General features: G+C 39.0%; 11 protein-coding genes across 20 annotated transcripts; 4 read left to right on the top strand and 7 right to left on the bottom strand.

Moving 5' to 3' along the window:
- The first annotated feature begins 1,494 nt into the window (after positions 1-1,494).
- On the top strand, positions 1,495-4,613 carry ssr3 (signal sequence receptor, gamma). Its single transcript, XM_044120745.1, has 5 exons — positions 1,495-1,781; positions 3,406-3,532; positions 3,702-3,800; positions 3,964-4,095; positions 4,369-4,613. The coding sequence occupies exons 1-5, from the start codon at positions 1,649-1,651 to the stop codon at positions 4,433-4,435; spliced, it is 558 nt and encodes a 185-aa protein (XP_043976680.1). The 5' UTR covers positions 1,495-1,648; the 3' UTR covers positions 4,436-4,613.
- A 2,634-nt stretch (positions 4,614-7,247) lies between these two features.
- On the bottom strand, positions 7,248-94,019 carry kcnab1a (potassium voltage-gated channel subfamily A regulatory beta subunit 1a). 2 transcript variants are annotated; one of them, XM_044120742.1, is made up of 14 exons: positions 93,527-94,019; positions 42,349-42,392; positions 27,870-27,907; positions 23,408-23,487; positions 22,217-22,261; positions 20,478-20,522; positions 19,191-19,234; positions 18,990-19,076; positions 16,454-16,539; positions 12,878-12,998; positions 12,126-12,220; positions 11,773-11,893; positions 11,369-11,457; positions 7,248-10,110 (listed from the first exon to the last, which is right to left on the bottom strand). In XM_044120742.1, the coding sequence occupies exons 1-14, from the start codon at positions 93,805-93,807 to the stop codon at positions 10,021-10,023; spliced, it is 1,266 nt and encodes a 421-aa protein (XP_043976677.1). In that variant the 5' UTR covers positions 93,808-94,019; the 3' UTR covers positions 7,248-10,020. The 2 variants fall into 2 exon arrangements, with proteins under 2 accessions (XP_043976677.1, XP_043976678.1); XM_044120743.1 differs by lacking the exon at positions 93,527-94,019 and adding an exon at positions 72,667-73,424.
- A 17,533-nt stretch (positions 94,020-111,552) lies between these two features.
- On the bottom strand, positions 111,553-119,814 carry LOC122832388 (vomeronasal type-2 receptor 1). Its single transcript, XM_044119110.1, has 14 exons — positions 119,597-119,814; positions 118,536-118,827; positions 118,204-118,446; positions 117,900-118,091; positions 116,780-116,905; positions 116,514-116,677; positions 116,170-116,290; positions 115,864-116,091; positions 115,665-115,788; positions 114,394-114,554; positions 113,204-113,399; positions 112,889-113,124; positions 112,593-112,792; positions 111,553-112,283 (listed from the first exon to the last, which is right to left on the bottom strand). The coding sequence occupies exons 1-14, from the start codon at positions 119,812-119,814 to the stop codon at positions 111,950-111,952; spliced, it is 2,835 nt and encodes a 944-aa protein (XP_043975045.1). The 3' UTR covers positions 111,553-111,949.
- A 1,789-nt stretch (positions 119,815-121,603) lies between these two features.
- Positions 121,604-134,931, bottom strand: gmps (guanine monophosphate synthase). Its single transcript, XM_044120820.1, has 16 exons — positions 134,694-134,931; positions 132,829-133,001; positions 132,570-132,684; positions 132,344-132,441; positions 131,369-131,472; positions 130,969-131,162; positions 130,459-130,624; positions 129,813-129,964; positions 129,159-129,332; positions 128,815-128,920; positions 128,497-128,612; positions 127,646-127,771; positions 126,351-126,466; positions 126,107-126,237; positions 125,643-125,815; positions 121,604-123,452 (listed from the first exon to the last, which is right to left on the bottom strand). The coding sequence occupies exons 1-16, from the start codon at positions 134,718-134,720 to the stop codon at positions 123,351-123,353; spliced, it is 2,073 nt and encodes a 690-aa protein (XP_043976755.1). The 5' UTR covers positions 134,721-134,931; the 3' UTR covers positions 121,604-123,350.
- A 2,115-nt stretch (positions 134,932-137,046) lies between these two features.
- On the top strand, positions 137,047-141,296 carry slc33a1 (solute carrier family 33 member 1). Of its 3 annotated transcripts, none has more exons than XM_044120818.1 (9): positions 137,047-137,150; positions 137,765-138,222; positions 138,307-138,460; positions 138,670-138,865; positions 139,650-139,849; positions 139,949-140,133; positions 140,223-140,340; positions 140,526-140,741; positions 140,821-141,296. In XM_044120818.1, exons 2-9 carry the CDS (start codon positions 137,807-137,809, stop codon positions 140,986-140,988), a joined length of 1,653 nt encoding a protein of 550 aa, XP_043976753.1. In that variant the 5' UTR covers positions 137,047-137,150; positions 137,765-137,806; the 3' UTR covers positions 140,989-141,296. The 3 variants fall into 3 exon arrangements, with proteins under 3 accessions (XP_043976753.1, XP_043976752.1, XP_043976751.1); XM_044120817.1 differs by having other exon boundaries at positions 137,049-137,170; XM_044120816.1 differs by having other exon boundaries at positions 137,049-137,319.
- On the bottom strand, positions 141,208-153,037 carry rps6kb1b (ribosomal protein S6 kinase b, polypeptide 1b). Its single transcript, XM_044120819.1, has 15 exons — positions 152,822-153,037; positions 151,888-151,931; positions 151,690-151,810; positions 151,464-151,532; positions 149,944-150,091; positions 149,455-149,512; positions 148,514-148,614; positions 147,638-147,728; positions 147,452-147,542; positions 147,254-147,361; positions 147,111-147,173; positions 146,924-147,001; positions 146,594-146,701; positions 145,969-146,081; positions 141,208-145,882 (listed from the first exon to the last, which is right to left on the bottom strand). The coding sequence occupies exons 1-15, from the start codon at positions 152,888-152,890 to the stop codon at positions 145,648-145,650; spliced, it is 1,497 nt and encodes a 498-aa protein (XP_043976754.1). The 5' UTR covers positions 152,891-153,037; the 3' UTR covers positions 141,208-145,647.
- Positions 153,038-154,719: 1,682 nt separating this feature from the next.
- Positions 154,720-158,174, top strand: tubd1 (tubulin, delta 1). Its single transcript, XM_044120815.1, has 8 exons — positions 154,720-154,982; positions 155,063-155,210; positions 156,029-156,245; positions 156,473-156,704; positions 157,091-157,255; positions 157,361-157,492; positions 157,642-157,825; positions 157,948-158,174. Exons 1-8 carry the CDS (start codon positions 154,832-154,834, stop codon positions 158,051-158,053), a joined length of 1,335 nt encoding a protein of 444 aa, XP_043976750.1. The 5' UTR covers positions 154,720-154,831; the 3' UTR covers positions 158,054-158,174.
- Positions 158,175-160,134: 1,960 nt separating this feature from the next.
- vmp1 (vacuole membrane protein 1) lies at positions 160,135-187,221 on the bottom strand. Of its 4 annotated transcripts, none has more exons than XM_044120814.1 (12): positions 187,014-187,221; positions 186,362-186,473; positions 185,926-186,058; positions 185,496-185,586; positions 183,843-183,953; positions 179,515-179,682; positions 179,278-179,409; positions 165,716-165,796; positions 164,832-164,948; positions 163,651-163,712; positions 161,611-161,710; positions 160,135-161,142 (listed from the first exon to the last, which is right to left on the bottom strand). In XM_044120814.1, exons 2-12 carry the CDS (start codon positions 186,438-186,440, stop codon positions 160,999-161,001), a joined length of 1,218 nt encoding a protein of 405 aa, XP_043976749.1. In that variant the 5' UTR covers positions 186,441-186,473; positions 187,014-187,221; the 3' UTR covers positions 160,135-160,998. The 4 variants fall into 4 exon arrangements, with proteins under 4 accessions (XP_043976749.1, XP_043976746.1, XP_043976745.1 ...); XM_044120811.1 differs by having other exon boundaries at positions 187,019-187,221; XM_044120810.1 differs by lacking the exon at positions 187,014-187,221 and adding an exon at positions 186,739-186,874.
- Positions 187,222-187,515: 294 nt separating this feature from the next.
- Positions 187,516-196,996, bottom strand: npat (nuclear protein, ataxia-telangiectasia locus). 2 transcript variants are annotated; one of them, XM_044118639.1, is made up of 17 exons: positions 196,942-196,996; positions 196,248-196,366; positions 196,093-196,153; positions 195,934-196,006; positions 195,806-195,846; positions 194,985-195,227; positions 194,753-194,828; positions 194,193-194,313; positions 193,833-193,924; positions 193,635-193,716; positions 193,436-193,532; positions 193,232-193,348; positions 191,820-192,998; positions 190,824-190,924; positions 190,640-190,733; positions 189,254-190,545; positions 187,516-188,184 (listed from the first exon to the last, which is right to left on the bottom strand). In XM_044118639.1, the coding sequence occupies exons 1-17, from the start codon at positions 196,988-196,990 to the stop codon at positions 188,104-188,106; spliced, it is 3,918 nt and encodes a 1,305-aa protein (XP_043974574.1). In that variant the 5' UTR covers positions 196,991-196,996; the 3' UTR covers positions 187,516-188,103. The 2 variants fall into 2 exon arrangements, with proteins under 2 accessions (XP_043974574.1, XP_043974575.1); XM_044118640.1 differs by lacking the exon at positions 196,942-196,996 and adding an exon at positions 196,515-196,770.
- A 23-nt stretch (positions 196,997-197,019) lies between these two features.
- On the top strand, positions 197,020-225,224 carry atm (ATM serine/threonine kinase). 2 transcript variants are annotated; one of them, XM_044118637.1, is made up of 63 exons: positions 197,020-197,151; positions 198,427-198,526; positions 198,613-198,731; positions 198,993-199,138; positions 199,570-199,734; positions 200,658-200,823; positions 200,926-201,164; positions 202,101-202,270; positions 202,393-202,571; positions 202,641-203,012; positions 203,115-203,318; positions 203,902-204,003; positions 204,117-204,354; positions 204,438-204,569; positions 204,662-204,787; positions 204,875-204,967; positions 205,053-205,239; positions 205,565-205,758; positions 205,830-205,909; positions 205,995-206,150; positions 206,618-206,693; positions 206,831-206,973; positions 207,536-207,653; positions 207,749-207,919; positions 208,015-208,190; positions 208,271-208,514; positions 208,836-208,951; positions 209,070-209,196; positions 209,283-209,482; positions 209,560-209,734; positions 210,586-210,744; positions 210,892-211,024; positions 211,104-211,199; positions 211,309-211,480; positions 211,562-211,703; positions 211,825-212,001; positions 212,126-212,303; positions 212,383-212,488; positions 212,635-212,793; positions 212,874-212,982; positions 213,103-213,191; positions 214,267-214,369; positions 214,562-214,710; positions 214,785-214,889; positions 214,966-215,085; positions 215,166-215,400; positions 216,435-216,605; positions 216,755-216,874; positions 217,961-218,178; positions 218,273-218,480; positions 218,580-218,705; positions 219,238-219,378; positions 219,674-219,812; positions 220,591-220,673; positions 220,806-220,946; positions 222,517-222,633; positions 222,728-222,877; positions 223,077-223,242; positions 223,339-223,425; positions 223,513-223,627; positions 224,303-224,366; positions 224,447-224,589; positions 224,669-225,224. In XM_044118637.1, the coding sequence occupies exons 2-63, from the start codon at positions 198,455-198,457 to the stop codon at positions 224,847-224,849; spliced, it is 9,288 nt and encodes a 3,095-aa protein (XP_043974572.1). In that variant the 5' UTR covers positions 197,020-197,151; positions 198,427-198,454; the 3' UTR covers positions 224,850-225,224. The 2 variants fall into 2 exon arrangements, with proteins under 2 accessions (XP_043974572.1, XP_043974573.1); XM_044118638.1 differs by lacking the exon at positions 197,020-197,151 and adding an exon at positions 198,068-198,087.
- Positions 225,225-228,634: 3,410 nt separating this feature from the next.
- bace2 (beta-secretase 2) lies at positions 228,635-246,318 on the bottom strand. Of its 2 annotated transcripts, XM_044118636.1 has the most exons (10): positions 246,301-246,318; positions 245,140-245,282; positions 239,371-239,459; positions 237,741-237,957; positions 235,646-235,777; positions 234,979-235,113; positions 233,484-233,585; positions 233,004-233,153; positions 232,741-232,909; positions 228,635-230,432 (listed from the first exon to the last, which is right to left on the bottom strand). In XM_044118636.1, the coding sequence occupies exons 2-10, from the start codon at positions 245,212-245,214 to the stop codon at positions 230,194-230,196; spliced, it is 1,308 nt and encodes a 435-aa protein (XP_043974571.1). In that variant the 5' UTR covers positions 245,215-245,282; positions 246,301-246,318; the 3' UTR covers positions 228,635-230,193. The 2 variants fall into 2 exon arrangements, with proteins under 2 accessions (XP_043974571.1, XP_043974570.1); XM_044118635.1 differs by lacking the exon at positions 246,301-246,318 and having other exon boundaries at positions 245,140-245,741.
- Between the last annotated feature and the right edge of the window lie 1,534 nt (positions 246,319-247,852).

The following is a 247,852-nucleotide window of genomic DNA, read 5'->3' as shown; positions in this document are numbered from 1 at the left end:
TCCACAGAACTGAAACATCCCTGGTGGCAGGCATGTGACAGACTTTGACGATGAGATAAGGAGCGGAAGGGACTTTTCAGGAGGCTCATATTTAATAGGTTAGCTTTTATGACGCCATGGTCACACTTAGACACACCATGGAATGTGACGTGTTTGTCAGATGAGAATGCGTTGAAGAGAACTTTTAAATAGTGCACCAGATATGTGTATCCTCCGCTGAGGTCTGTTGGGATAAGATAAAACACTTTATTTACCAAAAACTTTACTTGTTATCATTTTATTGGAGGTGGTACAGTTTATGTCTCCATTTGTATCTCCAAAAAGGTCATACCAACATTCTGATATAGATCTGATAGCTGAGTCAGTAATGAATAAATCGATGCACCCATTGGAATCATAGTGTTCTTCTGATTTGCAGGATCTGAAAACACAGCTTGTATTTCTAGTTAGTCTGAACTTTCTGATGTGGTGATACACTTGCTGTCTAACCGTCAACACAGGAATATAGTCCAAGTATGAGTGGAAGGTGACCTCTAGTGGCCAAAGTGTGAACCTTACAAGGTAAAAATCACTGACTGTGCCTCTTTCAACCAATAAAATACTACAGCGTAAGATCTATATTTAGAGAGTAATGGAAATTAAAAATGCAGAATAAAAATATTGATCATAAAAATAATCAATTAAATGGAGAGATTGTCACAAATTGTGATCAGCTTGTTTCAATTGAAACATGAAGGCTGCAGAGTCAGCAAGGCACAATAGTGGAAATCCTTTGACCACAGCCTACACAGATGACCTCTTCATGGTGGACCGTGCCTGGCACAAACAAATGGTTTATGCCCATGTAAAGACACATTTAAGAGAATTGAGTGTCATGTCAGATCATTCAAAACGGTTTACATTGGTATGGTCTGCATGATAGATGACTTGCAAGGTTACCTGACTACAGCACCAGCCAACATAGACATCACCATCTTGAATGGGCGAGGATCCTTGTGGTGGACAGGGAACCAGCAGGGCTCATTGCTGGTTACTGTCAAAAACAGCCATGTTGTCTCTGAACAGAGAGCATGGCTGCCATTGCAATTAGCTTACATTGTCTCTAGCATGTGAAGATAAAGCTGTGATTCTACTATTATTACACCACCCCATTTACAAAACTGAACTTTGCATGTAAGAATCCTGATGACCTCCTGAAAAGAGTTTATGCTAAGCACTGTGTGTTTTATGAATAAGGTGGAGCTTAAATCGAAAAGTATGTATTAAATATAATCTCAAGTTTGAAGATCCTCCATTCATCAAACAAACAAGAGCACAACAAAAACAGATAATGCATTTTGTGGTGGTTTTCAATCTTAGTTTTCAAATTAGTGTTGTGCTTTAAGGAATACGCCGTGCTGTCTGACAAACAAAACGGAAAGACACTGCTGGGGCGCTTACCTTCAGTAAACCCCCGCACTTAATACAACAATGCCTTTATCTTCCAGCAGGGGGCAGCACTCAGCAATGGCTCCTTGTTTCACAGAGGAAATGAGTCGATGTAGTTCCAGGTTTGTGCTGACGCGTCCCTCTTCCTCTCATTCACCGACGTGTCAGTCCTCTCCAGTCCGCTCTGAGTAGTTTCCATACCGGCCTCTCTGCCAGAAAAATGCCCCCGAAAGGCAGCAACAAGCAGCAGTCCGAAGAGGACCTTCTCTTGCAGGACTTCAGCAGAAATCTGTCGGCAAAGTCAACGGCTTTGTTTTACGGGAATGCCCTCATCGTTTCAGCCATTCCTATCTGTGAGTATAAGAAAAAAAAATAGCCGCTGCTAACTGCCTCAGCTAACGCTGAAGGACTAGAAAAGTATAAACAAAAACGAAAAAATGAGGAGCGTTTAAGAAAGTAACGCCACGTCACGGATTAATGACTTAAATAGTAATGATACAGATGGCTAAAGTTGTGCTACGTTTGATGAGAACTCCAGTTCTCATCAAGAACATTGTGTTCACGCACCTTGAAGTTTTCCAAATGTCTTACTACCACAAACTTTTTGTATTTTTTGAGCTGTTGTGATAAACCAGCACAAAGTTGTGCACAGTTGTGAAGTGTGACGGCAGCTGTAAAGACAACATTTAGTGCTGATTTTATGAAAGAGTAGCAAAAGGAGAGTCACTTGTAAAAGTCATTTAATTTGCAGTTTACCTGATGTGAGGTGATGTCAAGGACACAGCAAACACGTGGAAGAGGGTAGTCTGCAAAACACTGTGTGGCTAAAAACTAACTAAATACCTTCCTGAACATATCATCGCCTTGGTGAAACATGGTGGCAGCATCAGGGAATCTGCTCACGTCTGACTGGATGATGGGTGGAGATGAATAAAGGACTAAACCATCCGAAACCATAAAAAGACTTGAGTCTGGGGGTGAGGTTCCCCCATCCAGCAGTGACGAAACAAAACATACAACCAGGTCTACAATTACATGGTTTAGATGAAAGCATATTCATATACTAGAATGACTCAAAATCAGGATATGAATCCATCTGAGAATCTGTTTTAAAGCTTAAACTGAAGTTCAGATGCTCTCCATCCAGCCTGACTAGACGAGTTGTTTTAAAACGAACTGGTGTGTATTTACATCTGTATTTGCAGCAGGTAGACGTACGTTACCCTAAAAGACTTGGAAGTAGTAATTGTAGTAATTGCAGGGTTTCCCTCAGTGTATCATAAGCGTGGCGGGCCACCAGGCTTTACTTGTGCCCCCACCAGGCTTAGCATTTTAAAGTGTTAGCATTTTTAAAGACTTTATAGTTGCTGTTTCGGTATTAGTCTTCAATATTTCAATAACGCATAAATATCAAGTGATATTTTCAAATTTCCTGCCAACTTTAAACATTTTTTAACTTGAAAACACAACAGTCTGCTGGATGAATATCTGCCCTGGCGCCCAACCACCACTGGCAAGTTTTCTGGCGAAAAACCTTGAATTGGAGCAAAAAGTGGTTCTTCCGAGTTATTGTTTCAGGGGAACTCGATGCACATGCATACAACACAACACAACATTTTTGACTTTTTACTTTTAAAGATTGACAAGACGCTTGGATTTTGTGCTCCTCGTCTCCTGCTGTGCTGTGTTTTGTGTTAATTACATATAAACTAGCAAGTACACTGAAGTTTATGGTTGTGATGAAGCTTTTTCAAGAGATGCTCCCATTTTAAGTCTTGATTTAGGGAGAAAATAACTTTGATAGGTTGACCCCGTGGTGCAGTTTTGACAGTTGTGCTTCTTTGATGCAGTTTGTGTAAAAGCAGTGACAAATGGTTCATCTAAGTCCACAAAGGCTACTAATTTTAGTGGAGGTGTAGCATCGACATGGAGAAATTGTATTTTTGATTTTCGTTTTCTTTGTGTGTGTCCTCACAGGGTTGTTCTGGAGGATCTGGCACATGGACCTCGTCCAGTCTGCGGTGCTGTACGCCGTCATGACCCTGGTCAGCACATACCTGGTCGCGTTCGCCTACAAGAACGTCAAGTTTGTACTCAAACACAAGTAAGAATAATGAACAGAGCGGCTCAGTCGATCATATTGACAAAATAGGAAAATGTTGGCGGAAAGATGTATGTAAATTTGCACAATTTCTCGATTTTTGCTTGCCAAGTTAATCTGCTTTGAAATAAGAGTTTCAACGAATTTACTGTTCGGTTTGTTTTTGTTTCAGAGTGGCTCAGAAACGAGAGGACGCCGTTTCCAAAGAGGTAACCAGGAAGCTGTCTGAAGCAGACAACCGCAAGATGTCACGCAAAGAGAAGGATGAAAGGTGAGACATTTTCCCCCTCCTTTTCTTTTTAAAGTTGATAAATTAAGCCAAACTGAACATTGTTTTTGTCTTTCTTAAAAGGAAATGAACCCAAAGCTTCACTGAACTTTATCGGAACATCATTAGTGAGAAAGAGATTGACTCAGTTTTTCCTTTTCTCCAGGATCCTGTGGAAGAAGAATGAGGTGGCCGACTATGAAGCCACCACCTTCTCCATCTTTTACAACAACACCCTCTTCCTGGTGCTCGTCATCGTCGCTTCCTTCTTCTTGCTCAAGAACTTCAACCCCACTGTGTATCCTTTCATCCTTTTCAATGTTGATTACATGAGATTTGTGGAGGTCAGAGTTTAAATACACCGCACAGCATATTCGAAATTACTTTTGGAACCACTGCCTAGATCCAAAATGTCATTTATCCATTCTCGATATGTACTTGGTTCAAAGCTACAGATCTCCTTTAATCTGCCTTTCCCCATTTGTGGAGAGAGGGATGTTGTAAATATGAAAATTACTTGTTGCCTTGGAAAAGTGCATTTTTTTTTTCTCCTTAACCTTTTGCTTCCTAGCAACTACATTCTGTCCATCAGTGCCTCTTCAGGACTCATTGCTCTTTTGTCCACCGGCTCCAAGTAAACCAAGAAGAGTTTTCACCTGAATAGAATTGTGGAATATTCAGAGCATTTTTATTTTTTGAGGATTAAGGAAAAGACACAGGATCTAATTTTTTACAGGTTAGGCATGTGGTGTTGATGTGGATGCAGAGTTCACTTTCATGAAATCGTTTTTGTAACAAATAAAGCAACCAGCTATACTTGTTTGTGCGTTTCATTCACACCCCTTCAAATATTTTTAAAACCTTTTTTGATCTACAATCTGTTCAAAATGGGGAAAAACTGAGTCAACCTTTGCTTTTTATATAGGTTTTAATGAGGGCAGCAGCTAGGTGTTGCTAATCTATTAGCTGTTGTGTCTGGCTCTGGAGAAGCAGGAGTTTTCATTTTAACTGCTCTGAAGCATAGAGGTGGGTGTTGACCCAATGCAATCGAGGAGATTAATCAGAAATTACAGTGAAGCAATTGCTGCTGCCAATTAATCTAGGAAGGATTTATGGTGTGTTTTCAGTTTGAAGTTAATCACTCCACATTTCAAGGGATTAACGTCAAACATTTGAAAACATTAATATTCAAGAAGAGTTTTTCACCTGAATGTAGAATTGTGGAATATTCAGAGCATTTTTTATTTTTTTTAAATATCAGAAATGGACTTCTGAGCATGCCTTTGAATCTATTTCAAACGCAGGAATCAACTCTGTTCAACTCGAGGGCTGATGTCCTCTAACCCTTAGATGCTTTTTCTGCTTCAAGATACCTGAATCCAAGACCTCGGGTATCAGCAGGTAGAAGTGTGACATGGTGTATTAACGAAAGCCTGTAAGACCTGCTGTCAAGCACAGTGTGGGGCCTGCGGGGCACCGTGGCACTTTGTAGTCATTTGCCACTTTCAAATCACGTTCTGCAATAAACAGAGTGAAAGGAGACAAACTCCCTGTACACCAAACTACTCTGGAGCCAACAGCTGAAGCTCAGCAGGACAATGATGCCAAGCAAAATATCAAATGGGAAGCCAGACTGGCTGCAAACTGAAGGAGGTAAAATTAATCCAGTCAAGGCTCTCATTTATCTTAGCATAAAAGCAAATACACCGTTTTCATTGGCAATGCATGTATTTATTATCACACATTCATATAGAGTATCTACAGAGAGAGCACTCGTCAGCAAAGAGACAGTACACTGTTGCTTAGAACGGCACATGAGAAAAACAATGACTGGAACAATATTGGGGTATTTTTTGGTAGCATATTTTACTAAATTAGAATTAGATTACTGGATCAATTACTTTGTTCCATTTTGGCTTTTTGTTCTTTGTTGTTGCGTAGCTGCTGATGAATGAAACATTCTGCTCTTGCAGCCAGCAGCCAGTGAATCTACCTGTTATATTGCCCATATCAGCTCTTTGAAATGGCTTCACTGCTTTGAAATCTAGCCTGCTGCAGCCTGTGGAACTAGATGGGTTTTTTTTTTTTTTTTTTTTACTTTTTGGTGGATAAGAAACACTAAAGTGTTCAAATATGTGGTTCAAGGATATTTTTCCCTAAGCCAGTCATAAAACAATTTGCACTAATTACATTGTATTTCACATTATTCAACCTTACCGTTTTTCTCGTTCTAGCATTTTCCTTATACTGTGCATATTCCAATTAACTGTGCACTCACCTTCACGTCTACACCTCCAACAATGTGGAGCTCAGGGACAAGAAGCAAATCTATTTAAGCTGGAATAAAAATTCAGGCTACAATTTCCTGCTATGTTAAAGGACAAAATACAAGCTAAGGTTTGAGGTTAATCTTTACTTCCAGAGAGTTTCTGCCTTAGAGCTGCAGTTTTGGTTCCGAGTGTTATGCTCTGACAATTCTTTGTTGAAATAACAAACCTCATTTAAGTATATAAACATTATGCTAAGTAATTTTCCAACATGTTTCAGATGAACACCTATGCACCACATACCAACTTTATAATGAGAGACATCCCTGAATGTATTTCTTAGGACCCGGGTGAAGGCACTCTACCAGGCAGCCACAGTCCAACAGACTGATGAGCAAAGTGACGACTTGAACACAGACTCTAAATACAGACACTTAAAACCGGCCAGAATTTATTTCTCACTTAATTCCAGTGATGAAGACTTTTTGTAGTGTAGATCAAGAAGCACCATTCAGCATCTATGCACCACAAATTTAGAACAAACTTCCAGAAAACTATGAAACAGCTGAAATACCGACTTCCTTTGAATCAACTAAAAACCCACCTGTTTAAAATTGTATTTGAAACGTAATCAATAAATTTATTGATGGAACTTGACTTAATGTGTTTTGACTGTTGACTCTATGTTGCATTGTGTTTCTGTGTTTGATAGGATGTAAAGCACTTTGAAATGCCTTGCTGCTGAAATGTGCTGTGCAAATAAAATTTGATTGATTGAAGAGATCTTCAAACTTTCTGAAGGTCTTTTTTCACACATTTAGTTTGACTATGAATAAAGGAATCTTATTGTGTCATAAAAAATCAGGGAAATGGTAAGGTGGAGATAAAAGTAAGAGAAAAAAAACTATTACATTACAAGCAGATTAAATGCTTCACCCTTTTGCTGATCATCTACTGTCTTAGAAGTATTACTGCCTTTTTAAGAATTACCTTGTTGGGGCTAAAAGTGATATTTTTTTATTTGTACAAATATTTTTTTCAGTGAAACCAATAACACCTAGTGATTCATTTGATCAAATGTGTTAACTATATATATATATATATATATATATATATATATATATATATATATATATATATATATATATATATATATATATATATACACACAGTATATATATAAAGTTTCCAAGGATTAGAATTCAGTTTCAAGTATTCAGCCAACAATGTGTAGAAAAGCAACTAAAGTCAAAAGAAAACTTTGTAAACGAAGGCATTCAGAAAACTGAATTAAATATTGATCAAGACCAGATTACCAGAAAGTCTCCTTGGGATAATATGTAAAGAAAAGAGGTTTGCCTCCAAACACTTAAACACAAGCCTGGTATGTGGAGAACTTAATGACTGCTTGTGTTTTTCACAAATTTCAAAATGGCTACATTTCTCTTTCTTGTAAATTAGGGAAAAGTACAGTATCCTTTATTTAGACAGCTGACCACCAACGAGTTGGGGAGGGGCAGCACCAGGTTAATTCCTGCCACGTCATCACTTTCTCTTGGATCCCATTCAAAAGACATTAAATCACATGATTAACTTGACAGAAAATTTTACAGGTTTCAAAATGTTTGAGCCTTTTGAAAGCTTCCCATACTTTAAAATTGGTAACTACTACAAAACAAAAAACAAAATGCATTATATATGTTCAGCAAATTCCCAGTTCTTTTCTTCCTAAGTCAGTTTCGTTTTGAAATGTTTGCGAGGTCCAGGGCTCGTAATCCTTCTGAGGCTGTCGTCTCAAAGTAAGATGCAAGACAAAGGCTGCTTTTCACTTCTCCTCAAAGTGTGGAACCACAAAAACAGTTTGCTACTGAGATTTAAAGGACGACTGTGCTGCAAGTCAACACAGACACCAAGGACAAAACCGTGACTCAGCTGAAACCTGGACAACATCTCTCTCTACTCATCTCAACGATGGCTTATTTTCCAGATGAAACAGGACTAAGGGACTACATAAAGGGCAACTGCCACAAACTACTGAAAAGTCAGAATGTGAATGATTACGACAGGAGTTTGGTGTTTATCATTAAACCCATTACATAACTAAGTAAAAGCTAATTCAGGTCAGTTCATAGTTAACTTCACAAACGGGAAACAATTCGTACTACATTTGGATTTCATTGAGGAGAGAAAAATGAAGACTTTGCGGCTGTCGATTCACTCTGAGCGAGGATGATGAAACCTCTGTGATGTGCAGTGAGCAATAAAATATCTCTATTTACATCTCATTTATAGATTTCTCATACAGTACAGGAAAGCCCTCATATGCAAGACAGGCTTCTTGTAGTTTGCTTATGTAACAAGATTAGCCTTAAACGTCTATATATACATGTAACATCCTCAAACAAGCTATTTTTTCAAATGTCAAAATAGATTTTTAGATTCTATGAGCAGTTTAGAACAATTATTTTCCACACATGACAAACTTACTCCGTCATATTGTGGTTTAAACCAGTGTTTTCCCCCCTCAAATATCTTAAATAGTTTCCATTAATACAGTCAAAGCTCTTTGAAGAAAGTAGTGATGCTTCTTCAGTTCACAAGAAAATACTTTTTTTCTTCCGTGACTTTAAGCTGAGCAATCCACATGTTTTACTCGTCTCCGTTTTGGGGAAGATGTCTGCAGTTCCTTAAAATTTCCATATGAGGGCGACATGCTTCACGTTTACCCTTTTCTTCTCGAGTCCAGTTCTTTTTTTTTTCTTTTTCTTTTTCTTCCTGGTGCCACAATCCGCTTGCAGCATTTCTGATCAAAAACTTATCAAAAAGAAGAAGGAGGCACACTGTAGCAGAGAAACATGCATCTGGTTGTTGCTATCCTCAGGGATCTGCAGCCAGAAATATCTATTCATTAGCCTACTGTAAATATAGGAATCGATTGCCTGTAGAAGGCATTTTAAAGACGAGTCGAGCTGATGAGTGTCGAGGTCTTATTTATATTCAGAAAACTTGTTTTTGCAAGAAGTGTGAGGGAGTCACCTTGTTGTTGGTAAAGACTGGGAGATGTTTCATCCCAGGACTTTAGCAGGCACCTCTGACAAAGGAGGTGAGAGTTTGAAGCATTTATGGTAATTTATTTTGCTACGCTGCTTGGCATATTAATAAAAGGTCTGAATAAGGGATTTGTTCAGCATGCATCTGAGGTCTCTGCTCATTTGAGGTTTGTCTAATTTCTATACATAAGGTGCCTCTACTGCAGTACTTTGCTATGAAACCAAACAAAACACGTTTGCAATATGAATTTTGTGCTTCAATGAATTGTTAATACAGGCCTTATATGTTTTCTGATGAATTATCAAGGTGCACTTAAAAAAGGCACTTTAATTTGAAATAGTTCTGCAATGCCTCTTTGTCTTCATGAACCAACTGGACTTAATGAGGAGGCTGATATCTCTACAAATGAGACGTAGTAGTGAACATATTAAAGTCTCGACAAAAATGAGTATCAGAACTTTAACCTTTTCTAAAAGTGGCTCTAGTGTTTCAATAATTTAAGCATGCTGTTGGTTCTGAGCTACTCTGATCTCTGCATAGTTCTATTTCTGTATCTTTGCACGCTAGCCGAGTAGCAAATGCCTTTGATAGGTGACGGAAAGTTTTGATCGACTAAGCTGCAGTTGAGGCCATGGAAAGTCTGAGCTTTTCTTGGCTAAGCTGGACTGCACCTGAGATGAACGCGGTGGAGCTGATCGAACCATAAGTCTCGACCTGAAGATAGTTACAGAATGCAATGCTTGGATGTAGCAAGGTTGTCCGTTTCCGGCTAGAGTGGTCTGTGGGTGGTTAGGCACATCCAAGGAGAGAGCTGTGGATCTGAACTCTGAACCAAGGAGGGTTCAAGGTGTAGTTGAAGTTAGGTAGTCGTCAGTAGACCTCTTGTCCATCCATCAGCCCCGTCTCTAAGAGCGGTAGTCCTTCTTACTGTATGGTCTGTTGCCAAGGATGTGGTCAATGTCCGACACAATGTGAGAGGTCATCTTAGGGAGGACCTGGACAAAACAGAGAGTTTTTACCTGAGGCTGAAAGCAAGAGATAAAGTGAGACAAACGGAACCAAAGGTTATATTTTGAGTATATTGCAAAAGATGTAAAGATGAAAAAATTGCCATTTTCATCCATCAGTTTTTTTTTTTAAGTTTCCACATTTAAAGCCTGCCCACAGTCAAAATACTCCCTGTAAACAGGACTTAGCCATTTGTATTTACACTTTAAAAAGTGTCAGTCAATACATAAATAAGGAAGACAAACTCTAGAACTGTGACTATGGAAAAATATGAACTTTTGACATTGCCGATCTGTAGGAAACATTTTGGTTAAATGTTTTGACTGAACCTGATGCACAGCCTCTGAAACCAATCCTGAACATGGTTGACTAGAACTAGTGACGTGGCGTTCACAAACAATCTGATTCTTTTGAACGACTCTTTACCATGAACTATAGGACCCAATTCTGTTAGTGAGAGCCGTTCTTTGATTTTTACATCTTTGCTTGCTGCACTGCACACACTGTAGTAATTATTATTCTTTTTAATTTAAAATGATACTCATTTAAAAGTCAAATAAATAAAGTAAAACAAATGGCTGGACATATCCCTTCATGGTGGCAGATGTATAGTGATATGCAGCTCTGTGCATGACACTGACACAGGAAAGAGGGTAGCAGTTGTCACAGTAACAACAACATAAGAAACCCTTATTATTGGTTTCTTCTGTTTGTTGTTCAGTGTTCATAGTTGGAAAATGAAGTGTTTACCATTAAAGTGTTGCCTTAATTATTACATTTAATGATTCAGAACAAGATATTTCTTTCTGCCAAAGCAACTCAAGTCCACATTTTCCCTCTACTGGTTGTTACATTTTCCTTTTTTTATTACAAATAACACTAAAATGTTACTAATGCACACAACGCTTGCAGAAAAGCTACACGGCATAAGGATAAAATGGCTTGTTCTTAGAAACAAAAATCACTTTTTAAAACATTCATCATTTGAACTGCTCTTTGAAGTGAATGAATCCTGAAGATTTCCTGGAAAGAGCCATAAAGTCCCATCGCTAATTCTAACCATCCACAATAAAACCAGCCACTATGGTTTTCAAAATCACAAGTGATGCATGAACAAAATAATTACCAAAAAAAAAATAAAAAATTAATTAGAAATGAATTTGACTTGAACATTATCCACACTTCTAACGACCGAGATGCATGTGAAACAAGGCGGGTGAAAACAGAAAAGTGGGATGTTTGTACCTGGATGGCCCCGAGGTTCTCTGTAAGCTGCTCAGGGTTGGATGTTCCCAGAAGGACTGAGCTCACTCCTTCGTTTCTTAAACACCATGCTGGAGAAAATCACAATGAATACCCCCGCTCCCTGATAACTAAGCACTGAATATTATAAACAGGAGAAAGGTCAGCATTCAGTCTGTCCTTCAACTGCATGCGGGATTCTCAGTGGAGTCAGCTTTGTTTTTAACTTTAGTGTTCTGTAATACTGTCGAAAACAAGAACGAATATGAAATGTCTGCACTTTAGTGTAACAGGCAGTCAGTCTTAGGTAGAAAACATGCATTTTGATGATATCTTTTGAAGGTTAACATTACTGTCAAGATGCAGTCTAAGATGCTCCTTCAGCAGAATGCGTCACTCAGCCTTACCCACAGCCAGCTGAGGCAGCGTGCAGCCCAGCTTCTCTGCAATGTGGTTTAGCTCCTTCAGCTTAGCTTGCTGCTTTCTTCCATCCTCGCTTACTATTTTCTCCTTCAGCCACTGATATGACTGGCGGAAGATACGAGGCAGAGAGAATGAGCGATCAGTAGAACAAGAAGACATTTCAAGAGAGTAAGAACAAGAAACATTAAAAACAGGGGGGGAAAGGGGTCAATTTGGCCGTTTCAGTCGTAGAGCTGCATGCCTTAGGCATCATACAACAAAGGCTGTGATTAAATTCTTCAACCTGCTCTAGTAAATGTTGTGCGGAGCATAGCAGGTGACCTTCAGGCATACTGACCTTCATTGAGGCCCTTGACGATTCTGGGATGCCGTTTTCATATTTTCCCGTAATGATGCCACACGCCAGCGGTGACCAAGTCATTGCTCCGACTCCTGTGATGATGGAATTCAAAATGGGAGTTAAGACATGGAGCTGCAGTCTCCAGATGAACTGCTGCCTCGCAGGGCACTGCTCCCCTGCTCGGGTCCTCTAGACTAGTGGCAGCAGTATGCAGCAAACACCTGGTGGAATCTGCTGAGCTCATTATGCAAACTACTTCTCGGCTCAGAGCTCCACAGTTGTAAACAGCATCATGGGGGAGTGCTGTTGTGATGACATACTGATGGGGGAGTGGCGGAAAGAGAGCTTTTTAAAGAGACAGAGTTAGGAATAGTTTGTATTTGACTGGATTATATTTTTATGGTATTAAAATTTATCTGAGAAGCAAGTAAAACAAAAGACATCCATAGAAGGACAAATACATTTTCTTATCACTTCAACTGTGGAAAATATGTAGAGATTCATGTTTCAGGTAACAGGTCAGAACATAACAGTAGGTTTCCTAACCGGGTTAAGTTTGTGTTGAATCAGTATTTTTAGCCTGTTCTGTAAAAACGTCTACTGGACAAAATAGATTAAGGTTGAGGAAATGACTTGTAGGTGCCGGTGTACATGCAGTGAATGAAAAAGTGTCTTTTCCTTTAAATCACCAGCCTGGTCAGCCAAGCAAAAAGACATTTACAATGCACATTGACATAAAGAATACTTGCCTATTTTATGATAAAGTTCAGGGAGTTGCACCTCCACTTTCTCTCTCTGAAAGAGGTGATATTCTGCCTGTTCGCACACCGGAGGGATCAAATTAAACTGCCGTGCCACTGAATACGCCTCCTAGTAATTTAAGAGAATAAAAAAAAAAGGAAAATGAATAGTTATTGTTATACTGAAGTCTAATTATAAAGTGATTTTCATACTATATCATTCTCATTCAGATATACATGCCTGCAAGAGGAAGGCCAAATTTGTAATGCACAGCTCAGAGTCAGATAATCAATCTTCTGTACTGATTCCATGAGACATTATACTTAAAGCTTTTCATATGCCTGGAAGTGTTTAATCATATCTATTCTTTCCCTGTGTATTTTAAGAGCAAAATACTGAAGCAAGCAATACAAACACATGTTTTTCTCCTTGTTTTCTCTATAAAGTGTCACAGCACAGCAGAGTTGATCCTGATATAAACCCAATTCTAGTTATAACCCCAAAAACCTTGAAAAACATCCAAACTTGTAGGTTTCAGTGAACTCCCAGTCTTCAGCCGTCAGAAAGTTAGATAAACGCTCACAATAAAATGGTTAATTATTTAAACCATCTTTTATTTGTTTGTCTCCTGCCCTCATCCAGCCTAACAATTACCAGCTCCCCTCATGTACCCTCAGTACATGAGGGGAGCCGTATGTCACAACGTTTGTGACATACGGCTCCAGCCTGATCATGTGGACCGGAGCACGCATACAGCAAATAGCTGCCTTGTCACGTACACTTCAACGCCCTCTTTTAGCCCCCTTCATTACCGAAGCCGTCTAAATAACAGAGCTGTCCCTGGGGCTTGAACTATTCAAGGATATAAACTCCCTTTCAGCGAGATCACAGGGAGAGAAGATAAATACAGATTGCAGCGTGTCTACAAAGGGCGTGAAGAAGAGGATATCAGATGGGTGTTTTGTTCACAGCTGTTATGCGAGTTTGTGCTCCCAGTCTCAGATCTTCAGGGAAACACAGGATTGTCTTAGCCCTAATTACAAGCTCATGTAGGCGCATCATGAGTTATGTGGCCAGGGGTCACTGGTTGTTTTACTTCATTCAGTATCAAGCACTCTTACCTGGGTCTGAATCAAGAGTGACCAGACTCTGACTTTTTTCTTACCAGCTTTGTATTTTGATTCATAACTTAATTTTAGTGATCGGTATCAGTGATCATTCTTGGTGGGTCTCTTTCAATTCTGTCAAACTCTTCCTTACCCAGCTGGACCATAATCCTTGACAACACCAGAACCACAACAGGTCTGGATTTAACATTGCTGCATGATCTGAGAATATTTCTCTCCAGATTGATCTTGGGAGGCCAGTTGTGACCAACAATAACCAAAGGTTCAAATGTGTTTTGTTTTTTTTGCTGCTTCATATAAACAATCTTCCATCTCGGCTATTTCTTCAACCTGCTGGTTTCTTGCCTTTCTCCATCTCTGCCTGCTGAAAAATATTTGGATAGAAGCTACTTTTGCTGATCGTGAGGCCTGCTATTCCGCTTCTTGTGGTCTTTACGAAGCCTAAAATCTCATTAGTGCAACATTTTTATTACCAAATATCTCCAACAATCTTGCCAAAGAGATGTTCTTGTGGCCTAAAGTTGTGATGATGCTTAGGCTATGAGGAAGGTCCCCCAAACTGTGCAGAAAGAGGGAAGCTTTCCTCTTGAAATATTTAGGAGGACATGGTAAAAGAGCAGTGGGCCTGAGGATTCATGCCCTGATGCCATTCTCATAAATTCAGTCCTTAAGTTGTCCACCACTACATGTTGTCCACCACTACATGTTGTCCACCACTACATGTTGTCCACCACTACATGTTGTCCACCACTACATGTTGTCCACCACTACATGTTGTCCACCACTACATGCCTTATCCAGGTGAAAAACTGGCTCCTGAATTATTGATGGGATGGAATTAAGATTCCTCCTGTTTTTCTCACTTCCCTCAGAAGTAAGAAATGTGTTCCCACAGGAGATCCTCATGTTCAGTCCCAGATTTTTGGTCTATTGGATTTTTTTAGTGTGGTTGTTTAAATGCGAGTCAATTGCTCTAAAGTTACCTGCGTGTGTGGGATAAGACATAATGTCACATGCAGTTCATTTACTTCACATTTACTAGTGAAGTAAATGTCGTTGCCACACATCAACATGTGTGTGTAGACTAGTGTTAGGTAAATTGTATCAATTATTATCAAATATTTGTTGTTTCATACAGTTTTATAGTTTTACCTAAATAATGTTCTTGACTTATATACCTTTATTGTTTTATCGTAGCCTAAAGAATGTTTGTGTTGTTGTATTGCTCTGTTTCTTTCCTCCAGAAGGCCTCTCTGAGAAAAGCAGTGACGACCAGGTCCAACAGGGTTTATCGCTCAGCAGAAACCTCGGCCTTCCTGACCTGTTAGACAGCTATAAAACTGTCGCCGTGAAGACGTACAACTTGCTCTGTTTTACCTTGTGCCTGGAACAGAAGGATCTAGTGTGTAGATAACATGTGTCTAGATAGTGACAAACATTTGCGCTGCAATTATGTGACTGAAGTGTTTTCCCCACCACTTGAGAACTGCAACGCTCTCTGTGACAGGGATCCTAACAGCAATAAAAAGGGAGAACGGACACATATGTTTTCAGAAGCGGAAACTGAAAACATATCTCTGGCTGTTTCTCCTCGCGAGTACAAAACAATCTAACTCTCTTGTCTTTCTTGTGTTTGTTAAATTTGTCTTTAATAGGTGTCAAACCTGACAACTAGCAATAATGTTATGATAAAACTTATCTTAAAGGAGACTGGATCAAACAACAGAAAGTGACATGTTGGTGTAACTACCTTGTAAGTAGCATTGTTCAGCATAGACTGAATACAAAGCCATGTAGTTTTCACATACAGCAGCAGTCACATTATGTGCTGTGAAAAGTTTGTCTATTGTTCATTTTTCACTTCCTGCTGTCAAGAAGTGAGCGGAAACGTGGGTTTGATGTGAAAGCTGTCAGAAAGGCAACGTGATCGTCCAGAACGAGGTTTCTGTGGAAATTTTCCAAATTTTAGGATCACTGATGATAATTTGGCTTTTAGAATCTTTTAAAACAAAAAGAAAAATCCCAGTCCGGAGCTCAATGAACACAACATAGAGCGATCCAGAGCTTCATATGTGGCACAACCAGCCAGTCCTAGAGACATGCTCAGTGTGACGCTCTTCAGGTGACCAAAAATGTGTTTAAAATCCTTCGTATTGCAGCTGAAATTGTGTAAACCATTGTAGTCCTGGTCAAGGACGCTAATGTTATATGAAATAAATTATAATTCTAGCGTTAAAGTAAAGGCAGTGTTAGCTTTTAATTATACTGGGATGTGACTTCATAACAAGTTTAGACTGAAAATGTAATCTTTAGCACTCAGGAGGATGATGTGTTCTGGTTTTACTTTCCTAGAATGTTCCACACTGCGTTGAATTATTTCAGATACTTTCCTCTTTTAGTTTAGTAACTCCAAGAGAATCTGCTAGAGACATTTAAGAAAAGCTGAGAGGTACTTACCATGATCTCCATAGCTGTCCACCGAGACGTCCCCCAATACATGGCCATGCCTTGGTTTATCACGTAGGTCATAGCTCGAACAATTTCTGCAGAAAAAAGTGCATTTTAAATAATATCAATCAGCTGGATAGACCGTAGGCAAGTCATTGATTTAATTCACTAAATGAAGTGTTAACAACAGAACAATAGTCATCTAATGTTAACAAAAACAAAAACACTGTCGATCCTTTTACAGGATTAAAAAGGCATTAAATAGTCGCTTCCAATGAGTTTCAGTCATGAAAGGAGAAAAGAAATATTTTCTAGATGAAAGGCCGCTACAAGTTTGGTTTGTGTTCTTTTCTTCCCCAAGTATACATAAAAGAGAAGAACATATTCTGGGGCTGAAACAATTAATCAAATGAATTTTGATTAATCAATTTCAATTAATCTGTAATTTTCTTATACATGCCATTTGCTGAAAGAACACTCTCAGAGCCGATATTGTACAAATAATGTATACATTAAGATAAAAAAAAACCTTCTTTGTTTATAAATATATTTTACCCAGAACTCCTCTAGTTGTATAATTAAGTTTTACCAAGTTAAAATTCTGTAAAAAAAAAAAAAAAAAAAAGTTTAAAAAATCTCTTATTAAGCACCTTTTGCTATCCAATCATTCATTGGCTAATTGAAAAACCAGTCAAAATCTGCACTGTGTTGATGCTAAATGAAACAGGGCTGAACTTTTCACATGTTGAAGTTAGAAGTAGTTTTAGCTGCAAATTATCAAGCGTATAGTGAAGGAATCTTTGTTAATGCATTTTTAGTAATGAGATATTTATGTTTTCTATTGAAAAAATTAATATTAATAGTTTGCTTATTTTCATTTTCCTTTTTACTTGTAACCCTAAAAGGTCACTAGAAAAATCTGCAGAATGTGCTACTTGTTTTATCAGATTACCCAATAGTAAGAATAATCCACAGAATAATCAGACACTGTGAGACAGAGCCAAAGAGAGAAGAAGCAATGACAGAGGAGGCGTTTTATTTGTGCAAACTTTCCAGTCTAGAATAATACCATCATTGAATACAGAATGACTGAGAATTTCTCGGTCATCCTGTATTCAATGATGGTAGTGTGAAAATACCATCCCTTGAGGACAGGAGTTCATAATTTAGTTCTATTTTTGTGAAAAAATAAAAAATAAAAAAAATGCTGCTACCTGTAAATTGGTTTGTCCCAAACTTATAAAACTCAAGGATTTTCTAACAAGCTCACATACTCAAAGCCCCTGTGATCGCATTCAATATGCTGCATTTTTAACAGAGTAATTAAAACTCAAACACTGCTGACTGGGCAAGCCGGGAGCAGTCAGGCCCAACAAAAACTCAAATTAGGGCCGTCATTATGGTTATTCATCATCACAATATGCTCACTCCAATTATAGCACCATCCATCACTGTGGCGGGACTCTTATTTTTCACTTCGCACAAGTAGTTCTTGGCAAGACAGCAGATAATGTGTAGTAACAAAACAAATAATGAGAAAACAAATAATAGCAACAGAGTTCTAGGGCGGGAGGAGGGAACGTGCAAACGCTGACTAGCATAAAAGCAAAGTCCAAAAGATCCAGCAGAGCTTAAAGAAATGCTTTTCTTTTTCCTTTTCATTCAGCAAGAGATAATTAATAACCTGTCTTTCTAAACTGCCTCCTGGCAAAGGAAATAACATGCTGCAATGAAACAGCAAAATGTCAATTTCTTTGTTCCTGCTGTTTGTTTCCAACCCTCATCCTGCCCTCCTGACATTTTGTCTGTGTTTTCTAACCATGCTGGGTTCACGTTTAAATGCAACCTGACACAATTTCCGGACCATGTGGTGGGAGTGAGTACAAAACAAGTCTGTGGAAAGCAGGACAACATTTTTGATGCTTGAAGGAGGAAGTGACCAGCGAGGGTTCATAGAGGGGGGAATGAGCAAGAAAAAAGCAATCAATAAGAAGCGGCTGGGATCAGAAAAGGGAGAAGTCTTTGTTGTTTTTTCAGAACCACAGTTCACACCGCTAAACCAGAGAAGAAAACAAGGTTTCCACAATAAGGTGTTCAGATCCAAACACTATATTAATTTCCAGCACATTTTCAAATACAGTGAAAACCATTAATCATATGTAAACTACCAAATAAGAGTAAATATACTTTATCAGCTACATTTTAGGCCTTTTAGAAGAACAAATAAGGAGTTAAGTTAAATTCATTGGTATCAGTAAAAGTCAGTCATTAAAGTTGTCGTCATTCTTGTTCTTATTTAGTGTATGTTGTATTCTCTAAAAACCTATTTTATGTGGATCTAGCTGTGAAGAAATAAGCAAATTTTCTCTGAAATATGGAGCATATGGGATTTACAATACAATTTGTAAGAGCTAAAATTTTACCAGGATGAGAAGCCAATCATGCTTTGCAGCAGAACAGCTGAGGTTCCACAGTGTTTCATTGTGAAAGAGACTTTTCATGATTTCCCTGAGTTAGACAGATGAATATGGATATGAAGACTCACCCTCCATAGGAGTATTGCTGTCTGGGCGATTGGCAAAAACTACGTCTACGTACTCCATCTGCATCCTTTGTAGGGAACCTTTCAGACCTGAGAGATAAACAAAAATATAAAGCTAAATGGAACGTTTTAAAGTCCGTTTAGAAGAGATTTTTGTTTTTAAGCTTATAATAAACTCAAGGTAATCAAGAAATAACATTTTACCTTCAATAATGTGTTTCCTAGACAATCCTCTTTCTGTCTCGGCTCTGATAAAACAAAACAAAGTCACAAAGCTGAATCAGTTGTCAGCTTTAAAAGAAAAAAAAATTGTTTCCCCCCCCCCCCCCCCTGAAATTCATCTTTCAATTATGTGGGTCACTCAAACATATAGCAACTAAAATGAACATTTCGGGATGTTTTATGTAAATGGATAAATGTTAATTAACATCATATTTACAGCTTGGCAGGAATAGATGGAGGTTTGAATCTTCCCTGCAGGAATGTAAAAAACTTTCTCCAACCTCTTGAGAATAGCTTTCTACTTATCACCTGACACAGAAAGCAGGTCTATCCAAACAGTCTGATATCCTCTGAGTGTTGGAGTTCATCTGTCTAAGTGTTAGAAAACAGGTTTCTTCTTTATCTCTTTTACTTGGTTTCAAATTGTTAACAGAGCAAAACTACAGATTGCACAAAAAACTAAACTCGTCTCAGAAACTCACAAATATTACACACTGATGAAAATAGTAGGATGTAATTCCCCCCTTTTAAATACAACATGTCTGATTCAGACATACAAAAAAAAAAGAAAGAAAAAGAAAGAAATAGTGGAACTGTTATATGTGTTGCTTTCCTAATGCAATGCAGTTTTTAATATGATGCAGCTGATCATCAGCTGGTATGAGATTCTCAGGTCGCAAAGACTGTACCAGTCTTAGAGTATTTAAAATTTAATTATGAAAGAAAAATATAGCACTGTATTGCATCATAACAGATGAATGAAACAGCTTTCCTAACTGCTGCAAAAAATAATCCCATTGAATATTACAGCTATAATAATTTAATCACTTATAAATTTTCAATTCTGATAAATTTGCATAAGCAAGAAAGCAGAATGAGAAAATACTATCCTCTCAGTGCGTAATATTATGAGCTTTGCTCATCATACTTTTTAGGTAGCTACCAATATCAAGGAGTTTGGAACTTGTTGGGTAATTAGTGAGGTTATCTGTTCAATGTTTCATTTTAAGGCACTACCATATTAACATTTTGACTTTTCAGACAAATGAAACACAGGCTCTTTGAGAACATCCTCATTCGCAGCATCATATGTATTGACGCTATTTTTAATCGTCTTTGGTGACAAAGACGACTTACTCATGTAACAAATGCTTGATCTGATCACAAAATGACAAAAAAGTATTTTACCAATAATTTATGTCAAAAAATGTATTTCCAATGAGAATCAATCAGACATTTATCTGAATAAAGGTGAATTGTCTTACTTACTTTCCTCCCCAGTAAAGCTTGGTTGTGATCACTAAGCTTGACCTCCTAAAATGATGGAGGGAAATAAAGAGGAAACAGGAGCAACATGACCTTGGGACACAAACTGCACCAGAGTGGTTCACTGTGTTCTCTACTTAGACAAAATGGACTCTGCTGCAGTTTCTCCACATTGCGTTAAGTGATTGAGAGGTTCCCTTGTCCAACAACATGAACACATTCATCAATGTGGGATTATTTGCTGTTTAGAACAAGACATCAGGGTCTGTATAGAAGAAGACCTAATCTGTTTGATGGGTGAAGTTGATGGTTTAAATTAATTCATGATGTGCTGCAGAACAGGAACTACAGCTCTGGTGGAATATTTGTTGGAATAACCAGGAGGTTTGTAATGAGGTTCGGTGCAGTGATCTCTTTTTTTCCAGAGCTGTATATTATTTAACGATTAAATAATATAGATTTTCAAATTAAATTAATAAATTGAGTTGAGGCACATTATTATTTAAATTATTTTTGTGTTAATGTCCAGCTTTCAGAATTAATCACACATTTAGATGAGTATTTTGTAAGTTATTTATTATATTCGTTGTAATTTGGCACTATTCACTCTCCATACAGGTGGCCTTAGCTGCTGCATCTGACAGAGTTGAATCCCGTGATGAGTCGAAAGTTTAGAGTAAATTTTGGTCTAAAAATTGATTCAATTACTTTCTTATTAACGCCAAAAAATGTTATTTGTACAATGCTTCTGTGAAATGAGACATCCTATAGCATAATTTTTCATTAAAAGACAAAAAGAAATTGGGGTGTTAAAAATAAATTAAAATTAAAATTATCTTGTGTTTAACCAGATGCAGCATAGAAAAGGATATGCGTGAATATTTAGCATTTTGTTTGTCTTCCCTTGTTAGAAAACAGTGAAAACCAGTTTCAATTTTCTATCTGTTAAACATTTTGGGTCAAAATTTTGAAAGACACAAACTTCAGCATCATGGGACAAATCAATATATGGCTGCACATATTGTAGCTCTGTGTGGTATTATTGACATAAACATAATACAAACTGATAGCCTTACTCGGCTGCCGTTTTTTTTTTTTTTCCTGCACCACTAATTCTCCTCTCCCCACATTCATGAGGACACTCAGTCTGAAATGTCAGGTTCAGTGTGTCTTAACTGTAGCCACATCAAAACGCCCACCAGTGTAATGTAGTCAGCCCAGTACATGACACCACTGTGAGCGGCATAATGACGGAGCCAAATCAGAACAAAGTGGCAGCAGCTAAATGTTCCCACACGTACTGCAGCGCCTGTGTCCAGCACTATGTCACACAGAGACACACTTGTTTTCAATAATGGAAATGTGCAAAAAGGTAACTCAGCTTATGCATCCATAATTACTTGCTTTTGCATAATTTGAACAATTCTATAACATCCACAACATCACGTTGAATAAAAATGTAATTATTGTAACTTAGGAGGTGATCCCATATGAAAATGCCTGCAGGCGAACACTCACACATTGAATATTGTATGTTGCAGTTCTGATATAATGTGTATGTGTGAATATATGGCAGATTTAAGATCTAACTTTAAATTACAACACAAAAACATAGCAAGGATCATGTTTGCTATACTCTGAACATTCAGGCTTTAAAACCTCAAGCATGTTGTCTTTCTACATACGTGTCTCTTTACACACTGAACTGTTAACTCAATCTGATACATTAATGTCTTCATTACCTCCAGCACTTCTTCTTGATGATGTTTCCTAGAATGATTTCGGCCCTGCAAGGCAAAACAAATGAGGCGGGGCTATCAAGCTGCATTTTAAAGGCAGAACTGTTTCTAGCACAACATCAACAATACAATCTCCTGCTTTTGAACTGGACAGGGCAACAATTTTTACAGTGTGTCCTTAAAGATTTCATGGAAACCCCATGTCACTCAATGTTCAATGTGTTTCAAAATAATTCATTCCCCATTAACATTTTCACTTCAGTTACTTGTATTTATTTGGAAATGAATGTGAAAGACCAGTACATAATTGTAAAGTGGAACATTTCCATTCAAATATTTTAACAGACTCTGAATTGGATTTAGTCCTGGACTCTAATTGGGTCATTGAAACAGTGAATGTGCTTTGAACAAAACCACTACACTGTAGCTCTGGCTGTGTGTACGGAGTCGTTGCCCTCCTGGAAGGTCAACTTCTGCCCCAGTTTCAAATATTTTGCAGCTTCATATTTTGCTACATCAACTTTGACCTGCCTTCCTGTTCCCAGTGAAGAAAGAATAGCATGATGCTGCCAACACTGTATTTTACTGGGTCCTCTGAAAGGTTTTATACTGTAAACATGACTTCTTGTGTTAATAATGGTTCTTTTCATGGCATTTTTCCAACCATGTCTAAATGTCCTGTAGTATTTTGTGGTGCTCTCTATTATAAAAAAAACTTACAAGATACATTAAAGTTTGTGTCTGGAATATATGAAAAATTTTTTAAAAGATGTTATTAGAAACATACTGTGACATTTGTTCCAGCTTGCCTGAACTGTGTACACTTCAGTCTAAGCATATTGGATCAGTATATTATCTCAAAATATTGTCTTTTTCCATTTTTGACCAAAAGTAATATTAGTCTAAATGCTTCAAAGCTAAACAATATCCTTACTAAAAGCTATCCAAGTTAAAATGATTGTAAATAAATATTTCACAGGGAACAGAAAGCCACTTGCAAAAGTGTATTATGTATGACATGCATTTTCCCCCCCAGAAATCAAAAACTCTCTTATGTGTGCGTCTAAAACCTACAGCCAATTTCAAATTTAAATAAAAGATAACCTCCAATCCACAGTCACACATCAGTAAGTGAAATATATAACTGGCGTTTGCTCCGCTTCATTCAAGCTCTGAGGTTCAGACAACACCCACCTGCCGCCTGCGTAAACCTCGGCTGTGTCAAACAAGTTGACTCCGCTCTCATAGGCGATGGTCATTAGCTGCTCTGCAACCTGCCAAGATGTCAGATCACGCAGAGGGGAGAAATGAGAATATGAGGTCAGTTTATTAACCAGTTTTAATATTTTTCCACCTGTTGATCTTTTATTTAATCATTTAGATGCTTCTTAATAAAAAAAATTCTTCAAAAGAGTGAATTAAACATTGATAAAACCATGAAAACTAGGACAACTAATAAAAGCATGACACAGTAGATTTTATCTAAACATTAGTGATGCATTTAAGCTGGGAGGCTTCTGCAGGGCATGAATACTATTTAAAGTAACTCATTTATGTAGCTTATATTTATGGCGATCCTCAGCCTAAATACAGAATTTAGTAACAGAGCTTTACCCTCCCAACAGCAGCTGAAAATGCATGAACGTCTTCAGGAAATAATGATTCGTCAAACAGAAATGCAACGTGATCTTAATAAGGAGCTTAATAAAGCTTGTTGCCCAACTTGTGAAGTTGCTGCAGCTTAAATTTAATTGAGTTACCTAAAGTGTGGGGGGGGGAAATATTGGTCATGGAAAATAAAGAGGTGTCAACGCTATGAACAGGGTAATAGAAGAAAACGAAGAACCAATTGTTTCAACAAGTTTTAGAAACAAGGAATTTATGTAGTTGTTTTCTTTAGGAGTGGATTTTGCTATGGATTAATTTTGGTCAACTGTTTTTTTTTCCCCCAACATCACTTCAAATCTATAGATTTAGGAACTTTACCAGAAGGTCATGTCTGGCTATCAATCGCATTTTACTAGCCAACACAATAGCAATGAAAGATCTACTAGGTGCTGAAGGTGCTTGACATTAAGAGGTTGTGTAATTTAGTGTTGAATTAAGAGAAACTTTCAAAGTCCATTCATATACAGGGACATGGAGAACAACATTCTCACTTTTAAGTGACTCAGTAAGAGTCTCTGAGTCCTGGACAGACCTTAGGACAGGTAGAGCAGAATAAAAAGAAAAATAATGAAGAACGCAGAACTCTGGGTACCAGAGAGTGATCATTACTATAGGGAAGGAACACCTAGCTCTTCTATTCACAAAGGTCCAGTGTTGGAAGGTAATTTAAAAGTTGGTGAGATGATGGAAGTTGAATGATGCAAAAAGAAAAAGAGAAGTGCACAAGAAGCAAAAAGGTATTAAACTTGTCAACTTGATAAATGTGGAGGTGAGAGATGTAAAGACTTAATAAGAAACAAAGGCTGAGACAATGACTAGAATCACTCTCCAAAGGGCAACTTGTCCTTTATGTGACGAAAAGGTCAAACACTGTAGAAAATAGTAAACATATATGTCTGGAACACCAGGGCTTTTTACTATAACATATTATATTTACCTTTTTGTACAAATTGTTGCTCTTAACTAGGTGCATAAACTGGAAAGCCATGTTTTTCCACTCTCATTGGTAAATAAGTGAGTCACTAAATGTTTCAGAAATATTATGCTGGCAACACCTCAGGCTTCTTGTTTTTCCTGGTCTGCAAAGGTTCATAGAAAACAAAAGCTTGACAGACAGAGGGAGAACAATGAAAACCATCATTTTTCTCTCTCACAACCCCAGATCCAAGGCCGCCACATCTTCCCACATCCTACCCACACAGCAGCGAGAGAGGACTTTATGACGGTGCTGCTTCCTCACCTCCAAACTCCAGGCTGCATTAGAATCAGAGCTGCAACACCAAGGCTTTCTAAAACTCACTCTGCAATTTATAGATCTGGTTTTGACCTTTTTGAATGAGTAAGCAATGTATACTTGCTTACCCACACACTCTTGAACTTTCTGTCTGGAAACCAGGAATAGAACTATCCTTAAATACACAAAAAATGACTTTAAAAACTATGAGTAATGACTTTTAGATGAAGTATTTTTTAAATATCAACTGCAAGCTATTCATTTATTTACAGAACCCAAACATAAGAGGTTTATATACCTTAATTTATGGGACATGGCATTTATGGTATTTAACTATGCGATGGGGGACTACATAACCCGACAGAACGCCATGCAGTTCTTTGGATTCATCAAGTCTTCCACAGACAATCACATCAGTTCCTTTTTTTAATTTAGATTTTATTGCTTCAGGTTGATCAGAGTTTCTAATAACTCCCAATAAGTAATCCACGACTTCTAGTTTTTCTGGAGTTTTACATCTGATGCAACACAGAGGCCACTTCTTCAATGCAACGAGAAATTTTTATTAACTTCCTACCAAAGCTGAATGTTTGACAGACATTTATAACGACATTTTAACGACAGATTAGTGAGTGTTTTATCTCAACACCTGGAACTCCAGTGAAGTAATTCTTAAAAAAAGAGATTGGTGACATGAAAACGTTTCTGGTCAAGTCGAGCCGCACTGACTAGGAGGCAGAGGAAAAAGACCATAACTCTACTATAATAGAGATTAATTCATTTCAGAGGTTGTTATTGTACTGAGGTTGACAACATACAGCGGTTCTGTAAAAACTATTTTTTAATAAAATATTTTTTATCTAGGATGAAGTCCTTTATCAGCTCTATCTAAACTGTTGTATCTTACAAGACTGCAACGGAAAATAGTCTTTCTCATATGAATCTCACTAGTTTGTCGCTATGCAGCAGCAACATGATTTGTTTTGTAGGCACTGATCTACCTGGACAAGAGTTCAGTTTTTCTGCAAAATTGCCAATGAAAGTTTTCCAAAAACGCTGCACATGTAGCCACTCCTAACAATAAGAGGCTTGTTGCTGCAACGCCTCATTAAGATGCCAACATAAATGATGACCAATAGTACCGTGGCTCTCATGTAACTACATCTCATACCTTAATTATGATTTTAATTGCATTCCTTAATCGAAACACCACAATTGCTAAATTGTGGAAGGGGGGGGGACGTTACATTAGCAAAATACCAACAACGTTTTGCTCACGTTTGTAATAGAAACGGAGCAAATGTTTACTTATGCAGAGACCCTCTGTCAGCTGCACTAAAACGAAAATCTGGATATGCTTTTTTTGTTGTTTTTTTCCTAGACATGCACTGTAGTATTAAAACTGATTCGGTGTGCATTAACAAGCTTTTCCCTCATAACTCTCAGCTGTTCAAGTCGCCTGAAGTTACTGAGAAATATGAGTGACATTGGTGTTGGCACCAGGGACATACAGAATAATGGAGTGAAAAAGGGTGCAGCATTTCAAGGGGTCATCATGTAACTAGACGGCACTCAGCCCTTAGGTAGGAAAAATGACTCAGTTACATAAGCATTTTCTTTCTCTGACCTCCGGGATCAGCCCTGCTCCCTTTTCTGTCACTATGTGTACGAGGATCTGATGACCCGGGTCAGGAACCTGAACCCGACATCAAATAATATTAATGTAAATCAGCAAGAGCGTGAAGGGGACCTGTGTTCACATACGTACATGTATAGTATGTGTCCTTTGCCTCTAAAAGCACAGTGGTGTTTTGAAAGTTTTCATGTTATGCAATTACCCAACTTTGACTTTGTATACATTCATTTCTCATTTAAAAATGAATTATCTTGATTTGAAGGAATGATGATCACATCACAGATTTTTCTATATTCCTAGAAGTTTTTTTTTTAAACTTCTGTCATTGTTCACAAGTTTAGCAAGTAGCCATAAAACAGGAAATGCTTCATCTGACTTAATTTCAGACGAATAAAAGGTTTTCTGAAGATTTTGTGAATGCCTGCTTTGTGGTTGTGTTTTACGTGTGATGGCAGTCGGCTATATTCTCCTCATGAACATCCTCATCCTCCAACAGGATTCCTTTCCTTCAAGATGGGCCAAACTCTTTCAGACCTTGGAAAACAAACTTAAACTTTCAGGCTACTCATCCAAAAGCTAAGCCATAAAAGAAAAACCCATCAAGCATAATCAAACCCACAGTAAACGAAGGTACTATAAGCATTATGCTTCTGTTGATTTCCCAAGGTTCATTAAGTTATTTTGATGGATTATAGGTACTATTGATCCCAAATTGTCAGGTGTCTGACTGAAACATGAAAAGAGATTTTATTTTCATTGTCAAATTCCTCCTAAGTCCAAAGTTGTACTCAAAGTAGCAACAGAAAGGAGTTTGTGAATATAAAGATGTGTAATACCAGCAGACTTAATGAGACTATTATTTTCAAGATTATTTAACCACCTTTTTAAAATAATGGCCTGAGTAACTTTTTGCCAAAAGTGATATAATTTTTTCTAAATCCCATAATGGCCAACAGAAGAAAAAAAATATTATGTCATTATTTTAGGTAGGTGATGATTTGGAAGTTTTTTTGCTCAATTTTTTTTTTTTTTTTTTAATTTATGTCAGATTGAAGGTGGAAAACCCTGAAGAAGTAATACATAAAAACAGGAATAAAACATGGGGATGTTTTTCATACCTCGTCTGTTATCTGTCCTCCAAATGTCACCCAAGTACCTGCAGGAGAGGGAAAAACAGAGACTTCTCATCACTTGGGAATTTCATCACCGTTTCTCCACTGCCAGTCTTTTTGTCAGTGCTGCTCTGTGTTTGGCTCTGACATCCTGCAGTAAACACAACTAATCCCTGCATTGTCACACCAGCCGATGGAGGCTGTCAGGCTCCAGAGAGAAGAATCTGTACCGTTCAGCGCCGCCTCTCAGGGCTGAGGGATCACCTTGTGTGAATGCCCGTTAGTCACTCTGTCTTTACGGGTGACTGTTTCTGTTTGCCACTGTCATGCATATTTAGAGGACCTTGCCTTCCCTCTCCTTATGTCCATTTTCTGACTGCGTGCCTATCTGTGTGTGAAGAGTGCACATCTGGACAACAGGTCCCCAAGGGCCTTGCAGACAAAACGGTAGAGCCAGACAAAAGGGTGATCCTCCACTTTCAGGAGGAGACAGTAAATCCTCAGTGCACAGTTCCTTGGTGAATACATACCTGGAAGAAAATGCTTCCTATTCAGCTTATGTCAGAACAGGTTGCGCTTTTTGAAAACTGTCTCCAGAGGGAGTCACAGAAATACACAAAGCGGTAGAACCGGCAAAAATATTTATGCTGCCTGCAAAGAAATTTTAAATTTTATAAAGAAACTCATAAAAGTGGACAATAAAATATCATGGAGAATGCTTATGGAACATTTATAGGTAACTTTTGTTGAAAGGAAAATGATTATTTATAGATTTTGGTTTTCAAAGTAAGCTAACTTTGTTTCAGTTATTCTTTTGAACAAATTTTTTAGTATCACCTTCCCAGACATTTCAAGAACCTACATTAATATTATTATTCTGCTGTTGTGATGATAAATTATTTACAGATCATGTTCTCCAAACATTTATTTTCTTAATAGAGTCAGATATTGTCGCTGGGGAGAAGGATATCTGTGTTTCCCTTGTGGATCTATTACCTCTATAACATGAACTCAAAAAAGTTGAAGATGATGGATGGGCGGACAGAAGGACAGGTGATTGGAGATTCTGATCATTTCAAAATACTGTCCAGCTCGATTGACCAATACAATTAAAGAAGTAAAATAAGCTAGATATATTTTTTTGTTTCTTTTTCAATGTCTGAATAGATTATAATGAATATCATGAGCTGTGACGGTATTTATGTTTGCAATCTTCTCCCAGACTCAGTTATTCTTTAAGAAAGACCTCTAAGTGACTTAGTGAAACTTAATGGTGTCAGACATACAACTGGAATCTGTTAAAAATGTGTATAAACTACATTCAGCTCCTGTAGACAACATTACTGTGGCATTTAGACTTTTGATTAAACTATAAGGGTCTGTCTTGTAAAACCTTTCCTCTTTATTTGTTTACATTTTTATTCACATTTTGTTATTTGGATTTCAATAGCATTACAATAAATAATTGTTTCATAACATTTCTTACAAATAAAAATCTGAGCCATGTGTTGTGTCTCAAGTGCATCAATCAGAGAAGCATTTGCAGGAAACATGACAACGTAGATGCCATGTTACATGTAGGCTGTACAAAGAACTTCTAAAAACCTGAGAAGGAAAATCTGTCCTCACATGAATGAAAAAATATTACAACAGTGTAACTTTAACTACAGTACAGACCAAAGGTTTGGACACACTTTCTAATTGAATTCAATGAGAAGGTGTGTCCAAACTTTTGGTCTGTACTGTACATCTCATTTTCTTGTGAAGGATGCTAGCTAAAATGTTTTCACTGTTGTTCTTGAAGTGTCATTAAATTTGAAAGGTTCCACAAAACAAAATGGAAACAGAAAAAAAGCTAAAAAATTTTTTTTCCTTCAAAGAATGCAACAATTTAGGTACTCACTGTTTTTGATTATGTCTGGCCACTCATAAGCTCAAAAGAATCAGCTCCTCCCTTGTTCTACTTTGGATACTAAATCTCTCATCCAAATGTTGAACATTTTATACAAAGAGGTTGTTCTTTCTCTAACTTTACTGACCTCCACTTCTATACTTTCATAAAACTCTGGAATAAAAACAAAAATCCTATCTGCACATCCCACTAGAGGAGAAATAATGATATAGCGGCGCTCATTATTCTGTACAGATGGCACCCTAAAGACACACTGGCTCTGTTGCGCCGTAACAGAGCCAGTCATTGCATTACTACAATCTAATAAGGAACAGAAAGTTCTGAATTTTGACATATATCACCAGCAGAATGGCAATCAGAGTTTTGTTCACCAGAGGAGTGACGGGCTGAAGCAACGTCAGTGCCTGAAGGAGAAGTCTCAATAGGACATTGTTAACATCAGTAACAATGGCAGCTTTGGTTATCCTCAAATGCAGCGTGAAGCAGAGCCATTACAGCGCGGCCTTACAATGCTGCAGTGCAGCTTCATAATACATGTTGCTACCTTTAACCACATTCCACGCACAAGCTTTTTACACGTATGCCAGTGCTCAATCATCTCTCTAATCTGACGCCGGAGCGGTGGAGACGTAACCACTGCTGACGGACTCCGGTCGCAGCTCTGGGCTTTCTGTTTGAGACTCAGCGTGGGATGACAAGCCTGCAGAGCTCTAATGTCAAGGCTGCTGCTGCTCATGACCCAAGCTCAGCCTTCTGTTTGATGGAAACTAAAGCCCTGATTACATCAAGCTAAAGATGGAAACTGCTGAAGGTGTCACTTGATGTTGCTTTGGAGCTTTAGTTAATGCAGTGACCTTTTAGCATCTCTAGCAGAAACTGTGACGAGTTCAACTCAACCAAGCTCTAATTAACTTCTAGTAAACAACTGGGGAAGATGGTAACTATTATATTTATAGCAATATCATGCCCTATGATAAACACTGCTTCTTATAAACAAGTTATTCTACAAAAAGGCACAATCTTGGCAAAAGGTGTTATCCCTTTAAGTTCTTTTAACCCTAATTTACATTAGATATCATGTGATGATTGATACGTGTTCAAAGTAAACGCTTTGTGGGGCTTCAATTTACACCCAACTTTCCTATGTCAGTTTTTCACACAGCCTGGCTGCAAAAAGCAAAGCTTAGTCATGCCTACTCACGTCACAAAAATTTCTAGAACGAACCGACCTCTTGATAATTGTTGTAAGAACCAAAACAAATCAAAGTAGCTGTGGCTGAAGTGAAAAGAAACACTTGGCTTTAAAACTATCTTTCTAACAAACATCTGAACAGAGGGGGAGTGCGTTTGTTCTCAGCTCCCATGAGTCAATACTATGTAGAAGCTTATTTCATTGCAATTACAAGAATAAGTATTTTGGAGATGTCTCTCCCAATGTTCGACATCAAGAGACAAAAGTATTTCCCAATTGTTCACGGGTAATTAGGGGAACTTACATGACAAACCTGGCTTTTGAACTATCAGAACTCAATGTCTTTGGTTTCTTTTCCCCTAAAACAGAAATCAGTTTCCTGTGCTACAGGCCCTTTGAATTACCTGCGAGCCTTCTTTATGTTTACCATGAATAATAACTGGACAACACAGGAATAGTTAAAATAAAAAATCTTCATTAAACAAACTTAAGGTGAGGAAGGAGCAGGAAGTTCAGCAGGACAAAACTAAAGTCCAGAAAGGCAGGAAACTTGATATTGAGACTGATGCTGAGCAGAGGACGTGACAGTAATTAATGGAGGCTATTTGTAATAGTAGAAGTGATTAAGTGTGTGGATGTGGGTGAGAGAATAGACACAGGTGGCAGACAAGACACAGGTTACTGAGGACATCCAGGAACCAAGAGTTGCTCATACTCAGACAGAGATGCAGAAACTTGAGCCAACAGGGGTTTAATGATGCTAACAAACACAAATAAAACTAGAATATATTTAGAAAAAGTGCATAAAAATCCTCCAGACTTGAACAAAGCTTTGACCAAGTTGTTTTTGTTCTCAAGGGATAGAAATATACTGCGAGATAAGTCCTCATCCAGCATAGTGAGTTAAAGATCATTTTTGTATCCTCACTTATCCACTTATTTTCAGTTCAGTTGCATCACTTTATCCTGTCTGCTGCTCTTCAAGCCTTATTGATTTTCTTTTTTTATTTCTGCTGTTATATCGCTCAGCCTTTTTTCTACCTTTTGAAAACAACAAAAATAGTGAACAGTATACAATATGTTCATTTTACTCTATACAGCGTAAAAAAACAAAAAGACACAGAATGAAAATGTAAGGGCAAAATCAGCAGTTGCTCATACTCATTTGAAAGTTTTTAAACTTTTATCAACCTAACTGATAAACATTTGTACTCACCTAACCTAATGTGAGTAAGTTTGCTGCTTACTCACATTAGTTAGATTTATGGGGGAAAAAATCAGTTTTCAAGTACTTATTGCACAGAATATACATTTTTGAGGTTCAGCTATTATAAACTAATGTAGTATAAGAAGTCAAAAATTACTAGTGATCAGTCAGCCTGTCTCCTTTCTGCAGTCAGTTGCTTTTCAAATGTGCTCGTCTGAAAAAGGTCTTTTTTTTTAAGTATTTCAATAAAATTCTTTTAAAACCACAGAAGTGACAGAAAATGTTTTGTAGCTTTGAAAATAACCTGACCTTGGCACATGATCTCCACCAGATGCATCCAAATTCAGGATCTCTTGTATGTTACCATGATTAAAACCATTTTGAAAGATTTCTAAACATCCAACAAATCATTTAATCATGGTTACATAATTTAAACGATTTTAGTATGGCAATTCAACAGAACCAAAGTAATTTGCCTTACAACTCACAGCATTTCCTGTGTAGGATTTTCAGTTCTGTATCACAATCCCTGTGCAGGTAGTGTAAATGGATTAAGTGCTTTCAACAAAATCAAAGTTCTTACACGTCTTCCTCAGTATGTTATTACCAGGATCCGATTCTGCTCATCTGAAATCAGGGGACAGCAGCGGTTCTCCAGAGTCCTGCTAATGACCTCATTATTTGACTCAGGTGTGTTGAAGCAGAGACACATCTAAAAGTTGAAGGACACTGACCCTCGAGTTCTGGATTTGAAACATCCCTACTGTAGCTCTCCAAACATAATTGTGTCCACTCAACCAGAGTGTAGCAGCTAAAACTTTAGATTTAGTTAGCTTAGAAAACTAAAGTCGGTCCCCTTGTGCTGTACTGTGGCTGTTAATGTTTATTTGTGTTCAAGGGCGCCACCAGAAATCTTGGGCCCCTTGACAAAAAATTAGATTGGGCCCCCCTGCGCAGCTGTTGTTATAATATTTTGAGTCTATTTGACCCATAAAAAGCATCACAATTTTAAAGGCTTGCCACTTGCTTTCTTTGGTTCAATACTGATACTAGCACAATACTGATACTGCTCATGAATTTTACATCCAGCAGCCCACATACAGTATGAAAGTAGGTTGCTTACATTTTTTCTATTATTATTTTTTTCAAAATACACATAAAGCAATCCAGACTATGTAGTCGAATTTTATTCAGGCTGCAGTATATAACTTTAATAAAAATAATATGTTTTCTCCATCTGTGAAAAGATCAATCTCTTCCCCCTCCTCCTTAAACCACTATTACTGGTTAAAGTAATGCAACATTCTGGCCAAAACAACCAATCAGAACTAGTAGGAGGATCTTACTTCTGTCAATCAACCTCATTCACTTGCTGCTAAATGTGCTAATGGTGGAGAAAGAACTTATTGTTACAGGAAAACTGTTTAACTACCGTCATTGGTAGCTATGATAACTAGACTGAGCATTTACAACAGGCTATGCTAGCTACAGCACAGCACAGAGCGAGGGGGAAGAAGGATGAGCAGCCACATGAGATTGTGATTGACAGCGCTAAAACCCACCTCCTGCCTCTGATTGGTTGTTTCTAGCACTGGGAGAAGACAAAGGAAATAGATTTTTCACAGATTATCTCTCATGCCGTACTGTCACAACATAAAGACAGTTTTAACAATTATTTAAAAAAAAAATTACATTAAAGTGGCATACTGCAGCTTTAATTTCACTTAGGAGATGGCAGGTCAGGAGGGACTTGGGTTAGAGCTGCTGCTGACTGACTCACCTGATGTTAAGTAGTAAAAGGCACAAGGGACAGGTTAAATATATCAATATGTTGGTATTTTTTTCTTAATTCATTAAATGCTAGTGAAAAGAAGGCAAACAGCAGTCTGTAGCTAAGCTAACTATGCTAAATAGTTGATAATCTCACACAGTCTACTCACCTCTCGGAGAAAAACTAGGTTACAAATTAGTTGACACTCTTACCTTTTTCTCTCATTATTTTTTTTTCTTTTGAAAACCTGATTTTATAATTTTTCTTAGCAGCATAGTAACAGTCATTCTTGCCAAACAGGCACTGACAGCTGCTGAACACCGCCCCCGTCAAGCACTCCAAGCAGGAATCATTGCAGATCCAGAGGGGTTCAGGGCAAATATGGTCGTCTGCTTTTTGGTCTGGGAGGGGTAACATAAAATTTTTACTGCTAAAAACAATCTTCGAAAACGCAATATGATTAATTTTGTAATTGACAGGGCCCCAGTTATTTTTTTTTTACTTCTATGAACAAAAAATAAATAAATAAATCTTTTGGTCTGGGGCCCGTAGAATTGTCATAATGTTTCCCCCCTATACAGCACCCCTGTTGGTGTTTTTAGCTACTAAGGAGAGGTGCGATTGAATGTGAGAAGATAATAAATCACTCAATAGACCTCTGAAATATTTGTCCTCCTTACTTCTGAGATGATGGTTGACCCTCTGGCAACTGATAACAGCAGAAAACAAAAAGTTGTGAGGACAGTGGCCGATGTGATATCTCTCCTTGAGAAGCACCACTGTGACATGCTCCATCCAGCTGTCTTGCATACTGCAGGACTGCAGGAATTTCTTGGGGAACTTTCTAAGAATACATTATTAGCGCCGCATCAGTGCAGCAAGAATCCAGGGAAGAAGACCTGGACCTGAATAATGCGTTTTGAGAGTGTGAGACGACAATAAAAAAGGCTGAGATGATGCTGCTCATGAATTCTGCATGAGCGCTTTCTTATGTTAGCAACAACAACCTAAAATGTGCTTTCGCATTAAAAACAAACTCTGTACAATCTCTCCATAATTCCAACCAATAACTAAGTGTGTATGTACGGGTGTGCGTGTGTGTATGTGTGTGTGCGCTTACAGCATGCCACTGCACACCCCATGGTCAGTGTGTTGGCAGAAAAAGGGGGTTATCAGTGGCTGCAGGCTGCTCCTGCTCCAACGTTCTCATGAATTTGTTAATTGCCTATCAATCAGTCCATCCTCCAGGTTCCTCTCTCTGGATGGTCTTTGCTTAACTGATTCAGTTCCAAGCAGACAGAGTCAATTTACATCTTTAGAGGGATGTAAATTGAGGTGTAATTATATTATGTTTTGCTTAGATGTTAGCAGAACGTGAGCAGAGATCAAATTCCTTCCTGATCCATAGTGAGAGAGTTTAAACCAATGTGCAGTCAGTTTCTGAATATTTTAAAATGGCATGCTGAAATACAGCCAGACAGGGAGTAGTGCTTGTTACTATAATACGCCAAGAGTGCCTTGCTAAGTTTTCACCCCCCTAAAATATTTCACATTTTTGCACACAACCACAAACTTAAATGTGTTTTATTGTGTTTTTATGTCCAAACATATTGTGAGGAGAAAATGTTTTCTACAGCTATTTGTATTTATGCCCCTCTACTCACATAACCTGATATAAAATTGAGTGCAGCCACCTGCCTCTAGAAGTTGCCCAATAAGTAGATTGAATCCACATGTTTCAGTTTAATCTCAGCATGAACCCAGCAAGCCTTAGACATGGCCGTCCACTGAAAATGTCAGGACAGGCAAGGAGAACATTAGTCAGAGAAGCAGAGAAGAGGACCGTGGTAACTTTGGCGTTGCTCCAGAGATCTGCAGCTCAGCTGGGAGAATCTGCAGACTGTTGTTAGTCATGCAATATGCTAATCTGGGTTTTACAGGAACATGGTCAGAAGAGGCCATGGGACATATAATTTAAACCTATTGCCCTCATTAGACATAAGGGAGCAACAGCAGGCGAAAGAAAGAAGGTGTCCTGGTCAGATGAGAATAAAAATGTAACTTTTCCGATATGACCGTGAGATGGAAGTTCACCATTCAACACAGCTATGACCCTAAACAAACCGCTGGATCTGACTTTAAACCTGATGTTCACACGTTATCCATCCAATCATACTTGGCTTGAGCAATTTTCCAAAGAAGAATGGGCAACATTTTTAGTCTCTAGATGTGCAGTTAAAGGCACATTTCACTGCGCCTCAAACTGCAGTGAGTAGTGGTTTTACAAAGTATGGACAAATGCACACCTTCAAATATATGTTGTGTTTTTGTAAACTAAAAACTATGCATTATGTTCCTTCCACTTTAGCACTTATAGCTGCATTTATGTTAGTTTGTAGAAGCTCTCCTGGTCAGTGCACAGAGGAAATATCCTTTCAACTTAGTGCTTCACTGTATGAGAAGTTTTCTCAGCACCAGGTAACATTTGGGCAACTATCAGACATGATGCTTGGACTTTGTTTGTACTGTCCCCTGGGGGTCAACAACAACTCTTTGCAGAAATCAATTCGCAGTTATGTAAACTAAAAAAAAGTGGTTTAATAAATAATCATTACATTGAGATAAAACCATCGGTTTTCTGGCAAGAAATGTTTTTACTGTAGCCTAAAGCAGACCAAATGCAGATTAACCTGGCCAATTAAGAAACACTGCAAGTCAAATTTAAAATGCAACAAAGCTTGGTTGAACACATAATAACACTTCCAGAAAGCCTGGAAATCCTTACATTAATATTTATTTTAACAAACCTTCTATTACACTGCACTAATCCTCCTTTTGTACCCCACTTTGAAAGTGTTATGTCAGCATCTAGGAGCACTTCCCACAGTTCTTTAGTGAATTTCAGTTTCTTCACATTATCTCGCTGTGATAAATTTGATGAATCCAGAGCTCCATGGAGGCCTCACCATCTGCTCCTGGACTTCCTGTGATTTTGTTCTTACTCAGCCCATGTGTTTGAGCATGCTGTCGCACCAGAAAATGAGTTTTAGATGATTCTGGCACCTCAGTGTTGCTACTGTGGGAAGATTAGGAGTTTAAAAAGGTCTTAAAATTTTCTGTTGAATTCTATGTTTTTTTATTTTTACAATCTGCATGTGTTTGGGGAGGATTTAGATGAGGTAAGAGAGATGAAAAGATAGTTTTAATGTATTTGCTTTGTCGTAACTGTACCCATACCATAATGACATCGCATAGGCGATTATTGTTCACTGCAAATGCAATATCTAGAATGTGTAGCCCATTGTATAGAGTAATGAATTTAACAAATTAAAATTTCCATAAATCTTAGAGATTTTTGTTCATCTTCTACAGTAGAAAAATACAACATTTAGGATCTTGAATTATCTTGGATAAATTGTGAAAATTTTACATTTTAAAGGTTGTTAAGGAGCATTTTGGCAAAGTTTCTTGTTAAACTCATTCGAGTTTTGGCTCATTCGTACTGAATTAATTTTCCTCTACAGTTAGAATATAGTTGGATTGTGGAAGATAAGGAACATCTTCTATGTGAAGGCGATCTTCTACCTTCAAAACTCTTCATACTTGCCAATAAGTTTCTTTATTTTTCCTGGCACGTTCAGTAAGAAGGACTCATGCACAAGGGAGCCAAAACACTCTGAAATGATCACTGCCAGTCAATCACACCACATCTGTGAAGACTGTGGTTGGCTTTTATTTTTCTCAATGCATCGTTTTGTGAATTATAACAGGACTTTTCTCCTTCTTTTGCTTACGGATTCTTACAGATTATGTTGTTGTGGTTTAGGGATTGCTCTCTAGTGAGATGGTTTTGATCGGAGTCAGGTTTAGTTGGAAGGTACTTGCAGTGTGATACATGTGTAATGAGGCTGCAGCATTAAAATTTATGGCCACACTGATAATACACGGCTCTATATTATGAAACGGATGGATTGAAATGTATAAAGATATTTTATTGATTGATGTTATTTTTTTTGCAGTTTCTCTTTCAGTTTCTTTTGTCTTGGTTGATTTACAGAAGTGTTTTCTTGTAATTTTTAAGAATATTGTTTTTTACTTTGAATCCTTTCTGCACGTAGATTTTACCAACCATCCCCAACTACCCAATAATGGTGCCAATTTCTCCTGTTACTGTTACTAGCTATGTTAGAACAAATCAGAATATTTGGATTAATGGTTGCATTCAGCCGTGTTACTGAATAGTGAGAGGAAAGTAGCTGCAGGGACTTCTGAGCAGCAATGAGAGGAGATTTTCTGGGCAAACGAGGTCTTATGTAAATGAAGCTGCTGAGTGTATCGTTCAAAGCATCATCCTGCAGCTGTGGTCTGGTTCCTCAAAAAAACATGTGCAACTCAGTCGACAGTTACATCCTCTCGTTGTCATTCACACAAGCAGTGAGAATAAGAAACGGATTGCTGAGTCATGATGAAGCGCCGCTGAATGTGTGGCTCATTACTTGATGAGTGCCTCTGAGTGAATGTTTCCATTAAGTGAAATGTTTCGATGACATATTCTCAGTGTCGATGCTGTGATTACTCCTGTTATATAATATGTTGCAGGATTATTCATATGCCTGAAACATTTTCACATTTTGTCATGTTTACAACCTTAAACTTCAGTGCAACTTTTTGAGATTTTATGTGATGGGTCAAAAAAAAAGAAGTGCGTCTATACAACATAGAAGAATACTTAATGTGGTTAGTCTTTGTACTCATCCTTTTTGCCGATTGTAAACTGGTTGAACAGTTTAAACTAGAGCTGGGTTATGAAACAATTTCCCAGGTTTCGAACATCTCCCAGAGCATTAATTAACCTGAATATGAAATGAGGATGGCATGATTGCAGACGTACCAGACCATCCACCTAAACTGACAAACCAAATAATTCACATTACCTCAAGAGATGCGAATGCTTTAGTACAGCACTATATTTTAACCAGTGTTGGCATAGTTACTTTGAAAAAGTAACTTTAATCGGACTACTGATTAATTCTTTGAAAAAGTAACTTAGTTATATTACTGACTACTTGATTTGGAAAGTAACTAAGTTACACTAAAAGTAACTTTTTAGTTACTTTCAGCAGCTGCTAACAACAACACTCTGCCTCCTGTGAAAATCACATTGAGCTTTGCCAATACTTAATTGTCAGCTATTTTATAATGGTAACATCAACAATGTGTCTCCACTGATAAGGTTGAACTGAAGAGGAGATTGTAGAAAAGACAGTACAAAAAAATAAAAAACCTGAGTAATTTGTGTGGTCCACTGTTGTCTGGAAAACTCTAAGAAGGATTGTAAAGCCGCCGCCCCCCCCCTCACCCCCCCAGCCCCCCACCTTCAGATTCTGTGTTACGGCCCTGCGTTTGGTGTCATAGCGCACAGAGCTCCTCCTGCAGCTCCACAGCTCAGATGGCTGCACAGATTTGTGACACTTATCTTAATATTAATAATTAGAATAGCGTTAAATTGCCATTATAATCATTGCCAACTACGGACACGTTCATTCGTGGCAGTTTTCACGTTTATTGCGCTGTTCATATTAGTCTCGATGTTTGCAGTTTTCTGGAGCGCAACACGAAGCTCGACGTCATACAGAGGTAATACATTAACTTGACATTAACAAAAAAACAGCGGGACGGATCATCCGGGAAATGATGGACAAGGAGAGACTGAGTAAAACTACCTTAATGACGGACAAATTCTGGGATTTATTATGAGTCTCTGCTTATTTCCAAACCCAAATGAGCAACTTCACGTTCAAAAACGAGCCAAAAAAGGCGCAACCAGCAACTCGTTAAATCTGCAAGCTACTTTTAAAAAAAAGGAAGCCCAAAGCCGTTTATAATAATCGGACTTGGCGACAGAAACTCAAAATAGTTCCAGTTTTTCCACCAACAAAATGCGCATCTCCCTCCATTGTTTACATTTCTGTCGCATAGAGACGTCGGTCACTCGACAAGACGAGTAGAGGAAATACGATTAAAAAACAAAAGAAGATAGTAACGCAGTAACGCAAAGTGATTTTGATAAGTAACTGTAGTCTGACTACTCGATTTGAAATAGCAACGCGTTATATTACTCGTTACTGAAAAAAGTGGTCCGACGTCAGTAACGCGTTACAAATTAACGCGTTACTGACATCACTGATTTTAACAGTAAGAATTTCAACAGAAAGGAAACAGAGCATAAAAAAATGTGCTTTAAAGATAAAGCAAAACAAAAAAAACCCCAAAAAGACAAACAATGAGCAAAAACGACTTATTGTTACTGCAGGATTGACACTACAAACCTGCAGTGATTCTGTCAAAATGTCTAATTAGACGTCTAAAAGAGAGCATGTGGTGCAGGAACAGTACCATTCATCATAATGCTGATATTTGGACAATAAATGTATTATGCCTTCAATGAGAATTTTCTACGTCAGAGTAAGTCATTCCAGTCAAATAAAGTTATAGAAATTTGAGCTGCAGAACCCCAACTCACTCACTGCACTTCAACATTACTTTTCAGTTAGACGCCACTCTCTCAGGGACAAAACAAAAAACATGTTCAAATATTCAGGAACAAATTAAGTGACAAAACCAGCAGCAGAAAACGCTTTAGCCTTGGTGGCAAAGAAATTACATCTTTATCCTGAGAAACTCTGCACTCACCACACACAGCAGACAAATAATCATCCATCTCGGCATGTCGCCTTCCGTAGACACAATCAAACACTATTTAGCATCATATTCTTTGCCCTGTAGCTTCATCTCCCCTGCCAGCATCATGTCTGGCCAGGCCACAACATGTGGCAGCCTGCAGGCATCAGGTTGACCTTTTCTGCAGTGAGCAGCACCAACCAGACCTCTGAGACTACCACAAACCGCCTGGGGTGCTCAGAGATGTTGTTAGAGCCCAACATTATACTCTCACAAAATAAACATGCTGAACAGAAAGTCTCTTTGGAGGCGACCTAATTGCCCTTTTCCAGTAGCACCTGTTCGATACGGCTTGACTCGATGCTACGCAGTTATAAGGGTTTTCCACTAGCAAAGGCTACGTGGTACCAGATGCTTTGTTAGAACCTATTTTGATGGGGTTCCTACTGTGCTGAGGTGGGTTGAAGATACAACAATGGAAGATCGTCTGTCCCTGATTGGGTAGGAGGAAGAGTCACTGTTTGTTTCCAACTATTTCCTGTACGTCTTCAGTGTTTCATCACTCTTTAATTACGCCAGACAAAAAGCCACAGACTGACCAGACTGCTTAACGTAGCTCCCACGTCCCCACTGTTGTGATGCATTTTTTTCACATATAAATCTGATAAAGGATTGAGTTTAACAACTCACTATTTTGAGTTTGGCTCAAATAATATCAGAACACATTTGGCAAAACTTATTTAATATAGTTTGTTTTTTTTATTTCAATCCTGAATAAAACAAAATCTCCACTGCTTTTTTCACATTAAGCACAAGACAAACTAATATGGTCCTTGCTTTCATAGTTTAAAGACTTACAGTAGTCTATGTTAAACTTACAAATCTGAGGATTCATGGAATCATCATAAACTTCTGTGAACACAAATGGCAGCTTGATAATAAGAGCATTGGTTTCTGCATATTTTGCAGCAGCTGTTTGGATTCCCTTAATGATAATTACTGACAACAAGATTTTACACAGGGATGAGGGAGTATTTAGAGAAAAAGGTTTTCCATTATTGAAACAAACAGTTATCAGTTGCATGGCAGCCACAAAAATTAGGCCATTAAGTGTAGGTCCAGTGAGTTTAATAAACGTTTCATGGCCACAATGGACTGAACATAGTGGCGATCCATAGAACTCCGACTTAAAACAATCTTTTCTCTTTCACTGCTCATAAAATCACTAGGTAAGTGTTCAAGTTCCTGCATCAGTGATGCCAGCTGCATTTTATTTTTTCATCTCAGTTTCAGCATCATACCAGAGAAATATCTCTGTAAAAGAACAAAAAAATTTGGTTATTTTGTTTTCTGTAGCCACATTTCCCTCAGCTGTTGTTTTTGAAATCTCTTCCTGGTAACAGAAATAGAAATGCTACTCAGGGGACTATCTGTGTGTGTGTTCGTTGTCTTCTTCCCACAGTAATGCTAAATATTGACGCTGAGCTGGGGAAAATTTTCAACAGAAACTGTAACGAGGCAAATGCGTCACTGATGTTAACTTCAACCTGCAGAGCTTCCAATGCTCTCACACAGACTTAGACCAAACAAACTGAATTTCAACAGATAAGAAGTCAATCACCTTGAATTTGTGTTATTGCATAGTTGATATTAAAGTGACTGATCAGCTAGTAACAAGACATGGATGCAGGGTGTATAAAAACATATTCGGAGCAGACTCACCTAGTCCCAAGCACGACACTCTGAGCCCAGACTTCCCAAGGTTCCTGTGTGGGAAAAAAAAATTGAATCAAGTTTTGCGTATCTATAAAAGTCAAATTGGTCTATTCTTGAAGACCAATTCTTGAAGACATTTGTTATGACATCCAGTAATTGTTTTATTTCAATCAGTCAAACAGTCAATCAGTTTTATCTGTAAAGCACCCTTCATGCTGGAGGCAGCTAGCTGGAAACGCATATTAAAGGATATTTCTGAACTGGGTTTGAACCGTCACAGTCTGCAGATGCAAATACCAAAGTTGTGAAGTAAACTGAAACTGATGGGATACTCCCTTTTCCTCCCCTCTTTGTAAGAAGACTGGTAGATATTAAAAGCAATGCACCTTCCTCTTTTCTTCACTTCCCTGAACTAGCCAGGGGAGTCATTGCTCATATTCTTTGCTTAATTTATTAATAAAATAATAATCAAATTGCATCTTGATTCGCTCTTGATTGACTCGGTGTTTCACCTTAGGTAAGATTTATCAATTCCTTAACACATTTCAAATCACAAAAGTGACGCAATAGAGGCTGATACGTAACGGAACAACCAGAAGGCTTCTTGTTTTCACGGGAGACAGGATATGGCATTCATTCTGACCATCATGACAACCATGAAACATCTATTTGGGTTTTAATTCGTTTTGACAAGAAGTTCACTGTCACTTTCTCGACCCTGTAAACTGAGACTGAGACACAGTCATTTTCAGGCATGTACCATCTCAAGCTGAGACAAGATAAGAAACTGGTCAGTAACAACACAGTGCCATCTCTAAATTGTTCTTTGTATCGTACTGGTGCATTCATTTGTAATATTACAGCTATAAATGAGAGCATAATATGTGTTTTTTAAGCTTTCCAAGCTAAGAGAAATATACTGTAGCAGTTTGAGTGCTTTTTTTTTTTAATATAAATTAGAGTGACATTTTGTGTTATTTTGGAACATATTTACTCTTGAAAATGGTAAGTGCATTTAGTTTTCCTCTTTTGTTGCCAGCTCAGTCCTTTGGGAAATGTTCATGGTACAGCACCACTCTCTGATGAGTTTTTTCCACCGGACTTTGTCCTTCTCATCTGTTCCTGCACTCCGCAGCTATCCAAGTCATCTGCAATCAAGCCTCCGGAACATTCATTGTCCCATCACATCAGCTTGCTCTAAACCCTGTCCACCGGGCAGATAGCATGCAAACACAAACATTCGGGCAGGAATCCCTGTGAGAGGAGTGCTTCAACTTCCATTAATGGAGGACAGAGTAACACAATACTAAAAAACATGGCATCCGTCTGAACCCAACTTTAAATCTCATCAGTTACACCACCCAACACTCCTCTTGATTTTATCAAAGCATTCTTCCAACCATCCATTCATTTTTATAACTGCTCTGTCCTTCAGGATTAGGGATGGAGGCTGCAGCTGAACAATAATAGCACTATAATCCAGATAATAAAACTATGCATTGCAAATATAAATATATATATTCGTTGAGGTAGGGTAATGATTAATATGCTAGATATAAATGCGTCGACATTCACTTGAAAATCTTTGGGTCATGGCCTAAAAATCTGCGAAAAACCAGCCTAAATCCCACAAAAAGTCCTATCAGTCAAACAATGTGCTGTACATGTTGCTTTGTTAGGACTGAGCCTCACTCCTCATGTAGAAAGCATTTCTAATGATAGAACACATGCACACCTGTAATGGAGACCAATGTGATTCAAACAGGTGCAAAGCTGAAATCCCTGATCTAATTCATCAACCTGTAGGCAATACTCATGGGAGAAGAACAACTTTATTCACATATTATTTTAGGACTGAACCTACATTTATTTTTAGGACATTGTGTAAACTGTGAAGAAAAACACAGCAAACATTCCTGAATTTACATTTTATCTGTAAAAGAAAACACATGTTGACTAGTTAGAGCTCCACATAAACCAGTATAGAGTGCTGCTATAAACCTGTTCAGAGTTAAAGTATTTCATCTTTGAGTTTATTTAAAGATGCTACAGAAGCACTAGTTAGAAGTGTTGAGTCGCATTTTCTCTATGGCAACAAGAAACTTCTTTTTAATCTAAAACTTCAGTTGTGCGTATGATTTGCCTTCACTTAACCATCATATGGAATCATCCAGTTTGCTGACTGAGCAGTACTTTATCCACAGCTGCAATGATTCTCAAATGTTTTTGCTCCAAAGTCAAATTACAGATCTAAGACTAAATTGTCCAGCTGCAATGCTGGTGAAGCTTCTATGCTATAAAGGTCAGCTTAAAAGAAAAAACATCCTCACTTGACAGTATTAGCATAAACTGTTTGTGAAGAGATGTGATTTTTTTTTTATTCTCCTGAATAGATCAAGCTGTTTTAAAGAGCATAAAATATTTGAGAAAAAAGGATAGAAATCTACAAAGTAAGACAGTGAACTTCCAGCTGCTTTTATTCACTACTGCAATTTTTTATACAGCTATGATGCTATGATTCAGTTGTTGTAACATATCCAGGTGTTTGGAGAAGCTGGAAGTGATAAAACTTGACAAGGTAAGAATGGATGTCAGAACTGGAGCAGAAAACATGTCGACCTCAATACCAAAATGAAACTCCCATTTCATTCAAGTTGTCTTCATGGACTTTGCAACAAAGTGTGAACGTTTGAAAGTACCGTATTCATTTTTTTGCTGAGGCTGAACAGCTTACAAGTGCCAAAATACTGAAGAAAGATCGAACTTATTTTCAACTGCACTTTGTGAGTATGTGGGAGGACAGAAGAGGGGATGCTGGAGGGAGAAACCCAAATGTGATGGGTATCCAAGTGACATGTCTATGTTAACTCATCTGTCAGTCAAACACAGCCTGAACACTTGAGTTTCCAGACGTTTGAAATCCCTGTTCACCAGTGGAACTGCTCCATATTCTGCTCTTTCTGGGGTTAGAAGACCTTGGGTCATTGTCTGAGTGCTCCAGTCTAATGTGTGTGGACTTTTCTGGACATGCGCTTAACACATGCGCTTCACTTCCAAACAGTGTGATAGTTACTGGACGTTTTGAGTCACTGGTCGTGTCAAACCATCATCTGTTCTCACCCAGACCATGATGCATTTCAGTTCTGTCTATGTTGTCAATGACTTGTTAATCTGATATTTGACTTGAGCAACTTAACTACTTATATAATGTCATATTAGCAAATAGGTCAGGAAACAAAGGCAAGAACAGCACTGTGACAATGTCATCTTCTCTTTTTATCTGCCTACAATGACATCTGAAACTGTCTGGGTGAAAACATACCACGCAATCCACTTTTATTAGCATCACTTACAAAGATTTGTAAAATGACTTTTAATAAATCGATCTTTTAGTCCTGAATCCCAATCTCTCAAACTGATGCCATTTGTGCCAGATAATTTAAGCAACTTCTTTTAGGAGTAGCCAATTATTGTGCCACTAGCCTTTCTAGGAGCTTTTTAAATTAGCTTTAGTTCAACTTGCAAACCTGGGTTAATGTTAAGTCCATAACCTGTCACATAGCTCTACCACATGTTGTAGTCTTTGTAAATTATTGATCAGTGTTTTCCCATTAACTTCCCAAGAAATATAATAATCATGTTGATTATTTCACAGTAAAGAAAAAAGTTAATGCAAAGTCAAACTCAAGGCCCAATGCAGCAAATGAACAAATAATGATTCTCTCATCAGCTTGGTTATTCTGCTGAACTATGAAATCTCTCATTCACCTCTCAGCAGAGAAGATTCTGTGATAAACAAGGAAAGAAAGCCAAGAATGGCTGAATAAATAAAGATGGATGAAAGAACAGAATAAAATGCTAACAATTGGAAGATAAAATACAAACAAAATTCTCCAAATTTTAAAATGTTTTAAAAAGACTCAAATATTCAAAAATGCTAAAAAGCCAGAGATATTTAACTAGTCCATCACCACTTAACTCACTCACTGATACAACCATCCTCGTACATCAAATATTAACTGAAACATGAAACCCCAATAGCTTCCTCTCCAAAAAGACCAACAATGAGGCCATTCATCTCCTCTTAAACATGTCTTCATTTGCCTGATGATGGACAGTAATGACTTCCTCTAATACCCCCAGCACTGTGGCAATATCAGCTTCTCTTCTTATCTGCCAAATCACTTGTCCCAGCGCTCTCTCTCTCTCGCTGTCTGTCTCTCTCATCTCTTTCTTTCTCTCTCTCTCTCTCTCTCTCTCATCTCTGCAGTCGTCACCAGAGATCTGAGACTGATTCGCCCATTAGTTCCCCCTTGACAGTGCTTAAAAAAAGAAGTAAACAAAAGTAAAGCCTTCAGTTTGCATTTTAACCAGATTAGATTTTGGTAGACAGATGACGGAAGCCGACCCAGAAGCTCAGAGGGAAGGCAAATGTGGCAACTGGCTTCAATGTTAAGGGACGAGGCGACAGGCAGCATTTTAGTTTATGATTAATCTTGTCGTGAGATTAAAATGTTTGTTGGATTCGGCATTTATCTATGTGAGCAGTCACTTAGTGTTTTTCAACTTTATTGGAAGCCAAAGACAGGCTGATGCCATGAGGCTTTTCAGAGCTTGTCAGTGTCTCAAACTGAATATTTTATTTTGTCTTGCATCCTCAAAGTGTTTTATAAAAGTATCCCTACTCTATAACTTAAAAAAAAAAGGTCTTAATCAGGAAACTTTATTGTATTTTGTTGGCATTTCAAGAGATTGACTAACATAAATCTGTGCATAATTGTAATGTGTAATAAAAATGTCTGCCTGCATTTGTATGGACACAGATGTTTTCCATACAACCTGACTGAGCTTTGGCTATTTTGATTAAGGCCGGCCAAAACAGACCTCAAAATTCTTCCACATATGACGACATAGTGTCACGTTTGGTGCAATGTGAGGACCAAAATGCAGGCACCCAGACGAGATCTGACGATGGTCGGTTTTATGAGGCGAGAGCAGATTACAAAGGACAAAACATAAAGTATATAACGGCAGAATCCAACAGTGGCTGACTGATGATGAAGAGCTTAAATACTGGTGAGTTGATCACTGGATGGAGAACTGGTGGCTGATTAGTAACGGGCTGCAACTGAGAGAGAGGGAGGGAGAGAATAGCACAAGGGGGCGAGGGAGAACCGGGGAACTAGAAAAATGAAACTGAAGCAAATAACTAAACAAGGGATCTAAAATAAGACTAAACAGAACAAGACTGAACAAATAAAAAAGGAGAGATTCGGAAGATATGCTAAGCCAAATCCAAAACTCAAGAACTGAACCACCTAAAAATAAACTGGAGTGGGAGAAATAACGAGAATAAGAAAATAACAAAAGCAGAAGTTTACAACAGGAAGAGAAAAGACACATAGACCATAGAGGTAGCTATGTAGCAGTGAAAATGTACATTTTAAATTTACTATGTACAGTCCAATGTATTTCATGGTTCAGTTTTCACTTTTAAGACACCTTAAAATGCAGTAGAATTGGTAAGAGATCAAAATAAATAAATTCTATTCCATTCACTGCAGTCTCTGTGATAAAGATATTCTTATTAGCGACAAGTTATTGCAATGTAAATTGCTTCATTATGAAGAAAAGAAGGCCATCTATGGATAATTATCATTCTTTGTGGACTAATTATCCAGGACTTTTTAATTGACTCAGTGAATATGAATGGCACAGCGATGACTGGTAAAAAGCAGGAAAAGCAATAAAATATTTTGTAGAATCCGGTGATTTATTACAGCTGTGAGATCCATTGTGCAGGTAATAAAACAGAAAACAAGTCAGCATGCTATTTCTGTATATTTAACCATGTGTAAAAATAAAGGAAAACTTAAAACCAATAGATACAAATAACATATTTAAAAAAATTAGACATATGCTCATTTTATATTTCAGGGCACTTATCCTTCCAGTACTACGCTGACAAATTAGAGACAAAAAAATCCCATTTTGTTTTTCTTTAACACTGTGGTAAATTATGTTTATCATTTATGTGTTAATTTTGGAAATGCTTTGTTCAAGCAGCAGTTAGCAAATTTCAATGATTAGTCATTTCTAAAATGTGGAAGATTATGGACATCAGTGTTAATCTGTCAAAAAATATGATTCACTCTTCTAATGTATCAAAGAGTTTCCAAGCATTATTTTGCTGGTTGTGTGTCTCGTAATATGCTACACACTTGATGATCACGCAAACAGATTTTTCTAGTTTTGTTTAAACACACATTTCTAAAACTTACCAGAAAGAGATAAAAAATATATATATATAATCTAAAACAGTCTGTTAATTATTTTTTGTGACCTCTGTACTTGGTGTGAATGCACTTTATAAATTAATGTGTCAGAGAGAGTGTGTGAATAATTGTGTTTTTTCTCTTTCTTTTGTATTAAAATGAGTATTGAATAATATAAAGGCCTGAAACAGACTGACATTACTCAAGAAAAAAAAAAAAGAAAATTGTAACCAAAACATGAGATTAAAGAACAAAACATATTATTCATGGTCCAGTTATGACAGAATTAGATGCAACATTAATATAACTGGGCCACATTTCTAATATTGTTTTTAATTTTGAACAAATTTTGTTCAGAAAATTTCTTCAAACTGGTGTGTAGGAGACAAAGCTTTCAGATATGCAGCTTGACGTACCTTAAGGACAAAACTGCAAGATTTTATGTGTTTCCCTGCATGTTGGACATGCATGTGGTAATTCTTGTCTTTATATGTAAGCTGAGCTGTCTGTGAACCAAAGGGCGAATCCTGCAACAGTTTTCTATTTCATATCTATCAAAGTCTTAACATTCATTGAGTGGAAAGTGACGACTACATCCAGTCAGAGCAATGTTCTAGAAATATAAAAGCCGTCACCCAGCAAGCCGAGCAGGATAATGGGACTGACAGGATAGCGCGATACGTCTTTTGTCCTTCACAGTTGCCGCTGAAACATAAACTGTGACAAGAGCAGTAATGGAAAGTCTGTGGAGACTCTGTGTTACAAGTCAACATGTGTGTCTGGGATTTTGTTTTGGGACATGCAAATATGCAATGCATTTTTTAATAATATTCCATCTTCGCAGGAGTGGGAATTATGAATGCTATGGTGCACAAAGTATTTGCTACCTTACAGAGTTCTTTCATAGATTTTTTTAACATACTTAAATATTTCAGATCCTCAAAATATCAGATAAAACGATCTGTTAAGTAGAAAAGTTCTTTCCATACCAACTTGGCCCTATGTGGGAATGTAATGATGAAATAAACACATTTTCTGGTAAAGATTAAGAAAACCTTAACGATGGGCAGTCGACCTGCAACTGTGTAGTTTTTATTTAAAAAGCTGCATTTTGTCAGGTTATCTTTGCTGACATTATTTTTTGGAATGATCAAAAATATTTAAGTGGAATAAGGAATAAAGGAGAGCATATCTCTAAGCTGGAGAATACTTTTTCACAACTCTAATTTTTGAGACAAAACATGAAAACTATTTAAAATAATCTTCTTGACCTTTATTATGCTTACGAATAGTAGAAATAGAAACATGTTGAACATTTAAGCTCTAGTCCATCTGAAAAGCAGACTAATTTATTTGTTTGAAGGCCAACATGGATCCAAGCATTGGTTTAGGAAAAATATTACAAACATGCAGAGTGCTGTAATTAATCCCCCACGGTAACCCATAGCGATAACATTGGATCATCCTGTAGCCACCTCCATCTTTTTAGCTCCAATATAATGTGGCTGTTGTCCTGGTGGTCCCCTTATTATGACAAACACACATACAGCACCTCTCGATTTCCATCCAAAGGCAAATCTGCATTAGGATGCGTACTCAAAATGCTAATTGCTCCCAGCTCACAGAGTATTTGCAAACATGCTGATGGTGTAACAGAGGTTAAGACAGGAATTATAAAAAGAGGATTTTTAATAAGATTCTAATGGAGTCACGCATGCGCAAATAACAAGCAGTGATCATTATTTGTGACTGCATGTTGCTGGCACATTGGGAACAAAACCAAGCACACCCCTAATTGTGTTGTGCAGTGACTCAGGAAGGCTGCGTGGGCAAAACATCCTCACATTTCAGACCTAAATCACCCCATCAAGCTATAGGATCTAATATGTGCAGTCGAGAGACCGTCCCACTCGGCTGCAGAGCCTGACTGCTTTCCTAAGCCCAGTAAAACGAGATGAAAGCAATTTCAACTAACCGGGATGCATAACAGTATTTCCTCAGCTGCGCTCTAATCATTTTTCCTCTTTCCTCTCTGTTGCAACATCTAAACCAATTTCTATGTACATCATTCAACAAAGTTTCTCAGCTGCCTCTTAGAAACATGGAAAGCAGATCGTTTAAGTTCTCGGAGTCACTATAGCACATTCGTTCATTACGCTTATACAATAGAAAAGGTGAATTTCTCATTTTAAGGGTGAATGAAACCGTTTTTTATGAACATGGCAATCAGCTAGAATTGAAAAATAAAACCAAGATCAGTTGAAAAGGTTCAGAATCTGAATTCTGTTCAGATCCACAGAAAGTAGATGTGAAATAGTTACTAAGAAAAACAAACTGGAAACGCTGATCAAGCTTGGTTTGTTTTGTTTTGTTGTATGTATATGTAAACAATTGTAAAAATAATTTGACTAAACATGGCTTTTTCTGAACATTAGCAGCATAAAATAATCGAGACTTCACTTGGTCCATTTAGGTAAAAAGCAAAGAAAAAGACATTTTGATTATTTAGGGGAGTAAACGACATCAAGGTTGTGTTTGAGTGAAACATTCCTTTAGTAATGAATTTCCTCAAACCTCAAAGATGACTCAGAGCTGGAAGGCAAAACAAGATAAGGAAAACAAATGAGATTCTTCACAACGACCACATTCCCCCTTAGCAAAACCTGAAAAAAGTTAACACACACACACACACACACACACACACGCCCACACACGCACACACACACACACACACGTACACGCCCACAAACCTTTCTGAGGTGACTCTTGGTATTTCCTGTCACAATTACTTCTCTGGATTTTGAAAGAAAAAATACATAACATATACAGTACAGACCAAAAGTTTGGACACACCTTCTAACTGAATTCAATTAGAAGGTGTGTCCAAACTTTTGGTCTGTACTGTATGTATAACACTGCTGCAGCAGATTCCTGCTGCAGATGCTTCTTGCGGCATCCAGTGTAAATGAGTATTTGAATGTCATTCCGCCTGACGTTTTTTTCTTCTTCTTGCAAATAAATTAAGAATTACCAGCGTTCTTTAAAAAGTAAACCTTTAAACTGTGGCATTGAGAAACTTATATGAAAATAGAGCACAGAGAGAAGAAGACTCAAACATCCGTCCTCATACATAAGCTTGAGTCATTCCCTGCATAATATGCTTGACCAGCAGAATACAAACAGAAGCTCTGCCACCATTGAGTAAGGAGGTCAGTCTAATGGAAACAGACTAGAAGTCAAACACTTAGTGATGAGTCTGCATCACGCATGGTTACATTTTTAAAATAAAGGAAAGATAAGTATAACAGTGACAGGTCAAAGGCTGGGAAATATAAACCGCTGGGATTTCTGCCAGCTGCACATTTCTTTTGATGCATTCGTGACAGATACTTTGTGTTGTAAAAGGTTAGTAAAACTTAAGCAGCACACATGTTAAAGAAAATATAATTTCATATTTACCTTTCCAACTCTGAACACCACATTAAACTTGAAACTAAGCTTATTTTATGGGCTTTATATGCTTAAATCTCCTAAATAGGAGAAACAAGTTTCAGGAGAAACATGGCCTGTAGATACTGAAGTCAGAGAAGATTATTAATAATTAATTATTAGTTAACTCATATTTTCAGTAGCTAACAGCTTTCGAGAGGATGTTAAACTGAACCTTTAGAGTTTGCATCCACTGAATAAATAATAATTGAATCCCAAACGGTAAATGGTTGAGGCTCTAAAACTGCTTATCGGTACCCAGCGTAATCAATGCAGACATCATTGGTAGACAGACACGTTTTAGTGTAATTTCCCTCTCAGCAGTCCCACCTGGGTGAAGATCTGGTTCATTGTTCCAAGGGGCCTGAGAGAAAAGCTCATTACTTCTTCTGGATGTGGAGGTTGACAATATGTCAGAGCCTCCCTTCAAACACCCAGCAGTGAAGGTGAGGGAGGCTGGGAAGTGTGAGCTCCTGATCATTTCAAACTCTCAACCATTTATACGCTACCATTTTTAAAAGGCCAGCTGTCTTTATCAAATCAAATCATTTTGTGAACATTTTGCTGAATTGCAGTGGGAATTGGTCAGCAGTATCCCAATTGACCAATTGCTCATCTAGCTGGTTTTAGGTTTGACTTTCTTTTTTGCCTCACTGGTTTCCAATCATGTTGGTCTGATTAGTCGTACTTGTGCTTACTTCTGTGAGTCTGTGCTGCATCCTGTGTGAGCCGCATCATGTTTGCTCCTCCTCACAAGTGCCTCATATCTCTTCTGTATCTTTTCCAGTTTTTTATGTATTGATTTGGTCTTTGTTTTTGACAATATCACATATTTGTAACTTGGAACGTTTGTTGATTTTTAATAAGCCGCTGTTGACTGAATCTGCCAGCCCAGATGTGTTATTTTGAGTCTATTACAATTTGGATTGGTTTGTTAATTAAATCAGTCTGAAATTTAAGGAAAATTTTTAAACTTTTGTAATTTTTGAAAGTTCAACATTCAGTATTTCAGATGGAAGCAGACCATTATAATCAACACAGCATGAAATATCACTTTCATCCATAAAATTCTTTGCTGTACATTGTGATGAATCCATTAATTTAAACTTATAATACATTTGGCATACTTTTAAAAAAGCTTTAATTATTTCGTAACCAATAATAATGATGCAAAACTTTTATATTATTACATTCTTTATCGAAATTGTGCGGAAATGTGTTTTTAATATATTGTTTTAGGTTTTACTTTACATTTAAAGAGGTAAATCATTTATAAGGGGACTGAGAGCAGCCACCTTAAGTTGAATAGTGAGGATTGCTATATTGTTGTGATTATAATGGAACTTCACAAGACAGCGGCAACCCCGTTCTGCCTTTAGACTCATATAGGAACAAACACACATAAAAGTACAGCATTTATAGGTCACTTGATCGTGAAAGCATATTCCCACTCACAACAGAGCAGTCAGCGTGAGGGTTACACTTTGGAGCACTAAATCCTGCAGAATAAAATCAAACTCAAAGAGTAATGTCTCAAGGATCAACTGAGAAGCACAAGATATCCTCAACCTACAACTTAAAGAGCTACTTACCACGGGGAATGAAATATATTTGTTGCATTTTCAAGTAAACATGCACTGTAGAGAGTTGGAGCTTCGTATCCTCCATTCTTACTCTATTGAAGGAATGTTTTAGTTTTTTAGAAAATACATTTATTTATGCCTAAAAGCAACAGACAGAGACAGGGTAGCATATCAATATTCACACGTGAGTCAGATTGACAGAGAATACATGCAGGCGTTGATGAGCTGTTCTAGTGAAATCATATCTAAACTGAACTATCACAATACCAAGGTTGGCCTTTATAAAATGAATGCAAATATGCACTTAAAGAAACAAAAAAAAAAAGCTAATTTGTCAAAAGCAGATAAATATTTAAAACATTGCTGCTACAAAACTGGTTAATTTTGATAAAATTAATTTAGTTTAATGATAAAAATGTAGAAAAAAATCAAATGTATGCAGAAGTTGCACTGAGACAGCACAACAGAAGTGATCAAATTAAATCTGATCTTAAGACACTAGGAAAGTCCAAGCCAGCATATTTTTTTAGGCCTGCAGAGTGTGTACCGTGGAGCTGCAGGAAGGAGAACAAAAATCGATGAATCCTGCAGAAAGTGTCCATGAGAAACGCTCCAATGGATTTCCTTTAAGCTACTGCTTTTAGACTTCACTGCACTCCCTCACACACCAGATTCAGGTACATAGACACACAGGTAAATATGCACAGTGTGTTCAAAGTGTGCACACTGATATGCATTCCCATCAGAAAAGGCACATGTGCTGCACCTAAAGTGCAAGCTCAGTTAAAATGAACAGTTTAATGAATGTCACAAAACTGCTGCGGGACATAAAATCTGTGATGTACTAGCAATAGGTCTGCCTGTGGACAGCTTTATGCAGGTTTTATTGTTTCTTATTGCTGTTTTAGGATTATTGGGACAGTCTGAAGGTGCCAATTGAGCAGACTTAAGAATCATAAAATAAAATGGCATCTGGATAATGCTCCAGTGATCACATGAAAAACTCATTAAAAATATCTAAAGAACAATGTATGCTTAAAGAGGTGCCATTTCCTGCTTCGTAGATACATCTTCCTACATATGAAAAAATACAGTTACAGTCTCTCATGAAAACTGAAGCGAAAATAAAAGTAGAAATATGAAGGCTCATTAACTTGACAAAAACAGTGTTGTTCTACAGGATTCATGTTTCTCATGAAGCTACAGTCAGAAAATTATGTTTGTATCAAGGTTTTAAGGGTTACAGCAAAACAAAATAGTACATTATAGTGAAGGAGAAGAAAAAACTATTTAGTGCCATTGTGTTAATCACTTAGAAAAGCTGCCATTCTTTAGGAGCATTTCTTCAGCAACTTTGAGATTTAGATTTCAAGTCAAGTCAGCTAAAAGTTTAGGATCGTCATTTGCTGCAGGGTGAACCTTCAAGATTGATCTGTAGCCTCTAAAGGGTTTTCTTAGGATTTCTCTACATTTAACTTCATCCATAAACTTTGACCAGTTCATTGTATCTTTAAAAAAAAAAAAAAACATCCCCAAAGCTTGATGCTGCTACCACCATGCTTAATAGTTAATGTGTTTAAAGTGATTGAGTTAGTTTTCTGTCCCACACTGCATTCATCATGGCTAAACCAGTCTGTCTGTGTTAGTTTTACTTGACCAGATCACCTTATTCTACCTGAATGACGTACCTCCTACATGGCTTGTGGCTAACAGCAAACTATTTCAACAGTACGTTTCTTTTTACCAAAGCAGCTACATACACGTAAACCTTTTTAACTAAATGGTTGTTTTATCGAGCCCCTTTCTAATCTTATTCAGACACAGCAGAGGAGCTGAAGATATTTGTAGACTGATTTATCACACAAAATCTTAATGAAACACATTGAAGTTTGGTACTGCAACTGTAAAGTTAGATACTGAAACATGTATATGTAGACATACAAAGAATCTAAATCATTTTTACTAATGTACAAATGGATTTACAATAAACCTACAGGACAAATAAAGATCCCATTAAAATCACCTATGATATGGAAGCAAGTTGTGCTCCATCCTCCTAACCTTGATTTATTAACTGTGCATGTCTTCATTCTATATGCAAGAGTAACTGAAAGCGTAACATGCTGTGTTACATAAGAAGCTGTCCTTGCAAAAATTTTCCCATCTGTATCTGGATGCATATGAGCAGAAGCTTGCTGTATGTGTGTCACACACAGTGTTTGACAGTGAGTCATCTCGTGTAAGACATCACATAGCCTGCTGCCGCTTTGTCACAGCCTCGTTGCATCACACCGTTAAAAAAAACATCAACACTTGAGCAATGCTTTCCAGTGTGCAGCATTATTACAGTAAGATATGCTATTTTGGACAACTGAGTTGTTTGTGAGGTTGAACCAAAATAAGCTGCTAGTAATGGTATGAAAATCTTCGGAAATTAAAAACAAAAGTGTTTCCATTGCTTCTCCCAACCCCTTGTGTTGATAAAATTCAAATGGATCTGTTATTGACGTTAATCCAATTATCAGATTAATTTTACAAGTGATTGTAACACAGAATGTATCCCTTTATGCTGATCAGCTCTTCATGGCATAGTACAAGTAAAACAAGAGTATATTAGCTTGTTAATTAGTCTATGTGCTCAGCCTGCATTCAGTTGCTTCAGAGGCAAGCCCACTGTAGCTCCCTGTCTTAATAAGAGTGTTTTTTTTCTTTAGTCTCTACACCATTACAGGTTATGTTTTTCAAGACTGGACAAACTTCCACACAGCTAATTTGTCAAATGTAGGAGAGAGCGGTGCATAGTAGTAGTTTGAGGAGGGACAGTATACTTTGATAGACATAACTGACAAATTTAAGTTCACAAAGTTACATTTAACCTGCTTAATCCATCAACCAGTCAATTGATATACAAAATAAAGCAATTATTATTGTCTTAAAGTTTTTTAATACAAGTCCTAATTTTCTTTTATTGAAAGCTGCAGAAGCCCTGATGATGGAAGTAAGTCAGAATGAAATAGTGACATGTGAGACGTGAGAGGTCAAGTAGGAGGACAGTAACCAGGAGCCTTCATAAATGTGGAGCACTGCTGACTCAGTCATGAATGCAGCAAACTGCTGCAAAGCAACTCTGTTTACTTCATAAAATTTAACTCCAGTCAACTTTGTAGAGTCTCTTCTTCTCTCTCAATCCTGTTGTGGTTATGAGTCGGGTGTAGTCAGTTTTTAATCGCCCATTTCACAGAATTTGTTAATTATTTTTATATACATTATAATGTTCCACATTGAAATTACTGTGATCTTACTTTTAATTTCAGTAATAACTGCATGTCATTCTTATTTTTTCATTAAAAAAATTCCTGAGCTACTCATTAAAGTTTTGCCGCGTAATAAAAAAAAACAAAAAACGGCCTCTTATGTCACACACAAGTTCAGGTTTTGTTCTTATCCTACAATATTTTTTTCATAATCCCCTTTGGATAAGCTCACTGAATCAATTTTACCACTGCGTCCAAGTGCACCTGCTCCAGCCTGGGAAGAACTGGGACTATAGTTTAATTACAGGCCGGCAGTAAATTTAGTTCAGACAGAAATGGGCATTACTGCATACAATATGAGGTTCATGCGAACCAAGGTCCCAAGGTGTGTTTCTATCAGCCAGGTGCTCATGGCTGAACTTTATTATATTTTTTAGCAATAAATTAGACCCCTGATACAAAATGCTTCTAAAGTGATATAAACCGAATGAACATCTAATTGAGCACTAGAGAACCCTTAAACTTACACTGTGTAAATGCAACTACTATTTGATTTGTTTCAGTTTTAGTTTTTTTCTTCAGTAAAAAAAAGTGGCTGGACTAATTGAGTGTGTATCACCGTTCTGTGTATGTCTGCACAGCCTACACAACCAACATTAACCCCGAAAAAACAACAGCAAATAGGAAAAAATGGAATCAGATGGGAGAAAAAAAAAACAGATCATTAAAGAGAAATATAAAGAGGGGAGATGAACAGAGATCATACACTAAGCCCACAATTATGGGAGTGCCCATCTATTCAAATCCACATATATGCACAGCTAATTACATGCTCCATGAAAAGGAAACAAACAGTGCATACTCAATAAAACACAGAGCGAGAGATGAAGCCTGGTGGAGTTATAATGAAGCAGACAAACACAGACAGGTCTGCAGAAAAGGAAACTTGCAAATAAAGCTGGCTGGACTCATGGACACACAAAGGTTGAAAAAAGGTATTTTCTTTCAGTTTAAAGAACAACATTTACAGTCAGAATGAACAATGAATGATATAAATGATATAATTATGATATGGACACTTTTAATCAATTTATGTATTTAAGAAAAACAGTTATGAATCTAAGTATTTGAAAACATGAGCAGAGCTTCCTAAACACTCTGAACATGAACTTTAAGTTTCGACCATAATGAGCTTATAGAGTTGTTCACATCTCCCAGACTTCTCATTAGTGTCTTTATGTCTCCCATCACTGCAACCCTTCTGCGTCTACAGATTTATGTTGCTTCTGAATCACTGACAGGAAGAGCTCTTTCAATACTGCAAGAAACAGGTTTGACATAAAGCTCTACCTTCAAAGCACTGATAATAAGGAGTCCATTTTCATGATGATGGTTGTACCAGAGTTTAAATCACAGACACTTCCTGCTCTCCAAATGAGATGGCTGGTTTGGTTGACGTTTTTACAGTGGACATCAGCCGGATCACTATTCTGCATTTCATTTTTAAAGCTGAAGTCACATCTAAAATAAGCCTTTAGCTGCCCTTAGTGGTGTGACACCTTGAGCTCTACCTCCAAATACAAAGATTAGGACAGTAGAGAAAAGAGATGGGAAGATAATAAATCGGCCCAATTTTCTGCTGCCACTTGGATTGCATAATGTGAGAAAAAGAGAAACGGGGGTAAAACACATCCATCTTAGTCAAATTAAAGAATGAGTTGAGAGTTTCATATTCACTGTGTGATTGAATACCTGTGTGCAGATCTCCATCCCATCCGTGAGCAGCTCATCTCATCCTGTTTCGCTCATCACTCCCTGTAAAGTTGACTCACCTAACTTTAACTGCTCTCAACCCGCTCATGATCTTAACATCATTATCCACTTTTAATTCATCGCTGCTCTTTCAACGGGAATACTCTCACGGTCTCACCTGTTGTTGTGTTTATGAACTTATGTGACTGTGTGAGTTCATTTGATCTGTAAACAGAAGCAAAGAAGAAAAAAAAAAAACATTCTAATTGGGGCACTTATTTCATCTCTGGACTTTTGGAAAGACCAAAACATAACACATACAATGATGCTGATGATTTTATATATAGATATATATAAATTAAACATTCAAAGGAGAAAGAACTGGCTGATTGGCTTTGAAGGATCAGTCTTAGGTTTGTTGCAGGAAATATGTAAACTGTTATTTTTTTTATTAAAAAGAGTTGCAACATTCCTCCTACAAAGATAACAACCTAGTGACTGATGTATACCTGTGTGCCAGAAGATTTAAGCATAAATGGAAAAGTTAGATAGCAAAAGCATTATAACAACACAATCCATATCCTCAGAGACTGTTGTTTATTAAATGTAGTAAATCACCTTGTTCATGTGAGGTCTGTGAATTTAGTTATTTAGGTGATGATGAAGACAATTTAGTTTTAACCTATGTGAAACATAGGGTCGAACAATTTTGAGCTAAGGGTGAACGGGCAAAACATTGAACAAAGCTCCCACTCTGCAAAGTCTGCTGTCATAAAATGCTTCCACCAACTAAAACAGACACAGCAGATGATGCTCCTGCAGCTTCAGCAGTCATTTATATCTCCAAGGAGGCAGAAGTCAATTACAGCGCACCTCCTCCATATAGATGCAAACACAAACTCAAGCAATTTTCTCCAGGACTATTGCTCAAGCAGTCAAATGATTATTGTTCATTAATAAGATGATAGAAATGTTCATTGTTTATTGCCATTGGGTTTTTCTGGTATGTAAAACCAGAAAATATACAATGTATATTTAATGTACCTCATTAAAAAAGCATTGCGGGTTAAACTTTTGCTAGACAGCACTTTTCGTTATCAGAAATCGCAAATTTTGCAGAAAAGTGAAAATGTTTGGGGGTTTTTTCATTGGTGCTAAATATATTAAAAAACAGATGATTACTTTGTGACACTTTGTTACCAGAAAACACGCTCATCTCTTAGCAACAGATTAACAACAAATATTGTTATTGTTCAAAAAAACATACGATTTCTTCTGCTCTTTAGAAATACTACTTATCTTACGCTACTTACTATTTAACAAGAATTATGCGTTTGGTGAATTTGGCAGAAAAGTTCAAATGTTTTTCCTTTTTTTTGTCATTGATGGTAAATATAAAACAGACATTCAACACAATCTGATTTATACTTCGTGGCAGTTCATTTTGTTTATATTTATGCAAGACAAAGAAAATTGTTTGATAATCTAGAATTAGATAAATAGTTAAGAATGTCTTTTTTTCTTTTGTTTTCATATATTTGGTATGCTTCTTAAAGTTACAATCTACATATGAAGTCTTAGTGTGTCAAAACATTGTCCGGTGCAGTTTGCAAATCATCAAAAAACTAAAACATGGTGAAATGTGTTCATACCAACACAGCTGCTTTTTATATTTGAGTGCACTTCACTTATAAAAAGTTTGGGTTTCAGCAGTATAAAGTTCGTCACAATTCATTCTCGGTGAAGAATGAATTGCACTGAGCTAAGCACTGCGACATCTATATACCGCACATAGTACGTCAATGCTCCAGGCACAAAAAAAAAAAAAAAAAGGGAACTGTAAAGGAAAGAGCAGGCTGACAGAGGAATGCAAAACAGGGAAGGAGAGGGAAAGAGTGTCCACAGGCAAAAGGAAGGCGAAGTCAGATTGAAAACAAACATCTGCATTCACATTAGTTAGATTTTCAGCAGCCTAACATTTAGAGGTAGATATATTCTCTAGCTTCCAATCCTAAATGAAAACTGACCACAGCCAGCACATAAGAAGCACATATGATCTGCTAAATAATGTTAGGAAACAAGGGTATAGAGAGACGACATCAGCAGCTACAGCTTACTTTAATCAACAAACGTTTGTTTCAGAGAGTGAAGCAACTCACACTGATTTAAATTCTGTAGTAAAGATCTTTGAACATTAACAGCATGAAAGAACATTATGCTTTCCATTATTCACTTTTCCACAACACAGCAGAAAGAAACCTGTGTGAAATCATAAAGACACATTCATAACCTTGTCCTTCAAAAAGTGTTTTGAGTACTTTCAGAAATGCACATTTCATAGACTGCAATGCACCTGAGAGAAGACAACTGTTCAAACAGCAGTAGGAAATTTATGCCATGTCAGCTTCTTTACTTTGAATGAAAGAGGTGTAGAAACTTTATTGACTTTGCCAAAGTAATAAAAGAAATATGACCAAGTCCAATATTATTCAGACCTGTTGCAAATTTATTTTTAAAATTTAATATTTGAAGCATTTATCAAAGAAAATCAAACAGCTTCAACAAATATGCAAAAGTAACTTTTTTAAAATAAAAGTTTCATACTGCGGCTTTAAACTGCAGAAGTTAGAAATGCTGAGAACTCTGGATGTCGCATGCCTGACTCCAAATTGCTGACCTCTCCACTAATGTACTGTGAGGTGATGTTCTTTCAAGATTAACCTGAGAGGAAACTGAAGAGGCACACAAGTATTGCATCAGCAGCAGCAGATACATTATGTACTCTCTGCAGTTTCCATGTGAAAATTGTCCCAGATTTTACTCTGTCTGAATGGAACTCCTTTTGTGTGTTATCTCCCCAGAAAAAGGCAATCCATTCATTTCTTGTTTGTTTTATTGTTGACTTAAGATTATAACAAAGAGTTAGAGTCTTCGCTGATCAAAGAGGCTAACCAGCAACCTCAGTGCACATAAGTATGCATGTCAGGTTCGACCTGGTGTAGTCCTCTGAAATCAATTAATAATGTATTTGACTGGACTGGTGTAAAATGTGTGGGTTTAAATAAGTTTATTTGACTTGAATAAAGTTCAAATGTGACCAACTTGTTATTTCAAGTTTTAGATCTCAAGCTGGTTCTCGTCTCTTGAAAAGCCGTAAAGACTGAACTAAAATATTCGTTCTCCCCTCCTTGTCTGCTCTTTACATTTTCTGAACAAAGATGATGACTCACTCAGATGAATATGGAGCTAATTTTTAAAACCACCATGTGAACACTTATTATGGTTAACATTACTAAATCGCCACTCAATGAGTGTTTCTTAAAGAATGTACATTTCTATCTTAACTCTGAGATTTCCATGAGCTTTTGACATTTTCCAATCCAGCATAGTTTCATGACAGACTGAGGTTTATAGCTAAAAAGGATCAAACAGAACAACTTTGCTGAAGTTGTGCTTCAATCTTGAGGCCCAAATAAACATCAGATCTGTCTCAACATGTTGCAGAAAATACAGTTTCATCTTGCATCTCTGTAGTTCTTCTGACTTCTATCTACTTCCGCCAATAACAAAATCCACACTAAAGATTATTATATGACAAAAATAGACAACATTTGAAAATGTCAGTCACCAATCAGGGCATATGGATTTGTACACTAGTAGATTTCTTAGTGCTTTTTTTTTTTTTTTTTACAAAATACTAAAAACTACTTTATAAGACCCCACCTGAACAAATTCTATACCATCTTTAACGTACCAAGTATGCAAAGTTTAAGTTTCAAAGAGAAACAAATTGCTGCAAACAAGTGACGTCAAAAGGATGCCACTCTTTTAGGTATTAATATTTTCTTCTGCAATGAGTAAAGTTTGCTGCTATAATAATTGTGAGAAACTGCAGTGCGGAGACATTTTTTAAAAACATACCTTTCTCTGTGTGGGTCTAAAAGGAACCCAGGGACTTTTATTTTAATTAAAAAGAATATTAGGCGCATCAAAATTCACATTTTCAGGATGTGAAAGTAATCTAAATAAATATGTCTTTGAGGAGAAGGAGGACTCCTGGGTGGCTCCAACTGACTCATAGTGCACCTATTTTCCTTTGTAAATTTTGAAGCGCTTGCCGAAATGTCAGCATTCGTTTTTGTGCATTGAGTTTGATTAATACGGGAAGCAAGTTTTCACTATTTGATTTATTGCTGCACAAAGCAGCGATTTAAGATAAATAGGCTGCTAAGATTTCAAAGGTATCTGGTTCTAATATAAAACCTGCAGCTTCTCGAACAATGGGGATAAGCAACAGCTGATTTTGATTAGTCCAGGGAAAGTCTTAAGAGATGTGATCATGCAGAAAAAGACTTCAGATGGTTCAATTTTTCTAAACTACTCTTACATCACTTTACTCTTGTAATATTTAGCTGAAATCAAAATGCAGATTCTGCATCTGAATCCAAGTGAATCTTACTTTTCTTGTAAGAAACATTATTTTTTTCTGGTTAGTTCATCTTATTTGGCTAGAATCAATCAAACCAGTGAGCTAACATTTGCAAATCAAAAACAGATTCTTCTAAAGACTCATTAGAGATGCACTTGTTTGTGCTCATAAGCGAGAACCCAGTAATGAAGGACTAATTACTGACTATAGAAAGCTTTGGAGAGTCTCTAATGTTTCCTCGGAGGACAGGATTTTTGTCTTTGAATCAAAGGACTACTGTTTAAAAGGTTCAGCCCCTTAATACCCATCATTAGTAATAACATGGTTACAATGACCTTTCTTTCACATCCATACATCTCCCTTTACACTCATTCTCTTTGCCCCTTATTAACATCTCCATCAGTAATATCAGTCTTCACTCCCATTGCTCTTCTTCTACTAAAAACAGTCTGACAAACCATTCTGGCACTTTCTTGAGCTTGAGAGCAAAAGTGAGTTCAGTGAATGGGATTACTAAAATTAGAGGTGTATAGTGCGCTGTTACAAAAAAAAAAAAAAAAATAAAAAATAAAAAATATATATATATATATATATATATATATATATATATATATACATACATATATATAAAATTAGAACAAGAATCAAAAGGAAAGTCAACTCCAGCTGAGTCAGATGTCTTCTCTTTGTTCTCGTGGAGTGATGTTTCTTAAGACAAAATGTTTTATCTTTGTTCAAGTTTTACCTGCTAGCCAACTACTGTAATAACAAAAAGCAATCATTGGCGGCAATTACAGGTTCCCACATCTCTTTAATAAATCAATTTGAAAGATTCTAACTGTAAAATTCAGAAACATATCAGTCCTTTGAGATACAGTTTGTATATGAATTATAGTTATTTTTTTCAATTTGTCTTACTGTTTCACTGTGAATTATTAACTCAAGATAAATTCTACTCTCCAAACAAAACAGTTTCACACACACATGCCTTTGATGACTTTACATAAGGCACAAAGGAAGTTAAAGTCTTTAATTAAATTTCTCCTTCAAATATATTTCCCTGTATCAAAATGCCCCAGCTGTATGTGAGAGCGCATTTTATTTCAGGAAAGTTTGACAACTTTAAAGCTCATGTGAGCGATGTGACAAGAAGACTAAGGCAGCCCAGAGGGGCCAGATATTATAATCTTAGATCTTAAGTTATCATTTTGAGGTGGTATAAAATCCAAACAGTCCAATAATTTTTTATTGAAAAACCACTGCATCACGCACTACTTCTGCCAAGAACTATTCCCATAGTGAGCCCTTCTGTGCACATTCACATGCAGTGGATCCTATACCACTGCCATTATCGTTGTGCACAACAGAAGAAAGAAGAGAGAAAAACCATCAATGCTTGATGTCAAAGATTTCTGCGGGTACGTTAGAGCATTAGTGTGGAGCTGCATGCAGTGCCATGGTACTGGAAAATCAGTTTGCTTTTAAAGATGTGTACAGTAATATAGAATTTAATAATTAAAAAAGTGAGCATAGCTCCTCCTGTCTCTGAGCTGTTTAATGCACGCCATTATGACTTCATATAGTTTTTATCTTAGTTGGTTTTCTCAGAGATACACAGCGCTAAACTATGGCGCTATGGGAGGGCAATAATGCAGTAGTTTAAGCTTTTGCTACTCAGAGGTAAAGAGGACCTCAACTAAAATGAAGGATTTTTTTGTTCTTTTTCAACAGAAAAGTTAAGTTTTGTGCATTTAATGTTCCTCAGACATGAATTGTCCAAACAAATAAAAAAAAAAAAACAAAAATAAAAAATCTCTCCTCACTGTGTTTCTTAAAAAAAACATTGTTCTTTTCCTCTTCTGCTTGTGGTTGCTGTTTTATTTATTAACTGTGTTTTTGGCAACACCCTTTAAAAGGGACTGTTATGGACTCTGTTGACATGCACAGCCAGCATGATCACAAAAGCCTGAACTGCACACTGCAGAGACCTTGTGGATCCTAGAACAAATGTGGAAATTTGCAGGCTTTGCTGGTGAAGACAACAAACGCGGAGGAATGAATTAGGTCTTATAAATACTATCTGTAATGGAAACTGCATACCAGTTCAGAGGATGTTCATTGCTATCATCACCATTTGCTCCAGGGTCATCATCCACAGCAGTATCCATCTTTACGGAGGAGTTATCAAAGTCGAACGTTGCCTCAAACAGAAATGGTTAAACCTCCTGCAGCAGAATGTAATTAAAGTTCCTTAAAATCCTGGTGGACACCTGTCAAGTCTAACTAAAGTCAGCTGATAGGATTGATTTTTGTGCCTCTTTGTATCTCAGTGAGCTTCTCTAGTGCAACATGGCTATTTCTGTATCTCTAATTACTGGCAAATAGTTATTCTGCATTATTTTAATCTCAAAATTGTGTCGTTTAATCACTTATTTGAAAAGCTGACTGTTGACTAGTTTTCTTCACTTTTTAAATAAATTTAAGTATAACCGCCCACCCCATCTTTAACAGATTAAATTAAGAGTGCTGACAAGTTATTTTACAATGAATCTGTTTGAAAGCCTCTCTTGAACATCTCACTTTTCATCCTGCTTTCATCACATCAAGAAAGCGCACACTCAATTTGTCTAATCTTATGGTTTCTTAATGTGTGTGTGTTGGCAAAAGATTCTATTAAGATAAAAGGTGCGTTTTAAATTAGGACTCAAGGAAGGGGAATGTTTTGGGGGAGCCTTTTAAATAGTTTGCTTTAGTTTAGCATAAGAGACTCTCTCAAAAGTTCCCATAAAGATAGTAAAACAAGTCTCTGCGTAGGCCGCTGTGAAAAAAAAAAAAAGGTTCCAAAGCCAAGCGCAAGATTACCATGGCAACAAGCATATTTTAATGTGTCAGTTTAGGCCATTATGGTGCGTTTGTTGTTTAGTGGTTTGGAGCCCAACCAACAGCAAAGATTTCCTCTTTTATTCATTATCATCGCTCTCATTTCACAGCTCCTCCACTGTGTGGCATATTTTATAGAAACAGTGGCAACAGTTGCTAATCTGGCCATTTCACACCACAAGCTCTCGCCAGGCAACGTACGGAGAGGACACCATCATCTGCCAAAAAAAAAAGCTATGTGTGAATTGGTTCATCCAAAAGCTTTCCCAGTTTTCACAGAGCAATCAGGGTCTTAGATCACAGCACATGCTGAAAAATGTTTGGCTGTTTTTACATCAACCCGACTCTGGAGTTTGTTTGTTTTGTTTTCTTGCCTTTCCTGTGTTTCACTTTTCAACTGAAGTACAGTGCCTTGGAAAAGTAATGATTGCCTTTGACCTTTTTCTTATTTAATCACAACTGCAGAGTGTGTGACCTTTCAACTTTGGCTATAAGACGGAGGTTTGAAAAGAGATATCTTCTTCACCTTAAATGACTTTGGTAGGTTTTAGATAGTGTCAAAACAAACTTTCATTCCTTCCTTTATTGTTTGTTTGCTTTTTTGCTCTGAACAAATAAATGCTGACCTTGAGCCAAATGTATATATTGATCACAAACGTGTGAAACTGCTTAGTCAAGAAATAGATTGCTGACATTTTTGATTCACAGAGGAGTCTCTCAGGGTGTTCTCAGAAAAGCTCATGTATTTGCAAGTCTGCTTTTGACTAGTTGATCAGTTCCTTGTGATAACCCCTGACCCAACACCAAGGCAGTTTGTTTGGATCTACCCACCCAAACAAACCGCCTCCAGCAGGTGGCCTGGATTGTAGAACCAAACACACATCACTGCCACTGCAACGTCAACACAGGGAGAACCACCACCAAATCCAGACCCATCGTCACCAACCAAGCAAAACATCAGCCACCTCATATGCCCCCAACCAGCAGCACCGCCTGCACCAAAATGCCCCGTTGCCAGAAAATCCAAAGAAAAATCTCTGAAGTTTAGACTTTGCATTTAACCCTTGTTACTCCAATACACATGAATAAGAGCCAGTAGAAATCACCCATTTTGAGTCGAAATCATTCTTGTCAGAGATACAGTTGTGGAGAAGTTTAAAACCAAGTAAGGCTATAAAACAATAATTGATAATAATAATATAATACATAATAAATACAAACATTAAATAATGAAACAATATACAAAGCTTTGCACACCTTACACAGAAAATTAAAACAGTATAGCATGACCTTTCATCTCTTCCAAATCTGAAAACAGCGACAGTTCTTCCATGACTGGTGCCCTGGGCAAGCCCTCCTTCTTCCACCACCAACTAATTAAAAAGTATTAACAGAAATACATTCTCAACGCAGGGGGTGCCAACTTTTCACTAACTGCACATGTAAAAAAAATAATAATAGGAAGCTTTAAGGCACCACTAACAATCTGGTGCTTGTGTGCCCCAACTCTGCCCTGGGCAACTGCCCATGATATCTAAAAAAGTTTAGAGTGTGACAAGGCTAAAGTGAGAAACACTTTCATTAATACATGCTTGTGTGCTTTATATATTTTGCATCTATAAGCATACTACACTAATGCATTTATCCTTCCGGTAGGTAGCAATCTACCTTTTTACATAGAGAGTGATTGTGCTTCCAGTGTGTGCAATGACCTTAGAAAACACTGACAGCTGCTGTGAATGGGCCACATGAACCTCGAGTGTCTGCACACAGTGAACATTAGCGTCTGAAAAAATACAAGTATCTAAAGAACAAAGTTAGGTCTAAAACCTTTAGAGATTCTGAGTAAAAGTTAAAAATGTCGACTTTCACGTTCAATTGAGAGTTGTGTCATTGAACAAAAGCCAATGCTGTTCTATTCCCACGGCATAATAAGCTTTCTATACAACAAATTTAAAATCTGTTCCACATTCAGATTCAATTTAACACAACAGTGAGTCGCTGCTATAAGTAGAATAGATTCTGTCAGACTGTAACAAGCGGAGAAAAGGTGTTAGTCAGCAAACTGCAGAACTAAGGTGGAAAATGAGGACAAATGGATTTCTGGAGGGATTTCTACAACTTTTAAGCAACTATATTGCAAACTTAGTTACATTAATAATGTATTTAGCGATTAGAATAATTGTGTATCTAGAATATTATGCAACAAACCAATATAAAATATATCCATGCATCCATGATTAGGAAATCATGGATGCATAAAGAAAAACATCCAGGATTTTCAAATCTTCTACAAATAATAATAAAAAAAAAAGAAAATTTTTGCATCCATTTACATCCAGCCCCACTGAGTCAATATTTTAGGTTTGAAATAAAACCCATTCTCTGGAATTAAACCTGCAAGTCCATAGAGACTTTACCAGCTTTAAAAATCCAAAAGCTTGAAATTTCACCCATTTTTCTTTGCAAAACAACTCAATATTAACATAGATTCTAAGTTTAATTCAGGCCTAGGCTTTCCAAAGGTTTATTCACCTAACTAATGAACCTGGTTTGCTTTAAACTATCTAATTTACAGTTTTAGATCTCTGCCTGGGGCCATTGTTCTGACAGAAGGTGAAAATCAGGGGCTTTTTCTTGTCTTGTATGCAAGTCTCTATGGAAAACATTTTGGTGTTCTCTAATTATTGCTCTTCATGCCAGCCCTGACACATACAGTATTAAGTGAACTGTCATGATTTAATAGGTTTCCAGTTTAGATATAACATACAAAACTGGAAATTAGAATTGAAAAAAATATACAAGCCTGAGGTTGAAATGTAAGAACTAGGTAGACAACTTCAAACGGTGTTCATGCTTTTGCAAGGCTCCCTTAGAACATACACACACATTTTTTTTTTCAAACATTTTCGACTGAATTTCAGAAACATGCAATGTTGCAAAGTGTGCACTGCAATTTTTTTTGTGATATCCATGTACAATAGTTTGCATCAGTGGTGTCCAAACGTTTTGCGGATTGCCAACACTGTCTAGTTAAAAGCATTCATGGGCCACACAAAATAAGTAAACAAAAAGGGAACTTACAAGATTTTAATTTCTAATTTTTGTAGAAAAGGAATCTGTGAATCATTTCCAATTCAAAACATAAAACACCAAAAGTTGTTGAGTCATAAATAATAGTGAAATTAAGAAATGATTAACACCATAACATATTCAATTGACATTTTCAAAATAAAAATAAATGATAATAATAAATTAAGCATAATTAAAAGAAATCTAGAATTCACAGTAAATCACATTCACACAGAAACAAACTGAATCCACTAATATGAAAATCTAGCTGATTCTAACAGTAAATATCACATTAGTCAACAAATGAAGACAGGAAGTTATGGAAAATGAAGATAGTTTGATATCCTGTTTTCATACAGGTCTACAGATTCTACCATGCTATCATCTTTGATGATAACATGCTATCCTCTGGTAGCATTCACTGGCCAGAGGTTAGCAGCTGTTTATAGTGATAAACGGAGTGCAGGTGCTTTCTGCCAACCTGACATATTTCAGATACTCTAATGTTTAACCTCTGCCCCTATGTACAATGCCTCTGTTTTCATGGTAGGGAGATGCAAAGTAAATTCTGGGTTAACTTCCAGAAACCAAAAGAAGAACTGACAAGTGACAAGAGAAAAGAGAAAAGAGAGAGTACAGGAAAGCAGGGACTCGTCACCAAGAGATTTTCTCAGAGCATTACTGTCAGCAGAGAAGAATGTAGCAGACAAAGATTAGGACACTCTGTGGCATCGCCTCTTTCTCTCCTATCTCTCCATCTTCTGTCTATATTTTCTTGTGTTTAGTTACAACACAGAGCAGAGCCTCTAGCCTATCATCATCCATCAACACCAGCAGTTTTCAGCGTCATCTGCCTACTAAACCTTTAATGAGAGTTTGAGAGGACTACTGAGCTTGCATATTAAGCTGGCTACAGAATCTGATAGTTTAGTTCCAGTTCATCCTTAACAAGAACTAGTTCTAAAGTCAGTTCAGCCGGGTTAAAATGAACTCATTCATGCTCACAGATCAATCCCTAAGCAATCCGAACAAAGTTCCCAGCTCCAACATGAAGTTGTTCACATTATTACTCATATTTGCCCGAGATAAACTTTAAATGTCTATTTGCCATTGGGTAATCTTGTTTTGTGGCATCTGTTTTTCTCTATTGTATTTGCTCACCAACTGTAATTTATAATGGCTGACTTTCCAAAACAGCTGCTCTTATTTACATATTTCTACAGTTTTACTGTCAGAAAACAAAACAACTCTGAAACTCTGAAGTATTAGTGCTCCTATTATGTGTGTAACTGCAGTTACTTATTACTCTCTTATTACCATTAAGTCAGTATAAAGTAGATTTGGTATACTTTCGCCCTTTAAACCTTTGACACAAAGCTTTTATTGTGCTTTTTATTTTTACATTTTATGGCGCAATAAAAATGTCTGATTCCAATTTAAAGGAACTTTGTCCAAGTGTTGGATTTTTCAGTAGAAATGTTTTAACAGCTTTTTACACAAAAATCAATCCTGAAATTAATTTACAGTGCCTATTATGAGCAAAGCCATAAAACCTTTCCAGTGAGCTTTAGGGGAAAGCTCATAAAATCTTGATGAATATTGTATGTTTATCAGTTTAGTTTTTAGTATTTCAAAACTTTTGTTTCTGGTTCTGAAGCTGTTTGTAGTTTAATTATTAGTTAGCATTTTTTCACATTTGTCCTTATGTTTGACAGTTTCTGACTTTGGTTGGTTATATTCTTGATTTAATCCTTTAATCTTGAGCTTCAAATTAAATTCAAGAGCTGAGAAACAAACAAAAATCTCCTGATTTAAAGAGTAATAGAAACGTATCTAATTCTTTCAAATGAATTCAAATTTTAATAGCTTATGACTGATTGGTTATTAAAATGCAAAAATAAATTATGAGATTAGATCAGATGAAACGGATGAAAAAACGGTTTTGTTTCAACTAAATATGCACAGTAAATATATTGTAAATTCGAATTGAGTGCATGATGCACCCCACATTTGGTAATCGATAAATTTGTTACTGCTTGCTTGTTTCTAATAAAAAGGTGAAGCTGGACCCATCATGCCTTTACGCTGTTCTTATGATATTGATATATTATTACCAATATAAAGTGACAAGCACAGAGCTACAGCCGGGTCGATGCTCAGTCGCCTGCCTGCTCTCATTACACCTCAGGCAGTATCACGGCTCACTCACATTACACACTGTCTGGACCGCCTCAGAGTCCAGACAATGTGTAATACAAGTCCAGTTCATAACCAGGTCCAGCCAAGATACAGTTCATCATAGCATTTGTAGAAAAGGGCTATAAAATTATACACATTTGTCTTTATTTTGTCCTGTTGCCAAGGGGAAATGAAAATAAACAGTATAGTGCTTTGATGTTTAGAATAACTCATTCTAAGAAGTCTTAAATAACAGGTGCCTGCTAGAAAATAATAGTAATGATCATGACGGGCATTAACATACATTCATTTGATGTTGAATTATGAGGAAAATAAATTAACTCACTAATTTATAATTTATAATGCCCTTATTTTATCGTTTCTATATTTCTGATCAACATATCACACCAACTGCCTTCACTCTCAAAGTCGGATTTGATATCTCTATTTGGAGCTCGTAAGAAAAGTTCATAACACAACAAGATTTTAAGTCTTGAGGCCCAAGAGATAGGAAAACAGAAGTCAGTTGAGCCGCAGCACCACGGAGGTCAAATTCAACTCAGACGCTCTGCCCACACTGCAGAGCTGTCTCTCCGTGTCATACAGGTGGAGAAGTGTTTAGGTGTGTGGGAGAGAGGCAGAGGAGAAAGAGCGCTTTTTCATTCTGAAAATATAGTGCATCTTAGTGCATCTAAGGGCAGGAAGGGAAAGTTTGAACGGGACAACAAGCAAAGGAGAGGAGTATCTGAGCCAAAGTAAGAAACCAAAACAATGAACAAAAACGAGGAAACATCTGAAACCTCCTGATTCATTGCAAATGTGAGCATAAAGACTAAGGATGAAGTTTAAAATGTGTAGCACTCAGAAGAAAGTGCTGGAAGAAGTTTTAAAAAATGGCACAAGGTGATTTCATCCAAGAAGAATACATTTTTGTTTTAAGATAGAACAATCAAACATTTTGGAGACTGATCATTAAGGAAGGCTACATTATGTGGGATCTTGACAAAGCTATCATTTAGTTACTGATATTTACATGCGAGTGCTTAATCCCCAGAAACATAATGTTCATAATCTTTATTAATTGGCTTTACGCATGGCACATGTAAACCAAAACTGGATCTCAATTTGTTAAGTTGTCTTCTTTTAGAATTCATTGGAGAGCTTATTTATAAAATAAAATTTAAAAATATGTTATTTTTAGCTCATTAAAGCTTTCTTAAACTCAAACTTTTCATGTTGAGTATTAAAGTGCATACGAGATGTAAGATCAAAAATCATTTTTGAGATAAAGACTCACAGTTATGATTTAAAAGACTTGAGTATAAAGTTAAAACAAAAAAAGTGGACTGGTATAAATGTTTTCCAAGCCACTGAATCCAGCACACACACATCTTTGACTCACACACACACACCTGTACTTCATGCCTGTGTGTTTGCCGGTTGACTCCTTCAGGGAGATGTGTCGGGGAGTGAAGGAGCCGAAGCTACGGGCGATGATGGCCACAGTTCGGAACTTGGCCCTGGCCTGGTTCACCACGTTGGGGCTGGTGGCGCTCTGCTTGCTGTGGTCCCCATTGCCCCTCTTCAGGTTGTGGTCCGTACAGGCGATTGACACCTGCATGGCTGAGCTTCAGGCAAACTCGTAGACAAACAGGTGAGGAGAAAAAAGGAAAACAGATAGGAGAACCTTAATTCTCTCAGTCAGATCTTCTAAAATATCTTGATTTGTCGGAGTCGCTTCCCCTTTTTCTTCTAGTCCTGTTACTTTGAGTTCTTTGCAGTTTTCCTGTGTATGAATTAAGTCCTTATTTGTTCACTTGGAGAAGCTCCGTCTTCATCACTTTGTTCTTTAAGGCAAAACAGTTCTTTTCTCCTTCTTTCTGTGCTCAGATTGAGCTTCCCATCTTCAGTCTTTCCTCTCACAAGACTGACTGCAGCCAAAACCCTGACAAGAAGAAGGACTCCTCAGCTCTTCTTTGGATCCTCAGTTTAGTCCCTCATTGGTTCTCTCTTCTCTTGCGGCTTGCCTCTGATGTCGAGCTGAGGGATTTTCGCTGCAGAGAGGAAACCAGAGAGAGAGAAAGAGCGCTTGCAGAGGGTTGGCAGAGGAAGGAAAAGGGAAGCAGAGAGAAGCAGAGACGCGATCCAGGCGCTGCGCTCTCCCTGGTCTGACTGTGGGAAACAGTGCGCGAGGGATGGCATGTGAGAGAAAAAGGAGAGGAGGGTAAAGGAGGAGGGGACAGGGTCAGAGCATGGAGAAGGAGACAGGGTACAGATGAAGCATGAGCTGGAGGGATGGGTGGGGGGGGAGGTCACGCTCAGAACCTGGGAGGGTGCACACTTCTGCCATCAGCACTTTTTCCGTCTTAGCTCTCACAGGCTTCCTTGAATTTCACTGAGTTTCACTAATGTGCGTGTGCCCCAGTTTCCCCACGTTTCTCTCCTCAGACTCTCTGTTTGATCTGCACTCAGTGTTTGGGTGCTCAGCTCCTTTTGACATCCTCTTTCTGTTGTCGATTCTGTGAGCAGGGCAGCTCCTCCATCACAGGCAGCGAGGAGAGAGAAATGTAGTGCTTCCCAGAGACGAAAAGTTGTGTGAACCAATCCCATAACAAAAGCAAACGGCTTTGGGAAGTCACTGACCAAAGCTGGTTCCAGAATATCTGCAATATTTTTATTTATTCTTCCTCTATTTCTTGCTGTAGCATTACAGCAAGGCACAGCATGGATTTATCATTAAAGCATCAACACTCCACTTCCTCTAGTTGTCTTGGGCTCCACCTAAAACTGCACTGGTATGTGTCCTATGTGTTGTTTTATATGTAAATATCTGATTTCAACACACGATAGACACAAGCATGTTATTTCAGCAGCAGGTTAATCTTGACAAAATCCATGGATTACAAATTGGCTGCAAAATTCTAAACAGTGCACCCATAGTTTTGCAACACTAGAACGCGTCTTTCCCCAAAACCAATATGTTCCCTGCACATTCACATGCATGCAAAAGCTTAAGAAGTTTCATAATATTCTAGTCAGGGAAATATTTGCTGACGAAAAGAAATTATTTTCCCAAAATCACATAACAGGCTGCACATACAACCCCTAAAGGGAGCATTGCATCAAAGATGGAAGGGAAAAAAACGATAGTTGAGATGGAGGGAGGTGCTAAGATCTAAATCTAGAGAGAGTAAAAGATTTGGACTGAGGCAATCCAGAGCTGAAAGGAGAAGAAGTTTCTGCATCTCTGTGTCTGATTGCACTTTGAAGAGTGTGCATTTGTCCACATGGCTATGCATTTTACAAATGCTTTGGTGTGAATCACAGTTTTCCTTTGATTGTACAAGGATGTCAAATTGAGGTAACTGGAGCATTTTGCTTCTCTGTGTGCTTTGATTATTGCTGTCAAGTGTTTAAACTTTTTCTCACCTGTAGCCTACAAGCTTCCCCTGCTATCAGTTTCACCTCTTGACATTACTGTTCACCAATTCTGATGTACTCTGTGGTACGCTTAAACACTCACACTTAAAGTCAACGTCTGTGTAACAGTTTTAGCATTTGTAGGTTTTTGTTGGGGGCAGAGCAGCTGATAATGTGCATTGGCTAAACACCTTTAAGGCTCCATGGATATTCGTTTTGCTGATGTATTTCTCGTGAAATTGCTTCTGCATTGAGGGAGCAGTTTAACTCTGAGAAAAGCAGAAAAGAGGCACTCTCACATTCTGCACATTTCCAACCGTCTGTGCATCTGCAGCATCCTTCACCTCACTGAACCTTACTTACAGCTCGAGACCCGTCTTAGACTAAATGGAAAAGCGGCTCATTCAAAATCAATATCTGTTCTCTCCGAGGAGGATAGATCCACAGATTTCCAAACAGATCCAGACAAGAAAGCAAAGCGAACTTCTTTCTCTAATGAAGAGCGAAATGTGCAGAAGGATTAATGGGCTGTAAATAAAGGACTAAAGGATTAGAGGACCGATAAATTGTTTTTTATGCATTTCCAAATGAATCATGCATCCTGTTATAAAATAGTCACCAAACTACTTTAAGTGAACGCCATCACATCAACTGAACACTGATTTACTGCAGTGTTTAATGACTTAAATTGAGAGCCCTTATGTTTGAGGGACGTAGTTTAGTTTTTTCCAAAAATGTTGATAAAACTTTGGCAACTATCTCATATTCTCTCATGAGGTGGATTGATTTTTAGACAAATAGTAAAACATGTGCCTCTCTTTCAAAAGTAAATTTATTTCAGTAATTTAACTGAATAAGTAAAACTTTTATTCTGTAAATGTACCACCCACAAATTGATTAGCTTTATGCATACATCTCAGCTAACTTTGGTGATAATGGCTTAGAGTTATTAAAAAACCAATATTAGAAATGGGGGGTTCTGGTATCAGGGGTATTATACTGACTGCAATGCACAAATACGTCTAATACGACCAGTATCCACTTTTTGCAGTATTAACGTAGACTTGCTGAGTTAACATTTACAATGAGAAACATGAAACATTTGGGGAAATGAGTCATCATGTATTAGATACATTTTGGGAGTTTTTCCACATCACTGGATGTGAAAAAACTCTCTCACCTCATAAAATAATCAATTTAGAAAATGTCTCCCAGAAAGCTTTAGTAACACCGTCTTAACATGCTAACTTATTCTGCCTTTGCTCTCTTTGTATGTTTGTATGAATGTGCTTCAGATGTAATGATTAAAAAAAATAAAAAAACACATTGTGGGATCCTCTATGTCTGTGCTGCAGTAAACTGACTCATTGCAGCCTGTGATGTTTGCCTCTCCTCTTCCAGTTGAGCTAAACTCAACCTGATTCATCAGTCAGCTTGGGAGAGTTGTGCAGCTGCGTCCTATCTCAGTTTTTATGCAGTAGGTTTAGATTGGTTCTCAGGTTCTCAGGTCTTCATCTCCCTCCTCCTGATTGCCATCTCTGTTTTGTTTCTGTGCAGCTGCACCTGACCTGTATCCGGCAAGTGATAACTTTCATAACTCTGAGTGCAAAGCTCTACCTGTGTCCTACTTTAGCAGCTGCGTGTGTACGTTGAGTTCATGCTGCGCTTGGTCAGCAAAAGTATACTTACAATTCAGTGAATTCCCATTGAGTTGCCTTTTGCTAGAGCTGAGTCTTGGTGGCACAATTTAGCTATTTTAATGGCTTGTTGAGACTCTGAGGGAAACTAGAAAGAACATTCTCATATGTTCTAGCTTTGAACATCATCAATTACAGCCTAAAGAACAGATTTGAGCAACAGTCATAAATCTACAAGGATGTGCAAGGCCTGAAAAGTTTCATTTACAGAGAGGCACAAGAATGTCTACTAAATTTCCTCTGTTTGGGATTTTTGGTCACATTCAAATGTCTCCGACCATTAAACAAATATGATATCTAGATGTTAAAATGTCCATCTTATAAACACAATTGAAAAAAAACACAAAGTTACAATTGTTCTATTTCAAAGTAACACAGCCATTACCAACGAACGGCAAGACCATGGAACAATGCAGAACTTTCCTAGGAGTGGTAATTACTTCCCAGAGTTCATCAATAACTTTGCTCCTAGCAATATTTTACACATATTTTTCTGTATTGGATTAGAAAATGTTGATTGAAACAACACAATTCAAAATGGAATGGTTTTTGGCATTACTGACCTTTAATGAACAGTAGCCTGATAGGAATGAGGGTAAAGAGAAGCAGGAATCGAAACCAGGACAACTGCATCGAGGATTACAACCTCTGAACATGGTGCACAGAGGCTGTACACCTTCTTTACATTTGCATCTTAATGCTCCCCAACACTTTATAAAAAAAATCATTTGTGGACTGAAGAAGCAAAAGTGGAAGTTTTTGAAAAGGATAATCTGGTATAAAACTATGAGCATTTCAGAAATGGAGAATCATACAGCAGACCTTGACAAAAATGATGGAATTACAGGAACTCCAGTAGAATATCTGGCCATGACTTTCTGATTTGAGCTCAAGCGCACTTTGGTGAAACAACCAGACAAAAGCAGAAAGTACCTCACTGAATGGGTAAAAGAAAAAAATGAAGGTTAGTGGTTGGGTTAGTTTAACAACCGTGTTTGGTTTGAAAGGTTTTTCAATCAGTTAAATAAATGATCATTTGAAAACAGCACTTTGTATTTACTGTTTATCTTTCTGTGGTATTTGTATTTATTTGATGACCTGAAACATTTTCATGTGACAAAGCACTGTGTACATTAACAAAGCCTCAACAAATCATAAATCAGCAATGGCTCATATGTGAACTGGAGCATTTTAGTTTACAAAAAGAAAAAAAAATTGCTCTGTTTTCAAAAGGTTGTTGCTGTGTTATGGCGTCAGTTCTTATTCCTGTTTGTGATTCTTTTCTTCACAGTAGGATTTTAAGCTCTCTGTTGTTGCTGCTGAGGGAAAAGCTAAATGTGAGGCATCATGAGCTGTCTTGTATGCACCGCACAGTATTTATTTGGCCTTTGTTTACAGTTGTGCTCTGAGTGTAATGATGTAAGTTAAAAGGACAGCATTAGAGTCGTCTTTCCTCCCACTTAAAGGACAGAGTTGTCCCCAAAATCATGAGCTGGAGCACTGAGCTTCTGCAGGCGACAGCTAACATTGGATCAAACCAGTTTGCTTTCTGAAGGTTGTTCTTAAACAGCAGGCTAATAAAGTATTTTTAGGATTTTATTAAAACATAAGGTTCTCCAAGTGTCTCAGAAACACCAAAACCTTTTTTCACCAAAGAAAGTAAGTTCTAAAGTCCCCCTTTAAATACAAGGTAACAGCATTCTTTTCTCTACATACTATATATAAAGCCCAACAGTTAAACGCTTTGCCAAAGTTTAAAATAAGATAATGCAGAGGCTGAATCTTCTGTGGAAAAATATTCAGTCTTTTGCTGCGTCAGAAGAAGCGGGGCAAAGAACAAGCAATAGAAAAACAATGGGGGAGAATAAATAAACAACACCGAACTGGAAAATAATGGTTTGCAACATTAAAATGTTTATACCTGAGGTGAAAAGAAGATCCATATGAATTAATCAGAAACAAATTAGCTTCTGAATGCCATTCAGAATTTCTGCCTGTGGGAGTTTCCTGATTTGTAGGTGAAACTTCAAAACAGCGCAGACTTAAATTCACAGCAAAAAAAAAAATTTGAAGGAAAACCTGAAAACTCTAGAAACAAACTTGGAAGCGTCAACAAAGAGGAGAAGACACAGAATGAAAACAAGAGACTAACAGTGAGCAGAATCCATCTGATCTGCAATATAAAGCCATGTGGAAAAATAGTCATAACTGGACAGAATTGGCTTTTATTTGAGGATTTTTACAAAATGTTTCCTTAAAGTTTGTTTTTTACAGGATTGCTACCACAAATATGAGACCCAACACACCTTAGTCCTAAACCTAACCCATAACCTAAAAACAGCACCTCTCCTTATAGGCCCTGCACTTTGGGCCCCATAAATAGCAGTCAGAACTTACAACATAGTATTTGTTGGAAAAATCTATCAGATACAAGGCCACGCACACGCAAACACTCATTTACTGTACAAAGTCCTGTTGCCACTAAATGTTCTGGAGCTTCTCCAGGTGTGAAACAGGCCAAAGATTAAAGGAAAAAAAAATATACAAGAATGGGAAGCAAAACCCGACCAGAAAGTCCTAAAAACAGCATCTCATTTTGCACCCCGTGATAAACCTTGTTCTCAGTGCAGAACACGGCATGAGGCAGTATCACCTCTGTAAACGCTGCTGCTGTAAAGAAAACACGATGACGAATAAAATACTAGATTTTTTTTTTTGGGTACTGTCAAAACAAACTGCATTTGCTTTGCTGTTGCTATACAACAAATATCACATACTCAGTATATTTTAAAAATTACAGACTTGAGGGCTCCACAATAAAACCATGGACAAGTAATGGGTATTTCACCCATTGTCCTGCAGCAATAAAATACCTACCGGTACTCTTAAGGCTGAGTTGCTGCAAGAAGGAAAAAATGACACAGATCTTTAAAAACAGCAGGTCTTGCAGGGTGTTTCCTGTATGTAGTGGTTAGTATCCACTGAAACATGTAATCCAGGGCCTTGAGGTAATGCATTTCAGATACAAAGCTGGGCCTAATCCTACAGAGAGGAACTAGAATGTGTGATGTGACACTCAGGAAGCAGCTTCTCCTGGAACAGCTGGGGTCAAAATGAGCTACATACACTGTAGCTCCAAACTGTGGCAACATGTACCGATCAAGCTCAACATTATGGCAACTGTCAGGTGAAGTGGGAGAGAGAGGTGAGGCTGCAAGTTAACATTTTGTCCTAGAAGTTGTAGAATAGATAAGCCAACATTTGTGTGAGTCCAAACTATGGAAGCATAACTTACAAAACTCAATAAATCTGCTGCTAAATACTTGCTGCCAGAAAGTCCAGGAGGATAATCTGGCATGACACCACAATATTAGGTAGGTGGTCATAATGCTATGCCTTATCGGTGTACTAAGTGTATTGTCCTGCTGGCAGTGAATACTTTTAGTTTGTCGGCGCACTTCATAATATTGCAGAAATGGCTCCTAGAGGGTTTGAAGCTAAAAGCTGTGTCCTACATCTGCTGCATAGACGAGTCTGAGACATTAAAATGTCTCAGTTAATGTCTGGTTATCCACTTTTGTTTAAGTTACATTATCCCTCTTTTTCATTTATCTTGTATATACTGTAGGTCATGTTATACATGAATAATTGTATTTATGTTATATAACCTTATTTACATTTTTGCTTAAAAAAAAAAAAAAAGAAAAAAAAAAGTAACAAGCACTGTTATGCAAAAATATTTTTTTGAAGGAGAATATTTGTCACCAGGCAAGTGGGTTTTATCTTTCATGCTATCTTATAAGATTAGAGGGGAATTCTGGGAAATGGGTCCAAGAAACCAGCTGAATGTCACTCATTACTCCGGGGTATTTACAACATGATCCTTTGTGACATTAAAGCATGAGTTTCACTGCACTGGGGCAAACAGCAGGCCTATGATATCCACAGCTGTAAGCATATTCTAGTGATATGTCTTTACCTTGAGACCAGCAACATGTCAACTTCAGGCTACAGAGTCATTCAATGAATTAAAATATTACTGAAAAAAATCTTTATCACTATGTGAAGCACATTATATAGACGTGCTCTGTGGATGTGTGAAAGCCTTCATTTCCTTTAATTGTGATGATTTTCTCACTTACAATCCATGAAAACATGATATTTAAAAATAAAATAATACATCAGACCATAAAAGAACATTTAATACAGAAATGTGGGCTTAATGAGAAGTAAATTTAATACTTTATTAAAAGGTTTTTTTCAAAGCTACTTTCAGCCTGACAAATGGGCCTTGTCTAAACATGTATTTTAATTTACTGAATATGATTGTATATTTGTATGAAAAGGCCTCAACTGTACGCAGCCTCATAAAATGCCCACAAAACAAAACTATCAACTTAAAACTGCTTCACATTCAATTGTGTAAATTTATGAATGTGAAGATGTCTTAATACAATCTCTAAAAATCTACCCCTCATTGTTTTTTAATATTTAACATACAAGAATAATTTTGATGATTTTAGCTGTTCTAAAAAAAAAAGAAAATGTTTAGTTAAATATTGTTAACTACTGTGTTGATGTTTTCATGCAGAGCAGTTTGTTAAATCACAATCTTTTTAATCTTACTTGTTAAGACCTCAGTTCATTAGATATTTCAATGTACTTCTAGTTATTTGTGTGCGTCTTGCCTGATAAACACAGCACTGTGAATGCACTGGCTAAAGTTTCAGCTGTCACCAATTCAGCAGCTTTATGGGAACAACATGAAGGGCAGGTTACAGACAGGAAGCTACCACAGCCAACACAGTGTCTCTTTCAGTGTAAACAACATTGTTTAAAACACACACAAAGTCAGATCCATTACGTTACAATAATATACAAGGCCTACGATGTATCTTTGCAAACCATCCACATTAAGTGGGTTATGCTTTTTCAAATTTGGCCTGCACAAATTGTAGCTGCACAGGTCACTGACTGGTGGTTCATACATATAATCACAAAAAGTACAAATCAACAGGGATCAAGAAACTCTGTTTAGTGAAGAGCTCATTAAAACAAGAAAACAACAAGTTAGTAAGTAGTTGCATTTGCTGATAACATAAATAAGGCAACTAGTCTATGTACCATATCCCTATTAGCTGAGCAATATGTTCAATAATGTGTGGCACACGAGCCTTACTTGTCGTAATGTCTCAATTTCCAAGCTGGTCACCATGGTAATATTGGTGTGTAGTGCCACACGAGGTGCCTGAATGAAAATTATGCACTTCAGCAGAAGACAAATGGATTGTTGTTGTGTACACATACGTCTGCAGGTGAGCTTCTGTTGTGTTGTGTGTACTGATGGTGAAATGTTTCCCTGTGCCTCCGTGTGTGTAAGTGTTTATTAACACTTCCTCTCACTTCATCTCAGATCAGAGCTGTTTCCATTCAGGGTCACGGTAGTAAATATGCTCAGAGAAAGCAGTGAAAAAGGAAAGGAGTGCTCTCTGCTTGCTCTGTATGGGTAGGTTTTCAAATCAAAGAAGTTTGCAGACTGCAATTTAGATGCAATTCTTGTCACAGCAAGTGAGAGAATTAAGTTCTGTGTAAAGTTATCCACTGTACTATGGCGGATGACACAAGTTGCTCTCCACCTTGCGCCCCATTGGCCCAAACGCCTACATTGACAACACAATTAACTGTTGGTGGCAGATACCTGCATTCCTCACTGCCAGAGAGTCTCCAGATACGGACACTTGATAGTCAAGAGTGGTAACAACAAGAGAAAGTCGTCATCTCGATAATAGCATTGCTATGGAAACAGTATGGAGGCGTTATGTGTGTGGGAAAAAGCAGCAATAAAAAAAAAAACTCGGGGAAAGAATAAAGGTGCCAGAATGCAACCAGGCAGCATCTGTAGAAATAAAGGATGCTCAGCGGTTACTGTGGAGATGAAGGTTTTTAGTAAGCGGGGTAAAAGCACAGGTTGCTACAGAGAATTAAAAATTAAGTATATGTTTTCTAGAATATATACGTAATTATAGCTTTCAGAGGGTGTTTCAGGGAACCATAAAATGTATCTAATATAAAGAAACAATCATTTCCAATGACTTTTTTTTTTCTTTTTTGCATTGTTGGAAATAAGTTTTGCAAGGCTGAACAGATGAAAAAAAGAAAAGAAAATGTTAGTGGAAGAAGGCAGCATCTTTAATCCTGCACTGGCACTGAGAGAGCTAAAACCTGGCTCTGCCATAATCTCCTTTTACATTTTGTTTGTGATCTTCATAATTTAAATACTCACTGTGTTTACCCTTCTCTACAGCTGCTTCAACTGCAATGCAGTTTTACTAAAAGCTTAACTCTGAAATCAAGACTACCCCAATTACATTTAAGTCAAGATCAATGCAATGCTTTGTAAATGTATTTACATTCCTTGAATAATAGTTTATGTATTGTTCGGATTTTGTGACAGATCCAAACAATTTGCACAGCTGTGAAAAGAAAGGAAAATAATTGCGAGTTTATTTGTGCTTAACTTTTTGTTTTTACAAATCAGAAGATGTGGTGTTAATGTATTCAGCTTTCTTCAACTCAAAAACCTCTAAATAGAACCACCCAGAGTAACCAGCTACTTTCATCCTGCAAACATGGTGAAAATACGCTTCACCATGTTTGCACCAAACATGGTTTGTATGGTTTACATTATTCCTTGAAGACTGTAATGGGTACTATTTTGGTCCATAGTAATATGGACCAAAATTTCCCTTTTTTGGTATACATTCTAAACATTATGCATGATGGAAAACTGAAACACTAAAAGATGGTGGTGGTGGTGGCAGTATCATCCTTTGAGGAAACATTTCTGCAGCAAAGATTGCAAAACTGATGAGTTAATTGGAAAATGGATAAAGCTAGAAGAAGGTCAGTATGAAAAAAGTCACTAAACAACAATAACCTTAAACATACAACCAGAAGTAAAAAGGAATAGTTTAGATCAAAGTATATTCATGTGATCACCCAGTTAAAGTCCAGAATTAAACCCAATTGGGACTCTGTGACTTGAAATGGCTGGTCAAAGATGATCTCCATCCAATCTGACTGAGATTAAATAAAGACAAACTTGCAATTCTAGCATCTATGGAAAACTGGTAAAGAAAAACATCAAGGAAAGATATTTGAGATCCCCTAAACAACATGAAGTACAGTCCCTTTAAATGGACTTCAAACATAAAAACGATTCTCTAAAAGTGTCTGTAGTCTTTATTGTAGGGCCAATTGCAATATATAAACCAATGAATAAAACATAACTCCTGAATGGTTGAGTGGTTGCATATTGCTTAAATAACAATGTAGACGACTTGCAGAAGCAAATAAATCAAAAAAGCCCATAGAAAGATAAGGAAAAAGACAAAGAAGAAGAAGATGAAATATGGTTATTAATATCTAACATATTCTTTATGCAGCCTATTTGGTTTTATTCTTGCTCTGACTTAACATGGACTGTTTTGCATGAAGGCTTGAAATAATGTTTCATTTTGCCTTTGTTTGCAAAGATTATTTTAATTTTCTCAAAAACTAACAAAAAAGCTTCATATTGTGAGTGTCTTCTAAACACAATTAGTTTAATCTGCAGTTTTTGATAACTATTTAAGGATATATTATATCTCTCACTTTTAAGTAGTGGGCAAATAATAAAGATGTGTTTAGCACTCAAAATGTAAATGCATTTTCTGCAGCATACCTTTTTGTGATACAACTTTTTGAAATAATCACCCTGCAGTTGAAATTAATTCCTCAACACACTTCGTAGGATATAACTATTAGCTTTAGCACTTAAATCATGAAGCTTTAGTATGAATCTACTTAAAGATAATGGGAAGGAGAAACGGTAAAGAGGAGAGCTCTTAAGTCCCAACAAACCTCTAAATTACTCTAACAGGGACTTTAATGTCACTTTAATAATCACTAAAATGTAAGTGAGTTGAATTATTGTTAACATAAAACCCGTACTTAAGAGTTACATCACAAATAATTAATATTTCTGGTGGATTTAGATTTAAAGCTAGGAGGGGTGTGAATAGTTTTGGCCTTGAAATTATGCTTTATTTTGTCAACTTTAAGGTTCAGTACAGTTCCGCTTTATTCAAGTCTCAAATGTGCAATTACTGTTACAGCAATTACATATTTATATAAAGACAGGTTGCTCAGTAAATATACAGTAATCTTATCTTTTGCTGGTTTCTGCACCACGTCCTATAAAACATATTTCTTAAACAACAGATGCAACTTGTGACGTAGGATTTAACAAACGTGTCTGTTTAGAAACAATGATGATTGCTCTCCTAAGTGCGATTTGGTAGGAGGAAAATAAATGTAAATTATGTTACAAGTAACAAAACGTGGAAAACATTAAATAATCTCTGAATGCAGTTCTGTGAAAACAGCACAGAGGTTATCTATGTATTTAAATAATTCTCAAAGATGACAGGAGGCTAAAATTATTCTTACAGGCTTATGGTACGTATATATAATACTTTAATAATGTTTCCCCAAAGGTTTTGGGGATCATCAAGGAAAAATTAAAACAAAACATAATGTTACTTTTTGCTCAGCAGTGATTTTTGCCTTAGAACTCTGCCATGCAGGTCATTTCTGCTCAGTCCCTTTCTTATGGTCGATGCATGATGCTAGAGACAGTGAACTCAGGTGTGATAAACCACATTTAAGTTATATTTCAACAGTGGGGCCAATCACTTTTTAACACAGAGTCATGTATGTTTGGATTTTTTTTCTCCCAAGGTAATAAACACCTTCATTTAAAACTTTGTCATCTTTGAATAATGTCTAACTAGACAGCTCCAACACGACCTCACTCCTCATTTTATAAAGGTGCTTCGTTGGATATAATATTGAGCAGAGTTTGAAAGTTGTTTCTTCAAATGCACAGCAGGTGACAGCACAACCGATTCCACCTCTGCCGGAGCACGGCAGGACCTCGCCTTGGTCAAAACATTCCCTCATCTCTAAGCAAACAAAGCACAGAGCACATGGGGCTATTTCATGGCACACATGAATAATTGACTTTAAGCGTCTCAGACAGTGACAGCAATTATGACACTCATAAATAAAACATTGGGCACCATGATGCTACTCCTGTAAAGATGTGCAGCTTCAGTTTCATTAGCAGACATCAAGGTGGCAGGAGTAAAGGCTCACATTTTCAATCTACAATGAGAAAATGCTCATCAGCTCACACAAATAAGTTAAAACGTTGCTAATTCAGTGGGTTCACAGCTCCCCCTTGTGGCAATATAAAGAAAGAACACAACAAAGTACACTACAAACACACCTCCTGGGTTTCTCTTTGCTTCTCTCTTTTGATCTCCTTTCCAGTCTCTAAGGACTCTCATTTGCTTTCTTCATTTTCCTATAATTGTGCCTTACTGATCCACAGAGTCTCTAGTTTCCCCCCCAAGGGCTCTAATGTACACCCACACAGTTACCCATCATGCTTTCTACACACCAAACCAAGTGTTTGATGGCAGCTATATTCCTAAGAACATGTTGTAAAAACATAATTAAAAAAATAATTAAATTAAAGATGAATCTTCCACTGACCTTAAGCACACACCTATTATTACAAATGCTTCATATGTCCAAAGATATTACAAGATGTCATTTAGAGCTGTGGCACTTTAGCTCGGCCAGAAATGGAAGTCACCTTGAACATCATTTAATAAATTTATAGAACAAGATTGCGTCTGTATGTGTACGTTTATGTGTGTGTGTGTGTGTGCGTGTGTGTGTGTGTGTGTGTGTGTGTGTGTGCGTGGGCGAGTGTGTGTGTGTGTGTCCAAGCATCTTGGACAGTAATAACCACAAGGCTGAACTTGGATAGGTGCCTTCTCCTATGTGTGGGAGAGTAAGATGAAGCTCTGCAGGGGTTGTTATCCTTATACAACCTCATTGAGACTCAAAGAGAGATCTTCCTCCTAAAGAAAACTTTATCAATAATGGACAAATACTAAGACAGGGGAGGAGGGCCAAGCAGTCGGATGCCAAGACCAGAGTAGAAAGAAAGGAACTTAAAAGGTGATAATTGATCAACCAACATTCACTAGCATGTACCCCACCATGCTGACAATATTGCTTTGTTTACTTAAACTCATATTCTGATTTGGTTCAGATTTCTCACATTTGAAAAGAAAAGACCTTTTATAAGCTGGGAAAGTTTTGGAGATTGGTCAGCCAAGCAGTGATCTGTACTGACAGCAGCCTGGCACTATTCCTGAATGAACATGTCAATAGGGCAATCTGATTTCCTATTGATTCACGCAGTCAGCTAGTGCTGATATAGGTGAAACACCAAAGCCGTATGTATGTGCTGGGAATAGTAGGCGATTCCAAGAAGAGTTTAATCATCTTTCTGAAAGCTGTAAAGCCAATTTATTGACTGGAATCCAGGAAAAATGGTGAATTAGTTCATTGGTATTTAATGAACCAAAGATGTTTGAGTTCTTTAGGAATAGATCTTGAAGTTCCATTATCACTACACTGCTGGCAAAATCCACTTTTTTTTTCTTCGTAATGGAAAATTTACTGAATGATATTTTGAATTTTAAAAACTGTAGTTGAGTATATGGTTTTACATATATTTTAATATTTTCAATATCATAAGCCTTTATGGAGCTTGTTGACTTTGACTTTAAAATTTTTCACATATAAAATATTAATTTTGAAAAGCTTTTTTTATTAGGTGAGATAAAATTTTATTTCTGACAGAACTGTGGATTGTTTAATCCATCAATTTTGCCTTTTTATCTGATTTACTTAGACTTATGTAAAAAAGAACATTTTTAGGTTTGCAGTTATTTGGATCAATTGTTCTCAGTCTGTAACTATTGTTTGGAGGTTAATAATGTACAGAAATTTAGCTGTTTTAGTCACTGTTCAACACTTTTTTAGTATGTTCAGTCAAGAGAAACAAACAAACATGTACATTTTTTATTTCCATCCTTGTAGCTGAATAAGAAACCACATTGTTCCCAAATAGCAAGGCTTGTAGGAATTTTATGAAAAATCATACAAAGGTACGTAATTTCTAACACTTCTGTTAAACGCTCCTCAAAATACCCATCTTGCCTGAAAATGCAAAAACGAATTGATAATTTCTTCTTAAACACTTGAAACATAACATAAATTATCAATATTTTGTACATAGAGCCACTTTAACAACTTTTCTAGTTACAAAGAAGAAGGTGATGCTCTCTGTCTCTTTGTCCAGAGTAATTTATCACTTGTGGCATTCAAGCCAAAGGTGTCACAGGATTTTGGTCGATCTAATGGCCTTTCTGTAAAGACCTTCATGGTTTAACACACCCACCTGCATTTATACAAGACATCAGTATACATTAAGTACTTTTAGCACAATCCCCTTGTACTCTAATAAAATACAAAGAATTTTTTAGGACATTTTGTCTTAGCCAAAAACCATTAAACATGTTCATAGTTTGAATTAATGCTTACTTGAACCTCAGTCATCAGAACAAATTAATCAATGCAGAAAATTGTGTTTAAATTCTCTAATAACCATAACTATGTATGTAATGTGGATATGCAGTTGAACGCCAGTCTACACACACATGCACAACGCAAATGTAGGTTTCTGTGTCCGTCTGAGCAATTAAGTATTCAAAAAGGACACCAGCTCTTCTGTTAAATATTCACTCGTTTTCCAAGATGAATAAAGGATGAGCAAATGACGCATTTATCTGCATGTGTACGTTTGTGTACGCAAGTGTCGCAATTGTGTCAGTGTGTGCTCACTCGTGCTCGTTCTTTAGAAGCATGCCAACTGTGTTCAGCCACCCATTACAGTCTTCAAGGAATAATGTAAACCATGTTTACGCACCTATAAAATGACTACAAACATAATTAAACCTGCAGCCATAAACATGTAACACAATAGAGTGGGAAAGATTGCTTGTTGCTGATAATAATTGATCAGCAACAGGGTTTATTTTGCAGACTATTTCATTACGTAGATGAATTTGTAAATTAGATTAACAATTTTATTCTCGTTTCTGTCTAGACTTTGTTTTTTACCTGTTTAATTGTGGCTTGGTCGACTCATGCGCAGTGTGTTGCCATTTGGCTATAAAAACAGTGAGTTCTTGGAAGCTCAGAAAAAAGAAAGGATGGTTGTCAGAGTCAAAAGAAACAAATAAAACTCATCAGAAGAATCTGGAACCAGTGGTTGATGTTGGTATTTTGTTCACCTTGCTGATCCTTGTCCACACTACTTTACAAAAGTAGCCTACAAATCTGATGGGTTGCGGTAAGGGACCCGTATAATGGATAGGGGGGAGCTGGCCCAAAAAAGGTTGAGAAACAATGCTTTAGACTTTGTTTTATGGTGTTTCCATCTGTTTGGCACCATAATTAATAAAAAGGTTGGTTATTTTGTTTTAAGTAAGAATAAGAGAACACAAAAACTATTGGTGTTCTCTCAGCCTGTTGTGTTTTAGCCTACAAAAGAAAAGTGTTTGAAATTCACAAATCTGCCTTTGACTATGTAGATCAGGGGTGCCCAAAGTCGGTTCTCGAGGGCCGGCATCCTGCACGTTTTAGTTCTCTCCCTGGTAGTACCAACAACATTTTGGTACTACCTCGAGGACCGACTTTGGGCATCCCTGATGTAGATAAACCACTGTAAAAAATAAATAAATAAAAAACAGCAGCAGCTGTTTCCTAACTTCTGTAAATGCTACGCTTCACAATCCCAAATTATGCTACACAAACAGTCTTCACTAATCCCTGCTGAGTTCTTAAATATCCGACACAGTAGGGAACTTGGTCCTGCCTTTTGTCACTTCATATTCCTCCACTGTCAGGTGGAGGTATGAGTAAGGTCTCCCTTAAAGTTTCCATTACTTCACCCAACGCGTCAAAATTAGCTCTTATTGTAGTAGTCGTGTAATCTTGTTTGCAAGGAGGCCCTGCTTCAATTGCAAACAAAATAAAACTTGCAGCCATACACAACTATCCGGCTTTGTATCCAGAGGAGACGTAAATATTTTTGAGGAGTGTTTACCAGACATGTAGTAAATTTGTATGATTCTTCACAAAATAGCTACAATAACTCAATCAATCATAGTGGTACACATTATGAAAACACAATTCGACATCATCTTTTTTCATCTTTTGACTACAACATAAACTTTATGATGTCAAAGATAGATGTGAGCACAACAGTGCTGCACATTTCAGACAAGAAATAAGCCTGCAAACTGAGGGTATACTCAAACTGTGAGGGTATTAACTCAATCACCTTTAAATTGCTTTCTGGTAGCAGGCTTAGCTCATTTAATCAGAGGGATTGAGAAGCATCCAGAGGGTCGGAGAATCTCACACACGCACACGCACCATCAGTTTATGGAGGATGTTTCACTGAATTTTAGTTCGTTCCTATCAAATCGAGCTTTGGCAGTAAATTTGTATAATTTCCAGTATTCTCACCTCACAAAGTGAGTGCCTAGATCCCACAACACACAAGCACAAACCATATGTCCCGTAATATGTCCGTCTGCCCCCTAGAGGCTTACACGTCACTTCACTTCCTCCCTCAAGCCTTCAGTCTCCTCTGTATCCAACAATATCATGGGCTTTTGATTAATCTTTCCACTTGGCTGACTGAACTGATGCCCTTTAATTCAGTGAAAGTAATCAAAAATCAGAAGAGTGCTTTTGGCTCACTGGCATTTAGGTTAAAAGGGGATGTGCAAGGTTTCTGCTTTTTTGTCTTTGACTAGAAAGCCTGTTTTTTTCTCCCAGATTAATAACGTCACATAAAAAGCATACCAGGCGTTATGGTGTATTTTGCAAGTTAAAAAAAAGGCAGAAATATTCCAGAAAATGTTGCAGGAAACTGCAACAGCTGCATCTTATTTCACACAAATAAAGCAAATGAGGAAACGGACAAAGTGAAGTCAGAGTGAATCCAGGCTGTGTTGTAGAAAGACACGTGTGCTGGCGGGCTGTCAAGGATCCATTTCTGAAGCCTTTATTTTAGTATATGTTTCTGGGAAAATAGCTTTCCTCACATGCCTCACAAAGTACTACACATAGCAGCAGTATCTGGTCCTCATCATTACATAATTAGTGTTAACACTGGCCGCATCAGCCTGGAGGAAATGTTTAATGCAAATGCTCTGAACTGAACAACAGCCAACTGTCACCACAGCTCTTAGCCTTAACACTAACAATAATGTAAATGTGTGTGCATGCAGAAGTGCTGCATTTCTTTGCTTGAAAACTTTCTGCACTGAAACGCTTAGAAAGAGAACCATCTGTTTAACTCTGAGCTGATTAAAAATGAGATGAAAATTGCACAAATCTTGATAATGATTGCTTTTTGTGCTCCTGTTCTATTCTGTTTCTGAAAAATAAAAAAAATAAAAAAGATTTCAAGAAAACATAAAAGAAGCCCTTTGCATTTGAAAGGTAGGTTTTTTAACATGTCAAGGCTTTTACCATGAGATTTAGATGATACATAAGCAAGTTTTGGCAAGCGTTGCAGTTATAGTTTGATACAGTTTCTGCTCTTTGACAGAAAAATGTGTTAACTTGAAAACTAGCTGTTTAAAGATGCCCACCCCTCATCTTTTGCTGGGCACTACCATCTACCGGTTGAAAGAAGGTTAGACATTTTTTCCTCACTTATAAGAAAGAAATATTCGGATGAAAATATTTCTGGTTGCCACAAAGTGAACACCTCCCTTTTAACCTGGGCACTATCGCTCTTATTGAAATAACGTTACTGTTTAAAACTACAATTGGCCATATATGGGCAGCAGGTCTGACTGCAGGCTAGTAACCTGAGCAGATAGCCTGACTAATAAATAGCTTTCCTCCACAAAGTAGTGAAAGGGCAGATGGTGACTACTGATATTCGTAAGAGTAGCACACCAAATCCATAAATCACAACAGAGTGGAGAGTTTTTATTAATGTGCCGTTAGAAAGCTTGTAAAGGTAGAAGGTCAAATGAAGGCAGCAAATATGAGAAAATCCTTGAGGACAATTTGTTTCCATTTGTAGGAGAACTGCAGCTTCAGAGGATATTTGTTTCCCAGCAAGACAATGATCCAAACCATCCAGCTAAAGCTACACAGAAATGATTTGAAGACAACAAGGTGGAAGCTCTGGAGTGGCCTACTCAAAGCCCAGACCTAAATCTGATAGACAATTTGTGACTTGGAAAGGGGATTTTCACAACTGATCTCTACACAACCTGACAGAATATGAGCAGTTATGGAAGGAAGAATGCATTAAAAATGCAGAATCCAAAAATGCAAGCCTGACAGACCAATCCACTCCATGCTGTGATTCCAACCAAAGCTGCATTTACTAAATACTGATTTAAAGCAGGCGAATATTTATGAAATCACTTATTTCACATTACATATTCTATTTTGTAGAAATTAGATTTCACTATGAAATAAAATAATTTTTTGTAAAAAAACAAAAAAAAAACATATATATACACATCATTACTGATTTGCAAAAGCAACAAAAGGAGTAAAACATCCTGGTGGTTAAGCTAGAAAAGAAAGTGATGGCATTGCATATAAATGTTTCTTTTTGTTGTGACTCTGATTCTGATTAACACAGTAGTCTTTACTATTGATCCTCAATAATTTACGAGCCATTTTATTAGGCTCCTATAATCCCAAATGTTTAGGCATACATTTGTATGAGTTATTGCAGGAAAATCTGGAAAGCATCAGCTCTCATAAGGAGGGTTGATGCAGAATAAGATCTTCTTCATTTCTTGGTTTATTAATGGAAACAGCTGCCAGTTTTTTTAGGCCAGCGCAACTATAGCATAGGTTTAGGTCATGTTATTATTACTCTGACTGTAATACATTCAAGTATGTTGGCAGAATTTAGCAGAGAATTGAGAGAAAGCCCTGGGGGATAAACGGACTATTCAAATGACCAAAGCATACAGTCACTCATGGAAAAGTTAAGCCGGCAGCCTCTCCAAATATAAAACCCTAATGCACACACATCTTAAAATCACAGAGAACAACCCCCTGTAAACACAAACACAACATTTCTGCAGGTAGATAAAAAAAAAAAGTCTTGTGCTGCTGTTATTGAAGTGTTATAATCTAGAGTAAATCAAGCATGAAAAGGACAACATAAAGGTAAAATCCCTCGTTCTGCACAACTTCTTTTCCATCCTGCCAAAGGCAGTTGAGTGTGTGCAAGGCAGCTACATGCTGCTTCCTTGCCTGAGGGTTGAGCAGCGATCAACAGTCCCAGTCACATTCACTCAAACCACTCACTGGAACCATGATGCCTACTCACTGACATGACAAACCTTCTGAACAACAAGCACAGAACAGTCGTTTCCACCAGCACCGTACTAACAGAAACTGGATTACATTCAAAGCAATCATTTAATAATAGACCTTTAACAGGAAGATGATTTAATCCTGTTATCTGTTATCTAGTGCAGACATTCTGATCACAGTCGACTATGAAGCCAATCAGGTAAAAACCTGCTTTTAAAATGCAGAGCTGAGTCGAATAATTCCTGTCATGATTATAGTTACTCTTCTATTGTGTGTTCACAATACAAACCTGCTAAAGTTAATGTAGAATTAGAAAGGGAAAGGGGCATTTGAGGGGAAATATTATAAATTTCTATTAATTTTTAATGGAAGAAGATTAAGATTACTTTCATTTGCATTTTGTTAAAGTTTTAGTTTGTGTCAACTTTAAAGTATGTAAAAAAGCAAGCAAAATTTACCTTTCTCTAAAATTGTTTAAGAAACATAAAGATTTAGATTTAAAGTGAGCTCAACAGTCCATGTAATGCATTGTGGACAGTATATTCAAGTGAATGTTAAAGAACATTAAAGTGCATAAAACCAATGCAGGAGTGATTGAAGATCTTTTTCTCACTGCAAATGTTCTGAAAGCTTGAAAACGCATCACACTCAAAATTCTTACTTCGCCATCTAATCTGTGGACATTTTACTTTTTCTCTTAAATTCCTTTCACATAGAGACGGGAGATAATACACAGCCCCTTTTCCTAACCTACACACTGATTTCAGAGATAAGCGGACTGCTAATTTGAGAAAAAAAAAAAAAAAAGGATTACCTGTAGACCATGCCAGTCTGACTCCTCACAGTGTCGTGCAAAGACAGCGAATGGAAGTTGAGGAACTCCTCCAGCTGTTTGAGCTGCCCTGCATTGCTGGCTTTGTTTGTGGCCCACAGCATCACAGGGGCATAAGACTGTGACCCCGGCCCCATGGACAACTGCTTGATCAGTCTCCCCTGACCCAGGCCCTGGGTCGGGACCCCGACTCCACCCTGACCCCTGGAATTCTTCTGCTTCGGGTTGGGGATCTCCGGGCACGTTGCTTTGTACAGGTACATCTTCAAGCTGTCTGTGTCACTTTATCTTCTCTTTCAGTCTCTCTTTTCTCCTGTTTGTGTGCCCCACAAACATCTAAGCTCCCAGTAATCCAGGTAGGCCCCTCGCCCACTCAGCCCTACGCAGCGCTGAGGAGGGGGAGTACGTCAGCTTTTGATGAAAACCTAACAGTAGAAAATTTATCTCCAAACAAAACACAAAATGATTTTGTGGTTTTTTTAACTCGCTAATTTAAAAAAATAAATAAAAAAAAGAGAGAGAAAAGGAGAAATGGCTCAAAAAAATACTCCAAGGGGGAAAAAAATGCAACAAAATGAATGGAGTCCGATCAACGTGCAGGCAGCCGCATGTCCACTCAGTGCAAACTGATTTTTCCTTACATGTACATCTCGATGCGCTGGGCCACATATGTTGTCAAACCCCACATGTAGACACAGAGTGGCAACATGCACTCACAGATAACCCTGACTCTCCCCCCCTCTTATCGCTCTCACACACACAAAACATGCACTCATGCTGTCACTTTGCCCCTTGCTCAGCCAGACTACAATATAAGCTCAGTTTGGTTTTGCTCCCTATTAAATGGCCTGGGAATCTGGGACGTTATTTTTCTCCCTCCCTCCACTTCCACCTCTCTCTCTCTCTGCCGTTCTCTCTCTCCATTGGTTTCTTTTACTCTCATTCCTTTTAGCCTTTTTTTTCCCCCTCAACTCCCTTTTATCCGTTCTCCAATTCTCATTTTCCTCATCATCCTTCCTTTGTCTCCCAGTATTCCCTACGTCGCAAGCTCTTTCCCAACTCCTGGTTTCCTTTATTGTCTCCATCTCCCTCTTAACATTTGTCTTGTACGTTTTGTATGGGGTCGTGCTCCATATATTAGCTTTTTTTTCAAACGTTTTAATGTTACAAAGCTACTATAAAAAGTTTTTCTTAAACATATATTCATTTATTTTCGTTCTTATCTTGTATTTAATTTCCTACCATTCCATCTCCTTATCTGTCCACCTCTTAAATCGTACTGGAGTTTTGTCTACAATAAACATCTGAAATTTAAAAAAAACAACTCTCAAACACCCTGTCGTACATAGCCAGCAGCCTGTTATGCACAGTTTCACCCTGTTGGAGGACATGTTTTTAACAAGGTGAACCACCATAATAAAGAGGGGAAGCTGCTTTTTTCTCTTTGCTTACACACACAAACACACACTTTTGGTCCTCTCATGAGAACGTTCAGTGACATCATGTCTGGTCCTCCAGTGGATTGTAGGAATGAAGAAAAATGCCGTTCTCCCATAAGAGGAAATCTGTGTTCAGATGCACTCTGTCACTCGTTCTGCAGATCTGAACATGCAGGCAAACGATGGATGCTTTCATTCATGCACTGCTTCAGAATAAATCCACATTTTTTCTTTGGTTTCTTAGGTCACTGGTTTTACTGTAGGTTTTCATGAAGGTGTGATGTGCACTTTCCATGCACATGGTGCCATTTTACAGCAGAATCAAATGCTGAACATCAAACACAACTTAAACAAAATTTCACTTCATAATTTTACTCCTTGAAAATGGGCCTGTGTCTCTTTAAGAAGCTTCTGTTCTTCCCGACATTCACATCGTCACAGAAATGCTCCTCCATTATGCCGTTTACAATCATTCGTAAGAGCATTGGACTGAGAAGTAGTCGGTATCATAAGCTCAGCGGACACACACGTTCCGCCAGGTGTTTGCTAATTGCTGCTGCCGCTAGTCTGGAGGAGCTGTAGGGAAAGTAGGAGACTTCAGCTCCAAAGAAGAGCTTTGTGTAAAAGGTTAGAGGAAGCACTTAGCCAACCTGAATGGCTGTAACAGGAGATTAAATGATTTCTCAAACGTCCATGAAAGAATCAAAGCAGCACATTATGTATGTCTTTGATGTGGAAATAACATTATAACATGATATAAAGAATAGAGATCAGAAATGTTGATTTTAATTTAATGCCCCTTTCCCTCTAAGTTTTGTATCCATTCTTAAAAATCATCATTTAAAACCTGCAAAAAAGTTTACTTTTACTAGAACAATACAAGATTCCAGCATTGTCTGTTATCTCCCCATCTATCTTTAAACTCGTATTTTTGTTGACGTCTATAATGAATTCATAAACAGTGCTGGAAAAGCGTCGTGTTATGAGATGAAAAATGGGAAGGTATTCTCACTGGACCCCAAAATGTTTCACATTTAAGGTCTTTGACCTTCTTAGCAACAAAAGTGGTTTTCACCTATTCAGTCATGACCCCCATTATGCCTCAGAGGCTCCATTTTTTTATGCAGCATAGATATTTATAAACTAAAAACGGTTTTCAGCATTGCCAAGGTGAAAGCGGGTCCATGCACATCTGAGCACACAGAATTAGGCAGAGAGGTCGGTGGAGGCAGGAGAGGGGGGGCAGCTGCATTTGTTGTCCAGCAGGGTCGATGGAAAAACTGATCCAGCCAGGCGTCAGGAATGTCAGCTGAGTTTATGCAGTGCCTAAGTGTGTTTAGCATGTATTTATAGACATGGGATCCATACAGATGGAGGCTTTGCATGGTCACGTGTTCAATAGTAAAACTAAAAGCTGTATTATCAAAAGCAGAAATTGATTTTGGTTGATGTTGATGTTTTGTTGCTCTTTCTCTGGATTTTTTGTCTCACTTCTGTTATGACTCCAGGCGTTTGCCTTCGAGCTGCTCATCATGTGTATAGGTGAGCTGCTGACAAGAACACCAAAAAAGGCAGAGCAGAGAAGCAGAGGGGGAGGCCATGAAGAGGACCATCCAGAAACAAACTGAACTCTGCTACAGAGCTTTAGACAGCCAGGGTTCTGTCTCATTTGTCTCTGTCTTCGCTTATTGTTCCACACATTTCCTCTCTAAGCTTCTACAATCAGCTTCATGCTCCTTGAGACTAATTAGCTGTCGTTTTCTATCTTTTATTTCTCCCCTTCCTCCCCCTCGTGCTCACACCCCAAGTGAATCGCTGTTATAATCATCGTGCTCCATGACAATTATCCAGTGTCCACAGTGGGACAGAAATAGAACGAGCAGCACAGAAAATTGTTCCTCTTGATTTTCTTTTAGGGAAAAGATTAAACATAGGACGTGTTACAAGAGGTAGTTGAATACTGCAGGACATAAAAATGTGTTTTTACATTGTTTACTTGAACAACTAAGCTTTTCTCCTCACCATTTGACGGAGTGGCTGCAATAATAATGGCAGCGATCAGTCTCCAGCCCTGAGGGACTGTCCTGCTCCTGTTTAACACCAGTGTGTTGGCCTACATCATCCATTAAATCCCATTGTTTATTGAAAGTCAAGACCTTAATGAAGACCAGTGAGAGTAGAGTAAATGTTGCATTATCAAGCTAAAAACTGTTTGGGAAACAAATATTAAGTGCAGCTTGAGTATGACTTTCATTTTAGGAGATGTTCAGGAATCTCACCTTAATAATTTGCTGTGTTGTTGAACAAAACTCACATTAATGTAGTTACAAATCTCAGCTACATTCAAAAGTCCAAAAGCGTAGCTGCTGCACGAGAGAAACGTGCCAATCTTGGCATCAGCTCCACGTTTCATCCAACAGGTTCTACAGGAACACGTGCTGCAGTTCTCTGTACAACAGAGTCGTGTTTCCACAGCATTGTCACACCTGCTGCCAATGGCATTAGGAAACCTAATTCCACTGCCTTGTCAAAGTAGAGGAGCGATATTGTTGGCTCCAGTGATGGACTCGCCAACTTGAAATTGGACCAAAGCCAGATGGTCCAGCAAACAGCAGCCTTTTTTAACTACCTAGAGCATATATGACAAGAAAATAAAAATATGGCATGTGCCATTCTTTCTTTAGAAAGTACAAGAAGTGCTCCTTGTTGTTTTGGGGTGGGTTGTTTTTGTTTAATTTTGTTGATGTTTACATAAAGTTACGAAAATCATTAAAAAGAAAAAAAAAAAGAAAGTACAAGATACATTCTGCAATTTCTAAAACAAGAATGTGGGTAACAGAGTTGGATTTATCAGAGCTTTCCTGTGCCCCCCAGGGTAAGAATGGACATATTTGGTTAAATATTCCTTAGCAGTTTACAGAGAAACCACATGCTTTCAGAAAGATTCATTCATTCGTATAACAGTTGTGATGTGTGTTTGGTATCATTATACTGTTGAGGCACACAAACCAACACTGCTCTCCTCAGAGGAAATAAACATTGTTAGGAGATTTAAAACTAACTTGGGAACCAGGCGCAGTTTTAGGATGATCTGGGCCAGAACAACTTGGGTCTACTATTAACACAAGTTTTCTTTTTGGGCTCCAGTGTTAGATTAGAGGCGATGATATGAGTGCAATGTTTTCAGATAGATTCAGCTCATAGCGCTACGGGCTTGGGGTTCTTTTGAAAGTTATACATTGAAAAGTTTTTAAAATATTAATTCTTTAAAAAAAGAAAACAAAGGAGTTCCTTTAGCATTGAAGGGAATTTTGTTTTAACGTCAACTGAAAGAGAGCATCGGCTCAAAAATAAACCCCGCCTAGCCCGACTGAAATTTGTAGCTGTTATTGAGCAACCAAAGAATCAGAGATTAAGCTACTTGAAGCACTGAGATGAAGTATTTCTGGAGGAGTGAACATCATGCTTTCAAAGCGACGCTGTAAAAACGTTTCCAGTGGTTGCATTGTGCTGACGGTCTGTTTTGATGTCAGAGGTACTGGTGCATTACACAGAGTGGATGGAAAAATAAAAATGAGGGAGTACAATCTGTACTTCTCAAATCAACAGCAAGACAGATGAAACTTGGACTCATCAGGTCAACAATTTTAAAAAAACTCATCAAAACTGGTTTTGGAATGGATAAACCAATTTAACATTAGGCTAATATTAAATTAGCCTAATGTTAAACTAAGCTTCGCTGAAGGCATGTGGACTAAATCAGTAGGTTTCCATCCCACTGGAATGAACAGGTTCAGTTGTTTGAAAATGCTGAAACCAGCTAAAACAGACAGCATAAATCTATCTAGCATTGATTTATACTTTGAAAAACCTTGCTGAGATATGACAATTTTCAACTATAGGTAAGGGATATCTTACTGATAAGCACTACACAGAACCTCAGAAAAATAAATGACACTTCAATCAATAATCTACCAAACTCAAAACCAACACAACTGATAATGTTCCACACTGTTAAATAAATCTGTTATAGCAGATTATGTTGATCATACTTCCCAATGGTCAAGAATATGATTTAGGGATAGTTCATAAATATTCCACCTTTGTCAAAAGCAATTAGGTTTTCACTAAATTAGAGTGGGGAGGGGAGGATGGGTGACAGAGGGAAACAGTTATTTATGAGGGAGTTGCACAATCCCAGGGATTTCTCTGGTTATACTCTGCCCCAGTTTTTAAGCAGAGTCACCGGAGTGCCAAAAATTGTAGAAGTTGCTCTGATTTAAATGACAGAGAAAATCCAGCCCATTTGGCATCCATGTCAGGGTATCAGAGAGCAGAGCTGGCAGGCATTTTTGCAAGTGGGTGCGAGCATGTGCATGTGTCTGACTGGCAAGAACAGAGAACTTGGGAAGATTTAGCTCATAATTTTCCAGATCCTGACCCGTTATCAGATGTTTTACAGAGAAGACAGAATCTTTACCAAAATAATGACATTCATACTAAATAAACTTATCAGAACTGATGGGAGTTTTGTGTGTGTGTGTAATGGGGTACAGACAGGAATGCAGAGGTCTTGTCGATCTAGCTGTGGGTCACAGTGTGAAGTCCTTCTTATTGGCAGTCCATTAAGCTCATCACTTCTAAAGCATAGCTACTAAAGATAATCGCCCCATCTTCACACTCCTCCTCCACCTGTCAGGAGAAGCTCTTAACATACGAGCCTTTTATGAGCCTGTAAATAAAGATTATGAGAAGTGTGTAGCCACAAACATGTCAGCAGGACTCTTAGATAACATCTGAAAGCCTTAACTAAAGACGGAGTGCTTAGTTTTATTTGGTGTTTTTGTTAATATTAATGACTTGGAATTTTCTTTCAAATATAGTATATAATTATTTTATTTAAAATGAACTGTTGGATCTATTTTCATTCTTAGATGCAAGAGTAGTCAGTTCAGGGGTATCAATGCCTAACTTTTGAGATTTTCCATGAACAACTGACTGCAAATACATCAGACAGAGCTAGAAATGCCTAAAGGACAGAATGAATCTAGCAATTGGTTGAGAAAACCATTTTTTAAGCGCTGAAATACTGTTGAAAAATATTTACAGTTAATTAGATAATTTGATTCTTTACAAGCTCTTGATTCTTCCCACAAGGACTCATTGTGTATTGAGGCTTTGGGGCCAATTTAAAAGAGAAATATTGATATTATATGCATCTGTAGTTTCAAGCAACATAAAATGGGAGAGTTTTTCTCCAGTAACAGAACTGATGATTATGTGACCCTGAGCACACAATGTGTGCTCAGGGTCACTTCCCTGAGCACAGGGAAGTGCTCAGGGATGTGTAAAAATATTTTTACACATATTTTTTCATATGTGTAAAAATAGTAAATATTTTTACACATATGAGACACAATAACTGTCTTTTTTAATGGAACTGAAAGCTCTGGTTCCTGTTGTGAAAAATTAAATCAGACAAAGTCCAAACCAAGGGAGAGGAGTAAACAAAGTGAAAGAGAAGAAGGAACAGGTGACGCGACAAATGGATAACTTTTGGGCTCCAGGCTTGAATAATTGGGAAAAAAAACAAATGAAGCATTTAAATCAGCAAAAAAAAAGAGAAATGAGACAAAACCAGAGGGTCAGACAAGGAAAACGCAGAACTAAAACTGTTTGCATAAGTAAAAATTATTAGACCGGACAACATGAGGAAAAACTATTACCAACATGAGGTTCAACAGTGAGCAATTCATCTGTGCTTGGTCAGTCACACCCACAAGAATCAAAACAGTCACTTCAGCCTCAACATGTTTTGTCACCATGGCGGTCCAAGATGTCAACACAGCCAAATCCAGCAAGACAGATGCAGGCTAATAACATTATAGCCAGATCAGGTGACACCAGTGTAATCTGGAGGTCACTATGACCGGCATGACTTGTACAACACCCAAATGGATGGTTGGACAGACGGGTAGGGAAGCACGTCATCGGATAACGCTGTTGGTCTTTCCCAAATATTGTTAGTTGCACACAAAACCTTACTGATTACAGAATTCTGTCTCAAGAGGGAAAACACACCTGACACACCTTGGTGAAGCTACAGTGTCTCTTCACACTCACAAGATTTAACTGACCTGTAGGGCATGCCAGTCTTATTTGCAACGGTTTCCTCTTTGCCCAGTCCGAACATTCGAAGGTACCAACTGGTCTCCAACTCTCTGATCAGCGCTGCTTTATGCCTCTGCTGCGCCACCTTCTTTCCGGAGAAGGAATTGCGCTTAGCATCTTGGGAGTTGCTTCGGTGGGCTTTGGAACCACTGAGAGAGGCCACCGACTGTCTGCGGTGCACATTTGGGGGCAGGTGTCCACCACCAGGCCCCCCAACACCTCCTCCGCTGCTCCGCGCTGCTAGCATGGCCCGGGAGATTAGCCCTTCCCTTCTTGGGGAAGGTTCAGGTGAACCACAAAAAACTCTTGATTTGTACTGGTTTTAACCTTCTTTGTCTTCTGTTGGTTAAGGATGGTGTTCTCTGTTTGTCTTCCAGTTTTCAGACTGTCCTATGGTGGATATATGGCTCAGCTATCTTCTTCACCCCTCTCCTGTCTTTAAGGTTTGTTAGATCTCAATTCTACTCGATGCCTTTTGACTGTCTGTCTTTTTGTCTGTGCGGTGTTCTCTCTGTGCTCTTATAGCCTCATCCAGCCTGAAACTAGATCCTGGTTTCCTTGTCTCGTCACAGCCTGCTCTGACCTAAAAGGAAGCAGCCAAACATGCCAGGCAGTCAACAATGCATGCACTTACTCACTCACACAGACTGCATACATAATACCTGTGCACAAAAGGCACCTCCTACTATAACACAGAAATTGAATTAAAGTGAATGAACACAGATTAAATAAATAAATAAATAAGTGACCACAAGGAATAAATAAAGTCATCCCTATTTAAATATGTCTTTAAAGCCGCGGGAGCATATGCATAGATACTTACTATAATTAAGACACAAATGTTACAGAGGTACACACATATGTGTCATCAACATATGTAATGGCTCTATATTTATGCTTTTCCTGGACCACCTCAGAGTCTTAACACCATTCTTTGTGTAATAAGACACAGGGCTAGTGGGGGAGAAACTCTAATTTACATCTTTGTCAAGCATAGCAATGTAAAAGTCGAGTCACTTTTCCTAAACTATGAACAGATACAGTAATCTGATATTTCTACTTCTAGCTTATTTCTTTCTCAAAAATCTAGTAATTATTTTTATTCCCTTTCATTAGTATGAGAGAGACAGTTGGTAGCACTCATACAGCAAGAAGGTCCTGGATTCGATTTCTGTTTCTGTGCTGAAGGGGCCTTTGGATGTTTATCTGTGGCTCCTGGTAGGCAGGTCTATGGCTCCCCACACCCAATACTGAACATTGTTACAGAACAGCCTTTATACACAAGCATGCTAAGGCTCACCGAGGTGTTTTTAAATGCACTTAACATTGGGTTGCAGTTTCTACTAAGTTGGGCTACTAACATGTTCCATGTACTTTTCAGTGATGTTGTTATTATATAAACATATGTTGTTCATTGCTATGGTTTCTCAGTTCTGTTTATTTCCCTCTCCCTGTAGGTGTAGGAGCAGATTTCTAGAGTTCTTCTAGCACTAGAAACACCCTTGTTATTCTAGCTAGTCCTTCTTTCTCTCCTCTACTCTTATCTACTTGCATGGTTGCCTGCTGATGAGATTAATCATAATAGGTAGATAGTGCAGAATTTTTCCTTACCTCCAACGCTGACAAATTCCGCCAAACTTTGAAGTGAACTAAAAGGTAAAAACAATCAAATATTGTACCACTTTTAAGGTTTGAAGTAGTAAAATATTAAATTTTAGCGGTGACAGGGTGGGTTGAAGGAAAAGATAGTGCAGACAACAAAAACAGCATTTAAACTGTAAAGTGTGGACGAGCTACAAACATGACTAGCTATTGCATGAAATTCTGCATCCACTGCTATTTTGGACTGGTAGTAAATCTGCTAACAGACATGGACATGTGAACGCACTCATGCATTAAACAGCTCCTTGTGGTCAAGCTTTGTGGACTGAGGATCCCCTAGAAATCTAACCAGATACTTAGAGATTTGACTCTTCTGAGGTCAAGTGAATAGATCAGTGACGAAGGACCAGCATTAAATTATTTAGCCCAGTAATGAGATCCAAGCAGACTGGACAAACTGGACATAAACAGTCAGAGTGGACTGGGGATAAGGTTGGGGTAGGTGCTGGGGGCTACCAGATATTTTGATTGAAAACCAGTCAGAATTTTGTGTTTAGCTTTACGGTGGCAAAGTTCATAATTGTGATCTTTAAGAGCTTTTTCTTGTCTTTCCCATATTTATGAGTGGCCAAGAGAAAGTATCACATTATACTTTATCATTGAGAAGCATCCGGACATTGGTTATAATTTAACACTAACACTACAATCAATTAAAATTAATAATAAAATAAAACAATTTATCGCTCAGGGTAGCATTGCAATTTTGTTATGTTCTATTAACTTAAAGACATAAAAATTTTACGTTTCCCTTTATTCATCTTCATCAGGGGTGCTGATAATATTTAACGATGCAGAATGAGGTAATAAATTGCGTTGGGTTTTCGTCTTCACCACCGAATGGGATAAAAATAGATCACTGATGTCTTTTTTTATCTATATTTGTATTTGTTAGCATGGGAGTTTTGAGTAAAATGACAGATGACACATTTTAACTGGAGTCACACGGCCTTATGCAAAGCCCATCAGCTGGAAGATCTGCTGCTTTCCAAGGTCCCTGGTGCAGAGGATTCCTAACACAAAGTTTATCTGATCTGACCTCTCTGTTACTTCTTCATCACTTAGAGGGAAATCCTACCGTAAACAAAATCCGTCATCCCCGGCCTTTATCCTGAAGCTCCGCTGAGACGCAAACTGATACAGTGCACTTTGCAAACGTATACAATGTGTGCTCTGACACAGAGACTCAGGGTTATATTCATTATGTTTATAGAGCAAAAATAATTCTGTTCAGTCAAGTTAAAAGGAGCCAAGTCATTGTTAGACGATTAGCGATCCCCAAAGTTGAGGTGTGATGCACTTCGGTTTTCATTGAAAACAATTTAGCCACAGTTCTGAGAACAGTCAATTTAAATGCTTTCCTTTTTCACTCACAGGAAGATGTTACTAAAATTGCGAGACCCCATAAATAAACTGTCTCATAGCTAATTAGTACTAGTATGAATCAGTGCAGCATCCATTGTGTTTCTTAAGCTTCAACAAACCAGTTTGCCATAAATCCATCCTACCCTACCAGCACAACTGTTCATATAATCACAAACTGTGATTTAGTTTGTTACAATTTTACATCACTGCCAAATGTATAGAGGTTGGTAGCAATTTTTAAAACAAATAATATTGCGAATCTACAAAGTGTGACGCATCTTTGGAATGTTGCTGTTTCAATACAATCCAGTGTAACCAGTTAAGAAGTAACCTACCTGAAAATTAGCATGCAAAGCTGATAGCTACATCCCAGCTATACATACAATGAAAGTTTTACAAACTGCTTACCCAATAGGCTGAATATAAAGAAAGGTTACACTTTTTTGATTATTTGTTTAAAAGAAAAACCCTTTTTTTTGGCCAATAACATAAACTGTCAATAGAACGGGTTGAAAAACTTGCAATATTTTTGCAAGGCATTGTGTGTCAAATTCAAGACAGGATTTAGGAAAGAAATGAGAGAGAGTTGTAAGACATACTGAGAAGGTTTTGAAATTAAAGACATACATAGATACGCGTGTGAAAACCCACCGAGGCTACAAACTATATGAAACAAACTGGAACAGCTGCTCTCCCAGTTTTAGATTAAGCTAAGCAAACCTGAGCCTTTGGATGTCCCATTGGTCTCATTTTCACTTACATCTAATTAGAACAATTTAGTTTAGCACTGCAGTCACATATTACTTCAAGAAGGTGAGATCATAGCTATTCAAAGTTTAAGAAAATCAACCCTGCTAAAGGGTTCGGCTTTGGCCTCTTTCCCTTGTACCTGGCACTTGCATGAAGGCAGTGTGAACAGCTCAGATAATGTTATATTTTTATAAACATTTAACATGCAATGTGCTGCACTCTTCCTCTTGTGCCTGTTCTCCGTCTCACTCAGAGAACAGGCACATCATTCATTTTTCTAACACTGACCATGTGTTTTAACAAGTTTTGATTATCTTCATATGGGAACTTTACAATAATTTACTCTGAAACACGTATTAGGTTCAACTGTTATGACCAACTCAAAAATTAAATTCACTCAAGATGTCCCACATGTTGAGACCCATACATTTTAAAGGCTAATGCAACTTTGTATTAGCATTTGTTGCTTTCCATTCACGCATTTAGCAATACCACCAAACTGAACACTAAAAACCTACACAAACATAATGTCTGGAAGGTCAGCTGGTAGTGATCTTGGGCTTCTTGACCTGGACAACAGATTTATCAAAACAAACCTGTTTGTAGTTTTAAGAAAAAGTATTCAGACTTTAGACACCATTAAAATAAATCTGCTAACTCAAAGAAACTTATGTAAACTCTAGCTCACTCAGACAAATACAAAGCAAAAAGAATGTGTAGACATGCACCATGTGCACATTTTGTCTCAATTTAGCTCAAGTGTTCCTGTATGGAAGCGTCAGCTGGCATTAAATTATAAACACATACCTTCACCCCTCTGTCACCGGGAGAATTTATTATTGTCCACACAGACAGATTTGACTGGATACAGCTTTATGGCATCACGAATTGCTGCAAAGTCACATGTTCCTGCCAGAAAACACACATATGTCAACACTCAACATAACTTGTTGAGAAAAACTAAACACTTTGTTATCCATCATTTCGATTCCAAATCAATTAACATTCCTAGACATCAGTAGTGGCAAAGGTTTGCTTTAATATTTGTAGCCATAACAAAACATTCTCTTTGCATTTTCAGCACTATAAAAATGCATTCTCACCAAAAAAACGTCTGCTTGTAATTCAGTTTCCTCTGACTCCCTCTGCTGGACGAAAAGTTTTGCTACACATTTTATCAAAAAGATTTTTGATGTGCACACATGCACCATGTATACATTTTGTCTCAATTTAACTCAAGTGTTCCTGTACGAAAGGGTTTTGATGCATTTAAACAAAAGCTATTTTTCCATACATATGTCTATAATTCAGGCTCGGCCCAGGCCTCCATGGGGGCCTAAGTGAAATTTGGTTTTGGGGCCCTCTATTTATACTAAAAATGTAGTTTGCTATGATCAAACAGTCATATGACTAGATCATTCAAACACCTGCTATGAACTCATTGCATCTCTAACAGTGCTGTTAATTTTATATGTTATATGTGTCATATAGATACATTTATCTGAGTCAATTTCCTGAATTTTGGGGAGATCTGTAATTGGCGATTAAGTCAGAAAACTGCAATCGGTGCACCCCTATTTAAGATGGAATACATACACATATTTATGATCCCAGACATTGTGATTCCACAACTGCAGAGTAAGAGACAGTAACAGCGAGCTAGCCAGTCAAATGCAGCGATTTATTTATAGTTTCCTCCTCTTACCACAGCAGTCACTTATTAATAATTGCAAAATAAACATTAAACCTAAAACCATACTACTGCAACAGACTCAATGTTCTGCTCTTTGTGTGGGAAATATTTGAGTGTTTTTTTTTTTTGTGGTGTTGTTGTCAGTTGCTATGGCAACGAGTCTGCGTGTAGTTGTGCTGATACAGAAGGCGAGAAAAATGTGGTTTCGAGTTGTACTTTAACAGTTTTTCCCTTTGCTGTGAAGCACAGAACGAAATTATTAATATCTACATTTCCAAGTTTGATTAAGTTAACAGAATTTTTCTATGGCAGCAGCATGGCTACCCATTACATGTTAAAGAATAGTCGTTTTGCCTTAAACTTCCCTTTAACAGGAAGTCAAAGGGAAGTATGAAAGCCACCTGTCACTACCCCCGGGGATTTGAAAGGACAGAAATAAGAGAGATAGAAACAGAAAAAGAGCTGCTCCAGGAGTGTTTCTATAGGAGAAAAGAGCGTTAGTTTTAGTAGAAGCTCCTTTGGTGGCTTTATCTATGGGGGAAAAAAAGTTAGTTGCAACAAAAGGTCCGCCAGTTGCTTAGTCTAGGAAAAAAATGGGTTAAAACAAACACTGAAGAACAGATCGCAGTCGATTCTGTCCAGAAGGAAAACATGGAGGTCAGCTGAAAACCTGTAAATAAGAGATTGTGGATTACAGTGAGAACATTGCCTCTGTGACCTCCGGCCTGCAGCTCCAGGAGATCTCTCCGTTGTCTGTCATCGTCGTTGTCCGGAAGAAATGAAGTTGCATGACGAAATTGCACGAGGCCACACATTGTTACGACGCAAAAACTAATCTGTTTTCATGTTCAGATTGAATGTAAATTAAATTTCATACTCATTGGAAAGATAAATATTATCGTAATGCAGCTATACTAATGTCAACATAGCCACATTATATTAGCACTAATAAGCAGGTATGTTATCACAGCCTTTCAACTGCATTTTCCATGTCATTGGCAGCCATCTTTCTTTCACATCACAACTGAATTTAAACTAGGAATTTCAGATTGTAGATATCAGATTCTAGTTACACCTAAATCTCCACAGGTCACAAGACCACGGCAACTGCTTCAAACAACACTAAAAATCCAAAGACCGAAGGATTTACAACAGCAGAATCCTTCTCAGCTCATTGACTCTCAGCAGAGAATCAAACCAGCACATCAACAGGCCTAGCATTGGCCTTCAACAAACAACAAAACCCACAACAGCTCCTACCCTGAGATGTCTTCTGGAGCCGCCATTGGAACAGTTACTTGACCTAACCAACCTTTGATGGGTCGGGCGGATCCGCCAGGCACCTTGTAGGGATCCTCAGCTTGATGGAAGCGATCCTCAGCTTGATTGTAGTATATCCATAATCGATCAACTGCTAGCCATCCTCAGCTTGATTGTAGTATATCCATAATCAATCAACTGCTAGCTCCTGCCATTATATCTCCTCACATGTTTCAGGGACGCCAGCAACCTAACAAACCACTGCTGACAGGCCATGGTCGGGTCTCTCCTTGTGTGCTGGTCTGCTTAGACACACAAAAAAAAATGGCTTCACTAACATCATTGGTGGAAAGACAAAAAACTTAGAACAGTGTTTCTCAAACTTTTTTGGGCCAGCACCCCCTATCCATTTTCCAGGTCCCTTAACCCCCTCCCCCCCTAATCAAAGAAGATGTAGACAGATTATTTTATGATTATTACTAGTATTATTGTTGCCATCTAGATTTTTATTGCTTCTGCATTTATTATTAAAAATCCTTAAAATGAAACACATTTACTGAATTATTAGTTTCCAAAGAGCAAAATAAGCCATTTGAATAGAAATCATTTGTAAAGGTGTCTAAGAAAAATGCAATGAGTAGACATTCCACTTAAATTCGGTAGGCTTATCAGATGCCAGAGTAGAAAAAAATTCCTGTTCTGTGCCATCATTTTCTGTTTAAACTTTGCCAAAACACAGTGCTCTGCAACATTAGAACATGGATAAAACTGCAACTATATTAATCATATCTCTTCTTCTCTTCAGTGTTTCTGTCAGTTTCTGGTGGTGCAGCTCTTTGCAAAATATCAACCAAAAAATTTTACCCACATCTACTTTGTTGCTCCGTTTTATGCCTCGGTTCTCCTGTTTCTGAGTTTTGCGTGTTTTTTTGTTTTGTTTTTTTTTTTTACCTCCTACGGTGCTGAGCTGTCAGGGAGCGTATCGATGGGGAAAGGCAGACTGACGTAAACCTGTTACAACATCGGAAAACATCTCGATGTACTGGTAAATTGAGATTTAAAAGTGCTGGTACAACCGCTGCATAGCGGACCACTTACAGCACCGTTGTTAACTCTATAAAATGAACACTCCCTATGGTGGGCGCTCTAAATAATCATGCCAAAAATTTGTCATTATGACTTCTACCCATGGAAAGCTTTTTTTTCACACTGAATTTCACTCTAGAGGTCATATGACCTAGAAGCTATTGAAGAAAAATATTAAATTGTGACTAAAAAAATGCTAAAAAATTAAATGGTTAAAATACAATAAGGATGAGTCTGCCTCATCTATACAGTCTAGGAGAACAATTTTACACTTATTTTTAGTTAATTTGGCAGAAAACATTAGACTTAATATGAAAATTATTTAAAATATTGAATATGACTTAAAATTTTAATTGTATATAGTGTGTCTAATGTAATAGCATAAATTGTCACTTTTTTGTCAGTTCGTCACAAGGCAAGGCATTTCTTTACATTTGTTTGACATGAGTGTTTGGTTCGGAAATTGACCGTCCCTAAGTGAACCTCCAAGCGCTTAAGGAGGGAGCGGTAGAGAACAGGTGGCCGAAATTGGCGTTCATAAATCGGATTAACCTTAAACTGAACGCCGCTTGCTCCGCGGAGCGCGAATATCGAACTTGAAAACGACTTCACTGTGGTCGGTTAACACAATACAAACACCGAAATAAAGTTTGTTTTTGTCTGTGTCCTTTAAAGAGGGCGCCGAGCGACTGCGCGAGACGTAAACGTCATACACAGATACGTTGTGCATAAGGTGTAAAGTTTACCTTCGAGCAAACACCCCCAAAGGAATCGCAGCGCCCCCCTTTTGTAAATATTTACAACGTCCTATGAACGCGCCCCGGTGGATGGTACAGTTCCCGTTGAGAAACGCTAACTTAGAATAAGGTTTCCGAAAAATAACTTACCAAATAACCAACACAGCCACTTCAATCATTGCGCTCCAGCGGCCTACTCGTAGGTCAAGCACAAGACGCCAAGCTAGGCCTCGATAAACAATGACACGATTTCGATCGGATCCACAAAAGTTTCAGGCATAAGGCTGGGCGTCCACTTGGGCGATCCGGGTCTTGGGAGATCAGAAAATATCATTGTTAATCCAGGTCTCAAAGTTCATGAATATCAGACCAACAGTTCCGTGTCTCCGTGCCGCCAGGAGTTAGCTGCATCTTTTTTAAAAAAGCTCCTGCAGAAGCTGTGTTATATTTTTATCCAGAATGGCGCATGCACGTCACACTCATTAATAACAAAAATGGCGCCATTAGCCACTGTTGCCAGATTTGAAATTTTCCAGTCCAAACACAGGGTAATATTAAACCTGTAAAACCTGCCCAACTGCAAAGAAACAGTATGAATCTAAACCTCTAATAATTTTTTCATAATCTATCCCTAATATATTTTTAGAATAATTTAGAGAAACAGCAAAATTTTATATTTATATTTTTAGAATGATTTTTTTTTAAGTTTTCAAATAATCCTTAATTTTATGTATATTAAAAATTAAGGATTATATAAACTATTTATATAGTTTTCAGCCCTAAAACTATATGAGGGATAAATTTGTTTTTAGATTTTCAGAGCTTAATACCAAACTGCTTATGGAGAGTGAGAGACTCTTATGGAGAGTGAAGAGTGTCAAATCACAATAAATAACTAATGTAATAATTACTTTAGTGTGCCATTAATTTATGAAAACTTTTCATTATCCATAGATGTGTCTTTTAATTCGTCTTTAAACAATATAAGTCTATTCATAAATTGCTTATTTAAAAATGTACAGTAAAGTTTTGTAAAATAAAATTTTCTTTATCTTTGATTTTTATTTATTTTTTTTTACAAATATTTTGTTGGATTTAATTTAAATGCAAATGATGAACTTTTTGTTGTTATGATGTTTATGAACTAAATAAACCTTATTTACTGGTCAGAATGCAGTGCTGTTCAGCTGTGATCTCTACAGAAACAGAGACGCTCAGCCTTCAGCGAAACCACCAGTCACAAATACTTTTCTGTCGCAAAATCATTTAATGCCAACCATATTTATCACCTTTCAAGTCCCTTAACTATGAACCATTTACTTTAAAAAGTTGTAAAATTACAAAAGAAAAGCAGAATTTTCCCCCACCTTTCAATTTTCTCTGATGTGTTTTGAAAACAAAAACTACTTAGAATAGCAGTAAAGCTGAACTGATAATGTGCAGGGGTTGCATAAAACAACATAGTGACCAAATTGTGTATTAACATGCAAGAAACAGCTCAGTGTGGCTACACCCCCTAAGAACATCAGCTGTCAGCTGTTATCCTGAATTATGTCACAGCGTCATGGCAGCACAGTACTTCCCATACATGGAGGGGAAAAAATTATAGCAGTCCATTGAACAATACAGAATATAAGGAAGCAAAGAGCTTATTTATTTATTTTTATATCATCATAAGTTACAAATAGTGTTAAAATGTACATTTTCTTTGTGCAACTAATATCACGCATTTTCTACATTATATACTAAAACAATAACTATAGTTGGGTTTAATTATCTTTCATGCTCAGTCTTTAGTGTAAGACAGTTCAGGACGCCCCTTGTGGATGCAAATAATCCCTTCACTCCTTTCAGAGCCTCAGATTTATTGCTGGTGTGTTTTTCAGAGAAGAAAACGTTTAAAACCCATTACATTAGAGCAGTAAACTGTCATGTAACAGAAGTATGTTTTCTGATTGCTGGTTCAATACAAACACAAGTTTCAGACAAAATGGTAACATTTCTGAATTAAAAGCTCCCGTTCCATCAATTTTCCACAGGTAAATCTGTTAATGTAACCGTCAAAAGCCAAATAGCAAACTCGCATCCATCGCATTCAAAAAAATTAACATGTAGCATGTCTTTGCATAAGCAAATTCCACAGCAATTTTCTCTTTAAAATAAATAAATATACATTCATTTTTGGCTTAAAAACCTACACAAATAGAATAGGAAGACCAATTTGATGTGATGTTACTGGATTATCTTAGTTTTCAGGCTGATCATCAATAGCCGTGGATGCAAATGATGCATTGACATCAGTAGCAGCTGTAGCAAGAGACGCTGACGTCCCAGTGGAGGAGCCATCTTTGGGTTTGGGCCTGGGCTTCATCAGCTCCTCTTTGTTGCGCTCAGGTTTGAGGAGAAGGATGTAGCATTTGGGGAGAAAGATGCAGGTGAGCAGGCCAAAGCTGGAGGCGAGAATGGCAAAAATCTGGACAGCAACCATGAACTTTCCTCGTGTGCTGAGGTAAGCCGGGACAAAGGAGATCCAGACGATGAAGAAGACCAGCATGCCAAACGTCATAGACTTGGCTTCACTAGAAGATGAATAAAAAACATACATAACCTGAAGTTTAAAAAAAACACACCCAGAGGCTCAACCTCCTTCAAATGTTTTCTTATTTTGTTTTGTAAGAATCACAAACTATAATGCACTTTATTGGAATTTTATATAAATAATCCTACTCAACTCCTATGGAGTTTTTAAACATTTTTACAAATAAGAAAATAAATAAATGTGACATGCTGAACCAGCCTGTGGTGCAATCACAGCTGTTGGTCTTTATCCACATGAAATGACTGACATTTTGTTCATTCTTCTATGCAAAGAACCTTATGTGACATACCTGAAGTGGTCTTCCAGTTTGCGGGCCGTGAAGGCAAAGATGAAAGCCAGCAGAGCCAGCAGGATGTCATATCCAAAGATGCAACAGATGAAGACCACAGAACCTTCATCACACTCGAGAATAATCTTTACATTCTGGGCAAAGGTGTTCTTAACCGGGTGTGGAGGGAGGATGATGAGCCAAACAGTGCATGCAACAACCTAGATAGCGATCAGAGATCAGTTTTAATTTATGTTTTCTTATGCCTGTTGTGATCTCAAGTAGCTAATTTTCTGTCTTTATTTCACATTTCTCACCTGTATCAGTGTTGCTACGGCAGCTATTGCCCTCTGATGCCCGAAGGTAAGAATGTCAACTTCAGGCTTATCCAAAGCAGCAGCATCATTGATGTTTGAGCTGGTTGCTATCACATCCGGACTGCCGCTGTTAGCTGCTGCTTCAGCTGCAGCTTTGGCAGCTTTGGCAGCGGCTTTGGCTTTGGCTCTGGCCTTTTTTAGAGCCCGAGCTCTGAGCATCAGCACAGCTGCCTTACCTGGGGTAAAGAAAATCAGACAGGCTAACGGGGTGTCCTAAGATGAAAAGATAATTTTTGATTTCTAATGTTAACTAACCCATTATGCAGGAAAGGCACAGAGCAAAGCCAAGAGCTAAGGCTACTTGGCTAGTCATACAGCTCCAGTTTTGTGGCTCGCCAAGGAAGACGATAGAGCAGAGGAAGGTTACAACAAGTGACAAGAGCAGCAAGAAACTCAACAGGGCATCATTGGCTTTCACCAGAGGTGTTCCAATGTACATAATAAGCACCACCTGGAAAAAGAAGAAACACCTCATATTTTATCAGTTTTAGTATTTTTCAGCAGTGACATGCAGTGAATAAAAATACAACTTTTAATTTTCCTTAAGTTATTATAACCTTAACTAGTCTGTTTTGCTAAATGGCAGAATGAGGGGAGAGAAAATCTTGGAGAGATTCTATTGTTTTCTGCAAATTCAGAAGTGTACATACACTAAGATCAGTAGGCCTTCCAGCAATTTTGGAAAGCCCAGGTGATAATGTCATGCCTTAATGAGCTTCTGATAGGCTGATTCATAGCGTTTAATTTAACAGGAGACAAACCTGCAGGTGTATTTTAAGAATGAAGAGCATGGGAAAGTTCAACCATCTTACAGTTCATGAAGGAGATGATTTCTGTCTTGCAAAGATAAATGTGTTTGGTGCAGATGAGTGTATTGATCCGTAAATAAAAGCAAAAGATATGATGAAGATGATGGGTGAAGCTGGTCAGAGAATGTCTTTATCCACAATAAAATGCAGGAATCAATAAGCAAAAGTGGCATTAAGGAGCTAGATTACATTTTGTAAATTCACTGAGAGACAAAACCACTAATTTCTGGTGACATGTGGACAGAGGGAAAAAGGTGTGTAAAATGCAGCTTATACACCAGTTCTGCCAGGAGGAATTGGCCAAAATTTTAGCAAACTATTGTCAGAAATTAGTGTATAAAAACCCAAGACAATCTACCAAGCACTAGGAAATGTAGGAAAACTTCCGAGTTTGAAGAAAGCATGGAAATATTCCCTAAAATATTATTATTTTGGGAAAATAAATTATTATCGTCAGCCAACAATAATCCTAACCTACCTAAAATAGGAAAAGTTTTACTCTGATTTAGTGTCAGATGGTAAGGATAAATATGTACTTTTAAGCTCTTCATAACAAGCCCCTTTTTACAGTGTATGGAAATATGCATTTTTTTTAAAGTATAGACTATAGAATTTTTATTGTTGCACGAATCTCACCCCAACAGCTATGGTTACTAAAGCACCAAAGACAGAGATGGCTATCAGGGTGATTCCCAGCGGTTCTCCAAAGGCCAGGAACTCAATGATTTTAGGCACACAAGCATCATGAGCATCATTAGACCAGTCATCTCCAGTACACAGGATGCATTCGCGGGCATCTGTCATTGAGGGAGAACAGGGCAATTATTAAGTAACAGGTATGAGAGTGGTGGGGAAATATGCTTAACTGCAGTGGGTTCATTAGAAAAACCTAATTTACACAGCAAAATGAAAGTGAAAAACTGCATTCTCCTACATAGGTGTGAACACACTCTTTTCTCATGTTTTTACTGTTTTTGTCTCTGGTAAAGAGAACCACAAGCAATATTTTACCAAAAAAATTGATATTTCTCAAGAAAAATAAATCAGAAATGTTCAGATATCTTGTAGGGCACTTAAAACAATTTTTTAAAACTTCATAAGGAAGCTATAAAGGCTTTCCAAAAAAATCACAAAAAACAAAGAAACTGTAATAATACATAAATGTCTGTTGATACAATGCTGGTTAAAATTTAACACACATTATGGGTAATCCACAAATGGCGGGTTTTAACATGCACTAAAACCACTTTAGAATGAAAACAGCTAACATTAAGCTACTTAAATTGCCTTCCCATAGCCCTGACTCTGACCCATCAAAATATGGACTACATTAAAAGTTGAGTTTTTGCAAGGAAGCCAGTTTGAATAAATTACCAGGTCTATTTACAGGAGTATATCACGCCAGAAACTGGGGGTGCACTGATTTATCTGGGCTGATTTAATTCATTTTGGGAGATTGGTGAGCGGTCGATTTTTACATAGGAAAGCCAATCTTATCCACCTATCTTATCTAGCTTGGAAAAGGCCTAAGAATCAACCAGTGTTCTCATTTGCTCTCCGGTGAGAAAGTTTGGACTGGCAGACCTGCCCACCAAGTTATGTCTATACGTTTATAATTAACAATAGTGACCTCACTGTTGCCAACTCAACAACTTTCTTGCTATATTGAGCAAGATTTCAGATTTAAAAAAAATTGGTATTGGCCAAAATCGGAATCGGCAGATTCAACTTTTTAAAAGATCGGTAATCTATGATGGCCAGGAAACTGCAATCGGCACACCCCTACCAGAAACATGTCTATAGCTAATAGATTTTTAACCAAACATCAGTTGATACACACTTCAACGAGTGTGTATCTCTTTTAGATATTTGAAATGGTAAAGCAAATTGGAAAGCTGTGCACTGACTTGTGGTGTTACTGATTTCTCCGTCAGCACAGGGGATGCAGTCAAAACAACAGACCGGCTCCCCCTGCCGGATCCCCTTCCTGGTGCCGGGCTCACAGTTCTCGCTGCACACCGACCGAGGAGGCTTAGAAATAAACAGGAGATAACTATACATACCATCACATGACACAAACATTGCTGTTCTAATAAAATGTCTGACCTCCAGTTCTCCATTGTTCCAAACAATAGACTCATTCCTTATGTGCATCTTTTCCTCTGCAGCTGCAGATCCATTGTAGTGTCCCACGGTGACATAAGATATCTCTCCATTATCACTGACTTGCCAATTAATGATGTCATAGAAGGCCTGTATATCACCGTCTTCAAAGTAGATCTCCTCCCCAGTGTTTGGCATTTTGTAGCGCACGTTCTTCACATAATACATCAGCTACGGCAGACAAAGTCGGGGAGCTATGAGGACAATCAGCGCCACAAACTACCATCTGTAAAATCTGTGCATGTCTACCTGCCAAGGCTCAAAATTAGTGATGTTGGCACAGCTGCCTCCAACAAAGGGGCCTTTTCCGTCTTCACAGTGCTCCAGGTTGTGCAAGGCATGGGCCACAGCGTACACTGCTTTGTAAACACTGTAAGAACCACTTTCTTTATAACAATGTCATTATCGCGCTTACCTCAAATTTTTTATTTTTTTTTTATGGTTAGCTGTCCCTGAAATAGTAGTACTCATAGGTTCCCAACAATGTTTGTGCAGAAGGTTCGATAATGTGGAAATAGCAGTAAAAAGATGGCGTGAGGACATCACAAGCATCACTGACTTCTGTAATCGTTGTTTGAGCGGCGGGTACTGACCTGTAAGTGATTCGTAGCTGAGAGACATCAGAGTAGGTGTTGTTGAGCTGAGCCACAGACTCACTGCCAGTACACAGACCATATGGTACTGCTCTGGACAGTGTGCCGTTCGCCTCTCTGGCAAGTCTCAGCGCTTTGCCATAGTCCAGTGTGCAGTTAAACAGCTAAAAAACATAAATAAATTCACAACATTAATGTCCTCTAAATTTCTATTTAATATGTGCCACGTTTTCCAGTTTTTTTGGGTCAAATTAATTTAAACCCACGGTCTCCCAGAATTCCTCAGTGAGGGCATCTGCATAGGGATCCAGATCCAGTAGGTGGTGCTGAAGACCAGGGATGTCAGCCCTTTTCACCCCAAAACCAAGGGTACCAGACAGGAGAGAGTTCATCTGGAAAAAGAAAACAGCATGCACATTCAGGTTAAATTTTGAAGTGAGGTTGTGTCTCGGTTAATATCTTGCCAGCAGTGGACTATGTCATTGTCTTCATTCAGTATAAGTTATGACTGGTTGATGACAAAGGCTAAAGCTAATGGCCAGTCAAAGAGGGACAAAGCCCAAAGCAGATTTCTGCTATATTGTAACAACTCCAATCTCACAAATATTACAGCAATTTGGATAGATGATAATCTAAACCTGATTCAAATGGCTGAATTACCTCCTTAGCTCGTCATTTCGTTTGGTAGAGACCTAAGAAACTCTTTAGATTGAGGTGTAGTGAGTCAGAGGAAACATCTAAAACATTCAGGATTGTTTTATGCTTCGGTTTTAAGCCATTTTATTGTCACTAAAAGAAGTCAATAGTTATTTACACAGAAAATAAAGTTAGGAGTCCATGCACCACTAATGATCTTCCTGTGTCCTTCAACTGAATAAAAACAAAAGTGAAGAAATTATTTTTGGACCAAAAGAGGAAGAATCAAGACTCAGTACAGCTAGAAACTAGTGATCAAGCCCAAAATATGTGTGTAGTGATGGAATGGAACCTGATCCTTCAGAGACATATAAACCCAATTAAGTCAGTCTTTAATCATCTGAAGTGCAATTCTGAAGCCATCCACTTTTGCTTGTTACTTCACTTTACTGTACAGGTTATTTTCTGAGTTTATGTTACATACAAGAGAATCATTGGTGGAGCGTCGCCTCTTTACTTCCTGTGTAGAAAATCATCAACTTCTATGTAAATAACCACCCTAACTTAGTGATGATTTAATCTTCCTCAGATCACATTTGGATAAACTGTTATGACATACTGAGATCGAAGTTATTTATTGATGAAAAAGGTCTACTTTGCCCTTTGCCTCATTTTGGACAAGGTGTTGGCTTCATTCTCCATGACCAGCTAATCTGAGTTTATACTAAATGAGGACACCATGTGTCCTACCCCAGGCTGATTGATGAGGGCAGAGGTGACCCAGGCCTCGCTGGCAATCCAGGTGCGGTTCGTCACATTGTGGCGGAGAAGTTCGCCGATGAGAGGACTAAGGTCTACATCTGACGAAAAGACCACGATGACCTTGGCAGTGGACTCAACTACAGTTTGAGCAATGCTCTGGATGGCCTCTGGTGAGCTCACCTAAAGTTTACACACACACAATCGATTTCAGGACACCATGCTGATCTCACTGAAGGGTTTTGTGGCGAATTATCCGATGGTACAGTGTCTGATGTGAAGGAATACAGTATACCTTAGGCAGAGTTTCAGAGAAGGAAATGCAGACTCCAGCTTCTTCCACCTGCTCCTTGAAGTCCTTGATGCCGTATTTACCATAATCATCAGCAGCAGCGATGGTCCCTACCCAGGTCCAGCCAAAGTGCAGCACCAGTTGGGCCATAGCTTTAGACTGGTGCAGGTCGTTAGGGATGGTCCTTAGGAAGGTGGGGAACTGGAACTTATTATTCAGTGCAGAACATGTTGAGCAGTAGCTGACCTATAGAAACAAGTGGTAAGGATTTGTTATCCCTTCATCCATTTCTTTCATCTTCATTTGCTGTTCTGACAGTCATCAGTGTGGCCTACCTGTGGAAAATGATAAAGCCCCAGTATCCTGGCTGTAGCAATAGACAGATCAGAACCTCCAGCACCCACTAGAGTGGCAAGCGGTGGCCCGTTGCCACAGCGATAGTTAGGTACTGCTTCATCTTGTCCCGTCAAGTATGTCAGGGTACCCTCCACGGCCTTGGAGATGGTGAAGCATGAATCATAGATAACGTAACCCAGGTCGGTTTTGGGGAGCAAGTCTTCCCTCTGGTTGATTTCATTGATGGCGAACAGCATCGTCTGTGTCCAGCGGAAGGTTCGGAAATTAAATCTACAGAATATAAGGAAGTAACAGATTTATTGAGAGGATCAGCTTATGCTTGGACTTCAAAAATCACTACGCGTCTGGCTCCTAAATCTGGCGCCAAATGCTATCCCAATTTTGAGCTGACAGTATGAATCACAAATAAATCAGAATAAGCTTTTACATTGTTTTTCAAACAAGGAGCCTTTAAGCATATATATTTAGTGTACTGATCTGTAATGTGTCAAAGCTAATGATGATGAGATATGACCTTTAGATTTTGTTTTTTTATGTAACTAGAGATAGCTACATTGATATTTAAAATCCTACATCTACATCTCTGTTAAAATATAGTTACTCCTTTAGACTTCTGGTTTTGCTTTTTTTTGTCAATGTTTCAGATGATTAAACACATTGCTTTGAGTTAATTTATCTGCTTTGGCAGGTTAATTAACTTATAATATGGGAAAAAAAGTGTTAGAAATGAAATAATCTGCCAATGGAACAAGTACATTTTCCCTAATAATAAGGAATTATTTACTTAAAACAGCATCGTTCCAATTAGGAGTTCATACACTTGATTATTATTTTGTATTACACTCCAAAAACTTGTTTTCATAATAGAGTGGCTGCAGTAGCTAATTGGCCCCAAGGGTCCTAATGATTGTGAGAGCAGTGACCAAGAAAATAAAGTCAGATTATTCGTAACTAGCATGTCAAGTTAATTAACTCTGACAGATCCAGAATATTGTTAAAACTTTTAAACAGCGAAAAGGTTTAAAGTGATCCCACTCACCCAGCACAACCAGAGGAGACAGGCAGGTTGGAAGTGTTGCGGTCGCTGGAAGCAACACTCATGTGAACAGGAAACATTCCCCCAATGACAACCCTTTTCTTCTCTACCTTCTTGTAGCCGTTCAAGTTGAACTTGGCCTTCAGTTTGCAAGTGGATTCAGCCCAAAGAGAGCCGGACGCGCAGAAAAAGCAAAACAATCCAAGCAAGAAGCCTCTCATTTTTATGTGTCGTCAATGCTGAACAGTCGGGAAAGCTTTCTCCTCTCTCCCTCTACAACAGACAGAGAAGTGAGCAGGGTCTCGTGACAGGTGTCTCATCCGTCCTCTGGGGAGAAGAGCTGCAAAGGTAGCCTGACAGACTTAACCGAGTGCTACAAAACCACAGAGACGGCAGATAACTGATGAGTCATTTATCTTTAGATGCTGGGGCTCAAAAAGTAGAGCCTCTGTCATTTTTTTTGACACCCAACCACTCAAAATCAAAGAATAGCTGCCAAGTCACACATGCTTTAAGAGATGTTCCAGTACATTGATATCCTTTTTGATGAATATAAACTAAATGGTGAACTTTGAGGAGAGTTAACATAGATGCACACTTCAGAGTTCGATCATTTCTCAGAAACGACATGATGCGTCTTCATTTCATCTCCCGGCCTCCGATCCTTTGTCTCCTGTAAATATGTTTCATTATTCTGTGCAAACTGCCACAGGCTACAAGTTAATTGTCAGGTGCATGTGCTGACTTGTTCGTTGCATGCAATGTTACATTTCACTAACTGTTCCGAGATCGGCCCTTGTCCCTGGGGTAAAGGTTGGCAGTGTGATGGACCTGTTTGCTCTTGTCTCTCAGTCTGGGGGGAGCTACACACACCTGAACCTCCAGCAGACAAAGATCCATCTGATGAATCTGTTAAACTATTTACATTTAACATCCTCATGATGTATGATATTTTCAGCCAGAAAGCGTCTACATAAACGGAAGGAACGGTTAACGTCTTTTGTGGTGTTCATAGGTTTGTGATTTATTTTAGGCAGATATCAAAAGTTTATACTGTATATCCTGCAAAGAACATGTTTAATTTACAAATAGAACAGAAACTTAAAAAGAAAAATCAGCTTAAAAGGAACACAGCATTCTTCTTAATTGTACAAATCCACAACATCAATACAGTCACTGGAAAAACCCCATTGTTCCCCATGATTCAGCAGGGACAAATTCAACAGCATTCATTTATAATAGTTTTCTAATTGACTTAATTAATCTTTCGTCAACGTGGCTGAATTTTACCTCCCTCTTGTTCATTCAGAGTGAAGTCTCAGTTTTGACTAGAGTACTGTGATGTATGGAGGAAGGCTCAATTACTGAGCTGAATAGTTTCTGTGGCTGCAATCCCAAGTCATCACCCCTCCACCACCATGTCTGACAGCTGGTATGATTTTCCTTTTTGTGTGTGTGTGTGATTTATGCCCTTAAGCTTTCTCCAAAGAAGCTGTTGTGACTTGACGCATCTCAAATTTAGTTTTATTTAAATCAAATTGCTCAAAAAGTATTTTTGATTCATCAAAATACAACCTAAATCATTCTCAATTTCTCTTTGTAGTCTTTCCCTACATACTTTGGTCAGTCTGACCTTCTGGTGATTGTACTAGCGTGTTCACTCCAAGGATAATAGATTCTCAGATTGATGGGGCGTAAGATCATTAGGAATGATCAAGATCATTTCTGATGTTTTTACATTAGACTCACATTCATCCAACTGCTCGAAAGTGCTTATATTCATCAATGCATAGTTCAGGAGGCAACGAGGAGATAAGTTCCTTGCCCAGTTTCACTTAAGAAAATTAATGTTAAGTTCTGAATTTGAAGAAAAAAATTCTTTCAGCTAATATTTAGCAAATAGAAATGTTGATAAACCAAACAGGGGAAATTTAATCTCATTTAATGTCAGAGCAGTATCACTGGTCATAATGTTATACCACTTCTGGAACAAAAAGTGACAAATAGAAGTTTTAACATTGAGATCTTTATTAAAGCTCAGTTTTCCATTGTACAAATGTCATAGTTGAAACTGCATGCAGTGGCTTGGTTTGAGGCACGTTACTAAGGAAAAATGAACATCGCTGAGCAAACGTGAAGGAAATCAAAGTTAAGGACAATATTGCATAACTTAATCTTATTGAGATTTAAAAAAGAAAAATCCACTTTAGCCGTTTTATGGGGACTTGTGTAACATAGAAACACGCTTACAAAGGCAAAACAGAAGGACGATCACAAACAGCAGTTAAGGTCACCAAAGAGTTGAGTTAACGAAAGGATGAGAGGCACAAAAACAGATGGAGGTATCACATCCAGGGTAAATATCGCTAACAGGAGACTACACGCTTTTAAAAACTCAGTTAAACCTGAGCACTGTATCCACTGAGGTCTAAATGACGAGACGGGAGACCGGAAATGATGCATCGACAGTTGTGAAAGTGACCATGTATACAAGGCGCGACAACGAGAAATGAGGCAGGAGCTCGAGCCAACTCCCTTAAATGGACCTTCAACACTAAAGAGGGACATAGTTAAGATAAAGTTTCTACTTGATGTTTATGCTGATGTAGCACCGAGGCTTCATGAGTGAAAAATGTGCAAAAAACGTGCCTCTGCACAATGCAGAAGCAGCCAAATCGTCAAACAACAGCAAGTGACACAATGTGGTTAAAAGCTCTTACTACTGTACCTATAGGTTTGATATTAGTCCTTTTGCCTTTAATAATCTTCTTCATTAAAAAAAAGCACACATACTGCAGCATGAGGAGAACAGCATTCTCCTCTCTGGACAGAGTCCATTCATTTCACACCAGAAAAGGAAAAAAAAACAACAAAAAAACCCCCATAAAAATACAGAACAGGCACGTACAAAGTTACCAACGGTATTGGCTTCTTTCCCAGGAGTCATCTCTCTGAAGCCCCTGCTGGGTGGACTGCTGTCCAGGAAGGATGCAGAAACAACACAACAGCTCCAGCCAAACAATCTGAGGAGTCCACAATATTCAACACCACCACAGCATATTCTACTTTTGGCAACAAAAAAAAGGGGGAGGGCTTAAAAATTGATTGGTCATGTAGGCTGCTGATTCAGACAACCTCGGTTGTAACGCAGTATGGAGAGAAAGAGAGAGAGTACAGATAGTCTGAAAACATTCTGTACTACAAGAAACAAAATACAAAGCAACAGCTGAAGACTTTCATCCCCAACCCACTACTGCATTTTTGTTCATGACAACACTGTTTGCGTCTCTTATTTTTATTTTTACCCACCCCACAATTAATCTTTAGGCACAACATCGAGTCAACATCACAGCTTCTTACCGCTTGCCTTTAAAGGTTAAGCTCAGAAAAGGAAGCAGCGACTTACCTTTGTATAATAGCCAGAACATGTACATGAATTAAAAATAATATATTAACCATAACCAACACTACTGGATCCCTACTTCCGAAAAAAAAACCCCCCAAAAAAACAAAAAACCTTAAAACAAATTAAGACCAGGTAGGAGTGGGAGTGATGGGGAGTGCAGAGCAGAGGGGCTTCGTCACAGTACGGTCTGCCTTCCATGGGAATGTCGAAGAGAAAGAGGAGGTAAAGAGGGGTCAGGGGAGGAAGGACAGAGAGAGAGCGGCTCACCGGCCCTCCGGTGTCTGCGGAGAGTGTTTGTGCACTGTGTGTGTGAGAATGTGTGTCCTATTGATATGAAGTCATGATGTGGCTCTATTCCCACTCTGTGGTGCCGGGTGGTTTGGAAGTCAGGTCGTACATCACTCTGGAGATGCCCGGGATCTTCTTGATCTCATTTACCATCTTTAGCACCACCTGGTGGAGTGAGAAAAACCAAGTTGCATCATGAGAGTGTTTTGTTTTTGTTTGAGGTTTTTGTCATCACCAATTTTTGAGACTGGGAGCCACTTCACGGGTACAGAGCAATACGAAGGGCTCCTTGTTTGATACAGACATAAATTTTCTTGGCTCAGCCTTTGTAACAATAATACATATATATGTATAATTATATGCAGTCTAATCATATTAATCCTATGGACTACTCATAGTTATCAGTAAGGCCAGCTATGGTTAATTGCTATTATGTGACCAGAAGTTCTTAGTTCAGAGTTTTAAGTTTGATTCCCTTTTGAAGCTTTTCTGTGTGATTCTAAATTGCCTACAAGTGACTGAAAAGTGTGGATCATTCCAGTATCACCTGCAGCTGCACAGCTGTACGCAGTACTAGTACCTTGAGATATTCCTTTGCATAAAAAAAAAAAAAGAATAGTTATTGTATGTTTTATTATCTCACCCTCTTTACTATTAGCAAAATTGTGGAGAAAAGAAAAAACATATATTCTGCGTCAAAGAATCTTGTATGTAGTGCAGCTCAGTGTGAGTCTGTGGGGGTGGACGCAAAAGGCTATTGGTCACTCGGTTTACTTTTGTGAATTTGCCGCTTTTTCTGTGAGCTAAAAACGAACGATGCTAAATAATAAAGACATGAAAGCGAAGCCTTCCCGTGAGATCCACAAAAAGAGGGGGATGTTGAGAGAAGGTGAAGGTGATGCAACATTGTTTGCTTAATTTCTATTCTTTTGGGGAAAGTTTAGTCTGAGACGCTCAGTAGGAGCGGCAGGTGTCTGCCATCCGATGACCCGCCAGAACCGCGCACACGGTAAAAAGCTCAGCCAGGATCCAACGATCGCCGTTAGGACTACAAGTGGGATCAAACTCCACTCAATAATCTTTAGCTTACAGAAAAAGTGCCAAGCCGCCAAATAAAAGTAATCTGACCAGTAATATTTGATGTGCCCACCTCCACAGTGCTCCCTAATGACAATGGCTATTTTCAGAACTGACAAGGTCCCCTGGGGCTACCGGGGGCCCTAGATCAGGGTCACCGTGTTGGTGACCCTGATCTAGACTGTACAATTAAGCCATCACACTTGTCTGACACTACTGGACAAGTTGAAGGATCACAAAAAGCAGCAAGTCATGCCTTGATCTCAAGAAACTAAAAGAAAAAAAACGTAATACTTATCATTCTAGAAAGAGTTAAATGTCTATTTTCTGAGGTTTTGGACTCCAGGGAACAATAAGGGGACCCATTATACACAAATTGAGAATTGAGTGCCAACTAAAACTACTCCCAAGAGCACATCAACATCTCGTTCTGAAAGTCCCAGAAATGTCCAGGATTAAAGTACTGACGCCTCACTTGCTTCAGCTAAGGGAGGTGTTCAGGATTTAACAATAAGAAATAAACTGGGAGTGTATAAAGGAGAACACCAACTAATGAAAAACAACTGTGTCCTGGCTCATGCTTCCTACAAAAACCTTTTGATGATGCTAAAGACTTTCTAGAAAAATAATCTTGAGACTGAAGAGAAAAGTTTAACTTTCTATGAGGTACATTCCCTGTTAAGCAAAACTAAATGTGATTAAATTAAAAAAAAAGAATTAAAATCTTTGTTGTTGACTGAATAATGTCTGCACACAGCACCAACAAATCAAATAAGAGCTCTAAATGTTTTACAAACATTTATTCACTAGTAAATGTAGCAGACAGACTTGTGTGGTTTTGCAGAAAGTGCTCAGCAGTGTTTTACGGAGGGGAGTGTAGCATCTTCAGAAGCTCATCATGATGGTATTTGTGTTGTTGAGATATTAAACTTTGCAGAACTTGGGGTATTTTCACCCAGATTGAACTAATCTCAATCTAATCACACTGCTTCACCCAGAGAAAACTTATTTTGACAGAGTCAGTAAAAGCTAACCAAAGACTTTCACTTAACTCTGCTGCACTACTGCAGCAGCCTCTTAATAATCTGTGGTCTGGAGGAAACCTCAAGTCCCAGTTGATGGAATAAAGACTCCAATAATTAAATTTACTTTAGTATTAAATCATTATCTTATTTTATTGAGGGTTACTCATGATGACAACTAAATCTGTAAAATCCTGAGTTTATACTCCCTAGTTTGAAAGTACATAATGTGACAAACTGCATCATATTATCTTACCTCCTCTGGGATATGGTTACCAGGCATGGCAGCGATGCCCGTCATGAAGTCGCTGGTGATGAACGTGCGGACCACGACGGAGCGCCGACAGGAAGGCTGCTTCTGCAGGGGGTCTCGGTCAAAATGCAGGGGAGTGAGGATGATCGGCATCTGGCTGATCTTGCCTGAATAACCTGAAATAAAAACAAAGAGAATCCAAGGCAAACCAAATGTTTCTGATTAGTTTCAAAAACGCCCGATAACAAAATACATTTAATGAGAATAAATAAAGATTTTCCACACATTCAAGTTAACACTTAGTATAAGGCTTTTTTTTTTTTTTTTTTTATAATAATACTACTGTTTAGATTTAAAAGAAAAGGGATGGATTTAGTTCATGGCATCCAATATATTTTTTATTTACTAAATTGAAAATGTACACACACATCTCAAAAATTTTAACTTTTAAAGAAATCGAAACTTACCAGACTCTCTAAGAATAGAATGAGCAACAAAGTCGGCCTGTCTGAGCGTGCTCAGAACACCGGTGGTCAGGAAAGTTGGGGTAATGTCTGTTGGCGGCTCCTTTACGTGGGACCCAAAAATATACACAACTCTGGAGAAACACACGAGTCACAGAGTTGAGGTTAGGTCTTTAAAAACACTGAGCTCTAAATGTTTCTGCTGATTGGAGAGAAATTGTGATTTTATTTTTTGTGTGTGTGTTACCTGTTGATGGTATGGCACATGCGAGGGATGAGTCTGGCCAGGAACATCAGTGATTCCCAGTGAGGAGATTCTTTACTCGTTACACCGCACACATAACTGTAAGACCGACAATCTCCCTGTAACAGAGACAAAACTCGATCAAATAAATGGGAACTAAAGTCTTCAGAATTAATTCAGGACATTTGTGTAATAAATAGACATTTAAGTTCCATAACGTCCTGTTTTCGTTTTCAGCCTGGGCACAGAAAGCCGTCTATGTTTAGCCACGGTGTCCTGTCTGGCCCACAGATTGAGGTTTGAGTTAAATTTAAACCTCTGGTCTCCAACAGGCAGTCACAGGACACACCTACAGCAAACTCTCCGCCACTGACTGACTTTGGCAATGTTTGTCGGAATTTAGAGCCATTCATCTCTAGCTGATCCAAACACTTAAGACAAGAACTTGCTCTGAACACATTGTCCAAGACAAAAGTAATAAAAAAAAAAAAAAAACAACGTGGCGGTTTTTGTGTGGGTGTGTCTTGTGGGAAACATCTAAATTACCATCCCTGCCCAGCAAAAAGCAAACCGCTGGAGACAAACACCGTCAGAGTAACTCCGTCTCTGAAGCGATGCTACTTCTCCCATATACAGCTGACATCTTCCAGAACAACAGGCTGTTTTTGGGTTAAGCATAAAACATTTCTACTGCTTCTGTCTCAAGGTCCTCTAATCTGTAGATAGTTTATAATTAAATTAAATATAATTAAAACCAATAAAACTGTAAATCACATGCACCCTTATTGTCTCTCAAAGCAGATTAGTAATTTAAGAGACATATATGCATACATTTTAGATTTCGTACAGAAAAAGAATCATAGGAGACACTCTTTACTAAAAACAAAAAAAATCTATCTTTTTGGATGATAATGTAGTTTATGAGAATGACTCTTTATTGTCAAAAACTTTAAAAAAAAAAAACAAACAAAAAAAAAAAAAACGGTTACTTTCTAGACAAAATGAATGGAATAAGGAGGAAGTTTGTAAAGGTAACTAGTTGAAGAGGACAGATTCCTAATCTAGTACTTTGGAAACATTTCTTGTCCCACAATTATAAAACAACTGGAACATTTGAGTCATGTAAAGAAAAACTCTTCAACTGAGGAACAAGTGCACAACACACATCCTGCCATGGCTCTGCCAGAGTCCTCAGGTCACAAAATGTGTTTCACTGACAATTAAAAATTGACATTTATGATAAATTAAAGTGTTGACCCCGATTCAAGAGTTTGAATACATTGGATGTTCTGGTTTACCTGGACACCAACGGTTTTGATGGGCAGCAGGAAGGCATTAAGTGAATGAAGGCTGGTGATCTGCATGAGCTTTTCCTCCTCTTCGTCTGATATGCACGACTTGACTCTCTGGAGCAAGGCATGAGGCTGGACAGCAAGGAAACACAAGAAGGTTCAACATGACGAAATGCAGCTGGCTTTGTCCCAACAAACAGGAAAAACAAGCCACCTCTGAATAAACATTAAATCGTTTTATCAGCAAACTGAAGACGCTTAAATGTTGTTAGTAATTTTATTTAGGTAAATTCTAGATTTTCAGGGCAAAAAGGAAAAACTAGATTACAAGGGTGATATTTCTGGAGTGACTAATCAACCAGAAGCATCTCATTATTATTTAAAAAGCACCTAGAAAAAAATAAAAAACAAAAAAAAGAAAAACAGCCACAAAGGTCTCCACTTTTCAGTGTTTCCAAAGCGGTCCACAGCACCATGTCGTCTCCATGTTGCATGTTCTCCCACTTTGTTCTTCCCCTAAACTTTCATGTGAGAAATAATATTGCTGCTGGAAAGGCAACAGGAAGTTGTCAGCGGACTACACAGTAAGAAATGAACTCAAACGCCAATTACGTCCCTGCAAATTTCAAAGGCTACCTTTTTACAGACAAACTTTGAGATGCTTGATCAGAACAATAAAAGAGACTTGAGGTATCAGACATGATCTTGTTCAACTGAAGTGGATCTTTAGTTGATTTAAAACAGAACATGCACACTTTAGAGAAAAGTGTAGCATAAAAGTTAATGATGGTAATCGCGTTTTCATGCACTGCAAAAAGACCATTAGAGAAGAAAATAGTCTGACTTTTTCCACTGACCTTTTTGACACTTGCAGAAAAGTCTGTGATAATTTTGAGGATGTTGTTTGTTTCAGCAAAGTCCTTGCAAACATAAGGCTCTTCAGCACAAATCACTCTGATGGACAAACCAGGACCTAAAGGGAAAGAAAAAAAAAAAGTTATGTTTACACTGGCGCCAGGATCGACACTTATGTGAGCAGTACTTGTTTATATGATTGGAAAAAAAGAGAAAAAACATGAGATGAATAGGTTAAAATGCTTAATTAGTGTGGACTATATTGATTTAACAACTGTATACTATAGTGACAGTGAATGCACAAGTGTATATTTACTTACCGGGGAAAGGATGCCGAGAGACAATCTCCTCTGGCAGGCCCAACTCTCTCCCCAGCGCTCTCACCTCATCTTTATGAAAATCTTTCAAAGGTTCGATTACTTTACCCTGGACGGAAATAAAAATGTATCTATAAATGCAAAAAATCCAGCAGAATCTGTATTCATACTGTGCTGATTAAGAATGAGAGCAGGCAAACAATTCTTTGAAATGCTGAGTTTTAAATTCTTTACTAATTTGTTTTTCAATTTACTTTCTGAAGTCCAACTTGCATTCAGTAAACGGCAAGAACTCACACCAGACAGTCCAAGTTAGGTGATAGTAGGAGTTTTGTGTGAGCAGGTACCTCATCTCTGAGTTTGCGGATGAGCTCGGTGTCGTTGTGGTGTGTTTTGATGACCTCTGCCTTTCCGCTGGCAATATGAGAGGCACTCTCGATGAGGTCAGGCCGCAGGGTGCCCTGCGCCAAGAAAACCTCTTCAGGGTTGAGGTTCATTTCTCCGAGCACTTCATTAGCCACCTGTGAAGTGACACAGAGGATCAAACAGTGAACTATTAAAAGCAATGATAACGCAATCGGTTAGTAAGTCAAAACTAAAACTCAATAAGTGTTTACATTCTTGCTAGCATTTGCGCAATTATTTCCACAGTTTTACTAATTGAAATTACATTTCTGCTATTATGGCACAGTTTAATTTTTCACATACTGTAAAATGTTCGTTTCCTTTTAGCACAAAATTACAGATGCGCAATTTAAAAAATTATTTACTTCACATTCCTTGTGCTTGGAGCTATTTTTAATAACTGCACATTGTTTTTATGTTGTATTCTATCGATACAGTATAATATATTCTTAGTTTTGGTTTTTTTTACATATTCTTTTAGATTTCTGCCTGTCGCTTTGCTGCTGTTACACCCAAATTCCCCCAATGTGGGACAATAAAGAGCGAAAAATGTAAAGGACAGTTTTAAACAGAATTGTCAAAAAGCTGCTGCTCACTTTGACAAATGTGTCTCCAATAATCTTCCTTTTCTCTTCAGGATTGGTGGTCATATTTAAGGTTTTACTGATGCGTTTCCGTGGCGTTCTGTCCTCGTCAGAGATTGGGAGAGTTGTCGTCCCGTTGTAAAAGGTGTGAGCTGCATTTACCACTACAGAAACGAACAGACCGACGGTTAATTTATACAGAATGGTTATACATGCACAACTCAGCAAATTAAATAAATAAAGAACGTGGGTGTTTCCAGGAATTCAATTGAAAGTGCAACTCATAGGTCACCATTAAAGGAACCTGGATCTCCTTAACACCAACTGTGGAGATGATATATCGTCAAGAACATCTACATAGTTTTCATTTGCCAAATGTTTCTGTATTAAAAAAACAAAAAAAAACACTTTTTTGGTCTTATTAAAATTTTCCTAAAATATTTTTTTTTTTTAAATACACAAGGTTCCCTTTTGAATGGTGTGACTGAAAATCTGATCAGGTTTTCACATTTATCGACCTTGTAAATGTCACAACTTAACCACCTTTCTTTAAAATAAAAATTAAAAAATATGCAAAATCTTCAAATGTTTACCATAGAACATCCACATAAAAATAATTCTACAGAAACTACAGAACAACTAGAAGCTTGTTTCCTACCTTTGAGTTTAATGCCCAGCTTGGTGAGGGCCTCCTCCACACTCAGACTCTCTCTCTTCCTCATGAAGCCGTTGTCGATGTGAACTGCTATCACCTGCTCCTGGTTCAGAGCTTTGTTCAAGAGAGCAGTGCAAACTGTGGAGTCGACTCCGCCGCTCAAAAGCATCTGTTGAACCAAAAAATTACTTTGAGTTGGACAGAGATCAATATTTTGTCAATTTAATGTTATTTTAACCAACTAATCATTATGACTTGACCACTTAGTACGCTGTGAAAAAAAGTGACGTTTAAAACTCCCGCTAAAGCGCAGAACCAAGTCATGAATTGAATTCAGCAGAGTGAATACAAATGTTGCTACTTATCTTCAAACTACCACTACTGTTGTACCCACCTCCTAATCAGCTACAGCACCTCACACCAAGTTCAATAGTCAGAAAATATGCTTTCTTCCAGACGGAAATCAAAGCAAAACGGGTTTTTTTTCCTCCAACTTAAGGCAGTTTCACTCACCAGAACTTTAGATGTGCCCACTTTTTCTCTGATTTCATTGATGCAAACCTGCTGCCGGTTGAGCACGGTAAAGTTACTTGTACAACCCGCAATCTCAAACAGGAAGTTGCGCAGCATCTCCATCCCTCGCTCTGTTAGGTCGACCTCAGGGTGAAACTGGGTCCCGTACAGCTTCTTCTGTTCATTAGCAATCCCTAGATTGAATACAGGGCTTTTAAAAAAATAAATCATGACCAAACATGTGCCATATAAACTTTTGAATAAAACTACTCTAATATGCAAAGAATACGCTGCGTATTGTTTTTAAAATAGTACAGGAGTTTATGCATGCTTCTAGGTTTTATGACAACAATACAGATTATGCAAACACTGGGCAAAGATTATCTAAACTGCTCCTCACCAGCAATTATGTTCCCTGACTGAGCCACCACTTTGAAGCCATCAGCCACTTTATCCACGCTGTCACCGTGGGTCAGCAGCACCAGCTCCTCCTTCTGAAGGCCTCTGATAAAAAACACACACACACACACACACACAACCGTCAAATGAAGATATGAAGTGTTTACTGATCTGTTGGGAGATAATTATTGCGTACCACCAGTGTTTGTGGTAGGAGTCTAGAATAACAATAAATGTGACATTTTTTTGTCATATTAGAGAGAAAAAGTTGTTGACACTTATATATTTCTGATCAAATGTTTTTTTTTGGATTGTGTGAGAAATTGAAATAAAATGTATAGGAATAAACGTGATTCCGAAGATTACCTAAAGTTAAACTTATCAAAATACGTAAGTTTACAATGTAGTTAAGATTAATTTAAATTTAAAGTTGAGTGAAATGTGCTGCGGGCCAAGTAAAGATGAAACAATGGAACTGGATTGTGATGAATCAAATATTAAAATGATCAACTAATTTAGTAAGTGATTGTCAACTAGAACATACAAACTTCAAAAAAGGTCATTTATTGAAAACACAACATATAAAGGGCTGAATTTTTCACATGTTGATGTTAGAAGTATTTTTTAATTACAAATGAATAATTTGTTAGAAATGGAATGCTACGTTCTTTTAGGCAAGAAAATATTTTTTTTCTTATTTAAAACAGGATTTGAATTATTTGTTTAGTTGCATTCTAAAAAAATATTTCAAATATTGTATCAAATCTGCAGAATGTGCCAGTTTTTAAAAAAAATCTAGTTAACTGGTTCATTGTCAGAATAATTGGTTACTAAAATAATTATTTGCTGCAGTCCCAAAGCCATTTACATGAATTTAAAAAAAGCACACATTTCATAATATCAACAACCTTTGAACTAATATTTTTGGAAACAATTATGTTTCAGATACTCAATGTATAAAAAGTTTCTACAATACCTGAAAAGGGAGCACGTGTTGTCCAGCACAATGTTGAACACTCCATCCTCCCTCACGCTCTTTTTATGGACTGTACCACCGAAAACTTTATTCATCATCTATGGCAAACACACAGAGTTAATAATTATACACTGACTTAGTCATGGTGTGCTTGAAATACAGTAAATCATTTCAGAGAGTTCCTTGTCTTAAGACACTTTCAAGTGTGAAGCATGGATAAAGCTACCTGCATCCCATAGCAGATGCCAAGTACGGGCTTTCCTATGGTGAATATGGCCTGGTCGAAATAGGGAGCATCCTCTGCATAAACAGAGGCTGGACCTCCTGAAATAATGATGGCTCTAAGGCGTGAACGAGAGAGACAGAGAAAAAAAATCATAAAGACAATGCAAAACCACAAAACACCGTCACACTTTATTTGAAAGAAAGCATACAAAAAGGGAGAGAAACTGTAAAATAAAGGTCCCCGCCTCCCGGGTTCTCACCTGTAACCCTGTTCTCTGATGGCAAAGGCAGGGGTCTCTAAAGGGAGAATCTCTGAGCGGACACACAGCTCCCGCACTCGTCTGTCGATCACCTTCCCATATTGTGCTCCTGCATCCAGGATGGCAACCGCCCCCTCGCAAGATCCATTCTGCGCTGAGGTGATGATATCCAGCTGTGGATGCAGTTTCACAGACACATTAACATGTTGATTAAATTTCAGCTGTTTTCATGTCTTTAAAAAGAGAAACACGTCCAAGAGTTACACAAACAAAGACTTCAAAGTGAAGTGTCAATGCTAAGTTGGTAGTTCTGCATGAGAGCCAGCACAGTGAAGTTAACTTCTCCAAAACTTTCCTGTGCTCCATCTTTAACCTCCTTGCGGAAAATGTGACTCACAAATAGGCATAATGTGATTAGGAACATGTGAGCTACAATATCTAGACAGACAGGCACTCTGTTAAATTCTGCTGCAACCATTCAGAAAAATCATGTGAAACCTCAAGCTAGTCAAGGGTCATTAGCTTGATCAGCTTCCTAAATGGACATTTTGGTCCAGTGAAACTGGAGGTAAAGGAGAGAAACCTGGATTTCAGGGGAGGATGTTTACAATATAAAAAAAAATAAATAAATACAAATAAAAACAGAAACCTCTGTTTATGAAACACTAAAGTATTAAACATCCCACAGAGCATTGTTCTATCCATCGTCATCAGACGATAATGAGAGAATAGCAAATTTAGCTGGGCCTGGCTCTTTTTTTTGTAACATCTGGGCCGTTTACCTAGACAGAGTCTATGTTTCTGTGTCACATTAAATTTTCTAGTGAAATATACCCCTTTATAAGCTGACAAGGAAAAAGGTTCCTGGACTACGAGTATTTAAAAGGTTATTGAGTCATGTTTACTCTAGGATCTTGGTCCATGTCAAGGTATTTTTGACTTTGTTTTATGACATATGGTTGAGTGATAAAACACGTCATGTGAGGACCTACAGAAATGGAAGTGCCAGTCAACCCATGTACAACAACAAAACATCCCATGAAGAGCGGCAAGACCAGAAATATGACCCACGTGAAAAGTGAAAGCATATTTTAGTTGTTTCTAAATGCGCATTATAATGTTCTAATGCCTAGAGGTGGGATATGAATATTTAGTAACCAAGAATGGTCAGGAAAAGTACTTACCAGATGACCCGCTAACATCGCAGTAGTAGTCAGTGTTAGTTTTAAGTTTGCTCAAACTAGCCTCGTCAGATTGTTAGCAGACTGACACTTAAAGTGACGTTATTTTAGCTCAAACTGAGTGACAGCAGTCTTGCAAAGTAAACGAGATTGACGCAAGTTAACGTTTTAGTTTCGAAGCCGATGCTGCGGCTAAAATAGATAAATATGATGTCATTATTACACTGTTAACGATGCTGTCCTAACATATTCATCCCGGCTAACGATTGCTAGCTAGTGATAGCGTGCTAGCGAACGAAGAACACACAGTAAGGAGCGTTAGCCTGTTAGCAGCACGGTTAACAGAGCTATGCTAAAACCCACGTCGCGCCAGCAGCTGCGGGCACCTACTCGACGAAGATGCAAATGGTGGGAAAAATATGCGAGACTTGCTTCATATCAGATGAATCAGAGATATGAAGCGTAGCTAGTTAGCAGTTATGAGCAACATGTAAATGGGAAACTGCAACAGGCACACAGCGGACAACCCGCACCTCCGGGGCTGTTGGTAACATGCTGACTAACTTTCCCCCCCTTGAGGTGCACAGAGGCCGAATCTAAACCGCGGGTACTACGGCTTCCGAGATCAAGTCACCCGGGCCACTCAGTACTAAAGTGGCGGCGCGGAGTAACCTATCCACTGACCTTGCTGTCTCCGTTGCACAGAGCCATGGGGGTCTGCCGCTGTGTTCAGTGTAGAAAGCTCTCCCCTTCGCCTCACTGTCCCAGGTCTCACACTGAAAGAGGGCTGCTGGTTAGCTCCTGGATCAGCACGCCGACTACTGCTGGAGAGGCAGACTGTGCTGTGGATCTAGTGAAGCTCCTCTTTCTCCCCTCATGGGTGGAGCGCAAAGTGAAATTCAACAGATAGTAAAGGGGAAGGGTTGCACTGTCTCTGCGTTGGAGGCTGAGAATCAGCCCACAACAAATAGAGACTGCCTTTTTCATTACCTTTAAACAACAACGGTGGGTTTGTATATACATGGACCGTAAATACTGCTAGCCAACAGATGCTTTATCCTTTTATTCAATTCGATAAGTATTTTTTTTTAAATTAAGTGTTGTTGTTACTCATCAAAATTTCTTTAAAGAGTTGACTGTAAAATCCAAACTCTTAGCCCGTGAGGATGCAGCGAGGCATTTGCGTCGTACAAATGCCTCGTTGCATTTGTGCGATGTAAGATTTGCATTTTAAGATGAAGCATTGATGAATGCTTTTCTAATCTCCTGCTAAGACAGTCTGGAGGGCGTGTTTCTCTTCATTCTAGCTATCTTTATTTTACCTAGAAGGAAGCTGAAATCTGACCTTATATGACCTTTGGGGAGAAAGATCTATATATTTTTGCACAGCGCTAATGCAGATTAGATTATGTTGAGAAAAAACATTCCCTAAACTAGCTCAAATAGGTATATTATCCAAGTGGACGGATGTATCAAACAAAATCTCACCTGAAGGTCAAATGATTTTCAACACTGACCTCTGAGGTTCAGGACTGGATCAGATTCATTGAATTTGTTTGCAATATGGATGTCTGAAGACCTTAAATTAGTTACCATGGGTATTTATTCAAGCAACATTTGTGGGTTGGAATTTCTTGAATCTGTCTTTAAAATTTAATCCACACCACTTAAAAAAAAAAAAAAAAGTTCTGACAGCTATTCTCAAAATTATTTCATAGACAAAAATGCCTGCAGATTGGTAGATGCGCCAGGTAAATATGTAACAGATATCTTCAGGCATGAAGTAATTTAAGCATGTTTTATCAGGAGGTCTAGTGAAACAGGGGTGAAAATATGGTCTTGTAATAGCATTCCTTCATCTCAAACTATATCTCGGTAAGTGGTGGTAATGGCAGCTTTACGTCGGTCCTTTCATCACATGCTGCGTCATTAAAATAAGCCTCCATCTTGTCACATGTTTACGGTTGGGATAAGCAACTTCACATGGGCTCAAACCAACCCACAAGCCAGACCACGTCGTTATTCATTACTTCTTTAATGTGGGGTCATGGGTGCCTCTTAATAAGATAGGAGGAGATGCAGACAGCTAAGAATTATATCATAAAATAGTGTTTAATCATCATGTAATTAGATACTATCTAGATAAAACAAAAAAACAAAATTTCAAACCATGTTATATTTATGTGTAGTCATTATCTTTTAAATTAACAGTTCTGAAGTAAAATGCCTTCTCTAATATATACAAGGAATGGCTTCTTTTAATAGTGTAGTGTTTTCATTTGTTTTAGCTTGCAATTTAAACATTCCAATCTGAAAATATAGTGTAGCCATAAAATAAAAGTTAGAGAATTGCTAAGGAGGAAAAACTATTTACATTGCCTTTATTTTATGGTGATTGAAGTAAAATCACTCATTTAAGACTAAACTTTGTAATCAAGTTTAGTCTTCATTAGGATCATGTTTATTGCTGCATACGTTCCTATTGTATATTAATTTAACCAGCTGAATAAACAAGCAAGCAACACTCCACCGGTCAATTTGTTACTATAAAGAAAAATGTGGTTGTTAATGCTCAGATGTCTGACAATCCATCCTGGAGACGTCAAACTCATAAACCAATAAAACTGAGTTTTTACCATTCCATTGTATTTTACTGTAGTTACATTTTATTTTGGTAGTAAATTTATTTTGCTCTGATCTTGCAATACATCTCTGTTTATTATGGATGAGAGCCAATTGTACTTTATTGCGGCTTGTCATATTGCATTTAGTTTTTCTGTTTAATTTGTCTTTATTGGTTTTTTCTGTCTGCAAAACAATTAACATCTTTAAGACGACATTATCAGTTTATGTAATAAAATACATCTCATATATCTGGATGTTTTTTTTTTTTGAAGGAATTAGTAAAATCAATATCAAAATATTGACAAATGTATTTTCTCTTTTCTTCCCTCTCGGAAGACAGGCAATGGATTTGTTTCCTTCCATAGTAAACACAAAAACCTTCCGTCTTTTTACTCATTGCTTCTGAAGAGGAACCTCGTGCAGTAACGTTTTCAGACACGTCAGCTAAAGTTACCCGGACACATTTCCGTGCTGCACACAACGCTCTTCTCGGCTGTCCTGTGTTTTTGTCCACCGGTGTGTTTTTAAGTTAAACGGTAGTCTAATTATTTATATTTGTTCATTTCATCTGCTAGGACGTTACCGTGTTTCAGCCGAACAGTCTTATGAAACAAGCCGCTGATTGGCTCACTCATTCCTCTAATTTTGTGTGTTTATTTCTGCTTTGGCATGCTGTCATAACCAGGTATGCATGAACCCATCCGCTTTTTTTTCTTTTCTTTTGTGGATGATTTTTAGCTGTTTCTGAGTGTATTCTGATTGTTTGTGAGCGTACAAGATTGTTTACTTTTAAACGACACCAGAGTGAAAACAGCAAACCTCACATGTTAATTTTTCACTGACTTGGCTTATAATTATACTTCCTGTTAGAGGTCAATGGATGTGTTCTTGATACTTTTAAAATGTTGCACTTTTTGATGAGTCTTCTCACACCTTAAATCAAACCTGCTTCTGAATATGTTTCTTCTTTTCCGCCGTTTTTTTCCACGGATTTCAATAATTTATTTACATTTACCTTTCCAACCACAGCACATTTGGAGAACACATAGCTGATTTACCCAGATGCCTCAAAAAACAGACTAGAAACTCCTTGTAAATGTTTTACAGGTATTTTTATTTTCTTCTTCCAGATTTATTGTGGGCACAGCAGGTTTGATGCCCTTTTCTCCATCATGGAGCCCTCAGATTTGACGACACGCAGGATCGGGCGACAGAGGAGAGTACCAGGTGCCTCCATCCTTTCTGAGCACATCGACTCTATGGACAGAAGCGAGACGAGTTCTCCTGAGCCGGAGATGGAAGAGGAGGCGGATAGTCTCATCAGGAGCTCAGACACAGAGCACAGGAGGCGTCACCGGATTCGGCCGGGTATCCGTGGTGAACTGGGGAATATATTACTTCTCCTGTTCCTCTACGTGCTGCAGGGGATTCCCTTGGGACTGGCTGGCAGCATCCCCCTAATCTTACAGAGCAAGAGTGTCAGCTACAAAGACCAAGCCTTCTTCAGCTTCGTCTTTTGGCCGTTCAGTTTGAAGCTTTTCTGGGCACCGTTGGTGGATGCCCTGTACTTCAGCAGCTTTGGGAGAAGGTAGGGCAGAAACCCAAGTACGGATGATACTTTTATATATGCTTTTTGTTTTTGTCTCTGAGCTGTTGCCATGTGTTTCTGCAGAAAGTCGTGGCTGGTGCCCACTCAGTACCTGCTGGGGCTGTTCATGCTCTATCTTTCAGCAACAGTCACCTCACTGCTGCAGAGCGAGGAGGGACCCCAGGTGGTCACGCTCACTGCAGTCTTCTTTATGCTTGCCTTCCTGGCAGCCACACAGGTAACCATTAATAAGCACACATATGCAGTGCCTTGCAGAAGTATTCATGTTCCGTGAACTGTTTCGCCTTAAAGGTAGAGCGCCATAAAAGTATGAAGTGGAAAGAAAAGGATACAATGTGCAACCTTTGTTTCAAAAATAAAAATCCTTACAAACCTACAAACTTAAAACATCTTCTTCCATCTTCTTTCTCTCTCTCTGTGTACTAGGATGTAGCTGTGGATGGCTGGGCTCTCACCATGTTATCTAGAGAAAATGTGGGCTATGCTTCTACCTGCAACTCCGTAGGCCAGACGGCGGGGTACTTCCTGGGGAATGTTCTCTTTCTGGCTCTGGAGTCTGCTGAATTCTGCAACAAGTACCTCAGAATAGTGCCCAAAGACACCGGCCTCGTCACCCTGCCAGGTACATGGACACACCAGTGTTGAATTCCGAAGTGTGGTGAAAAGAAAAAGAAGTACAATAAAGGATTTTAAAATGTTTTACTTGAACTTTTCCTGTAGCAGTCAAATTAAAATCAAACAAATCTGCTAGGGATGGGTTTTTAAAAAAAGCCACAGTAATCTGGTTGCATAGGGGGAGTCACACTATGTATAAAGATGTGCGCACCTTTGATTCAATTTCAACATTTAGTGTTTGTTGGTACAAACCTCTCATCAGTTACAGCAAATCGGACTGAATTGAAATAAACCTCAGCTGTCCAGCTCTTCTTTTGCATCTTTTAACTCAATGATCTGAGCATTCAAATGTATCAGACTATCTAACCATTCTACAGAAATATGTACCTAACATAGCACAGGCAAGGCCGGTACCAGTACGCGGAAAGAATGCACTGCAGCGGTGAAATTATTAAACTTGCACATCATTTTAGAGACAAACAGCAACACGGAAGAGGCTGTTAGAAGAAGGAATTCAGCAAGAAAGGAGGTTTGGAGACTGACAGTAAACATCCTGGCCTCACTACAATATTCCCAAACCTTGTTGGAGGTTGCATCATGGTCTGAAGAAACCAAACTTCTGTTCTTATGCCAAGCATATGTCTAAAACTGCAAAGGTTTGAAGAACCTTTGCGAGGGAGAGTCAGCAAATGTTGTATAAGATCTGGTGATCTGTTGAAAGTGATTGCTTTTCTTGTTTCTGCTAGGTTTAGGGAGATGATTTAAGTCAATCTCTTGTTCTTCTGTTGCAGATTTTTTATTTTTCTGGGGGGTGATATTCCTAGTTTCCACTACCCTGGTGGCCATCTTTAAAAGGGAGAACGATCACAGCGGAGGCAGGAGGAACGTCCCGGTCGAGACTCAGGGTGTCACGGAAACCTACAAGCTCCTGTTCTCCATCATCAAGATGCCCACAGTCTTCACCTTTTGTTCCCTGCTCCTCACAGCTAAAGTACATAACTGCGAACAGCAAGATGATTGGTGTTGTCTGTATCTGAAGAAAACCCATGGTGAAAATATCCTAATGTTTGTTTTTTTTCTTTTGTGTTAGATCGGTTTCTCTGCAGCAGATGCTGTTACAGGTCTGAAGCTGGTGGAGGCTGGAGTCCCCAAAGAGCAGCTGGCTCTCCTGGCGGTTCCCATGGTGCCTCTGCAGATCCTTCTGCCAGTGATCATCAGCAGATACACGGCGGGGCCCCGACCCCTTGATGTCTTTTACAAAGCCTTTCCGTTCCGGTAAGCGCTCACGTAAACACTGAAATGAACTCGCTTTGTGTTTGTATGCAGTAAGCAAAGAGCCAGCGGCGTCCTATTCTGTTATGCAGGTTGCTTATTGGGCTTGAGTACGCTCTGCTGGTATGGTGGACCCCCCATTTGAAACAAGAAGGAGGATTCCCACTTTACTACTACGCCATAATCCTGCTCAGCTATGCACTGCATCAGGTTTGTTGTTTTCCTCCTTTTCTCTGCTGGTTGCCCTGCTTAACTACAACCATCAAATCCAGTCTGACTTCCTGGAACCTGTTCAAATAAACCGGATGATGAGCGTTCTCAAACCTCTGACAGTAAAACACCTGGTTTGACCCTGGATACGTTTAATGAAGTCGGCCCCATTTTGGTGTCTGTAGGTGGCGCTGTATAGCATGTATGTGGCCTGCATGGCCTTCCATGCCAAAGTGAGTGACCCCCTCATAGGAGGGACCTACATGACGCTGCTGAACACGGTCACTAACCTGGGAGGAAACTGGCCCTCCACCGTGGCTCTGTGGATGGTCGACCCCCTGACCTCTAAGAAGTGCCACGGGGCCGAGGGACAGAGCTGCAGCTCGTCACTGGAGGCAGGGGTGAGTGGAAAACCACAGAGTGTGTTTTCATTTATAAAGCAAACCCCTTATTTTTAATTTGATTTTTTTTCTCCTCCAGTTGTGCGTCAAGGAAGGAGGCGTTTGTGTGACGACCGTGGACGGCTACTACGTGGAGTCTGTGGTGTGTGTGGTCATCGGTTTACTGTGGTGGGTGTGGCTGGGGAAGAGGATGAGGCGGCTGCAGGAGCAGAGCTCCTCTGCGTGGAGATGCAGGATGAACCAGTGATATGAATCCTACAGACATTTTAATAGTGGGCTGCACCTTCATTTTCTGCTCCAAAACCAGCCGGACTCACAGTCATTCCCACACAGACACGTTTTGCTCTGGTTTGGCTTTTTTGCTGCCAGATTGAGGAGACACTTACCATTAAACATGCCACTTTCATGTACACACATATGAAATTAAGTAAGCCACCATCGCTGTCTTCTTTTTTTTTTTTTTTTAACTATTGCCGCCGTCTTGTAAAGTGTCCTAGTAGATTTTTACCATGTTGTGCTGCTTAAGCAAAACCAAACAAAGGCTGGGTCAAAGAAGATCTTGACTAAAATGTTTTTTTTCATCTGACAAAAGATTTTTTTAAGACTCTTTCTGGGTTTTAGCACTTCATCTTGAAACCTATATATCTTTCTTATATGAAAGGAATATTCACAGAACAGATGCACTAATCTCAACTCAAAGCACAGGGGACGATTTCTCCTCACATCCCTGGCCTGAACCACGAAGCAGGAAAAGAGTTAGAGACAGTTAGAGAAAAAGGACAGGGTTACATATAAATGTTTTAAAAAGAAAACGGATAAAAAAGATTATCTGCAGTTTGCAGAAATGTCTTCTCTTCGTTGTCCCTGTTTCAGTTTTACTAAGGAGCACATTTTGGGAGACATCTTACTGTACTATTTTATTCCTGGAAAAACAGTTGATGTTTATTTTAATTTACGTCCATACAAAGGAATAAAATAGTTTTCGTCTCCTCCAGTGCAAAAAGGTGCTGCATTAAATATTTGTTTGTACTTTCCTGTCGGTCATATGAGTTATAGAGTTGGACCAATCAGGCCGCTGGCAATTTCTGGTTTTCTTTGACCTCTGACCTGCTGGTTTCTGTTCTTCCTCCGAATGCAGTACATAAGAGAAAAACAGGGGCGGGAAGTTCTTTGAAAGGTGTTGTAGTTTTGAATTCAAAAGAAAATGAAGGTCTTGTACGATTATCCCCAGTTATGCCCACAATGGATCTGATTTTGTTTTATAATCTTAGAAAAGGTGCATTAAAGTATCTGCTGTTGGTTCGTATCTTTATGTCCTGAAAGTAGAAAAGGAATGTTTTGATTATTTATTTGAACCTGCTGATTGAGATTACACTTTGAAACCCTAGGTGGCAGAAAATTAACTTTAACTTAGAAGGCATGATTGCTGGTAAATATGCCGAGAGTAGTTGCAATGAATTCACTTCTCTTCCTCTCCTCTGGTTCCTGCATGGAAACTCCTGGCCACTGTGGTCTGTCAGACGTGGATATCTGCTGCAGTAGTCCAACAGCACGAATACCAGATTATGATGAAAATGCTAACAATATGAATTTGAACACATTAGCATCAGTTGCTGCATTCCAAACATGCACCATCACTGTTACCATGGTGATATATTGTGCTGCATAATTTAGAAAGTGAAATTTTCACAACTGAACAAGACTGAAACTGGTCACCAGATAAAACGCGCACATTTAAATAATCAGCTCTACAGCTGCTTTTATCGCTTAGCCGGATCAATAATTTACACAGAAACAATCGGCATATTTTGACCGTGTTGCTTTCAGCTGATTGAAAATATTACTTTGATTTCATGTCACTGTAAAAATAGATTCATAACGGTGGATGGTGTTGTGATCCCAACTCAGGACGTTAAATCAGATTAGTGGCCGTCCTGCGAGGTGTGAGACTGAAGTCAGGCTTCATAGTATGTTGCTCAACTCCCAAGTTCAACCAGTGGTTAAACCCGCCTGATTTAAAATACTCAGATTTCTGACCTTTTTCATGATTTCCATTGTGGTTGTTTTTGTTTGTTTAATCTGTGCCTTGCTTAGTGTCTTCAAGTCCGTTCATTGTCAAAACTTTTATCTGAATTTGAAAAATTAAGTGAAGTTATGCTGCCATCCTGTGGTAGAGAAGGTGGACTGGTAATTACCCACACTACACTGTTGCCCTCAAATAATTGTGAAGGTAATTGAGTTCATTAAGTTTCTCAACACACTAGAGCTTTAATCCGCCGGTTGTTTCTGTGCGCTCCTTAATGAAGATTCGATTTCTATTGTTAAATGAATGGAGATGCCTAAACGTCATTTTTGCCTTTTTACAACTTTACAATTACAAACGATGGTCAGTATATTGGTTTAAGAAATCTTTTCTTTGCTCTCCATTTATGCAGCTTTCTCCAGTTTGTCGGTTGCATTGTAACTGCATATACTGTACATGTTCATATTATTGCAGGGAACATTTAATATCTATTTAGTCTGTTTAGATAGTGGATAATGTCATGGTGTTTATACATCTTATAAACACCAGCCATGAGGGAAGATTAGTGAATGTCTGAATGGTGGTTACCAAAATTCCCAGGTGAAAACATTGAGTTTGTGAAATACATCAAATATATTGATTTGAGGATCTGGTATTTACTGTTTATGATAAATGCACTGAAAGCATCATTTACATCAAACGAATAGCCTTTAGTCTTTTTAAATGTGTAGCTGTCCTTTTATATTAGACATTAAACTCAGCTCACAGCAATATTATGAGAATGTTTTATGTTTTCTTGATGCAACTCATCCATTTAAATAGTTTTGCCATTGACACTGTTTACTGATTTAATTTGATAATTTGATAGGTGGTGAAAAAGTTCATTAACGTTTTCAGGTGGTGGGCAACTACTTAGAGTTTTATTATATTATTATTTTATTCTATTCATAATATATATATTTTTTAGTTATTGCACAGGTTTAGTTTACAGTGATTCAAATTCCATAACAGGGTACCAAAACATTTGGTGTTTTAAACTCACAATTTTTTCCAGACTCAGGTCCGTCTACATTTATTTACATCTGATCTTTTGTTCTCCAATAACAAAAGTTGTGGTCAAATAAATTTAGATTTAAAACGGTTTCAAAGGTTTAGTGACAGATGTTTTTATTGTCAGACTGTCAGTGAATTGAGTTTTTTTTTTGTTCCTTTTCCTTACAAACAAACTGATTTTAATATCTGAATAATGAAGCCAAAGCTTGGAAGCCATGGACTTCTCCAGGAATAATTACATCAGTTTGGACATCTGAACTGAAACATTTACTAAATTGTTTTATTAAATGCTCCTACTTTTTTCTGCATTCCAAAGTCTTTAAAAATAATAAAATAAAACCAAATCATTTCCTGAGAATCAACCACTGTGGTTCTAAAGGCTTAATTTTGACATTGTATTTTATCGGAGGTGGAACCTGGAAAACCTAAATTTAAGAATGTTTTTACTATACTTATCCTGATAAATAGATCTGGGATTTGTGTCTGTTCTGCCCTCTCAAGCTGAACCTAGTTCTGCTTGTTGTTGCTACCTTGAGTCTTTTCCTTCCACTGTCACCATGTGCTTGTATTATAACTGGGAACAGACTGGAATGTACGTAATCTTAATGGTTGAATTAATTTGGTCATACACTTCTGGATGGTGGTTGGACCCGTTTGTCCTGTGATGTGCCTTGAGATGACGTTTGTTAACGAGTGAAACGATGCTGCATAAATAAATTTAGTTCAAAGTAAATCCCGTGTTTTAAAAGACTGTAAAGGAATCCTGCAGAAGGAAAAAGAATTACTAAAAGTGACTGAATATCGAGATCTCAATAAATATTTATAATTAAAAACACATTTCATCAGGTTTGCATCTCTTTTTCTGTGGATGTTGGAGGGAAAACAAACAGACATGATGCGCATGTTTTCTTTACAGTTTATTCATAATTTCTTTTTGCGTCTCAAGAGTTGTAAAATTGTTTTTCCTGAACAAGTTAATGGTGAAGCAGGAGGCAGGAGGCCGTGGCTCCGTCTCCGGGTCTTTGGAGCTCTGAATCTTCACAGAGCTGCGGATGGTGAGACCAGATCAACTGGTACTGGAGATTGGGACCCAGTCCAGGTTCTGACGCCCTGAGAGTCTCTGAGCAGCCTGAAGGAGAGCCGGAGGTGGTATTACGCAATCAGCACAGAGACCAGTTATATGTTGCCGTCAAGGAGAAAGTGGAGCTGAATTAGAGTGATAACTGAAGTGTGGATTCCACATGATGTCATTTCACAACACAAATGCTTAAAGAATTGATAGTTTCTGTTTTTTTATTTAATGGAGGCTCTATGAGTTGATGCACTGCACAGAAAATGGATCCATTTGGTAAGACTTCATAAAACAAAGCAAAACCTGTTGTTTATAGAGCCTCTTTTTGCCTGATCGGAACAACCCACCTTTCTTTTTTTTATATTAATCCTAATTCAGATCATAATCCAGAACCAGGAACCATGTCAGTGATCCATCCAGTAGAGCTTACTGGCATCGACTAAAAGAGATCAAAGCACTTTGGATATCTTAAAGTCCAGCAGACTGACTGCGTCTCAGTTCCAAGCATGGTGTGAGAAACGATCGCCGGAGACAGGAGGTCGACAGACCTGAGGTGGCGAGGCGATGACGCCACCTTTAGCACTGAACCGTAGTCTGCCGGAGTGCCGGCCCCAAGAGCACACTCCAGATTGTGACAGTACATGTAGTGTGCAGATGTGTAAGACGTTTGGATTCTCATCGTCTCTAGCATCCATTCCTGTTTCTTTGCCTTTAAAAAAATATCACCAAACCAGAGGGAGAAGAAATAAAGTCAGGGGTCATAGGTTCATACGTAGATGCTCAGGCCGTTTGGCCACGACAGGGTAGGCTTGCTGCTTCATCTGGGCGTGGTTGAGCCCCGCAGGCTGTCGGATGGGGAGGGGGGCCGAAGCCTCGGAGCTACTAGTGATGTCCATCTGCTCTGCGGTGGACAGATCCATGGGCTGCTCCAGAGGAGACGGGAGGACGCTCTGTCCCACGCCAGGGATGAGGGTACTGCGAGACCAGCCTGGGCTGAGAGGGAAGCAGAGGCTACAGGTTAGAGGCTGCAGGTTAATGAGTCATGCAAATGATCAGTTCACATCAGAACTGCTGCAAACCTGAGAAGAGTCCTTGGGCTGTCCATGATGCGCCGAGGGGAGCGGATCTTTGGCTCGAAGGAAAACTTCTCCTTGATGTTTTCCAGAACTGATGGCGCGACGTACGTGAAACCCTGGGAAAACCACGACGGAAGGAAACAAGGAACGTACCTTTTAATTATGGAGTTTTTTGTTTTTTCTTTTACTTTTCTGGGCTCTTATTGTGACATTTCTAGGCTTAATCTTAAACCAATTATAAGACTCTTTCCTTTTTGTCGTCCGTTGTTTGAGCAGTACTGAATCAGATGTTCAAAGCTTGGCATGTTTTTCATTTGGTTACCATTTAGCAAGTAGTGCTGCACTAGATTTTATTCAAGGGTATCGGGGCACAGGGGCCAGACGACATATTCCTGTCACACAATATAAATATATTCTATATTAACAATAAACAAAATATTTAAAATCCTTTTTTCTTCTATCCAGTAAAATGCAAGTGTAAAGCAATTGGAGTTTATGGCTGTAATGTGACAAATTGTGGAAAACATCCACTGGAATGAATAAAGTGGATTCACTGCATCTCTAATAGTTCAGATTAAACTTGCTACTAAACCAGGCAGAAGTGAAGTAAAGTGTCTTCAGGTATTACCAGGAAGGCCTGATTTGCGCTCTCACTGAGGGTGGAGTCGTCAGGGCTGTCCACCGGAGTCTGGCTGGTGAACTTCGAGTCGAACTGACTCACGTCATCCGCTGATTGCTGGCCAGGTCAGAGAGGAGACACAAGTTTGGGATTACAGCAACATGAGAGGTTTCATGTTGCTGTAATCCCAAGCAAGCAAGCAGGAGATGATCCGACACAGTAGAAGGCTTGGCTGTTTTCCTGAACCTCAGCCTCTAACGTAGCGTTATTTAGGCACATTAGCAAAACGTCCCACCAAATACTAAAAGGTAATGAATGTCTGCTTATGGTTTTACTTACAAGGACAGGTTTGAAGGGAGGCTCCACTTTCCGGGCCAGTAGATCTTCCCAGTTGATGTGTCGAAAGAAACTCTGAGCCTATTGTACACAAAAAGTTTTTTAAATTGATCATTTAAACAAGTTGGTCACAAATTTCATAAAGGCCGGCTGAAGTTTGGGAATATTCTTTTGCGTCTATTGCTCTCACCTGCACCTCTGTGGCGTCTCCTGCGCCGGCTCCGAGCCGTAACGAAGCGGTTCTCTTCAGCAGCTGTTCAAGCAGCGGCCAAATGTTAAGAAAAAAACCAGCAGAGCAAATAATCGGCTTCAAGCAAACGCAGGAGACCGTACCCCTTTCAGGAGCTCCCTCGCTTCCCGTGTGAGGTAGGGTGGGAGGCTCAGCTTGCACTTCAGGATTTTATCAATGGTCTTTTTCCGGTTCTCACCTGTGAAGGGGGGCTACAATTAGAGAGGAAAGACCAGGGTTATTAAGACAATACCTATGGTGATTCACAACAATAATAATGAAACTGAGCGCGTTTCACTGACCGCTCCTGTGAGCATGTCGTACATCAGAGCGCCCAGACTCCACCAGTCCACCGCTCTGTTGTGGCCGCTCCTCATCAAGATCTCTGGAGCCCTGAAGCACAGAGAGCCCACAGCGTCCGAGGCCGTTAGTGATGGAGAGTGCAACTGGGTCAGAGGTCCCAGAAAAAAAACAAAAAAAACACCTACATGTATTCGATGGTTCCACAGAACGTGTGAGTAACCGTCCCGTCGTGAATGGATTCTTTACAAAGACCAAAGTCGGTCAGTTTTACGTGACCTGGAGGAAAAATCAAGAAATATTTAGATATCAACATTTACGTGAATTAATTACACCTGCTGGAAGCTCAGCATTAAACAAAACTTTGATTTGAAAAGTATTCACACCTCTTGAACTTTGCCACGTTGTGTCAAGTTTTATTGTTTTTAATCAGTTTATGTTACTACAATTTAAATATTAGTCAAAGAGAGATGTGGTTTTCATCATTTTTTTATAAATAAAATCTGAAGAATGCATTTCTATTCAACGCAAGAGAATTAATACTTTGTAAAACAATTAAAGCTGCAGAGATTTGGGGGTTTAAAGCGTCTAAGAGAATTGTAGCTTTTTAAGATAGTTCAAAAGATGGGCTAAATTTGATGGAGAGCATTTCTAGCAAATATTTATGACTTGACTAAGAAGTTTTATAAAATGTAGGGCTGGACTGGTCAGCAGTTCTTAATCCAGGTCCTGCAGGTCTTGGCTGTAGCTCTGCTCCAGCACACCTGATTCAAATGACCCCATCCATTGTTGCAGAGGCCTGATGATTACCCCTTAATTTAAATCAGGTGTGTGGCAAATGGGGAAAACAGTTTTTTAAATTTAAAACTAAAGCAGAATGTTTGATCACTGAAACACAAATACGTTGTCTCGTCTCATGTCCAGTCGGTGCTGGTCTGGCACTTAAAATCCTGATAAAATAAATTGAAGTCTGTGGTTGTCATGTACAAAAAAAAAAAAAATATCAAGAAGCATGAACACTTCAAAAGGCTCAACATATTACGCATCGTTCAGGACGGACTAACCTTGGCTGTTGAGCATGATGTTCTCAGGCTTCAGGTCTCGGTAGATGATGCCTTTTTGGTGCAGATGACCCAGAGCCATGGAGATCTCTGCGAGGTAAAAACTACACGCGACAAAAGACGAAATGAAATGATGCTGCAAAGCTAATAATATCACACCAAACTTTAATGTTTGAATTGAATGAATTCATTAAATTAAGAAGAGGTAGGACTGTTCCATGTTTTCCGGTCTATAAAAGTTCTGAATTTATAATCTATTGTTTCAAACTAAATATCAGATGCTATTGGCACCCATAGTGTTAAAACTTGGCAAAGGGACAACACTTGTGCCTTATTTGGTTGATGCGGGTCGGTTCGCACCCCTGAATACGCCAGACCGTAATCGGTGTATGGAACCAATCTGAGCCGCAGCGCTCGGTGGAAACGAGGCATCAGCCTTCTCATTTCACCAGATTGGTGCATACAGAGAGAACGATCTTTGAGCAGTTAATCTCTGCAGCTCATCCAGAGTCCCCCCTAAGGCTCGCTTCTCTCCAGCTCACCTCACGTTCTCCATCAGCTTCAGGTCAGAAAATGTGACATCGTCTTAGAGGAAAGTTCATTTTGTTCCTGCTGAACCATATCCAATTTGGCCATCATAATCATTTTGAAAGACTAAAATGTCTTGGAGTTTCAAGGAGTTTGTGATTCCATGTTGTTAAAACAACCATTTAATTATTACAGAACACTGAATAAATCTACTCAAATTTATAAATTTTCCAGTAAGAGGTTATTACTGCAAGTTGGATTAACACTTCTACACGACAACTTGCTTGGACAAGTAAGAATCTTAAAAGGCAACTTTCTGTCAGACGATGCAAAGCAGAAGAACGGGAAAAAATAAAATCAAATCAATAATGATGTCAACAGTTGATGACTGACATCTGATGCCAAACCATCCTCACCAGGCTGTGTCTTCCATGAAGATGCCCTCTCTCTCCAGCTGCATGAAGAGCTCTCCGCCTGCAGAGCACAACAACATCTTTATGCATCTAAAATAAGCAACATACAAGTTCTCAGGACGATCCAAAGAGTAAAATGTTTCGAAAGCATCAACACAAACCAAACCCAGCCCATGAGCTGCAAATGCATCTTCCTCTATGAAACGCATTATTAATTCATGCTGCATTAATCTGCCATTTAAAGAGACAGAGTAAGATTGTTGCCCAAGAACAATATGTACTCCGCGCACTTCTGTTGCCTTATGTTTTCTCTGTTTACACTGAAGCTGAAAATAAAATGGCTGCAAGCAACTGATGTCACAGAAACATTGTTAATACATGTATACAAACTTAGGCTCATTTACAAGAATAAAATGTTGCAGATGATATGTTTAAAATAAAAAAATAGAAGGTCTGGCGTGCTGCGTTTAGTGTTTTTTTAGTGTTACAGACCACTGAGGTACTCCAGGATGAGATAGAGCTTCCCTCCCGTCTGGAAGGCGTAGATGAGATCAACGATGAAGGGATGCTTCACTTCCTCCAGAATGTTCCTCTCTGCCTTGGTATGAGCCGTGTCCTTAGCGTTACGTACAATCATAGCCTGGAGGCCGGAAGCACAGGGAAATAAAATCAGAAAAAAAACAACAAAATAACAATAAAAATCTAAATTATATAAAATAATGTAAGATGATACATTTCTTACAAACTTTAGTTTGTAATCATTTCTATTACAACCTAAAGTACACCTAAAACTTCCTCTTCTGTGTTAGTGCCTTCCGTCCACATGCTAAGTTTTATTTTGCATGTGCAGATTATTTATTTATTTTTTTAAAAACATTTTGCAAAGTGATTATTATTAAAAACTCCCTCTGTTAATGCAGAAATTGCTACAAGCAATAACGTCTTGTTTTCACAAGCTTGTAATTGCTCTCTATGGAGGTCTACCATCTGTTGATGTCGTTGTTCTGGCTGTTTTAATTACATTTTAAATGTGAGTTAAAGAATTATCAAATAATCTATGACACGACTGCACAGCTATCAGAGCATTTTTGATGAGACAGAGGTTGACTTTTCCAAAAAAAAAAAAAAGTTGTGAAGCTGTGGCCTGAGACAGGAATCATCCTTTAAATGCATCCTGGTTCTGACACCCCTGAGCCTCTTTTTGGAGACGTGCAAGTCCAGAGTGTCCTGAATTGTCATCTGTCGACAGCCTCTGCTCTCTGCTGCTTTCCTCACTTCTGTTTGCTAAACACTTCTGTCTGACAGCTACCGAGCTGCCTGTCAACAGCTCTGTCGTCTCAGCAGCGAGCGTTCAGAGCTGTGGTGGCAGCAACATTAGGGTTGATGCTCTTATTCAGAATTTTCAGCCAAATTCCCACAATACACACACACCCAGAGGGCAATGGATTAAAGTTCTTATTTTAACTACACAGCGACATTATAAGCAACACAAAACTGCCGGTAAACTACGAAAAATATTTTGAAGCTCAGTTGAGAAGCTTCACTTCCGCTATAAATTCAGTGTTTGTCGCTGGGGATTTTTGGACAAGTCTGGACGAACTTAAAATTTCATACGCGCCACATTTGTGAGCCTCTATCAGATCTTTACCGAAAATGCCGTTTATGCTCTCCACTGTTAAGTTTTGCCACCAAAACTCTCCGAGCGTGACGCAGCAGCTCTTTAATGTGTCACCGAGGTCGTGCAAGGCAATCCCTCCAACATGAAGCTGGACCTAACGGGCTCGAGCGGAGCGGTTAAAGAGCCGAGGCTGCAGCAGAGCAGCTGGCAGTCTACCAACTAGCAGTGAAATCTTACCCCACCACTGACTTCAGCAGCAGCCCATATGTGCAGACAGAAGCAATATAATGTTAATTTATAAAGCAAACAGCATGGTTACATAACCAAAACTGCATCTGCGCTTCTGCTAAAATACGACTCAGAGACAGACTGCAAAAGAAAACAAATGAAATACCTTTTTTAAAACTTTCATGGCAAATATTTTGCCGGCTGCAGCTCCGACAACTTTCCGAACTTGGAAAACCTGCAGAGCAAGGAAAAAAAAGAATAAAAAATTAAGTGTTCGGGATAGTCACACAGGCAGTTTGGGGGAAAAACATGGGTCAGCATAACATTATAAAGGCAAAATAATTCACCACATAAGCCGCTCAGACGAACGGCATGTTCACTGGACTCCATACCTTTCCATAGCCGCCTTTTCCGAGCACCCGCAGCAGCTCAAAGCACTCTGGTCTGATGTTCTCCGTCCCCTGATTGACGTTGTCCTCGGAGATCTCGATCTTCTCACAGTCGTCCATATTGCTGCAGAGAGAGAAACGGAAAGAATTAGGCTTCTCTTTTGGACCATTTTAAAAGCGGTGACACAACTGAATACTTACAACTCAAACCCACTGCACTGATCCATGATGTCAATGTTTTGAGTCTGGTAGGAAGAGCAGAACACTGATCAGCAAAGGAGACATTAAATACTAACTTTATCAAAAATGTATATCATTTTCTGGGCTATAAAATCATTAGGGCATTTTAAAACTTTTGTTGAAGTTTGGCTCTATGCAATTTCACTGTGAAGTAGTTGATGCACCATAACAGATACTTTTAGCAAAAAAAGTTGCCATACCATATTCTTCACATCTATATTTTAAATGTTTAATATTGACTGATTCTGATTATTTTCCTCATAGAGAATCACATAAACATGAGCTGCTGTGAGACGGTACATACTAGGTAAACATTCGTAATGCTAAACTTTAGCCTTATTTTCATCTCAATGAACAATAAACATGACATTTAACAACTTTTTACAATCATGTCACACTTTTTGGGTTAGACGGCTGGACAAGACATGACTGACAATTTAAATAGAGATCAATTTGTGCTCTATAACTCTGCAATGGCTGTTTTCCCATCCCTATATAAACACAAGCTACCGGGCAGCCAGTCCTCAGCCCACACAGCCCCACTCTGTCACATTTTGCCAACATAAACTGTTGCACACGGAGCCACATTTATCACTTCTGCACCTTTGGCCAAGTAAGGATGTTTTGCACAAGCCCTGCGTGACAGCGACGCTGACAGCTTCAACAACGCATAAAACTCACTCCTGAACCGGGTTGTAGTGCCATAAAAAAACGAAAGCAGCTTGTTTTGTTGTGTTTGCGGTCATGCTAATAGTAACAAGTAGTTTGTGAGGCCCTGACAACCCCGGCTGCTGCAGCCTGCAGGCCTGCGGTGGCTGCTGGCAGACGACCAGGCTAACGCAGCTAGCTACCGTACGGCGGGGAGTTTCTCCTCTGACAGCCTCTGGTAAAGTACCTCGTCGTTCTCGTCGTCGGAGACATTTTCCTCCGGCTGGTCCAGATCAATGTCAAACACTCCGGCCATGGCAGCGAGTCGCTCGGGTTGCTGTGTCACAGACCGCAGGTACAACAGGCGTCCCCCACCTCATGGACGAACACGCACGGCCGCCATAACCGGCTACTACACCGAGCAGGCGCATTGCGACGCTCCACAAGGGGGCGGGAACGTGTTGTCTCGTATACAAAGGCACCACTCCACTAAATACTAACTAGTAAACTAAACACTTGAATGTTGCGTAAAAGTGAAATATTTATTGCCATTAATATCAGAAAGCAGAACTCTTATATTATAGAATCATCACACAGAGTTTCCCCCAGAAAGCTTGGGGCGCCATGTTTTTTTTTTGCTTAAAACTGTTTTAAGTTGTCAAGAAATTTGAAAATATCACTGATAGTCATGCGTTATTGGAAGACTGGAAGATTAATACATAGACACCGACTACATAGTCTTAAAAAAGGGAATGACAAAAACCCTAAAATAAATAAACAATGCTAAGCCTGGTGGGGGCACAAGTAAAGCCTGGTGGCCCACCAGGCTTATAATACACCAGAGGAAACCCTGATCACACATAGAGTGGAATATTCTAAGCTTTTGTTACTTGTAATTGTGGTGATAGTGGCTTTACAAATAATGAAAACTTAAAATCCAGTGTCCCAGAAAATTTTAATATTGTGAAAGTTCTAATTTTCTTTGATGGAAACTCATGGTGTCACACCTTTATCCACTAATTAAGTCAAAACAACTGAGGTTGAATGCTTCCTGAGCCTTTAGATGGTCTTTCACTCTGTTTTAGGAGATAGTAGACAATCAGTCTGACTGGATAGATAACCAGGAGAGAGTCATTGATGCCCTTCACAAGAAGGGTAAGCCACAAAAAGACATTGCTGAAGAATCTGGTTGTTCACAGAGTTCTGTATCCAAACATATCTAAAAAATTGAGTGGAAGGAAGAAGTGTGGTAGGAAAAGGTGCACTAGCAACAGGGAGAACCACAGCCTTGAGAGGAGTATTCAGCTGTCTGTCCTTTCCAGGCACTCTGATGAATACTAGACATAGGCTACCAATGTTGCATTTGCCATATCAAGTCACTCCTGAAGCAGAGACAATGTCAGAGATGTCTTGCCTGGGATAAGGAGAAAAGGGACTGGACTGCTGCATAATAGTCCAATAGAAGGTATCAATTAAAGCAACATGGCATTCCATTACACCCTCACAGTGCTACAGGCTGATTGTCTCTATGTCATGGCGACATGACATGGAGACAATCATCCCAAACAAGTATTGAGGTCTCATGCCTCCTCTGATTAGATGCTGCTGTAGGGAACGCCCATGTCGCCCAAACCATCACTGTGTCAAGGCACAGCATGCTTAGATTGGGATCGGAAATCCATCATTCTACCTTGCATTCATGCAAATGTAAGTGTTAAAAACATCATCAAACATCAAACATTTCAAAATTGTTGTTATAAATAGACAGGATAAAGGCTCTCTGGACAATGCTAATTCTGACTACAAATGTTCTAACTACGGATAGTGGTCTTGATTAAACGATAAATTTGCCTTCCATATTTGGCCAAAGAATACTATTTTTTTCTTCCACTGAATCTTTTTTGTTTCTTTGTAAGGCTATAAACAGATTAATAATAGTAAGGGAGTGGTTAAATGAGGAGCAAACACTTAATAATACAATATTTAGGGGGATGGGCGGGTTTCAATCAAGCAAGCTGTAAATTAATTATGTTGTGCGTTTTTGTGCTAAGAATTACACTTTTTTAAACTTTTTAACTCTAAAACATCCTGTACTACAAATGGCATTGAGTTTGTATTTTACTTTGAAAACCTTTGACAGCTTGAGCCGGAAATGACGTTTTAACTACGAGCGCCGCTTCCAAAACACAGCCTGAAGTCTGCAAATGGAGCCGAAAATGGCATGATTAAGTGATTTAGACATCCCACAGCTCTGATCATGTCTGTGGTGACAGTCCAGCTGGGTCAGTGCGGTAACCAGGTGGGACAGGAGCTGTTTGACGTCATTTGTAGCGATGCACGAGACGTCCACAGGAAAACGTACAGAACGGTCAGCTGTGAGCGCTTCTTCCGCCAGACCACACAGGGAGGTAAGCAAGGCTCCGAGATGACTTTAATAGGAATGATTGCTGTAATGTGGGCGCGTTTTTATACAGTTTGTGTGTGTTAGACCTTGAAGCCAGGGCGGTGTTGATTGATATGGAGCCCAAAGTGATCAACCACAGCATGAGCAAGGCTGCGAAGTCTGGCAGGTGGCGGTACAGAGAAACTTCCCACTTCAGCCAGAAACAGGGCTCTGGAAACAACTGGGCCAATGGGTGAGATGTTAACGAACCACATGAACTGGAATACCATACAGTGCATTGCCACATAATCACAACCTTCAACATTTCCCTGTTTGAAACACAAACTTCTATGCAGGGTTTCCCCCAGAAAAACCCGCTAAGCTCGGTGGTTTGGGCGCTCAGGCATTCATCCAGGGGCACGCTGTGTTTTTCAGTTAAAAAATGTTTAACATTGAGAGGAAATTTGAAAATATCACTTGATGATTATGTGTTATTGGATGATTGATGATATCTGAACACCAACTACATAGTCTTAAAAAAATGTGGACATTTTTTAAAAACGTAAAAAAAATAAGCAATACTAAGCCTGGTGGGGGTTTAAGTAAAGCCTGGTGGTCCGCCAGGCTTGGAATACACTGGGGAGAACCTCGTTCTATGTAATGTCTGGGATTTTAATTGTGAAATGTACTGAACATGATGCATGGTTTACATTTATCTACTTATTTACTTATTTATTTAGGTTGGACGGAGAACGTCTGAACCTCAATTTTCACATTTTAACACGGATTTCAACTGCATTTTGTTGTGGAGTTTGACAGGTCGTTGTAACATATGGACATTATTTGATCTAACGTGTTTTCTCGTTGCTCTGGCTTTGTGTTTTATTTAGGCATCTCATTATGAATGCAAAGATTTTAAAACCTTTAACTTTCCTTAGATTTCAAAACAATGCACCACCTAGGTGTTAGTATATCACACGTTTAATGCTTTTAAACACTTTTGCAAAGCATCATATTTGGCCTTTCATCTTCAGACAAGCGGACGTTTACACGCATTACCATCCATTCCAGGTATTGCGTCCATGGCCCTCGTCACAGAGACGCGGTGGAGGAGCTGGTGAGGAGGGAGGTGGAGCACTGCGACATGCTGGCAGGGTTCATCCCCATCATGAGTGTCGCAGGGGGGACAGGCTCAGGAGTCGGCACTTTCGTCACTCAGTGTCTCAGAGACGTCTACCCATCGTCGTTTGTCCTTAACCACCTTACCTGGCCATATGGGACTGGGGAAGTATGTCATTATTATTTTACTTGTTACATTCATGGACAAGAGCAAGGCTTAGTTGTATTAGTAAATAAATTTAATCGGATTCGAGGGGGGTTGCCCTGTCTTAACCAGGGGGATAAACTAGAGTACAAGCTGAAAATAAATAGCAAACTGAAATCGTAACCTTACATCCATATTGATCCACTGTAGAGTCTTTCATGGAGTCGTCTCTCCACACTCCATTCTTCCAGGTGATTGTCCAGAACTACAACTCAGTGCTGACGCTTGCACACCTCTACCAGCTCTCTGACGCCATCCTGGTGCACGAGAACGACATTGTGCACAAGATCTGCAGTCAGCTGCTGAAGATCAAGCAGATCTCTTTCAGTGACATCAACAGGGTCATCGCTCACCAGCTGGGTGGGGTGCTGCAGCCCACGCTCTCTACCGCTTCCTGTGGAGCGTACAGTAGGCATCCTATTGGTAAGAGCAGAACACTCAAGTTTTATACGCAGTCAGAAAGGCTTGGGAATCTGATTTCAGTATTCAGTTTCTTTCCTTCCACCCCTGGGTTCTCCTTTCCTTGAATCCTACCGCCGTTCCTGATGCGTCGTCTTTTTAACAGATAAAAGTATGCTCTTATAAGCGTAATTGCTGTTAATTCTCAATCAGCTCTTGTATTTTATATTTTTGAAATTAATGTCAAATACTAAATACTCTGGAAAGTTGAGTTCAGAAAAGTAAGGAATTTTACCTGGGAGAAGTTTTAAGAGCCACGCATGCTCTTCTCAGTTGTAGTTCCACTAGTTAATGTTTAAATCGTGCGTAAATTGTTCCATAATCCACTTGTAACTCTTTTCGATTTTCAGGTGAGTTGATGAGTGCTCTCGCCTGCCACCCAGAGTACAAGCTGCTGAGTGTGTGCACCATCCCCCAGATGGCCAGCTCCTCCATCCCCTTCAGCACCTTCAGCTGGCCAGCGCTGCTCAAACACCTGCGGCAGATGCTCATCGCCAACAGCAAGATGGAAGGAGGTGAGATTTTAGTCCAAAAATAGAATTATAGCTAGTTCGCTCACCATATGTAGTATAAAAAAAGAAAGTCTATAATTTCTGAGTTTAAGATTTGTTTTGTTGTAGGTATAGACTGGCAGGTCTGTCCACCTCCGGCCTCAGCGGGGAGGTCCAGGAGTCTCTCAGCTGGCAGCTTCAACACCTCCCTGGCCAACCTGCTCATCCTGAGGGGGAAGGACGTCTACAGTGCAGAGACGGGTCAGAGAACATGGCTGAATTTGATACGGATTCATAAAGTGGAAGGAAAAATTATTTATGGTTTTCTTTCACACTGAAGTATTGCTGGAGCATCTGAGTAATGGTACAAGGAAATCTTTAACAGGTGTGAATTCTGTTTTTATCCCCAGGGGGATTTGAAGACTCAGCTATTTATACTTCATGGCTTCCACCAGATGAAGCACTTAGCTTGTGGAAATCCCCCGTTCCCTTCAATAAGTATGAGAAGTCTGCAACACTGGTTAGCAACAGCCAGGCTCTGCTCAGACCTCTGGATGACATGGTGAGAAAAGCCTGGAACATGTTTGCTTCCAGGTAAGTCGGACTAGAACAGCCTCGACTGGAATAAAAACTTCAGTTTCATCATTTCTGTTCATCTCAATCCGGACTAATTAGGTTAAATAATTAATCTGGATCAATGGTATTTTTTCCTTCAGGGCCTACATCCATCAGTATGTTAAATTTGGGATCTCAGAGGAGGATTTTCTGGACAGCTTTACATCTCTTGAGCAGGTGATCTCCAGCTACTCTGAGCTTCAGTAGGTAAGCTGATAGTAGCTGTGAGAGAGGACACCAAGCAACACAATGGACTGATTTTAACTGCATTATTTATTTTGGTAGATTTTTAAAAAAATTGTATAAATAAAATAATTTGCTTTAGGAACACTGTCGGGAGTTTATTTCTTCACACCTTCATGGCTAAAAATTGTGATTTGCTGAAAAGTTTGAGTTTCACAATCTTTACTCCTTCATATATAATAATATAATATAATCAAGAAATACAATTTTTAGTATTTAAAACATTGACCTTTAATTTTCAAGACTTTTGCTGTTTTATAGCACAATCAAATAACTGTTACCTTCAGTTATAAAAAATACTGTATATATCAAAAATAACTTAAAAGAAAACTTTTCAATTTGATGCTTTGAAATTTGGCTTCTCGCTCTTCAGGAAGCTCCTACTCTTCATGATCACAACTCTTCTCCCTCATTGTGCTGTTTACAGCTGTTCTCTTGGAGTGTCGGACTGAGAAGTTGCTCCTATGATGAGCTCAGCAGACGTGCAGCTCTGCCAGGTGTTTGCTAATTGCTTCTGCCTCTAGTCTGAAGGAGATCAATGGGAAATGTGTGGGGGAGGGGAGTTCGGCGAGGCAGAAGCTCCAAGGTGGAGCTTTGAGGAAAAAAGGCGCCGCTTTGTGGTAGCAAGGGTTTGTTAACCCCTGAATGGCTGCCAGGGGAGAGTCAGGGATTTCTCAAACATGCATGAAAGAATAAAAGCAACACTCCAGCTATATTTTTGATGAGGGAGTAAAATGTTATAAACCTCGGTAAATATGATTTTACATAAACGTGCCCAAATCCCCATTTAATAAATTGTAGATACTATAGAAAAATTTACTGTCGGCTTTAATTTTTAAATGATAGAAAAAGGAGGATGTATACGTTTTCTTCTGTATGGGATATTTGTGGAAAATCATGTAAAATAAAGCAGTTGTCAATATTATAAGGAAAAAAAGATCTACATTTAAAATCATCCGTGTGCTCCTTATTGTTTTTAGTCAAATAGGAGCCAAATACAACTTAGGAACTGCAGGTAGCCGACTCTGATCTTGAAGGAAACCATTGTTGAAATAAGATTTTAGGCACAACTTTTCCCTTTGCTTTTATTCTGACAGTTCTAAGATTCTCAGTGACTCTCTGTTCATGACAATCCATTTCTACCAGATGTAGAGATCAGAAGCATTATCACCATTATCTGGCAAAGTAATTAGGTGTTTGTGAACACACTGGTTTTCCAATTTAAGAGTAATTGGCAACTATCTTAACAGTACAATATTTTATTAAGTGAAGGAATTCAGAAGTAGAGAGGATATAATGACCAGAAATGAAGCAGAAGTCGTATTTTAGTTAAAATTTGTGTACCCGATCTGCTCTCCAACATCTGGATCACAGCTGCAGTTCTGACAACCACTTCTCCAATTTTAAATCTACAAGATGAACAAGCTCACGGATGTCGAAACCTAAAAGTACTGATCAACCTGAAAGGCAACTGTGGACATAAACAAAACAGTCAGGATCTTTGGTAACTCACTTTATTCGATTTTTACACAGTAGAACTGGGCAGACATGAGAGCAGAGCCACAATGTGACAGGCAGGTCACCTCACATCCAACAAGTGGATGCGTCGTCTCAACATAAGTTGAGCTGCTGAAAGGCCCACTGCTTCAGCCAGCTTACAGACCGCTGTTGCCATGGAAATGTAACCGCCAACACCAGTCTGATAAGCTAGCTGACGGGGTGGGAGAGTAGTTTGGGTGAAAGGGGATAGTTACAGAGCGTCTTAAAAGAAAATAACTGGTTTCATGCATCAAGGGTCAGAAACATCTTAGCTGGCATAAATTGAAGGTTATTTATTGGATTAATTAGTACCAAGAGCCCAATCAGGCTGACAGTATTAAGGAAATGTTCCAGTCATATTCCTTAAATATGATCTGGTTACTTACCTTGTAGATGCTCAGTTCTGAGAAAATTATACATTAAAATCATGACAGGAATAGTGCAGTTTTTCAGGATGAACACTTAGGAGAGAAAACATCAAAAAATAAGACTCAGACTGAAAAAAATGTCAATTCCACATTTTATATATGATCTGACCTAAATGTACAGTATAGAAATGGGACCATTTGCTGAGATTACAATGTTACTGCCTTATGTTTTTTTTTTTTTAGTATTTTGGTTCTTGTTCACAGCAACAACTGGAATAGAAACACATCTGATCATACAGTCAAAAAACATATTTACACAATGTGCAAACCATACATACCCCACTTTATAAGTTGATATTGCTTTTTTTAAACCCTCCCAATCACTTTGAACTGACAGTAATAGAAATAAAAAAAAGAAAAAATATGTCTGAATATTTACCATGAAAACCCTGAAAAGACTGAAAAGAAAAATTATCAGTTTGCAGTTGTTTTGGCAGCACATCGCAAAAATAAAATTAACTCCCATCCACACATATGTTTCATAATTAAATAAAAATCAAGTCCTTAAGTCAAGAGCTATGTTCAAGGAAATTCAGGCATTCCCAACTTGCATAAGGCATAGCATCTGATGGGCGCTGCCCTCAGCATAGCAGCTACCATCAAATCTCCGCTTTTCTTCTGAGGTTAATGAATGGATTAATTTAATATTAAAGTAACATCTTAAGACCGCTAGCAGGAGTCAGTCACGCTACACTCGCGCAGAGTGAGATGAGAAAAACTATAAAACTCGACAGAAACAAAACACAGCCCAGACATCCTTGATAGCACGTGCGCAGACTCTTTCTCACACACACACACACAAGCATTAAATGCCTGTTTCTTTTTAATCTTAATGCCTCCGGCCTCTCTGAGCGATGGAGATGGGTGAGGTTCGTTGGTAAGTTGTGAGCAGCAGCTGCAGAAACACAGTCACTTGGATGCATGAGGCGCTTTGCTTCGCCATCACTTGCTCTTTTCTTCAGAGTGCCTCAGCTGCTGCAGTCGCTTGGCGTAGCTCTGAGCCGTGGAGTTTATGATGGAGATGACAAAGTAGCAAACCATGACAAGCACCACCTTCTCAAACACCCACGACAGCCAGTTGTCATCCTGGAAGACCCCAAATGAACAAAAATATGGTATAAGTTGCACTCATTTCTGCAAACCAGATAATGAGTAGAGAAAACCAGCTGGTGCTGTACTTATATGTTTATGAGGCTAGGCTAGTAAAACTATGTGTTTGTACATTCTTCCAAGTAAATAATAATTTATTTTATAATACTTATATTAAACAAAATGCTGGTGTGAAGGAAAAATACGGGGGAAGTTGTTTTTAGTTACACAATTTGCCCACCAGAGGGCGATATGTTTAGGATCAGAAATTGGATTTTAAATTCTTTGCTTTAATCTGTTTAGAAACATTTACTATTCACATTTCTAAACTCTTACATAGCTACTCTGTCCTAAAATTTCTCAACTTTTTATATCTGTCATATCAAAGCCTCTCAGGTTTCTCACATTAATAGACAGATGGAGGGGGAAAAAAAAAGATATTGAAAGTAAAAGCTAAGTTCTTACCGCTGGTCCACTCTTTCTAGCATGGTGCAGCTTGTTCTTCTGGGCTTCCAGGTACTGACTGAAGGGCTTCTGGAGTGATGGTCCTATTGTAGGAACAGACCTGGAATAGCAAAAGTGGAAAAAAAGACTTACTTACTTACTCACCAAGCAAGCAGTCCCAATAAAAGCTTTGAAAGCTGGAAATAAAGTCCTGATCCACCGGGCCAACCAGCAGCATCCGAGGCCCCATCCTACAGATGGGCCCCGTGCTGCCACCACCTCTAATTGTTACTGTGAGAAGGAGTAGGCAGCAGAGAGGAATGAAGCAGGAACTCCTCTGTCCTTCTTTTATATTCTTAAGCTCTCTATAAGAGTCTGTGTCAGCCCCCTTCAACCAGGAAGTGAGTCGACATGATGTCATCACCTTTACCACCACTGGTGCTTTCATGGTGGAAAGACAGCCAATCAGTGTCTGCTAATTTCCCTATTAGGCAGGAGTGGAAGCGCTCACCAGGGGCCAGTCATAACGAACACCGCTTTAGCGCTTCTCAAGTCAGAGGTAGGATTTGTTGATGTGGTTCTCTACACGCTGGTAAAGTGAAGCAGAGCTTGAATGGAACATCTATCATAATGTCAAACTTATAATTACAATGAACAAAAAGAATTACTGCAGGCTGTAGACAGTCCTCCTGAATTCAGCCAGGATGTAAACATGTTGTCTGGACTTGACTAGACTAAGCAAAAGGAAGAGCGATAACAAGTACCAAATGCAGAGAGGGTAATTCCTGCTGCTGAATAACACTCAACTTGCGTGACTCAGGGTTATCTCTCCATCCTTACACACAAACAAACATAATTTTAGACAGACATGAAATTTAACTAAACACCCATATCAGCAAAAGGCTCCATTTGTACAAATCATAGCGAGTCACCAAGGGTGACCTTCGTGGGAAAGAACCTTGAAATCTACTAGACCAGGAAAGAAAACGTCTTTTTGTCTAAATATGGTCAAAGTTACTTGCTTGGTGATTCATATTGATGACCACGGTTCTGTGAATTTGGATTCACATGGTTTTCCATGTTAAAACCCACAAACTTCAATATAATTTATTGGTTTTAATAATGTTTTTCTGTAGGATTAGTGGCCTGTATTCAAGCTTGACAGGAGGACGTCTAGCTTGAAAGGCGCCGGGCAGGGAATTGAACCACTGACCCATGTGACGCCCCATTTAATGGGTTTTTAAGTGGGAAACTAACAAAGTTTGTAGTTTTAAAGTGGAAGATTTTTATTTTTTTAGATATAAAACAATATTCCAAACATCTCACAGGACACTGTTCAATCCATTATACAAAGATTCAAAAGATAGAGATGGAAAGCTGAATAAAAAGTGGTTGCAATGGTTTAAGAAGGTTAAATCCACTTCTCAGATTTTACTTGTAAATGACATTAAAAACCATGCATCATGTTTCTTCCACGTCACAATCTAACGTCACTATGTTTCTTTTCCACACAAAGGTCAAGAGTTGTAGTTAACTGTAGCAGAGCACTTTATCTCTTAATGTTGGATCATAGTTTTCAAGTTATATGAAAGTAATCTGCTGGATGAACAGAACTTCCTGAAAAAAAAAAAAGTTTACTTTTATTTAATTAAAAGAAAATCCCAGCTAATCCCAGCAGCTGTATTGATTCTGTTGCCTGAACATTAGGAGCAGGCAGCAGGCGGGTCGCTCAAGTCTGTGCTTGTGTTTCCTGCTTTGTTCGATCATCCTGTCAGTCAGAGCTGAACCCTGTGAGTCAAATCACCCTGTTTGAACGTTGAATGTGACCTCATACTGTTGGCCAGCAGTGCAGCAGAGATGGGTTGCATGTGTGTGTGTGGGGGTAATACCTTGATTTCTACTCCTATGCAGTGAAAGCATTTGTTCATAAGGAGCCCCCTCCCCCTCGACCGATCAGCAGTCACAAATGCATGGGAAAAAGTTGACGAACGCATTCCTAACCGTAAAAACCAAACCAAAAGACATCGGTTTTACAAAGAAATAAGGTTCTCGCACACTTACCCGATGAGTGACACCATTTGCTGCACTATGTGCTTGCTGAAGGTAATGATAACAAAAAGTTTCTGTGGAGGAAAAGATATTCATTAGCATTTTTGATAGACAAATTACAAATATTTACACAAAAGAAATTCACTGGTTTAAAAAAAATAAATAAATAATTATTTAAAGTCTGTCTTTTTGACAGAACTACTGCTGAACAGCCGAGGGTCATTGAGGCTCAGAGACACCAATTAGAAAATTCAAACCTGGCTCTAAAGCCAAATTTCAGGCTGTGGGGGGGTTTGTGTGGTTTGCAAACAACCAAAGCAGAAGGGCGGGGGGCCTAAAACCACATTATTTTCCCCCTCCGGTTCTGAAAATGATCAGCTTTAAACAGTATGACACACAGCCCCCCTGGACAAGATCAGACAGGATAAATCATGTGATGTCTGAGAAGTTCAAGGTACAGAAATGGGTCTCCCCTGCAGCTTTTAAAGTCTGCTCCATTTCCTTTGAACTTCTCATGTCCACCCGGACCCCCCCCAGGAAGAGGTGACTGACTGGTACCTCCAGGAGATGGACTTGTTCAGTTAGAATAACGAGTCACTTAAAAAAAACAGACAGCCACTCATTGTCTAGGTTTATATTAGTAACTGGTTTGAGAGTCACAACTCCACTCTGTATAATTAAAAAATTTATTTTCTGATTGGCCTTTTTGTGTCGCTCCAAACTCTTGTTAAAAACCTCTTCCGAAGGTTTCCTCCTTTCATCTCGGAGCCTCTTTAAGAGGTCTGGAAACTCGCTACAGCTAAAACAAGACGAAGGAAAAACCCAGAGGAGCAGCTGAGCCATTGGTGAGAGTCAACCAGAAGTGCACAATTAGGAGTTTCATAGTAACCATCTCATGGTCTCAGCACATGGCTTCATCTTTCCCACAACCCTTTGAGGTTCTGGAGATTCATCAAAGCACACCAGTCAGCAATGAATCCTTTTCTGCTAAAGTGTAATTTCTGATATGCTCTATTGTGCTGTGGTTAGACAACCTTGATGAAATGATTCAAGAGGATGAATCATATCAGAAGATGTTTTATGAGGGTGTGAATGTGTGCCAGTATCGTTTCTTAAGAAAAATGGAACAAACCATGAGAGGAGAGTCAGAGCTCTGAACCACCATAGATGAACCTTTTATCTGCTCCACTGACCTGTATGTGCATCTTGATAATGGCTTTCCCGATCAAAGTTGCTCCAAAGAAAGTCCAGAAGGGAACCAGGAAATGCCCACAGGTTATTCCCGCCAAGTCAAAGAGAGGATTGGGAATCTGAAAAATGCACAAGAAAATGAACTTCTTTCATATCAACACAATTAGCTCAGCAAGAGTGACACGATGAAAAGAAACTCATGAACCTTTTCACGTTTTGTCAAGTTACAACCAAAAGCTTTGATCTATTTTTGTGACACATAATTGTCAAGTGTGATGAAAAAAATAAATAAATCAAAATTTCAATATCTGTAAACAACCATATCTGAAAATTGAAATCCAAATTTCAACATCTCTTCAATATTAGAGAGAAGCGCTGAGCCGAACAAAGGCTGAAACAGCATAATAAATGGACATCATCCTTTATGACTTCTCCTTCTGTTTGCCGATTGGCCTGGTCAATAATCGACTGGACAGAACCCAAGCGAACGGGAGAAAACCCAGATTGTACAGTAAGCAAGAACTGAACAGGAAGGCAATGCCCAGCCTACTTGTGTGTGAAATCAGTTGTTCTGTTTTGTGACCAAACCACTTCATAAGACCAGAGAACACAGCAGATATACTAGGGATGAAGCCTGAGGATCTCAAGAAGCACTGAAATACTGAAAAAGTGCAGCACGAAGAGACTGAATATAAATATACACCACAGTTTTACATTTGCCATAAAGAGAAGGCCGTACATCTTTCTCCTTCCTCTTGACAATTATGTGTTAATTTTGTTGGTGGTTGCTGGTAACCTTTGACTGTGATGTGACAAAATGTGAGGTTAAATACTTTGGAAAGTCACTATATGTCAACTAAAAGATGAAAAAAATCTCTCTACTTACAGAGGCACAAGCCAAGATCCCAAAGAATCCCACTTTTTGCACCATGTGCTGAACACCCAGTTTTGCTCTTGTAACAAAATCCTGCAAAACAAATTGAAAATGCATCTTAATGTGGGATTGCAGTCGGACATGACTAGATAAATTTGTACGACTTTCACAAACCATGTTATTTTAAATCTTTTTATTCAAGCACACAAATTTAACATATAATTTAAGATCTTGGAAAACATAATCACCCTTCCTTTTTTTGTTGTTTAAATAAATCAATGCACGTTCTTGCGGTTTTTATTACACCATTTTACTGTAACAGCATAATGAGGAACACGAGCCTTGGTCAAAACTCTGTGGTGAACTATCTCCTATTTTAGAGCTTTGTAATTTTTGCATTTCTCCTCTTCATTTGGTGACTCTTCTGGCATTTAGCTCAAATCTGTGTGGTATAAAAGTGCCACAGCCCTTCTGATTGCATCTGTATTCTTGCAGGGGGTTTAAAACTCTGTGGTTTTTCTGTAAAGATCACCGTCGAAGCAGGAAGGCGGTTAAGAGGCTGTTTGAAAACCTGCTGGAACAGTAGGAAAACACAGTTTTTGTTTTGAGTTTCATGCCAATGTGATTAAATACATTTTTAATGTGGGTCAGTTGATAAAGTTGGTTTCTCACAGAATTTACCGCCATAATTCAGAATGTATGGTAAATATTACCAACTTCCTTTGCTTGTTTTCTAATTGGATGTATTTTTTAGGCCCGAGCAGCAAAGCGCTGCGAAGGCCTATTGTTTTTGTACTGTTTATTAGGCCCGAGCAGCAAAGCGCTGCGAAGGCCTATTGTATCTGTACTGTTTATTAGGCCCGAGCAGCAAAGCGCTGCGAAGGCCTATTGTTTTTGTACTGTTTATTATTATTATTATTATTTTCCCTCCAAATGAATTGCCTTTTTGGAGGCTTTATCATATTCAAAAACTCACCAAATTTGGCAGACACATAGAGACTGTTTAAAATTTACGTATTTTAAGGTCGACGCAAAAATCTAAAAAAAAATGGCTCAACAGCGCCAACTAGCAATTTTCAAAGGACCCTTTGCTATTCACTTACTTTGTCGTAGAGACTTGAAATTTGGTACAGTTGTAGAGCTCCCCAAGATGCTCAGAATTTACAATTAATGTCATACTGCAAGTATCACAGGAAGTCGGCCATTTTTGATTGAAGGTCACATTTTGACCCCATTTTGGCCGTTTACAGCATTGGTATTTGATCAAACTCCTAGGGATTTTGATTGATCGGCTTCAAACTTGGTGAGTCTGATCAGAAGGCATGGGCGATTCAAAGTTATCAAAATGGTGAGTTTTTGAGCATGCTGAAGGGGGGATAGCAGGGGTCAAAGTTCACCGACTCGCCACGAAACTCAAAACAGTTATAACTCCTACACTAAAACTCTCAGAGGAACCAAACTTTCAGTGATTGATCATCGTGGGTTGACCTAAAAGACCCTGTGGTGAAATGATGACATTACTAAGGCCACGCCCCCTGAGAACAGGAAGTGTCATGTTTTACTCTGATCGGTCGCTATCTTACACCTTTGAACTAATCAACTAGAAACTTTTTCCAGAGAAAGAAGACATGTGGGTGTATTTTGGATTCCAGCCCCGACCGGCTTCGATGGCGCAGGTGGGCGTGGCGGCGTGGCGAAGTGACCTCTAATTCGTTTGGCTCTGAATTCCACAGTTTTGGGCCAAACTTCTCCAAACTCACTAGGATGGATCTTTATCGACCCCCCGACAGGAATCCATAATAAAATTTGATGGGCGTGGCTTAATTTCTCTATGGCGCCCCCTAGAAAATTTTAAATGATCAGCCCCAAGCCATGCTATAACCTATAATTACGAAACTTCTTACACATCTGTATATTGTCCTAATGTACAAAAAAGTCTCTTGGAGCCATGGTCTCAACCCAACAGGAAGTCGGCCATTTTGGAATGAAGTTCCAAAATTGACCCCATTTTTGATGTTTACAGCCTTCGTATTTGATCGAACTCCTCCTACAGTTTTTCAGATACAGACTTCAAAATCGCTCAGCACACACTTGAGGCATCAAAGGTCAAAAGTTATCAAAGGAATTCTCGTACTTCAAAGTATGTGGGCGTGGCTATGTGTCAAACTTTGACTATTCGCCGTGAAATATAAAACTCTTATAACTCCTACATTAAAACTCTCAGAGGAACCAAACTTTCAGTGATTGATCATCATGGGCTGTCCTAAAACACCCTGTTGTTAAATGATGACATCACTAAGGCCACGCCCCCTGAGAACAGGAAGTGTCATATTTTACTGGGAACGGCCCCTATATTACACCTTTGACCTAATCAACATGAAACTGTGTTAACCGACAGGAAACATGTTGCTGTATAGAAGATTCCAGCCACGACCGGCTTTGATGGAGCAGGTGGGCGTGGCGGCGTGGCGAAGTGACCTCTAACGCCGCTGTCATACGTTTGGCTCTGATTTCCACAGTTTTGGGCCAAGCTTCTCCAAACTCACTAGGATGGATCCTTATCCAACCCCTGAAAGAAATCCATAATAAAATTTGGTGGGCGTGGCCTAATGTATTTATGGCGCCCCCTAGAAAATTTTAAATGATCAGCCCCAAGCCATGCTTTATTTAATCCAGTGCAAACTGACTTAAAATTAGAACTTGATGACATCTGTCAATGCTGGCTGAACAGTGTGGGGTTGGCCAAATGGCGAATATCAGACCCACGCCATATTCATACGATTGTCTTTAAATCACACATGGATGATCCGATTGGCACCAAACTTGAAATGTAAGACCTGTGGTAACCTCTAAAGAGCTCAAATGTTTTAAAATGTAATTTGACTCCACTGCGCCCCCTAGGTTAATCCATCAGCTATATCTCCGCCGTAAATGGACCGATCTGCACCAGATTTTTTGTGAGTCGTCGGGGAGCGCTGCCGAACGCATCCACGTGTGTCGTCTGCCGGGCGATCGGGCGGGGAAGGTTCGCGACAGCTCCAGCTGCGGCGAGCGTGCGCCGGCTCTGGAAACGGTGCGAGAGCTTCCGCGGCGGCTGGAACTCCGCGGTGGCCAGTGAGCCGGAGCAGCGCTTGCTGCGAGGGCCGCACGAGGCTGCTTGCAGCTTTAATTATTATTCTTTTTTTTCTGCCCCCCTCTTTGGGTGCCTTTTTGGGGGCTTTATCATATTCAAAAACTCACCAAACTTGGCAGACACATAGAGACTGTTTAAAAATTTTGAATTTTAAGGTCGACGCAAAAATCGCAGAAAAAATGGCTCAACAGCGCCAACTAGCAATTTTCAAAAGACCCAAACCAATCACTTAACTTCATCGTAGAGACCTGAAATTTGGTACAGTTGTAGAGCTCCCCAAGATGCTCAGAATTTACAATTATTGTTATAGTCCAACTATCACAGGAAGTCGGCCATTTTGGATGGAAGGTCACATTTTGACCCCATTTTGGCCGTTTACAGCATTGGTATTTGATCGAACTCCTCCTAGGGATTTTGATTGATTGGCTTCAAACTTGGTGAGTCCGATCAGAAGGCATGGGCGATTCAAAGTTATCAAACTGGTGTGTTTTTGAGCATGCTGAAGGGGGGATAGCAGGGGTCAAAGTTCACCGACTCGCCACGAAACTCTAAACAGTTATAACTCCTACACTAAAACTCTCAGAGGAACCAAACTTTCAGTGATTGAGCATCATGGGTTGACCTAAAATACCCTGTGGTCAAATGATGACATCACTAAGGCCACGCCCCCTGAGAACAGGAAGTGTCATGTTTTACTGGGAACGGTCCCTATATTACACCTTTGACCTAATCAACATGAAACTGTGTTAACAGACAGGAAACATGTGGCTGTATAAGGGATTCCAGCCCCGACCGGCTTTGATGGAGCAGGTGGGCGTGGCGGCGGTAGTGACCTCTAACACCGCTGTCACACGCTTTGGCTCTGAATTCCACAGTTTTGGGCCAAGCTTCTCCAAACTCACTAGGATGGATCTTTATCCACCCCAAGACAGGAATCCATAATAAAATGTGGTGGGCGTGGCCTAATTTTTCTATAGCGCCCCCTAGAAGATTTTAAATGATCAGCCCGAAGCCATACTCTAACATAGAATTATGAAACTTGTTACACATCTGTATATTGTCCTGATGTACAGAAAAGTCTCTTGGAGCCATGGTCTCAACCCAACTGGAAGTCGGCCATTTTGGAATGAAGTTCCAAAATTGACCCCATTTTTGATGTTTACTGCCTTCGGATTTGATCGAACTCCTCCTACAGTTTTTCAGATACAGACTTCAAAATCGCTCAGCACACACTTGAGGCATCAAAGGTGAAAAGTTATCAAAGGAATTTTCGTACTTCAAAGTATGTGGGCGTGGCTATGTGTCAAACTTTGACTATTCGCCATGAAACATAAAACTCTTATAACTCCTACACTAAAACTCTCAGAGGAACCAAACTTTCAGTGATTGATCATCATAGTTTGACATAAAAGACCCTGTGGTCAAATGATGACATCACTCAGGCCACGCCCCCTGAGAACAGGAAGTGTCATGTTTTACTGGGAACGGTCGCTATCTTACACCTTTGACCTAATCAACTTGAAAGTTTTTCCAGAAACAGAAGACATGCTGGTGTATTTTGGATTCCAGCCCCGACCGGCTTTGATGGAGCAGGTGGGCGGCGGCGTCAAGTGACCTCAAACGCCGCTGTCATTCGTTTTGCTCTGAATTCCACAGTTTTGGGCAAAGCTGTTCCAAACTCACTAGGATGGATCCTTATCCACCTCCTGAAAGAAATCCATAATAAAATTTGGTGGGCGTGGCCTAATGTATTTATGGCGCCGGCTAGAAAATTTTAAATGATCAGCCCCAAGCCATGCTTTAACCTAGAATTACCAAACTTAGTACATATGTGTATCTTTTGAGGACGAACAAAAAAGTCTCTTGGATCCATATTCTAAATTCAACGGATTTTCTGTTATTTTAGATTTTTAGAAAAATATATGTTATTCCCATTAAGTCCTCTTGGTGTCACTGTTACTCCACACATGAATAAGGCGAGAATTACACAGTATGAGAGAGGTGCTGTAATGGCGATATTAACCACTTGGTGTCACTATCACGCCATACATGACTATGTGTACATTTTTACCACTGCAATTCCCAAAGATGCATCTGTGTATTTTGTAGTTCCACAGTTACGTTGTTTTCGATACTTCTGCTGGCTCGTTGGGATAAAAATAGCCTCCACGGATAACATTAACGATCAATCCTTCCTTAATCCCGCCTGCATGTGCGCTTTTATTATGTAAGTATACATTTCCATCTCCTATATTTGCTTATATCACTTATTAGCACTAGAGAACAGAATATGAATATGACGGTTCACAGTCAAGCTAACGCAGCTAAGCTATCTACGCACAGAAGCATGCAGGATTTTATCGGAGAGAGCGCCTGCAGCTGCACTCTGCTTATTAATTTTCCCTGAAGTAAAAAAAACCCAAGAATTTCTGATATTTTTATTATTGAATCATCTTTATAATTAACAAAATTGTGGAGAAAAAATAATGTTTCTCTGTCAAAACATCTTGTACGTGGCAGACGCCAAAGCTTAAATCTTATTTCTCAGTTCGCTTTTTTTATTTGAACCTCCGGTACTTCTAAGAGCGGTTTGCATCCCAGCGAAAACATCTTGTACGTAGCGCACGCCAAAGCTTAAATCTTATTTCTCAGTTCGGTTTTGTTTATTTGGTGCTTTTTCTGTAAGCTAAAAATGAATAAGCAGAGTTTGAACCTCGTTCTAAGAGCGGTTTGGATCCCAGCAGAGATTTTTACTGTGTGCAGGTTCTGGCTCGATCTTTAGCACTTGCAGACGCGCACGCGCACGCGACGACGCACGCACGCCTCCATCCCCCACCCTGAAGGCTTGAATATGACGGTTGACAGTCAAGCTAACGCAGCTCCCTTTGTTTTGACTTATGATGTTTTTTTCAAAAATTGCATAGAAACGAATGAAGAATTGCCTTAATTTTCATGCTAATAATGTTGTAAAACTGTTGTTTGCAATATTTTTACATCAGTTTAAGAAATTTACAGTATATATTGTAATTCTAAATTATAAAAAACATTTTTTGTAAATATTTGACATTTTCACAGTGAATTTTTATTTATTTTTTCAAATCGGATTTTGTTTGAAATCAAAACAAAATTTGTTTTGATTTTGATCAAATCAAATAAAAATCAATGATTTGAATGAACTTTAAACTCATTCTTAGAGTTTAAATTAGAGTTTAAATTAATTTTAATTTTAATGCCATGGCTCTTCAGCATTTATGTGAGCTTTAAGGGATTAATTTTTGCTTTGAGATCTGTTTACTTTCTTCCTAGTTAAAGAAAGCACATTTCAGCAGCAAGGCATTTAAAAGTGCTTTACACCAAATCAAAGACAAAAACACAATGCAACATAGAATCAACAATCAAAACAAAACATCAAGTCAGGTTTTGTCAATACATTTGCAATTTATTACATTTCAAATACAACTCTAAACAAGTGGGTTTTAATTTAGATTTAAAGGAAGTCAGTGTTTCAGCTTTTTACAATTTTCTGGAAGTTTGTTCCAGATTTGTGGTGCATAGATGCTAAATGCTGCTTCTCCTCATTTGGTTCTGGGGATGCAGAGCAGACCAGAACCAGAAGACCTGAGAGGTCTGGAAGGTTGATACAACAGCAGCAAATCTTTAATGTATTGTGGTGCTAAACCATTCAGTGATTTATAAACTAACAACAGTATTTTAAAGTCTATTGTTTGAGCTACAGGGAGCCAGTGGAGGGACTTTAAAACTGGTGTTATGTGCTCTATCTTCCTGGTTTTAGTGAGAACAGCAGCAGCATTATGGATCAGCTGCAGCTGTTTGATTGGTTGGACAGACCTGTGAAGACGCAGTTGTAATAATCAATGTGGCTGAAGATAAACGCATGGATGAGTTTCTCTAGATCTGGCTGAGACATTAGTCCTTTAATCCTGGAAATGTTCTTCAGGTTATAGTAGGCCATCTTTGTGACTGTCTTTATGTGGCTATGAAGGTTCAGGTCAGTGTCCATCACTACTCCCAGGATTCGGGCCTGATTGCTGATTTTTAGTTGTAATAACTGAAGCTTTGCACTGACTCTAGATTGTTCCTCTTTAGGTCCAAAGATAATAACTTCAGTTTTGTTTCTGTTCAGCTGGAGAAAGTTTGGCACATTATCTGTTCTAAGCATCTGTTCTGTGTTTGGATGGGTTCTGAGTAACCTGGTGACTTTAGATGTGCCGCTGCTGCACCACCTGGATAGAATGATTAGTTCATTAGCCCCACCCACTACCCACAGAAAGTCACCATTTTTTCCTGCAGTATGTCTAACTTTTCTCTGTTTTTTATATGGATTTAATCCAGTGCAAACCCACTTAAAATGATAAGGTGATGACATCTGTCAATGCTGGCTGAACAGTGTGGGCGTACAGATGGCTAATGTCAGACCTCGCCATATTCATACGATTGTCTTTAAATCACACATGGATGATCCGATTGGAACCAAACTTGAAATGTAAGACCTGTGGTAACCTTTGAAGAGCTCAAATGTTTTGGAAATGTAATTTGACTCCACTCGCCCCTAGGTCAATCCATCCGCTATATCTCCGCCGTAAATGGACCGATCTCGCCAGATTTTTGTGTGAGTCGTCGGGAAGCGCTGCCGAAACGCATTCGCAGTGTCGTGTGGCGGGCGATCGGGGAAAGGTTATGACGGCTCCCGCTCGGCGGCGCCCGGCTCTGGAAGCAGTGCGAGCGTCCATGGCTGCTGTAACTCCGCGGTGGCCGGCGAGCCGGAGCAGCGCTTGCTGCGAGGGCCGAGGCTGCTTGCAGCTTTAATTATTCTTCTTATTATTCTGCCCCCCCAAAGAGGGGCCTTTTTGGGGGATTTATCATATTCAAAAACTCACCAAACTTGGCGGAAGCATAGAGACTGGTGAAAAATTTTGAATTTTAAGGTCGTTGCAAAAATCGCAAAAAAAATGGCTCAAGAGCGCCACCTAGAAATTTTCAAAAGACCCTTTTCTATTCACTTACTTTGTCGTAGAGACTTGAAATTTGGTACAGTTGTAGAGCTCCCCAAGACGCTCAGAATTTACAATTATTGTCATAGTGCAAGTATCACAGGAAGTCGGCCATTTTGGATCGAAGGTCACATTTTGACCCCATTTTGGCCGTTTACAGCATTGGTATTTGATCGAACTCCTCCTAGGGATTTTGATTGATTGGCTTCAAACTTGGTGAGTCTGATCAGAAGGCATGGCCGATTAAAAGTTATCAAAACGGTGAGTTTTTGAGTATGCTGAAGGGGGGTTAGGAGGGGTCAAAGTTCACCTACTCGCCACGAAATTCAAAACAGTTATAACTCCTACACTAAAACTCTCAGAGGAACCAAACTTTCAGTGATTGAGCATCATGGGTTGACCTAAAATACCCTGGGGTCAAATGATGACATCACTAAGGCCACGCCCCCTGAGAACAGGAAGTGTCATATTTTACTGGGAACGGTCCCTATATTACACCTTTGACCTAATCAACATGAAACTGTGTTAACAGACAGGAAACATGTTGCTGTATTGAAGATTCCAGCCCCGACCGGCTTTGATGGAGCAGGTGGGCGTGGCGGCGTGGCGAAGTGACCTCTAACGCCGCTGTCATTCGTTTGGCTCTGAATTCCACAATTTTGGGGCGAGCTGCTCCAAACTCATTAGGATGGATCTTTATCCACCCCAAGACAGGAATCCATAATAAAATTTGGTGGGCGTGGCCTAATTTCTCTATAGCGCCCCCTAGAAAATTTTAAATGATCAGCCCCAAGCTATGGTTTAACCTAGAATTATGAAACTTGGCACACATTTGTATCTTGTCAGGACGTACAAAAAAGTCTCTTGGAGCCATGGTCTCAACCCAACAGGAAGTCGGCCATTTTGGAATAAAGTTCCAAAATTGACCCCATTTTTGATGTTTACAGCCTTCGTATTTGATCGAACTCCTCCTACAGTTTTTCAGATACAGACTTCAAAATCGCTCAGCACACACTTGAGGCATCAAAGGTGAAAAGTTATCAAAGGAATTGTCGTACTTCAAAGTATGTGGGCGTGGCTATGTGTCAAACTTTGACTATTCGCCATGAAACATAAAACTCTTATAACTCCTACAGTAAAACTCTCAGAGGAACCAAACTTTCAGTGATTGATCATCATGGGTTGACCTAAAAGACCCTGTGGTCAAATGATGACATCACTCAGGCCACGCCCCCTGAGAACAGGAAGTGTCATGTTTTACTGGGAACGGTCGCTATCTTACACCTTTGACCTTATCAACTTGAAAGTTTTTCCAGAAACAGAAGACATGCTGGTGTATTTTGGATTCCAGCCCCGACCGGCTTTGATGGAGCAGGTGGGCGTGGCGGCGTGCCGAAGTGACCTCTAACGCCGCTGTCATTCGTTTGGCTCTGAATTCCACAGTTTTGGGCCAAGCTTCTCCAAACTCATTAGGATGGATCTTTATCCACCTCCTGAAAGAAATCCATAATAAAATTTGGTGGGCGTGGCCTAATGTATTTATGGCGCCACATAGAAAATTTTAAATGATCAGCCCCAAGTCATGCTTTAACCTAGAATTACCAAACTTGGTACATATGTGTATCTTTTCAGGACGAACAAAAAAGTCTCTTGGATCCATATTCTAAATCCAACGGATTTTCTGTAATTTTAGATTTTTTAGAAAAAAAAAATGTTATTCCCATTAAGTCCTCTTGGTGTCACTTTTACTCCACACATGAATAAGGCGAGAATTACACAGTATGAGAGAGGTGCTGTAATGGCGATATTAACCACTTGGTGTCACTATCACGCCATACATGACTATGTGTACATTTTTACCACTGCAATTCCCAAAGATGCATCTGTGTATTTTGTAGTTCCACAGTTACGTTGTTTTCGATACTTCTGCTGGCTCGTTGGGATAAAAATAGCCTCCACGGATAACATTAACGATCAATCCTTCCTTAATCCCGTCTGCATGTGCGTTTTTATTATGTAAGTATACATTTCCATCTCCTATATTTGCGTTTATATCACTTATTAGCACTAGAGAACAGAATATGAATATGACGGTTCACAGTCAAGCTAACGCAGCTAAGCTATCTACGTGCACAGAAGCATGCAGGATTTTATCGGAGAGCAGCGCCTGCAGCTGCACTCTGCTTATTAATTTTCCTGAAGTAAGAAAAGAAGAATTTCTGATATTTTTATTATTGAATCATCTTTATAATTAACAAAATTGTGGAGAAAAAAAAGATTCTCTGTCAAAACATCTTGTAATGAAGCGCACGCCAAAGCTTAAATCTTATTTCTCAGTTCGCTTTTTTATTTGAACCTCCGGTACTTCTAAGAGCGGTTTGCATCCCAGCGAAAACATCTTTGTACGTGGCGCCAAAGCTTAAATCTTATTTCTCAGTTCGGTTTTGTTTATTTGGTGCTTTTTCTGTAAGCTAAAAATGAATAAGCAGAATTTGAACCTCCGGTAGTTCTAAGAGCGGTTTGGATCCCAGCAGAGATTTTTACTGTGCGGTTCTGGCTCGATCTTTCTTTAGCACACACGCACACGCACGCACGCACGCCTCCATCCCCCCACCCTCGAAGGGTTGAATATGACGGTTGACAGTCAAGCTAACGCAGCTCCCTTGTTTTGACTTATGATGTTTTTTTCAAAAATTGCATAGAAACGAATGAAGAATTGCCTTAATTTTCATGCTAATAATGTTGTAAAACTGTTGTTTGCAATATTTTTACATCAGTTTAAGAAATTTACAGTATATATTGTAATTCTAAATTATAAAAAATATTTTTGTAAATATTTGACATTTTCACAGTGAATTTTTAATTTATTTTTCAAATCGGATTTTGTTTGAAATCAAAACAAAATTTGTTTTGATTTTGATCAAATCAAATAAAAATCAATGATTTGAATGAACTTTAAACTCATTCTTAGAGTTTAAATTAGAGTTTAAATTAATTTTAATTTTAATGCCATGGCTCTTCAGCATTTATGTGAGCTTTAAGGGATTAATTTTTGCTTTGAGATCTGTTTACTTTCTTCCTAGTTAAAGAAAGCACATTTCAGCAGCAAGGCATTTAAAAGTGCTTTACACCAAATCAAAGACAAAAACACAATGCAACATAGAATCAACAATCAAAACAAAACATCAAGTCAGGTTTTGTCAATACATTTGCAATTTATTACATTTCAAATACAACTCTAAACAAGTGGGTTTTATATTTAGATTTAAAGGAAGTCAGTGTTTCAGCTCTTTTACAATTTTCTGGAAGTTTGTTCCAGATTTGTGGTGCATAGATGCTAAATGCTGCTTCTCCTCATTTGGTTCTGGGGATGTAGAGCAGACCAGAACCAGAAGACCTGAGAGGTCTGGAAGGTTGATACAACAGCAGCAAATCTTTAATGTATTGTGGTGCTAAACCATTCAGTGATTTATAAACTAACAACAGTATTTTAAAGTCTATTGTTTGAGCTACAGGGAGCCAGTGGAGGGACTTTAAAACTGGTGTTATGTGCTCTATCTTCCTGGTTTTAGTGAGAACACGAGCAGCAGCATTATGGATCAGCTGCAGCTGTTTGATTAGTTGGACAGACCTGTGAAGACGCAGTTGTAATAATCAATGTGGCTGAAGATAAGATGGATGAGTTTCTCTAGATCTGGCTGAGACATTAGTCCTTTAATCCTGGAAATGTTCTTCAGGTTATAGTAGGCCATCTTTGTGACTGTCTTTATGTGGCTATGAAGGTTCAGGTCAGTGTCCATCACTACTCCCAGGATTCGGGCCTGATTGCTGATTTTTAGTTGTAATAACTGAAGCTTTGCACTGACTCTAGATTGTTCCTCTTTAGGTCCAAAGATAATAACTTCAGTTTTGTTTCTGTTCAGCTGGAGAAAGTTTGGCACATTATCTGTTCTAAGCATCTGTTCTGTGTTTGGATGGGTTCTGAGTAACCTGGTGACTTTAGATGTGCGCTGCTGCACCTGGATAGAATGATTAGTTCATTAGCCCCACCCACTACCCACAGAAAGTCACCATTTTTCCTGCAGTATGTCTAACTTTTCTCTGTTTTTATATGGATTTAATCCAGTGCAAACCCACTTAAAATGATAAGGTGATGACATCTGTCAATGCTGGCTGAACAGTGTGGGCGTGGCCAGATGGCGAATGTCAGACCCTCGCCATATTCATACGATTGTCTTTAAATCACACATGGATGATCCGATTGGAACCAAACTTGAAATGTAAGACCTGTGGTAACCTTTAAAGAGCTCAAATGTTTTGAAATGTAATTTGACTCCACTGCGCCCCCTAGGTCAATCCATCCGCTATATCTCCGCCGTAAATGGACCGATCTGCGCCAGATTTTTTGTGAGTCGTCGGGAAGCGCTGCCGAACGCATTCGCGTGTGTCGTGTGGCGGGCGATCGGGCGGGAAGGGTTCGCGACGGCTCCCGCTGCGGCGAGCGGGCGCCGGCTCTGGAAACGGTGCGAGAGCTTCCGCGGCTGCTGTAACTCCGCGGTGGCCGGCGAGCCGGAGCAGCGCTTGCTGCGAGGGCCGCACGAGGCTGCTTGCAGCTTTAATTATTGTTTACATTATTATTCTGTAATTTTACTCAACGGCGGTTCATCGGCGAGCGCTTCACTTCTGACACTATAAAGAGGAGGAGACGGAGAAAAACGCAGGTGCAGAGATTCTTCCAAGCGGTGAAGTGGGACTAAGTGATGGAGACAATGTCTCCAGTTTTTGGTGATCTCCGTCCTGCTGACTCAGCATCTGATCCAAGCGTTCTCCCGTCATGTGAACTCTCTTCCTGACAGAGCCGTCTGTCATTCAAATTAGAGGCCGGTGAGACGAGAGAAGCAGAGAGAGATGGAGGGAGGCAATGTGAGCGAAGCCCGAGGGATGATTAAAGAGGGAGCTGAGCTCGGGGTGACTCACCCACGAACACACAGATTTACTGGAAGTGCCCGGAAGGAGGGGCTGCGCTGAAGTCACATGCTTACTCAGGACCAATCAGAGGCCTGCTTGGCTCTTGGCTTTGTTAATTTAGAAAATTAGGGCAAATAAAATAAGAATCATATCTTACTGAGGTGATGAGTAATGAGTAAATAACTATGATGGGGGAAACCACACAGATAAAACTTAAACATCAGTTTGGTTATAGAGCTTTGGATGTATAAGTGAAGACTAAGGAAAAGAAAACCATTAGCTGCTATAAAATCTCTGGAAATCAGAGTAAGAAATAATATACATCCACTTAAATGTTAAACTGGGATAATATACAAAATATTAATATTCGATCAACAATGAAGACAATGTTCTAAAAGAGAATATTTGTTAATTATACAATCAAAAACCACTTTATAAACATGAGTGTTGATCTTTCGGACCTGTGCACCCTCTGCTTGCTCGAGCATCTCCTCAAATTCCTCGTAATCCTCATCATCTGGATCAGTTCCTGATTGACGAGCCGCTCTGGCCATAAAATACGGAGGCAGCTCTCCGATGGCCGTCCCTGCACCCTAGACAGACCCAGCTGCAGTCAGTATATGTTCACATTTTTCTAATTTGCTTGCATATTTTACCAGTGAAACTGTCAAGTCTCTCTTGTCGCGTCCACCACTCACCCACATGCAGGCCTCCAGCCGGACCTTGGACATGATTGAGAAGATGGAGATGCTGTCCCCCAGGCCTCCATCTTCAGGACAGATGATCTGGTCGGGGTACGGAGGCTCTGGGAAATCTATGGATCCACATTCATACGCTGCCAGGGTGACTGAAGCTATGTGAGGACCCTGAGAGAGAGGTTGGGCACACAGAGACAACAAGAGAGAAAAATCAAATCCCTGAGACCAAGGCTTCGGCATACATGGAAAATGTCAGGAAAGAGGAAAAGCTTAAATATGGCTGCACAAATGATGCTATTCATATTATATATTTTGGCTTTGGGTTTAAATAACCACAGGAATAATTGCATCTGCTAAAACTGATTTATAAAAATGATTTCCAAGTGTATTTTTGATTTGATTTGTAAGTAAATTTCCACTAAACAAGTAGCGGGCACTAACAGCAATTTAACTATTCCCAGCTTCCTAGGCTCTTAGTAATTTTGATGAAGGGAATGGTGAGCTAACACAACACCCACCCTACCACAGAGACACACAGACTGGAGCCGAGTCATACAATGTGTCTCTTGACCCGAAGATCATCATATTTAAAGATTTCTGGCCACCTGGCCTCGCCTGCAGCTGGCCCACCTGCAACTAAAACACAGATAATCCTTTATGACATCAACACTGACAGGCAATGGACAGGCCACCATAAGTCAGTGCTGACATGGACTTCTTCAACACAAACAAAAAAGCCTTCTTTAACCCAACTGCAGTCATAGATGATGTTTCTTAGTTCTGACAACACACTTTTTCAAGACTTGATTTAACACTGGCTTTAAGAAGACACAAGCAGCCAGTGTCTGACTCCGATAAAAGGGAAAAAAAAATGAACACGAAGGAGAAAGGAGTTTCCCTTATGAAACCGTCACTCCTAGTTACCAAGCATAGATCCGGGATTTACACTCAAAACAGCACTTTATTAATTCTTGCAAGACTGAGAAACGCAGACATGAGTCACTGAGACTCAGAGTCTGTTCAGCCTGTTCTAACTGGTCGACAGAGTTAACGCTGGGAGGCCTCACGTGAAGTTTCTCCACTGAGGGGGGCAACCAACTGTCTGTATCGGATCAGCAGCAATATCACTCTGAGAATGGTGACAAAGACCGAACTTTGACCCTCGGGGAGAGCGTCATCCTTATCCTAATAGGGTGAAAATGCAATGAGCTTCATCTAACTGCACCTACAATATGATTCTAGTGTTGAATGCAGCCGTCTGACAAGTCAAAAAACATCTTCATATAAAAGAATCTCTTAGAAAGTGAGATCAGATGCAAATACTACATCCTCGATGCAAAACGTCTCCCACACAAACAGAACGTCTGCAAGTTTCAGAAGGTTAAGTGTAGAACTTAACAATTTCAATTCAGAGGCTATTATTTACAATTAACTCATCTTAACTTATTTCATTAATCATTTCAACTTCCTTGAAAACACAGTTAATACAGGTATCCTCTTTTGTTCTGTGCTCTAGCATGCATGTCTATTGGTTTAACAGCCTTAAAGCACTTTGACACTCATTCATTCTTCTTAATCATCTCTAAACAGAACTCTTCTTCTGCCTTTTTAGAAAACTTTTGGCGAAACGTCCTGGTACTCATCTTATAAATAATGCATGTATTCTAACAGCCTTTTTTTTTTTTACAACTCTTATTGTAATATTTTTGGTAATTAGTTTAGATATACACACATTCATGTATACTGTAGTTTTACAGTATTTCAATTAAACTTGTGTAAAAGACCAACAAAAAAAAATACTACAAGTCTTACACAAACAGATTAAGAAGTTAAATGACAAGATGTTGAATTTTAGAATAAAATGGAAACTAGAGGATCAGCACTGAAACATCATGATGAATCACCATGGTGATGACCGAACCTCATGATCTAATCCTCTCCCTGGGGCTCCTGGATTGAGGCAAATTCACAGAATCTGTGTGGTTTATATTCAGATTGTCACATGACACATAAATAACTGTGACAGTGACACGGTGCATTGTCAAGATGAAGTAAATCTGGTGCAAAGAAAAATGGGAACTAGTCTCCTTGTGAGAAGCAGCCTTGTGTCATGTGAAACTTTCAGTTTTTCAGTGAAGGATTTAAATAGTTGCAGTAATTTGGGGACAGTTGAATGTGTGGAACAAATCAGGATATACAGTGGGAATCAAATCAGTTTATCCATAAGTGATTTTTCAAACAGTTTCCAACAGAAGAGATCAAGGTCAAAAGCTGTATAAAAACGATACAATTAAATATATTTTTTTTCTACCAAAAAAAAAAAAAAGGCATATTAGAAAGCTGATGTTCCAATAAGGAGATTGAATTATAAGAATAAAATGAAAATAAAAAACATAAATTCATATTTTTATGTATGAGAACTGGCAGAAAATTAAAGAAACAGAATTGGACAAAGAAAATTATCAAGATGAAGCCATATATCCTTTTTTTTATTAAACCAAGTACAAGCAATAATACAATATGATTGATTGGATTTACCGTTGCCAAGTATGTTTCCATGCAGTTGCTTTATTACTGCTATAGGACACATTTGAATTAGTTTTTTTAGAGCAACATTTATATTTGAAAAGCTCCAGACTGAAGGTTTTGATAGCTGTATAAAAAGTATAAACCTTCTTGAATAAGATGTTTTTTATTGCCAGAAAATACTATTATATCTTTGTCAGTTCAGATCACCTGTGCCTCCCTTATAATTATGTACAACTGAGTGATATAAATCAAAATGTACTTAGAAAGTTTCTTAATTAATTACCAGAGTAGAACACTACTTATGTTATTTTAGTAATAAAAAGTAAGAGCTTGAAATAATATAATCTATATAGCGTTGTAAAGCTTGAGAAATGTGTTTTGTTTCTGCACAATCACGATGTTGATGCCATTATAGAGCTGTTGCCACTTCTATTTTTACCCTTTGGTCACAATGTACCATAAATAATGTTTTAAGGACAAATAGTGAAAATTTGTTAAAAATAATAAGGTGTTTTTGCTTGTTAAAAAACAATACACAGAAGTTACAAAGACAGACTTTATGACCTTTGGAGAGATGGTGCAGTGGAAACATGAGTCAATTCCAGTGGAACAGCCCACACTTTGAGCCTAGGCCCTGGTGGTAAATTATGATCTTTTAATGTGATAATATAACTAATAAAATAGAAGAAGAATTGAAGTCACACTTTCTCTGTATTATGGAACAGCTCAAGGACCAAAAGCAGACAAAAATCCCCAAAATAAAACCTTAAGTACCTGAATGATGAACCCAAGTAAACCAAGACAGCAGAATGAAGTGAAACAAATTCCAACTGATCCTGATCAAAAAAATACTCATGTTTAGAATATTTCTGAAAACTGAAAGGTCACCTATATGCATTGATTATGATTTAGTTGCAGTGAAAATAGCAAAGGAAATTTAGCAGGCCCACATGTGGACACTGAACACCCCAAAGTGGATAAGCATTGCTGACTTTCTTGCACTCTTTAATTTAAGCTAAAGTCTGCTTCTGACCACATCTAAAAGAGATGACACACACTTTCAGTGACTCGGTTAATGTAGTTTCTCTCAGACAAGCGTCTGCGGGCAAGCCAAAGGTCGCTTTTGGTTAACTTTAGATTGATGGATATTTTGACTCAGAATGTTTAACAAGAATGACTTATTTCTGGGTTTGGAGGATGGCGCCATCATCTGGCAACAGCAGGGATAGGCTTATAATAGTAGTAGTTTTGGTTAATCTCAAGTACTCAAATTTCTCCAGGCTTTGTTACCTTGTACTGTCATTTCAGTCCAAAATAAAACCACTACCGAGGAGGACATAGAGAAAGCATACATGCAGAGCCAAGCAGATTAGCCCTTCTCTTCTGATGAAGGCCGAGTTGTTCCACAAATACTAAATTGTCGGCATAAAGACTACTGTGGCAATATAGAGTTAAGGTTAGTTGCTGAAAAGGTAATATCTTTTATTGGGCTTCAGGATAACATTACAGTGCTTTTCAAGCAAATGCATATTTGAATATCAAAATTGAGAAATGGCACTCTACACATCAAATTTATTTAACGTTTTCATCAGTGAATCTGACAAAACAGAAATAAACATTTCCTAGAAATATGGACTTATATGTATTTAAAGTGTAAACTGTTATCAGTAAAGCCTAAAGGACTTCTGTTATCTTCATATGTGTATGTAAATTTTAAAGAAAGGCCCATTCTTCTTTGGAGCCGATTTCTGTTAAAAGCGTTTTGCATAACCAGGAACATGCCATCGATTTTCTCTTACCAGATAAAGGAGGAACGTGTGCAGACCCGTCCCCAGTCCCACTGAGGACAGGATTCCAAGGCCCACCCAGTAGGCACACCACAGGAACTTCTTCTCCAGGTACAGAACATACTGTCAGGGAATGTTAAGAGAATGAAAAATAAATATTTGAGGAAACAAGAAAAGTCGGTTGAATGTAGGACTGTGACGCAACATATTTAGGATTAATTATGCTTTGATTTTCATACATTTATTTACTCAATGATAAAGTTTCATTTAGATAAATACAAATGGATACAACTTTAATGTTCCTGTTTGACATTTCAAAATGTGAAGTCCATTTAGAAAATGAGATATTATAAACAGATAACATTCAAGACATTTCTATAGGTTCCCAGGAGTGGGATATCCCAACAAATTCACCCGATGTTGGGAAAGTGCATCGCTCAGAGAAATTGTAAGCAATGCAAGAGCTGCATCTCAACTCTACATGTAAGATTTTACTGTTAATTAGAAACAAAAGGAACATCTATGGCTTTTCTGAAAGGTTCTCAAGTGAAGGTGTTTTCTCCCTCATAAAAAGAAGTTAACACAATTTAAGTTTGCAAAGTTTGATCTGAATGAACCAGAGTACTCCTGGAACGACGACTGTGGGATATGTGAGGCACAAGCAGAAATGTTTAGACATAACACACATCATGTTTTACAAAAACAAACCCATAAATACACCTCACACCAACTGTCAAGCATGATGGTGGGTGAATGATGATTTGCCAGCTGTGTACTTTCTGAAAAGACCACAGGGTTCAAGTCAGCACTCTACTGTTACACCTCAGTGACCGAGTGAAGTCGTCGCAGACCTTTATCAGCTGACCTACGTAGGAGTGAGACTTCAACTGTGTGATGATGACAGAGGGCCAGAGTGATCAGCCAGGGGATTTACAGCAAAAACACACTTTGCCCAGGCTGCTTTCTCACTATTAACACACGGAATGGTGCTGAAGTTCCGTAAGACAGAAAAGATCACAGGACTCCATGAAATTGTCGTGTCTTCAGTAGTTGTGATGCTTAGAAATAAAACAAAACTAATTTTGCAAGCCATTGACAAGTTTTAGCTCTTTAGAGCTGGGAGATATTTGACAGTAAATTGTATCCTTCAGGGTCACTACATTCCTCCAGTGGTTCTGCAACACCAGCTTCTGAACAAAGATGTGAGAGAACGATTAAGATCTACAGGAAAAAACTTAAAGATTGTGCAATAGCTACTAAGACCATAGCTCTCAAGCAAAGTGTGTAATTATATGGCTTTTAGAACAAGGTTTCACATCCTATTTTGATTTGCTGGATGTAACTTTATGTTACTACTTTGTCAACTACTTAATTTTCACTCCTTTTAACTCATTAATCAGTCAGAAATTCTATTTAGTGCTTCTCTGCTTTAACTGAACCATGACAGCAAACTGCACTGATTAACCCATAAACAAAACTTCCAGCCAGCTGAAAGTGTGATCAAAGGTTACGTGCCAACAGTGTAGAGTGCATAGTCTATCTACACAAGGTTTCTGTAAGCAAAGTTTAAAATGATAAAAACCGAATTATCATTAGCTGTTTCACAGTTTTCGACGAGGCAGTGGTGTTCATTTATCTTGTTAAAAACAGAAAGTAAAGCCTCACCGTTTGGTGCGATCCATCAGTGGAGTATGTGATCGAGAACAGGAAGCATAACAACAAAAATACAAACACTGTGCCTCGCCGGTGCCAAAGCCTGTGTGTAAAAACAAGAAAACAAAATGATCAGCCGCCAACTATGCTGGTTGATTAAATATAACTAGTCTCTATTAAATATTCTTATGACATTAGTTTTTCTTTCAAATTGGATCAAAATTAATCTAGACTCAATTACTTTATCTGACAAAAATATTTTTGAGCTGTCTAAAAGTTAAAATGGTACTTCTGTATCTGTGACTGATTTATCAGCAGGAAACCTCAGAGTTGTTTGTAAAGGAAACAACAAATATATCACAACTATAAATAAGTACCAGCATAACCTCAACAGAGCAGTGCAAAAGCAAAGATCCAGTAGCAAAACCTGTTTGAGGCTTACTCAAAAGTCCATTCCTTTAGCTTCACGAGGGTCCCCAGAAGAAAATAGTGTAGAGTGACAACCGGCCTCCTCCACAGCACGAGAGACAAACGCTCCTCTTTGTCCTTCTGTCGTCTCTCTCTCAATAACAAGTCTGAAGGGCAAACAGAGCAGGAATCATCTTGAGTTTCAGTACAACTAACAGGCTCATTAACTACTACATCCTGTGGAACTGATGATGCCAAATACATAATAAAGGTTGTAGCCAGAGGTCTGTCTCGTTTGCTGTCATGCGGCGAGTTGTCAACACGGGTTAAAACTGAAAGTAGCCCGAAATTAAACTGCTGAAGCAATTTTATGACACTGACGTGAGGCTGTTGTTAGCGATGAAAACATCAGTGTTAAAGTGAGCTGAACGTTTTAGGTTGTCTTCGGCCCTTAAACCTTTCACACTAACCTGTGGACTTGCCGTTCTGTTTATCTTTGGGTCCTGCTCGTTTCTGAGGCTGCTCACAGCTTGCTCCATTGGCTGCCATCTCACCGTCACCGTTTCTAGCTGTTTAGGCAGTCTACAAAGAAAAAGACGAATAAAAAGCTGTTAGTTTTACATTCACCAGGGCTCTTTGTGTCCAAGTGTTTCCTACTGTCCAAGGAGTAAAAAGGAATAGTCTGTCACGGGACTCCGGGGAGAAATACATTACAATTTGCGGCTCTTGAGCAATAACCTGTCAAAATATCAAGCCGGGTAGCTCACGTTTCTGTTCCTGGCGAAAAAGATCAGAGGGAAGCCACACAAATAAAGATAAATGGGAAAAATATTACCAATAGACTTACAAAAATAACGAATAAAGCCAAGTGGAAGAAATGACTCTTTGTAGGTCAGTCTGTAACAGGATACGAAGTCAAATGCGCTGATTCCACAACCGTCCACATGCTAACCGGCTAGCCAACAGGCAAACCGGAAGCCTTTACATTTAAATACGAGCTCTAAAATTAATTACTACTCACCTTGTTTGCAGATTAATATATAAACTTATACTATAATAACAAGAAAGTAAAAGAAAAAAAGGTGATAATCAATTAATTTTGGTTAAATAAATTAGTACCACCTTACCGCTTTCCTGTCTTCTTCACCCGGAAACATAAAACGTTGACGTGTCAAAATAAAAGCTAAACTATATTGATTCTCAACCAGTTAAATACTTAATATTAACAAACGAAGAATCCGTTTTTCTTTTGATTTTAAGATGTTTGATTTTTCAGGTGGGATAGTTTTGCTTGAAATTGCTAATATTCCAAAATTAAATGATAGACGTGTTTCCGTTATAAGCGTGTTGCTGTCCAATAAGAAGCTGACAAATTTACATTTGGAAAGTGTAACCATGGCAACACAAAGCTTCGTGTAGCTTATAACTGGTGTGTGCCCCTACTTGCTTAGTGTATTATATGATATATATATATATATATATATATATATATATATATATAAAATTCAGCTAAAAATTTCTAACGGGCTTTTCACCTTTGTTACGTTATAATGACATAATGTAATTTATAACAGACCAACACAGACCTGACAGTGGTGTTTCAAATCAGCCTCCTTTACTCCAATACTTCTAACATTTTATTCAGACAGATGAAACTGCGTCTCATTCCACAAACAAGATTACTGTATAAAAGTATACAGTTAAAATGTAAATTTACATCTGTCTTTTAATTTTTATCCGTTAACTACTTTTCAGAAAACAAAATCAAATGAAACACAATTCAACATTTTAAATTACCGATACACACATTTTTCAAAATGCATTTTGACAAACAAACTTGTCACTCAGTACTAATCGGATCTACCAAATAAAAAGTCAAATATTGACCAAAGCAATGTTTTGAGTTATTCAATAACAAAAAGTATCAACTGTCAAAATGGCCTCCAAAATTGATCTCCAACTGGAAAAAGGTGTTGATGATTAAAACAAACAAAAAGTGCAGTGGTTGCCTTAATGTTGCATAAAATGGGATTTTTACTTTAAATCACCTACAGTAAAATTGAAATTTCACAACAGCTGCTGTTTAAAAGTCTCAAGGCATTAAGAGCTGTAGGAACCATAAACACTGGCTCAGCAGATGGCTTGTTCTGTTCCTGGACAGTCGTCCAAGTTGGTAGTGATATATTCATCCTCCTCCGTTATGTGTCCACTTTCATTCATCATAATGAAGAGAGGAAAGGAACTTGTCCACATCCAAATCGTGGGGGAAACAGTCAATAAGTTTCTTTCTTTCCTGAAAAGTAAACACAGAAGAAGCCATCAGGGTTGGTTACACACAAAATACTATACTCTTCTGGGAGGTGGGTAGTGGAGGATAAGAAGGCTGGATAAGAAACGATGAGAATAAAGTAAAGAAAAATAAAATAAGAATGGCATGACAAAATATACACAGGGAAATAAAACCTTTTTGAGAAACTGATTTTGTCCTGTCAACTAGTCAACACACAGCACATGGTGAATCAAGAAGAGGAAAAACTATCTGAGGAGGAACTAGGAAGAATATATAAACCGGTTACACTTAAATTACACAACCCAATCTACAATGAGACCAAAACCAGCCAGAAGGTACATTGAAACCAACAAGCTCAACCTGCTTTTACAAGGGTAAAAGTTCTATCCTTTAAAGTTTTCCACATTTATTCACGTTGCAACCAAACTTGTAAATCTGACCAACCAGCACAAAGTAGCAGATAAGTGTGAAGTAGATTAAACATGTCAATTTTTCAATTTATTTGTAAAAAGTAAAACCCTGTGGAGTGTGCTAAAGATACAATCACAATGGAATGGTTTAGGTCGGGGTGTCAAACTAAAGTTGCCAAGACTCGGTGTGCTGCAGGGTTTATTGGTGTTCTTGCTCTGACACAACTCACTTAAAAGGCTGAATTACCTGTTCAGCTTGTTACCTAACTCTGCATGAATGTCTCATTTTTACAGGTATGTTGAGCCAGAACATCAGCTCCTAAAGTCAAAGGCCAGACCTAGACTCGAAAATTATTTTTCACTTATGCCCTTAGGCTTAAAGTTATTTTACAAAGAACGGGCAAAAAATGTCAGTGTTCAAATGTGAAAATCTGTGAAGGCAATCCTCAAAAGATTATTAGAAAATACTGATAAAGAAAATCACACTTTCTTTGTTTCCACAAATTATGGATGCCTTGAATCCTTTGCCTTGTTATACGCTACATTTTGTTGGTCCGTCACATAAAAGACCAATTGCTGAGTATACATTTAAACATCTTATGAAGTCAGATATATCTCAAACGTAGTTGCAGTAAATGTCAACAGAAAGAAATGTTACTGACTTTGTCTTTCTTGATGCTGGGAGATCGTTTCCGCTCTCTCTTGGCGGACGGACTCTCTCCGTCTGGAGACTGCTTGCGTTTTTTACTCTTTGAGCTCGATGGTGATTTTTCTCCGACTTCCTCCTGGCGCAGGCTGTCTTTTAACGGCGTGCCCGTCCTGGCAATGGCGGCACGAGAAAGAATCATCAGGGTGTGTGCAGCCATGTTGATGCTGTTTTCACTCCCAGCTTCGCTGGCAGGGCTGCATGTCGGCACATCAGGGGTGTTGGGAGGCAACAGCTGCTTCGGAGTCCCCTCTGTGTTTTTAGCGTTTTTCTGACGGGAAGGAGTCCTCTGACAATCAGCAGTCGCCTCACTGATATGGTCGGACCCAGAAAGCATATGGTCTGAACTGCTAACTACAGCTTTTCGGACTGGAGGAGGAGGAGAGCTGAGGCCTTGCAGCATTTCAGCGGCCTGCTTGGCCAGAGAGCTAGTTTTTGAAGCAGCCTTTGTCGGCTTGGCCTGTGGGGCAGCTGGAGGACTGAAGTCTCTTGATGCCGAGGATGAAGGTGTTGATGACTGCTGTTTGTCCTGTGAGCCTCCTTTCATTTCATTCTCCTTGTTTGCTCTGATGTTTGGATTCTCCTGAGAGGAGGTCCTCCTCTCCATTCGTCCCTCACGTGATTTCAAAGAAGCCTTCTCTCCAGCCTCCTTCCTGCCGCCCTCCTCGTTCTCCTTCCTGCTTCCTGATCTGAATGAAGAATCGGATGACAGCGACCTGGAGCTGCAAGCATCTTTAGCTTTTGATCCGTCATCATGAGGTCTATGTAATCCATCAACAGTCGCCTCCCGTGACTGAGACTTCTCGGCTTCGTTGTCTGTTCTTGCATTTTGAGACTCTTGGTCGTGAATTATAAGCATCTGTTTACGAGGCGTCTTTTTGACAGAGTCTTTCTGCTGCGTTTGTAAAGAAACAGTTTCTTGTAGCAAGTTTGCTCCTCCTTTGGGATCTGCTGAACATCTGACAGTCTCCACTCTCCTCTTAGGTTTGCTGCTACCTAAGATAGCCGGTTTTGTTCGACCGCCTGCTGGTCTATTATCGCTCTCTATTGGTCGGGTATGTTGTGATGTGCTTGAAGCAGAATGTGTTGGAGTCCCAGCTGTTCTGGTGGTTTGGGGTCGAACCTCTGACAAGGAGGAGTCAAAACGCAAAATCCTCCGATGACTGGATCCACTGGATCCTTTAGCTGCATCCTTCTGGCCTGAAGGTTTAGGCTGAGCAGCAGCAGCAGTCACATTTTTCACACATCCTGCAATGGCGATAAGAAGAACATATTAGAGATGAAAGACAATGAAATACTAAAGCTGAAGGCATCGTTCCAGAAACTTATAGCTGTACAATACCTGATTTTGTAGATTGTTTAGGTTCGATAGTTGTGGGCTTTGGTTTTAGTTTTTCTCTTTTCTGTGTAGGTTTTGGGGTTGTTACATCAACTATCTGTAAATATATAAGAATAACCAGAATATTAAAGTTTTGGTTTTTTTTTTAAATCCCCTGATGAAATGGTAAAAAATAAAGTTATGTTACCTGATTGGAAACCACTTGGATACTTCCCATCGTATTCTGCCCCAACACAGAGACAGGAAGCACAACGGGCTTGACAGGTGATGGTAATATAAGTGCTGGTCCTGCAAAGAAAGCAAACGTATTCAGGGTTTTAACTACAGCAAGAAAACAAAGATTAGAGTAATGAGCTTTCATGAACGGTCTGCAGCCTGTGATGCTTTAGGCTCTTTTAAAAACTCAAGCCAATAATGATAAAGAACTCAAGAGGACTTGAGGATTGACATTTTATAAAGAAGGTTATGAATATTTTCTTATCTTAAGTTTCTTAACAATTTTGCAGCTCAAAACCAATTTTATTTTGTAGCAGCAGGGACAAGAATTGCTTTATAGATCGTAAATGTTGCTACACATTAATTTTATGTTTGGTTTTTGAATGAATGTGCCGTTAGCTGTTGGTTCTGTCAATAACTTATAAGGCAAAACAATGAATGCTTTAAAAAGACTAATTAGTAATGTTGTAGATGGAAGACAGGTTAAAATGTGAATTTTAAAAAATCTATATAAAATGCTTAAACACAAAAAAAAAAAAAAAAAAGAGTTACGTTGAGATGAAGTAAAGCAAAGAAAAGGCAGGATCATGAAAACACGTCAATATAAAAAGTCTGTAATTTATCAGAAATTAATATTTAAATATTTTTCTCTTTTTGATAAAAGCAACAAGGAAATTTAGTCTGGAAACTAAAAACTTCCTATAGTCTTTTCTTTCCTATGCTTATCCCTGCTACAAATAATGATCTAATCAATTTCAATAGTTTTCTAAAGTTGGAAAGGAAGCTTTTTGTAAAATGTGGTCAATAAATAGAATAGAAACGGGGGAAAATTCAGGTTTACCAGCAGCAAAGAGAGACAAGTCAAAGTTCACAGACACACACAGTAAAAAAATATAAAAATAGAAACTAAGAGCAACTGACATTACAGTAAGCAGCACATGTAGAAACACTGTATTTTCTGCTGTACCTGTGGAGTAGCTCGCTGCAGTGACCCCATGCTGGTTGGTGGGTAACGGTTGTCCGTTTGGGACCCCAGCTGGAAGCAGCATCGGTCTGGCCTGAACGTCTGGAGTTGGGACCACCAAGAAGTAGCTGGCTGGGGTGGGTGGGGGGTCCACAGCGGGTTGGAACGCGTATCTCTGTTGAGCCTGCGATGCTGCATTGACCGGAGACGTGTACACTCCTCCAGGTTTACTGACGAAAGGACTACCGCATCCCTCTGACCGTTGTAAGCTGCTCACCGCCTGCGCGGCTTCATCGAAGTTGGCCTTTGGAGTAGCAGGACATGCATGTGATTTTGCTGGCGAGGAAAGGTAGATGGTGGGTATCTTGTCTCCGGAAATACTTGAAACAGCCTGACGTAACGCCGCGTCTCTGGAAGAATCTCCATCCTGGTTATCGCTGACGATAATCTCCAAAGACACAATGTTGCTGGGCTCTCCAGGCTTGAGTGGGGGAAGAGCAGGGATGGTGGCCAGAGGAAGAGGAGGAATGGGCGTCGGGGTAACTGGAGCACAAGAGGAAGAGGAGGCAGGAACAGGAGTGGAAGCAGCTGTAACTGGAGCAGCTGCAGAAACAAATGCTGAGGAAGAAGATGGCAAAGAGCCAGGAGACACTGCTAGACCGTCTCCACCAGAAACACACACATCAGGCTGGCTGGGAGAGGTGTTGTTGACTTGGACCTCATGCTGATCACCGGAAGCTGCTTCATCAACTCCATCAGCTGGCTTGTTTAGTCCTGTTGCCTGTGGATGCTCAGGGTTTCCGTCATCGCTTGAGGCTGGTCTCTCCTCAGTGAGCAGAGCTGTGTCTCTCGATAAAGATCCTGAATTTGAGAGTGTCACTGGGGTGGACAAACTGTCCGCAGGTGGGGGCGGCGTGTTTAGAGGCTCATCACTTTCCATTTGTGGTCCACTGTTGGTTGGTGGGTTTTCTTTCCTAACGGAGTTCCCAGCAGCAGGTGAGTAGCTGACCAGCAGTCTGGCTGAGCTGTTCTCAATTCTAGACGTTCTGCCATTCGAGTCCAAAACGGTTTTTCTTAACAAGGTGGATGCAGGGGATTTTCTGGTTTTACGCTCCTGCCCAGCTCTCGCCTTCAGCACTCCTGATGTTGCGTCTAAAGTATTTCCATCGCTTTGGGAAGGACCTGAAGAACAAAACGAGCCAAACCTGACCGATTATCCATCTTCTCGTTATTGTGCTCTAGACAAGTCAGTAAAAGCCAGAAATAAAATAGTTTCAAAAGAAGAAAAATAGTCTTGACATCAGATCCTACTTTGGAGAAGAGCTATAACTATGGATAAATGAGGATGATAAAGTTCTGAAAGGTTTACCACCCAGTCACATCTATATTGACCTGTGTTGAGAAAGACTGAATACCTGGATCGGTACTTTGGAGGACCTGGACAGCAGATGGGAGTCCAGCCGCCTCATTCTCTTCAGAAACACAAGCATTGCTGCCGTCCCCTGCATCTCCATCAGCATTTTTAGTTTTATCTGCAAAATTACAAAAGAATTCTCAATACGACTTTCATATCCATTTAGAAACTTTGATTGTGATGCAACATCATAGTGGATAGTTACGGTAATCAAAAAGGTCAAAGAGGGCCTGAAAAGCCGGGTCGGATTCAGTTTGCTCCAAAATGTCATGGATGGCATCATCGCTCATATGGATCTCTCCCTGATAATAATAATAATAATAATACGCATAAAATTAAGGAAGACAGTGTGAATTTAGGAGTATTTATAGGAACAAATAAAGCTCTGTTAGATGTTTTAGTACCTCTAGTCCTAGAATCTCATCTATAGACTGGTCTGGCTCCACTGCAGTTGAAGACGATTTGGATGTTTGTGGTACTGCATCACTGGCATCAGGAACAAAAAACATGTTTAGTACAGAAATATTATTTTGAGCCTGCTTGGTAGGTATTGTTGTCACCATCAGCTTTGTCAAAACACTGAAAACAGATTCTCAACATACCTGGCAAGGATTTTGTTGATGTTTTCAGCAAGTTTTTCTTGCAGTGCCCTGTCCCCCAAAATCTTGTCGCGTGCATTTTGTATCACGAGTTGCTGTGAAGATTTTAACGTTTTAAAAGTTAGACATATAGGGGAAGCTCAACGTGTGATGTTTCAACTGGGGCTTTCATGCACAGGGAAAACATGCAACATGTATTAATGTTTTCTATAATATGTCACAGAAAAAAAGAAAAGAGAAACAGAGAGGACAATGGAACTAAAGTCTGAAAAAAACAAATATTTTTCCCACTCCATTTTATTATCTACAGTTTTCAACTATTTCTTTGTAAAAGAAGAAACAAGCCTCTAAACGTAAACTCACTGGAAAATTCTCCTTGACGACCTCCTCAGGCTGGGCGTCTGCAGTCACGTTAGTGGCAGTCATGGCAGATTTGCTGGGACCACCTGACCCGGTCAGACCACTTCTCTTCCTGGGCGTGTCCCTGAATGCAGGAGACGGGTTGTAGTGAAGGACACAAAAAGATACGTGGACAAATATATTAACAGATCATCTGTTATCTTTCTCTAGCAACAAACTAGGGCAGCATAATATTAGGAAATATGTCATGTGTGACAATATTGATGAAAATAAATAATGATGACCTGCAATTAGTAATCAGTGTGTTAATGTGGGACTAGTATCCAGCCTGGGTCCAGTAACACATCTCAAGACCTACTTTTTTTTTTTATCAGCCTGTTTTAATTATCAGTTGTGGGGAAAAGAATCTATTATTTTTTGTAATTCTCTTATTTGCATTCCATAGAGCGAGAGAGAGAGAGAAAAACAACTTCTGATCTTGGTGTAAGTTAAAAGTAGGTATTTATAATATTAAATAAGTATTTATACAACTCTATTCTGTAGCTGTTCTTTCCCATACTTACCATTTCCTTCGACCAGGAGAAACTGGGCCTGAAGTGAGGCGGTGCTCTGAAACGATAACTTGTACAGGAGAATCTCCTGTGAAATACAACAACAAGGTACAACGTTCAACTACAGCGACTGATTTAATAGCAAAAACAGAAGCTAACAGAGTTCGACCCAAACTGACAAAGGGTTTTCAAATCAAAATACACAATATGAAACGCATTCAAACAAATCCACCACAATACTGACGAGGTGTATTGAGTAATCGGCTCCCATCGTGGACCGGCTGCTGCGCCCCGCTGCTGGCTGTGGGTCTGATCTGAGGGTCGGTGAAGCTAACAGGAGTGGAGTGACCTAGCATGCTGTGAGTGGTGTGGGCGGGGCTGATGAAGGAGCTGCTTTCAGAAACGGAGGAGCAGACCACACCGCTTGGAGACGCCACTGTCAGGACCCGCTGCCTCGCCATGTTTGCCACCCCGACGCGTGAACGTACTGCAACGGACAGAGACTGGTAAAATTCTGGATCGTACACTAAATGCAGTATTTGTGCATGCTATTAGATCACTGATATGCTTTTGGGAGACATATGATTCACACACTACTTACAAATGTAAAAACACATCACCTTTTAAATGTACAAGTCCAAGAAACGAGAATAATATTTAGAAAGTTATCCTTTCAGATTTAGGTTGTGCAATTAATCAATTTTGTATTTTATTTTAATTTTGTATTTTAAAAAAGGTAAAGCATTAAAAAACAAACCTCAACATAATTAACAAAAGCAGGATTTTTCTTAAAATAATTATGCCACGGTTCAACGGGAACGCGCATACTTATTTTGTACTTTCACTGAAACAAACACAATATTTCTCCAAAATAATTGTAATTCAACTTTCCACCCCCAAATCCATCAGCTTGATTTCAGAATATATTACATTTTAATTTCTTAAAAACTGGTATTTTAAGGAAATTTGAAACATTTATGCTCCTTTATCAGTAACTGATGCATATCTATTCTGTATTATTTAACGATAAAATATTTGATCTAACAGTAATTAGAAAGCACTTACTCCTCTGACTTGCAGATATAGCGGGGGAATTCTGCAATGATCTGGAAAATAATTTATAAATATCAGATCAACAAGAGTTAATCTCAAAACATGAGCAGACTTAAATGTTGAAAGTAGTCAAATATTACTTGATTTGGTTGAGGGTAAAATCCAGCTTTTTCCACAAAGATGTCATCACAAGAGGGACTTCATGTCCAGAATCTTTAAGAAAATAACAACACAGTTGTTACAATCTGCTTAAACTGAACACATATAAACATATTGCAAAACATGAAAATCACTTTTACCTTTTGCTTTCGCAGCCACATACTCATTCAAGATGGCTGTTAAGCCCTTCCCAAAGACAGACTGTGTATGTGTGAAGGAAGAGTTTGTTAATATCTGTGCATGGCAATCTTCACAATTAAAGACAAGAACATGTGTGGACAGCCTTTGGACTCACAAAAACACAGGCAGGGATCACCCCGTCTCCTGCAGTGTGCTCGGCATACTCCTTCAGGTTTGGACTCTCATGGATGAAGGCTTGGCTTGTAGCTGACAGCCCCTCTTCCTGGAGGTACCCTGCACAAAGCACAAAAAAAAAGAAAAAGAAAAAAAGACAGGTATTACAAAATTAGCACTGTGGCACAATAAATCTGCACCGTTCTCACTTCGTTGTGGCTACCAGCTAAAGCTACAAGCAGCTGTAGCTTTGTCATGTCCGGCTTACCCAAAACAAGCCGAGCGACGTCAGAAGGGAGCAACATGACAGCTTTAGGTGCAATGAATAAAAGTAAAGAACGAATAAATGGCTACATATTCGATAAATTGCTAATAAAGGTCGCAGCACAACCCCAGATTTAAGGACGTCACTGGTGTTATAATGAGGGAAACATCCTGACTAAACTCCTGCTTTCTCAAACGGCGGGGAACTCAAGAACCCGGAAGTAGCACCTTGACCTACTGCTCAGATTTCTGGTAATTGTAGTCTATTCTGGATCTATGAAAGTAAAAATATCATATAAGCGGTATATAAACATATAAACATGCAATACGTTGGAACTTAATGAAATACTAAAACAAATTTCGGAACTGTTTCGTTCTCAAAACAACATTCATTCTAATTTTGAATTCAGAAACCAAGCGAATAAACTCACTTCCGTCTTTCCTAAAACTAGGAAGTGAAAGGCACATCACAGCACTCATCCTGGGGCGGGAATATTTCTGCGTGGTTTGCGTGAGTCTGCGTGAGCTTTATTGCGCGTCAAGATGGCAAAGTTGTTTAGGGATGAACTGTAAAACGTCTTGTATTTTCTGAACCTGGTCCAGCAGCAGGTTGTTGACTCCAGTCGGTGCAGACCAGTGAGGTCGGTGATCATGCTAAGTGATAGTTTAAATGAAGCTTTGTAAATCAACTCCAGAGCTGGTTTCGTTTTTTGTTAGTCTGCATGCACGATCAGATTACACGTGCAAATATTGGATGTTATTGGAAGTTATGCGTATTTACGTGCTTTGACATCAGAGAATAAAGCTGATACCTGTCTGCCCGCTTACTGATTGATTATTTTAGATCTGCTTCCTACTAAATTATTATGATTTGATTGTCCATCTCTGGCCGGGGTGTTTCCCACTTCACTTAAAAGGCCACAGCACAGCAGATTGTACCCATTGCGCCACAGATTTGTTGCATCCCAAAGTCAGAAGTGAAGTGTTCATATTCTGTAAACATTGTAACTCCGGTGTATGTTTTGTCCTATTATTTAGGTGCAAAAATTTTTTTGCTCAATTCCAACTTTCTCATTTGGGATTTTTCTGGGTTTGTGTGAGGACTGACACCTACTGTGTTAGATGTTGTAGCTTTATACAGTCATGGCCAAAAAGAGATCTCGTTGTTAGATCTATTGTCTACTAAAGATTAATAATAAACATCCCATGCATTCTGATTGATTTTAATCCCATTTGAGTTTTTGAAGAAATGGTTGATTTTGTGTGGTCTCATTAGCATCAATAACCCCTTTTGGATGCTTATGACTAAATAATGATTTCAAGCACCTGTAATGGGAAAATGATAAAATACAATGTTGTTATTTGTGAGTGTTTGCCAATGAAGGGTTGATTGAACTATGAATAGAAGTTGTTTCATTGTGGACTGTTATGTACCAAATTATTTTACTGATCTCAGAACAGATGGAGTTGGCTTTTGCCTTGGTTTAGAAAGGAAGGTTTGTAGTTGATGTTTTAGAAAGAAACAGGGATTAGTTGTGAGAATCAAGGATCCCTGGCTGTTTAATGACACACTAAAGGTACATCTGTGTGAGATCAGTGTCTGTACTGTATTCTTCCTGTTTTGGGGTTAATAAATTGCCATTATACAAGGTCTGGTCATTTAAATATTTGTTTATAACCACATCTCTGCTGTCTTTTAAAGCAACTGTTTTGCTCTTCTAATTAAGTCAGAAGAGCAGTGGGAAGTCAACTTACGTCAGTCTGTTGTTAGCAATAATCCATGCGTATCCTCTCTGGTTCCTCTTCTCCGTTTTTGTGGAAAGAGTCCATCTTTCAGCAAAATGCTCGGGTGTGATCTGTTCATTTGTATTTTGGTCGTAATGATGTCGGTATTGTTTATCCGCCTGTTCCTGCAGGTGTAACCAGCTATAAGCTGTTGCCACAATGAGTCTGGTTCTTCATGATCTCCTGGTCTGCTGCAGAGGGTTGGAAAATGACAAAGCTACAGAGAGGAAGGTAAGCCAATTAAAAAGATCTGATTACATTTAAAACTAACACCAGTCAGTTTATCACTTATTTTGTGTCCCGATTTGTGGTACCAGAAAGAAACCGAACGATTTAGAAGACTCATTCGTTCTAATGAGGTTATGCAAGAATTGGATCGCACCTCCGGGAGCAAAGCTAAAGGCTCTAATCAGCTCACATGGGATGCTGTTTTCAGGTAAATCTCCACAGATGTTAGAAATGTTTATCTATGCTAGATCATTTCTTGAGATACTGTGCTAAACTTTCATCCTATTTTTCTTCTAATATAATTTTAAAACACTGATCACCTTGTTTAAATCATTTCCCCAATTTTATATTCTTCATCTAGGCACGGCCTTGGATTACATCTCATATTTTACTCTAGGAAAATGTTTCTATGAAACGAAAGCTTTCGTTTTTGTTTTGCTCAGTCCAGTTTTTTTCTTCCCCTCATCAGATTTCTGCAGCGTTTTGTCCAGAAGGAGACCGAGAGCATGCAGTCGAGTAAATCCAACGTCACGGCGACTACGTTGGCCACACGGCAGAAGAAGATGGCTGAAACGTGCAGCTTAGTCAAGTTTTTCATTCGCTATGCAAACAAACGTAAGGGCAGGATTTTCAACTTAAATTAGAAAATCCAAGATATTTTTTTAAGGGTTTTATTGGCTCTAGTGGCCTTTATTTGATAGTTAATTGACAGGGAAGTGGGTAATGAGAGAAGGGGGAAGACATGCGGCAAAGGTCGCCAGGCTGGGAATCGAACCCGCGACGGCCGCGTCGAGGACCAAGGCCTCCTTATGTGGGCTGTGCTTAACCCCTGCGCCACCACAGCACATCCCAGAAAATGCAAGATTGATAAAATTGTCTATATGAAAAAAAAATAAATAAATTGTTACATACATTAAAGCAATATTTTATTACTTCACCTACTTCCTGGATCCTACTTACAGGATTGGGCTGGTTTTAACTCTCTTCAGCACAAAAATCTTTGAAGATGTAACGTGAACTGCATGTCTAAGGTTTGTTTTGTACAGGTGGGCCTCGTCTGAAGTGCAGCGAGCTGCTGAAACACGTGATGGAGGTGCTGCAAAGTTCGTATTGCTGCTCAGCATATGGAGAGAATTACAGCAGCCTCCTTTTAAAGGACATCCTCTCTGTCCGCAAGTACTGGTGTGACATCACTCGGCAGCAGTGGCAGAGTAAGTGGCTAATTAGTTTAAAGGTGTGAAAACGCAAACAATCAATTTATTCTGGGGGCCAAGTCAAAACATCAAGATCAACATTGGGTTTTTAGTATCGCAAAGCTGATTTCTCATCACCAATGTATATGAAAAATATTAGAAACTGTCAAAACTGCTTGAGTCAAGTTTGCATCATATTTCTGTTTAGTTATTGACTTTTAATGTGTTTATGTAAAACTAAATCTGATCACTCTGACGCTATTTTCTATTGACCTTATAACTGACACAGCAGATTTGAATTCCTTTTGCAATAATAAAAAGTGAAACTCCTGCGGTTTTTCCATTGGAGCACACGACATATTCATGCCCACTCACATATTTTCATATTAAATTACAAACCTTTATAAAATGTTGTAAGTGTTAAGAGTTAGAAGTCTCATGCTTGTGATGTGACAACAACTTAAACTTTGTCACAAATCTTACACTTTGCAGATCTGATTGTTACGGAAGAGGATTAGGGCCACCGAAAAAAAAAAAAAAGAATTCTGACTTTCTGACTTTAAAGTCAGAATTCTGATTTTTTTTTTTTTCCGGTGGCCCTAATCCTCTTCCGTAAATTGTACATTAAGTTTATAAAATAATAATTTGAATGATTAGATCTACATGCTTTTTTTAAGATGGATTTTATTAATTTACTTTTCTTATGTTGCTGCTCTGTTGCTTTCAATTATTTATTATTAATATTATTAATATACATTCTAATCATACCAGCTACATCAGTTTCATCTGCCGCACAGTGTTACTAAACTGATATAAACCTAGATGAATAAGATTTCTGTCACCACTTTAACACAGGATGCCTCTCACTGGAACTGTAAGAAAGTCTTAAAAGTCATCCTGATAACTTAGATGTATTTGTACTTTTATTTTGTGATCTAAAGGTCTTTTGGAGTTGTACTGCAGCTTGTTCAACTCTTCATCCAAATCCATCAACCGTGTGCTGCTGAGCAGAGTCATCTACGCTGTGGTGAAGGGCTGCTGCACTCAGACCGACGGATTTAATGACAGTTTGTTCAGCTTCTTCTCTAAAGCAATGCTTAATGCCAGGTAGAAACCGTGATCATTACACGCATTGTCGGATAAATTGTTTCGCTTCTGTTGTAAACTGTGGTAAACCCCATGCACCTGTTTCTCCTGCCACCATCCTAGGCAGGAGAAACACCTCAGTGTCCTGGAGCACCTCGTCTTGGCTCTGAACATCTTCCTGAGATCTGCCGCCATGAACTGCCGGATGAGAGTGTGTCGTCTCGGAGAGGAGCTTCTTCCCTCTTTATTGAACGTCTGGGCGGACATGAGGCCGAGTGCCAACCTGAAGGAGGAGATTGTGGAGTTCTTCAACCTGCAGCTTCATGTTCACAATCCGAAGGGAGCAAAGACTCAAGACACAGGTTTGGTGTTAGAATGCTGAGATACCAAAACAATGTCCTGTGTGGGATTTACATTAAAGTGGACCTATTACGTAAAATTTACGTAAAATTTACGTTCTGTGCATATTTGTATTTCCATTTGGATCTCAACTGCTTCTAAAAACAACCCAACTGCACATCTGCTAGCAGTCATTTTTATGTGTGAGTTGGGCGGGGGGCAGCAGCAGTGTTGTAGTATCGTACTCAAGACCGGTCTTGGTCTCGAGACCATTTTTTTGAGGACGAGACAAATGTGCAGTTAATGTCCTGGGCAAATGCCCAGGACATTATCATTTTAGATAAGCAGAATAAAGAGTTTTTTCTGCTTTTAATATTGGTTAAATTTATTTCACCTCTAAGTATTTGATATCTGGGTGTTTTTATGGGAATGTGAATCTTTCAGATCAATTTGATAAGCAATTTTGATCATATTTTACATTTTATTGTGTCATGTAGGACAGGACGCTGGTCTTGGTCTTGACTTGGTCTCGACGTCCCTCGGTATTGGTCTTGACTTGGTCTTGGACCCTAAAAGTCTTGGTCTTGTCTCGGTCTCGGGTTAGGTAGTCTTGACTACAACACTGGCCAGCAGCAACTTATTTGGATTTAAGGTGATAAGACCCTAAAACAACTCGTTTTGAAAGGAGCTCAAAATAGACAGAAGTTTCCAGTCTAAAATGTCACTATCTAAGAATTACATTGTGCAGAAAATGTAATGAATATGTTATTTATAGCCCATAGACCTACCTCTTACTCTCTCTCTCTCTTTCTTTCTGTCTTTCTTGCTCTCTCTTCAAAGAAAGATAGTTTAAAAGATTGCCTTTAAAGTTTGTGTTTGACAGCACGTGGAATGTGATTTAGAAGAATTGAAAGTTGCCCCAAATCCACCTTAATTCAAATGATGATCTTTGTTTTTAGGTGCGCATGCGGAGGACTGGTCCAGGTGGCGCGACCTGCTGTACAACCTGTACGACGGTTTAGTCAGAGAGATCAGCCACATCGGCAGCAGAGGGAAGTACGTCACTGGGACCAGACACATCGCTGTGAAAGATAACCTCATTGAACTCACTGCAGACATCTGTCACCAGGTGAAAAGCATTACCCCCGAACTCCCAACATTTGCATAAATGCAAAGCAGATCAGGTCTGAGTTTGAAGTTGCAGTCCAGTGTATGTTTGACACCCTTCCATCTTGTGTGGGATTGCCACAGCTGTTCAGTGTTGACAGTGATGCCCAGGTGCTGGCGGTCACTCAGCCCCAACACAGAGCCACGCAGATGGGCAGTCCCTGCCATGGAGCAGCCAGCAAGCGGCGCCGCATAGAAATGGGCTGGGATGTCCTCCGTGACCATCTGCAACCTCAGCAGAGTGACTTTGATGTCATACCATGGTATGAAAGTCAGAAAGCATTCAAAAAAGTTACCTCACATTTACTGAAACCTGCGTTTTCTTCTCTCAGGCTGCAGATTACTGCAGTGCTCGTCTCCAAGTACCCATCCATGGTGCCCGGCAAGGAGCTGGTCCAGCTGCTGTCGCTGTTGTGTCAGCTCCTGTCAGAGCAGCGTAGAGGAGAGAGGGGGCCATACGTGCTGCGCTGCCTGAGGGAGATGGCCCACTGCCAGGCCCGCATCCTTCAGAGAGCTCAGGCCCACAGGGTGGAGCTGGGCAGGCTGTGGCTCCGGATCTGGCCCCTCGCACTGCGTGGGGTCAGTTCGCCTCAGACTGAGTCCCTCAGTCTGGACCTGCTGGCCTCCATCGTACACAGACGGCTGATCGATATGGACAGGGAGTTCTGGAAACTCTTCCGCGCATCTGCATGTAAACCCACCCAGTGAGTCGCAGTTGCTTTGTTCACTGCTGCATTCAGTCTGGATTTGTAGCTACTATGTAGATTAATTTATCTGCACGTTTGTCTCTTCCTCTTTTCTTTCAGGAGTGCTGCTCTCTGTCTTGCCCAGGCCATGCTAACTTGCTCAATCCCAAAGACTCTTGCATCAAGCTCAGGTTTTGACTACATGGTGACCTCAGAGGGGAGTCCCTCCGCTAGCCTGAAGGAGAGCCTCATAGACTGGCTGCTGATGAGTGACCAGAATGAAGAGATGGAGGATAGCTGCACGCCCCACCCCATCATCTGCAGGTTGCTGTTTTTGTACCATTTGTTATTTGTTATTTATGGTGAGGTGCAGTGTTAGCTCTGCCTCACATGGTGATTTGTATCTCTTATAAAACAACTTTAAATAGAACTTTGTTTGTTTTTCTTTCCAATCGTTTAATTTTTCCTAAAAGCAAAATTTGCAAAGTGCCCTGTAGATGTTTCTCCGGAGTTACCAGGAGTCTGGTGGCTCAGTGTTTGATTATAATGGTCACTTTGCCCCACCTTGACAGATTGGAGTTTTGTCCTAACAAGATGATGGGCTGAGCTGAGTGAAGCATGTAGCTTTGGACATAATAATATTCTCAGGATAGCGTTTTACGTACTAATTATGCTTTCAAAGTCACGTGAAAATGATGCCATATATTAACTCTAAAGGCAAATTTTATTATAGAGTATCACACTTAAAGTCTCTGTAAACTACACTGAGTGGTAGTAACATGACAAAATATGAAAGGATTAGTGGATATTAATAAACTTTACTTTTGGTTCAGATGGGGTCCCCTTTTTTGTCTTTGAAATAATTTTTTTGTGTTGTATTTATGGGTTATTGTGTTCTTGTCTGCAGAGATTTCCCTCATAATCTTATTGCAAGCATCCTGGTCTCACTGACCTTCAAGGACACCAGTGCTGGGCTGAAGTTCCTGCTGGGTAGTGAAGGCCTAAAAGGGTAAAAAAAAAAAAAAAAAGAGAGGAGATTATAATCTCATAATTAGTGTACAAGCAACCAGCACCTGTCAAGAAACTTTAACTCCATTTAATCTCCCCGTTTTATTTTTTTAGTGCTGGTTTTCAAGACGGTTCATCCGATGCCAAAGACAAGTTGGAAGACATAGAGAGACTCTACCAGCAGTTCAGCTTCAACACGCTGCCGTCAGAGGTCAGAGCAGCAGACGATGAGTCTGTCGCTCTGATGGCATCAGCTGACGTTCAGCTGGCCGCCGTCCCCGCCCTCAGAAACAAGCTGGAGCGGAACCTGCTCTCTGTGGCCGACAGCCTGCTCAGCTGCTACTCCCCTGATGTGAGCAGAGGTTGATTTGTCCTGGAGTGTTTAACCTGTTCGCACGTTTGAAACTGACGCATGTTCTGATTGATCTTCTGTAGTCTCAGTCCACGCCTCCAGAGTGCCTGGTGCGCTGTTTCAGCCAGCTGACGGGTGTGCTGGCAGGTTTTGTGGCGGCAGGGCTTGTGACTGAGGAGGAGGCCTGCCGCTCTCCGCTTTTCACCAAAGCGAAGGTCTGTTCACACTCGCATCAGTTTGGAAAATCCAGTTTATCAATGCTGATAAAACAGTATAGTCAAATATCAACACGACGGTTTAATGCCAGGCTGTGGCGCAGGACCTCAGTGGCTTTGTTTCCAGTGTCAAAGTGAAAATGAACGAGGAGGGAGCCATGTCAGCACTCAGATCACTCATGAAGCTTTGTACACAGTGTACCAACAGAGCATCCATGGTGAGATCACCTGCCATGTTGATGGTTTTGATCAAAAGTTTAATAAATTAGTGGTTTTAATGAGTAAACGGATCATTTATTCTGCAGGACAAAGTTGGATCGATCTCGTCTGGTTTATTCCTGATGACTCTGCCTGCCAGCCTGCTCAGTGAGTTGGCAGAAATCTGCAAACTGCATGTGGTATGTGGCTCATCCATGGTGATTTTGTCGCACGGATTTCACAAGCTGGAACCAGATCTCTGAATTTTTCAACTCTCCCCTTCAGTTGAACAACGTCTCTAAGCGAGTCAGTGTCACGGACGATGATGAACAAGGGGATGATGAGTGGGAAATGACAAAACATCCTCAGCCTGGTGACGACTTTGACCTGTTTGAAGACGGCGAGGAGGCCCACAGCAGTTCCAACGGGAGTCACAGACAGAAAGAGGACAACGCTGACTCCTGTGGCCCAGGTAAGAGGAGACCTGACCTGTAGGAAGAACTCTACAGGTTTTAAAAGAGTTAATGCTGCTGGAAAGTTGAAAGTCTGCAGCCTGTGAAATATTTTCTTCCGGATTTGTCCTGTAATTAACTTGGATTCTGCGGTTGCTTTGGTTCCTATAGCAACCACATTTATCGACTTGCACACCTGAAATTGGCCTTTTTTTATACATTGGTAGATTTTCTCTTGTGCGATCCTCTTTCCTGTGTTGGAAAAGGCTAAGTTAAAGAAAAGACACAATATTTTTATTCAGGTTTGATAATATGAAAGTTTAAGATTGGTCATTGGTCCAACAGGTGCCAAAAGCCTGCTAACGGAGGACTATCTGGGAAAACAGGACCTGGCTCTCCTCGCTGTCCTGAACTTCCTGTGTGAGTGCGGCTCTGCTCCGCCTCTCCACGGCCTCCTTTTTAAGCCTCAGGAGGTGCGGCGCAGGCTGATGCTCCTGCTGGATCAGATTGACTTCAGCAAAGCTCTGCACCTCAACATGGTGAGCAGCAGTCAGCCTGGACGATAACCTCCAACTCAGCCGGCTCTAGCTGAACTCTGCTTCTGTTTCAGTATCTCGTTCTGTTGAAGAAGCTTCCTGCTGAAGACTCGCTGTCTCCAGAGGAGTTTGACGCTCTGCTCCGTCCTCTTGCGTAAGGAAAAGTTTCCATCTCAAAACACAAATCAATTTTTTTTCTGAGGTTGCAGACCAGCTGTGAACAGTCTGTATGTCCACAGGGACTTGTGTTCTTTGTATCGTCAGGACCAGGAGATCTGTGCTGCTGTGCTGCTCAGTTTGTTACCGTCCATACAGAGCCTGGGGAAAACCCGTCACATGCCCGAGGAGATGAAACATGTTCAGGGATCTCTTCTGCAAGTTCTGTCTGGCTTCTGGTAAGAAGCATCACTTTATGCACCACAAACACATTTCTATTTAAATGTATCTAGTATAAAGAGAAATTATGTAATTAAAACTTTTTTAAAATTTATTTGTGCTAATGGCGAATATATGGAAGTAAATCTGCCATATAAACATCATCATTGGTGGCTATGCTAACTAACTGTAGCAGATAGCAGTGCGTACACAAGCATGATGGACAGAGCTAACACCCTCCTCCTGGCTCTGATTGGTTTCTGACCAGGCGGTGAATTTCTGCAGGTGGCAGCAGAAAGATGGCAGAGGAACTTTATTTTATTTTCACAGCTTATCTCTCATTTACTGCCACACCATAGCAACAGTTTTAACAAAAATATTTAAAAAACATAGATTTTTATAAGTGTTGCAATCTGGAGCTTTAATATTTGTGTTCCTCTCTGCTTCAACTTTGCTGTTTGCTTTGTTTTTTTTTGTTTTTTTTTAGTTTCTTGAGCCAGACGGGAAAATGTGTGGCGGCTGTCCGAGCTGCTTTGGTTCAGTGTCTTGTTGCCTTGCTGGAGGTAAAGTTTAAAACCCTTAGGAAGAGTATATTTTGTTCTTCAAACATTTCAGCCAGATACATTCTTTCTCTTACACATGTAATTCAGTACAAAACATATGAAAGCAACTTGAATTTTTTACATCGTCTCACACTTAGGCTGACCCTCTGTGCCACTGGGCTGTCCTGACCCTCAGAGGGGCCGAAACAGAGAAGGACTCTCCCGTATCTTTGGTTCTTCCGTCTCATCTGGCAGACACACACCACCAAGTCCGCATGCTGGTAGCTCTGTCTGTGGAGAGGTATGAGCCTTCATACCTTCGTGAGCCTCGTCTCTATAGAGGCAGATCTGAATAATCTGGAAAAACAGGCAGATGTAAATGTACAGCTTAAGAGAGTTGGGACAAATATAGGCAACAGATAAAGTTATATAAAAAGTTGATGCAACATTTTATATCTTTGTCCAGTTTCTCAGTGCACTCTGTATTAATTTCCTAACCATCGTCTCCACTCTGTGTTGTTTCAAGATAAACTGATCCCACCTTCTTGGCCACAGTTCCAGTTGTTGTATATTTTTATTACTGCTCTGACATTTGATATAACCAAGTTTAGTTGAGCAGCTATTCTCTTCTAGCAATTATTTGGACAGAAGGTCATATGTGCATGTTTTCCTGTCTTTTCCATTCTGAAGAGTGTCTAAGAGAAACTGGTCTCTGTCTAACCCCGTGAAAACAGGAAGTCATGGAAAAACTAACAAAGCGTTTCTCAACACTGATCAACTTGAAAATTAAATTATAGAAAAAAAATGCACAATTTCCTAAACAAAAAGTAAATGATCTTTGGTATTTTCTGCTCTCTAACCAGGCTGTTCCTTGATTTGAGACCTAATCGCTCAGATAAGAGGAAGATGTTGCCACTAAAACACCAGCAAGCAGCATTTGAGAACATCTACCTGAAGGCTCAGGAGGGCATGAGGCTCCCGGTGAGGTCACGCAGCGTCACCGCGCTTCAAGAACTTCACTTTTGTTGCTTAATGTAAACTTTTCTCATGCTCTCCTTTCGTGGGTGATCACACAGAGGGGCAGCTCCTCAGAGGACCAGCCGGACGAAGTGTTGAATCGCAAAGCCACTCTGCTGAGGAGTCTGTCTGTGGTGCTGTGCTGTAGCCCTGTGTGTGAGAAACAGTGCCTCTTTGCGCTCTTTCAGTCCTACAAAGAGAACAACGTTGAGGAGGATCTCATCAAGAAGGTAACAGATTGAAGTAAATCATCAACTTTCTCGTTTCACTCTTACCTTCCTGATATCTGAGAGGATCTCGTGCTCTGCTTGGTTTTCTATCGCAGATGTTGTGCAGTGTGTCCAAGGTGAAGAGCTGCAGGAGTGTGAAAACATTCGTCACTTCTCACCTGTACTACCTGGTAGCGGAGTGGCTCGCACAGAGGCAGTCAGATGACCGCTACACTCTTGGATCTTTCCCCTACAGCCTGCTGGACCAGAACACAGTCAAAGATTTCTACAAGTCAGAAAAGCTTTGTTTCCCCTTATTTTTAAATTTAAACAAAGGTTTTCTCACACTTACCTCCTCATCTGCACTTTCAGCTCTTATTACCAGGTGCTGATCCCTCACCTGGTCTTTCTGGACGACTTTGAGCAGGTGAGGTCCATCGGGCGGTGCCTGGAGAGGGACTGGAGGCACTTACTAGCCGACTGTTTCCCCAAGATCATGGTGAACATCCTGCCATACTTCGCCTTAAAAGGCCAGGACTCTCAGGTTGCACAGCAGAGAGAGAAGGCACACCGAGTGTACGACCTCCTCAAAGACGCCAGCTGTCTGGGCAAACAGGTGAAGTGGAGCGTAAAACGGAACAATAAATGTCTCATTTTGTTTAGTGCTTAATTTTATACACGCCACAAATTCTTAAGCAAAAATAACTTTTGAAAGCAGGAACAGGTAGAGATTTCCTTCAACTTCTGTGTCTTCCAAATGATTAAAATTGGGATACGTTGTGGGCAGGATAATTGGCTTGATCTGATAAAGTGTTTTCCACTTTGCCACATTTTAGATTCATAAAATGTTAAAAATTTTATAAACATCAGGAAGCTCTTTGCAAAAACCCCATTTGGAGTCATAAACTCTCCTCCGTATTTGGAAATTTGCCCGCAGCAAATCGACAGCCTGATTCACAGTAACTTGGCGGAGATCGTAGTGGAGCTGCTGATGACTCTGTATGAAGGCTGTGGAGCCGACGGAGACACTGGAGACCTGAAACGCTTTGCAGGGTAGTGACACTTTAACACACTTTCCTGTAACCTTTCTTTGCTACTTCATTTCATCTGTGTCTCATTCTGTTGTGCATTGGAGTGGCACCTGAAGGAGATTAGTTTTTTTGCCCCACAGAGAGCTGGATCCCGTACCAAATCCACCTCACTTCAGCTCGTACGTCATCAAAGCCACTCTGGACTACCTCAGCAAATGCCACAGTGCCAGCCACAAGTCTCTGGTGGCCATTCTGTCTAAAACCCCGGTACAGACGCCTCATTTACCATGTCAGTAAAATTTAGCTGTTAATAGTAAAGAAGGTTAATTCTTTCTCCTGTCTGCTGCCGGCAGATTTCCATCCAGAAGATCTTGCTGGCAGTGTGTGAAAAAGCAGCAGAGACGAGCAACAGCTACGAGCGCCACCGCATCCTCCTCATGTACCATTTGTTTGTCAGCCTGCTGCTCAGGGAGGTGAAGGATGGTCTGGGAGGAGCCTGGGCCTTCGTCCTCAGAGACATCATCTACTCTCTCATTCACCACATCAACAGCAGGTTAGTGAACATCAACGCTCATCTGTTTTTTCTAAAGTCGAGAAAGTGAACAGCTTTCTGTTCCTCCCGAACCACAGACCGCTTCACTGTGACGAGGTGTCCAACAGGAGCCTGTCTCTGTGCTGCGACCTGCTCGGCTCTGTGTGTCAGGCGGCACTGCAGTTCTGCGATGACGCTCTTGACTGCCACCTGCAGGTCATTGTGGGGACTCTCACTGCTCAGGTCACCAGTCAGCCGTTCGTTTCTCAGCAGGTGGGTCACACATTACTCTGGTGCTGATCCAGAGCCAAAAAAAACTGTCTGGGGTTTTTCAACTGTTTTAGGGTAATTCTGATGTGCTGAAATCAAAAATGACATTGGTCTTGCTCAATCAGGTCAACTTTCTGAACTAAACTACTGTACTTATTAGTTTGGGATGCTGGGATGCAGTTATGATGGCTGATTACTGTTGGGCGCTGAAGAGAGATATCCCTGCTGCTGAGCATACGAGGCGTACAAAGAAATGGAAGTTCATGCCCTGAATTTTGCACAATGAAGATGTAAAGTTCAATTTACATGCACGTATCCCTATTATTATTTATTATTCAGTTTACAGAAATCCAAGTTTGTATCATTTGGATGAGAGACATTAACGCAAATGAACTGAAAATGTCACAAAAATGTCGTCAATTTAGTCAGAAGATCAGATTCAAATTAGAATAAAAACCTGACTTGAAATGGATGCCATTTTTGGATTCAGTCCTAATTCAGTTTCAAAAGTATAGACAACTTCCAAAGATATTTTTTGTGACCCAGTGTTACTCAATCTTTACTTTTGTAAATCTCTCAGTTTCGACATTCTGGGTAAAATAAAATCGGGTGGCGTCTATGGGTATGTTTTCAACATGCCTGGGTTATTGTATATATTAGAAAATAGTACTGAAAAAGTATTACAATGCATAAAATACACAGATTAATAGGAGCATTTGTTTCCCAATGCTGCAGTTTAAACCTGTTTATTAAATCAGGATGTGCCAAATCAAATGCTCATTCCTGTGGTAGGATTATCTGTCGCCTCCTTTTAGTTTGTGTACTTAATAATTCTGAATTGTTTTGTCCCCAAGGTGCTTAGTCTGCTGCAGTTTCTGGTAATAGAGAGTCAGCAGAAACTAAAAGGAGCCATCAGCAGATTGGAGCCGTTTCCTGACATCCCAGAGTTCAGAGAGCTGCGCTCAGTGCAGCACAAACTCAAATATAACAGCGGCAGATTCACACTGAGACAGGTACATATGTCCGACATTACAATGTGATTTTCTATTGATATAAACCGCAAACATTTAGGGCAAGGAAAACAGATTTAAGTTTGTGGTTGCAATGCAAGAAAATTTGATAAAGTTCCTGGGCATTATTTTTCCTTTATCCTTTTACAGGAAATAACTCATTTCCTATCGGCATCTTCATGTGACTCTTTACCTCTGACCAGACTGGAGGGGCTAAAGGAGCTGACTCGGCAGCTGCATCGCAACAAAGATCAGATCCGAGAGCTGCTCAAAGAGTGCCATGGTGTGATGCTGCAAAACAGCATTTGCTTTAAAAAAATCTGGTGCTTGTCTTTATAAATATTGCCTTTCTCTGGATGCAGCTGACCCCACTGACAGTGTACTGGTGAAGCTGGTGCTCAGTCTGCTGCAGCTCTGCAAACTGGCTGCCAGTCACCCTGGAGGAATCGACATTCTGGGTAGTAAAATAAAATCGGGTGATTTAAAAAAAAAAAAATTTTTTCCCCCAGTCGTGATTTCCCAGTTTCTTATATTCTCGAGGGGTCGTACTTTTAACCTTTGCTGCAGAGGCTGCTGGCTCCTGTCTTGGCGAACTGGGTCCAGTTGACTTCTCCACCATCGCCCTCCTTCACGGTAGAGACCCCCTCTACGAGAGAGCCGCATCTCTCTTCGTCTCCAACGATTTACAGCATCTTTACATCATCCTGAACTGCATGAACGATGCTCTCACACAGCAGCGGTACGATAAATGCTCCGGCTCTGTGATCGGTTTGTGTCCCAATATTTCTGGGTAATGATGGTGTTCACTCCTATCTGTCAGCATTGAGGTGAGACGAGCTGCAGCTCAGTGTGTGAAGAACATCCTGGCCACTCAGTCTGGCGTCGACTTCTGGGACCGACATAAAGACAACCAGGACCCCATGCTGGCTTACCTCAATCCATTTAGAACAGCCAAAAACAAGGTGAATTTCGTTGTCCTATGAGCTCTTTGAGTTTCCCTCTCTGTGAACGACGTTATGAACTTTACAGTGTATCTGACATTTTTTTTGTGCGTGTTTGACTTTATGTTGGCATCTTTATCAGGTGGCTGCTGTGACTGCTGAGGAGAGTTCGGAGGCCAAGAGGAAGCTGGAGAGCCAGGAGTTTTGGACCCCGCAGGTGGGGTCCCACCAGGCCTGGCTGAAGGCTCTGTGCACAGCACTGCTGGACAGCGGAGGGGTGAGAAGCGAGGCACTGCTGCTGTCACGACCTCTGTGTCTGGTGAGCTCATCAGGTTTCTGCATTGTTTACACAGGAACTGCCTCTTAAACTAGAGCTTTAGGTTTTTCAGTGTCATTTAGTCACAAGTTCTCCATGACATTAAAGTTTTGAAATCCATCTCCAGGTGATGGTGGACTGCTGCCAAAGGTTGCTGCCCCTGATCATCCACTCCATCCTTCTGGACGACCCTGACGGCTCCTGGAGGGAGCTGCTCTCGTCACACATCCAGGACTTCTTCAGCTTCTGTTCCAGGAGCGCTCAGGCCGCCAGTCGATCCGCAACACCTCTCAACTCCGACTCCGGTGAGTTTGAGTCCGTTACAGACCAGCACAATGTGTCTTGTTCAATGTTGTGTGATGACGTGTTTATACTTTCTCACAGAGTGTGACTCCGCAAGCCAGGGTTTGTATGATAAAACCTCCCTTCGAACCATGCTGGCTGTTGTTGACTATTTGAGACACCAACAGAGACAAGTGCAAGATGACAGGTTTGTTATTATTTAATATCCATCTATTCTTCAGGTTCCTCCTGTTAATTTAGACATAGAATAATAACTCATAGCACCTTCAAAAGAAGAGATTCTTCATATTTTTTGCAACGTTGACAAAAATATAAATGCTGGCCTTCTTGCAGTAACTCCTGTGGCACTGTGTGCGACTCCAACTTCTGGCTGGAGCTGAACTACCTGGAGGTGGCCCTGGCCGCTCAGTCCTGCTCGGCTCACTTCACCGCTCTGCTTTACGCTGAGATCTACGTGGACAAGATCCGAGCCAACATGGAGGAGAACTGCAGGTTTCCAAGACGACCTTTGTTTTTACAGTGCAGTTAATTTAACAATTTATTCATTTTGTCCGTCTTGAACAAATGTGCAGAACCAAGTCCAAAGCCACACGCAAGATCAACTTCGAGGAGAACAGCCAGAACTTCACCATCTCCGGTCTGACGGAGAAGAGCATGGAAGACACCAACATCAGCCTCCAGGTCTGCTCTGCATGTCAGAGTCCTGTTAATAACAATTATATCTGTATCATTTTTTTTTATCTCATTTGACTTTGTACATCCTTAAACTCAAATAATTTGAACTATTTGGTGTGTTTGTAGGAGCTGTTGATTGAGGTCTATCGGAGTATTGGGGAACCTGACAGTCTTTATGGCTGTGGAGGAGAAACGATGACAAGTCCACTCACCAGGTAGGTTTCTCTCCACTGCAGTGTTTTGTAAAGTATTCATACCCACTAGATGTTTTTCACATTTTGCCACCTAAGTACCACAGATACAGTCTGTTTTATTGAGGCTTTATGTGATAGACAAACATAAAGTGTGTAACTCTAGGTTTTAGTTATTCACTCCACAAATGACATTTCTGGAACACTAGCAAGAAATGCTATTTGCAGTTTGCTATGAACTACCTAAGGGACACGGCAAACTGGTGGAACGTAACACTTTACATTCACATTTGCTCATTCAAACGATGCTGGTGGTGGCAGCGTCATGCTGTAGGGATACTTTTCTTCTCCAGAAACAGAGAAGGTGGTTAGAGTTGATGGGTGGACGAAGTTAAACTCAGGCCGATCCTGGAAGAAAACATGTCAGAGGCCACTGAAGACTTGAGAGCAGAGCATCTTCCAGCAGGAAATTGAACCAAAACTGGAATCCCATTAAAAATATGTTTACAAGCGGGGTTTGCGCAATATAAGATTGAAGATTTTCCAGTAATCTGCAACCCTGACAACAGGAATATTTCTCAATTACAGACAAAAATTGTACTTGTAAGATCCACAAAAAGAGGTGAGATCAGTGCAGGTTAATTTGTCGCAAGATGACAGAAGCACTGAAACCCGATGTGCTATTCAAGTCATCTGTCAAAGATTCTTGCATTTGTTTCATATTGTAATATACGTCATAGGGATAGCAAACATTTAAATGTCATTTTTTTCCAATGTCGTGCAGCCCTATTGCAGACTGTCCCTCATCCACTCTGACTGACATCGAAACATTTAGCAACAAAGAACGAAACTCAAGGAGGACTGAATGCAAATGCATGCCACACTTTTGAGAATTTTACTGTAAACACGTTGAGTTGTGTCATTTTCCTACTCATAAAAATGAAAGTATTTACTGCACTGAAGTTTGTAACTACACTATGACAAAATATGGTAAAGTTCTGGGAGTATGAATACTTTTGCAAAGCGATGTATCTTCCCACTGGCATGCAGACATTGCTGTGCAGACTACAGTTTCTGCTTTGTTGCACTTTTGGTGCAGGATACGCACATACGAACACGAAGCCATGTGGGGGAAGGCCCTGGCCTCATATGATCTTCACTCTTCTCTCCCTGAAGTTACCCGACTTGTAGGAATTGTGGAGGTAAAATGGTTGAATCTGCATTAATTGATGTGATCTGTTATGATATTGAAATGCTAGGAAACCAGAGAACGAGCTATGATAAGATTATTTCTTTCAGTTTGATCTAAATGAAAATAATGTGTCATACTAGGGTGGAAAATTTGTCTTTGAATATATTGTTCTGAGGATTTTTCACCGTCCTTCTTTGAACAGGGCATGCAGAACTTTGGGCTGAGCAGCATCCTCGCCACCTACATGAGGGGTTTGGAGAGCGAAGGCGTGGAGTGGGGGGCTGAGCTGCGAGAGCGCCGCTTTCAGGCGGCCTGGAGGAACACGCAGTGGGACTGCGAGCTGTCAGAGAGGTGAGGATGATGTATGACCAAAAAAATGTCTCATCTGCTGCATCTTTCACCTACAGCTTTATTTTCTTCCTCAGAAGTGACAAATCCAACCCCGGCTTCCACGAGTCTGTGTTTTGTTCTCTGCAAGCACTGAGGGACAGAGAGTTCTCCATATTTGATGACACGCTGAAACGTGCCAGGTGGGGTTGGACACCTGAAGCGTCGAAGTTTGGCCCAATTTATTATTTATTTATTCAACTATGTCCACGTGTGAAGGGCGGCGGAGGTGGAGGAGCTCTGCAGAGGCACCTTGGAGGCCGTGTCTTCCCTGTATCCGGCCCTGAAGAACCTGCAGAGCATCAGAGAGCTGGAGAGCGTCAAGCAGCTTTTCGCCAGGTGATTTCACCGTCATCATCGTCTGCAGTGAAACAGAGCTGAGTCAGATTAATGTTCCTAAGCTGTTTTGTGCATTTCAGATCCCTCTGTGATGCGACTCTGAGGGACGTCTGCAGCCAGTGGCGGCAGCACTCCCAGCTGCTGGTGGACAGTGACTTCACCGTGGTGGAGCCTATCCTGGCTTTGCGCTCCGTAGCTCAGCTCACCCTGTTATCCAGAATGGAAGAGCCAGAAAACAACCGTCACCTCAGCTCTGTGCTCACCGACCACCTTATGGAGCTCTGCCGCTTGGCCCGCAAAGCCGGGAACACACAGGTAGCCTCCGCATGCATCACTGCACTGCCTGGTGAAAGTATTCAGAAAACCTTTTTACATTGCAATCAATTAATTTTGGTACATTTCATTGACGTTCTAGGTGATCAAGCGTCAAAACAGTTTTTCGTTCGTTTCATACTAATGGAAAACTGTCTGGGCTGAAACAATGAATCAGATTATTTATTATTAAAATAATCGTAAACTAATAGAGTAATTGATTAATCATTAACTGGAGAAAACAGACTCTTAAAAAAAAACAACTAACTCAAAGCAGTAATTAAGCCAAACTTGTCCAAAAAATGAATTAATTTAGCATTTAAGGTGAAAGACCTTCTTTGTTTGTAGATATATTTTTACCCAGAACTCCTCAAATGACAGTTTTAGCTTCACCTGCTTCAAATTCTGCTTAAAAAATGACCTTTGGCTAAACAAATTATCAGTCATTTAATTCATAATTCAGTTCAGATCAGCCCTGAACTGTATTTGTGTTAAGTTGAGCACAAAGACCTGAGCTTTTCACTCACTGATATTAAAAGTAATTTCTTAGCTGCAGATGCATCCTTTGCTCCAAACGTCCACTAAATGCTTTGTCATTGGATTTTAGGTAATAAAATGTTTATTTTTCCTATTTAAAGAAAGAATTTAGTTATGTGTTTTTCATTAGCATTTCTCAACTGTATTTCTAGCATTCTATAAAAAAATGTGATTAATTGAAAACTCTGCAGAATGTGCCAATTCTTTATCCCATTACAAATTTTTGTAGAAAGAAAGCTATTGACAAAAGAAAGTCCATTTTGCAGCTTGGCACACCACTTCCTTTGTGAAACATGGTGGTGGCAGAATTATGCTGTGAGGATGCTTTCTGTTTCAGCTGGAATAGAAAATGGGCTCAAAATCCTTCAATGCGCTAAAGTTTTAAACGTTTCTTTACCAAGGCTTCATATGCTAGCAGATTTAAGGCAAGTTGAGGTTTCTCCGTCTGTTTGAACATTTACGTCACGTTTCCTAATGGTAGCGTTGTCTCCTCTGTCAAGCTTGCGGAGCGTGCGGTCTGTCAGATGAAGCAGCACGCCGACGGAGGGAGCTGGGCGTCCTCACCTGTTCTGTCATGGCAGCTGGAGGAGGCCCAGGTGTTCTGGGCGAAGGGAGAGCAGGGTCTGGCTCTGGGCCTGCTGAGGCAGATGATACACAGTCTAGAGGAAAAGGTCAAACACACAGCCTGATAAAGATGTACTACTACAGCTTTGCACGGATGAATTATGAAAAATTACCTGCAGATAAGTTTTGTTTAGTTCTGTGTGAAGGAAGATCCAACATGAGTGAATTAAATATTGTTGTGTTGAATGTCGAGCAGGTTGATTTTAATCCAGCTCTGGCTCCGCTCTACACCGAGTGCCTCAGGCTTTGTGGGAACTGGCTGGCTGAGAGCTGCCTGGAAAGTCCTGGAGTTATCCTGGAAAAGTACCTGGAGAGGGTAAGGGGCCGCTGAGCGTTTCTTCTTAAACGTTTTAGAGATCAGGAATTATTGTTAGACTGCAGCATTCAAATGTTGCTCCTTTTTCTATCCGTAGTTCATGAAAAATGAATATGTGTAAAACTAGTGAGACACCAGAAACCAAAATAGATGATTTACTAATAATCATCTATTTTCTCTGTCTGGTGATCAGCAGACCAAAGGAAAAGAATATTCCCTTCCTTCCTTCCTTCCTTCCTTCCTTCCTTCCTTCCTTCCTTCCTTCCTTCCTTCCTTCCTTCCTTCCTTCCTTCCTTCCTTCCTTCCTTCCTCCCTCTTTCCCTCCCTCCCTCCCCTCCCCTCCCCTCTGTCTCCCTCTATCTCCCTTCCTTCCTTCCTCCCTCCCCTCCCCTCCCCTCCCCTCCCCTCTCTCTCCCTCTGTCTCCCTTCCTTCTTCCTTCTTTCCTTCCTTCCTTCCTTCCTTGCCCAAACATGATGAGTGAATCCTTTTCTAAGACCTCATCATGGAGTAAACAGGCCCCAGTTCAGAGTTACAGTATTTTCTTTAAGGATCTTTGTCTTTCTAGGCTAATCAGAAACGTCAGTGTTCCTTGTATGTAAACATGAAGAGAAAAGAAAGAGACTACTCTAATAAGTGAACATGAAACCAGATGAGTCTCAAGTCTAATATATGTTACCGTTTGCCCTTATTGAAGTAACAGCAGGCCTCCCTGAAAGACATGAATGACTCATTACCCGTCAGCCAGGCAATAACTGGCTTACACACACACACATCCACACACACATGAATTATTCATTTATGTCCAGATAAATCAGAAGGAGGCGATGGCATAAATATTAGATTTCTGGAAGTTTATGGTTCATGTCCCCTGGCTGTGGCAGATTAATGTAGACCAACCGGAATAATTCATATATACATGTTTGTGTGTCTCCCACAGTTAGGATTTGGTTCTCCTGCCGCTGGTTTTCTTTTTTTTTTTTTTTTCAGAAATCCCAGGAAATGGAGTGCCTTTTTTATGGCTCCTTTTCTTTAGTCCATAACTATTCAGGTCTGTCAGATTCTCTTCCTCGTTGTTCTCTCTTCAGGCAGTGGAGGTGATAGCGGGGGATTCGGGGGGACGGGACCCCAGGCTCCAAAGCCAGCGGACCGAGGCTTTCTTGTCTCTGGCGCGCTTCTCTGACGCTCAGTACCAGAGCATCGACAAGTACATGAACTCATCCGAGTTTGAAAACAAGCAGGCCCTGCTGGAAAAGGCCAAAGAGGAAGTGGACCTGATGAGGGAGCGGAAAGTCATCTCTAACAGGTTGATTCCCACCTTCGCTTTCCTCATGTGTGCAGAGGAAAACCCCACAGTGGCAGGTCAGAATCGTCTTTTAACAGATGAAATGACGTCTCAGGTACACGATAAAGGTGCAAAGAGAGGTGGAGCTGGATGAAACGGCGCTGTCCAATCTGCGGACGGACCGACAGCGATTCCTGTGCAAGGCGGTGGAGAACTACATCCAGTGTCTGGAGCAAGGTGAGGAGCATGACACCTGGGTGTTCAGGCTGGCTTCGCTCTGGCTGGAGAGCGCTGACATTAAAGAGATCAACGACATAATGAAGGTGAGTTAACATCTGCACTCCACCAGACACAGCCTTTTTTGTTTGTTTGTCTGATCAAGTTCAGATGTTTCTGATTGTTACAGCTGATTTGTTTTCCAGAGGGGAGTGAAGCAGATCCCATCCTACAAGTTTTTGCCTCTTATGTATCAACTGGCTGCCCGCATGGGAACCAAAATGGCTGCCGGTGTCTCGGAGGACCCAGGATTCCATGAAGTCCTGAATGATGTAACTCAGAAGTTTGTCTTTTCTTCAAGCTTGTCAGCGCCACTCATAGAGTTGAAACCAGGTGTTTAAAAGCTCTGTATGACTGACTTTGGCTCAGACTTTATGTTTTTGGTCACTTAGGATTATCCAAAATATTTCTTATTTTTTTAAATGCCATAGCAAAAAGCAAACACATTTTGGCTTTCCTTTCACAAACTTTTCATTGTTGGAGTTTGTGCCCATTCTTCAGACCTGGTGCAAGCAGAAATGTTCGGCCTTTCTTCTCATATAATGTTCTTTTCTCATGATTCCTTCCTATTTTGGTTCATCTAGTTGTCCCTTTAACACAAAGCAGTGGACAACTGAAGTAGAAGGAAAAGTTTTTTAGATTAGTTTTCCAGTTTAAATATCTGGTTTCAACACTACTTGATAAGTGTGATGATATCATATACAGTTAAGCATGCAAAAGTGTTACTCCTGAGCTGTCAAACTTTGACTATTTAACTTTTATTACACAGATAAAGGTGTGAATTATCTGTGTTTCCCTCCTCAGCTCATCTGTAAGGCGTCTTTGGAACATCCTCACCACACGCTCTTCATCATCTTCGCCCTGGTGAACGCCAACAAAGACGAGAGTTTCTGCAGGACACGGCGGTCGAAGAGCTCACCACGGCAACAGTCGCAGTTTGATCTGGTGCGACTTTCATTGTTGAGTTGTTTCTTTTAGAAATTTCTGTTTATTTCTTCATTATTTTGAATTGTTTGTTTTAAAGGAAAGTTAAAAAAAAGAAGATGAAAACAAGAATCTTACCATAATCTCCTTTGACTCACGTTAAGTCATTACGATTGTCCTTCCTGAAAAAAGTCTGATTCTCATAATCTGTGCTGATCTGGTTGAGTTTGAAACACTGAAAGTCTTTTTTTTTTTAATGAGTATTTACAGTGAAACTCTTTGCGAAACATCTGCCTGGTCTTTCTAACTCTTGCAGGAGCGTTCAGATGTGGCTCAAAAGATCATTTCTGTAACCAGGAAGAAGCGAAGCAGGATGATCCGAGGGATGGAGCGCCTCTGCGACGCCTACATCACTCTGGCTTACATGGATGCTAGCCGGCACAAAACCGAGAAGAGTGAGTAGTGATCTATTGTGCAAAACTCCTAAATCATCTGTCACGCTTTGCTTCCATTGAGCCAGACTTTATTGTAATAAAATGTCCTTAGTTAGTTGCTCTCTGGATTTTCTTAAGTTTTTCTTTGAGCTTTTCATGTTTAATTTTTGTTGCAGTGCTTGACCACTTCCATATGGGTGGTTTTCATTTGTTAAATCTAATCTATTGATCATCCCCAACATGTAACTAAGATATGAAACATTTTAATTATCTCTATTTCTGGTCTGGATTTTAAAATAGCATTGAAGGGTTTCAGAAATCCTGGGCCTAAACGGACCAAATCCACATAAATATATTATTTTGTTTTATTTTTTTTATTATTGGTGTTTAATATAAAAGATTAATCAGTTATTGAAATAGCAACTAATTTAGTAATTAATTAATTGCTAACTGGGCCTCAACAGGTCATGCTGAGAGCAGTTAAGCCAAAACTACAAAAACATACAATGTGATGTTTATTTTCTTAGTTAAAAAGAGAGCTGAATTTTTGGGGGGTTATTTTAATCTTTTAATGTATTTTTAATATCGTATGTAAAAGCTTAAAATGGCTAAAAAGAAGATCTGCAGAATGTACCAATTTCTGTAAGATTATTCATCAGAATAATCGAAAGAATGATCGATTACTAAATTATTTGGCAGTTGTTTAATGTTTAATGGTTTCCCCTCTCACACACGTTTTAAATTGCTGTGCATTTAAAGGTATGTGTGTCTATCTGTGTGTGTCCATCTCTCACACCAGAGGCCATTCCCATGCCTGCCGATCAGCCCATCATGCAGCTCAAAGACCTGGACGAAGTGATCATCCCCACCATGGAGATAAAGGTTCATAGATTTGCAACTCTGATCTGAATAAACAAGTTTGATTAATCGTCACTGACGTACCAAACATTTGACTTCAACTTTTACGACGTTAGCTGGATTAAAAAAAAAATCCGTTGTTCTGGTTGTGAACAGGTTGATCCGACGGGTTGCTATGAAAACCTGGTGACTGTCAGATCCTTCATGCCCCAGTATCACCTGGCCGGAGGAGTCAACCTGCCGAAGATCATCGACTGTGTGGGCTCTGACGGGAAGAGCAGGAGGCAACTAGTCAAAGTAAGCTTCTGTGTGTGTATAAGTGTGTTTTTTAATCTATCAAATGATAAAAAATTTACTTTTGGTACTGTGGTTGGTGCAACAGAGTGACCTGCACCAACACGGGCACACACCAGTTCTCAACTAAGCAAACACACTTTCTGACGAGAAGCTGGTCACTCTAAGCTTTGGTTATTTTCCATTAGGTTTGGTTTCAGGTAATAATGAATCAGGTTTTTATATATAAACAAACAGACTCTCACACCTTCATATTGGAAACAGCCCTCATAGAGAGAGAGTGGGGAAGGTGTGTTGGATTACATGTGTGTGAAAGTGTGTTTGTGTTTGCAGAAACATTTGAAAGACACTTAAAGGTTATGCTGAGATCATGTTTTATCCTGATATTGCTTTTTTTTTTTTCTTGACCTAAAGAGCTAGCTTCACCAGAAAAAAATATGAAAAGAAAGAAAACCCCTTTACTGCCTATGCACTGAGATGAAATAAATCTTTTTTATTTTTAGGCAACAATTGCTCAATTAAAGGAGTGAGTCGGACTTTCAGGTTGACGAGATTATCATTGATCTTACAGGATCAATAAAAATAAATAAATAAATGTTGGCCCTTTGTTGCAATCTTCCTGGAACGTATACATAAAAACTTACAGTAAAATCCATTTAAGTATGAAATGACTACAAGAAAGTAGCTAGCTGCTCATGTCAGGAAAATATATGAAAAACAACAAGGTTGAATAAGTAGAAGCAATTTTTTTCTTTACTCCCTTAAAAAACATCCCAAAACTAAAGCAAAGAACGACTTCTTGGGCGCCACCAAGTCTCCACTGTAATGCTGAGATGCTGTGATGCTGAGGCAGACTGTTTCTCTTCATGGGAATAAAAACTTCTTTGAAACACCAGAAAAGTCAATTAAAACTCATCTGGTTTTTCACTGCAATAATGATCTGAAACATTTGGCCAAATCAACACAGAAATGATTCTCTTGATAAAAAAAAAAAAAAATTCTCCTAAGGCCAAAAATACAACTCTGGAAAAAATGAAGGGTTTTGCATTGAACCCCATTGAAAGCCTCCTGGTTGTTCCACCGAATATTGATTCCTGAACTCTTCCTGGGTCAAAACTTTAGTATTGTTGCTTCTAAATGAATATGAACTTATTTTCTTTACATTATTTGATGTCTGAAAGCACTGCGTCTTTTTGGTTATTTTCAGAATTTCTCATTTTCTGCAAATAAATGCTACATTTTTGCTTGTCAGTAGTTCATAGAATAAAAGAACAATGTTCATTTTACTCAAACATACACCTATAAAAAGTGAAATCAGAGAAAATTTTAAGTGGTCTCTTAATTGTTTTCCAGAGCTGTATATTTGGAGTGGAAATTGATTTCTTTAAACCTTTACTTATAATGTAAAGTAAATATTAGTAAATTATTGGGATGAGCTATGAAGTAAAAGTGATTATGTTCTATTAGTTTCTCACGATAATGTAACTGTGCAGAGATTTATTGATCCTAATGAAGTTTAAAAAGCTTCATGTTGCCGAGGGCAGAGTAACATAAGAGTCCTCTTTGTGAACAGGGTCAGGACGACCTGCGGCAGGACGCGGTGATGCAGCAAGTGTTCAGCATGTGCTCCATGCTGCTGCAGCGCAACACAGACACTCGGAAAAGGAAGCTGAACATCAGGCGCTACAAGGTGACATCGAGAGAGGGAAACAGAAGATGTGTCTCTCAGAGTTATGTGAATGTGCGTTTTTGGTGTTGACTCAATTGCCCGGTTTGGGTGCCAGGTGGTGCCGTTCTCGCAGCGCAGCGGCGTGTTGGAGTGGTGCTCGGGCACGGTGCCCATCGGGGAGTTCCTGGTGGATCCCAGTAAAGGCGCTCATAAACGCTTCCGACCTCAGGACTGGACCAACCTGGCCTGCAGGAGGAAGATGATGGTAAAGTGCTTAAGAAATCTGCTCTTAAAGACATGAAACACTTCGACTCAACTGTTTTTCATCACTGTTACTCTTTCAGTTTATGTTTGTGTTTGAGAACAGCTGTGCACCGTTGCGTAGCAGATTCAATCATGGTTTTGTTTGAAATGGTTGGAAAAAGACTCCAGCTCGTTTGTCTCCATCTCTCGGCTCGCTGCAGGATGCTCAGCGGCAGGGTTTCGATGAGAAGCTGGAGGCCTACAGTGAGGTGTGCAAGAAGTTTAGACCGGTCTTCAGGTACTTCTGCATGGAAAGGTTCCTGGATCCCGCGGTATGGATGGAGAAGCGGCTGGCTTACACACGAAGTGTTGCCACATCCTCCATAGGTATCGTTGTGATGTTGGTTAAGACGGAGTTCTGCAGTGAAACAGCAAAATGGCTCATAACTGGGTTTCATGATTATTATTTTTTTGCCCCTACAGTTGGCTACATTGTTGGCCTGGGCGACAGACACATCCAGAATATCCTGATCGATGAACAGACCGCTGAACTAGTGCACATCGACTTAGGTATTCCTAGTTATCGCTCCTTCGATTTATGCAAACTCATAGTGAAGCATCATAAATTGTAACATATCTGATGTTTTGTGTTTTAAGGTGTGGCCTTTGAGCAGGGGAAGATCCTCCCCACCCCTGAGACCGTCCCGTTCAGACTCTCCAGAGACGTAGTGGACGGGATGGGGATCACTGGAGTGGAGGGCGTCTTTAGGCGGTAAAGATCAGCATCTGGGAGAATCTCCTTGTTACATTCTCACATTATCTTTTCTCGGCTGTACAACGCCATGTGAAAATGTTCAAGCCATTTCAACCTTGCTTCATTTTGTCAAGCTACAAAAACAAACGTAAATGCGTTCAATGAGGTTTCCATGCCGTACAAAACGGAGCATAATTGTGAGTGAAAAGACGAGGAAGTTTTCATTTCCCTGTCGCTACACTCATACTCAGGATGAGGGATTTAACACCACAGTTAAAGCAGCTGTCCACTGTCTCTGCATACTGTATCAGGAAGGAGTCTAACAAATCTCTGAGGCCTACACACATTAAATGACACAAAGCTGGAGTGTAATTAAGCCAGGTCGATTTTTGTCTTGGTGTTTTGTATTTAGGGGGATCAGAGTATTTTGGATTTGGATTTTCAAATCGAGTAAAACACCCCAAGTCCCAGTTCAGTTCACATCAATTTAGTTTCCGTTTGTGGCATCAAGGTAAATACATACAGATGCATGCCATGAGTCCACACTTTTCAGTTTTATGTCCATAAAAGCAACAACTTTTCTGTCCTTCTATTTTTGGTTGCAAAGTAGAAAAAATACAAAAGACCTGAAGGCTTTTGTAAGGTACCGTAAATACAAAACACGCGCTGACCCCGACCCGATTCTGTGCTCAGATGTTGTGAGAAGACGATGGAGGTGATGAGGAGCTCCCAGGAAGCTCTATTGACGATTGTGGAGGTACGAGGATTCTCCATCAGCTCTCGGTGCAAAGCACAAAGCTTTTATATAAAGCAAATATTTACCTCATGTGCCGACAGGTGCTGCTGTATGACCCTCTGTTTGACTGGACCATGAACCCTCTGAAGGCCTTTTACCTGCAGCACGACGAGCAGCAGGAGCTCAACGCCACCCTGGGCTCCACAATGGGAGGAGAAGACCTCGACAACCACCGCAAATCCAGGTGATCACACGGTCTTCCATTTGAGAGTCGCTGTCTGTTTTTCTACCTTTCTTTGAGCTCTTCTCTCGTCCTCCTGCAGTGACAGTCAGAGCTTCAACAAAGTGGCGGAGCGGGTGCTGCTGCGGCTGCAGGAGAAGCTGAAAGGGGTGGAGGAGGGAACGGTGCTCAGCGTGGGAGGGCAGGTCAACCTGCTCATTCAACAAGCCATGGACCCCAAGAACCTCAGCAGACTGTTTCCAGGATGGCAGGCCTGGGTCTAAACCCGGAGGGAACCAACAAGAGTCAGCAGATCGGTGCTGTATTAGTGTTGGGGGGGAAAAGTCTCTGTAGATTGTTGCACTTTATTACAAATGTAAGAACTGATGTTCTGCAAAAGACCTTTGATTTTGTTTGTAAATGATGGCCTGTACCTGTGATTGACCCAGTTTGATGTGAATGTTGTTTTCTTTTCACTAAAGTATGATGAAGAGACTGATACCATTGACTATCCAAAGAGCAGCCTTTATGAATGTATGATGTATGCATTCCTTATTTAATGGACGTTTTATTCACTTCTGCCTTCTTCTTTCTACTTTCTTAGATTTTTGTTGTTTTATTTCTAGCATTGAGTAATTAAAAGGAACAGAAAGATGTCATCAGTTTGTCCTTCAGAGGAGCTACTTCAGAGAATTGTCTTGTTCGTATTTTTTTTAGAAGAAAATTCTGGTTTGCAGATTTTTGAAAGTTGTGTCCAAGTCTGGAATTGGCTTTGCGTTCTCCATCCATCCATCCATCCATCCTTCACTCTACTCACTCAGTCAGTCTTTCCATCTGTTTATTTATCCTCTCTCTGTCTCTCTCTATTTTGAAACCTTGACCACATCTGCCATAAATTTTAAGAAATGCAAAAAATACTGGAAAAGCTCTGGAAAAATTGTAGCATGGAAAAGAATGGAACACAACAATATGACCTGAAAATGAGCAGGAATATGAATATCAAAAATTATAATTATTAACAAGCTTTAGATCCTTTTGAAACTAGCTACAATTTATTTTTACTCTTCATTGCTTTGTGACTTGTAATGATTGTGAGTCTAGATTTCCACAGTGAATGATGAGATTATTTCACTTGATAATTAACTAATTGGGGCCATAATGTCCGATTAGTTAGTTAGGGTCCTTATGAATATTACTAATTTACAAAAAACTATTAATTAAATGGTTGTTATGTGGAGTTATACAACTGACAGATGTAACATCACTGATGTAGCAAACTTTGAGAACATTTTTCACAAAAAAAAAAAAACAACTAAAAACTCCACAGAGCATATTTACCTTTAGAGTAAGAAACTCCATTTTTTTTCTACACCTGGTTGAAGATCTGATTGTGTTCACCTGGATTCCTCACACATTTGGTGTGCGATCTGGGCCAGTTAAGTGGATTGGAAATAATAAAAATAATAGTTGAGTGATCACAGGAAGAAACTTCACCAGCCAGAGATTACTGCTGGATTAACAGAAGATGTTAAAACTGAGCATCTTCCTGTTGCAGCTTCCAATAAAGTCTGACATACTTCGGCTCCACAACAAACCAAGGTGAGACAGAGGTTCTAATAATCAAAGCTATCCACTAGATGGCGCCAAGGTTCAGGACATAAATCCACTGTAGTAAAGCCTCTTTGAGGAGCGACACGCACAGACGAAAGGGAGTGACGAGTAGCTCACCTGTGGGGTTTCTCTTTCAGATTCTGGTTCTCTGTACCTGAAGGAGGCTACGGTGTCACTCATCCCCTCTGCAGAGTGCAACAGCTCCAAGGCCTACCAGCGGCAGGATATCACAGGATATGCTCTGTGCCGCAGAGTCAGAACCAGGAGCCGGCGTGTGCCATGCAAGAGTAACTCACCAGTAACATGATGCACATGTATCACAAACAGCTGACAGAGTTTGCTGCACAACTTTGCCCTGAGCAAAGCCAGACAGTGGCTGCCTTGTGTTCAGGCATCAGTGGTGCATTTCCTGAGATTGTATCAATATAAACTCACCTGATGCTGTAAAAGAGAGAACGCTCAGACAAGTTACTGGCTGCTTTTTCAACCACAAACAGATAGGTTTCTGTTCAGGGAGGAATTTAAAGGATTTTTATGCTCTTATGTAATTTGCTTTAAGGCACAGTTGGACAAGTCCCGCATTATGCGGCACACATGGCTACAGATTAAAATAAACACATTTCTGTGTCTTATAACAAACCACTTATACAGCCAACTCTACAAAGCATGTTCAGTTAGAGCTCAGCTGACCATGATGTCACATTACTCAAACTATTCAGTCCTCTTCATTGATAAAAAAAAAAATCCCTCAAAGAACATTTCTGAAAAAAATCACATCAGTCTGAGTCTTTGTGTGGCACATCCAGCTCACAGAGCCTGACAGCGGCGGTCCCCTGGTTCCCTAGATGGATGGACTGTGGGGCGAACACAGTAATAGACAGAATAAACCAGGTGTCTACACCAACATCAAACACCATCTGAACTGGATCTACCAGCAGATGCAGGTAAAAGTCTCGTTGGGTGTTTGTTAATTCTCATTTATTCAACTGTTTGACAAGCGTGTGACTGTAGAGCAAACATGTGGCCATTGTTGTGACTGTAGTGATTAAATCACAATTAATCAGTTGACCCAGTTCTGCCAATCAATACTGCAGACTGGCTTTCTGATCTCCTGCTTTCTTAAAAATGTTGCTTGGAAGTAATTTAAATATGATTTATTATTTAAATAATAGGAAATGGTCTTGTGGAACCAGGTTCATAGTGATGTTTCTATTTTGTGTTTACAGAAACATCAAGATGTCTGACGACAGGACCAAAGGCGATCAGCAAGACAAGTAGTCTGCATTGTAACATTGTCTTCATGTTTCTCTATAATCCTGCATAATGCAGATTTTAATTTTTATTTTTTTTAATTTCCTTAAGGAAAATGTTTTTGTAGCCTAAATGAAAAAACAGATCAGTCACAATATTAACACATCTCTGCTTATCTTCATATCTAGAAAGTCCCAAATATCTTTTAACAGCGAAAGGATTTCCACGGAGGGTGGAAAAAAAAAAGAGATATATAGAATACAAAACGATGATGCCATGTATTTCCTGAAAGTGTTAAGCTATTGTCTCTCTGAAAAAGTATGTGGGGAGAGGGGGGTAATGGGTTTGTCACATTTAAAAATTTCAAACTGTTTCAAGGTTATTACCACAGCATCTTAACTTGTCTAAGTCTGAACTTAAGGTCTTTATTTAAATCAAGGGGTAAAAACTACCTGTTTGATTAATAATAACTATATTATTTGTCAATATATTTTATGTATATTTGAATATTACTGATGATTTTGATGATGGCCGTTGAGAAAATGTTTACTGCTTGTTTCATAAGTTAGTGTTTTATTTTTTTATCATGTAAAGAACTTTGAACTGCTCTGATGCTGAAAAGTACTACACAAATACACTTATGATTTATTATTTAAATGATTAAATACAGGCCAAATTAAAGATAAATGAAAAAATATTTCATTATTTGAGCCATTTGAAATTGGACCTGCTGGTGATGACCTGGATCATTGTCCAACTATGAATTTATGGCTCTGCCAATTAAAACAGGTTGTCCTAGTTCACACTTTTTGTTGAACATTTATTCGAGACAAAATAAAAACAGAACTAATCTGTAAGCTGAGCTCAACTATCTAATGACTGCCTTTACAGCTCAGTCGTTGATGCCCCAAGTTGTCCTTTAATTATTTGTTTAATATGAAACTGAGCTCAATTCCTCTACCATCTCAGCTACTGCAAGCATTCAGCTTGCCAATGTAAGCAAATCTTCATCAGTGCAGACAGAGCATCTGCATAGAGTGGCATAGAATTAAGTATTGTTAATAACATTGTACTTGTGTAGCACATTTAAAAATAGCAAAACAAAATCTGGTAAAGTCATATGCTATTAAAGCCCAAACAAGCTGGACAATGGTGGGATTGAGATATAAGAAGGGAAAAAAAAAAACAAAAAAACAACGAGAATTAATTTTTTCTCTTTGGCTCCCAAAATATTTTTTAATTTAAAATGATCGATTTGTCTCAAGTGATTTTATTTACAACACAGTTACAATGTTTGGCACTAAAAGCATACACAGTTAAATAAATGAACAGTCAAATATTCATGCGTTTGTCGAAATAAAGTTTTACATGTTCAAAGAAGTTGGGCAACGTTAGTAAGACAGTATGAGCGTGCAGCTCAGGACAACTCACTGAAGTTTAAATCTACATTATTCCACACAGTATTTCCTTTCCTCCCCAGCTTTACCGGTGAGATGTCTTGAGTAGCATTAATCTGTCTGATGTGCAAATACTTTTTATTTGGTCAGTTAGATTTGCAAGACTGCTAACTATAGTCCTACCCAGAATGAGGAGATGTTTTTCCAACTTATGCTCTTCAGGAATCCTTCACATATACTTCTTGGTTTGTAAAACGAAACGTGCTGTATAGAAATAGCCTTTGATATTAGGCTACGGGATTAGAAATAATAGCGCAAAAAAACAAAACAACAACAACAACAAAAAAACCTCAAACACATAAATCTGAAAATGTACAGATTTACACAAATCACAATAATAATAAAAATTTAAAAAATTGTATAACATAGATATTGATCTGTCGCTTTGTATTATACTGTTGATCAGCTTTGGAAACAAAGTGCAATTCAGCAGAGTAAGTCTTAGCCTGCTGATACGATTTATCAGTTTGAGCAGAGCGCTAGGAAACAAAGGCACAAAACCTGTTGTTTTAAAGTATTAATAGCACTACCAATGGTTATCTTAGCAGCTTTATTTCCACAAGCTTTCATTTTGCCCCACTGAAGAGTGGAGAGTCAGCATACAAAAGCCCCAACAATCAAATCAAAGAATTGGCATAAGTGTTGTAAACAGCAAAAAGGAAGATTTGTTGTAGATAATCGACACTGAGTTTTAAAATATACGTCCCTTGAATAATAAAACACAGAAGGGTCTAAAGTTGCTCCTCGTCTCCTTACTTTTGTCTGATAATACTCATAGCTGTGTTGATGTGCAGCAAAGAGACAAGATACTTTATAGTTTGGCGGAGCTTCATATTTTATGTCCTACATTTCACCAAATAACTTGGTTCATTTGAGATGTAGAGGGTGAGAACACACTCTCAGTGTATTCATCTTCCCATTAGGGAAAAAAATGAGTCATAACAAAAAGACCTCACTGCATTGAGGTTCATAAAAGCCATAGTCAGTGGGTCCTCCTTTCATCTAGACACAGTTCACTTTGTTTGATTAGAAGTAAGAGGAAGAAAAATTAAACCACTGGAGCACACATTCAGCTCTAGCAGCTATTTTAGGCATTTTTTTTTTTTTTATCAGCTGTTTTTAGGTGGAATTTCCCTTTAAGAGGCAGCTCAACTGTCCGTCTACCTCCGTGGGCCAAGCTTATGGGTCCAGCCTAAAATCATTCTTATTCAGCATGGCTGACCTCCACCCTCTACTCCACAGCTCTGGACGGGCTCTGTCCGCTGTCTCCCAGTGCTTTGACCGTGCTCGCCCGTCCGTTTCCCCGCAGTCACTTGATGCGATGGCGCACCAGTGAGGACTCGTCTGTGATCTCCCCACGGTCACGGTGCTTGCAGGGCAGCACCAGCAGCAGCAGCAGGCCGATGAGGATCAGGGCGCAGACTGCCACCAGGGCGTAGGAGATCACCCACAGGACGGGCTCCTTCAGTATGCCGCCGGAGCAGTCTGCTGCCACGTCTGCTGCTGAGAAGGGCCCACCGATCTCTGAGAGAGGCTCTCCGTCACTCACTGCAATCAAAAGGTGAGACAGCTCAGAAGCAGGAAACCCTACTATCACCAAAAAAAAAAAAAAAAGTTAAAGATGTTACTGATGAATAAAAATTAGAATCCAATGATCGAAGAGAAATGGGGCATTTTATAAACAAATGCAAAAGGAGATTCCCTTATATATCCTCTGCAAACTATATGATATTTAGTAGATTATTGTGATAAACAAAATGTACCAAATAATGCCCTGGCAGCTTCTTAAATAAAGTTGTTAGCTGGAGGGTAATATCCTTAGGTTCATGTTTAAAACTGAAATTCCTGGTTTCACAGAAGCTCGTCTATAGGCCGTTTGTCTGTGCTGTAGAACAGAGAGGAAAGTCGGCAACTAAATGTCACAAGCCTGCATCCTCAGCCTTAAGCCAACATCTGTTTCAAGTGTGTTTGCTTAGTTTCAACAAGCCGGTCTTTGTACTTTACAACGTGAACAGGAGCCCTCTCCAAAGCTCATACAAACACAAAACCAAACTATTCACCTCATTTAATACCTGATGCAGCACATGAGCATAACTTGCTAAAAACACCTGGAGGTGGATTCTGCACATGGGACAAAGTTGGCTGAGTGGCTTCAGGTCAGCAAAGTCTTACAAAGTGTTGGTCAGTCAACCTGAAATTAGAGTCTGCTTGTGGACTGGTTATTAATTAATCCAAGTCTATTCCGTGTCTTCCTAAAGTATTGATATCCCTCAAACTTTCTGGACTTCAGCAACAGGTGAGGTGGAAGGAAAATTAAACTTGATAATATATTTTTTTTATTTACAAATAAAAGTTAGAAATATATGGAGTCTTGTAGGGACACAAAGAATTTTCTTTCTTATTGCATTTCCTCACAATAGGTTGCATCCACTTGCAATAGTATTGTATCTACTAGTCCGTTCATAAGGTAAGATGAGTTTTACTGTCCAAAGTTACAATATGAGTATTTAACATGTACGTTAACGCAGTTACTTGCACAGATTTTACTCATTTTAAATAATATCTGCACATCTCTGCTCTTACAAAATTTTCATTATTCTTATAAATAGTTTATTGTCTTTAAAACACACATTTGCACATGTTGTAAATTTTTTTTTTATTGACTTACCTATTGCACATTAATTTGAAATGGACTAAGCTATTTTTAATAGCTATTTTATTGTGTGCATGTTTGTTATATTCTCTCATCTTTATGTGAATCCATGTGCTTCGACAGCCTGTCACTTTGCAGCTGTTGCACCAAAGTTTCCCTATTGTGGAACAATAAAGAAATTTCAACAATATTCTATTTTTTCATTTGTGAGATATTTTAAATTTTATGTGTTTTTCTTTGGAATATGAACACACCTGCAGGTAAAAAAAAAGAAAGCCAAACTATTTGGACTATTTTAAATTATCTTTATGGGGTAATGCTGCCCTCTCCTGACAGCTTTAGTCAGTAAAGGGTCTGATTATTAAGCAGGCTTGTAGTCTGAAAGGCCCTATTGTTATGTGCAGGCCCATTTCCAGCTATCAGTTATTTGTCCACTGAAATATAATATACAAACAAACATGAACACTCGATTACCTGATATATATTGGAAACACGTTTCCACTGAGGATCTTTAAAGGTGTACATATGTGCAACTTTATATTGACATTTCCCACTGCGGAAATGTCAATATTGGACAATATTGGAAAGATTGGACTGATGTTGATATGCAATAGTAATACTGCTGTTATGTAATATTTACCAATGTTTTACTTCATCTTATTTTTTTATCCGATTACTCAATTAATCGTAAAAATAATCAACAGACTACTCGATTACTAAAATATTTGTTTACAACAGCCCTAGTTCAAAGTCACTGTGGGGGGAATTCTGTGCGGAAATGCTTTGCATCATTAGGCTGCCACTGAAACTTTTCTTGAAATGTTGCTACTTATTAACCTGTCTTTAAATTTTCTTTTAAAACATACTTAGAGAAGAAACAAATAAGTTGAATAATTTCAAGAGTGTAAAAACCATTATGAGTGCACTTGTTTACATTGCAACTTTTATTCAAAACATATTAACTTGTTCTGATTATACCAAACTCAGAGGGCAGACATGTGTCTTCTGACTTTGAAGTTTAGCACACATGATCAATAAAAATGAGATACCAGGAATAAGTCCACTGGTACATGATTACCAATTCGATATATATGCTAAAATTTGTCATTCTCACATCTAAATAACACTAAAAAAAACCCTTCTCATAATAAGCTGTGATTCTATTTATAATGAGTGGAAGTCTTAAGTGCATAATTTTCTTACCTGCACAGCTGCTGAGTGCAAAGCCCAGTTTCTTCTGGGCGCGGTCGAACACAACATAGAAACCTTCCATAACAGTGGCGCCGATCACCAGGCCGTTCGATGATGGGGACATACCGAAACGGAAGCATTCCAGGTCGTTTTCTGTGTCTGTGATTGGCTGGATGTAAAGCTGCAGAACGGCAAAACAATATGTCTCGTTAGTCTGTTTGAGACTGATGTGGGCGAAAGGTGGAGCTGGGATTTTAATTTCTGTGCATATCTACCTGAGGCAGGATGGTAATGCGGAAAGACTGACTGGTGTTGGTGGCTCTTAGGTAAATTGAAAGTTTTGGGAAAAGCTCCATGGGGTTCTCGTCCTTCTTCCAGCATGCAAGCTTGGTGCCATCCCAAAACCCTGAAGAGAAATTCTCGATCTAAATCACAGAGACAGAGGAAGACAGAACAGAAGGTCACTACTGCACCAAAGCCGGTTTTGATGTTGTCTTTCATCTATATCAGAGTATACTCGAAGTATTGCTGAAGTTGATCTGGAGTCTCAAAAGGCTAAAAAAAACAAAAACATAAAGAGGATTGCAAATGGCCGTCTGCATGACGGCGAGACAATTATTTTCCTAGCAGAAAAACAATGAACCCTTCTACCTACAACTACTGCATCCTTAACAGTGAGTGTGTGCTATCCTCCTCAGCATCCCTTTGCTCTGACAACATGTTTCATCATTGTCTGTGAGAAGAAGGCGGCGTACCCGAGAGCTGCGTATGATGGCTTCAATCACCGCATTGAAGACATTGATAGGAAGTCTCAGCATTGTCGTCCCGCTGTCAACTATGGCTTTATCTGCATTATACTGAAAGAAAGAGACCAACAGTGGGTTTTTTTCTTAGTTCAACAGGCTTCTCTGGAGTGCCTTGAAAAAACAGAATAAAATACAAGGATGAATTTTCACAAGCAGGTAAATGTAGCTGACTGCAAGTCAGCTACATTTATAATTGTCCTACTGAGAATAAAAATGACCATTGACATCATCCAAGTAGTACAACTTTTTCTACTTTAGATATAAACACAGTTTTTTTTAAGCTAGAGGACAACTATTGTGTGGGATCATATGCTGAAATAAAGATGTGTAAAAAAAAAAAAAAAGCTGAAGTTGTTGAAAACCTTTTTGAAACAATTTTTCTTCCATTTTTTCCTCTATTTGCAATTTTGAGATCTTAGGTCTCCATAACAGTTATTACACAGAGTCTAAATGCCAATGAGAGTTATGTCCTGTCATCACAAATGTAAATATGTGGAGATTGTTAAACTCTACTGAGACCTTGACTGAGAACTATGTGCTTTGGACATGTGAGACTTTTTACCAACCAACGTTCCTGGTGTGTCTAATGTGAAACCAAGGATTAACATTTAGAAATTCTCACTATTAAGTAGGGCAGAGGAGCTGTGATGATGTGGGCCTGCTTCTCTCCCAAAACATCTGGGAACCCCAATTAATTGTACTATCTACAAAAGAATAAAAAAAAAACTAATTATATAATAAGTAAGGCATAAATACATTATAAGGAAGGTAGAAAACATGTAATTACTAGTAATAACTATAATTTTGACCAAACAAATTTGCTTACATTTTGACAACTAACTTACAGCTCTTGTGTGTGTATTTTTGTAAAATATATTCAATAAATGTAAGTCTCTTTCAGTATTAGTTGCCCATAAATCACGCTCTGCTTAAATTTCAGGTCCCAGAACAAATCTGCGTATCACAACCCAAGTTTGTTTCATAAAATCCAAAGTGTTTCACTTCAAGTGAACCGACTCTGTCTTTGTTGTCTCTAACCACTGTGACTTCTCCTACTACTGTTCTAATCTATTAGCAATTTTCTGAAAACAGGCCCATCTAAGACATGAGTTTATTCTTCAAAATGGGTCAAAGTAAACAGAAAATGCTTAATAAGAGCATTGCTCCAAAGAAGAATATACCAGATAGTGACGAGAGCATTGGGATTTTATTAAAAACCTATTTCTCAACAGATATTTTTATCTTATTCATTAAATGCACTAAAATTAAAGTTAGGAATTTTTCAGATTCTTTCAGTGTGACATGATGCTGCTAAAAGACAAGATGGCTTTTTTATTAGGCTTTTAACACATCTTTACCAGGAGCACCAATAAATGTGGGTGGCACTTTATATTAAAGTCAGCGACAGTACAGTTAGAGAATCAATACAGAGTTTGATGTTTACCTCCTTACAATCCAGATTCAGACTCTGGTCTCCAACTTCCAGTTTCAAAACTTCCACTTGGTAGTACCACTCCTCTACGATAGGCGTGTACCAAATCGACCCTCGATACAGAGTTGGTTCAGCTCCACCCATTATCTGCAAAAAAATAAAATAAAATTCCAAAAAACCACAGGTTGATCCATCTGCTCACACTCTGGCACAGCATAATGCATAAACACACAGGGACCTCCTGCCATCTAATCCATCTGTCAGCATCAGAGGGTCACATGATGGAGATGCAGCATGTGAGGTAGTGAGGTTGTGTGTGCAACAGAGACAGACCTGCTCTCAGCAGGAAGCCATCTTAATTTAATGAGTCACTCTTTAACCAGAGTGGGCATCCAAAGGGAAAATATGCTGACACACAACCACATCAACTATTATGTTTTTAAGACGCACTCGGCTGCTCTGATCAATTAGTGTTAAATCGTCATGCGAGTAGAAACTGCTGAACAGCATTTCAGTGTTTCAGTGCAACTTTACATTAAAAGAACAAAAATCCCAACTCAAAAGTGCAAACTCGAAGCTCATATCAAAATATATTTTAATGAGTAATCCGATTCCAAAATTTATTAGTATATAAAGTATTATTTAGACAGACTTCTCCGGAGTCGTGCCGGATACTTACAAGACTGCCAGCAGGAGGGTCGACTGCGCTGCTGGCTGACAGTCCAGACCCGCACATTTGCAGGGAAAAAATGTCGGGAATTCCCAGCTGCTTCACCACAGAGTTGAAGAACGGCTCCACGGAGGAGTCGGGCTGATCAAGAGACAAGAAAGGCATAATCAATCACCATCTGTCAATTTAAATACTGGAACAAAAGCTTATGCATCATCTGGAGAGAATCGTCTTACCCCTTGTTGGGGTTTTATGTTATGCACTAGAAAGCATATAATTGTGAAAATGAAGGTGTTTCCATTTTCTTAATGTATAAAAACTAAAACAGAATAGAACATATTTGAATTAAACTTCTTTTACATCCAATACTCGTAAAAGATCTAGTGCAATAGACTACTTTTAGAAGTTACCTAATTAGTGAAATTTCCACCTGTCATAGAAACAGGCGGTTTTTCCGTTTGGAATACATATTGAGAAAAACACAATCATCAATAGCAGACCACTGTAGATCAAGACATGTAGTAATGAAAGAAAGCAGTTGTTAAAAAAAAATGTTCTGACCAAAAAGAACAACCACAGTATGTGCATGAGCAGCAGGTCCAAAACAAGAGTTCTGCCCTTTGACCAAACAACGTCCTCTCTTTTGGTCACAAAGTTGTTCATGTCAGTTTTGTGTTATACCAAGCATGACTAATAGTTCTCAGGCAAGTTGAACCTGATCTTTTCAGAAACAACAAAAGCACAAAGTGGTCAGTGTGAGCATATCTGCTCTTTGGTCACTGGCATTTGATCCCAAAGGTTACTGCAGTCAGCTCAGGTAGAAAGAATCTCTTGTGTTGGTCCCAACTAAATGATCATGTCGAAGAAAGCCAACAAGGTCAAGCAATTCGGATTTTGTCACATTTCACTTTTACAGTGCTGTGAAAAAGTCTTTACCCATTTAAACTTTTCCAGTTTTTTTTAAACTTTTCACTTACACTTCAGATTATCAAACAAACATGAAAATCAGACAAAGATGGTGATGGGGATGACAAATTCTGCAAAGCAGAGCAGGCCAAGATTCCTTCACAGTGACGTAAAAGATTAATTACTGGTTATCACAAATAGTTGCTGCTGCCAAGGGTGGAACAACCAGTTACTAGGTTTAGAGTATAATTACTTTTCAAAAGTAGACGGGTTGGTTTGGATAGTTTCTTTTCGTCCTTCAATTAATTAAACCATCGTTCAAATACTGCTTTTTGTATTAATACAAGTTATTGTCTGACATTAGCATTTGTACAAATGACACAAGAAAGCAAAAAAAAGAAGAAATCTATAAGAGAAAATACTTTTTCACAGCTCTGTATGCAAATTTTAGACTCCTGAATGTCTCAAAAAGGAAGCAAGTTATCTGTATCAAATTCCTTCAGAAAATACATAATGATAGAGGAAATTAGATTAAACCAAATTTAAAAAAAGTTTTTTAAGAGAACAAAGGAGAGGCATCAAAGTACAGGCTGCTGTAAATGAATCAAGAAAATGGAAGCATTCTGTTGTCATGTGAAACATCAGTGACTACGTTAAGATAAGATCTCACACTGCAGTTATGCGGAACCGTGAAAGATATGCAGAGCGGGATCTTCCGCAGTACCGCACGGAAGACAAAACATTATATCAAGCAAATCATCTTCCTTTGTACAGCTTTTTATTGTTACAATACCAATCTATTTTTAAAGTCATTTCATACATTATAAAGGCTTTATGGCATCATTCCTAGCCTATTTAACTGGAGCCGCATACTGAAACTGTATCTCTCACTGTCAAGAGAAACCGACAGAGGCCGCAGCATCCAGAACAGCTCTTGTACGTAAATTAAATTGGACACAATCACAATATTAATGCAGACAATGTACTGCTAATAGCTGTACTATCCAATTTATGTAATTGATTCTGACCATTTTATATCCAACTCAACATTGTGTGCATTTATGTCTTCCTAGAAGCTAGGACCGAGCCTGACGGGACAGTTGTATGCTTGTTGTGATCTGACTGCTGTTTATCTCCCTGTTTGAGACATATTTATAAAAGGTCTTAGTGGGATAAAGTTAAAGAGTCTGCATCTCACCCGTGCCAGCACTGGGTAGGCCAGCCCCAGGATGCCTTGCCAGTTGATTCCAGGTAAGAAGAAGCCGTCAGATAACTGGATGGCAGCAATGTTGATAGCAATGGTTCCATTTGGGCCCTTGGGCAAGGAGAGGAGATCAGTTCCCAGAACACCTTCCCAGTTGCCTTGTGTGTACTTGACAGCTACTGAGCGACCAGTTGACTGGAAGGTACTAGAGCTGGGGAGAGGAAGGAGACAGACAGCTCGAAATAAAATTGTGTTGTTTTTTTTTTTTTTTTTTAGACAAAGAGTAAACATTAAGACAATGGAAAAAAAATCCCAAAATACCTCAGATAAAGAGCAAAAATTGCAGTTGCATTTTAAGACTTTAAAATTTAAAGTTTTTATTTCTGATCATTTTGATTATTATTGTGGCTTACAACTCATGAAAGCACCAAAATATAATTTCATAGAAAATTTCCAATATTAAAGCCAATAAAAAAATAGAGTTTTCCTACTGAAATGTTTGTCCATGTATTACAGTATGCAAACTCAATACTTCATCTGATCTCCTTTTGTATAAATTATTAATCAATGTGGTATCGCATGGAGTCGATCAGGCTGAAGCGCTGGTGTCTCATCTTCCTCTTCACAACACACCATAGTTTTCTCCATGTGTCTTAGGTCAGGGGTTAGACACAGTGATACCATGGTAATAAACACACATATTCATATTTTTGGTTGTCTGGGCAGGTGCCAAACCCTGCTGGAAAATGAAATTAGCATTTTGATAAAGCTTTTCAGCAGAAGAAACCATGAAGAGCTCAAACATTTCTTGGAAGTGAGCCAACACCAGCAAAAGACTTAGCACCTTAAATCATCACTGACTGGAAACTTAACACTTGAGCTCAAGCAACTTGGATTCTCTAGTCTGTCTCCAAATACTGGGACCATGATTTCCAAATGAAATGCAAAGTTTTACAAAATCTGAAATAAAGACTTTGGCTTACTGAGTCCAATCTTTATTTTTCTCTTGGCCCAGATGATGCTTTTAATATCTCTGGTTCAGTAGGGGCTTAATACGATAAATGTAAGAGTTGTAGCCCATGTCCCGCATCTGTGTGGTGTCTCCCACTGCAGTCCATGCTTACTAGGCTGTTGTAGTCCCACAACTTCTCTACTTTTTGATCACACTTTTTTCTTTCACTGAGCTTTCCACTAATATACTTGGATAGAGCACTCAGCGTCTGTCACTATGCTTTTTTGTGGCTTTCTGTCTCCTTCTGGAGGGAGTCAATGACTGTCTCACAACTATCAAGTCATTCTTTACCATGACTGTACAAGCCATAAAGTGGATATAACATAAAGTTTCTGTATTAAAAACAATGTTTATTTTGGTTGTTCTATTCTTGCTGAGAACCTGAGTTTTAGGTTTCCATAAGCTGCAAACCATAATCATCAAAATTAACAGAAAGAGAGTCTGCAAATATATCTCTCTGTCTGTTATGTATTCAGAAAGCAAATGATTTCCACTGAGTTACCAAAATAATTCTCAGAAGCGCATGCATTATTTCTGTGATCTACAATTGTAGTGTTGTGTTATTTTCAGCAGCATGTGAATTTTGCCACACAAGGTGTTTGTGCCACTCACAGTGCAGTGTTGAAGTAGCGTGTAATGAATGGGTGTGGAGCAGCAGCCACAGCAAAGTTACTGCTGCCTGTATCCACCAGGATGTTGAGCTGAAACACACAAGGAAGAGTTTGCTTTAACAACTGATACAAGCTGCACGTCCTTACATAAACAACTCATAAAACAACAGTCAAAAAATGATAGCGGACGGAAGCAGACAAGACTTTTAAGTTGCATTATATTTTATTTAGAGGCATTAAAACAGAATAAGAAAATCTTGTCTTAGAGTTTACTGTAAGTTTGACTTTTTTTCTGTTGGGCGAAAAAAGAAAGATTAACTTGGCACGTTACTCTTCCCGCAGACTCCGCAATCACACAAACTGCTGTTAAGCCTCACACAGACACACACACACACACACACACCAAATACAGCACACAGACTGTGACATAATTACTCTCTAATGTGCTATCTGGGAGACGAACAAGACAGCCTCGAGCGCCTGACATGACCGTATGACCCAGCCAGCCGTTTGGGTATGTGTCATGTGGGGAATGGCGAGGAGCAGTGGATATAATTCTGTCTTCCAGGCATCAAGTCAGCGAGCATGAACTAATTAGCCAGTAGAGTTCTGTCACCTCCTCGACTAAAGCACAGGCCAAATCCACAGTCGCTGAAAAGCATTTCTTGCCATGACAAGGTCCCACAACCACCTGTTTCCTCCCACATCTAAAACAAATTTGCCGATCTCTACAGGCTGTGGAATCTTTAGCCCTTCAATCAGCAGCAAACAGACGCAATCGAACTAAGATCAGTCTTTTTCTACTGTAAACAGAGTGGACTAGCAGGAAGGAGCCAAAAATGCTAAAAGGGCTGAGCGTCATGCCAGAAATAACTTCCTCATGCTTTGCTCCAAAACTTGTTTCATGAATGCTTCCTTATCGTTAAGCTAAGGTGTGTATTCATACCCTGTAAAACAATGACATAAAAGATCAATCATGATATTTTTATTAACTTGTTCTTGCAAGGCTTTGTTTAAGCTTATGGGTTTCTCCTTACTGGGCTGGCTCTGGTCCCATAACCATAAAATTTCCCGTCATCGCCTTGTCCATGGCAGCAATCCACTGCCTAAACAAGCCAAACAAGCCTGACTGGAAAATACTTGTGAGGATGGACAGTAAGGGCATTTTTATTCGTCTCCATGTCCCAGCTCCCGAGCCTGAGGCAAATCTCTCTCTCTCTCTCTCGCTTTCTCATCGCGGCAGCCTGCAGTTGAACACTCACTGCCTAATTGGCAGCGGCTCCGTGGTGGCAACGCGCATCTGCTACCTGTTTGTAGCAATTAGCAGATGTGAGGCTCTCCGCAGCCTCTCTCAGCCCGGCTGTGCCACATGTTAACAGATGCAGCAATTAGAGGCTGATTTGAATAGCGCCTTGTTTAACACCGCGGCCCTGTAATCACATCATGATTTAGTTAGTATAATACCGAGAGTGTGACCCAATCGTACTGAATTACAGGACATTCTGGCAACAAATAACCAATTTAAAACAAAGTGGATTGAGCTCCGCTGGCGTGAATAACTGATGTTAATGGATTTGCTGTAATTATGCCAAGAGAAGCAAAGTTTATAGGGCTAATCTGGGCAGAAATATCAAAAGGTGGTGAAACTGCTTTTTTCTTAGCGTTATAATCCCATCTATGTCACATAATAATGACCTTCCTCACAGTATTCTGGTTTTCAGAGACACTGAATCTTGGATTTTGATTATCTGTAAGCCAAGAAACAAATGCTTAGTATCTATAACTATAACCAACAGAACAAGCAACATTTTTAAATCAAAAACCATTTTTTCTAAAAAAAAAAAAAAAATTAAAAATTGAATAAATAGACATGAGCTCAATAGCATATCTATTGTTTTTTAGTTATTCAGCCAGCCGATTGGTGGAAAGTGCAATTATACCCATTCAGCTTTTAAGTGTTTCAGAACCCTTGATCATTCATGCAATTTCTTTAAAATAAAAAAACCTCTTTTATGTACGGCTTGCTTGCACAAAAAAATCTTATTTTCCAGCATCCTATCAGATCGTTGTTTGAAGCAAAAACTAACCCCCAGTCGGCAAAGAGAAGTGGCTTTGCAGTTCATTACTTTTATTTGCAAATGCCACATCTGCGTCAGATTTACAAGTGTATCACGAACATAGTTAACATAATTACATAGAACATAGTTAAAATCTATGTATTTAATTAATCAAAAATAACATGTTAAAGTATGTATTCTACCAGCAAAACCCAGAAAGGCCCAAAGGGACCAAAGGGAAGAATATAGGTATGATATGAAGATGGAAAAAGAGAAAGGAGGGACACAAGGAAAGGAAGTGAGTGCATGAGAAAGGAAGGAAATAAGGGAAAATCAAAAGGACATAAAAAGGACAGAAGGCTGTAGCACTAATACAACAAAATAAGGAGTACTGCCAATAAGAGCCACTGTAAGACTATACAACACAAACCAGTCATGTAGGTTCATTTCCTAAATCTGTCATAGTATTTACTTTTCACCCTGTTCCTTGGGTATTGGTCCAGAGAAAGTAACCTGAAACAGGTGTTTGTTCACCTGTCACATCACATAACACAAAGGTGTAACTACTGATATCACACTGGTCTCTACATAGGTGGACTGGCTAATGTAATTAATACAAAAAAAAACCCACTGATTTCCTAAGGCCTCAGTGTGATCTGATGGTTCCAATTTTCTTGTCCACAGTGACACATAGGAACTAATTTGTGTGGTCTTTTGTTTTATTTCTATTAGTAAATATAACAATTGTTGATTACAAGAAGAGAAACCAGCTGCAGGTTTCCTCTTTTAATCCCATGCCTTCATCGAAGAGAAGACATTATGAGATTATCCCTTTTAATGTCCCTAACCTGACTTTCTTTTAGCTATACTCAAAACAATTAAAAGTGCATCACATCGGAGAAAGTGGTGTTTATTGAGATGTTTAACGTTGAAGATTTAACCATGAATTGGAAATGAACTAAAATACAACAAAACCAAAAACAGATTTTTTTTTTTTTTTTTTACGGTGCTTCTATCACCTGCTGGTTGATTTTAATCCCTGGTTAATTAATTGCTGCGTGAAATCTTTAATGCTTATGACATCCAAATGTAGATTGTTAAACATATTTTGAATCAAATTGTTTGATTTCTGTTATGAAAAGGCATGGGCTAGCTGGATACAGAAAGAGATATAGTGTAATACCATGATGCTGTGGTGGTTTATTCAAGGTTTATACAGGGAGTAACTTTTACCAATCCATGAATATGCAGGGCAATACTGCATATGTCTGAATCTATCAGCGCCTGCCTATTAAGTGGAAGGTGAAACTATGAGGAACACTTGGGGATTTTATGAAAGACTCACATGACAGTACTGTAAGTGTGTTTTTCCAGTTATCTAATAACCGTTTATAAATAACTTTTCTTTTGTCTCGCCATCATTCAACTAGAAAATGTTTTGCTTTTCATCCACTCTAAGAAGCCCTGTAGTAATTCAGTGTTGCTTTTAATAGATTATAAACTGAGAAAAAAATGAATTATGAATGCTTTGTATATTCAGATAAATGTTCAAAACTTGATGTTCCTCATATTTCCTAAAAGGACAGTTCTGATTTATCTGTCATGTTCTCTGTAGCCTCATACCATGTAGAACTGATAAGCCTCTATGAGCCTGAGAAACTAAAGCTTCACCACAGGAGTCTTAAAAGCTCTGATCTGTTTAACTTGAGAGGCCCGGGGGCAACAGGTCAACTTACTAATGAGATAATTCACCTTTGGTTTAAGCTCTGCTTCAAACGCTTCCACTCAGAGCACAATGGCAAATCGCTGCCACCCCTAAGGCCTCATGTATTCTTAATTCCCCACTCGTGCACATTTAGCCCCTCTTAATCATTAACATGATCTTGTTAGGCACTTTACATTACTAGATGAATAAAATGATGACAGATTAACCCCTGGCAGAATTTCTTAGCAACTCAAAGAAATGAAGCAGGAGGTAAGGATGGCCAATTACCACACAGTTTATTGGTATCGAGGGGGAAAAAAAGAATCATGATTAGCATCAGCAATAATGTAATAATCACAATAAATTGTAAATAATGCTGGCAAAACCCCCCAAAAATGTGGTTAAATCTTGTTTTGGATTACTGCAGTGGTTGTTTGGACTATTTTTCCGCTAGTGCTGCAATGAGATCTTTATTGTAAGCTGTTTACTTTTCAAAATATTAATGAATACATTAATTGTGTTCTGTTTAGCAACAGAGTTGCAGCTGCTCAATATATAGTGTCCCTTTTTCATAATAGTGTTTATTTCTGTGGGACTCTAGATGTAGGCTACAATTAACAGCTAAAAATTGAGGGTATTTTTTCATGTAAAAACATTTAAACATTTCCCTTAATTTATTTTCTTTAAAAATGGTGGATTGGTGATGATGCCTATGGTTGTCCCTTAATTAAAAAAAAAACAAAAAAAAAAAACAAAAAAAAAAAAAACCTGCTTTTATTTTCCTCTTTTTTTTCCCAGTTTAAAAAAATATGTCCAATTACAATGCAACGTAAATGTACCCTGAATTTCTCATTTTATTTAGCAACACAACTGTGGCTTATTGCTACAGTTCTGGTCCAAAGTTTGATTGATTTGCTTTGAGAAATCAACCAAACACTCAGTTAATTAAGAGTTTTCAAGTGCTAATATACAAAACGTCAGCTGATTTGTTCAATTAGGACATAGTTATTTAGCCTGGGCAAGATTCAGAAATGACAAAAAAGGATTAGAAATATTTTATATCTTATTTTCAGGATTGAGCATAAATGTTTAATTTGAAAAATATTCCAAGCAGGATGGGTTTTTGTTTTAAGGCAGAATATCCTTTGTTACTGTGTATAATGGGGAAACTATATTCTACAATAACAAATGTGGTTTAATAAATCGAAGTCAATGGACACTTATTCTAATCCCTAAAAATGTATAACATTGATCAAAGATGATTGAATATTCGGTGTCGATGCCTTGAACAAAGCATAAAATTAGGCACATTGTTGTGTCATAAAGTTTCTCAAATTTTAATATAAACTGAGAAATATCCATTCGAATTTTAGCATTATAATCCTGCAACACTCCTCATTTATAACCTGCAGAAATGATCTTGGTATCATTTCAGATAAATTTGTCTGTTTTGACACCCAAATCTTTTTGAAGATTTTGTTAGCTTACGTACCAAGCTAACAAAAAGAGCTATCCCCTGCTACAAGGGAATAGCTCTTATTTTTTATTTAGTTATTTTTTTTTTTACAAGTCTTCGGCTGCTCTTTGCTCCATGGGAGCCTCATAATCCCAGTCAGCTGCCTGGAAAGAAACACTGGTCCTCACAGGCAGCATCATGTGAGCGCATGTGAGTGGGAAGCTGTAGAATACCTTACAGACCCCAAGGCTAGTAAAGCCAGCTGCAGCACAGCTCTCGCTCAGTCTTACCTTAATGGTCCCTGATTAAAAAGGCTAATAAAGTCTCATAATAAACTACGGCACTCTTATCATAAGCTATTCCCTTCCTTCATGTTACACTGAAATAATTATCATTCAAGTACGTTCAATAACTCGCATAAGATAGTGAATGGACCGAGAGCAAGCACCATATCATTAAAAGCAAAGTACAATAAACTAAGTAAAAACAACACCTGTTAATTCAAATGAGGCATTAAACAAATATTTACATTTTGTGAAGGGGATACAGTACCTTTTGGCCAGGAGTGCCAATAGACATCTCTATGTAGTAGCCTCTTCCAGAGTCCCCATGCAGGTTGTTGACCATGTCCAGAAAGTTGACCGTACCGCTGGGATCAGAGGCCAGCGAGAGACCCTCTCCATCTGATTTCAGCGCTACCACCCGGACAGAAGACAAATTGGTCTCAGTGGTGAAATTATATTTCCCCGGATAAATTTTCAGCGGTATTGAAAAGTAACAGTCCGTCGCTCCGAAACTGAGACTAAAAACAAATGCCCAAATCGAAAACAAAGTAATATTTGCCATTGTTGCGGCCGTTTTTCCCCTCTAACGTTAATAACTGAAATAGTTACGACGAAGTTGTTGCTCAAACTTTGGCTCCTGAAGTTTTCGGCTCTGCTGTCATGTCATAGGAACAGCAGCTGTGTTGTTGTCGCCATTATGGAAACGGAGTCTTTTCTTCGTCATAAACAAACCGGACATGCTCCCAAGACAGAAGATTATGTTTGGCAATAAAAAGAAAGAGAAACTTCTCGCCGTCGCTACTTTTATCAAAGTTTCGCCTCCATCCACACCTCTAATCTTGTTAAGTCTGATAATACAGAAGAGGTGGCTTCCGTTTTGTTACTTTCAAAGTAAAGAAAACACGACGCTTACTGTTACGTGATGATACAGAAAAACAACCTTGAGAAATATTATTTCTGATATCACAAATCGGATACACATGTGTGTCTAATAACATTAAAACTGTGCCGCTAATTCGTTTGCACTTTGTGTAAGTTTCTAAACCTGAAATATTTAGATTTTATTTTGAAAGGTAACTAAATGGACCGTTGATCTTATTTTTACAGCCTTGATCCCATTGTTTTCACCTTATCTTACGAGATTGGTGACACATTATTTCAACAAACTACTACTAGGCTGTTTTTGTAAAAGATAAACTAATATATTCAATGTTATTATTTGCCTTGCGCGGTGGCGCTTATTTAACAACAACCACCACTTCATTAAGCACGTTTTAAAGGGTATTTCTTTTCAAAAAGATTTTCCTTTTAGAACAGGACGTTTTCGTTCTGTTATTGTGTCCCGAAGAAAAGGAAAAACACACCATTTAAACATATTGTCTGTGTGACTGGTTGAAGGCTACACATTTTTAGTCAAGATAAAAGTTACCTGAAATTTGGACTTTAGCATTGGAAAGTATGAGGATTCTTAATTCTGAACTCAAAGTCTAACATCGATGGCATCGATGGGTCACTTCAGCCTGCAGCCTGAAGTGACCCAAATTCGATTTTTTTTTTTTTTTTTTTTTTTTTTTGCCTGTATATGATATTTTCATGACAGTCTTAACAACACAGATCGGACTTCTTCTAATGCGACCCAGGATACTTGGATGTGTGGTTCTAAATCGATACATATATAATCTTTTCAAATGTGACCTGAATCTGTATGGCCAGATCGTATTCGTCCAACCTGAACGTCATTGATACTCGACAAACGTCACTATTCTGCGACCTGATACGCGTAAGCGGGAAGGAATCATCAGCCATGGTGGACGACATTGAGGACTGAGTTGCTAATGAGCTGGCTCCTGTCGGACTTTAAAATTGTAAGATATGCTCCACTATTAGTATCCACATTTACATCCGCAAACACTGAGCACTTCTTCCTTTTTAGCGGTTAACGAAACCCTGTGTAACGATATGTTTGACGTTTTGCGTATGCGGGACACTGTGTTAGCCGTTTACGGGATATCACAAGTCGCATATATTTGGAAGTATGAACGACCATGCACATAACAAAATCCTTTTGATTTAATGGCTTTTCTTTTGATTTTTGCCATTTACTTTGACTATAGGTACTAATTACTGAATATACTCTGCTTCTTTGGTTGTAACAAAGTGTGAAGAATTCCAGTGGCAAAACAAAGTTTAAAAAAGATTAAGGTATCATTTTTATATTTATTTCAGTTTAAGACATCAGTAATTATGTATTAAGTATGCAAATGTAAAACGAACTATTATCACTTTTAGTGGTAGTAATATTTACAAATTACTTGTGCTTTTTTCAGCACACCATACAAAGTTTTTCTTTAAATTTTAACCTTTTTTCTGATGATGCATAATATTAACTGAATAATGTGCGTCATAGAAGAAGTGTAGAGTCTAAAATACATTTGTAGGTGCAAAGTGGATGTGTCACTGAGAAATGTATGTAAAAATCAGCCAAGTTATAGCAAAAAGCTCTATTGAGATTGACATGGTTAAAATTAAATTTTCTGTCTTGTCTTGGTTATTGAAAAGATTAAGCAAACAGAAAGAGCATGAAATTCTGCATTTTTAATAATCCAGGAAAATGACTGATGATGCAGTATAGATTTGGTCACAATTCTAACTTGCTTGTTATGAGTTATTTGTTCTCCCTTGAGGGTAGAAGTAATATGTAGTTGTGAATTGGAGGCAAAATAATGTATGCTTTTAAAAAGATTCTAAACAAAAATCTGAAAAGTGTGATGTGTATTTGTTTTCAGACCACTTTACTCTGATATTCATGAAGTAAATCTACTGCAGCCAAATGCCTTTAGGCGTCAGCTAATTAGTAAACTGAGTAAACAGTCCACCTGTGTATAATGTAATCTCAGTCTAATTACAGCTGTTCTATGAAGGCCCTTACCCTTAGAGGTTTTTAGGGAACATTATTGAACTAACAGCATCACAAAGACCAA

The sequence above is a fragment of the Gambusia affinis genome, linkage group LG06 (assembly GCF_019740435.1).
Source record: "Gambusia affinis linkage group LG06, SWU_Gaff_1.0, whole genome shotgun sequence".
NCBI classification, from domain to species: domain Eukaryota; kingdom Metazoa; phylum Chordata; class Actinopteri; order Cyprinodontiformes; family Poeciliidae; genus Gambusia; species Gambusia affinis.
The sequence above is the reverse complement of the archived record's forward strand: the minus strand, read 5'-3'. Positions and strand labels throughout refer to the sequence as shown.

Bases quoted from the DNA above. Each gene is read 5' to 3' on its own strand.
- ssr3 (XM_044120745.1), top strand. From the start codon at position 1,649: ATGCCCCCGAAAGGCAGCAACAAGCAGCAGTCCGAAGAGGACCTTCTC. The intron at 1,782-3,405 runs GTGAGTATAAGA...GTGTCCTCACAG, and splicing joins CGTTTCAGCCATTCCTATCT to GGTTGTTCTGGAGGATCTGG. The intron at 3,533-3,701 runs GTAAGAATAATG...TTTTTGTTTCAG, and splicing joins AAGTTTGTACTCAAACACAA to AGTGGCTCAGAAACGAGAGG.
- kcnab1a (XM_044120742.1), bottom strand. From the start codon at position 93,807: ATGTACCTGTACAAAGCAACGTGCCCGGAGATCCCCAACCCGAAGCAG. The intron at 19,077-19,190 runs GTAAAATGTTAT...TTTATCTCTCAG, and splicing joins TAGGAAACACATTATTGAAG to GTCTGAAAGGTTCCCTACAA. The intron at 10,111-11,368 runs GTACAAACATCC...TGTTTTGTCCAG, and splicing joins AGAACCTCGGGGCCATCCAG to GTCCTCCCTAAGATGACCTC.
- LOC122832388 (XM_044119110.1), bottom strand. From the start codon at position 119,814: ATGAGAGGCTTCTTGCTTGGATTGTTTTGCTTTTTCTGCGCGTCCGGC. The intron at 116,291-116,513 runs GTCAGTACCCGC...TGGTTCTTACAG, and splicing joins CAGCTACGAATCACTTACAG to TGTTTACAAAGCAGTGTACG. The intron at 112,793-112,888 runs GTGAGAAATGTG...ATCGCTATCTAG, and splicing joins CCGTAGCAACACTGATACAG to GTTGTTGCATGCACTGTTTG.
- gmps (XM_044120820.1), bottom strand. From the start codon at position 134,720: ATGGCTCTGTGCAACGGAGACAGCAAG. The intron at 130,625-130,968 runs GTGAGTGAAACT...TTGGTTCAACAG, and splicing joins TGGGCACATCTAAAGTTCTG to ATGCTTTTGAGCGGCGGAGT. The intron at 129,333-129,812 runs GTGAGCAGCAGC...GTCACTTCACAG, and splicing joins TTGGAGACACATTTGTCAAA to GTGGCTAATGAAGTGCTCGG.
- slc33a1 (XM_044120818.1), top strand. From the start codon at position 137,807: ATGGAGCCCTCAGATTTGACGACACGCAGGATCGGGCGACAGAGGAGA. The intron at 138,461-138,669 runs GTAACCATTAAT...TCTGTGTACTAG, and splicing joins CCTTCCTGGCAGCCACACAG to GATGTAGCTGTGGATGGCTG. The intron at 140,742-140,820 runs GTGAGTGGAAAA...TTTCTCCTCCAG, and splicing joins GCTCGTCACTGGAGGCAGGG to TTGTGCGTCAAGGAAGGAGG.
- rps6kb1b (XM_044120819.1), bottom strand. From the start codon at position 152,890: ATGGCCGGAGTGTTTGACATTGATCTGGACCAGCCGGAGGAAAATGTC. The intron at 149,513-149,943 runs GTCTGTAACACT...TGTGCTCTGCAG, and splicing joins CATCCTGGAGTACCTCAGTG to GCGGAGAGCTCTTCATGCAG. The intron at 147,543-147,637 runs GTAGGTGTTTTT...TCTGTGCTTCAG, and splicing joins TGTGGAACCATCGAATACAT to GGCTCCAGAGATCTTGATGA.
- tubd1 (XM_044120815.1), top strand. From the start codon at position 154,832: ATGTCTGTGGTGACAGTCCAGCTGGGTCAGTGCGGTAACCAGGTGGGA. The intron at 155,211-156,028 runs GTGAGATGTTAA...CATCCATTCCAG, and splicing joins GGAAACAACTGGGCCAATGG to GTATTGCGTCCATGGCCCTC. The intron at 157,826-157,947 runs GTAAGTCGGACT...TTTTTCCTTCAG, and splicing joins TGGAACATGTTTGCTTCCAG to GGCCTACATCCATCAGTATG.
- vmp1 (XM_044120814.1), bottom strand. From the start codon at position 186,440: ATGGCAGCCAATGGAGCAAGCTGTGAGCAGCCTCAGAAACGAGCAGGA. The intron at 185,587-185,925 runs GTAAGCCTCAAA...TTTTACACACAG, and splicing joins CTAAAGGAATGGACTTTTGA to GCTTTGGCACCGGCGAGGCA. The intron at 179,683-183,842 runs GTAAGAGAAAAT...CCTCTCTCTCAG, and splicing joins ACACGTTCCTCCTTTATCTG to GGTCCTCACATAGCTTCAGT.
- npat (XM_044118639.1), bottom strand. From the start codon at position 196,990: ATGAGTGCTGTGATGTGCCTTTCACTTCCTAGTTTTAGGAAAGACGGA. The intron at 195,847-195,933 runs GTAATATTTGAC...ATTATTTTCCAG, and splicing joins TTTACCCTCAACCAAATCAA to ATCATTGCAGAATTCCCCCG. The intron at 193,925-194,192 runs GTGAGTTTACGT...AAATCTTCACAG, and splicing joins TCGTCAAGGAGAATTTTCCA to CAACTCGTGATACAAAATGC.
- atm (XM_044118637.1), top strand. From the start codon at position 198,455: ATGAGTCTGGTTCTTCATGATCTCCTGGTCTGCTGCAGAGGGTTGGAA. The intron at 207,920-208,014 runs GTAACAGATTGA...TTTCTATCGCAG, and splicing joins AGGAGGATCTCATCAAGAAG to ATGTTGTGCAGTGTGTCCAA. The intron at 214,370-214,561 runs GTAAAATGGTTG...TTCTTTGAACAG, and splicing joins GACTTGTAGGAATTGTGGAG to GGCATGCAGAACTTTGGGCT.
- bace2 (XM_044118635.1), bottom strand. From the start codon at position 245,433: ATGGCAAATATTACTTTGTTTTCGATTTGGGCATTTGTTTTTAGTCTC. The intron at 235,778-237,740 runs GTGAGATGCAGA...TCTCTTGATCAG, and splicing joins CCTACCCAGTGCTGGCACGG to CCCGACTCCTCCGTGGAGCC. The intron at 232,910-233,003 runs GTAGATATGCAC...GCCGTTCTGCAG, and splicing joins GCATTACCATCCTGCCTCAG to CTTTACATCCAGCCAATCAC.